This window comes from Sturnus vulgaris, chromosome 11, assembly GCF_052056855.1.
Source record: "Sturnus vulgaris isolate bStuVul1 chromosome 11, bStuVul1.hap1, whole genome shotgun sequence".
NCBI classification, from domain to species: domain Eukaryota; kingdom Metazoa; phylum Chordata; class Aves; order Passeriformes; family Sturnidae; genus Sturnus; species Sturnus vulgaris.
Genome location: NC_142253.1, coordinates 5,634,092 through 5,922,449, shown reverse-complemented (window position 1 = coordinate 5,922,449; position 288,358 = coordinate 5,634,092). Strand labels below are relative to the sequence as shown.

The following is a 288,358-nucleotide window of genomic DNA, read 5'->3' as shown; positions in this document are numbered from 1 at the left end:
AAAATGGGCAATGTAAGTGCATTACAAAATGATTAAACCTTAAGTTCTCTCGCCCCCAGCTACAGGGCTGCATTAACATTACATTGCCCACTGAATAATGCAATCTGCTGCAGTTTTATGCCAGCACAAAAATACAGCCAAAATAGCCCTTTCCCTTCTATTTACAGCTTGTGTCTCAAAAGCCATCTTCCTGTGGCAGATACAGCTTCCACTCACCCCCGTTTGCTCAGAGTCAATAAAACAGGAATCCTACAGAGCTGAAGCTGGTTGGAAGCATTTTCTTGGGTTTAAGCCACACAAATGGCATGTGCAATGGGCTTAGGTCTCTGCTCACAGGATTACAGAGGTATCAGACTACATATCCCTGGGGCTGGGGCTGAAATCAACACTGGGTACTTGGGAGAGATGTAATGGATTCAGTCCGACCAAAACTTTAATTACAATTTTCATTATGACACCAACTATTCTATCTCTGGATCTCATTGAGCTTAGGCAGAATATGTCAGAGCATTGTGCAATGGAGTGTTGAATATTCCCATTATCTACCCCTCACCAGGGCAGCAGGCAGGTCACAGCCAGAAGAGGTGAGTGGAAATCGAGTGTCCACTAACCCACCAACCCTTTCCAAGCTGCAGAGGTGACACAGCCACGCTGTCTTTGTGATTTACCATCATATTGTGATTTCAGGACTCATTGATAGCTGCTCATTTCTTGCTGCTTCTCATCGTGGCATGACAAGAATGACAAGATGTGAAATAAAATAATATGGTGAAGGAAAAAGGAACCTGGCAGAGAAATTTACAGTTGTCAGTTTGGTTTTTTCCCAGCATAAACAGTTTTCTCTGTCCAGGGGACAGCAGGCTGGGACTTAGGATGCAGGTTTTGAGAGCCCAGGAAGTGGGAATGGTCCCTTTGGTCCTGCCTTTGCACGTGTGAAGGGTTCTTTCATCTCCCTCGAGGTCACATTCTGCTTTATGGTACTGATACTACTTAATACACCATGGTCCCCTTCAGCTCAAGAGAATAATTAATGAGAGCCCCATTAAAATGCAATGATTTTCATCCTTCCTTGTCTGGGATCCTTGGGATTTATCCAGGAGTTGCCCAGGGCACATGTTCCATCGAGCTTCCCAGAAAAGGCACCTGAACAGTTACTCCAAGGGGAACCTCCCTAAAATAGCATAGACTCAGATCCTATAGCTAATACCTATTTTCCCAGAAAACTCAAAGCCATGACTGTAATGAAAGCCAGCTATCAGACTTTCATTTTAAGCAGCCTTAGTTCAGAAGGAAAAGAAACAGTGTCATCCCATTACACATGAAGTGTGTTTTCTCTGGAGAAAAAAAATCACTTGTCTTTCAAAAAGTACCATTCTGTCAATATTGCTTCTGTTCACAGAGGAGCTGTCAGACAATTCAAGCTAAAATTGGCATCGTACTAAAACCTCAGTATCAGGACTTGAATGAAACGGAGCTGGAAGCACTCACAGTATTACACTTTCACCCAAAGTTTCCCAACTGCTGGTTTGATCTGTGTGGCATCGATCCCTGCTCCCTCTGAAAGCCTTGATGGCTTTTTCCTCTGCAGCAGCATGCACAGAAAGGAAGAGCAAATGAAGAGCAGGGAGGTTTCTGGGCTCCCCACATCTCCCTCCCCAGGCAGTCCCCCACGGTCAGTGCCTGCAGGGGAGCTGGCACAGGTGGGACTCAGCATGTGCTGGGACTCAGCCCCTCTGAAAAGCATCTGCATCCATTAGCACCCTACAGAGCAGGAATGGAGGTGTCTGAATTACCTAAATGAAGCAGCTGCTCTAGGAGAGAGGGAGAGGAATTTTCTTGTTTGGAGTTATCTGACTTCATGGAGGAATTGAGGCTTTTTTTTTTCTGTATTCAGTCTTAATTATGAAGCTCCATTGAAAACTGTATATTTGTTCTGCCTTTATGGGGTGCTGCCAGCAGCAAACTACACTCAGGTATGTACCCCACGTTCCTGCCAAACCAGTGTCTCCCTTTTTGCTTCTTGCTGCCTGTGGCCAGGGGTTGGTACCGTGGGAGCTGCACACACCATGCGGCCTTTGCCCAAAGAAATTCTTCCTGTGGGACCAAACCAGGAGTGAAATGTAACTCACTCCTACTCCTGCCACATTCAGACTTCTCCAGGATGCTCCTCTTCCCTCTGCTGCCTCCAAGATCTCTCTGAGGATCACAGTTTTCTCTCCACTCCTGCTTGCTCCGTGGGTCTCTTCCCTTCTCCCCATCCCGTTGTGTTCCCTGGTGGGTGATGATGCCCAGGATGTGAAGCCACACAAATTGTGCCATCACTATTATCATCCTGTGGCCCCCTAGGGAGCATGCATTTCTTTCTCTGCTCTGTCTTGGACTGACAAAACTCAGCTGCTGCATAGTGGCAGAGTTAATTAAGCTCCTCTCCAATTCCATCATTATCCACCTTTTGAAATACACAATTTATTTGCCAGCACCTTGGGGTGTTATTGCTATCATTTACACCATCCACTGGTATATAAAAACAACTGTTTATTTATCAAATACAAGTAACAGCTTTTAGGATTAAAAAAAGAAAATCCTGGGGTTTTCTCTAATCCTGGCCAGGCTGTGTGCTGGGGGGAGACCTTGCTTTGCATGGAGCAGGGCTGAGTTGTGAACCCTTTGTCTCATTCCAATGCTATTCCTTTTCCATTTGCTTCGAGAGTTTCTTATTGCTGCTCTTTGTACTTGCAAATGGAAGGGAAGTAATGCAGACACAGAGACAGCTTTTAAAGGCAGAGGGAGCAGGATTTGATAGCCCCATTCACACAATTCCCCCATCAAAATGCTGTTTTCTGACTCAGAGATAGTCCATCAGATGCAGGTGAATAGCCCATGAGGTCAGGGACAGTTCTGTAACAGACTGTGTGTTGGAAAGGGGAGAAAATTCCTCCCAGAACTGTTCCAACACTGGTTATACCCAGAGCACCACCCTAAGCATCCCGTGTTTCTGTACCAGCTGCAGCCCTAGACATGGGCAAAGACACCCCACAAGGCTCCTTCTAAATGTGACTTTTAGCGAAAGAATCACAGTAAATCTATCAGGCCAGAATAAGCAGTGATAGTTATATCAGCTCTTTAATCCTGCTACAGTAACTGGCTCAAGAAAAACCTCCTTTAAATCCCAGTGCCTTGCTGCAGGCACCAGCAGGATGCTGTGCTCAGGAGAGTGGGGCACAGCCAGACCAGGAGCTGCACACTGCTGTAGTGATGGTGCTAATGCAATTTAAAGTGGATAAATGTGAAAAATAGGTGCATAGATGGCTGAGGAAAAGTAAATCACCAGGAGCCAAAGCATGTTTAAAGAATGGGATTTGTAGACATCTTCTGTCTGAGGGATTACGTTTAAGTGTGTGAGAAGCTATGTAATAAAGCTCACAATAGCACAGAGTGCTTACTTCACCACCACAGGAAAGGAGACTGGGAGAAATTAGTTGTCTGAATTCCTCTTTACCTTCCCTCAAAGAATAACATTTTTAAAAAGCCACTTTGCTCAGTTATTCCCAATAACCCTGTGCTCTGTCCCTTCTATATCCTGACTGTATGAACATGCACTCCAGGCTGGCAGATTCATCCTACTGAGTGATGACCCAAACCAGTTCTGCACCACTGAGCCTTGGCCCCTGTGGGGCTGCACCACACAGGGGGAAGCACCTGAGAGCATCTTCTGACTTGTGGAGGACCTTACATATCTGAGCCAGCTCAGTGGCTTAGTGCACTTGTACTACAGTGTCTGGAAAATGAATATGCCAGCATGTGTGCCCAGCTAGGAGTCTCTTAATAGAGACTTCTTGCCTTCACCATGATAATGGTGTTAAACATAATCTGACATACAGCTGCAGAAAAGGTCTCTGAGTAAGCCCAGATGCACAAGTGTTGGGAAAAAAAATAAGCAAAATACCTTCAATGTGGTACTGACTGCCTGGTGATTTTTACATCTGAGGGCAGCTGTGTATTTGCTGCTTATTCTAAGAAATCACATCTCTCCTGAGCTTTCGTTCAGTGTAAGGAGCCTGCCCGCTCTCCTGCTGGCTTTTATTATATTTGTATTGACTAGAATAATGCTGCCTTGTGGGCAACTTCGCCGTGCTGAACTTTGAGAGAGGTTCTCTGAGGATAAGAATGGCTGGTAATAGATAGAGGGCTCGCTCAAAGCCAGCCAGGCAGCGCTGCAGCGCTGATCAATTCCGGGGAAAGCTGAAATCCATCGATGCCAGTGCTGCCCAGACAGCCCAGTGTGGATTAAGGGCTCAGCTCCCCATCCTCTCACACCGAGGGGCTTGGCAGGGTTTTGTAGCTCACTGCCTTTGAACTTCACTCTCACACAAATAACTACACCATGGGTCTGGTGGTGAAGCATTCATCCTGGTATTGACCGTGGATTTTGGCTTTCAGGCTGCAGTCTGTTCTTTTCCCCTGCAAAGGCAGGCACGCAGCCTTGGTGTCTGAAGGATGGGAGTGGAGAGGCAAAGAAAAAGAAGCTGGAAAAGGAACAGAGTTTGTGTTTAACAGCGATGGATGCTGCGTGTGCCCTGAGCACAGCCGTGCCAGCGGCCAGGGCAGAGCTGCCTCTTTATCTGCAGGGCTGTGCAGCCCAGCAAAATATATTACCTGTAATAATGTGTCTCATATATACAACTGCCTTTCTGGATATGCTTTGAAATGTTTAATGATGTGTGGCTGAAATGGAATGATGTCTTCCTAACGAAATGCAATGGAAGGAGAGCTCGTGCACATTAAGACATCTTATCTGTATTGGCAATTAATAACCTGGGAATTAAAACAAAGTATAAAACCTGAGAGTTTTAGCTAAAGCTGAGGGATATGAGCAAATGAAACCCAGTCAGGTTTCCATAATGGTTTGCTGTAGTGAAATCCAGATGTCAGGGAACTCCACCTATCAGCTACTCATTTCTTTTAGACTGTGGGCTTCTCAGTGATTTTATGTCCCTCAGCTGTCTTGAAGTTCATATATTCATATAATTATATTGCTATAGATTTTTCTCTCAAGTCTGTGAACATGTTTTAAATTAAAATAGTCAAGGGCCAATTGCTTGAGTTAACAAAAGTTACAGTGAAGACTAGACTGGACACATCACAAACATTTATTCCAGGACTCAACCTCAGTGGTTCACAAACATTGTGACTCAAATCCTCATAGAGCATCTAAATCAAGTTCACTAATTCTTATAATCACTTTGATAGCCAATTAATGAGTTAAACTCTATGCCTTTTCATAAAGAAATGCATTCCCTTAGGTGACAAGTCACAGAAGACTGTGCATTCTCTTTGGAGTATGCAAATTGGATTAAAAAGTCTAACCCTAATGCTTGGTTATGCTAAATGTTCTTTGAGCAAAAAAACTCAGTTGGAAATCTGGATTGAATTGGATTAGATTATCCAAAGTATTAGACATGAGAATATTGAAATTCTGCTATTTAATTATGCAAGATTACTTTAGTGGATTCTCCTCATTGTAGGGAAAAATAAAAGGGAGCCCAAAAGTTATTTAATTTCATAGTCTCCATTTTAAACATAGAGATCTCCTTATAACCCTCGGCATGTTGCTCTTGCACAATTGCAATAAGTGAAAAGAAAGACTTCAAGCTTGCAGCAAAGTTCCACTGCACTTCAATATAATGATAAATTGTTTTTTCAGTAAGAAGTTCACAGCATGCCTTGACTAGGCAGAAATATTATTTGCATTCTTCCATAAAGAACTTTAAGTTAGAATCATTACCACCTTATATAATTTAAGACTCAAAGAAACCAATATATGATTAAAAGTAGATCACAGGGAAGTGACTGTAAAATTGAATTTTAAATGAATGATTTCAGAAGACTATCTTCATCTCACCATGCCTTGTGGTATGTATTTCACTCTCCCTAAAGATTTAATAAAAGCATTACTCTGTCAGCACTTGGTAAATATTAAAAAAATAATACATGCCATAATTACTTTCCAGACATTACTAACATGTTCCGATCTGCATAAAGCTTGACTCTCAAGTTACACCAAAACTTTAAAGAGGAGGAAAATGGTTTCCTGTTCCTACACCGTTTACAGGAGGGGCCAGGTTAGCAAAAAGGCTGTCCCTGTCCTCATCCCAGGAGGCAGATCAAGGCATGAACCAAGGGGTTGGTGCACACTTGGCTTCATCTGGTTTCTGCCTGCCAGGGCTGGAGGGGACCCCACCCCAGCCAGTAACAAGCAGCTGCAGGGATAGATCTAGGAGGGGTTGTTTGTTTAGGGACAAAAATGCACATTATTGTGAGAGAATGGCCCATCAAAAATGGACATTATGGTAAGAGAATGGCTCATCAAAAATGCACATTATAGTGAGAGAATGGCCCATCAGAGAGACCTCTGGAGAGACACTCCAAGCTGTGTCCTTGAGCTGGCTGCTGCTGGAGTATGGTGCTGTGCTGGGAGGAAAGGCTGAGCTCATGGAGAGGGGATTTGGGGACACGTAAGCAGTCGGAATTGGAAGGGTTAGTGGCACTGCTGTTTATCAGGGCCTGTCACCACAGGCACATGGACCAGTGATTAATTGGTCAGCCAGGCTGTACCAGGCAGTTTCCAGATCTCACATTTGTGTCCTGTTATCGTGCAGAAGCTTTAGGAGATGGGAACTAAAGGTGGGAGAAGAGATGATGACGCCCTTGGTGAACAGGAAAAGGTTTCAGTGTTGTGGTGACTCTGTGGTCAGCAGCCCCTGGACATGCACAGGCTGTGCTGCTGCTGTCACCTGGAAGGGTGACACTGGCCCAGGCCAGTCCTCCTCTGATACACCCCAACACCTTTGGGACACACTTTGGGAATGATACCAAAAAGCTCAGCACAACTTCTGCAGGAAGGTGTCAGTGGACTGATGTTCTGTAATATGCAAGGGGCTGAGAAAAGTATTTCTTCTGATTTCTTTTTTAAGCTACGTATTATTTCCACACCATTGCCTTGGACATTTGCAATAGAAATTGAAGCACATTTAGATTTAATGTTTTGGTTTAAAACCAGAGGTAAGTGAAAACGGTTTCTTATGGTGCTCTGTTGCACTGCAGATCTGCAAATGGGGCTGCCACATCCACTGAGGCCACATGGGCAAGGGAAGGCAAGTGAGGGGTTGAGTGGTGAGAGGCAGGAACTGGGCTGGAACACAAATGCAAAACGACCCAGAGATGAGAAGGCATCAAAAAGGCCTTTTTGCTTGTGTGGGGCCACATAAAACCTTGAGCATTATCACCCCTTTTCATCCAGGAGCCTTAACTGGAGACAGAGCTCTCACTGTGATGAGCTTGTGGGACTGACCTGCAGAGTCCCATAGCAGACAGCTCTGTGCTCATAGATTTGCACCCTGGTGACATGGGCATGGGATGAGGGGAAGGGACTGTTTGAGCTCTCTCTCCTCAAGAATTACCTCTCTGGTGTCCCAGACGAATGGAGGTGTTATTCCTCAGTGCCCCACTCTTGCTTTTGTCTAGCACATGCACTTATGCAGCCAAAGAAAAGAATTGCTCACTCTGCCAACCTGTCTGAGCAATCTGCTCTTTAATTTTGATAACATTATCTTACATTCAGTACCTAATACAGGGTAATTTCATATTTTAAAAGATTTTATAAAAAAGTGTGCGTGCACTTATGACAATTGTAATAAAACAATAGCTCTAATGGGAAGAAGAGCCAACACATTTGCAATTCCCTTTCCCGTAATACGCAGTAATTCAGCAATCCTGTCATGAGATAAGAATTACTTTGACAAGAATTTTCTTTTAATAGCTCTGTCTGCAACAGAGTAAATTTCTCTCCTTGTCATGACTTCTGGCCCACAGTAAATACCTTAAAGTAAAGCTGTAAAGGCAGCAACCTGCCATCACCCACATAAACTGTGCACACACCACCATTGCTTCAGAGGGTTGGAAAAGCATTTAAACAGTCAAGCATCCTTGCTGTTTAAATTAAGGCATTGAAAGACTTGGAAGCATTAGAGCTCTCGAAGAATCCTTAATTCATTTTGCTGATTTATGCCTTACACTAAGCATGGAAGCATAGGACTGAAGCAGAGGGTGCTCACTGAGAGTGAGATCAAAACCATTTACTCGAGGAGGCACATGGACAAAAAATAACATGTACAAGCAGTAAAGCTAAGGAACTGTGGCTGTTGAGTCTGAAGGGTGAGGCTGGGAACCTGGTGTGATATCTGATGCATTCCTTACTATGAATTAATGCGAGAAAAGCAGCATGGACAGTTCCACCCAAAGCCAATCCCATGTCAATATTTGGGACAAACCTCTGCTGATGGCAGGAACTGGCTGGAGCACCCACCAGGGTCTTAAGCAGCAGGCAGAGGTGTGAAATGTGGCTCCTGAACAAGATGTAGGATCTCACTAACTTTGTTTGACCTTGGAGCTTCTTCAGCTGTTGCTGTACCTGTCACAGCTAGTGTAAACTTCCACTCTCCAAGTGCCTACAGCTCCTCAGCCCTTTGCAGTCCAAGAGATTGCTTTGGGAATGTCCACCAAGCTGCTGGGTGGAAGTTTGGCTCAGCAGGTTTTTCAAAATCCAGTTGTTTAGTCCTTATCTCATGCTGTGGCTCCATGTCCTCACTGTGGCCACCCAGCCTTCCTTCATGAGCTCCTCATGGCATCCTTAGCACAGGTACCCAACACCACACAGCTCCCTGTCCCTCACCCCCCCCCTCAGGAATGTAACTCAAATAAAAGTCTGACAACAATTGTAAATCTCTGAAGGTTACTGTCAGTGAAAGCACATTCAATTGAAAGTGTCTAGAAGTGTTTTAGTTCCATCAACTATGATGCATGACCAGAAATATCTGCAATAAGGCACAGAGTATGTCCACTGTCAGCTTGGATTTTGTAGCCCTTGTTCTGAAAAGACAAGACTGCAAAATTGAGCAGAAAGCAAGAATTCCCTGTGACACCCCCAAGTCTGAGCAGCTCTGTGATCATGTACAGGCCCTTGTGCACACCTGGGTGTGTGGGGCTGGTTAAAATGGCATTTTTCACCAGCAACTAATTGTGCTTAATGTTTAGCAGAAACAGCACAGCAGCCTCAGCAGATGTCTTATCCAATTGATTCTTAGCAAACTCCTCTCTTTTTTCTGCTCCTGAATGAAAATTGGTTTCATTGCAGCATCTAAATGTGATGGGTATTTTTAGATCTATAATTTATCATATGGAGCTAATGAGGCTGCTTTTATTCTATCAGTACAACACACGAATAAGAGCACCAAACTTTCCCAGACCCTGCTGGGACAGCAAGCAAGACCACAGGACTCCTTTCCTATGGAACTGCCTAATTTTAGATCAGTTCTTTTCACTTACTACAAAGATTTACAGCTTTTACTTTGGCATTCAACAGACATACACAATCCAGTTTTCAGCCCTGATCTCCAAATAAAGCAGATTAAAGCCTGAAACTGTTGCTCCCGTTTGAAGACAGAAGGAAACCCATCCTCCTGCAGTAAATACTCTTGATCATTATCTTTGAAACATTGAGCAAAAAATACTGCTTTATATCCTAGCCAGCACACAGTAAACATTTGTAACTGAAAAAATAATGCAATCAACATAGTTTTATCTAAGTCCACCCAATTTCCTTAGTGCTTGTGATAAAAAGAAAATAATGAGAGTACATGAAATTCCCTGAAATGTAGAAGTCTGGGTTAGCTAAAGTTCTGCAGGACACTTGTCTGCAGAAGGCACTGGTGTAGCCAACCTTTGTTTAGGGCACTGGGTTTGGACAAGAAGGAAACAGTACTTTTTTACTCCAGGTGCTAAAGCATAATATCATGTCTTCTATTGTCTTATGAGGAAGAATAAAATGGGCAGGTTTGAAGTAAAGCTGATGTCCAAGCTGACATAAACCAGTTCGTTGCCCAGCCTTTAGATTTAGAAGCAAAAATCCATGCAGGACACAAAACACCTGCAACGTCCTAAGGCTGGGCAAGACCCAGGGAATGAAGGGAGCTCTCAAGGAAGGTTTTTTGGAGGGAGCATAATGCCTTTCCAGTGCCTAAGACTCCAGACTAGTCCAAGACATAACTGAGACCACGCTGTGTCAAACTGAGTTGCCTTTCATCCAAAACGAGCACAAGCTCTGCAGCACTCCTGAACTGGACCAAAGGTCTACAAAGGGAGTAAAGTGTCTCTGACCTGGATGAGAGGCTGGGAACTACACCTGCGGGGAGAAATGGTCACCTTGGGCTCCTGTGGCTGCCTGGAATGCCCTGGCCAGCTCATCCAGTCTCCCCTGGGGAGCTGAGCCCATCACCCCACACCCTGGCTGAGGCTGCTGGCAGCCCCTGCAGTCTCCAAGACCCCCTTACCTCTGCTAGAGCTCAGACTAAGGCTGAGCCGGGAGAAGTGCTGAGAGAGGGTCACCTAAAACCAGTCCAACCACTCTGCTCAGAGCTGGGCTGAGAGCAGCTGGGTCACACCAGGGAACTCAACCCATCGTGTTCTACCTACAATCCACCTTGGGATGAGAAAGCAGCTGCCTCTGCTGCTGCCCAACAGAAAGGACACGTCCTAACCTTTGCAAAACATAACTCCTTATCTGTGAAAAGCCAGCCTGGCAAACACAGAGCTTCTGGAAATGGCAAAGGAAGGCAAACACATGGCAAGGACACACTACAGGAGAGGGAAATAAGAAAATCCCCAAGTTTGGGAGGAACCAAGCTCAGCTATGCCCACCACGATGACAGAATGGCAAATGCTCAGCTGCAAGCTGGCTGTACTTGTGGTGCAAGTGGCCAAGGGCATTTGTTTGCCTCCCCCATATCCCCAAAACTGTTCCATGCCCACTGCAAAGTGTTCCTTGTTTACAGCCAAAGCAAAGATATTCATTAACAAACAAAAGCAGCCCAAACATTGTACTGAATTTAAGTCATAGAAGCTCCCAAACACTCCTGGGCATGTATTTCATTGATCCAAAAGCTTAAGGTAAAGGAATTAATTTGCTAATGGGTCAATGAAATGAATCCACACGATATTTCCAAAACTAGAAGAATCTCTTCATTTAAATTAGTCCCATCCATTTTCCTGAGGACCATGGGAAGGACATTTTTTAAGGGCAGAACTCCCACAACATCTGTTATCTCTAACTAGGACTGCAGTTACTCAGTAGTCCTACAAACCAGAACATATATTTTTCTGTCTTTAATTGCTGTTTCGTTTTCTACATTATTAATGATCAGAATAAAGTGTCCAAATTTGCCTCCAAAAAAATCCTGCCTTTAGCTGAAGGACTGAGAAGTTTGTGTTCATGCAGGCAATGATTTATGCCCGCCAAGCAATGTGTTAGATTAGCAACTTCAGTAGCACAGTGTTCAATCTGCTCGATCAGAAAAGTGTTTGTAGCACTTAAAGGCTACCATTTATTATTATCTTAGCTGAAATACACATTTTTATGGTTAAACTTGAGCTGACATCCTGGTCTAATACAATTTCCTGACAATCGATAGCAATTAGCAGAACTTGCAGCTGTCCCAACTGGTGTAACACAATTGTCTCTTGATCTGTTAACTCTCCTGCATGTCCAAACACCTTTCTCTTTCTCTGCCTGGTGACAGAGTGTGACTTGAGCTGTTCAGCAGCTTTGCTAACACCAAACCTCTTCACCAAATGAGTGCCCCAGCCTGGATTCATGTGGTACCAGCAAAGGGCTTGGGGGGCTCATTGTCCCCCCATTCTGAAGGGCAGTGCCAGTTTGGGTTTTTGCCAGCCCTGCATCCCTGAGCCTTCCTGCCCCCACATTTCTGTCCTGTGCAGATTCCAACCCCAGAATTACAGAATCATAGAAAAGCCTGGGTTGGAAAGCATCTTAAAAATCTCTGCCATGGGCAGGGGGGCCACTCACCAGGTCAGGCTGCTCAGGGCCTGATGCAATCTGACCTTGAACAGTTCCAGGGCTGTGGAATTGTCCAGACTCCAGAGAGGCTGCTGCATCTCTCCAAACTGGTGAGCAGTATATCAGTTCCTGAGGCATAATTCATGAATATAAGTGGGCCCATTACTTTTCAGACCCCAATTCATTTTGAAAACCTTCCTCCCATTTCAAGGCAATGCAGTAAAGAACCCTGAGTGCACTAAACTAAAGATCCAACCTGTTTTCTGCTTTGCATCTTTCAAGGCAGTCGATGAGCACACGGCTCACTGGGATCAGTGGCCAAGAGCTGGAGGAGGACACGTGGGCAGGCACTGCACAGTCACTCAGCTCTTTGCTAAAGGGTTTTTCTTTCTCAAGGAGAACAGAGCCCCTGCAGAGGCAAGTTGCAAGCTCTCCCCTGGGCTCCAGAGGACATTTCATGTGATAGCTGAAGGATAGCTAATAAAATGACCAAACTCTGAAACAATGCAAACAAACATCAGCTGCAAATTGATCCGAAACCTCTGCTCATTCTCTGATCTGTTACTGACACAAACCTTCTTCCTCAGGCAGAGAAGAAGAAATGGAGGTCACTAATTTGCTCCTGAAAGAAAGCAGAACCCAGCTTCTTAAAGATTATAGAAAAAAAAGAAATACAGCAAAATGTTTCCTAGATGAAAGATTTGAATTATTTTATGTTCCTTAATTGCTTTTCATATCTAGCATACACTGTCATTTCCAGAGGAGTGCAGTCAGAGACACATAAAGGGGAGAAAACTTTGCAAGCTCTTTTTGGCTTCAGCAGATCCCTGTTGTTTACCCAAAAGTTAGAATTCAGCCAGTGAATTATTACTTTTATTCCATTTGTGTTCTCAGAACTTGCTTTATAAAGAGAAATACAAAGTCATGTGCACTGGTACATCCATACACATGCACATAGAAGAAACTAGGAGCTGTTACTCTGTTTTACATTATGCTCTGCTGTACAGTGTGAGTGGCTGAGCTCACATTGCAGGGTTATTTGTCATTCACATTGTGCTACCACTGAGACTTGTGGAAAGATTCCTTGAAACTGGTGGCATGGAAAACTACCCTACTTCAGGGTAGATATAAGAGCATTTAGCTCCTTACTGAGCTGGGACAGGAACCAGTTCCCAAAGGCCACACATGAGGCAGGAAGGCAACTGTGAGCAGAGATCTGCCAGGTATCTCTCATCTGCACACAGGTAATATCCCAGCTGGGAAAAAGGAAGGTTTGGGCAGTGTCTGTGCTAGAAAGAGGCTTACAACTACTAGCAGACAGTGTTTTCTGGTGTTTAAAACATGTGGGAGTAAAGGGAGGCATAACTCTACATTAATTAAATATATATATATATATCAGCAGAATATTTGGCATGCTTCCTTGTCCAGACAGCCTGATGCCCACAGCCTCTGTGCTGCCCATGATCAGAAGAGCAGCTCTGGATGAGACCTGCATCCCATTGCTCCCCCTGGAAATGGGGGGAAGAGGGGGAGAGGAAAGACAGCATTTGGACAGGGCTTTATACATGAAATTGTTACTCAGCCCTTGGTCCCAAGGGAGAGAAGTGCCTTACTTGGCATGTAAAGTAATGGAAATGAGGACTAAAGTCTCTCTAATGAGAAGAAAACACCACACCGTTTATTAATTTAGGCTTCTGGAAATTAGCTTGCTGAACTTAAGGACTAAATACAGGTGTTAAGCCCAGCCATCCCCACACTAAATTACATGCTCTCCCTTACATACATAATCACTGTCTATTTAGGCTGTTCCCATATTGCCTGCTATTATGGTATCTAGGCAAGGATTCTCGTACTAGTAACTTGATACCTATTTTTACAGTCCTGCTAAAGTACTAACTAGTACTGCTGTAGTCTGTCCTGAAATCAATTCCTAATGTCACTGCAGGAGCAAACATAAAACTTGATGTATTTTTCTCCAAAGGTTGATATCATATGTTTCTGATTGAGCAAGGAAAAAAAAAATTTCCTTACAGGGTAGATTTTGTTGTGTCTCTTGTCTCTTTTACAGGCATGGAGGAGGGGGGAATCCTTAGAGGGTTAGGATCAGGACTAAGACCCCAGGTTAATGTGTAAAACCCTGCTAGGGGAGTTGTTTCAGAAAGCTACTCTTAAAACTGAGACAATTTGGTGTTTCTGTCCATATTCCTGTGGGCAGGAATTGCAGGTGACAGCAGCAGTGAAGAAGTCAGAGCTGGAGATGGTGACAGGTACCAGATCACCCAGAGGGGACAGCCTATCCCAAAGGGTACAACTAAAGCTTTCCTTACTTTTTTTTCCCCTTCTGGCTGCACAGAAGACAGATTTTCAGTCTGCCTGGAGGAAGGTAGATATATCCATCAGGAACACTCTTCCAGCTTTGCCACTGAAGTGCATCTGACTCTGCCCAACCTCAGAGGCATTTCACAGGGAAATGTGTTGTGCTCTGATACTGCTACATGAATCAGCCAGTGCTGCTTTTTGGTATGGTCTAAATTGCATGATCAAGCATGGCTCTTAATAGCTAAGTGATGATTCATTTATGATGGCACCAGGACAATCCAAGTGAGTTTTTACCTTTTATCCTCAATGCAATTCGCTCCGTGCATTCCAGTTTCAGCAAGGTCTGAGCAAATTCAATAACCAGACCAGTATTCAGCACTTTTTATCTAAAAACTCAATTGCTACTAAAATTTTAACGAGACCAGCCTTTTGCATTAACTACATAACAAGAAACACAAGGTTGCCTCAGGTTTGGGATGTTTGCTGTGCACTGGATGTAAAGGGCTTTAGTCTCAGGTTATGGAATACCACATAATTCCATGAGCTTTAACAGCTGCAGGAGGAGATGGAGGGTCTCCAGTTGGGGCTGGAGATGAGCAAGCTGCAGTGCCCTTCTTGTCCCCAGCTGCTCCATTACAACAAAACTCAGATGCATTAAGTACATTCCCAATATTGCTTTTCTGTGTAAGCAAATGCAAGAGAGAGAGAGGTTGTGTGATGGGGACTGGGATATGAGACAATCTTTTAGCAAAGTTGTTGTCTGTGATACAAAACGAGGTAGGGAATGCTTGAGTTATACAAACATTCCTGAAATAGCAGGAAAACTTTAGCAGATGTTTCCTCCATCTAATTTTCCCCCTTCCTCCTCTTTTTGTGTGTGGCTTTGCAGATCTCTCTGCTTTCTCAAAACTCCTTTTATATGAAGGGCCTGCATTAAAATGTCAGGCTTTATTTTTCCAAAAGACAACTGCCAGAAATGAAAACCTAAATGCTCGTTTCAGAGCCAGGCAAGGATCTCTTGGGAACCACTGGGAATCCCACCCCTATTTCTGATTAGGTTTTCATCAGCAGAGTAGGAGCCAAATTCTCAGTTGCCTGAAGGCTTTCATCTCAATGAGAATCAGACTCAGAGGAGCTCTGAGGTATCAAATCATATTTACTGTCTCTGTTAGTTATTGGCAAGGCGTCTGGAAATACCTTGGGATTAGTGTTTTGATTAGAATATGATCATAACTTTATAAAACACAGATAAAAATGATCTCATTTTCCGAGCCAAGAACTCAACAGACTTGAGGAAGGAATAACTTTTAGCAACACTTTCTGCAAGAGGCTTTAGGAAGGATCAAAATCCACTGCTGAGCAGAGTGAGGCGATCCCTGACAATTTAGGATTGGAACAAGGACTTTTGTCAGCTAATTACTCAGCATCCTCTAATGCTCTTGGTCACAGCTGGAGCTGGCATAGAATCCATAGAATCTCCTGAGCTGGAAGGGACCCACAAGGATTAGGAAGTCAAGCTCCTGGCCCTGCACAGAGCAACCTCAAGAATCACACCATGTGCCTGGAAATGCTAATAATCCAAGTGGATAGTGGACAAATCTACACTTTTATGGTGAGCAGGACATCCTTTGTTCCTGTGGATCTCAGTGGCAGCAGTGGGTCAGCCTGACCCTAGAAAGTTCCAGACAGCAATGACAGCCAGGCTCAGCCTCCCTGCTGATGAGTTTGCTCTGTAGGATGCTGTAGAATTCTCAATTTCCCTCCTTTTGATTTTTGTAGTTGCCAGGAGATATCAATACCCTGAGGTTTGCATCCCTTCCATGGCACATCCTGACACTCCACTGGCTTTAGGGGCACTCGGCCAGCAGCAGAAAGCTCCTGAATCCAATTTATTTGCCTGATATATCTGATTTCTGGTTGGGTTTAAGAGGTTGGATACTTCAAGCAGGATTTTAAGTTGTGTGATTTGCCAGTGGAAGTTGGCAGGTAGGGACATCTGGGTGGGCAGCAGATACAAAGTGAAGAACAGAGATCAGGACACTGGGTTGGGTCTTTGAAAACGCTTCTTTCTGAAATGAGCTGAGGCTTTTCAATGAGGTTTCATACCATAAAACGAGGATTATTTTAGGGTGGCAGGTTTTGGCAGAAGGGCTGAAACACACAGCTCCTCCTTAGGTGCACTCTTGGCTCTTCCCTGTGCTCCCTCCTTTGCCTGCTCTACTCACAGCTCCTTGCAGCAAAAGCTGTCTCAGTTTGCTGTTTTATCGCAGCAGAAAGCGTCCCTAATCTCACCCTTTATGAAAAGCAGCACACAGAGAAAAAGCTGATAAATGACAGATGATGGAAATACCCTGGTCACAAAGGGTGCTTCCCACCCCACGTGCAGGGACATCCCTATGGAAGGGACCCTTTTTCCAAACCGCGTTTTTCATGTTCATCCTTGGGCTCTGGGGATGTTTCATTAACACGGGACCCGATGATCTTACAGGGCTTTTCTAACTGGAGTTATTCTGTGGTTTTGCTTCGAGGAAGAAGCGGTGGGGAGAGGGAAGGGTCCCCTGCCAGCCCTGCCAGCCTGCGGGTGGCTTTGCCCTCTGCTGGATAAAGCCAGACCTGCTGATTTTCTCCTGATAGATTATTTTTGCCAAAGGGAAAAAATCTACTTTTGCGTTTAGAGAACAGTTCAGCCCAATGAGTATTTCCAAACCTTCCAAAGCCACCTTACTCTGTTGAGGAAGCTGCACGTTTGCATTCGAGGTCTGAATAGGCTGGGAAGCACTGATGGAAGTTAAGGGAGTGGGAGACACAGACACTGCATTGCACAATGCCTAAAAAAAAAAATAATTAAAAAAAAAAAAAAAAAAAGAGAGAAAAGTGTCGAAAGTGTCTGCTGTCCTTTAGTGTGACCGTCCTTGCTTCTTTGCAACCTAATATACTCACCAATTTCAAGTGAGCCTATCAAGGTGGCAAATACAAAGTATATTTGAGTTATTGATTCAAATAAAGCGACTCAAATACATCTTATTTTGAAACCTATTTGCAGTAAACAGGGTGTGCCATCTGCTTCTTGAAATGGTACAAGCCAGAGACTTCAGTTCCAGGGACATATGGAAGATGTGATGGACTTTATTCATTTTTAGATGTGGAGCTTCAGGAGCAGAAGCCATCACCTTCAAAATCCCGAGGGGGATGAGGAGCTCCTGTGACAGCCCTCCCTGGCTGGAATCCTGCTGGGGGTGGACATGGGGACAGGGTGCCAGGGCTGTCTGAAACCGTGTGCTGGCTTGGAGACCACACACCAGGACAGTGCCATTGGTCGTGCCAGTGTTTGGGGGAATCATTGATGACCCACTGCACTGGGAGTTTAAGAAGTTTTGGATGGGAAATAACTCCCAGAGGGAGAAGGTTTCTCCTTCTCCTTGAACACACTGGTCGAGCCTGCCAGATGCTTTTGGCTGGATTTGCAGGGGATTTTTTTGGTCGTAGCAAACACCTGTGTGTCCATCCCTCACACAAAACCTGACTGACTGACATCCTTCTGTACCCCCAGAGGAAGGAGAAAGGCACTGGCTCACCAGCTGGCACTTTGCAGCCCATCATGAGACCAGGTTCCTGCTTCAAATAACATCAAGAACTATTCACAATACAGCCATCAGCAATGTCACCCATTTCATCTATGGTTTAAAAGCTCTCCCTTAATTTTGGTTCCAATCCAACAAGTTCCTGAAGGGTAAACAAGGTCTGAGGAGGGTAAATGGTTTTTCTGAGGTCACCCATAGTGGCACTCACACAGTGACAAGTGAAACAAAGTGGTTCAGACCACCCCTGTACCCCTACCAAAAGAAAACGGCAAGAATTTTGTTTTCTTATCATTCATCAGTTCAAAAATATATCAGCACAAACATCCACAGCATCATCTCCTTTGACTGATTCCAGCCCAGTGCCATTTCATATAGCTGCAGTGTGAAATCCAGTTATTTCATATTGGCTGTGCTGCACTTGAAAGACAATAACATTAATTTTTATTGTAACAAACAGCCTTAATTAAACTTGCAAAATAAATACATAGTCATGCAGCCTTTATCCATATTGGAGCTTGGCATTAATCTTTATTATTGTTATTAAGTGTTAAGAGATGAGAATATTTTGATGAATAATAACAGTGCGTACCCAATCAATGAATATTTAAAATATATGTTTACAAAAGGCAGTGGCACGAACATTTGATTTGTGAGCTCTGAGGCTGTTATGGCCAGATAGATAAATGCCAGTAATTCCTCCTGTGCTGTGTGGATTAGAGAATTCAGCAAGAATACTTTTCATAGTTCTGTGGCAAGCAGGCAGCAATGATGTGCCTGGTCCATATCCCAATTTCTGCTCCCATACTTCATCCTCACAGAAGTGAGGTGAAGCTCAAAGATAAAGCAAGCCTGAAACTTTGCTGTCAGTTCTTGGGCACTCATAGTAATTGTTTCACAGTAAGTAAAACTAGAAGTAAATTCTACATTTTTTTCCCTAGTTCTCAAAAGAGATGAAATCTTGGAGAGTTTCAGCTTTCTTTATTATTTCAGTGATTTATAATTGGAAAAATGGGAATTTATATCAATTTAAGTTTGATTTACTGTTATCAACCAGCCTTAAACTGAAATCAAAGATCTCGAAAATGAAGTTCAGCCCATGGTCAGGACTCAGAAGATTCTCCAGTTGATACATTGGATACCCTGAGGTACCATCACTGTCACCCAGCTCAGGCTCTCATGTACCCAGACCTCTGAAATTTACCCAGCACTTCACAGATTTAATCCAGGAATTTGTGATTGATGGAGAAAATATCTAAGAAAAGGAAACCCACCTTAACTCAGAGAGTGCAATAAGCACAGAATTTTCCATATTCCTTTGTAAGCTGGCCCAAGCTTAGTTAACTGTTAATTTACCACATCCGTTGAGAAGGGTTTGAGCGATTGACCAAAAAATCAGACTTATTTTAGGCCAAGCTTATGCTCAGTTGCTTTGCTCAACACCCTTGCTGTCCTTAAGGTCCGATTTCAATCTCCAGCTCTGCCCCAGCCATCCTCTGTCATCTTGGGCAAATAATTCCCTCTCTCTGTTGCCATCTGCCCCAAAAGAACATCCTTTGTCTGCCTTGTCTGGTTCCATCATATTTTTCTTCCAGCTGAGGATTTTCCTGCAGATACATGGCACTCACATGCTAGCAATTTGCTATCAACCATGACTTCTAGTTGCTGTACAAATATTTAATAACAATTTAAATGCTGGACTTGATGCTGGACTTAATCTCACCAACAGGCTGGATCAAATTCACCCAGCTGTGAGATAACTCATATTTGATATGTTAGTTCAGAACTGCTTCTTCATCTTTTACAAATAGAAATAATACATCAATTACAATATGTTTGCATTCAAAATTATTCTCATTTCAGTTAACTAATTCAAGAGCCAGCACTCTGAGTGTTATTGCACATCCTCTGAAAGGGCTGGGAGGTGGCTGTAAGCCCTATTAGCTCCACGAAAATCCTCACTGGCACTTTCCCAGGGGGTAATGGTAAGAGCAGGAGTCATTTGGGCACTTTCCATATGCACAGGCAGCATGTCTGAACTCCTACACTGCCCATGGCTTACACCAAAAGTACACAACCATGGCAGGGGAAAGTAAATAACTCCTCTGCAGCCTCTCAGTGCATTTGCTGTGTGTTCTTGCCTGCACCCAGGACTCTGACCAGGGCTTCACCTCATGTTGCAGCTGGGCTCTCACACAGCTCCAGGCTCAGAGAACTGTGCCCTGTGCTGAGTGGTGGCACAGAGAGCAGGTGACCTGCACACCTGTCCAAACCAGACACGAGACACCCATTGCTCAGCTGCTCCTGTGTGTGCAGAGAATTTCCCTGAATTACAAAGGGCTCACTGAGTTCAGTGCTTGCAGGACGCAGCTGGAGATGAGGAGCAAGACCCCAGACCCGAGGGTCCAGGCTGCACAGATGTCCTCACTCTGCCCTCAAGCACAACCAGAACATCTCTTTTTTCAGCTCTCCACCCTTCCTGCCCAACAGTGAACTTTCTCCATGCACGGAGCTGTAATTAAGGTACAAATAGGATGTTATCCTTTCCCCTCTTCCTTCTATCACAGCCTATTTGGCTCTGCAGTGTTGTCACTCCAACACTTGTGCAGTTGAGTCAGGCTATGAGTGTGCTCTTATCAACCCAAGAGAACCCCTCAGCTGTACCACTGCCTGTCCCTTTCAGGAGGGATTAAATCCCCTCATATGTGGGATAGTCTCACCTGGCCAACGAGAGCCCTAACTAAATGTACTCCTGATGCAGAATGTGTCTCTCAGTGAGAGCTCCACTGCCTGAAAACGGTGATTCACAGTGAAGTTAAAGTCACTGTGCATTTTATCCTCCCTTGTACCAGTTCATATGAAGCAGTTACACCCATGAATCTCACCCAGAATCTCCTAGCTGTGATGCAAATCAGTGCAGTTCTGCTGAAGTGATGGAACTCTCCATATTTATATCAGCTGTGGAGCTAGCCCTAATATATTTTCTAGAGAAATAGCAGGACTTCAGTAAAGGAAATGTGTTCTAATGACTGAACTAGAGCAAAACCCCAAAATGTAGAGGATACAGAAAGCATGAACCAAAAAAACCCATCTCCCTTTATGGTTCTCATACTTTTTGACACTGTCAGCTCATTTCCATTAATTTATAACAACGACATTTTACACTCAGAGGAATTTTGCCACAGACATCACTGCAGTCAACTCAGCATGATCAAGTCTAAGCAGGAAATAACAAATCCAACTAAATCACACCTACAATTTTCTTATGGGATCTATGTCTGTATTTTACCCACCACAGGCATCCTCCCTCAGAAATACACAGTTTACATGCCTTTGGTATTTTTCATGGTTCATTACTCAAGGTAATTTATTACAAGTTTATGCTGCTACAGTACATCATTTTGTAATTTTCTGCAATAAAACCATTGCACTGACTAGTCTTGGTTCTTTATTACATTTGAGGTCACTTGAAAGGGTAATTTCATCTACTGAACATTAAATCCTGCAATAATTCAATGCTTTGAAGTTATTTGAAAGCAGTACTCTCCTCCTCTTCTGCAAGAGCATGTGGCCAGGACTGAGGGAAGCATGAAGCCATGGCCAGCTATGGCTCAGCTTTAGCTGGAATAAACTGCTGTCAGGGCTGTAAAGCACCTTGGTGGTCACCTCTGAAATTCCTAACGTGGTTGGAGTACCCTTGATGGATATATATGATATGGATATGCTGAATGCTTTATTTTTTATTAATAGACATATGGGCACAAGGCCAGCACAGACTCATACTTTAGAAAGAACTTCAGGATGGATGGAGAAGCCTATGGATGTGTGAAGGGTGTGCTTCAGTGGGACTTAACCAGGCTCTTGAGCATTTTCTCCACCACTGCTTACACAACCAAACCATTGGGACCCCTTGAGATCCTCTAAACTTGATGAATTTGCTGCTAAAATGCTCAAGGAAATGTAGCTGCACAGGAACTGGCTAAGTAATAACAACAGAACAGCTTTAATATTGCTCCATATCCTTACAGCTTTACCTCAGACCCCTGAGGACTCCAGGTTTTGCCCACACCAGTGAAGAGCAATGCTTTGCATTCAGGGTGGTCATTGTGGAGTAACAACTGCTGTGGTGAAAGAACTCGTTCAGGGGATTAGCACATCAGTATTTTTTCTCTGCAGAAGCCATAAGCAAGTTCTCCCATCCCTGCCAAGAGATCACAGCCTTCAACGACATTCTTAAATTGTCTCATCATAAACTTTTAAAAACAATGTTTAAATCATCTGCCTTGGGAGAGCTTGAGAAAGAAGAGAATGGGAAAAAAAATCAATAACCTCTGAGAGGCCTGAGCTGCAGACGAATTAAGCAGGAAAAAGGGATGTCCTGAACAGCCCAGCACCAAGGGCAGTGATTCTGACTGCCAGAACCGCTGTTGAACTTTTGTGCAGTATTGCCAGACAGAGATTCCCCATCCTTGACTGTGCACATCCTAAATGAGAGCCAGGGAGAGATTCCTGCCCACCTCTACCTGTTGGCACTCACCACTCTGTGATGAGAAGCCAGGCTCCCTTATTTCAGAGTCCAGCCACATCCAGTTCAGGGAGGAAAATGATAATGAGCAGAATGCTGGAATACCTCCAGTGACTTGAAGAAGATTCTGTAATGCACAGAAATGTGCTGATTGCAAGTGTTGATGCCTGGGACATGCTGAGGCTGGGAACTGTTCACATCCTCCTCCACTTTTTCTACCCTCTAGCATTTTCCACTACGTGCATTTCTCCATCACTTCTCTTCTTTCTCTACGCTTTCTCAACGCTTTTGTTTTCCTACTAACATATGTATTTCACTGCTGCCTCTCTCCTGTCTTTCTTCAGCACAGAACAGGAGGAGAGAGGCTAGGGTTGTTTGCAGGGAATATTTGGTAGCTCACCTTTGCCATCTCACTCCCTGGCTACTTAACCACAGAGCTGTTCAGGAGGAGCAGGGGTAATTGCAGGAGTGCTTGGACCAGCAAAGAGCTTGGAATAAACAGGTGATTTGGATGATCTGGAGAAACAGCAAGCATGACCTCTGCTCTTCAGTTGTACCAGCCCAGCGCTTTGCTATTTCATCCCTGCACCTGCCCTAACTAAGCCTGTAGCTGAAGAAGCTGAGAGTCCCTGCACAGGAGAATGTAGATGCAAGATTTCCTGGGGGATCTTCACTTCTCGCCTTCCTCCTCACTTAATGGGGAAATAGTAGCCTTGGATACAGACTTTTGATTTATGAAAGAAGGAACCCAAACACACTCTGCTTGTTTCAGCTGGGTTGTTAGTGATCAAACTAACCTGTTCTCAGTCTCCAGTGATTCCCAGCTTTTGCTGTAACAGCCTGCATTGCTGTTTCCCTCTGAATTTCAATCAGGTGTCATTACCGTGCACTGCCCACATTCTGCTCAGGATAGATGCCTCTCATAAGATACTGGAATTGCTCAATGCAGTGAACTTATTCTCCTTAAGAACCTGAATTACACTAAGTGCTTCACTTACCATCTGCTTTTTTGATTTGCTTACTCTTCTGCTTGCACTGTCTGCAAGAGCCATTTGTTTCCCTGCCTATAAATTGGTGGTCCAGAAGAAACTGCAGCACTGTCAGCAGAGTGCTGAAATATGGTTCCAGAATGGACCTACAAAAGAAGCTGGAAGCAAAACTTAGCACACAATCAAACTATCTGTAATTGGATTTTGAGGCCAAAACATTATAATGAAGAGAGTGCAAGGAATAAACAGGATCGTTTATTTTATTCGATCATTAGCAGAACTCCTTGGTTACGTGTGATAATTGCTGGCAAAGATTTACATACAGAAATTGTGCCTGAAAATGTTTAAGCCCTTTTCTTTGTAACAAATCTACTACCAGCATACCAATTACATGACATAAAGTGTATTGAGCTTGGAGAAATCCCACAAGGCTTTCAGCAGCATAACCTGCCAGCCTTCCCCTGCTCTGTGCTTGGGATTGCTTCCTGGATGGACTGATTTAAGAAAGGAATACACATTCTCAGCAATCTGTCATGGATGTTTACAAAATTATCTCCAGAGAAGCCTATAGGTCAGCCTGGGAATGAGAAGTGACAGAAGATCAAGATCTTCAGCCCTCACTCTGGTAACATACTAATGGATCATAATGGGTGATTTTGTGTAAGCAAGACACACGGGTATGTCTCCATTAAGAACATTTCTTATCAGCCTGTGTGTTTTAAAAAAGCAAAGTTTAGAAATTTGCTAGGGTTTACATCCATTAAAATAAAGAATGAATCTCCAGCTTGTTCCCCTGACAATGTACCATCCTGGGGGCTGATTTGAAGGCCTCTGATAGGAAGAAATTTATTGACTTCAGAACTGGAGTTCAGTGGGTAAAGAGCCAAAATGCAAAAAGGCAGAGGCTTGGAGGGAAGGACACAGCCATACCCGTGAGTATATAGAGATATACCTTTGGAGGAAAGCTCTGCAAACGAGAAAGATGTCTGCTGGCTGGTTTTGTGAGCTGGGTTTTGATATTAAGGCAGCTAGAAATAGGAAAATACACATACTTTCCACTGCCTTTACCTGTTTCTGGGCTGGCCTGCCTATCTTTTGAAGAAAATAAGTCAAAACTTTGGCTCTGCAGCCTTTGCCAAAAAGTCCCTTCCTTTTTGTGTACCCCTGGTCCTCCTGCAGTGCAGGGAAATGGAGCGGCAAGGGGAAGATGGACATGACAGATGTCCAAACTTGAGCAGCCATCTCAGCTTTTGCACAGGATATCTGGGTTAGAGAGCACATTGCCCATTTGCAGCTCTGGATGTCGCTCCAGCTCCTGAGGCAGTTTCCAGTGATCCAGAAAAGGAAATGTGTTAAGGACACTGGTGCATCTCCTTCCCTGCAGCCAGCAGCACTTCAAATGCCACTGGGGCAAGAATGGGGCTGGTGTGGGCAGAGACAGGGTGGGCAATGGTGCAGTTTAAGGTGGGTGTCCCCTTCCTGGAGCTGCAGATGGCAACACAAGCCATAAACTGCCATTATTTACAATTCAACAGATAGCAAGGGAGATGGCCAGATGAGCAAATCAAAATAAAGTCTTACTCAATTTTCTTAATGTTTTCTCACTGGATTCAGTGGACTTGGTGAAAGGAGGCAGCAAAAACCAGAAAGCAGGAGGGAAGCAAGATCAAGAGCCACTGTCCCCAGAGCTGGAGGTGTTTTCATCTCCAGGTCTAAAGGTCCTAACAAACATGTAGGCTGACTTTGGATCTGATGCTGTGGCTTATTTCTCAGCCAGGCTTATCTCTAGCTCAGACATTGTATGTTACAACAGCATTCCTCATTGTTGCAAAGGATGTTTTTTACTTCCAAATACATATAATTCGATTGTTAGACAGCAGCATTATTCCCTCATTGCTGTTTATAAAAGCAGCAGGAGAGAGACATGGATACTGCAGTGTGGCAGACAGAATGGGCTATAAGACCTTCAGAGGGAAGTGAGTCTGTCACTGTTTAGGGTTTTAGAGTCCATACTTTAACTCTTCCTGGACCTCAGCAAGGAGACCTAAGATCTGGATCACATGTCTTTTGATATGAGCCTTAAGACTTAAAAAACCTCTTATTTGAAAATTTACAACCCCCTTATGTATTAGAATCAATATTTAATGCATTTAGAGGAATAACTGGGGAGAAGTGACCTGTGAGAGAAGAGCAGGGTTCCATCAGGAAGGTAAAGTGACAGGCTGGTAACAGCAGAATGACATTTTATAATTCAGAGACCCTTTGCTGCAGATTTCACAGGGAGAGGGAGTGCTGACAACAGCTGATGTGTCCTGCTCTGCCTGAGCCCTATCCCAGCCCTGCTGAACATGTACCTGACCTTTCTGGAGGAGCAGGAAGGCAGAGCAATGGCACATTTGCTGAGGACACTGTAATGTAGCTTTTTCTTTTTCATGCACATGCCTTTAACACACCAGGTTGGTGTAGCACCCCACTAGAGCTGCTGTCTGAAATGCTTCTTGTGCTGTGCTGCACTTTCAGGCTGTACTTTCTTGTCTAATGATGCCCTGGAAGACAGGGAAGTGAGGAAACCCAGATAACCTTGCTAAAATCAGCAGAGAAGGTCCCTGGTGGAATGAGGGAGGGAAGGACAAGATCTGAACTCATACATTCTTCAAACCCTGCCACAAGGCATTTTACAGCCACACCAGGTCCTCCAGACCCATGGAGACACAGCCATATCTGCTCAGATGTATTACCCAGGATCTATTTTCAGCATATTTTCATATCTGGGCACAGCTTGGGTTGGTGCCCCACTGTGCTGGACATGGTACAAGGACCAGAGAGCCAAGACTTGAAGAGATGGACCCAAATGGCAGAGCTACAGGTAACACAGCATGGTAGGATGGCTTGGATTTTACCTTCCAGCCAAACTTTGCTTCCTTTCCAGTCATTTCATTCTTTCATGCTGCTGTCTTTGCTCACTGGAAAAGCACATCTTGTGCCATTTCCCCCCTTCCATTTTAGTCCCAATACTGACAGTGGAATGAATTAATGGCACACTCTTTTCTAGTCTAGCAGCCTTTGTCACAAAAGTGAGGGAAAGCATGCGGTGAAAATGAAGATCTATCAGCACTGCCATCTGACTGATGGCTCAGTCTGAGCTGATGCTGAGATGAGAACAGAAGACAAAAGAAAATAAAAAAAGATCTCTTTCTTATTTTAATACCAAGAACAGTACACAGAACCTGTATCCATCTTTTTGACAAAGGCTGTAATAATGAAAATGGCAGCATGCTGGAATGTCACTGTACCCCCATGATGGGCTGTAATTCCAGCCCCTTCCATGGCCACTGCAAGCAGTCAGCAGTTTGTCTGCAGGTATTTGGGGTAAAAATGCCTGTCACTCACTCCCTGCACTGCATCTTGCCATCACCTAGATGGTATTTCAAGCGCCTCACATTAATTTTATCACACATATTCTTTTCTAAGAGTTAATTGGGCAGAGATATCAAGTGCAGTGTGATTTTTTCCTCAGTGTCAGTAACCAGCCACATTTGAAGCGTGTATTTTTTTCTATGCAAGAAACAGGTAAAAAACAATGTATTGAAATGAAATTCATTGCACACATCTTCAGCTGTCACGCCGCCAGGCATGTTCTTCACTGACCTTTTCCTCTGTTCCAGCTTTTAGGATGCCTCAATCCTCCTTGAACTTTCACAGAAGCAAAAATAAGAGAGTTCTTGCTTTCTGTATCCCCTGGCAAATCTTACTATTTCCTTTTTTCAAGACAAAGGCACAGCTGGATACTACACAGTTAAGATGCTGTTGTCCTAGGAACAGCCTAGGAAACGTTGGTTTAGATTTTAGCTCTGCTGATACAACTTTTTGTGGATTTTGAAGACATTGCTTGTGTCCAAATCCATCCTGGGAGGAGGAACAGCCTTCACCCGAAGGAAGAGCTGTGTGTTTAATGCTATACAGGAACAAGCAATGCAGTGTGATGCCGGGGTGAAGATAAAGTGTTTATCTGCTCCCTTTCCTCCAGCAAACCAACTTTGTTCATCAGTGGGAGCCCTTCCCTTGTTGGATTTCAGAAGAGTCCTCTGGAGATGAGAACTTTTCCTTTCCATCACTGTGTGGAGGCAAACCATATTCCCTTTCTTTCCAGGGGAAATCAAAGTTGTTTCTTGGACATTGGCTTTGAAAAGGAATTGGATAGCGGCAGCAGGAGCAGAGAAGATGGGTAATCCAGGGAATTGCTCTCCTGACTTCTGAATTCAACAATTTCAGCAAGAGATGAGGCAGGCCCTGGACACCATCTCCTCCAGCTTTGGCAAAGGCAGAATGACCCATCAAGAGTCTGGGACTGATGGGCCATGACAGGTATGCAGGACACACTCTTTCCAGTAGGATGGGGCATTTGGCAGCAGTTCAGCTCCCTTTGTGTTGGATCTGTCCTGTTCCAAAGCCCTAGGTTTACTAATCCTCACTTGTTTCCTGCTTTGAGCAATTTGCATAGTTATTAGGCTCAGCTCTCATTCTCCTCTCTAAAACATGAGGAGGACAGTGCTGAATGAGAGGGGGAATTTGATTGCTTAGTATTTTGTCTGCCTGTTACTATCGGTAGGGAGCAGCTACACAGCCTGGCAACAGCCTGCAGAGAGTCTGAAATGCTCTAAAATTAAAAAGACCCAGATTCACACCTCCTGACTCCTCATTCTCACAGACTAAAAGGAAAAAAAGAAAGGAAAAAAGAGAGACAGAAAGGAAAGAGAAGATCATTTGTTTGCAGAATGTTTCTGTATGTGTGTATTTTGCAGAAGGTTAATTGGAAAGGGGGTTTCTATGCCAACAGGGGCTGAGAACAGATGGCAGAACCTGGAGAAGCATCCTCCCCCATGGATGTTGGATGCATGGATTGTGGGGCCCAGTGGCTGCACATGGAGCAGGCCAGCAGGAGATGTTTCTGGACCATAAATCTCCCTTCCAAGGAGGCTGGAGGAATTACCTGACCTGTGCCCTGCCCTAACTCTGATGCATTCCAGATCTTTAGATCTCTTTAGATCTTCTCCTCGGTTAGAAGTTGGCAGCACTGGGCTGAACTGGGCACCTGCAGAGGGAAAGGCAGGTCCTTCCCTCTCTACACAGACTCCTTGGGAAGGGTGAGCAGGATGAGAAGAACATGCCAAGCTCAGTTCACCAGTCTGGAGCTGCTGGAATGGCTGCTCCCCCTCCCCAGCAAGGGGAAGGCACAGGGGATGGTGGTGGTCATTCAGCCCTGTGGCACTCCAGGACCGGTGTGTGATGTTTGCCTTGGACAAAGCTTGGACTGCAGGGTTTGGAAGCAAATGCCATCAAGATACCAAGTACTTTGGCACTGTGAGGTGTTCAGATCATAGTTATGTGGTCCAACCCTGTCCCCTTAAACATATTTAAAGTCTGGCGATGAGCACAAACAATGTTTTAAAGGAAATATTTTTAATAAGTGCCTGTCAAACCTCCAGATAAAATAAAAAGAGAATACCATGAAAATTTGGCTTGAAACTACTCAAAGAAGGCAGATTATGTTGTGGTTCCTAATGACTCATTTTTCACGCAAGAACCATCATTTAAGATGACTTTCAGGACTGTCTTGGGAGGAAGATCCTGCTCCACACACTTTTCCATTCTGAGACATTTGAAGTGCAGATGGGGAAGGAGGCGGCTGAGGCAGCCTCTGGATGAGAAGCTACAAATAGGCTCTAAATGGAAGTGTAAATCATTTATCCTGGCTTTCTGAGGCGAGTTACATAATCAGAGTGGTAGACGGGTCTCCAGGACATTCAGATCCTTCTCCCCTGGCTGAGTTCAGCACCTTTACACAGCTCTTCAGAGGGAAAAGGGCCCTGCAAGACCAGCTGAGGTCTTGCAGCTGGGCTGATCAACACCCCTTGGGTCAATCACAGTTTTGGCCCTTGGTTAAAGTAATTTCTGTCTTAGCTCGTGGCTGCAGTGATTGCATCAAATTTTACTTTCCCCGAGTTAATCTCCAAAGAACCAACGCCACTTCAATAATCTATTTCTTTAAATCAGCCTTGGAAATAATTACCAAGAGACAACACAACTACTGATCTGCACTCTGCTTAATGGCTGAGCCACTTTCCATATGGGACAAGGCAGCACTCTGCTGCCTGCCACGGTCAGTAATGAAACCACTGAACAGCTCTGCTCCTCCCTTTGATCTGCAGCATCTGCTGAGGTACCTGCCTGCCCCAGGGTCAGGGCACTTCACAGCTTTAACACTTGCCAGAGGAGTTAGTCAGCGTCCCCAGCATTCATCACTAAAATACCTTTCTAGTGAGTGTTGTGTGCTCCTGTATCTGCTCTTAATCAACACATAGATCTTGTCTGCACTGGAAAGCTTTGCCAAGGTAACACTGAAATGATGGCTTAGTTTAGTCAAAGAAATGACATAAGCTACAGCAAGAAATACACTGACTCTAGTTACAGTCACAAATTATCTCCCGGACTGAGCTGTAGATAAAAGTTCCACCAGCACAGGAATGCTCCTTAGGGATACCATTTTTTTCATGACATCAAGCCAGCACAAGTTATGTGAAGGCAGCTATGCCAGCATAAAACTTCTTTTGCCAGCAAAGAAGTGTTGGCCAAAAAAATTTAAATTCTTAACTCTTATTGCTTTCCCAGGAGAAGTTTCTAGCACAGACTCAGCTGTAATTTGAGCACTGGGGACAGAGTAATCTACTACATTTGAAATCACTTCTCTCAGCAAGGTAGGCAAGGTACCTCCCAGAGCTTTCTAGACTTTGCCCTAACATCATGTAATTTTCTTCTTTGCCAGAGCATCTCTGCATCAAAGAAAATGTTCCGAGCAAATAATTTAGGAGATAAGCCACTTCATTTGTGCCTGAGGAGAAATCTTGTTGGAGAGCTGTGAGGCAGGAAATGGTCTCAGCCTCACCAGGCACCTTCCTCACAGAGGACAGTGCTCAGTGCAGGTCCATCCACAGCACCCCATGCCCAAACTCTGCATCAGCTACAGCTGATCCTGCTACAGCAGAGAGGAATGAGAGACAACCTCCCCTACTGCCATAACCTGCACCCTCAGCGAGTGCCATAGGAATTTCCAAAAACCACCTAAACTAGGGGATAACAGCACCTAATTCTACTGGCTCTTCATAAGTGTTGGATGTGTGCTTTGAGCTCTGCCAGGCAGGTCCTGCTCACAAAATCCATCAGATCTAGAGCATCCAACCAGAGAGGGAGGGAGGAGGCAGAGCTCATGTCCTGCTTGAAATTCCTCAGGAGCACATCTCAGATGTGGTGTCTGTGCTTTTGGCCATGCTATCTGGATTGTAATGTTTGTGTTTCTGCTATTCTCTAGGTGCAGGGTTATAAAATTAGCATTTACATTCAGATTTATAACCCAGTAAAGGCAAGTTCCCTCTAATAAAAACAAGTTCATTTATGAGAGCAGATTTCAGGCATGACTTGCAAGAGGGAAAACAACATCCTGTGTGATTCTAATGGCTCACACCTCAGTGGGCAGACACAGAAGACATTTTTCGGCAGCTCTGCTTCTGCTCTCAGCCTTTCTTCACCTGTGGAATGTCTGGAGGTCATTTGTGATGTCCTCTGATGCTGCTCTGAGCTGCAGAAGTGGCACCAATCCTCTGCAGTTATCGCAGGTATCTGTGGATACACCCCGGGGGAATGGGAACAACTTCAAACCCTGCCTCAGCTTCCCATCCCACTCTGACCAACACCCTGGGCCAGGATTCCTGCCTGAGGTGCCAAACGGTGGCCACAGAGGCTGGGCAGGGAGAAAAGCCCATCTGCTGCTGCACTGCTGTCAGTGGCCTCATGGCCATTTAACACAGGCAGGCTGCACTCCTGGCACACTTGCTGTAATAATTTGTGCCTGGGTCCATCCCCACACAGCCAGGTATCCTTCTGCACTCATCCCGAAGCAGGAGACTCTGGGATCAAGGGGGTGGGAGGCACCTAAGGGTTGTTTTGGGCTGGCCAAGCTGGGGGAACAAGGGGGACACCTCAGAGCATACACCCAGATAGATTTTAGCCTCTGATGCAAAGGGTTGTGAATTACAGGGCAGAAAAGCACAAGTAATCAAAGACTAAAAGCCACAATTTCTCTCTATATATTTACTACATCAATAAAATATCTTCATAGCAGCTGGCTGTAATGTAAATCTTCTTTAAGAACTAATGGTTGTGCAGGGGGACCATTAAAAAAGCAGCTCCATCATTAAGGCTGTTGGTTGGGACACTCTTTGTGGTGTTATTCTGCAGGAAGGGCTGCTCTGCAAAGCTGCATGGAGCTGCTCCAGGCTCCACTGCTTGGCAGCAAACTGGATGGATTCCAGCAATAATGGCTGGATTTCAGAGGGGATTTTCTCTCTCCAAATCAACAATTCACTAGAAAACAGCCAAATCAGCTCTGCCTTTCTGCAGGTACCTACCATGGCCTCTGGTCAGAAGCTGCCTGCTGGCCAGACGGCTGGTGGGCTGCCACCATCACTGTGTGACCCCATCACAGCCAGGAAAAGGCCAGGGCACACAGAGGGGTCTGAGCACTGCTCTGAGCTCAAGCCCTTCCCATGGTCCAGCACAGGACAGTGCAGTGCCCTGCTGCATTTCTGTGCACTGGTTGTGATGCACCATCCACCAGCAAACCCCACCTTGTGCACCCTTTGCTTCTGCCAGCTTGCATATATTTTCAGGGCCTTTTGAATGCAACACTTTCATGAGTACATGAAAAAAAAATTAAAAATCATCCTTCACCTGAAAAACATTTAATTAGTTGCAGAATCAGCTCCTTTTGAAGTAGTAATATAATCGCTCTCCTCTCTCTTTGTTCCTGGAGCATCTGCCTTTAATCTAACATCCTGCAGGCTTTCCAAACAGTGCCTGGCTCTGTGGTGCTGAGCTGCCAGGATGCTGCACTCAGAGGATGCTCTGCCACACCAACAGAGACTATCCCTGTCCATCTCATCCCATCTTGGAGTCAGACTTAACTTCTTGGTGCCATTTGTCTGGAATGCTGTGAAGGACCAAGGGCAGGCTGAGGAGCATGACAGAAGTGATCAGAACAGAGAGCCAAGCCGTGATGCTGCCCTGCTTGACAGCCTCAATCCAGTTTTGCCTGTGTAGGAAGGTATTGGGAGAAACAAGGATGAAATCAAAGCACTCTGCAGGGATGAGAGCCTGGGGCATCACACTGATCAAACAGCAACTGCCTCTCTCTTTCTTCCAGCACAGCATCCTTCCTCAGCCCCTCCTCCGTGCAGAGTTTTGGGATCACCTTGTTGTACACTGGAAATATTGGCACAAGCCTCACCCCAGCCCCAGAGTACATCAGCCCATGAGCAATGGGACCACTACAGCCTCTGCCCAGCAGCCTGGAAACCTTCAGTTCCCTCATCTTCTAAATCCTCTGACCTCCAGTGGGTCAGGCTGGAGCAGCCACACCAGCTGTGACTCCTGCCTGGCCAGCAGCCTGCAGTTCCTCACTTGTGCCCAAGCCAAATGAAGCAGATAATTGCTGACCTCCTGCTGTAATCTGGAGTGATCTGGGTCTCTCTGCTCAGCCTGAGACCCACGTTCTGTTCACCACTGTGGGCGCCTCACTGCTCTTCAGCTTGGCTGATGCTGTCCAGAGGGTCCAGCAGGGACTGGGGAGGGACAGACAGTAAATAATCCCCTCGATCCTGATTTCTGCCTTCACCAGCTGCAGCTGAGGCTCCCACATTAAGTTATGGATGCTGTGCAGCCTTTGCAATACCACAGGCTCCACTAGTAGCAGTCTCAGATTTCTCAGGTGATGGAGCAGATGCTGAGCCCAGCACGCCAAGTCCAGCACCCCACGAGTGCAGCCTCTTCCAGCAGCTGCAGCCAAACCCCATGAAATGGGCTGACTCTATCACAGATTCAGATTTATGCTCTGCAATGTGCTTTCAAGCAGAGAAGTTGGCACGAGGAGCATGCTCTTGCAGGGTTCTGGCTGGCAGCTGCCTGGCAGCATTTAATCAGTTATGTTCATGAAATCTGACCCAACCTGCACCTGCTGACCTTGGCCCCAAGACTTGCAACAAGTCAAATGAACTCAGGCTCACGGATCCATCACTATATTTTTCTAAGAGCTGTAATCCCTTGCATCTTGATGTTCTTCATGGAATCAGCATACAAATTCCCACTTGTATGTATCAGATATTCACAGAAAAAGTGTACTGTGTAAAATCAAAACATCATCCATGTATGAGGCAAATGAAAAATATCTGCATCTTCCCACAAAAGATCTCCTCCTGGCCATGTATTTGGGTAATTACTGCAGAGTTTGTGTCCCCCTGCTCCCACATCTGAGTTTTTCACTATGAGCCAACAAGCCCTGGCTTCTTTCTCTGAACTCCAAGGGGCCTCACTCCTCCATGGCCAAATTGACTCCATGATCACTTCAAAAGAAGAAACCATAATGATGAGCTCAGCCCCAGTGAGAAGACACAGTAAGAGCAACCATTTCTGTAAAAAAAAAAAAAAAAGACATTTTCTTCAAATTTCACACAAAGGTGACAAGGAAAATACCCTACAGGAGGAAAAGTAAATAAAGCATTGCCTTTGGAGATTTTTAAAATGGGTGCATGAAGGTAGCCACCAAAAAGGTTTCATTTAATTTTAATTAGATGGGGATTTTGATGGGTTTATATTATGCTGTTATTGAGATATTTGAGATAAATAAAAAGAGCCAGCAAAGGGTGGGTGCTCACATAAAGGACAGTCTCTGAATGAAAGTTCATTTCCTGGTTACATAAAGATTAGCAGAGAGCACATGGCATAATCCAGGACTCTGTGAGGTCCCTTGTTGGAGGAGGATGATTTTCACACTGACCTCCCTTCCTTTCCAAAGCTCACCAAACCTTCACAACAGAGCCCTGCTTTGTGTATCCACAACTAACAGTGTGTCCTGGCTGAATGTCCCACCTTGGCCAGCAGGTGCTCAGGTTTGTGCATGGCAGGACTGGAGCTGGTGATAATTCCAGAGCACATTATATCCTGTTGACTATGCTGGAGGCATTAACTGCAGGGAGAGTGGATGTTGTAACTCTATTTTTACAGCCTACTGAAGTTTTCACCTTGATCATTAGAAACCACAGCGCACAACAGATGGCTGATTGACGCCATATAATTTGGCTTTATCACAGCCTTTCTCCTGACTTTGCTTTTTTGGGGGGGTCTGAGTGTGAATCTTTTAGCATTTCAAATATAAACTTCATTATAAATCATGTCGTAATTTAGCAACTGAAAAGCTACAACCATAAAATCAGAAACTGACCTTGGAATTAAATGTTTTCCTCTGAAGTTCTGACTTGATAAAATGTTCCTGCATTTCCATGCTTGGTGAAACTCATCATGTGAGTAGGCAGCCGTGAGATTTTCTGGGTGTGCTTTCCAAGCTTGGCTAATCACACAATTTTAATAGCAATAAACCACTATTTCAACAAAGGGCTGTCTCTTCAGCAGAGACGTGCAACTTTTACTCACAAAGGTATGAATTTATCATGTTCATTAATAGACATGCTCCACTGCTTTGTCTTGCTTTGTGTACTGCAAGCAGTGACTCAGCCCTGTGCCAGGGGCATGCAAATATTATTAATAAAACCTTATTCTGCCACATTTAGACAGATTATGGACAAATGATAAGGAGGGATTTGCATATAAGCAGCCCCATCAGAAGTATATGAGAGAGGATCACAGTTTCTGGTAAATTAGATATGCCATTTCCTCTGGGAAAAAAAAATAAAATCTGAAATTCAGGTGGTCTATCAGAAAGTGTGTTACAGCCTCAAATGTGGTAAATACTCTGCTGTGGTACATCATCTTGTCCATAAGTGAGACATGTCAAGATAGTTCCAGAGGAGGATTTGCAGAGCTGAGGGATGTGCTGGGGATGGGTTGGGTCACAGCTGGGCCATCTGTCTGTCCCTGCCAGGAGCTCCATCTCCTCCCAGCACATGCTGCAGCATCAGGAAAGCAGGGATGTGCTCACCAGCTTCCTGCTGCAAACACATGCAACTGCAGCTATTAATTACAGACAGCAGATTACTCATTGGGATTAAGCTGCAATCATTCATGGGTATCCCAACGACCTCCTAAGGTCTTTCTTGGGGTCCCATTTCTGCCCTGCTCTTCCCAGAGTGGTTCTGTATGGGTGGCAGTGGGGATGATGCAGTGCACAGTGAAATGTTTCACTTTGAGGCTTTCAGCTGTGCTATGTGGCACCAGGATGTCCCTGATCAAGCCTCAAATCTCTTCTTTGAGGCTTTCAGCTGTTCTTCATGGCATGAGGATGTCCCTGATCAACTCCCAAATCTTTTCTTTGAGGCTTTCAGCTGTTCTTCATGGCATGAGGACATCCCTGATCACCCCCTAAATCTCGCTGCCAGCCTGGGAACCCTGTGTGAAGACATCTGGCTGCACTGATATGTCACTGCTGCAAACTGGAAACCAGCCAGCACTGCTGATGGTTGTCAGGGCCCCAAAAAATCTCCATATTGAGGTGCTCTCAGTACCCACCTCTTATCACACCTGATAAGCACCACCAGCATAAGAAAACCTACAAAATACTAGTAAACAAGGCTTCCCAGGAGGGAGATAGACTCTCCTCCTTTTCCCTCCCACTCTCTCTCTCTGTGTGCAGGCAAATTTAGCAGTGAGCCAAGATTTACAGCTTTAATTATGAACTTTAGCCCAAGCAGTCATTCTGGAAATATCCTCACGGGGGAAATGGGGAAAGGGACCTGGCGTGCACAGCGAGGTGTACAGCTGTGCCTCTGCTTAATTGTACTGGTTCTGGTCCTTCACTACAACGATTTCATGTGAAGGGATTTTATCTCCCCCCCCTCACTTACCAGTGGTGACAAGGAAAAGAAAATGGAAAAAAAAGGAGCCTCAATCTGTCTTTTACTGTATTATCTAATAAACCAGCAAAAATTAGCCTCAGCAGCAAAGATTAGCCTCTTTCAAGCTCACACACCTTAATTAAACATGCTGAGCTCTGGCTGGCAGCAAGCACAAAATGTTTTATACTGCTAAAAGCTGTTCATTTGTTTTACTGTCCAGACATCGTATTTTTTTACACCCAAAGCCAGTCAGGACTCCTAGAAAGAGCCTGACCAGGACGGTGAGCCTGGTGTAGGAACCTCCTTGCTTGTCTGAGAGAGGAGGCTGCAGGTAAGAAGTCAGGGAGATTTCTGTGAGGATGTCACTTGTGAGCCACTTTGCTGAGAAGGACCACAGACCCTGCCACCATGACTGGGGCTCTCTGTGTTGAAAGAGAATCTGATGTGAGTACAGACCTCCAATAAACAGCCCAGATAATGGAGTTCAGTAATAATCTGGGTCTGACCTCATATTGAAAGTGTAGCTACATCATGATGTGTTCCTGTATTGCTGAGCCTATAACACAGCCCTAATCAGGGTTTTACTGAGACTGTGGCTCTGCAGAAGAACCAAAGCAGGAACCAAAGCCATGTAGAAGGCTTTTGTGTCTTTGCTTACGTGGTGTTTTTAGTGGAATAAGCTTTCTCTGTAAGACTAGTGTGATTCTTCCCTGTGAGGGTGGTGGGGCCCTGGCACAGAGTACCTAGAGAATTTGTGGCTGCCCCTGGATCCCTGGCAATGTTCAAGGACAGGTTAGACAGGGCTCTGAGCAATCTGGTCTAGTGGAAGGTATCCCTCCATGGCAGAGGGGCTGGAATTAGGTGGTCTTTAACACCCATTCCAACCCAAACATTCTATGATTCCATCATTCCAAAAAGTCTTTATGGTATCAGGAGCTTTGTGTAAACTTACACAAGCTAATGGCAAAGATCTGTTCACTTCCTTTTGCAAAAGATTCAAGATATTTCAAAAAACCCAAGCACAGGGGACAAGAAGCAGCTTAGAGGCACAGAACTCAGCAGCAGCATTCCACCTGTGTGAGGCAGGGAGCACCAGGGGACACGGTGCTGGCAGTGAGACCAGCAGGTGAAACAGCTCAACCTGACCCTGGGCTGGCCACCCTGAGTGCACAGCATGGTCCTGATCACATTTGGAAGCAGTTTTCCACAATATTATTCATTAGACAGAACAGGTGGGAGCTTGCAGCTCCCTGGGGAGTGGAGATTGGCTCTCACCATCTCTGAACACAACCCCTGAGCCCATCCCCTCAGGGCACAGCACTCCCTGGCACAGGCAGGGAGCAGCACTGTGGCTGCTAAAGGATGCCATGCTGGGAGGTTTCATTGTGCCACATCTCACCTTCCCAGCTTTCCTAATAGATTGTTCTTGTCATCAGGGCCTAACAGAATGCATTACCTTGCTGGCATTTGCTGCTCAGCTGCAAGTACAAATCTTAGCTCCACAAACTTCATTTGGAGGTCCAGCACACTGATTTAGAAAGTAGCTTCAGAGGCTAAAAAGCTTAATTTTTTTCTTCCTCCAAAAAGATTAAATTTTAAATCTCTTTGTAAGAAGACATTTGCAGCTGAGCAGTCCTTTTAAACTACATTTCTTCCTTGATAAGAAAGAAATTGAAGTACATTAGAAAATGTTCCACCAAATCAGTATTAAAAATTGGTGTGCAGAATACTGAAAATGTGCCTTTTCTTTTCTATGAGGTCCAAGAAAAGCCCTCCAAGCACCTTTGAAGACCTTGTTCTGCACCTCTTGAGTGCTTCTGTATCCCAAATGCCCTCTTCATGATTATTTGAAGGCTCTCAGTTTTATGGTTTAATTTTCCATTCCATACCATAGCTAGCTCATAGCTGGTGTTTGTGGCCTGTCTTGCCAAAGTTCAGTAGCCACCAAGAAAGGTCATTTTTTCAACGACATACTTTAGGTATTATATCACTTCCTGATGTCCCTTTGATCACAGTTTAATTACACTGAAGATAGCTGTGAATAAGGTTCTTAATCTTGAATTAATTCTGTTTTTTGAAGGTTACACAATCCTGTTCTTCTCTCATCCTCTCCTAAACTCTGTTAGAAATGAGAGAAATAAGATCCTCCTCCTGGTTTCAGTCTGTGCTGGTTAAATTTCAGAAAAGAACCCCTGAGCACCACTATCCCTGACATTGATGGAGAATTATCTTCAGTCTAGTTTTTCACCCATGGCTCTTAATCCACTGATCCTTGACCACATGCAAACAGAGGTTGTAGAATTCCTCTAAAGGCTCTGAAAATATTAATCTTCACTTCCATTGTAGAGAAATATGTACCTATACTTTCACTCTCAGCCTCTTTTTCAATACCTGCCTGAAACTGCATAAAATGCTGTACTTCCTTTGCTAGAAAAATTATCTGGAAGAAATATTGCATCAGCTGGTGTTCACTAATGCACAGCCAAAAGCTGTCATTAAGTGATTGATCATGCATTAAAGATAAAGTTATAAGCTTTAAAACAGATCTGGTAAAGGAAAATTTGACTTACTTTTAATTACCTATAGAAATAACTCACCTAAACACTGGCTTAATTCATTATGATCGGTACCATTATAATAAATATCAAATATATTCATAATTGCAAGGCATTTATCTTCAGTTAATGACCTGTAGGAAGGTTATTAAATGGGTTTCATCCTTTGGCTACTGTAAATGGGAGAATTCACTGAGTAGGTTTGCAATCTCACCCCTCCTCCTGAAGAACAATTACTGCTGAACTCTCCTGCAGCACAACAAAGGTGTTGGCCAGCCACAGTGGTTCTGTGAGCATTAGGTTTGACATAAAGCCTCTTAATCTGATGCTCCTTACTGCTGTTGCTTGTACTGCAAGCAGCTGCACTGCCAAATCCTAGAAGGGAAAGGTGAATTTATCTCACAGCCCTTGGGAATCATGGCTTGGGAATCACGGTCCAAGAAGGTGCTTGGCCAAATGCTGTGTGGAAGAGCTCGTCTTCCATGGCTGTGTCTGTTCCCTTAATTGTCAGTGTCCTCTGTTTCCCTAAGCCTCATCAAAGCAGTGGGTGGCCAAGCAGGCTGAAAGACCTTTTGTAAGTATTAATTCACCTCCAGGTCTTCTGGTTCTCCTGGGATCTCAGTCCAAGGATGGTTCCTATCATTTCTGGTACCCTTAATCCAACCCTTCCTGCCTCTAACCGCAGTCAATGCCTGCAGTGCAGAGAGAGGAGCTGCCTGTCCTGGCAATTAATGGCTTTTCCTTGGCTAGTGCTTTATCTATCAGTCTTTCCTCTCTGGACTAATTTTAGAAGCTGGATTCAGTGCCAGCTTCACAGATTATCTTTTCATTTTGTAAAGGTGTTTGGCTTTCACTAATAACTTAATTAGAGGTACTCTCCAGATTCCCTCTCTGCTTATGCAGCCCTCGCCCTTTCTCTTTTCCCTGTGTTCTTTTTCTGCCAGACCGGTACATCAGAGCTCAGAGGACCTGGGGTGATGAAACGTGGGAACACTGATGAGTCTGTAGGAGGATCAAGGGCTGCAGCACCTGAGAAATGGTTTGTCAAAAGCTTCTTTCAATTGCAGCCACATTAAAATGTCCCCCCGCCTTGATGAAAAATGGGGGTGTTCAGGCAGCTGGGAGCTTAAGGGATGAGAGGGGACAGACATTTCATGGTGCACACAAAACTGGGAGGACTGGTGGTGTGCCAGATGGTTGTGCTGTCCTTCAGAGGGACCCTGGCAGGCTGGAGAAATAGGCTAACAAATGCAAAGTCCTGTGCCTGGGGAGGAATAACCCCTGAAGCAGGACAGGCTGGTGCTGCTGGGTGGAAAGCAGCTCTGGAGGGAGACCCTGGGTGTCCTGATGGACACTGAGCTGTCCATGAGGCAGCAGTGTGGCCAAAGACAACAAGGCCATGGGTCTCCTGGACTGTCACCAGGTCCAAGGAGGTGCTCCTGCCTCCCGTTCACACTGGTGAGACACATCTGGGAGGCTGGGTCTAGCACTGGGCTCCCCAGTACAGGAGAGGCATGGCCAGGATGGAGAGAGTCCTGTGGAGGGCCATGGAGACAATGAAGGGGCTGGAGCATCTCATGGATGGGGAGAGGCTGAGAGAGCTGGGACTGCTCAGCCTGGAGAGGAGGAGGCTTGGAATCCTGTCAGTATATGCAAATACCTGATGGAGGAAGTAAAAAAGACACAACCAGACTCTTCTCTGTGGTGCCCAGTGGAAGAACAATGAAATGCACTGAAAAACAGGAAATTCTACTTAAACATAACTAATGACTTTCTTACTGTGAGCAAGGCTGAACACTCAAATTGATTGTCCAGAGAGGCTGTGGTTTCTCCTTCCTTGCAGGTGTTCAAAGCCCAGTGGGACACATTCCTGGGCAACCTGCTGCAGGTGAGCCTGCTTTGAGCAGGGACCAGGCAATCTCCAGAGCTGCCTCCTGCCTCAACCACTCGCTGATTCTGTGATTTTTGCTGTCTCTAAGGCAAATCACTTCCATTCCTTTCAGCAGGGTAAATTTTGTCTGCAAATGTTTCTGACATTTTCAGAATTTCTACCAGAAACTGGTGTTCACTCGTTCCTTTCAGGAGCAATAACCATCTGTCCCAACTCCCTGAATGAAAGCTTTTACCTCTTATCAGTAGATATGGTGGGAAAGAAACAGCAAAGACTGAAAACAGCTCATTGTTTATTAATGTTTAACTGAGTTTATATCCTTTCTGAAAGTCTGCAGCCTTGTGTATGCTAACTATTCTCCTGAATATCCTTCCTATGGGTATAAATATCTCTTTTTTAAAACTCTTTAATAAATTCTTGGCCTCAGTCACAATTCCTGGGGGCAAGAAATCCCTAAAAGCGTGTTATACTAATACAAAATATATTAGTTACAAAAAAGTCTGAGTCCAGGTGTGATTGATTGTGCAAAGCCTTGCTTGGATTTTTCCAAAAATGTGACCTGAGGCCTAGGGCTGGAGGAGGGTTGTGATTTGATGGTTACCTGACCCCTGGCAGAAGAGTGCAAGACTGACAGCAGCAGCCTCTCGTTCCAGCATTGCTGTTTTTTCTGGTTTTATTTAAATTGGAAAGGGGAAAGGGCTTGGGAGGCTGCCAGTGTTAAAGCTTTAGTCACTGACAAGGTAAAATGTGCTCAAAAATACAGACAGCTCTCCTTTCACAGCCACAATCACTTTAAAGTTGGAGCTAAACCTCTCCTGTGAGCAGGTACAGGGAGTGTGGATTGCACTGAGTCCTGGCCCTACGAGCTTGGGAAGGGATTTGGTGTCTAACACCAAGCCCAGCCCTGCTGCAGGAGGGGATGGTGAAGGGATTGACTGCTTTGCATTCTTTAATTGCCCTCAGCACTGCAATCTGCAGCACTTTGCTAAATTATGGCTAATGTTCAGCATTATTTCTTTGTGAGAAACAGCAGCCAGTAATGAAGTGAAGCATTTAGTCAATGGTGATAAATAATTTCTTTCTTAACCAGAAAAGCAGTGGGGGAAAAAAAAGAGCCATAGCTGAGCAATGAGGCTCTTCTTCTTTTCTCTCAGATAACATCACCAACAAGAAAACAGGAGTTTTAAGGAGTTGATGTCCCCCCTGGAGTTTATTGGTGCACCAAAGCAGGTTTTTCTAGACTTGACTCTGCCATCTCATGTTTAAACCTCAAGCCTATTCTCTCTCAGGCATGCATTACAAAAGAGATTTTAGCTCTCTGCCCACATAACACTTTCTTCCCTCTTGCTTGAGCCTCCTGCTCTTGGCAAGAGCAGAGTCTCCTACAGAAACAGATGTTTCCCTCTTGCCTATCAAGGACACACTGCTCTTGGGCTGAGGCTTTCTGCTTGCTGGTACTTCCAAGATGACAGATGAGCCATGCTCCCCTCTGAAGCTCCCTTCTTTCCCCCAGGAACCCCCTGCACCCCTGGGAGAAAAGGCTGAAGTGAACAGAAGTTTCCCAGAGCTTTTGCTCTATGTCTGCTCTCAAGTACAACAGGGGTGTCGTGGGATGTGTTAATCCCCCTGTATCAGGGACTGATTTGGCTCCCTGTAAATGCTTTGGCTGTTTGCACTGTCATTAGAATTTCCACAAACAAAGAGACCTGCTGGCACCCTCTGGCAGGGCCGAGGAAAGGGTCTCAAGAAAACGATACAGACTGACTGCAGAAACTTGCTCGTGGCTCACCAGCAGCTTTCTTTGCGACTGGGGACCCTCAAGGTCCAGCCTTTGTTCAGAAAGCCTTAAATTTTATGTGCAAATTAAAACAGGTGACTGAGATACCCTGTAAGCTCTTGCTGGCTGTACAGCAGCAATTTTTAGGTTCTGTTAATAGACCAAATGTCTAGGGATGCTGCTGGCTGTGCCTGGATCCTGGGTGTTTACTCATTAGTTCTCTGTGCGCTCTTCCCTGCAAGGTGCTGCTATCAGTGTTTGGAAAGGGTGCACAGCAGTTACCGCACTCGCTGCCTCTGTTCTGTGCCTCATTAGTTGTAGCTCTTGGCATGTTGATAAAATGTTATCTCCCAGATAAGCTGAACACACTGCCTGGTTGTCTTGACTTGTGCAGTAACACTTGGCCCAGAAACAGTGGAGAGGGTATATACATGATTAAATTACCTCCTTGGAGCTATTGCCCTTGTGCCACCACCACAAGCACTGGTGGCTGAGAGGGGATTTGAAGATGAGCACCTGAGAGGTGTCCAGGTGTCCCCTTCCCTGCTGGGGAGCAAATCTACAGTGTCCTGGACTGGGAGCTGAGCAAGGGACAGCAGCAGGTCTGCCTTAATACTCAGTTGTGCAGATCTGGGAAAGCAAACATCAGCTGGGGAGGGTCATGCTGCAATGGGCACAAAACAAGGACCCCTCTATATATAATACCTGATATTCTTGTGACTTGGGGGAATTTGGTGCTCTCTGGGCCACCCAACCATTCTGCCTTTCTTCAACACCTTGCCATTGCATTTGGGCTTGTCCAATATCCAAGGAGTGGGAGCACCTGGGGTTTTGGTGCAGTCCAGAGCACATCATGAGGGAAGCTGAGGCTCACCAAGGTTTAAAATTACATTCTTGGTATATGTCTGCCAGTGAAGCTGCACAAATCATTGCCTATGAGCCCTCCATGTGCTTTCTCTGCTGCCCCTGCACTTCCCAGGGCAAACACAAAACATGTGGGACCTTTTCTGCAAGCCTCTCAGTGATGCATGGCTGTCAGCATTAATACAGCAGAAGAAGCTGCACAAGCATCTGCAGCACTGACAGGAGCCAGGCTGGATCCATGAGAGCATTGGATGTTTTCAGCAAGGATCAGAAAACCAGCTTACCAAGGAATTAAACAAAAGAGCTCATCATTTAGTACCCTCATCTTTCCACTCCTTCCCAGGATGTGTATCCGGACCCTGTAAGGTTCTAGCTTTTATTTTATCCTGTAAGGTTCTAGCTTTTATTTTGTTCAGCTGTCTAGTGGATGAAATGTCCGAGATGCCCACTGCAATGAGATAAATGTGCTTAATTGCAGGTAGTGCCACTGCAAAGGGCCCAACTCACTCTCAGACCTCCAAGCAATCCATGTTTGGGGATCTCTGCAGATGGCTGGAGTGGCTCATCTCCTCCCTGGCAGACGTGTTTTATGTTCTCCATAGGGGGAAAAAAAGGAGAATAACTGCATAAATTACCACTGGAAGCAATCTCTTCCCTGACAGTCTTCCCTGTCTGCTCAGCTCCTAAAGGACTAGTATATACTGACTCTAATCAGGCTTGTCTGCTCGTGTCGGGAATTTCAACAAGAAGGAGAGGAGATGCTCTGCCTTCCAACCAGCACAAAGCCTCCTGCAGCAGAGATTGCTCCCAGGAGGTTCAGGCCCTTTTCCTTCATTGATCAGAGGAAAAAGTCACTCCCAGGCATTACCCAATCACTTTGGCCTTTGATTTCAGCAGTAATAAGACCCAAACTCCCTCCCACCGAGTGTCCAGCTTATATTTTAACAAGGCTTATTTTCAGCTGGGAGATGCCTGGATATTGTCCTGCTTCTCCCCTTGCCCAGGCTGGCCTGAGTGTGACCATCCTCATGTAACACCAGCCAGTGTAACCACAGCCAAGTGGCACAGATCCACTCTGTTCTCAGTGGAGGATCATGAAAGTTCTCTTTACAGGTTTCCTGTCCTAATCCAGAGAGAAATCGCTCTCATTGTTTGCCAAAGTTAGGGAATTGCAGGGGTTTGTACTTTCCTTTAAAGAGCTTGCAAGCCCTGCAGAGGCAGTGCCTGTGTTCTGTGTTTTAGCACCTGCAAAAACCACTCAGATCAGCAACTTGCCAGAGCTACAGAATACATAAACCTGGTATTTTTGCATCTGTTTAGTATGGGCTGTTAGTGGGAACCAGCTGAGTAGGTTCATGTCGTTTTTGCAGGAGAAAGCAGATGACACAAAATCCCTCTTCTTGTATTTTTAAAAGGAGGCCAAGAGAAGCCACTTCTCTCTCCTGCATAAAACATTCAACAGTGCCCAACTCATTATCTGGCACATTTTTTGTATAAATCTCTAGAAGCAATGAATGCATCTGGGAGAAACTGCAGCCTACCAGCCATGAGAGACTCGTTTGGACTGACCTTCAGCTGCAGTGGGACCAAGCAACCCCTTCAGCCCGGGTGTGCATTTAGAACTGCTTTCCTTGCTATCAGCTGGTACTTCCCGGCCCTCTCACAAGCCTTGAAGATCTGGGAGCTGTCTAGGGAGATGGGATGAAGCAGAAAAGAAGAAAACACCAATACTGAGTTGTTAAATGTTGTCTGGATGGATCATGGCTCGGAAGTGGAACACCACTCACAAACTCACTTGGAGTGAGAATATGACATTAAATTGTGAGAATACTGTATTAAATTGTCTCCTTTTTCTACTTGGGCACCACCTGCTGGCATGTAATTAAATTAGCACCATCAGCCAGATATTAAACTCTGCAGTCCCTGAGAGTATGCCAGCTTTTTTCCAGATTGTTAAGCAAGGCAGAGAGGAGAATTTTTTAATCACCTTATGCACTCCCTGAACTGGCACTTACTTACTGTAAATGTAACTCCTTGTACGTCCCTCCTCTTTAAGTGTGTGGTGGAGAGCTCTTATGGTGAATGACTGTGGGCATGACTTGCTCTTGGCAGCAGGGAAAGCCAGGCATGTTCATGGCACAGGCACAGGTACAGTGCTCACCTCAGCTCTCAGTGCTTCTCATCACACCTGCAGAGTGCCCCTGCAGCTGCCAAAACACACACAGGACTGGAAGGACAATCACAGAATGGGTTGGGCTGGCAAGGACCTTAAAGCCCTTCTTGTTCCACATGGACAGGGACACTTTCCACTGTCCCTGAGTGCTCCAAGCCCTGTCCAGCCTGACCTTGGACACTGCCAGGGATTCAGGGGCAGCCACAGCTTCTCTGGGCACCCTGTGCCAGGGCCTGACATTCCTGGGAGCCAAGGCTGTGTAACTTGCTATAACCCCAAAATATGAAATCACGGGACTGAGAAATACCAGCACATCTTCCTCAGGCATCCCAGAGGGAGCCACAGGATGAGAATGGCCCAGGGAGCAGATCCCAGCTGGGGAGATCTGCAAGAGGAATGCCAGGAGTGATGGTCATTCCTGGGAGCTGCAAATAGGTTTGTGGGAGTTTTGACTCATATCTAACACAGATTCCTCTTTTTTTGCAATGTTCCATGCAGGAATAGGAATAACCCTCATGCTCAGCAGTGTAAGCCCATTCAAGCTAGCCTGGCAGCATGGAGCTTATCTGCAGTCTTTAGCAATGGTTTGCATCAGCTCTTCCTCTGCCCTTGGCAAAACATTCCCTGCAGCCAGGGCTGGTTTTGCACAGGTGCAAGTGGCTTCCTACCAGCTTCTTCCAGCTGCAAAATGGTGAGTGTGCAGGCAGGGCAAAGGAGAACACAGAGAGTGAAGACAGGGACATGTTCTCAACATGGGGATCAGCAAATCTTCAGGAAGTCATGCCTGCTGCTGTCCCTTGCAAGAAGGAAAAGACACTGGTGTCTCTTCCCAGGAGTGCAAAAAAGGGAAAGGGAAGCCAACAGAGCCAAATTCTTTTCCCTAGGCACCCAAAGTCCTGTTGTGGTGCATTTATTGGCGTGTGATGACATGTAGTACCCAGTGCTCATCCTGAGATGCTTCCTACTCGGCTTTTGGCTGAGAGCTTCACAGCTGGTTCCCAACATGCTGCTCTGTTTTTCCACATTGAGGGGAAAAACGATAACCAGGACTTGGATCCGGAAGGCTGAGGGGAAATGAGAAGTGACATCCAAATTCCTCATTGCTTGCAAGATGTGTGTACACCACAGGAGGAAACAAGCCAAGAAGAAATCAAATTAAAAACTGTGCTTGTGAGAAATTATGCTGAGAGTGAAAAAGCTCCAAACTATCATTTTTGCTGCAATCTGCTGTTGAAGGTTTGTGGTCTCACAGGACCCCTGGAGCTGTGGGAGAGCAGTGTCAGGTGGTTCTGCAAAGGGGTAGGGAAAGCCCTGTGAGACATATGGGAGCATTTATACATTATCTGCCTTTAGCTGGCTGCAGAAAAGTGTGATTTTTATAAACAGGGGGGCTTTTGGGAACCTCAGCCTTGCTGCAGGTTCTGCAGGATACTTGTCCATTTTTCTTGTCTATGAGCTCAGGGAGACAAGAACAGCTCACTGAAGCCAACACGTGTGAAGCTCCCCTGGACCTAAGGGACAGATTCCCAATGGGATGAGGCAATCTCAAAACCTTATCCCAGTGTAAAATCCAGCTTGTCTGAGCAGCCAGCTCCCATTTCCTCTGCATGGGATGCACACAGCACATAAAGACAATAATGCTGGGAGAAGGGTGCATGGCCAAGCACACCCCTGCTGTGTGCCAGCCCCATCTGGAAGCCCCCTGGATGAAATGCAGCCCTTACCCCAAGGAGGAGAAGCCCCTGGGAGAACAAGAGTGGAAAAGCAGATTTTGGGACCTGAGTTGCTGGTATTGGATGTTCCTGGTATAGCCATGAAGAGAAAGGCCATTCTAGACCTGACCTGAACTTTTCAACCTTGATACCCTGGCCAGCTTACTAAGGGCACAGGGCTCTCAGCAGGGCTTACAGTGCTTTATTCATTAGCTCATTTACTCATTAACTCATTGATAAAGAGCTTGAGCCAAAGCCCTGCTTTCAGATAGCATCCTAGTGCTTCTAAGCCTCTGCAGAGGAGAGAGACCCACGGCAGTCAGGTCTCCCAAATACAGAATTGTCACCTGGGGGCTGCCCAGGGATGTGACCTGCTCCCCAGAAAAAGCTCCTTCTTGTACCAGGGGCTGGGAGATCAAGTCTAGTGAGAAATGATGAGAAAGGAGGGTAATCAGGAGATAATAGAGTCACTTGTGTTTCCTTCTGCTGAAATGTCTGTTGGTACAGGGATCATTACAGGGCCACAAATAAGGAAACGTGCAGGTGAATATCGTTCCCAGTTTAAGGATGGCAAAAGGAGGCACAGTGCTGGCATCTATCACCCCTTCACAGCCCCTGTGTGTTAGCTTTTTCAGCAGCATCTTTCTCAGGAGCCTTCTGGGAAAGCAGAGAACATGGTCCAAAGCCTCTAGATAAGAAATAAGGGTACCCTGTTTTAATTGAATTTCTGTCATTAAAGAATAAAATTCACTCAGAAGGTAACTTTGAAAAAAAAATTATCATTTCCTGGAGAATTTGTTGCAAGAAATAGAAGCTTAAGGCAATCAAAATAGAAATGCTTCCTTCTTTATTAGGCAAGGGAACAGAAATCCAGGCATTTAAAGCAGCTTCTGGGAAGGACCATGCAACATGTGGGATGTGTGGAGCTGCAGGTAGGAGTCATGCAGAAGGGACAGAGGAATGACCTGAAGTTGATGACAGGATTTTCTGACAGTCATGCATCTCTGCTTTTACTTGGCAGCCCTGTGCCTGCTTTGTGATGTTCAGAGTTGTTTCAGGTCCTCATATGGGTAGGAGAAAAATTCTCAAAATGGCCAGAGAAGGGGATTTTTTCAATTAAAACCCTGAAAGAGCTCCTAGATTCCTTCAGCATGAAGAAATGCATATCTCCATGTCTTCCCTGCAGTAACAACAATCCTCCAGCTCTTAGAGAGACACAACCAGCCTCCCAAAATTCTATTTAGGATGAAAACTGCACTCCCATCTGGAAGAACTTGGCCTTCCCCTGGTCACTGTTATTTCCTGTGATCTGAAGGAGATGGTTAAAGAAGTGCAGGTGGAAGCACTGAGATGCTCTACTGGGTAAAGCTGCAATTTCTCTGCTTCATTTGCCCAAGGGGGAGTGATGCAGCTCCTGGTGGCACCGGGCAGTGGCCCCTGGAGGGGAACAAACCCTGTGCCACCTGCAAGCCTGCCTTGCTTTGTCCATAATGGTTAGCACAGGCAGGAGTTGGACATGCCTCCAAGGCAGCACACGAGAGAAAAAATAACCAGCCACCAGTGAGAAGGATTTAAAATGTGGTTTGTGAGCAATAAGACTTTCCCATATAGGCTCAGTCTGAAAATTTCTTCCCATATAAAGTTCAGTGAGGGTTTTACCCCAGTGAAAATACAGTGGAAGGCTCTCTTTGATATGTTTTTTAAAGTCTGTGCAATCAAAAAGCTCTTTGAAGCTCCAGGAACTGTAGACATTGTCTAAAAACATCTGCTTCTGCTTTTCTGCTGTATTTTTCCTCAATGCAAACTGAAACCACTCAGGCTCTTGTTATGGAGGGGAGGCAGGATGGCCCTGTGCTGACAGCCAGGTTATGGACTGGGACTGGCTCTATGGGGAAGGCTTGGTGGCACCTGCACAAACCAGCAGTGCTGGGTTTCCTTAAGCCAGGCTCTGCTTCCCCTGCTGTGTTCTGTGGGATTTGATCCAGCGTGCTCAGGCTGCAGTTGTTTCTCCAGTTACTTGCTGTTCCCAGCCATGGAGCTCAGCTCCCCAGCCTCTCCCAAAGGTCTGGATGGGGAATTCTTTCTGGATGGCTGATGCTGGAGGACACATTTGCCTGCTGCTTCCCAAAGCTCAGTTTCAAGAAGCTTTTGTTTGGTTTAGCCCTATCTGTGATGGAAAGGAGAGCTGGATGGATGGCAATGTGGCCTCAGAGAGCCCAAGGAGCTGCCCACACCATCCCATGCCCATAGCAAGGGAAGAACATGCTGGCTAGCCCCCAGCCATCACATAGATCATTTTGAGTTTATTGTGTTCAAGCAAGCTGGAGAGAACAGCTGTGGATTTGTCATTTAAAAGCATTTTAATGGGAGGAAGCTCATTTTTCAGTGCAAAAGCAGAAGCTCAAGGAAATATTACAAACTATGAGCATTACTTTCTGCTTCCTTCACAGCAGGTCTGAGCCATCTCATCTGGTGCATTATGAAAAAATTATTTTAGACTTTCTAAAAAAGAAACCACCAGGAATGATAGTGCAGCTACCTTGCTGCTTCTCCCAGGAGGTAATTGCTTAATAGGAATATCTCACTGTGTCAAAGAAAAATAGAATAACCAGGCCCTTTAGGTCTTCTCCCCAGCTGTTACCTACAAGTACCCACAGCTGCTGCCAGCAATTTCCAGCACCATGGTTCCTTATATACCACAGTACAAGAATATCATCACCATAAGCAGCCTCATTGTGTAAGAAAATAGTATATACTAAGCTGGAGTTGATTCCAGTGACAGCCAGAGTTGCATAGTCTGTGTCCCAGGAGAATCAGAGCTGATCCAACCTCAGTGGCACCCACCTGGAGGTGATGGGTTCCTTTTGTGCAGGTAACTTCCTGCTGAAAGCCCAGCAAGCACAGTCAGCAGGGATCAAACATGCAAAGGGAAAAGAGCTCAGGGCTCCTCAGGTGTTGTTTTTTCACTTGAACCCCTGGGATGAGCAGCAGGTAAAGTGGAAGGAATAAGCATCCAGACCAAAAGCACATCTTCAAGAGGAAGCACATTTAAGCAGAGGATAACTTGGAATATTTTATGTAATTCTGGAAAACCTGATGAGAGGGTCCCTCACTGTGTCCCCATGTTCCCACAATCACCCAGGCAAAGCTGATTTTTCACAGCATCACTCAGCCTTTCCCCAGCACCTCTACCCCTGCACCATGTGTGGCTCCTGAGCTGAGGACTATTGGAAGGGCAGGGACAGCCACAGTGTCACTCCTTTTCTTCCCTAGCCCTTTTATCTTTCTGATGTCCAGCCCCAGCTTTCAGTGATTCTGATTTTTGCAATGGCATCCTAATTTCTGCTCTCCTCCAGCTCTCCTCAAGACAACTTCAAATAGCTCTTAATCAGATCTGCTGGCTGCAGACTCCCTGTCTCTGCCAGGAACTCATCTCATCCTGCTGTGTCAGCCAGGGTGGGCACTAACAGCAGAACAGAGCTCCCAGTCCATCCCCTGGCTGCTCCTGGGCTCTGTGCTGAGCTTTTCCTCCCATCGGAGGTGGGAGCTGGAGACTCCTTACCCTGGATGTCTGGTGACTGAGAGGCAGCATTGATGTGCAACATCTGCAGAGTAAAAATTATTTGGGAAAATGAAATGGCAGCACAAGGTAAAATTCTGTGCTCAGCTTGAGGCTGAAAATCAGTGTGTTCCCTATTAACTCACCTGATTTCTTCCCTCCCCATTACCCTGACAGGTCCATCAAAGCAGTGCAGCTGATTTCTGTATGGAGACGTGGGGAGGGAGGATTTGGCATTCAAAATGGGTACAGTTGATGCAGCAAGCAAGAAGTTTGGGGAAAAGAGACTTAGAAGTAAAACAGGGAGATTTTAGGATAAAGATTCAACCTTCTCGAATCACACACACCCAGAAATATAAGGGGAATAATTTTTAATGTCAAAAAACGAGAATGATGTAAAGCAAACTGCAATGCAGCATGAGCTGCATCTAGTGGCCAAGGAGAGCAGTGCTTGGCTTTGGAGCAGCAGTCCAGCCTGGCAGGAAAAGTAACTGCCAGATCCAGGAGTGGAACAAATGCTTCTCTCCTTGCTGCTCACAGTGGGGCCCAAGAGCAATCATCCTGCCCGAGGAAAAGCAGCAGCTCACACCGAATCACATCTCAGCATTTTGAACTCGCCTGTTCTGGAGGTGCCTCAGGTGCCTCCTGACCCAGGTCGGGGCAGCCCCCAGAGCCTGGAGGGGACCCGTGTGGGATGAGCTGCAATGAAACCAGGCTGGTGCTGCTGCACCAAACAGGGCAGTGTGGGCAGGAGATTGGAGAAGAAATGCAGAGCAGGCAGCTTCAGGCCTTAGTGAAGACACCCAAGAGCTGCCAGCATAGGCTAAGCCAGTCCCTGCAGCTTCATATTCAGCTCAGGGCTGTGTAATCCCTGGCTGCATGTTATTAGGATCCTCTGCATTTCCTCCTCTGAATTTTGACAGAACACTGATAACTCAATTTGAAAGCCAAGGTGTTTCCTTGACACGGGACTTCCTCTGAATGGAAGGCAGAGTACATCAACCCATGGCACGATTCATTACCCTCAACTCAGAATGTATAACATGTCAGGGATAAAGCTGTGAAGTTTTGATTTATACAGGCTAATCAAGCAGAAAGCTATTAACCGAGGGGCAATGGATTATTAAATAAAATGACAGGAGAAACACTGTCAAAACAACTAGTTCTGACTCTTGGAACATATTATTGCTCTTCTCATCTGTCCAAAGTCTTAGCTATGGAAGTTAAAGCAATCTCTCCAGCTCAGATACAATTTTAAACACATTGAAGTCTGGATCCAGCATCTACTTAAGCATTTAGAGCATAGCAAGTAATTTAAAACTCTGAATAATATCACTGAAGGGCTTTCTCAGAGTACTCAGTGAGTTCAAAGACCAAGACCTGGACTCTATCTGCTGCAAAACTTTCAGTAAATTGCCCTTGACTGACAACAGGGTCAGTTTTGGGGGGCACAGCCTGGAGGGATATGGCACACATGACAGACTGCAAGAACAGCATCTATGGTCTTAAATATAATACTCCTACTTGAGCAGGCTGCTAACCAAGCAGAAATTGGTTTATGTCCTATAGCATTTCTCAAATAAGACAAATTTGACCATAAAGCAAAAAAACCCCTCCCAGAATTTAAGTTCTGGCTTGTGTTTTGTTGTTCATAAAAGACAACTTTGTTTCCTAATTTTCATAGATGCCTAAACACAAACACAAATACTGATCCTAGTGACTTTGGAGTTAGCATTGGGTATTCCAGACTTTCTGCAAGGTGTTCAAGACTGAAAAAACTCATCTAGCACGTTTTCCTACGTCCAGGGAAGTAGTTTTCCCCTAGTATAATGAATGTATTCTTGCCCCCTTTGTTTCACAGAGAGGTTCTGCTGTCACAGGTGAGTTAGTGCTCTATCTCTCCCCTGTGTATAAATTTTCTTAATCAATCAGCCTGAGAGTTCCTGTTGGTTTTAAGCTGTGAAATAATCTCCTGGCATGCCTAACCTGAGTAGCTGTGTGGCTTCTGGGGACCTTGGGAACCACAAAAGGAGGGGTTTGTTTGTGTCTGTGCAATTAATAAGGGCACTAACAGGTGGCAGGAGAGAGAAAGGACGTGATGCAGTGTACTGATATCACTCCCATGCTGGTGGAAAGAGTCTGTGAATGGTCACTCATCTTTGGTTGTTGGATGTCTGTGGCAAGGGAGAATGTTGGTGGCAAATCTCTCAAATAAGGTTTTCTCTTAAATCAATAAAACTACTTTCTTTTGAAAGGGATTCCTTGGCTGCTGCCACACAGTTCGCATTGAGAGAGAAAAGAACCATCAGGTTTAGATGTCAACAACGTCATTTTAATGTCAGGGGGAATGACTTGCCTTCATGTCACTCCTGATCACATTTCTGGCAAGATCAGAGTGAGAGGGGCCATTGATTGTGTCCCTCTTTGCTGGGGAAAGTCTCCTCAGTGTTGGTGATGGCAGAGTTTTGCTGCTCTGTGACACTGAGGTCTCAGGCTGGCAATTGGCACCCTCAGGCCTGTGGGGAGACAGAAATCTGCCCCAATTTCCTGCCCAGATTTGTCCCTGGCTCCAGTACAGGGGATTTCTTCTGGGATGGAATTTCTCCATCCTGCCCCTCACTGCAGAGGGCTCTGCAATCCAGCAACCAGTCCCTTTGCTCTGCCCCTACATCTCCATAGCAGCAACTTTTTAGCTTTCATCCTGGAGAAACAAAATTCATTTTGGCCCAAATAACTGAGTAGTTTTAATTCTCAAATGGCTTTACCAGAAAAGGATGATTAGATGTGCTGGGGATTACAGCTGGGATGTCTGCAGAAGTTTGAGATTTCTTCACAATCCACTGGAGAGCATGTTTTAAGTGTGCTAAAAATGAAAGGCCAGTGCTCCAAAAAGGGTTCAAGAGCATTGATACCTTCAGCCTGATGATGTCAAGACAACAATGTGAAATTGTGTCAATAATTTTGAAGAAATAAGGCGCCATTATGGCTGCAATATCAAAAGCAATGTAATAGCTCTTCTTTGCAATCAGCAGGTTAAAGGCTTTCTCTGAACTGCAGTGTTTCAGTGGAAAATGTGTATAATGAGCCTGGCATGGTACAGTCTGTCACAGCTCATTCAGTGTCTGCAATAAAGCAGAGCTGCCTCAGCAGTCCCCAGTGCAGGATTTTTCTGGTTGAAAATATTGTTACAGCACACTGAAACTGTAAGTGGGGGAATGAGAGGATTGTAAAGCATATTTAAGCACAGGAGTTTTCATAGGTCAAAGGGGGAACTTCTTGAAATTGTTTTGGAAAATGTAATAAAAGTCAAAAGCTGGAAAAGCCTTTTCTTTTCAAAAAAAGCATTCAGGGTTTCATAGCTTCCACCTTGTTTTCCAATCTCCCTGCAGAAACCTGGCCAGACCAGAGTCCTCTTCCCCTTCAGACAGTTTTGTGGGGTTTGCAATTCACTTGATAGCTCTTTGGACTTGCTTTTTTTGGGGTGGGCACAGCAGTCAGAGACTGTAGCTTAATTAGAATGATACTGCTGAAATCATCTGCCCCTTGCTGAAGGAGACAGGGCAGACAACCAGTGGGGCTGGGGGTCGAAGGAAGATTTTGATGTGGGAAACCTATTTCAGAGGAAAGCTACCTCTTCTGGCATCCTGGAGAGGTTCTAAACATGCTCATTCCCCTCACCAGGAAATGTGAAGTGTCCTCAAGTGTGGCTGGTCCAGCAGAGCTCTCGTGAGCCTCTCTCAGGAAAGCTAAAGATGCTCTTAGGGCAGTAAGAGATGCCCTGTGTGCCACTGAGGCTCCACACTTCATCTGGGCCAGTTTTTCTGAATATCCCAGGTGTGCTACAAGAGCTTTAATGTGTTTTTTAATTTTACTGGACCTTTGGGAGAAAAGTATGGAAACCAAACACATCACTTAGGCTTCTTGTGAGAGCTATTAGTAAATCAGCTCAGGTTTTTTTGTTTGTTTTTTTTTTTTCTTCCCCCAGGATTGTGTGCCCAGTTGGCTTTTCTATTACAATTCAAGAGAAAAAGCAAGCTGGCATTGTGTAGCCTTGAGCCTCTCTTCTATTTGTGCATGTGTCTCGGGAGATGAATTATTTATGATAATGTAATTATAGAAGTGAACAAACAAGTGCATCGTGCGTTTTTCCCCCCAAAGAAGCTGCAGTCTGTGATCGGGACACTAGATGGGAGTGTCAGTCCAGAAACATTCCAGGGATGTCTGGCAATGCAGTGACACTAAATCATGGCAGTTTCAGTGGGTTTTGCTCCTTGTAACACGAAATTTGAGGTGAATAAGCTGTGATGTGGTAACGGTATTTCCGACCCAAACTTTTTGCAGCTAGGTTCAAAAGCTGTAAACAATTTCCAACTGTTTTCCAGAAAAGGAGATCCTGAGTGTGATAATTTTGCAGTTAACTATGAAATCTCTATTTCTGGTGGTGTGAGCACAAATTCTGATCCAAAAAAGAAACCCAGACCCTTGATATCTCAATCACTGATTCACAGCCATGTTCCTGCTTGGTTTGCTCAGTTATGTTTTAATGTGAGGTTAATAAAGAATGCATGTGAGATGTGAAAATCACCATTTTTAATTATTAGATATTGTGGAGTGACTGAGAAATTAATCCAATTCTGGAAAATAGAATGTAAGGATAAATCAGGCATGTGTTACTCCTAATGTGACCATTTCAGTTTCAACAAATAGCAAACCAATATTGATTTCTATACATAAACTATGAACAAAAAAGAATTACAGAACTTCTCAGCAGCCTGAAAAGTCAATATCAACCAAACTAGAATGGCATTTAGGAGAGGGATGCTCTACTGATGAAAATAAATAGCAATAAAATAGCTTCTCACTTGGAATTTTTATCTAATATCGTATCAGGTCTGTAATCCTTTGCAAGTGTCATCCAATGCAGCACTGGTGACTGCAGAAATCTGCAGAATTAATAAAGAAGGTGCCTGGATGTGGAATAGCTCCAGCCTTACTGAAAGGTTTTGGTTTGATGGATGATATTCCACTGATGAAAGTATAAAATCTATTAATTCACAAAGTGAGTCTTATTTTTGAGTTCCAGCAAAAGAAGGCCTTTGCTCAAGGCCTCAGTTTCATACCATGAATTTATCTTTATCCCAACATGCACCTTCAGCTGTGAAACTGTGTGGTTGTGTCACAGCACTTCTAACAGCAATGGCTATGGAGCTGCAAACATGTGGATTAGAATAAAATCTGGTTTAATACTTTGCTTTAAACAACTTTTAAACACCTGAAGGAGAGGAAGGAAGCAGTGGGTGTGAATTGCTTGGCTGCACATAAAAAGAACTCCAGTGGGAAGGGGACTGTGGATAGGGATGGCTGGTGTGGTATGAAATAAATGGGCATGGCAAAAAGCCAAAACATAACAAATATTCCCCAGAAGATATGGGATTGGTTTTTCTGGAGATCCTTTCTGTTCTGTTGTCTTGCTCCTCAAATGTTACTGTCCCAGCATATGGTAAGAATTCATCATTTTTAAGGAAAGTGGAAGGAGAAAGGGTTTCTCACTAACACAGGCCAATCATCATTCTGTACTGAACAATCTTCCTTTCCTAGGCTTTGGTTTCTGCCCTGGTTTAGAGCAGGGCATGGAATGGGTGGATGGGAGAGCCCATAGGGATGGACACCATGTGTGATCCATCCATAAAAACACAACTTCCCACTCATGGCAGTGCCACCCCATCCCTGTGGAGCAGATCTCTGAATGCATCTGCTCAAGTCTTCTAATGTTTTGATTGAAACTGGGAGCTCTGATCCCTCTTCCCTTGACAGGTCCTGTCTCTCTCAGGTTCAGCAGGATGTCCTTTGCCTTTTTGGAGAACTCTTCTAAGTGCTGGATTCTCTTTCTTCAAAGGAATTTTGAGCAATCTCTAGCTCCTTCAGAAACCTACTCTACTGACCTGAGAAATTCTTACTAAGCAAGTGCCACTGTAATTTTTAGGCTCAAAACCAGTTTGTTGTACTGGTTCTGCATGGATGTGGGCTCTTGCTGAGAATGGGAGGATGTTTCTTTCAGTCAGAAGAAGATATTTCAAGTTCAACACAGACTTTGTCAGCCTGGAGCTCAAATTTTTATCAACATGTGCCCAACTGTAAGCAAGAGCAACTCTATCTCTTCTGTGAGAAATATTACTGTTTGACTGGTATCACAGTTTGAAAATAAACAAAACTGAGAAGCAGGTGCTGCATATGACCAGACAAAGAAAAAGTTCAGGGAGGTTTTCTGTATCTTCAGATCAATATGAACTTAGATAAACTTGAGTTATTAAAAACACAAGCAACGTTTATCTTCCTCTTTTAACTTGCAAATTAACCTAAACTCACATAACAAAATCTGATGGGAGTTTATTTTCAGCTGTAGAGTTCACCACAATTTAAAATACTAAACCCAGAACCATAATTGTATATTGTGGACTGCTGCTGCTGCAAAAGCTTCCAGAGCAAAAGCCTACTTTAGTGAAAGGGGGTTGTAAACTAAAAGAACAGTTAGAAATGCAGAATTGGATGTTGCTCATTCAAATGCAGTAAGGATTTTGATTTGGATCCTTTCTCCTTCCCTTTGAAATGCTATTTACCTACATCAGGGTTTAATAAGGTTAATGTGTTAGATGTTCCCCCAGTGTAAATTCTATCAGTAGGAAGAATACTGCCTGAATAAAGTCCTCCAGCTCTATTCATTTGCTTTCAATGTGTCAAATTAATTTTGCCACATGGGTAATAAAAGCTGTGCTTCTGTGTATTTCTGTAAACATTGTACGATTTAGAAAGTGTTTATGATTTCTTTCAACAATGAAACTTAAACTGTGCACAGTCCAATGCTGGTGAGTAATTTCAGAAGTGACTGAGGCATGTAATTGAGTTTGTCAGTGTAATTGTATTTTGGAATAGATAGTGGTGTGGTTTTTTCAGTCGTTAGTGACTCTCGTATTTAGTGTGCTGATTAATTCTATTAGAGGAGTTAATTAGACTGGGAAGGTGGGGGTGAGGATGGATACAAATCACTTTCAAGCACTGCATTTAACTCAGAGTTGATTATTCCATGCACAGAGAAATGCCCTGTCTTGGACTCACGTGTGTGATTAGAGCTCATCAGTGCAGCCCCACGCCTGTGACAAGGACAGACAATGAGTATGGATGCAATTCTCTCTCCTTTCAAGTGTGAACTTCCAAATTAAGGCACTGCAGGGTATAGGGGTGACCAGATTTAAAAATAATAAGTTCCTGTGCATACTCTGGAATAATAAAAATAATAATTACAGTATCTGTATTTCTGGTACAGCCTCCCCATATTGTTTCCTGTAAAGAATAAAAGCAATAAGGAATAAACAGGCATCACTTAAGGGCATTGTGTGGCTTTGCAGAAAAGCTTGGGCTACAGTCTTGACATGGGAGATTCAGAAAGGGGGGATGGAGAATTGAAACAGCCTCCTCCAAAGCCAAAATATGCAAAATAAATACACACAATAGATTTTTAAGCAGCAGTTGGTGTGTAATTTTTTAATTACCTGGAATATTTCCAATCAGACAAACACAAGACATTGTCAGAAGAGCATTAAAACAGGCCTTGAGGCATCAACTGAGCTGCAGAAAAAGTCAAGGCCCTTTATAAACAAAATGTACATGTTGGAATACAGTGTAATTTTCTGGAAAACAGTCTCAGTCTGAATAGGCATGAAGGAAGGATACTGTCAAATGAAACAATGGTTTCAGGACCACACAAAATCCAACATTTGGCACATTTGCAAGGAATTGTGATGCCTTGTCAGGGAACTGCTCCTGGGCTGCCTGCTCAGGCCATTACAGCACTGTCAGTAAAAACACCTCTTATCTCCCAACCCCTTCCACGCAGATACAGCAGCTGTGGTCTGGGCATATTTTAATAAGATTGAGAGTGGTAACATCTGGCAAATTCTCTTGTCATGCGCTGTTCCTTGCCCATTACAGAGCCCCTGTTCCCAGGGCTCTTTGTTTCCCTTAGATAATGGTTTTCTGCAGCAGGACCCGACCGAGGTTATCGGCTGGGAATGGCAACGCCTCCCACAACGGCACCAGAGGAAGGGACCCCCAGAAACCTTCAGCAATGGGAAACTTCACATCGGAAGCCAGCTCTGATAATCCTGCTGAGAGGAGAACTGGCAAGTTTCTCTCTGCAAAACAAAAGGGAAAGGGCTCTGGAAAGTCACAGGGAAGTGAATAAAAACTTCTTGTCACCAGCCTCCTTCCGCTGCTCCTGGGAAGGAGCTCTCGGCTGCCTCTCACCAAAGGGTTGTGCTCCACAAGGTCAGAGAAAACAGGCAAGGAGGTCAGGGTTCTCCCTCTGAGACCTCACCTTGCTGGGGACACCGTGAGTCTTCTGGAAAGAGTTAGAGGAGCTGTCAAAGCCACTCACCTGTACCAATAAAGCTGTTTCGTTGGGGTTTGATGGTGGTGTATGGACAGCCTGACAGATGCACATGGTTGTGGACAAAGACCCATTCCCTGATCTTCTGGAGACGCTGTTTCACATCTCTCCAGAGGCTTTGCTTTGGGTTTGACTTGCAGTTAACAGGAAATGGAAAAGGAAGACCGAAGTTAGACAACCTTCCTCCCCCCTGCTGACCTCCTCTTTGAGAGCAGTCATCCCCACCCAGCCCACTCCTGTCCCCACTCCTTAGAAGGGAATATGGAGCAGGATTTCATGTGGTCTTACAGGACACAGGCAGCAGTGTGGACTGATGGCAAAAAGGGATGTGCAGTTCTGGGACAGCCAACACATGCCCCAATAGCTGTGAGAGGCTCCCTGTCCCTACCCTGTGTCACCTGTGTCCTTTGGTTTCTTTGTCCTTCTCTCAGTAGCCAGCCCAAGCAGATTAAGAAACTCTTTTCTTTGAATTAGATGATACTAAAAGTGAATTATATCAAGTACAGAGTGCCAAACACACAGCTCATTTTTCTTAAAGCAAACTGTATTATTTTTATAGTTTATGTTAAAAGGATAGCTGTAGTTTTGCATGCCAAAGTTAAGATGCTCAAAAAAAGCCCTCAACTCCCTTCTTCAGTGATATATCCCAAGAGGTGGATTGTTTCAGCCATGGTAGCTGTTCTATTGTCATTCCAAGCACTTTCCATCCACTCCCTGGGAGCTGGGATTTAGCTGATAAAAACTCAGCTGAGCAAACAGCTGGCAATTAACTATTTTTTAAAAATACTGATCCTTGTCTGTCCAGAAACAATTGCAGTTTATTTCTGCCACGAGGCTGATGGAGCTGAGCAGTGGAGGTGAGGGTCACCCCTGAGCTGGAGCCACAAACCTCTCCCAGGAGTCAGGGCCACATCTCTGCAAAGCACTGCTGGGCCACGTTACTGGGATGGGAGACTCACCCAAAACCATGGAACAAACAGGAGTCCAGCTCTCCAAATCCATGAAAGTCAGGAAAATGCTCTTCTATCTGAGTCTTTTCTTACAAAGGTCCATCAAAATAGCCCAAGGGGTCATGCTGAGCCTATTCTGTTGTAAACTTTTTCTTAGCTCTGCTTCCTGAATCAACTAAGTCATTGCATTGGCCCACAAAATGAGTTGAGAACAGATGTGAGTAATTCCTGTGTCAGGGGGTTGGATTATAACCACAACTACAGGCATAATTAAGATTTTCCTTCATTTCTCTTATGAGCTGAAATGGAAATATTAGATTAACTCAGCTGTGCTGTAAGACTAACTGCAGAGAGTCTGAAAGACGTGTTCACATGTAAAGGTCACTGCATTGCCACTGGATCGTTATTTTACTTACTTTACCCAGTAGTTGAAATGCATGTTTTCTGTCTTTCCCAGGCCTTTCATCTTCAATTGTGCAGGAAGCCAATAAGGCAGAATAAATGAGGAGCATTCAAAAGTTGTACAGTTTAAGGCTTTCTACCATTATGCAAAATCTATATCATCATTAATCACTTTTTTTTCTTAATGAATTTGGGGACTCGTGTTTCTGCTACTAAGTACTCAAAGGAGTTATTAAATTTATGGCTGTCTGGTTCCTCCATCTGTTTCCATAAAAATGTACTGCAATTATTATTTCAGCAGAATTTCTAAACCCTGCCAGACTTAAGAACAGGGAATGCTACTGTAAACGTGAGGGGGAGCTAATGGCGTATGAATGGCAAAAAATCACCTAAAATCCAGATTAAACCAGCCTTGCCTGTAGTTTGCATGAGGGTTAAGGCAGGAAAAGGAAGACTGACAAAATTAGGAGAGCTGGAAAGATTCCTGCCCATCCAGGTCCAGCTGTCCACTGCTGGCTACATATTAGGAAAATATTTCGTTAACTTTCATTTTTCTGAAGCAGGCAGCTCCAGAAGCATGTGGGCAGCAAAGCTGCTGAGCACACACAGGGGCCATGGGACACTGGGGTGGCAGCTGGAGGCAAGTACCTGTCCTGGGAGGAATTTCTGGGAACAGAACTCCGCTTCCTTGTGCCAGACTCCTGGTGTCAGGGGACCTCTTGGATTCTGCTACACTCAAGCTGTGGCCAGGAGCATTGCTGCTCTATCCCTGGCAGAAATAAGCTGCAGAATATAAACCTGTGCTTCTGCAAGAGTCTGGAAGGAGCCTTCAGCTTGGAGTGTGCACAGCAGGTGTTTAAGGAGGCTGGTGACCACTCTGTCTCCTGGAGGAGGACCAGGGTCACTCCTTTCTGGTGCTCTCCTGCCCAGGAAGAACTCTTTGTTCTGCATGAATTTCACAGGTCTGTGGCTGTTTGCAATAAAATGGGACAAACAACCTTTTTATGGTCAAAGGGTTGTGTTTTGTTCCTCATCTGCCAGGAGATGCTCCTGTGGTGCATCACAGCTCCTTGGGTGCTGTGTGTGGTCACATCATTGAAGCTTCCCCTTCAGATGGCTTCCCTGGCCCCATTATGCACCTGCTTATTATCAAATTAGTGGGATCCTTGAGTCTTTGTTTTCGCTGTATTTGTGCCAGGATAAATTTTTGCAGCTGATAAATTTCCATCTGCTTTTATGAACAGTGGGATGGGCTTTTCCTTCTCAGGAAGGAAAAGTTTTTGGGTGTTGCCCAAGCTAAAGCAAAAATGATGATCCAAGAAGGATTGACTGACTGGAAGGGGTTGGCTCTGGTGTGCCTGAACTGCCCAGAAAGAAGATAATGAAGAGAATGAGGAGAGCAATTGCTTCAATAAATAAACTGGAATATGTGTGAGCCCAATACCGCTGGGGGCTGATATATGCCAAGAAGTCTGTTTTTAACATCTGCTCTTCAGCAGCCTTAATATGTTATGACCAGATCAATAAATCTTCTCCTGCTGGTGTCAGACATCCAACAGCAGCCAGAGAGTGGGGAGGAAATACACACAAAGAATATAACATGGTTACATATTCACAGATGCACACATACAGGCATTTCTGTGCATGGGCATTGTTGTACTAGAGGAAGGATGAATGTGAAATCAATGCAAAATGGTGCTTAAGGAGTCCTGACAAAGAGAAGCCACGAGTGGCTGATACTCACTCACTCCCTGCAATCTCTTTTTCTGCAGAACATAAGCTAGAGGGCTGCTGTGTTGCTGGCAGCTCATATCCCACTCAGTGCATTGAGAGATGCAGTATGCTCCTTATCCTACCACAATTAAAAGGCTTTTTCATCTCTTGCCAAGGCTTTTATGTGCTGCAAAGGCTGAGGGAAGCAGGTGAGGTGGTGTGGGCATAATGGCCATTTTTCAAAGCTACCAACTCTATTCCCAACCAATTCCTACCAACCTGCAGCCATGGGCAAGGAAGGACAGAGAAAGAAGAGCAGGGAACAAAAAAGAAGATGAAAGGAGGGGCTGAGCAAAAAAAATTTGGCCAGCAAGCTGCTGTGGTGCTGGCAGAGTCTACACTTGCAGCAGGATGAACACAAATGTTTGTTCTCTGTTTCAGAGTATTGCCCCTGCAGTGCCTGGAACAAACCCCACGTGGCTGCTCCTCAGCCTCCCTGGCTTGTCCTCCAGCCCCTGAGCTCCAGCCACAGCTGGGCTCAGGCTTGGGAGAAGCTGAAAATAGGGTTGACCATGAACATCTGCCATTCAGGTGCAGTCAGACACTACCTGTACAAGGCTCTGCTGAGCCCATCTTCTTCCCTCGCAGTGGAGAGATGCTGGAGAGCACCCACAGCATTTCCTTGCAGGAAAGAAAGGATGTGAGAAACCAGATCTCTTTCTTCACTCAATTTACTTTTCAGGCCTGGGGGGAGTCCACTGAAGGACTTGGCACAAAGATTAATGTTTGGCCTATGGCATTAAGCAGAACTTGTTCATTTAAGACAGGACAGTGGCTTGGAAGAATAGAAGGTTGTGACCTCTCTGATGCAGCAGCAGTTCTCCTGACAGAAAGTGATAAATAAAAGTCAGTGCCACAGAATATATCTGAAAGCTGTGCACTGAGCAATGTGAAGAATGCTTGCTATGACCTCAAGAACCTTTACCTCAAGAAACCTCCTGGGCACATGCTGGGTTCTGGGGGATAGCAGTGAGTCCAAATGCCCGCTTCATTTACTGCAGATAAATAGATATTTCTCAGATAAATACTGCAGATTCTGATTTTTTTTACCCTCAATATGGCTTCAATGTGCTTAATTTAATGACAGACATGGACCTGGAAAGTGAGGAATTGTCAGGTTTTGAGTTCATTTAGCCACTCATCAGAAAACCATCTGGAAATGGTAGATTTCAGATTCTTTATATTTCTGGGTTCTTTCATAGAGCCAGGTGCTCTGACGGGTGTTACTGTAATAGCTGCTCACAGTCCAGTCATCCCTGTATTACAGCTGGAATATGTAACTGTGGCTCTTGCTTCTTCCAGGAACCAGGATCAAAGCTTTTGCAGAATCACAGAATGGTTTGGGTTGGAATAGACCTTAAATATCCAATTCTACCCCCCTTGCTACGAGAATTTTCAGGAATTAATTCCTAGGACAGCAAACCAGCCTGCCTTAGACTTCAGGGGCTCAGACATCCATACTGGGGACAGGTAGTGGTAGTAGTGCCAAAGGAGTCCACTTGTTTGATCATTCCTGATATGAAACAAACAAGTATTTCCTAATAAGCACAGTACAGCCCAAACTAAAACAAATAACCCACCAGATTACTGTAAAAATTGTAAGTTAGAGACAGAAAATCAAGGAGCTGCCTTAAAAATCTAAGGAGGTTGAGAAATGCAGCACACTCAGGTTCTTTCTATTTTTGCCTGTAGAGCTTTGAGCTTTTCACTCAAAATGAAAAATGAAGACTAAATGAAATGAAGACTGCTCTAACATTACCTGTCTCTGGGGACTGAAGCAGCTCAGAAAAAAATCACAGCGTTGTAGGAGAGCTGTAATGAATTTACTGGAGTTGGCAATGGCACTTCCATGCCAGTCACAGGGCTTGCTGTGGGCACATGTTACAGCTCAGATCTGCACAGTGCTTCCCACCTGCAAACACCCTCAGCAGTCTGATGGAGAGGAGCTGAGCTGGATGTGAGGCATCATCACATTCCAGCTGCTACATCCAAAACTCATCCCAAGTGAAGAGCTTGCAGCCAAGGAAATCTTGGAATTGGAGCCTGGTTCTGCACACACTGCAGTGCTCTCCAACACTCACCCTTTCTTCCTCCTCTAGAATCACATTTCCCGTAATTCCAAGTGTGGTTTCCTGCTGGGTGAGGATTGTGTGAGGACTCTGTGCCAAAATCCTCTCTGCAACTTTTGGAACCACTGATTAATTGAATGCCCTTTGCAGAAAGGGGGAGAGCCAGCAGGACACACATTCAAAATGTTAAAGCGTTTGGGATCTGGGTGAAAAATGGCATTTTCCATTGCAGGAGAGCCAGCAGAGCTCTTGGGAAGAGGCAGGAGCAAAGACCCTGGCTGGGAGGGTTTATTACTTTAGCTGTGAGCTGCTCTGGCTCAGGGGAACATTGCTGGTTGGAATTATCCCAGGGGGAACATCCCATGGATGGTGTGAGCAGCACTGCACCAGGCTCTGTGCTGCAGACACTCTCCTGATTTTTGGAGCCCTCTAAACACAGAAACACTTCAGTTTCAAAAGGAGATATTGTTTATTCTGCACAGGGTGCAAGGTGAAAGTTCCCACAAATCAAAGGGTAAAATGTTACACCTATTCTGTAGTAAAATTTACGAGTCCGCCTATCTAATACATATTCTCCACCTGTCTAATGCATATTTATTTGGGTAATATGATCTTACGCAATGTTGGAAAGTGAAAGTTCTTTTCTATTGTAGGAGTTATCTGATATCATCAGTTACGTTCATAAAAGGTGAGAAAATTCATCCTGGAAACAGAAAATTCAGCTTGAAGACATCAACATCAATTGAGGAAAAAAACTCAATTTCAGGACGCTTCTGCCCTTAGGATGTCATTTTTTTCCCAGGGCACATGGGAAAACTTTGCCTTGCAAACAGATCTCAGGCACCTCAGGGGCGCCAGGAAGAGCGGCTGTGCCGATACCGCGCAGCAAAAATTCACTAAGCACGAGCTAATTAACGCTGGGCGCTAATTGCCGGCAGCTGCCCACCGTGCGCATGCGCCGGGCCCCGCGCAGGCGCGCCGAGAGCCGCGCTCACGTGACATTGGGGCAGGCAATATGGCTGCGCCCATGTGCGCACACGGGGCGTGCTCGGAGTCCCGGGTCCGGCCCCGCTGATCCCGTCCCGAGCCACCAGCCCGGACCGCCAGCCCTGCATGGAGCCGCGGGAGTCGTGGGCGGCCTTGGCGGTGAGTGAGCGGGCCCAAAATATGTTGGTTTACCCGGTGTGCAAGAGCCCGGTCCATAAACACAGTAGGGGTATATTTACAGAGTATAAATTATACACCTATATGTGTGTGTATGTATATATCTACACATATATGTGTGTATATATATATATATATATATACACACATATATATGTATACGTATGTTCTTTCTCTGCACAGAAAGGGGCGCTGAGTGGCAAATCCACAAAGCCAGCACTGCGACCATCAAAGCTTTTCACAATTTCTGTTCTTTACCGAATAAAAGCATTAATGTTCTGTTCATTGGCTGCATGTTAGAGAGGTTCTCTTATTAATTAGTATTGTATCTTTTTGGTTAATGATTCTCTGGCTTCCCATAGTAATTAATCCACGTGCTCAGTGTTTCTCTTCCTTTGGGTCGGTGGGTTTCATTGATGGGCAGCTGTGCTGGGCCCCTGCTGGAATTACCTTTTATCCTATCAGAGCTGATTCAGCTCAGTTGTCAAGCTGTCTTTATTAGTTTCTTCCTTTTCTTTGGGGTTCTGTCAAATGTCCTTGTGGCCCATAAATTCTGCATCGTTTGAGTCTGCTATCAGTGGTACATCCTTCTTCCCAGCATTTGTTAACCTTTCTCTAGGTCTGACATCATTGAAACATATGCAGCCCTGAACTTTAGCAATTCTACTGACAAGTATTTGGCATTCTAACACATGAACATCACATAGAACCTGTTGGTTACTCTCTGTTTCAACTATTAAATCTCCTTTCTTGTTTGTTAGGCTTGAAAGTTACAGGACACTAACATAAAAGAACATCCCTTCTTAGGAAAAAATTTACATATTCCACATTTTGCAGATGGCCTGCCTGACCATTGCCAAGGTGATGAGCTGAGCTGAGGGGTGGCCACAGTTTGTGGCTTCAGCAGCCACTACAGAACCACGAGGAGCCTCTGACCCTGTCTGGGAAGCATTTCCCACCCTAAAAGCTGCTGTTCCATGTGTGGTCTCAGCAAGGGGGTGAAGCCCAGTCACCATAGCTGGGGACTCCCTTGGTAACACCCAGTGCTCACTGTCGGTTCTGTGTGGAAAATCAGGGATGTGATGCCTTGGGCTGGTGTGGGGAGAGCTGCAGGAGAGGAGAGTTCAGCTGCCTGCCCTGAATGCTTTGGGTGTGAGCAGTGAGGTTGTGGCTCAGTGTGTTGGAATTAGATCCTGGTTTTGCTTAATCATTGTGATGGAGTTTATGGAGTCATTGAGTATCCTGAGCTAAAGGGATCCACAAGGATCATCCATTCCAGCTCCTGACCCAGGACACCCCAACAAAGCCCCCCTGTGCCTGAGAGTGTTGTCCAAACTCCTGCAGCTCTGGCAGCCCCAGGGCTGTGCCCATTCCCTGGGGAGCCAGGTCAGTGCCCAGCACCCTCTGGGGGAAGAACCTTTGCCTGATACCCAACCTAAACCTGCCCTGGCTCCTGCCACTGATCACAGAGAGCAGAGATTGAAGCTGCCCCTCCACTTCCCTTGTGAGGAAGCTGCAGACCCCAGTGAGGTCTGATCCTCCTCCAACTTCTGCTGAAGGTTCTTTTGATGACACTGCTGTTACTGACAGGTGGGGGAGAAGTTGTGGTCTAGGTGTCTTATGAACCAAAAGTCATTTCTCTTTTCTGCAGTTGTTGCAAACACAAGCTATTGTCACCCACTGGCAGGTGCTCTGTTAGCTACCTCATGAATTTAAATGACATTTTAGATATGGAACTTGGAGAACTTAAAGAAGCAATTAGTAACTTTTGATTCATGTTTTAACAGATGGCTAGATTAAATCTGATTAAATCTGATCAATGCTATTTTGAGCAGATAAGGATTTTGATGAAAAAGAGTGAAGAAGAATCAATGCATTCAAAATAGCCAACTAGATTAAAAGAGTAATTAACTTATTGATTAAACCTTTAGTAGTAGATAGTGAACACCTCTCTGAATCCTCTGTTACCCTGAAAAAAATTATCAGAGTAACACACATGATTTATTTTCAGGCAGAGTTAAAAATCTGTGCAGCTGTTTCTTGTGTGTACGAAGTAGCCTTCAAACTGTGTTTTCTGAATAGCACTGCATCTAAATAACATCTCATAATGGATTAATGTTAACTATTGATGGTGTTATATTTTAAAACAGTTTTTCTGTTTATTTCAGCCTTTTCCTTATGTTTTTGTGAAATAATTATTTTCCACAACCAGCCATGTTATGGGGTAATTAAAAAAACCCCTAAACCGAGTCATCTAGAAATATAGACAATGGAAGAAGATTGAGTCCTAGTTGATTCAATTTTTTGGTTTTTGTTTTATGAATTCTTTTGATAAAAACCTTCCCCCTTTCTTTATGACTTTGAAAACACCCTTATTTAACATGATTTCCACTACCTTAAGGGAGTCTACAAGTGGAGAGAACACGTAGTGACAGGACGAGGAGGAATTCTTTCAAACTGACAGAGAGTAGGTTTAGATTAGATATTAGAGAAAAATTATTTACTGTGAGGGTGGTGGGGCCCTGGCACAGGTTGCAGAGAGAGCAGCTGTGGCTGCCCCATCCCAGGAAGTGTCCAAGGCCAGGTTGGATGGGGTTTGGGACAACCTGGGATAGTGAAAGGTGTCCCTCTCCATGGCAGGGTCTGGAATTAGATCTTTACAGTCCCTTCCAATCTAAACTTTTCAATGATTTGACCATTTTTTTTCTATAGGCTTTTATCAGGGGAAAAAAAAAAGCTTACTTCAGGCTTTGTTCTACAAAGGCAATGAGGGAGAGTGAACACTTTAAATGAAGATGTTTGCTGGAAAAATGTGGATGTGCTTTCTAGAGATACCTAAGGGGGGAGGAGAATTGCTTCAGTCTTTGCCTGATTTTATCACACAACTGTTGGAGGTGTTGGTCATTCTGTGCTGTCTCTTGATAAGTGACATCCACTGTCTGGCTTTTCTGTGGAATGGGGAAGTCCTGCATTGCTTTGCTTGCACTATTGAAAACAGAGAGACTGTTTTGAAAATAACTTAAAGTGGTTTAAAAGTTGTAATATCTCTTGCTTTCTTTTGTTGACCCCTCCTCGTTAGAGCTGTGGAAGCTGCTGAGTTGTGTGTTTATCAGATTATAAATTTATCAATTTATAAACTAATATCAGGATGGATACAGTCAGCAGTCAGCTTTGGGTTACACATGCCTCAGTTACTCACATAAGCACCACAGCTTCACTCCTGAGAATATTAATGCACTTTTCTCCATGGTTTTGTCTTGAAGGCTGGTGGAGTTGCTGGTGTATGTGTTGACTTGATCCTTTTTCCCCTGGATACTGTAAAAACAAGACTTCAGAGTCCTCAAGGATTTAGGAAAGCTGGTGGTTTTCGTGGCATCTATGCTGGTGTTCCTTCCACTGCAATAGGATCCTTTCCAAATGGTAAATTTTCTTTGTCTTCTTTAAGTAGTAATTTATATTACATATGACATTCAAGTTCTGTGGCTTCCTCTCCTATGGGTGCCTGGATTCTGTGAGTCCATGCCCAGCTGTGAAGAGCAGTTTCTGGAATTCCAGCATTGAACAAACTTGAGCATGACTGGAGTGAAGGCTGCTGCAGGTTTGCTCTGACAAGCAACCCTAATTCCTTGGAAGATTCCTGGATATAAGCCTGTCCTTGCTTACAGGAGCACACTAAAGCATTTCTGAGAGGACTTGAGTCTTGCTTGTGGTGGACACTTTTGTCATGACCCACTCTTGCTTGGCATTGGAAATGAATGGATTTTCAAAGTGCTTGAGCGCTGCAGGTGTTTGAGTTAATTGCCCTGGGGATGCTCTGCCCATCTCCCCAAAACAAGAATGCTTCAATTGTAAAGACATCAGGAATACTTTTGAAAATAAGGCTTTTAAAAAGTAGATACTTTTAGTCCCTGCAGAGAAAAGGCATCTGAAATTCCTGATGCCTTTGTCCATTTTGTCTTTGTAGGGAGGGATGAAAAAACAGCAATCTGTGCTGTCAAACGTAAATGTTAGGAGAACTTTGCTGACAAATCCACTGACACCTTCAGATGTTTGATGTCCTTCATAAGGTGATATAAAAAAATTCAGTTCTTTATCTTGGCTGCTCTGTTATCTCCTTTTGAGGTGATAAGCATCTTTTGATTAGTAGAAGGCAATTCACACAGCCCTTCTTTACAATTAAAATCCGTTCCCCCGCAAGACATGTCATTTTTTTCAGTATTTACATCTCCAAAATCTGCACTGTAGTTTTATCTTTCACACGTATGACTAAGGACTGAAATTATCTTTAAGAAAAGGAATAACCCTTAAGGTGTAAGTGCCTTTGTAGTTGACTCTTGCAGTGAATAAACACAGCTCAAGTTGCTGTGCTCAGTTTAGTTTTGTGCATTTCTTGTTCACTGCACAGAACTTACACAAATCCTTCAGAAGCTTGGAAAAAATGTTATGGAGCTAAATTCAAAATATTTAACTGACAATAGCTAGGAAGATGTTACTAATAAACTGCTAGTGAAACAGTTTTGCACATTGCAGGGTAGCAGAATTGTATAAATTCACGCTTTTTGTGTTTTTCTTTTCATGTAATCAACTGATTTGTTTGTTTTTCCCTTCCTCCTCCCCTCAAAAAAAGGACCATCCATTCAATTCAACAAAGAGATGGTCCCACTATCTATGGATATGGAAGAGACCAGTTTTTCAAAATGTGCTGGACATTTATGGCTAATGAACACATCTTTCTGTAGCTCACTACTCAATGTGGCCTGGAGTCCTGACACCTTCAATATTAATGGGAGGTTTGTCAGGGCTAGCTAGAAGCTTAAAGTTCTGAAGGAATTATCTCACAAATTCTATTGATACTGTTGTACTGTTTTGGTGTAAAAATATGCTTTAACTACAGCCTTGTGCTGGAGGAACAGTACAATGATTACATGTATTCTTGAATTTCAGCTGCTGCTTTTTTTATCACCTATGAGAATGTGAAATCCGTGCTGCCCCATGGATCTTCATCTTACTTGTCCCCTGCAACACACATGGTGGCTGCCTCCCTTGGGGAAGTGGTAAGAAGGAAGTTCATCTATTGTGTGTTCAGTTATGGAAACTTGGGTTTGGTGTCATATCTTGTGACAGTTCTTACAACAGCCTCATTTTTCATTGGCACAGTGCCTTGGGGCTGGGTGTTGAGCTCTAAACACCCCATGCTGTTCCTGCCAGCACTGGCCACCTCTGCTCTCCTGTTTTTGACACTGTGTGTCCTGGCACTGCACTGATAAAGTGGGGTGCAGATTGTCTCTGCAGGTTTGAGGTAAGGAAACAGGCTGTATGGAAACAAACAGGCTTTTTTGGCTCTTTTGCAACTTAAACTTATCCAATGGCATGGGGCAGAAAAATTTGTTGTGTCTGTGGTTCGTATTCTGCTTTTATTAACTGACTTTTTTCTTTTCTTTCCCATGGGGGCTTAGCTTAGGTATATGTTGGTCCCAAGCTACCAGGAGTGTGGAGATGCCATTTATTTCAGCTTAACACCAGGTGCCTCACTTCTACAGCAGCACAGCCTGGCTATTTCCCATAGGAAGCAGCTCAGCTCTCCCTGCTCTCTGTGGGATCAGCTTTGACACCCAAGTAATTTTTATTCGTCCATGGAAATGTTACTGATTAGACTGGATGAGATTTAGCCAGGAAACTTAATTTAACATACCAAGTACATGAAGATAAATGAGTGCAGCACCTATAACCACTCTGGTAGGGGTAGATAGAAGGTGATAGATGTAGGGCTGGGTGGGATTTGTTTGTATTGCCTCGGGTGGATTCTTTCTGAGCTTGGTTAGAGCCTGTGCTGTCAGGTTGTAACTTCTAACTTAAGGCAATGCACAGAACTTATTTCCATGAAGATTCTCTAAAGGCTTTTAGAAATCATCATGAAGTTATTTACCACCAATGCACAGCCCTAAAACTCCTTGTTTGCCTGATGTGTCGTGGAGCAACAGAGCCAGGAGGTGTTTTAAGCTTCTCATGTGCTATTGCAGAATCAAGCAAAATGGCAATGGGGCTCATGAAGAGGTGCCAGCACTTTGCAATAAAATCCACCAGAAGAAAAGGTCTCTTCTTTTGGAATAGGTTATTTATGGTACACTCCCTGTGCCTGTGAGGATCCTGTGAGAAAATTACAACTGAGTAATTGTATTCAGCAGTAGCCAAAACCCAGCTGGCTACAGATGACTCCTTTTATCAGAACCTGTTGCCATTTGTTCTCTGTGCTGGTCTGTGACCTTTACAACTCGGGCACTTGCTGCTTTCCTGCAGAGATGGTGCAGCACAGTTAAATGAGTTGCTCAGGGCTGTCTCACATGCTTGGCTCTGGCTACTCCAAGGCCAGAGAAATGTGTAGTGGTAGCCACTGAAATGGCAGAGTAGCTTTATGTGTGGGAACTACACATAAAGTGTAGTAACAGCCATTTTCCACCTCATTTTCCTGTTTTTGCTAGCTTCTCTCCTCTTGGACTGATGGGTGTGAGGAGAGAACTAAGCTCTAAAATAACTGAGAGATATTTAGACATTTGCTACAACAAATCTGTAATAAAATAGCAGAAAGCAAGACCTTCTCATGTATGTTCTAGATAAAGTCTTAGTTGGTCAATAGAAATATATAAACTAGTCCAAATTTCATCAGGGTGAAAGTTGTAATTACAGTTTTATTGATTAGTCATTAAGTTTTAATCAGGGCATAAGTACTGGGATTATTATTTTGTCAGTAGTTTTTTTGATAATATGTACTTTTCTTCTGTTTTATACTTCATGATTTAAATTGCTTTTAAATGTGAAGCATTAAGCCAAAGACTGTCATGTTAGGATTCTTAAGGCATGTCTTTGCATTTCCATACTGTTTTTTTACAAAACAGAGAAATTAGGACTTAGAGCAAGCAAGTGTTGATGGATTTCTAGGTTTGCTGTTCCTTCACTGGTGAGTATAAATGAGTCAGATACCTTCTTGTGCATCAATAAAATGTGAGTGTGTGCAAAACTTATATGTGTTTGTCTGACTAATCTGTGTTTTGAATGTGACCTGCTAAAAATAGTAAAATAGGTAGAGATACAAAGAGGATAAAAGGAAGAGATACAAAGGTTGCTTCAAGATATGATAAAATATATATGAGAAATGGGTCAAATAGGAACTTTTAATTTTTATATTAGCCACTTTTCTGTATTATTTACAGTCTGTAGAAATTCACAGGCGAAACAGTCCCCTGGAACTGTTTTGGTTCGTTTTTCCAGTTCCAGACTGGGAGAGACAAAGCCAAGCAATAAAAAGGCAGGGTTGTAGCAGTGTTTTGGTTTTTTTGGGTTTGTTTTTTTTTTTTTTCCCTTTTAGGCAGGAGGAATATAGAAAGCCAATCTCATCTCCCAGAGTGAGATAAAGAAAAGTACATACGAAATCTGACACTGTTAAGAATAATTATTTTTCCTACAACTGATTCTCGTATAGAGACTCAATATCCCATAATACATGAAAAACTGCTTACAAAGGCACATCCAAAACTCTAGAGGGCAGATGCATGGTGTATCATCTCATCAAGGAAGGAGAAGGTTGAAGAATACATGAGTTGCCAATGGGGGAAAAGCCCTTATTTTACTACTTGTGCAACTGAAATCTGAAGATAGAAAATACACTTACTGCATCCAGGACTTTGGAATTTTTCATCTTGACTCTGCTTTGCCCTGTATGTTTAGTCTGCCTGTATCTTTACAGTGAGCTGCCAAATGTGCTTGGAAAACATGATATCATAGGGAGTGGAAAGGAAAACCAGATGTTCTGAAATTTTACTTTTAACATTCTAAGGCAGTATAAGTAACTCTGAGAAGGAGCAGCACTTTTAAGCTCCTAGTACTCATTTTCAGTAGTAACCACATGTGTCTTGCAGGCCCAGAGTTAACTGTACAGCTCCAGATTGATTTGCATAATTTTTTAATGTCAGTTTAATATGAACGTGTGTATTAATTACAAGAAACTTTGCTAAATAGAAGTCCCCCTCTGAGCCTCTCCCACCAAGCTCCTGCAAATGTGGTTTTATGGCACAAGTTTAAGATTGTCCCAGTTTGACCAGTGAGGTTTCCCTCAGGAGTGCCAAAGTGGTTGGATTCAGCACAGATAATTTGGATTCAGCACAGATAATTTTACATCCCAGTGGCTTTTCCATGGAGGTGAGAATAAAGTCATTTGGCTCTGGCAACAGCCCTTTCCCATCTAATATTTAGATATTGTTATGGCTACGATCTGAGTTTTGCAAGACATTAGTGAAAACTTTGGGATTTTGCCTGTAAATTGTGGGTTCACTCTTATCTTTCTGACCTTTTGTTCCTGACTGGCTATTTTTGATGGCATTGTCTTTCTTTTTTTTTTCTCTCCTGCTTTACAAGACAGCAAACTGCCTTGACTTTCAGAGAGGATGTGTGTTGGAGGACTGAGGAGCAGCATGGCAGGGAGATGTCCTGTTCTTTTGGCAGCTGGTGGTAATGACCATGCTCTGGATCTTCACCAGCTGAAGTCATTGAGCTGCTTTTGTCCTTATGCAAGTTTCTAGAGTGTTTTAGGATTAAAAAGTCTGTAAAAAGTAATTTTGGGATTAAAAGTCTGGAGATTTGAAAAGTTCAGAACTTTGTCACTTCAGTGGGGAGAGGGGACTGCACAGGGCAAGGTGAGGACAGGTATTTCAAGGTGAAATTCCAAGCTCACTTGGAATTCCAGTGTATTACCACTTGAGGTACTTCTGTGATAAGAGCAAAGTGTGTGGTTCATCTATGATTAACATCTGACCCTTCGTATTAATAACTTTGGAATTTTTTTATCTGCTGTTGGGATGTGTCAAATAGGAAAACTTCTTAATGCAAGAATTATCTTTCTGGGGAATTAATTTACCTTTCTCTACTAGTATGAACTTGTTTCTTAGAAGAAGCAAGCTCAAATACAAGCAAGTTTACAGTTTTACAAATCATGATTCTGTAGAATGATATTTTTAAGTGTGCTTTTAATTAAAATAAAAGAGGAAAGTGTATGTTTCACTTTATTTTATGCTTGTGGGTTTTTTTTCCTGCATAAAAAGAGGCATTCTAGATAGGATGGACAACACTGTTTTCTGTCTCTATCCACAAATCAGCCACTTCCCTCTGCCCTGGCAGCATTGTTTGAAACAGTTAACTAATTTCAGTTTAATAGAAGAGCAGGAATCTCCAGAAGTGTATTGGTGTGAATTCCATGAGAGAAGCTGGCTAGGTCAGAGAAGAAATTTTCTATTAATGCCTGTTCTGAGGAAAAGGCAGAAGCATGAGTCAGACAAATCTGCAGAGTAATGGAATGAAAATCTCCAGCAGGATAATTGGCCAGGGCTTTGCAGCATGGTAAGCTCTGGAAGATCAGCTTGCAGGAGCCCAGTCAGAGATGAGACCACCACTCACATCAAACATGAAGTTAAAAATTTAGGTATTTCAAACTCTAAACCTTGCAATGTTGGAAGATACAACTTCTCAGTTCTACAGGAAAGTTGGACACTTTAGGGAAAGCTGATTTTAGGTCAGCAAAGAAGCAATAAAGCACTTGTGTCTAGACTTTGGGCTAATGGCTTTGAATATTTTAGCTACCTCTTTTCTAAGACCTGAACTAATAAATGGACAAAATTGTTCTGCATTTTGTGCTTTACACCCTATCTCATCTCAACCAGTGTAGTGTGTGCTGGCAGATCATAGTATTCTAAGTAGTGTGGAAATGACAGCAAAGTGTGACTGGACCTTTTCTACAATACTGAAACTTTTTTGTCTTATTTTCATTGATCAGTGCCTGTCGTTTTAGCTGTGAGTGCACCTTTTGTGCTGTGCACATCTGGCTGCACACATGCTTTGAGAAAGGGAATACTCCAGCCCTGGCAAGATGAGCAGTGGTGGGGAGTGCAACAATTTGGGTGGTCTTCTGAATTAATCATGTTGGGGTTTGAAATATTCATAAATTAATCTATGTGAGGTCAGGTCTGCAATACAGATGCTGTAGGATTTTTGCCAAATCCTTATGCAGAAGCAGGGGTTAGGAGATGGTTGAGAAGGTGAGACTGCTGCCTTTGAGAGGTAGTGGAGAAAGAACTGAGAGCTGGTGGAAACTGAGAGCAGTGGTTGGGAATTGGTTGTAAATAAACAGGGGCATGAGTCCACAAACGCTGCCAGCAAATTCATCATAGAATTAGAAGCTGAAACAGCAAATTAAGAACTGTCAAATACCTAGCCAGCCACCCACACTGATATTCTCTTGTATATTCCATGCTAAGTGCATGTAGTGCATCTTCTTCATCAGCTGTTCTCCCCACACTGCTTTGTGCAACCTGCTCGGTTCAGGGCTTAGAGAACATGCTGCTTTGCAGTAAAGCTTGATGCTTGTCATGTCTTTTGATCACAGGGCTGATACTCAGTTGGTTTAGAAATATTTGTAGCTCAGAGTGTCTACGGAGGAAAGCAAATTTTGATTATAAAGTTATAAACGAGAAATAAATAATTTTAAAGTACTTCCTAATGGATTTCCTGACTTGCTCTACCAGTCAACTTTGGAAATGTTTGAGACACTTTGGAATAAACTTACCTTAAACTAATGTTCTATGCAGGATTTGTCAGGAATAGCTATGAATAGCTCCATATGTGGACAAGCCCATAATTCTTTAAGCGAAAAGGCTGAAGGAAAGAGTAAGGGATCAATTAAAGGAAAATACTTAATAAAATACAATGTAGTTGAAGTTTCCATGTTCTGAGCCAATGTATCCCCGAGAGAGTGAGCAAATTGCAAAATACTAGTCTTCTTTCAACAGGAGACTTAATGTGTTTTTAGAAAATACTGCCTGTGTTCTCTTGCCTGGAATCTCATTACTGTCTGTCCTCCTGTAACATAGCCTGACCCCACTTGGCTCCTTGGAAACAGTTTTCTGCTGGATGGGATGCACCATCCAGCTTTTGCTGAAAGAACAGTTTGGCTGGTAGATTTAATGAGTTTCTTAAGCCTTTTAAAATAAGTTTAACAGACTTTCACGGTGAAAGTGTTGCTGGAATAGATTGGATCATGCAGATGGTTCTGTACATTGACTTAAGGGTCTATTTTTATTAGGTTTTAAGGATTTCTGTCTTTAAAAGTGGTAGTAATTGATGATTCAAGCATCCACCAGGTTAAAGAAGATATTTTCAAGTTATTTAGCTGCCTGATTTTGCTGCTTGAGTTTAAACCAACTGCTTGTGATTGTACTGAGGAACTTCAGAATCTCTGGGACACGGTTTGTGCTGGAGTACAAGAGGTGTGTAACATCAGGCTGCTTTTGGTAAGTTTTAGTTCTGGTTTGAGAAGGGAAACAAAACAAAACATTGCCTAAACGTTAAAAGACCAATTGATTTAGGCAAAGCAAACAAACTTTCAAAACATCTTCAGTGAGAAGTACTTCTGCAAAGAAGTGTTTAATGTCAGCTTCACACACTTTCCCTGTTCTCTGCCTGTTAGCTGATGTAACTGGAGTAAGAGTTTCTCCTTGCTGTGAACAAAGCTTGGCACAAATTCCCACTGGTGGAGGACAGAAGTTTTCTGAGGTGTATCTGACACAGCTAAAGGAAAGGTTGGCAGGGAACCCACAGCAGGATTTGTTGGGAATATATCTGGGCAATTGAAGAGCCATGTGTGGGGAAGGAAATCTGAGATTGACAGAAGCCCAGTAGCCCTGAGAGGGCTCCTGAAATGATGGATGAGGAGCCAGCTGGGGTGGAAAGGCTCAGCCAAGATGGCCATTGTGGAGGAACAAGTGTGTGGTGGTGCAGATGATGCTCTGAAGCAGGAATGAGGGAGCTCTGGAAAGTAATAAAACAGAGCTGTCATAGATTTGAAAATGACAGGATGAAATAAATCTGCAAAACAGCTCTGCAGATTCCAGGTAAAGTCATCTAAGATGGGAACGTGGAGAAAGTTGAAAATGTTTGTGCAGAAACTCCAGTTTTCCAAATACTTGTGACATTTGGTCCTTGTGAATGGTCTCATCTCTGAAATAATATGTTTTTAAGCTCTGGGAGGTGCTGAGATCTGAGGAACCTTGCTGGGTGAGATTGTTCTTTGAAGAAATGCTTCCTACCAGCATACAGGGAACTGCAGTTAAATTAATGAAGGCGTTGTTGTGTCAGGCAGAGGAAAAGATGGGACAAAGAGCTTGGCATTGTCTAAACTTTCCCATCCAGAGCCCATTAGTCAAAACTTGTTCTCTCCATGGGGTTTAAATTAGGAGTGGAGTCACCTGTTCATGACCCCAGCAGCTTTACACAGGACTGAATTTCACTGTGCTGGAAGGACACTTTGCTGTGGATGGCAGTGTGGGGGAAATAAGATGTAGCATCTTTTGAGGCTTTATGTTGAAGGTGAACACTCTGGGTCTGGCATTTAAGACGGTGGACAGTTCATGTACAGGGCAGTTTCTGTCATCCTTGGAGACAATTCCCTCATTAAAACAAGAGTTGAAACACTTCCATTCCGTATTCTCTGTGCTCTAGCAGGTAGCACAGCCTGCTGACAAGCAAATGTGGAAGGACTTGTTCACAACTGCAGCTGTGACCCACAGTGAATTAGTGACCAGAGAAACTTGTATTTTTGTTCTGTCTTGGTCAAAAAGGCAGCAGGTATTTAGATGAAGGTTTACTGGTATTTGAAATGTTTTGGTCTGTGATTGCAGGTGCTCTGTCCAAGGAATATATGAAACCATATATATGAATATGGAGATATTTCATGTTCCTCCTCTTTTCTGCTCATTTTCCTGGTGCTGGGAAGGGTGAAGCAGTTCATCCTCCATCTGCAGCTCACAGCTCATTCTCCCTGCTAGCTAATCTTTCCAACCCAAGAGCTGTGAACCATAGTTAGAAGCAGTTATTTGGAGGATGAAATACTTTGCTAATCTCATAATATTGCATTCATTTTTCCATTCTGTTGAAGAGGGGCATCCCAGGGAGATCTGAAGAGCCAAGCATAAATTTACAGGGTTTGAAGAGGCATGGAAAGCTGCAGTGCTGAATTCAAGTTTTGTTGAGAGCCTTTGACATGAACCAAGAGGGAAATTTCCCCTTTATTCTCCAGATCCAAAGGAAATCAGTGCAATTTAAGATCTTTCAATTTTAAACTCGCATATTATTTTAATAATTCAGTTATCTGAGAAAGGACAGTTTTCATATTTCAGATTAAAATATTAACTTCCTAACTAGAAAGGAGCATCTGACATAGAAACTGAGACGTTCAGATTATGTCATATTAACCTATTTTGAGATACAGCATTTTTTTAATAATAAAAAAAACCTCCAGAAACAGAACACACAGAAAACCAGCAACAAAGCAAACTTGAGCTCCAAGATAGCTTTTGTCTGCAGCAGTACAGTCAGGGCTAATGCAGGTTACACTTAAAAACCCCAATTTATTGCTGTTTCTCTTTGAACAGGGTTTTAGAGTTGTTCTATTTTCCTTGCTTATTTTACATTCTGCTCAGCAGGCAATCCTTCTGACCTTCAGAAACGGGGTGAGAGATTAGGATTTTGTTAGCAGATTGACTGCAGCCTAAACATATGTCCTTTGATAAATCATAGCATCTTTGTTGTTGTCATTTTTGTGCAGCAGCTTTTCCTCCCTAATGGGTTAGTGATTATCTTGCACAGGTATTTACCCTAAAGTTTCTGCTCTCTGGATGCAAAGTTTTATAGTGTCATAAATTATATTCTTATTTGATTAAGAATAGACTTATGAAAATGGCATTTAAGATAAACTGTCCCCAGTCATGTTCCTTTAGTTTTGTATGAAACACTGAATTACATTTATATGGTGAACATCAATTAAAGCTTCCCACCCTACTCAAACAGATAAAGTCCTTAAAACAAACTTCCTGCTTGAGAAATTGAAATATTAAAATCCTTTAGAAAGAGTTCTACAGTGTTTAAAGCTGCAACAAAAGAAAAGGTTTCTGGAGGTTACTCCATGTTCCTATACTAAATTTTCAAATAGACTGAGCTATGGAAGCTAGAAATTTGCTCAGAATCACTGAGTGCAGGTTCCTAAATCACCAGCCACTCACAAGTTCTATAACAGTCCTTTGTCCTCAGACTACCCTTCCCCTGCCGTGGGGCAGTGTGGCTGGCTAATTACTAAGTGGAAAAATATTTGATCTTGATGCTCACCTAAGCCCAGGTTAGTGCAGAGAATAGTTCAGCTCGTTAGCCAGGAGCTCATCAGGTGCCAGAAATTGGGCTCCCACTTCAGTAGGCTGTCTTACAGCAGGGGTAATATCTACCTCTTATTAAAGATAACAAGTGCTCAGCCCTTATGGCTGTGGGAGCTTTTAGGAGTGTGTGAGTCAGATCATCAGCTGTGCAGGGTGCTGCAGGAGGAGATAAATGCTTCTTCAAGCTGCTCTCCTTAGAGCCACAAAGCTGAAAGTGTTGTACCAGCTGTGTCCCTGGTTCTGAGGAAACCTGTGCACCAGCCCAGCTTAAATGCCCAGCCTAAGCCCTTAATAGCAATTAGGACACCTGCTCTGTCCTCTTCCAAATGTTCCTGAATATATCTCGTGTGCAGTTCACATAGTTAGTGGTCAAACTGTAGTGGAGGTGCCTAAAGACAAATGTTTGTGTTACCTTTGGTTCTCTACCAAATCCAGCCTGGGAGAGAATGCTTTGCCTGGAGCACAAAGGGTGGAAGGAAAAGGCTGTTAATCCAAATAAGATATGTTGATATTTGGATCATAATATAAGACTGAGGACAGGAGTTGCTTTCTTTCCTAAAGATGTTGGCATTGTCTGTTTGCACTGTGCCTCTGTGTAAGCAGGATTGTGCCCTCTTTGTCCTTTTTTTATTATGTATCTTGTGTTACTGTATAAAGAACAGTGTTGGGTACCCCTGTGCTGAATTAGATGAATCCGCCTCGTTCTGAACAGCTGCCCCAGCTTTAGGTGGGATTGGCCCCTATGCAGAAGTTCAGTTTTGAGATCAGGTGTTTCCAATAAACTCAGGTGAGCCCATAGAAAAGGCTTTGGGTGGATTCCTGGTGCTATTTACAGCAGATCTTATTTCCTGTTTGCTACAGCCACATTTATATTGAAACAAACTGTTTAAATTGGTATATATACATAAAGCGTCATAGTACTTTTGAGACTTTATTTGCACTGGTCATTGTTCACAACAGTCAGGACAGTCTGGTTCCAACATAAATCTGACCGGGAGATGGCAGTGCTGATTCGTGCAAGGAGTACCCAAAAATTCGAATACTTTTCCCTCAACTGACAGAGGAAAGAAATTACCTTAATTTAATTAGAACGTACAGTGTCTTAGCAATACATAGATAAATGTTAATGAAATAGACCTGTTTTTAGCTTTTGTTCCCGACTGGCTAATGCAAGTCAGCAAATTAAAAATACATGCAGGTTTTTGTCTAAATACTGGAGTCACCCTTTGACCCAGTAATGATTAGAGACAAGGATTTTGAAATTCAGCACCCTCCTACTCAGAAGTGGTGATAGCATTAAAAAGCTGGAAAGGCAATAGGTGCTAGTATTGTCATTACTGCATACCTGCTCTGTAAGCTGTTAATGGCTTTGCTTGTAGCTGTAAAATCAGCTTGTCCTACAGCTTAAATTTTAAAATTCTTGAGCCTTTTGTTTCAGCCTTATTGTCTTCCTGCCCTTATGCTATCTATACATGTGCATTGACATTGTGTTACCTGACCTGGTAAATGAGGAAGGAGCTTATAGGGCAGCACCTGAGCTTTCCCAGGATCATGAATCTGTCGTTTTGCTCCCATCAAAAGATGGGAATAGCCCTTGGTTCCAGAGCTTGCTTGGGAAAATGATTGTGGCCCTTATCAATGGGGTGCTGTTGTCTGTTAGCTGTCCTAATGTCACCGAGGTGGCTGAAGACCACTGCTGGACCCTCTCCATGGCTGGTTTTGCAGATGTTCAGCACAGAGTTAATTGGCACAAGGTCATCCCCAAATCCTGCAGGATGCACCAGGCATGGCCTGAGCTTGGTGGCTGTATTGTGCTGCTCTGTGTCAAGCAGCAGGCCATGTCTGTGTGAGCAGCAAGAGATGAAAAAGCAATTTCTTCCTGGGACCTTGGTGATTAGGGAGCTGAATGGGGTCCCCTGTGTGAGGCCACGTTGGTTGTCCGTGTCCCATGTCTGTTAATGCCATGGTGGATACAGGTAAAAGTATGAATGTGGGCTGGTATCATGGGAGAGCTGCACTCCTGCATCCTTCACCCTTCCTATGCCATTTGCTTAGAGTTTTCACATCTGAAAATTGAAGTGTGGACTCTTAGTGTTATCATACTGCTGCTGCTTGAACATCCTTGTCCAAGAAGGCAAAGCCTGGAGACCTGCACTGTGTTCTTTCACCCTTGGCAGGCTCACCTGGAAGGCACTGCAGCGATTGGGATCAGTGTGATAGAGCTGAGATTCTTCTGCACCCACCCACCCAGGCTGTTCCTTTTCCAATAAGATACATGTGAACTTAATCTTGCATACTTCCCTCTAGAAACCTGCTCTCCACATCAAAAGGCTGCTGGGGTTGTTATTGATGGGAAGGTGCATGTGTAGGAACAAACAAGGTAACACGCTGTAAGTTCAGGTGCATACTGAAAATGTCACTGTGCAGTCTGATGTTGGCAGCTTCAACTCGTGGCTTTTTGAATACCACAAGTGCCCTGTGGAGCCAATCTGACAGCACTGCCCGGGTGACATGAGCCTTTATTTCCTTTCAGAACAGCACAATGTAATCATTGTTTTTGTTCTTGTGCAGCCACAGACTCCCTTGTAAGCTCAAATTCAAATGGAAGAAACATCAAAGTTAATTTGAAATGAAATGCACCCCAAGTAGTCCAGGGGAAATGCAGACATTACTTTGTAGCCACCCTTCTCCTGCCAAAACTGCAGCACCCCAGATGTCAGGAAGCCACGCTGCGCTCTTTGTCTGCTCTTGATTGACTAGATTGTTTTTCATCCCAGCCTTTTTAAAGATCTACTCCTGCCTCCATATTTTTAAGGAATAAAAAGCTAATATAAGGACATGGAGTGTTATGAAGCATGAAGTTCTATAAATATTTATGCTGAACTATCAAAAAAACTTGACAGTTCTTATTTTCTTGACAGATTGGGGTCACTTGTTATTTTTGACCCTGAGAATTGAAGAGCACATGGAGTTAGATCTGTTTGTAATGACTTTTGGGTATTGTTGTCCAGTAAACTTGTAGGAATGTAACAGGATAACAGATTCTTTTCTTGGTGTCTTTGTGAAAATGGAACTTAAACCTTGCATTTGTGTTACCCACAAATGACCACCCAAGTTACTGTGTCTGTGCAATCTCCAGTGAATTCCTGTACTTTCTTTGGATTTCCCAGTTAGCTGCTTGGTTTGCCACTTCAGATGGACAGCTTTCACCTGGGCTGTTCTGCACTGGAAGTACTCTGTGATCACCTTTATGTCGAGGAATGACAGTGTATTCCTGAGCCTGGCACAGGATGGTCTCAAGGCAGGCTAAAAATCTGGCAAAGCCTGTGAGGTCTGCAGTGTTTTGCCACCAGTCCCATCACTGCTTTAAATATCCCTGGAGGCAACAGAAGACAATCTCTGCTTCAAATTTTAAGTACTGATAAATAGGCATTTCAGAATCCTCATTCTATGAAATGATGTGCACACAAGCTTAACCCCTACCTGAAGCCAAAGTTGCAGGTGAATATTTAAAATCCAAGCCTGGCTTTTTTAGCAAAGCTGGAGCTTTGTGGCAGCAGCCACATTTTTCCATCCAGCTGTGGAGTCTGGTAAATTCATTCTGCAGGAAAGGATCAATCCAATGCTTTACCTTGAATGGCGTGTGGTGTTTATTTTAAGGTAAACCTTGGAATATGTTGTGTCTAAAGCTGACCAGAATGGCTTCTGCTATTGGTCACTAGAGGGCACAAAGGAATTACCAAAGAAAGAAGATTCTTCGTCTTATAGTTCTGAATCTCCACTTTAAATCTGTGAAAGTGTGGGGGGGAAAATTCCTGTGACTGCCAAAAGACAGGATGGATTCAAAATTTGGTTTTATCAATGATTTTCTCCACTCAAATCTACTTCCGTTTTCAAAGTTAAAAATTCCAAGGGTGCTTCCATGCTGCTGTTAGTATAATTTTGTGATCAGGAAGTACATGGCACTCAGAACAAATACATAAGCTGCTCATCAACAGCTTTTAAGTGCTATAATTACAAACCTGATAATTTGTCAGGTTTCTGTTCTTGGAAGAAGTGTTTGCTGTATGAAGAGGAAGCCAGCAGTGTCTGCCTGAACCCCTGGTTCTCTTGCAGGTTGCCTGTCTCATACGGGTCCCATCCGAGGTTGTCAAGCAAAGGGCTCAGGTTTCTCCTTCCTCCAGCACTCTCCGGATTCTCTCCCAAACCCTGTACCATGAGGTGAGTTCAGAGCAAAACTCCTGAAAGTTTTCATCCTTCCCACTCAGTGCCATACACGTGCAGAAGCATTCCTACGACTTTATTCCAGTTCTGTGCTTTCCCAGCACTTTCCCATCTATTCTTCTGTTCTCAAAAGTGATTGGCGTGTTATGATTGAGGAAACCAAACCCCCACCTCCCCCTGGGGCATGCACTTACATGAATGCTCCAAGCAACTCTTTTTTCTCCTCTTTTCATATGGGATACCTACATTTTAAAGATGAGGGAGGGGGGGAAAAAGAAGGGATTTGGCTTCCAGATTCCAAAGTTCTGCTTGTGTTTATGCAAGCAGCCCATGTCAGGGGCAGCAGGACATTGAGTGTCTGTGTGTAGTTTGCTGAGTGGTTCCCAGTTTTTGAAGCAGGCTTTGCAGGGGATGTCCAAAAGGCAACATTTCAGAGGGGCTCTGGAGGAGCTCTGGAAATGAGTGCTCATCCAGTATTGGTTACTTTTGAAAAATAAGGGCCTTTGTCTTCTTTTCAGGAGTTATGCTGCTCCCTCCTGTGAAAACCTGTCCATGTCTGTTTTAGCAGAGTTCCACATGGGGGGATTTTCAAGCTGTGTTCAATGAGAGAAAGCAGCTCCTAAAAACAGTGCGGGGAAAAATATTGTAACACATTTTCTGAGTGTAAAACCCGGGGAAAGAAAGACATAAATATGACCTTTAAATGATCCACTTGATTTTTATTTGCTTTCAAATGGAAACTATTGTGATAACCCTGCACAAGAGGGTCACTAGAACTTCTTTCTGTGACTTGATTCTGCTTTAAAAGCTGATTCTGTCAAAACCATATGTTTTTCCCTTTCCATATAGCTGTCCAGAGAACCTTAAGCCTTGCCAAACACTTGAATTAAATGCCCTATAATAATAAACAACATAATTTTATATACACTTATAAAATAACTTTTAATTGTTTTGAGTATTTTCAGCTGGTTAGAAATATAAAACATTTGTCTTGATAAAGCCTCTGAATCAAGGCTAAGGAGGTGAAAATAAAACCCTCTGGCACTGTAAATAATGGAATACAGTACACAGTGTTATAATCAATACAGTCAGTTTGAAGCTGAGGTGTGACACTTTAGGGCTGTAATGCTTGCCTCATAATCACCAATAAATTGTGGTCTTTGACAAACTCATTCCCTCTGGATGATGCTTTCTTTTGTTGCTCTACAGGGTATTCAAGGACTTTATCGGGGTTATAAAAGCACAGTATTAAGAGAGGTAAAACATTTGTCTTTTTCTCTTTTATTTTTTTTCAATTGCTTCCTTTGCCTCAGTTTTCTAACAAGAGATAATAATACAATTGAGATCAGTTGCTCTAACCTTAAGCTCTAAATCCCAGAATATTTCATTCCAGGTAAGTCACCAGCCTTTAATTTAAATAGAATACTGATAATGAGCACTAAGAAAACCGTTGATACATGCAAACATTCATTTGCCATCCTGTCTCCCAGTTCTGTTGCTGCTAAATTGAAAAAGGATGGAAAAGTATATATTAATATGAGAAAACCATAAACTAAAGTACTGGAAACTTTCTTGAGTCTTGTGATTGCATCATGTGAACTATATATGCCAACAATGGTGAACTGGTGGCATCAGGCCAAGTTTAGCACAGACAGATTTAGGCTTTCTTTAAATACATTTGTCAGCAGATGCCAAGGGATTATTTGTCATCTGTATATAGGGAGGATTGTGCTCTCTCTTTTTTTTTTCTTTTTTTTTAATGTGTGAAAGAAATGCATTTAGTCACCCAGTCTGTAGATTTGATATGGCATTACTTAACTCTAAATCAGAATTATTTCACTGTTAGAAAAAAAAAATAAAAAGAGGGCTAAAAATATTTTGGCCCACTTGGAAGAAAAGAGTTCCTAAACTAAAATCTTTTCATAAATGCACTGTGAATTTCAAGATTAGTGTCATGGAAGTGCTTGATATGCTGTGTGAACTGAGGGCAGATTATAAAAGAAGTAGAAAGACCTACTGATAAACTGCCAGTCTAAAATTGTTTCAGTATCAGGTCCCAGGAGACCACCTTTTGACAAAACAGAAGTTGCATGATGTATGTGTACCTCAAATAGAGAGATCAGGCTTGGTTCCTAGGAAAACATAAAATCACAGAAAGGTTTGGGTTGGAAGGGACTTTAAAACCCATCTTGTTCCACCCCCACCTTCCACTGTCCCAGGCTGCTCCAAGCCCTGTCCAGCCTGGCCTTGGGCACTTCCAGGGATCCAGGGGCAGCCACAGCTGCTCTGGGCACCCTGTGCCAGGATCTCAGCACCCTCCCAGGGAGGGATTCTTTCCTGGAATGTGTCTGGACACAGCCACTGGTGTCCAGGAAGGTCTCTATGTGACATTTTTGATGTGGTGTGTGGGTTTGTCTTCTCCTTATGTAATTCGAGTGAATACAGTAGGTTTGGATCTTCCCCCTTTGATTTAAACACAGGCTCAGATCTGTTGTCTGTGTTGCCATTGATAATAAAACCAGTTGCAGAGGCTTTTTATTCTTCATTCAATAGCTCTGCTTTTTAAAGCCTTTCTTCATGCTGAAAACTCTTTTCAGGACAGTTATGTTGGCCAGCTCTTGTTACAAGTACAGAATAAAGATAGGTTTTACCTAAAATAAGAAACACCAAACTTAGTGTTCCATAAAGTGCTGACAAATGCTAATGCACTGTGGTTTATTTTAGCAGTTTTGAGTGTTTAAAAAATTACTTATTTGTGCAAAGATGACACCTGCTTTTCTGAAATGTAACCCTCACCATAGCTTTGTCCTGTACTTATTTTCTGGCTCACTAAATGTGTTATAAACTCAGATTTCATTTGCAGACAGGGAAAAAGGCGAATGAATACGAATCATTTTGATTTCTCAGAGGGGTTCTGAATAAATGAATAAATTTAGATCCCATTGAGTACAGATTTTGCATACTAACAGGTAGATAAAGCACATGGTTGCTACTGTGTGCTATTCTCCTTAAAATTTGTTTTGACATATGTCAGGGTGGTAATTAATTTACAGACCATATTCATGGCACAGTGTGTGACCCTGCTGAGATAACTTTGTTTACTCAAAGTGGCAACACTTTGTTGGAAATTTAATGGGAGTCCTCTCCATTATGTATATTCATAAAAGATCCTTCAGAACTGATTTCAGTTGAAGTATTGCTTTTTGGGAGAATCTGTCCAATAGAATGAGAAATAAATGATTACTAAATGAAATGTGCTTTCTCTTCAAAATAAAACAAATCATAGGTGATGTTTAAAAAGAAAAAAAAAATCTTTGAATTTAACATTGTTAAGTCTGATGCATTTTTCTGACACTAAATTTTGTAAAGCAATGTCCACTCAGGTATCAGCTTTTTGCACCTTCAGCTGGAGCTGATGTAAGCCTGACATTTAATCTTGGTATTTTTCCTTCTCTTTGAGTACACCACTTCCTTTAGGGTCTTTATTTTCAGATAAAAATCTATATTAATTCAGTATTAGACACATCCTGGTAGCTACATAGCATATATCAGCTGGTACTTAATTCCAGCTGACTTTTATACTTACATGCTTTGGTTCTCTACCTACACCAACCCCTTTGTTTAGTTATAATGGATTGGGAATTTTTGGATAGAGGGTCTTCAGTACATGATTTTTCATTAAAAAGATTGGAAGAGGCTGGGAATATTGATGCTTTTCAGATGATTATATTCTTGTGCTGGCAAAGTTCTTGAGCTGGAGTTTAAGAAAGGTTAATTTTAGCTGTTGCATTGGGATAAAATTTTGTGTATTATATCAAGCAGATTTCTGGACAGAGATCTGCTTGCCAGTTGATGGAATTTCAGTGAAAATAAGTCTGTTTATAACTGGACTGTGGTGTGGAAGCCTCATCTTGCCTTAGCATAGCAAATGTCTTCAGGACAGCCTTACTGTGCTCCATGTAACTGCCTTTAGCTGCTGTGCTGGTGCAAGGTGGTTGTTTCATCCTTCAGTTGTGATTCTCAATCTGACTAACCCCCTTTATCTCCTCAGAATGCTTTCTGAGCAGATGGATATTGGAAGAGAAAGAAGATGGCTAAATACATAATGCTTTTGGAAATAACTTTGAGTGAACCTCCAGGCTTGAAAGTTTTGGCTGTGACTCTTTTCACCTTTTTGGTGCCTCTTCTTTCACATCTCCATTACATTTTGGTCTTTACATCTTCCTTTGATGTAGTTACACTGGACTAAGCCTAAAATGGAAAGGGAGGTGAGGTACAGTGCATCATTCTGTTGGCAGCAGAAGCTTGAAAGAGACATCTGTGCTCCAAGAGGAAGGCTTTTGTAATAAAGCACAAAGTGGGAGTATGGTTATTAGGTTGCTCAATGAGACTTTGAATAAATGGCAGAAATCAGAGGCTGTGAAATGATGTGGAATTCCCATGATGTCATTTCCAAAGCAAATCCAAGTGAGAATTGCCCCTTCCTATGGCTGTAGTGTACCAGTGTGCACCACTGTGGAAACTGGATCATACTGCTAAGATCAGTCAATGAACAGGTAAATTTATTCACATTTTCCACAACAGAGAAAAGTTAACTGGTAAAATTTCCAGCCATCTCATAATAAGGCAGGAGCAGACTATAAATCCACTGCAAATCCTTTAGAATTCCTAAATGGGGATGGAGTTCTGCTGCTGAGATCTTATATAAGCAAATGGAGCCAGATTTTTAATTCCTGCATAATTCATTTTATTAACTATGACCAAGTAGAACATCTGTTAAAATTCCATAATGTTCAGTTCATGGGAAAAAGAAAGAAACCCCTGAGTTCCCATTGGAGCTCTTCCATTTCCGTTTGTGTTACAGGACTCCAGCAGATGTCTTAGAGGACTTTATTATAAATGAGGGGACAGCACAAAAGAAAAGGAAGTGCTATGTCCAGTTTCCCTGTATACAGTGGGTTACTTCACTGGCATGTCTGTGTGCAGGTTGCAGCTTCACAGTAAATCTGGTGTCCCTTCTGTCCTGAATTACCATGGTTTGGAAGAAGTGAACGAGTCCAGAGTGGGTGTTCCGTGTGCTTTTAATCCAGTTTGTCACTTGTAAAAATATTTCAGATGGACTGGCCTCTAGCTTGGAAGTAGATTCAAAAGGAGCTAAATTAATATTAAACTTCCTTAAAGACAAAGGAGATGGAGAATGACTGGCTGGCTGTAACTCACAGATGTCTTGGGAAGAGACTGAGAGTCACTTCCCAATGTCAGTCTTTGCTGTGCAGGTGGCCCTGGCTGAGTTTGTCCTCTTAGACTTTTCTGAGACAATTCAAACTCTGCTTGTGTTGGCCTCCATTCAGGTGGAGGTGGCAGTGGTGCTTTACTTGTCAATGTTGTTTCAGAACTCACAGGTCTGAGTTTGAAAGGAAACCCCTGACAAACCTGACCCCACCTGGGTACCACAGGCTACAGGCCTTGCTTTAGGTGAGACAGCAGAGTTGTCACTTTGGGCAGTCCCAGTTCTTCAAGTTAGTGCAGCTGTGGGCTGGTTTGGGCTTTGTGGGTTTGTGTTTTTCCCTTCAGTATATGCAAGGCAGAGCCCAGAGTGGATAAAGACAGCTGCTGTTGTCTTGGGAGGGAGGGAGTGATGGAATAACTTTGGGAGGAGGGACAGCAGTTCAAAGTGTGCTGTGGCATTAGAGAGTGGCAGCAGTGTCACAAACAGCAGCAAATTCCAGAGAGCCAAGGAGATGTTTGTTACATGTCCTTGGAGGAAATACTGCTTGTTGTGTGTTCCACACAACTGCTGTCACTTTACAAGATGTGTCTCAAAAGGGATGGGGAGGACGTGCAGTGCAGCCTTTGCAGATGAGGAAGGAGCTAGAAGTAATTAAAAAACCCAAAACAAAACAAAAAAAACCCCCATCAAACCAAAAAAGACCACAACAAAAAACCCTCTTAAACAACTTACTGCTGGCAGAGGGAAAATAAAGCAACTAGCAGCAAAATTGGACTTTAAAGGCACACCTGCTTGCATTTTTCTAATTTTAAAGGGTTGGTGAACAAAGGATGCTGAGAGGAGTTTGTATAAAAATGTAAAACCCAGCTGAGATATGTCGACCCTGTTGACTGAAGGTTGGAGGGGATTTCTGAGGGCTGAGCTCAATAGGGCACACTGCAAACAGGGAGTTTGTTTATCCATTTAAGGTAGTTTTGCATGCTTTTCTTTTGTTAGGACATCTTTATATAAATATCCTGTTCTCTGAGCTGTTAGAGAGGTTTTTTTCAAGTTTATCTCTGTTGCTGTAGGACAGAAAGAATGTTATTAATACATTCTTTCACTTGCACAATTAAAACTTTGATCTTTTGTCATTCTCTGTGTATTACAGAGCAGATGTCGATAGAAACAGGCAAACAGGACACTATCTTAATACAATATTTGGAAAAATAAACATCCTCCTTAGTGAAATATGTGCAGTATCTGTCTTTTGTTACCTTCTGGAAAACCGAGCTGGCTTTTATGTTATTTTGTGACTCTAGATAGGTTAGATTTAACCAGGAATTTGCCAGACAGGAGGTTTTTGACTTTTACTGAGCAGCCAGCACTTCTTTGGCTTGGGTGTTTCATCTAGAGCATCAGCAATCTCATGAAAGAGATGGGGGCTGTAAAATGGATTAATGAGCTTTGTGGAAAATTGTGCAGAGCTTATGTGACTTCAGAATTGATAGGAATAAGTTGAAAAATGAGTGCCTGCTTCCCATTTTGTCTTGGAGATCACAGCATTGGAGTTGTATTAGCTCTTGTACCACTTGTATCTTCCTAGGTATCAATGTTCAAGGGATTTTAATTTTGAGGGGGCTGTGAGGGTTAAAGGTAATTCTTGAGGGATGGGAGCAGGAGACAAGTCTGGAGTGAGGTCTCAGGCACACCCTAGCTTGTGACCTGGAACATCAGTAAATGGATGAAATGAATAACTCTGCTGATGTAGGTTGTTCTCATTACCTTCTCCCTGCAAATGCTGGAATAGTACTTGGGAGATGAAAATGGAGATCTCACAAAGCAGTTGTAAATGACTTTTACAGACTGCAAAATAACCCTGGTTTTCCTAATTTACCAGTTGTGGGAAATAGGTTTGGTGATACTCCTGAATGGTGGACAGAATCCTCAAGCAAATTCCTTGAAGTTTGGGAGGAAGGAATGAGGGGGTTTTTGGCTTTTTTTTTGGTCAAGCATGTTTGCAACCAAGATGTTGTGGTTGAACACTCTGTTGCTCAGGCCGGGTGCAGTGTCCATATGGACTGGCCAGAAGCAGAATTCAGCCATCCCTGGTGCCATGGATGTGCTGTTTCCCAATGGAGCACACAGTCACTGCATCTCTCTGACATCAGTGGGTAAATTCACATGAAAAGAATTCCATATATGCAGAGTATTTCTGTATTTTGAAAGCTGCAGCCTTGCAGCTGGGGTCTTTGAACAGAAAAACCCTTGGAAAGCCATGTGCACTCAAAGCATAGTGTTGTGATTTGATAATGCAGATTCTTTCCAGCTGAATGTGGGTGCAAGCAGAGTCTTGCAGGAAGCATGTCCTGCTCCAGGCTCCCAACAAAGATACCATTTCCATACATTCTCAAAGCAGCTTACTAAAGTGTTTCTGCAAATGCAGCATTCATGGTGTAGGAATGTCTTTTGTGGGTGGGTAGCAGCACTGTGGGCAAGAACTCGTTGGGAAGAAAATAATACTATGAAGAAAAGGTTCTGGTTTTCTTTGTGCTGTGATATTTTTGTTTCTTTTATTGAGTTTTTTGTTGATTTGTTTTTGTCTTTTAATAACCTAGGAACTCTATTTGCTGCACTGATTGCTTTGATTTCTGCATGTTTCACAATGGTTTGAATTTTTGGCTGAGTGGTGGCTTTTAGTTTTAATTCCTCAGCTGCATTCCAACATGGGCTACTATATTTTTGTTCGTCTAAATACTTTCTGTAGGTCTCAGTTCCTGTTTTGCTAAGTTGGAGAATAATCCTGCTGATGGCTGGAGGTTGCTGGGCTGTTTTTGGTGAAGGCCACCTTTAGTTGGTGGGTGAAGCAACTTCTCTATGTGTGTGCTGAAGTGGGTAATTCTTTAACCCCAGAAAGATATATATGTGTAGGGCATATGTTTATAGAAAATATGTACAAATATACACACGGACACATCTATATGTAAAATATGGCGTTGCTTTTAATAATTTCCTGTCAAGGGTCTTGGACTGTCTGAAGCAACTAGTCCTGTAAATGTGTGTGATTGGTCTGGAACAGCAAGCAATTTAGCAATTTCCTGAAAGTACATGACTGTTTTTCAAGGATGAAATTCTTGCCTGAAGTAGACCAAAACATGATTTTACAGTGGAAGGCTTCCACTTGCAGGATCACGCTGCTGTCAATATTAATAGCACTTACCTGTTTTTTCATACTTAGGCTACACTTTTCTGGTTTCTCTGCACCTCCTAAAAACAGAAGCACAGTTAAAAGAATCAGGAATCCAAGAATTGAATCTGTAACCAAAATATTATGGTGAAGGTGTGAAAAGGAAACCAGATCTATGGCAGAGAGCTTATATGATTTATCAATTATGTTAATGATTGGAAGAATGGTTAGAGAAGCACTTGTGAGAGAGTGCCACCAGAACAGTCCTTCCAAGTGCTTAAGACACATCATACTTCAATTATTTTGAAAGATTACCTGCTTATTATCTAGCAGGGAATAGGAATTGATCCCACTGTTTTGAGTACTGGAGAAGTTCCCCTCAAAAGAGAAAAAACTGAAAGCCATACCTCGCTTTTTGGATATTTTACCAGCCAGAATTGGCTGGTTTGAGCGGATGGAATAAATGAAACAGCTTTTTTAGCTTGCTCAAAGGGGAATGTCGGGAGCGCGGTAGGAATTGACGCTCGCAGTGGAGATTTCGGGCAGGAGAAGGGAAATGTGTGGATTCTCCCCGCGCCCGGGCAGCAGAGGGCAGCAGCGGCCGGGGAAGCGCGGGGCGCGTTCGGGGTGAAATCCGCGGGTGCTGCGAGTGATGCTCCCGTCAACTTCCATCAAAAGCCGCCTGCAAAGGACACCTGAAACGTCTGAAACGCTGTCCCTTTCACTCTGGGAACTAGCCCTGTTGAATTTCTGCGTGAATTGTGTGAGGAAATGGAGTGAGGTTTGGCTTGGGAATGATTTTATGGGCTCCTATAATTTAGATTTGATGCAGTTTTTATTTGGTGTGAATAGGTTATATGTGTTCTGTTGCATTCCCCATGTGTTCTTGCCCCATGGAATAATGCCCATGTGCCATGAAGAAGAGAAAGGAGGATGTCTGATCACCTGGCAGTATCTGTGCTGAGACTTCATGGGCTGTGTAATTAATCATCTATTTCAAATTTTACTTCAGCATCACATTCTGTTAGTGTTCTGCATTTCTTTAGCTTTCTGTTTCTAAGAAAAATACAACTAAATTCATAATATTTGGGATAGCGTGGTGTGCACCTTAATTAATATCTCATGTCACTTCTTAGTGACAATGTAGTTGGAAACACGTGTGGGAGGTGGAGCAGAGTGGCAACATGATTTTCATAATTTTTATAGAAACTTAGGTAAAGCAGGCCTGGTGTGTGTACTGCAGATGGAAATAATGCTATTAAACCAGGCTCTTATCTCACTTTTATTTTTCTGTTAATTTTATGGAAGCCAATAAAGCATAAGCTCTGCACATTTTCTTTTTATGTTGGTTGAATATGTGAAAATTGTGTTCGCTTTTCAGAGCCAGCAGGTCTAGAGTTTGGCCTGAATGTTTTGGCATGTTTCTGCAGTGCTGGGGTCCCTCTGCCAGATGTGGCTATCCCAGGCTTGAATCTTTCCCAGTTAAAGGCTGCTGGTGATGCACAATAAGTGACATGGGTAGATTTCTGTCCTGAGGAGACTGAGGCATCTCAATGCTCTTTCAGACACAGCAAAGCCTCAAATAGAGAATCATAAGCCAGGATACTACCCCTGCTTTCCCATGGGAGAACAGCCAGTACATTGTATTCTGTGTTTGCATTTGGCATTGCACAGTCTCTTAATCTAAAAGAGAGGGGCAAATAAAGAAGGTTGCATGAGCATCAGAATAAATAATATGCTCATACCTCACTGGGAGGTTATCTGCTCCCTTCTTGCTTTTGCTGATATAAAATCCTGAAGTGCAATAAAACATTTTAGGAGGCTCATGAAATTCAAGACCATAAGGCACTTAACTGAGTCTTGTCTTGCTGACTTTAATGTACTGTATGCCAATTAAAGCAAAATTTAGCCCATTATTAATTTTGCCACTGGCTACATACCTCAAAAGTTTTGGGTGGATGTTTCTTATGCCTTTTTCTCCAGTCTTCCCAGCATTTTGCCTTCTGGCCTGTGCAGCTGTGCTGCTGATATCCTTTCTATTTCTGGAAATGACCCATGCAGTTAGGTCAGTTTGTTTTAGCCTCACTCCTTGTTGCTGAAGCAGAATAGCACATTTCCCCTAACTGCATGAAAGCCAGGGCAGACAATCTTGATAAATATGATTAATGGGCCTCTCTGCTTTGCTCTGCAGCTGAAGGCTTCCTGAGATTCTGTGTCAGCTGGGCAGCAGCTCCCCAAACCAACCTTTACATAGAAAGTATGTCTCAGGTTCAATTATCTTGTTCAAGGTATTCCCTGATTTTGCTGTAGGAAAGTCTTTGCTCTTGAAATACAGTAATAAGAGGCTAAAGATGTATTCTTGGCAGGAAAAGCAGTTCATAAATATGGGTGAGTTTGGATTTCTTGACTCAGTCCTGTTACCTAGAGGTCTGTTTGTTCTGGTTCCTAAGGCAGAAATTAAATCTGGGGTTAGTGAGGTGTTGGATTCCTTGTCCTTATCAGCAGGACAGGAACTATTACAGGAGATAGTGACAAGTGGTGGCAGCTTTGAGTCAAACATAACAGTAACTTAAAAATATATGCCAAGTATTGACAGGTTAAAATTATCTCCCATAATGTGACTTAAATATGGTATTAATAGAATTTGACAGAAAATGCTTTCTGAAGTATGGTCAGAAGGAAAACCAAATTTGTATAATATTATCTTGGTGAAAAATGTTATCTAGAGATAACTCCAGCAGTTATGCAACTGCTCCTTCACAAATGCAATTAATATGGGGGGAAAATTCCCCATAAAATAAAATAAAACGTGTGATTGGTATTAAGGAACACTGAGTTTGCACCTCTCTGTTAATCACCAAGCACCCACATTTGTGAGGGTATTCTGCAAGTTATCCTTAAAATTCAGAGTCCCCTGCATGTGGGAATTGCTGGCTGCAGCACAGGCTGGATCCATCCAGCTTTCCTGATGACTGCTCTGCCATTGTAATTGCAGCACAGCAGTTCTCTCAATAATTGAGTACAAGTCTTAATAGCAAATAATCCTCTTGAAGTTGTTCCCCCTCCATTGCAATCAGAGGAGAGCTTTGTTAAGGCATTAACGAACAAATTAGCTACTAAATACTGGTAATAACCTATTTCCCAAAGATTGCTTTTTAATTATAGCCTAAGCTGTGTGATTCCTGAAATCACTTCTTTGACAAACCAGTATTTGTGATCATTTCCAACCACAGTAATTGGCAAAAAAGTAGGTTTTACTGATATCTGAACAGACTTTGCCTCTATATTCCTGCCTGCAGAAATACTTTATCAGTGTTTCTTTTCACTGCTGCTAGTATTTCAATTTAAATGTATTAGGCTGTGCTGTGAAATTATTGTTTCACTTCCACGTACAATGTGTGGCTTCATTCGATTTTTAGGTAATATAGATATTTTTTCACTTAACCATTACAAGAAACTTTTCTTGTGAGGGAGGAGGAATTAACCACTTCATTTTTTTAATGTATTCGTTAATACAAACTATTTATTTTGCTAATCTGTGTGCTAATTAGAAAAGTAAATTATGTTTGGGCTTTGGCAAGAAGGGATGTTTTTGGTATACTGATTGTTTTTCCTCCCCAGATTTCAATAAAGGCTGCACATCTTCCAATATATCATTCCACTTCCCTTCAAACCTGACTTTTTTTATAAAGGAGCACAGCCGTCAAAATTGGCAAGCGTTGAGCTTGATAATTAATTCAATATAGTGACCAATTCTGTGAATTACGAGTTCAAAGCAACACATGGACATGGATGAAATCAGATTTTGGCATTTCTCACTTAGATTGTTTCAGGACACTGCTGGAGCTTCTTTGATCTGTAAATAACAACTGCAGTTCAGTGTCTTACTTAAAATACATCAAACACATTCATGACTTTTGCTTTTACATGTAGATCTGACTTCTAGTTACAGTTTTGGATCAGACTAATAAAACTGTTCATGTTTTGAGATTTCCTAGAGAAAGCTACCAAAGATAGCTCTTGTCATTCTTTATATTTAAAGAAAAGCAGCAAAGGCTTCTCTGATGTGATGTGCACCCCAGACTACATCAACAGATGCTTTGTGGAGTCAGAAGTGACCATTTCCTGCAGTGCAGATCCTCTGCAGCCTGTTGGCAATGGCAGTTCCTCTCCTCTTTCAGCTAAAACAAGTGAACTGAGCCTTTATTTTTGCTGTGCCATTTGGTAATCTCATTTCCCTGCTGTATCCTGTACAGACCCGTGTTTTTGCTAGTTCTGGCCTATTTTGGGGTTTCAGCTCTGCTGTGCCAGCCAGCAGACAGAGTAGCTGGTGATGACCAGTCAGGCTCTATTTGCTGCTCCTTAGAGATACACCCAGTGCTGCCCTAGTTCAGTAAGAGTCACTGCCTTTCAGAAGTTGGGTAACTGCACAACCCGGGGCTTTTCACTTGGCTATAAAAGAGCTGTGTGATTTCTTGGTAGCAAAGGAATGTGGGGAATTATGGCTTCTCAGTGTTTTACCATCAGCTTTCCAGCTGAGGAACTCCGTTCCTCTAATTTGACTCCCAGAGTTTGGCTTAGAAAAGTTCAGCATTCAGGGGTGGTGCAATGGGGTTTTTCTGCTCCTCACTTCTGTAATTGCTCAAGCTCCACACAAATAGAGTAGTGTGGGGTTTGGGGTCTACTGAGCTACAAAGTTCTTCTGTACAACCTTCAATATACAACTCAGTGAAAATTCAGTGCAACCCTCCAGCCCCCTCCCAAAAATCACAAGCCTGAAACTTAGCTGAAAGACAAGCTTCTTGTCTAAGCATCCCTGTCCCTTTTCTGGTTATAATCCCTTGATATCTCACATGTGGAGCTTTTATTTCTGTGGATAGCAGGAGACAAAACCCAAGCAGGCAGGTGAGATTTAGCCTGATGGGATTAGCCCTGTGTTCTGTGCAGTATCTTGTCTCTCCTTGGGACCAGATGTGGAATCCTCAGGGAAGGCAGGAAAGGTGCCCTGCTGTGTTTCAGGCTCACAGCTGGCAGCTGTTACAAGACAAGCTCTCTTTAGTGAATCCTTGTTCTTAGCAGCACCCCTGGCAAAAATGACTGTAGAAATAGGTAATACAAATCCTAGACTTCCACATTAACCCTTTTAAATGGATGCAGCTGGCTTAGAGTCTCCTTTCACCAATGATTGATATTTTGAGGGGGAGGCAGCTTATATTTATTATATGGGAAAACAAATTATACTTTCTAGTTATTCCCCAGCTCTCTTTCCCTTCAACACTCTGCTCCAAAACATACTTATTTATTTCTGTATCCTGCCTTACAAAACAACATCTTACACAGATAAGCTTTGAATCTCTGAGAGCCAAATCATGCTCCCATCACTGTTCTCCTGCTGACTTCCCTCTCAGCAGAGCTGTGGGATGACAAGCTGGGGCAAAATACAAGCCCTGTGTGGCAGAGGCTTCTGCAGGGTGGCTGCATGATGGTCTCTTACCTTTGTTGCAATATCTTTTGAAAATCACAGCTCATTGTCCAGAAATAATAACCAGAAGAACATCTGTGGGCAGAGAAGATGTTTCAGAAAGAAATTCTCACCATGAAAATTCTTGGCAGCTTTGGCACAGCTTCATCCCACACCTGTCGTGCTTGGCAGAGGTTTTCACTTTGTATCAGGACAGGTGAAAAAGCTGTACACATCCAAAACCCTCTGAGTTATGTAGTTATAGTGTGATATTCCCCAGAGTATTTACCTTTTTAGTGCTCTGAAAAATATGTACATTTTCTGACTGCTTACACTCCATCCTAGAGTAAGGACTAGGAATTCCATTTTGGATGCAGAGCTCTGTCACCAATGTTCTCTTATTGCTTTTTCACTTTGCTCCTAAGTCAAGATGTGTGTTTAATTTGTTAATTTTGAATTTTAGATGGTCGAGAGATGCTTATTCTGGATATTTAATGATACTGTTATTTTGAGAGCATGTAGTGTCTGCAGGAATGCAATTAGAAACTAAGCCCAGGAATTTCTGTGGCAGGTCAGGAACTTCTGGCCTCAGCTGTCATTGACTGGAAGAAGAATAAAGCTCACAGTGCCTCTGCAGATCACTGAAGCATCCCTTCCCTGATGTTATGATACAGGTCATACACTCTGTTGAGAGACAATATGAATGTGCCTGGTGGATAAATGTTCTCTGTGTGGACTTGGATGTTACTGTTTCTTCTCACCTTTTATGATCCACATCTCTCAGACTGATGTGAATATTTGAAGTATGAGCTGCTTTGAACAAACAGAAGTGTGTGTATACATCTAACAACCACGGAAAAAATGTCTCAGGCATGAACTGGATGCTGTGGTGAAGTTTCAAACATCAGCCAACAAAAGAGCCCTGATGTGTTTGTTTTCATTTCTGTACTTTTGAGAGCCTATTTCATGACTGTTGATGCTTGATTCAGATTTTTAGGAGGGTCTTTGAAGAAGGCAGTGTAGCTATGTAACTTAAGAGGCTGGTGAACCACCATGGCCTCTGTGACTGAGGGCAAACTCACCTTGCCTAGGTAGTCCAGATGTCTGTGAGAGAAAATAAATGAGGAAAAACAACAATTTGAGAAGAATTTTGAATACATAGTTAAATCTAAATCCTTCAGATTGGCAAACCATGGGGAGAGGATTCTGCCCTAGTTCCCACTGGGCTGTGCCTTGTTCAGAGGGGTGAAAGGCAAGATTCAAAAGATCTTTAGTTCTTTGTTTTACTCTAAAATTTGAGTCGATGTGTGGCTCAGATCCACGGGTCAGGTGAACATAAATGGTGCAGTTGGAATTTATCCGGGCATTAAGCTAACCTCTGACTCACCCCAGCAGTGGTACAGCATTACAAATGTAGTCTTCAAGGAAGGATGAACAAATTTCCTAAGCCATTGGGCACGAACAAAACCTTCAAAATCAGCCAAGAATACCTCCTTGTTCCAGTGTTCCATCACCCCTCATGCCCTGGGATGTATTTATTGTGGCTAATGCTAGGAAAATTCAATCTGTCCATTTGTGCTCAGAGTGACTCAAGGTACCTCTCCTTGTTTTGTCCAGCTCGTGTTTAGTTCTGTGTCCTATAAAAGATTTCCAGACCACCAAGTGTGATGAATCTCAGCTCAGCATATGAATATCAGTGGTTTGACAAATTAACCTCTTTTGTTAATATACTTCAGCAGAAGGGAGCATAAAGAAGGGAATGCAAAAGCACTGTTTTCTTGACAGTTCCAGCTGTTTAGAAAGTAACTAATTCAGGCCACAGGAATCCTGTGCATTTCTAAGTGACCTGAAAAGAATGTGTCCTCTCATGTGTGATTTTATTTTACCTTCATGCTTTCCCAAACCCCATCAGACACACAGAGCTCCCACTAACAGTGAGGAAGGAGCTTAGAACTTCCAGAAACAAATGGAGCTCAAGTATATGAGTTGGAAATGGATCTTGTATGTGTAAGGGAACTATTCTTCTTTCTTTTCCTAACAAAAGCATTTCCTTTCTGGATTTCCCCCCTGTTTTGAATTTAGAAGGGGAGCAGAGGTGAGTAGTGGTGGTAGGAAGAAACCAATCAAGGATCCAAAATGACCTTTGTCTGAAGAACCTGGCTGGAAGATTCTTCATGGGTTATGGGGCAGAACTGAACCATGGGACTTCTTGCTGAGGTTCATATTTGACCTCTCAATCCCCTTGGAAGTGATGATCTTGAAAGAAGATGGCCTGGAATGACTTAATGTATTTATTTTCCAAAGGCCCATTAATTGCCAACATAGGGAGTAGTTTTATTGTAACAAAATACTGTGTATTTAAAGAGAATTCCTTCTTTTTGAGGAGAAATGTGACCTTGATTAAATTACTTCTATTTTTAATCAACTTTAAGGTCCCTGGAACCTCTGAAGTTCTCAGCAGCTGTTCCTCAGATGTCTCATGGCCTCTTGGCCTCACAGATTTCCCCATCTCGTTGGGAGGACTGAGGACTCTGAACATCCTAAACAGCCAGAGATAACATTTTGTGGCCAAGAAAGACTCAGTGGTGCCCTGAGCTCAGGGAAGCACTCTGTAAATGGTCTCCAGAGCTTCCCCACAGAGGCTGTGTGTTAGACAACTCTGCTGAAGAGCACTTCAGCCTTAACAGTTGTACACTGATCCCCAAACACTGCATCTTCTTTCTGCTGCCAATCTTTCTTTTGTGCATTATGTTTCCTTTGAGAGCAGAATGCAGGCAGAATCTCTTCAGCTCTTGCTTTGCTCTTTAATCCAGCACCACAAACCAGAAATCCTCGGGGTTTAAGCAGCTTCCCCATTTATTTACACAGATCTGCAGCAGCTTTTTGTTTTCTTTATTGTTTCATCTGTGGCTCCCCCTCACCCCTGCTGTGTTTTGGATGGCTCTGTATTCTGTAGGAAATTCTGGAATTTTGTTTAGCTGCCTGCACACAGCCTCCCTGTGCATCCATCCACCTCCTCACCTCTGCCCGTGGTGCAGTACAGGACCAGCATCCTGCTCCCAAAGCCATGCTCCCTTTCCTTTACTCATGTAGTTCTGCAAACAGCACAGCCACAGTTTCCCATGCACCTGTACTCACAGCACCTCTGCTTCCCTGTTGTGCTGACTCAAACTCTGCTTTTGTGGCCCCAAAACTCCTTCCTCCAGCCCTGAGCTGTTGGTTGGGCAGATGGTATCAGATGCTGGGCACTTCCCCAGGTGCTGGTTGCCAGCCCATTGGTTGCCTGGCCAGCAACACCAACAGCTGTTGACCCCTTCTGCAGTATTTCCTGTAAACTGGGGTTGCCAGATTGAGTCTCCTGGCTCAACCAAGATGCCTTCAGATGTGTTTGAGGTGTTAATTTGATGTTCACATAAGTTTTAGATGCTTTGTGTTTGCTGCTGTCCTATTTGCCTAAAATCAGATGATGAGTTCAAAAGCTAAGGGGGAGGGAGAAAGGAGAATTCGTGCACCACTTCAATAGCAAATCACTCTAAAAATGGAGCTCTATACAGTCAGAGACAAGATGTCAGTAAATATCCCATTGAATGGCTCATGTTCCATTACTTACTGGTACAGCAGTGAAATAATTAAGTTTTAGAGTGAGATTATAAGCATATGGTAGAGATGGAAACCTTAGTACTGTTTAAGTATTATTATCCAAGTGATTATCTGAAAGTTTACCACCCAGACATTGTGTAGTTGCATCTGATGGAAAGCAAAACCCAACAAGGCTGGTGAAATTTGGATCAGGACCATGTAATAGTATTACTAATTGGCAAAGGCACTGGGTTTTACTGTATGAACCAAATATTGCCATTTATTGTGTGTCAGGTATCCATTGAAAATACATGGGCTGAAGTCCAAATACCTGTGGAGATTAACAAGTTGAAGTGTAGTTCAGGGCACTCCTGGAAACACTAAGGTATGAAAAATGAGGAATACTTGTTGGTACAGAATGTCCTCAGATTTCATCAGTGCAGATGTCCTTTCAGGAGTTGTTACAGATAGTCTGAGAGTAACCAAACCATGATGCACATCTGAGGCACCATTCTCCTTTTCCTGCTAAATATGAGACTTTAATTGAAGATTTAGTTATGGAATTTTGTCTGTATGAGCAGAATTCCATAGTTTATTATAGTGAAATGCCTGAAATAGCAAAAAATCCCAAAAGCCTATAAAGAGGATCAGGGAGTTTAAAACCAAGATATTAGAATTTTACGTGGTGTTGTGTGTACATTGGGTTGTCGCCTTCACCCAGTGAGAATCAGACTTGCAAATGCTGTGTGCTTGCAGAGGTGGAGTTTTTCCATTGTTGGTTTACTTGCAGTTCATTGTATCCATGCCAGATAATGGTCACAGGTACTTGAATGGGATTAGAAATAATTTTTTAAAAGATATCTGGTACTTTGCTGCTTTTAAGCTTTAGCACAGTCAGTGGGATTTTATGTAAATCTGCCAGTGTCATTTCCACCACTGGTGATCTTATTTCTGACTGCAAGCACTACTATTTAATTCTGTCAAAGGTGTTTCTGTAATTAAATTTATAGTGCAGCTTAATAACAGTTCAGAGAACATAAAGCTCCCAATGTGTTTTAGTTCTATTTGAAAATGGATACCCAGGCTAGAGTTTGGATCAGAGACAGTAAAACTGGATAGTGTTCTGTGACCCTAAAGTTTTTCTGCTCAATCACACCTTGACATTCCATGTCACTGGGTTGGAAAAAGATTTTTGTGCAAGCAGGTTTTGAAGTGTTTTAATACATAGAGAAAAAAAAATCACAATGAAACAGAACTGTTGGCATTTCTGTGTATCAAGAGCTGTTCTGCTCTCCAGCTCCTGTTAACTTAAGTGTCAACTGCTTGACTGAGATGTTTGCAGGGTCAGGCTGCTTCCAGGCACGGAGATGGAAGATACCCTGGTTTCCTTACTTGATGCAGCATGTTGAATTATCAGGAAATTACTAGTACCTTGTGTCTCCTTCTTGTATTTTTCCATGAGAATAATCAGGAGATAAAATAAGTTTGTTGCTTAGCAAAGAAATGATTAAATAGGCCTTTGACAGTAAAGAAATTACAGCATTAGAAAATCCCATTGACCAAAAGTATTTTTCAGGTTTTAGGAACTAAAGTATCATGAGTATGGACATAGTGCAAATGCCCAGATGTCATTGCTTGAATAAACTTTTTGATCAAAGATGCAGGTGTATTTTTGGATGAAAGAATGCAGCACTGAGCATTGCTTCCTTTTAGCCAGAGCTTTACCCCAATATATCCTTTAATGCCTATGCTCAGACTAACAGAAAACCTTTGATTACCAGTGCCTATAAAGAGCAGATGGTATCTTCTGACTGTGTTTTAATATGAGTATGGATTGAGACTGTGCATATTTTAAATCAACTGTGTCTGTAAACTCCATTCAGTGTTACCTGTGCTTTGAAGAAATTCAGATATTTAATATGTCTACAGACATCCCATAAATTCTTATTCACCCCACCTGCTTCCATGTGCAAAGTTCCTGCTGTTACAAGTAGAGCTTTGATGAATATTTTGATTGCACTATAAAATTCTTTCCTTCAAAGATATGGATTTTCCTCATGGAAAAGGCTTTGTTTCTGTTCAGAAACACAAGGAAAAAAGGACTGTCTTATGTCTGCAGCTCTCTGGCCTTGCAAGTGGGGTGGGAATGAATTCCTAGAGCTGTAAAGAGCAACCAATAAAGGCTCCTATTACCCCAAAAGATTGGTCAAAAAACCCAAATTTAGTCAGTGCTTTAGATTTTTGATACTAAAGCCATCTCTTTCCATAGTTCTGACGTGACTGCAGTGTTGCTCTGTGTTTGTGACATGATTGTTAATCCTGTGACCCTCCTTCCCTGCTGTCCTCCACCTTTCCAACCATCCATCAGAAGTACCAGAAGTGCCAGTTTCAGGAACCTGGCTGGGCTTTCTTTGTTTTCTCTCTCCAGGAATCAGCTATTTAGAATGAGATAAAGTTTTACATATGCAGCTGCGTGAAACTACAGCACCTTTTTTGAAAGGGGATGTTTCACTGCCTCATTAATACCAGCTAGAATTCCTGCTTTACAGCATTACATCAACAGGAGTAAGGTGGAAACACGAGTGGCAGCACTGGGCTGAGGGCTGAGGTTTCATTAGTGCTTTTGAGTGTTGTTCCTGTCTTTGTAGAGCTGCAGGGTTCTTGGGAAAGCTGTGTGCCCTGTATCTGGCCAGGAGGGTTATAGAGATTCATCAGTTATCACCTTCCTTGTCTTTCTTCACAAATGACCTCTTTGTGAAGCTCTCCAGTAGAGAGCTGTTTGATCAGAGTTGACTCTGTGAGGTCTCCCCTAGAACTTCCTGGAAGATGTCATAATTTAATGGTTTAATTTTATCCTGGAGCACTTGGGTTCCATGGAAAATCTCTGATATGTGTGTACATACATCCCTGTAAGAGGAAAGCTGAGAGCTTGCAGCTATTAAAGATGTTTGTGCTACAGTGTCAGGATCTGACCTTTTGCCATCCTGATAGAGGGCTCAACAAGAAACCTGGATCACCTACTTGCTGTTTTAGGCTTCAAAACCAAACTGGGAATTTGCAGACATAATATGAATGTTCCCTGTGTTGCTGGTGAATAAGATCCACAGGTGAGATGTATTCTCAAAGAAAATGCTTGTCCAGAAGATTTTTTTCTTTCCTTCAGGGAATTTATGCTTCTGAATGCAGCAGTAATTGTGAACAGAAGGGGGTTGTGTTCTCAGGTGGACTTCATGTGTGTTCTCATTGCACATCTGAGCTGGCACATTGTGTTTGTGTCCTTCAGCCACTGCTGTAATATGAATAATCCACAGAAACCTGATCAAAAGCAAAGCCTTACTGTTAACTGACTGTCCTCTCAGCAAAAGGTCATCTTTGAGCTGATGACCTTCTAGTCCAATGGACAAGATGAAGGGCTACCATTTTTCCCAGATGTCAGATCCAGGGAGATTGAGTGCTTTGCCTGAGGTTATGCTATGAACTTCCTATGCAGTTGGGGAATTCTCCTCGTTGCCAGAGCAGTTTCAGAAATGAAAGACCATCCTGCTGCCTCACTTAAGGGTTTTTGTTGTGGACTAGCAGTTGAGCACACACGTGGCATTTTGCAGGGCGCTGAGGGTGAAACTGTCACACTGGCTGACTCTGCTAATGATCTCTGAAATTCAGTGTACATGTGTGGGGACTTCTCTCCTGTTCACTTTTGAGCCCTGGAATAACAAAGCCCTGGAGCTCCTGCCCCACAGCATGCCTCAGACTACACAGGCTTGCACAGACTCTTAGGGCTGTACTTGTTTCCCACAATTTTCTGCGTGTTTGTCTCCAAACGAACCATGAAATGATTCAGTGCCCGCATGTGGTTTTAATAACACGCCTATGTGGGCAAATGAGAAAATACAGAATGTTTGACTGGAACTTTCCAGCACACACCATGGGTTAAAACACAAGTAGGTTTGTAGTACAGTGTTGTCAGAGTTGGTTAATTACTTTGGGTTAGATGATATTTTAGATGATACTTTTCTCTCTAACCTTGTAACAACTGTTGAGTGCTGGAAAACTACGCTTAATTAAGGGCAGATTTGGAGCAATAATCTCCAGCTTGATCTTTACTGGGATCTGATTGTTTTTCTGGGAAGTTTGTGTCATGTTGTTGGTTTTTCGGCTTTTTTGTTTGGCTGCTGTTGTTGATGGGGGTTTGGGCTTTTTGAGAGGGAGAAAGAAAGAAAGAAAGTGCAGCAAGTAATTTTCTGATCGTGTTTAGCTGAGAGTTATGTCAAGGGCTTGTGCTTCCCCATCTTGAGAACTACGACTGTTGTACATCCATCGTGGCTACAAGTGTTCTTTTCAGAGTCCAGAGCAATCCTCCCTTTGCCACGTATCCTCAGCTTTGCAAAATGCTTCTGAAAAGACTTTGTGTCCCTCTTTATTTTGTTAGAGTGAAATAAGTTCTCAGATTTTCAAACTCTGCTTTTCTGTTCTCTTCTCCCACCTCAGACATGTTCATCTCTGATGTTCCCTCTTCCATGCTTTTCTGAAGGGAGATTTACATCCCACTGCCCTGAGATCAGAAAAAAAATTATTACCATTAGACAAGAGAATCTTTCAGACTATTCTGAATCTAAGTTTTCTTTTGCTCCCAGACTTGAAGGGTTAATGTTGGTTTAGACTTAAACAGCTTTTTCTAACAATCTGACTTAAGCTTGCTGATGAAAAGCACAGTGAGAATTGCCTTTGGCAGTCTTTGATGTCCTTGTGCAGGAAAGGGGGGGAAGAGCAATGGAAAAGCCACGGGAAGGTAAAATGATAAATAAAGACAAGCACTTGAAAATTTTCTGCAAGCGGGAGAAGAAAAATCTGTTGCTGTGCCCGTGATGAGGAGGTGAAGAAGTAATGACTTAAATTGCTCTGGGGAACATCCAACAAAGCAGCACCTGAGCTGATCATCTGTGCAGCCCATCCATCAGGACAGGCTGCTAATGCAGGTTAGACAGACTAGCTGGGAACAGGCCCTGCCCTTGGTCAATGGCCTTCAGGTCTTATTTTCTCTATCAGACTGTAATTCCTGTGAAAGGCAGGTGCAGTTGTAAGAGAAAAAGAAATGCCGGGAGCAGAGCAATTCTCTGACAGCTGTACTTTAGGTGTTGGGTAGAATAAGAGACTTAGGTAAAGCAGGTGGATAAAGCCTTTAGAATTTGTTAAATTCCATTTCTCCACTTGTGTTATTGGGAGAGTTGTTTTTTAACTGTCTTCAGTGTCAAAGTCCCTGTGAGTGTAGAGCCCCTGAACTTGGTGCATAGGTGTGTATATAAGCTGTGCTGGGCTGCTTTGGTTTCTTCTCAGTCATCTTGGAACACCAAACTTGCTTGCAAAGAGGAGCCACATGAGTGTAGGTCTTCTGGAAGCTCTGGTCAGTGTAGAGGTTAGAAATAACAGCACAAAAACTTGCTGTAAAATTTGTAAAATTTGCTGTAAATCCTGCAACCTTTATGTAGATGACTTAAGTAAAACTTACAAAAAGTATTCTTGGCCCAGAATTTCGAGCCATCCAGGCATATAAGCTGGGGAAGGCCACAGTGGGGTATGTTTTGGGGGTACAGAAGGTTTCAGGAGCACACTGAGGCTGAAGAAGAGCAGGTCCCACAGCTGTTCCTTCTTTCTGCCTCACTGTGCAAGTGGACCCAACCCCAGGCAGTTCGTGGGACTTCTCACAAAGCAAGGGCTGTAGCATCCAGGCAAATACTTGCATGTTCCAGAAGGGAAATGCACTTCTGTGAGGCACAAACATCCCAAGGTGCTGCAGATGATAACACCTGTATGCAGTTATTTTATCTCTGGGATCATCGAGCCTTAGGAGCGGAGCCATATCTTAAAGGAGCTGTCACAACAATCCTTGTTTGCCCCCCAGGTGTCTCCTGGAGTGTTCCTACAGGTAATTAATCACCTAATAAAACACACTCTTTGACAGTAGGTGGAATTTGGAAATTAATTTGCACCCCTTAAATGAGGCTTCTAAAACTATAATTATCACAAAAGAGAGAAATGAGCTGTGTCAGGTGTATAAATGATTTATTTATAAAGAATAAACTGTTACCAAAGTGGCACTTAGCTTCCAGAGTCTGTGCTGCATTTCTTAAAGGTGAATCAAGCAATGACATTTGCATTCCTTGCCATTTTTGCAGGTCTTGGGGCCAATCTTCAGTTGTTTGGTACAAAAGTGACCTGTGACAATACTACAGCTGCCTTTCCAATGTTCTCTTTCTTTAATATGTGATCACTTCTTGCTGCCCCATCAATCCCTGCTGGATACCTTATCCACTGAAGAGCCTCTGGCCTCACCACAACTTGTGCAGCCCAGCTGGCCATTTGGATTTCTCATTATCTCTCCAAATGGTGGATTTTGTGAGCTGGATGTTGGTAGCAACAGGAAATAGAAAGGGGGGGAAGTTTTAAGTTGTTGGCTGGGCTGCATATGGAATAAGTTACCTGGAATAAGAGGAAATCCAAGATATCTGATTCTCTTTCTTTTATTTTTTTTATGATAGATGTTTAAAAATGTAGGTTGTGAGAGAGTAATTTTTTTAAAAAAGTCCAGATAAATATTATAACAGTAACATTTTAAGACCAAATAGTTTACAAAACCATTTACCTTCAAAAATACCCTTGCAAAAATGTGTTACTAAAGTGTCTGACTGTGCACCAGAGCATCTGAAGACTTATTTTAGCTGCATATGCAAAGGGAACATGGGCTTCACTGCAGCCTTCCCTGCACAATTGCCACTAACAACTGTTCTAGTTGCTACAGCTGAAATGTATTTGTTGCTGACAATGTAATTGGCTGGCTTCAAAGGGCATCCAGTGCATATAGTCTGTGGGACATGGAAGAAAATTGTCTCATTATTACATATTAATCTTACATTATTGGTGCATTTATTTCTGGAAAAGCCCAAGAGGATTTCTATGGAGTCATGTCAGTCTGGCTTCTCTAATGCACAGCTCCAGGGAAGGGCCCTGCCTCATTATTTCCTCCATACTTGTTTGCTTGGAGTTGAATTGACTTGAAAAAGGGATGAGGGTGCTCAGCATCACTGACTTGATTTAAAAGTTCTGCAGTGAAATTTCTTGAGTTAAAACCTCTTGAGAAAAAAATCGAGCAAGGGTGAAATCAGTTACAGTGCCCTTTTGATTTACATTTTAGTCGTGTCATTTCCTGCACCAGAACTGGCTTCTGCTGTGAAGCTTCACAAACACAAACAAAACGGAGTGCCATTCAAAAAAAAAAAATCCTGTGAAGTGATTAGATTGGCAATGCCATATTGTAGCTGTGAGAGCTGACAGATTGCAAACAACTGAGCAAAAAATACTTGTGATGCTGACTCTTCACTTAGGGGTGTGAGTTGGAATGATGCTCTGTAAAATCCTTTCAATGTAAACTAACATGTTTCTTCTTTTAAGTTTTACCACAAGGTCTTTTTGCTGTATTGCAGAGGTTTTTGGAAGCGTACTGGAAATATTTTTCACGCAAACCAAGTGGCAAAAAATTAAACGCTCAGGAATGCAGCTGAAGGGGCAGTCCAACCACCCTGAGCATGTCCTGGTTTGCTTGAAATATGGTTGCCCTTTCCAGGCACTCAATTCATCTTGAGGCCAATTTTAGCAGTGCTCAGTGCAGAAATGGCTGTTATGACATGCCCTGAACCAGCTCTGGTTCAGCTTGTGTAAATTCTACATGTGGGGTGCTTTTGGAGCTGACAGGTGGAATTTTATTGTGATCCTATTTAACTGTTCTACCACAGTAAAGGCTTTTGGAATTTATCTTACTGAGTTGCTCTGCGTTGCAAAGCAAAAGCAAGAGGTTTTTTTACTTTTTTGTTGTTTTTTATTCAGCACATCGTGTAAAGGCTCTTGTTCAGGGTGATCTCCCCAGCTGGGCACTCTTCAGCTGGTCTGTGGGCACAAACCATCATGTCAGGCTCTTTTCTGTCTACAGGAAATTTCCAACACAACAGGCTGTTTTCATCATGTCCATCAGCATTTCAGAATGGATTTGGGAACCTCCTTTCCTTCCCAGATTAGTCCTGGGCCTGTGTTAATGATAATAGAAATTCCATGCCCATGGCAGGGGGATTGGAATGAGATGATCTTTAAGATCATTTCCAAACCAAACTATTTTATGATTCTATGACTTCCAGACAAACTCAGGTCATTCACTGGCATCAGGTCAGCTGAGTTTTTAAAACTGCATGTGAGAACACAGAATCTGCACAGTTCTGCAAGTTTCTTAATTCTCTTCATGATCCCAAAGCCCACTACCAGCACCTGGTGATACTATTTAAAGAAAGGTGTTAATGGAATTATATCCTTTGATTGAAAGCCACAGTTGATTTCTGCTCTTGTATGAGTTCTGCAGATTTTGGATGTTTTGTCTGAAGTGGTCTATTAGCACTTGACCTGAGATAAAAATTGCTTTTTAAGCGAAGAAAGGATTCTGGCATGAGTCAGAAAATCCCAGGAAAGATAAATGAAAAGTGTAATTAAAATGCCTTGAGGTTGAAACATTATGGGAATTGTAATGTATAGCTTGCTAATCTCATTACAAAAAATCCTGGTTTAAGTCACCTGGTTATATTATATGCTGCTAAAGCCAGTCTGCTGCTTTTCAGCCCAAAAGGTTACAGAATTGTACTGTAAAAGGCACTTGCATTGACATCAGCAAAGCAAATGTATTAGGCAGTAGCATTGCTTTCCTTCCTTTTCTCTTTGGTTCTTAATTTGCTTGATAATTTTTCCCAGTTCCCTGAGTCCAAGTTGCAGTGCAACCTCTGGGACACCATGTCTTTGATCAGGATCAATGTTTCTTATTTCAGATGCTGCTTCACAGTTTTGTTGAACTAATTTAGGCAGATACATCCCATCCCGGCTCAGGGTAAAGGAACATTATCAGTGCATTATGGGGACTGTGAGTAGCACCCAGAATAAGGCATCCAATCCATTCCTGAGGCTGCAGGAATAGAAACAGTTCTAGAGACCTAAGGGCAGGTTTCCCAAGTAGTTTCTACCCTACTGTCCAGTGAAAAGTGAAATTTCAGGAGATTTCTCATGGCCAGGGAATGCCTGACTATTTCTCCGAACAACATTTTTGTGTTCAATTTTCTTTCCTCTCAAGTAATGCCTGTTAGCATGAAAATTATTTCATTGCTGACTGCTTCCCAGCTGGAAAAGAATTGGGAAGACTGTGGTTCAAATCATATATATGTAAATCCCATTGATTTTGTCTGTGTACTGCAGTCAAAATCCTGTACCTACCCACACAACTTGAGCCATTGCACTGTGAGTTTTGTGAATGTACCTGTGACAGCAGGGGCATCTGCTGTGATGGGCATTTGACACGGCTGCAAAACCAGTGAGGAAAAGAAATCATCTCAGTCAAACCTTCTGGGTGCAGAATGGCCTTCAAATGAATTTAAGCTGTGAGAGCAGCATTTCCCATCCCGTGGCATTTCCCACCCTGTTCCCTCTGGAGGCCGTGCTGCAGTGGGCGTGCAGCTTGGCTTTCTCCTTCTGGTGTCAATGTTTTCCACAGGAGGAGGTTTCTTAAAGGGGCCATCAGTGCAGCAGATGCTGTGCTCAGACCTGCTGTGTGAGAGAGGAGCGTGCTGGCAGTGGTGGGATCTGCTCCCATCCTGGGGCCCTGGCAAGGCACTGCTTGGCTGTGATGCTGAAGCTTCTTGGTGGAGCTCCAGTCGTGTTGTTCCCTTGGCTTTTCCTCTCTTGGGTGTTTGAGATCACTTTGAGCTCCTCACTGTATATCTAAAGTAGCTCACAGAAAAGGTTAGACTGTGTTAGCTGGCTTTTCTCATCAGTCACCATGTTGGTTGCAGCCCCAGATGAGCAGAGCACTTTGTTCAGGCATCAGTTCTACAAAATACTTTGGCCCAGCTCCAGCTCTGGAAGTGCTTTTACATTATTGGGAAGTTGGGAGTGTGAAGAAGAGCATGGAGTTTTGAGAATTTGTATTTGGTCTTTAGCATCTTTAAAGTTTAATCTTGTTCCCATTCAGCAATAAATAGTGTAAGCTTTTGTAATGGTTTAACCCCAGCTGGCAGCTCATCCCCACATGGCCCCCAGTGGGATAGGGGAAGGATTGGAAGAGAAAAATTGATAAAACTTGTGAATTGAGATACAGAAGGTTGAACAGGTAAAGCAAAAGCCAAGCAAAGCAACACAAGGAATTCCTGCACAGCAAGGACAGGCAGGTGATCGGCCATCCCCAGGACAGCAGGGCTCCATCACACATAATGGGGCTTAGAAGACAAATGCCATTGCTCCGAATGTCACCCCTCCTTCTTCTTTTCCAGCAGGACACCACACGGTCTGGGATGTCCTTTGGGTTGGCTGGGGTCAGCTGTCCCTGCTGTGTGTCCCCTAACTCCCTCTGCACCCCCAGCCCTCTCCCTGGTGGGGTGGATTAGAAGCAGGAAAGGTTTTGTCTCTGCATGAGCCCTGCCCAGCAGTAACTAAAACACCCCTGACTTATCAACACTGCTTCCAGCACAAACCCAAAACACAGCCCCATACTGGCTGCTGTGAAGAAAATTAGCTCAGCACAGCTAAGTATGTGCTTAAGTGCTTTGCCAAACGTGGAGGGGATGATTTATACTGGTAAAGTGGAAACTTGGTGGTGTCTACTTTGGTGATCACAGCTCTAAGCAGGATTTCATGGAAGAAGCATGAGCTGCTGTCATGCTCTGCAGTTCAGCTCCCTCAGGCCCTGCTGATAGCCCAAAGCTACTCCTGGGCTACATGAGCAGGATTACAGGATGAGCAAAGGAAGAAAATAAAGGTTTCTGTGTGTTGGGGTGTTCCAGTTGTTTAGTTGTCTTGCCCACCAAAGCACCCTTGTTCCGCTTGATTTTATTCCCAGGCTTTTGTAGCCTGGCACACTTTCTTCCTGCCCAAGCTGGATAACCAAGTGTGAGAAATTGTTCTGGTTTAGCTTTATGGTTAAACATTGTGGTTATGAGAGATTCTCAAGGCAGACAGAAATGAGGTGCCTGTATAAAGTCATGCAAAGGAGCTCAAAGGCTTATGATGAAAGCATCTTCTCCATAACTGGATTAAAACAAATCATTGAGAGTCGTGGCTTTTATTTCCACAGTTCTCACACTGGTGGTGCCGTTGTACAAGGAGGGTTTAGGCTCTTTTGAGGCAGCCTGCAAGAGGTTGCTGAGAGCAAACCCTGCCTGCTCTGTGCAGATCTGTGTGTGCAGCCAGCCTCGCTGGAGGCTTTCCCCAACTTGCTGACAGGCAGGAAGTTGGGGGATGCAGCAGTGAGACAGCTTTCCCAGGGGCTGCATTGCCATGGACGAGGCTGCACGTCCACACCTGGGAGGGCAGCGAGTCCCAGGTGGCCCAGCAGTGTCCAACCCGACATCCTACAGCTGCTACCTTGGGCTGGGGGTGGGAGAAATGCTCCATTAGGAGCACAGTAACCCTCCAGCTGCATCAGCAGGGAGGTCTGCTGGGTCCAGGGGGCTTCCTGTTTAAATAGTTACAGAGTCTGCAGAATTGGTTAAACTGTCAGAAAAGAATAATAGAGGGTAAAAATAATAATAAAGGAACCATCCTTCCTGTATCTGTACGTGCATTGTCTAACTGCTCCTTTGGGATCAACCAAACGCTTGCTGGGATTTTTCAGCTCACTGTAATGAGTTTTAGATTAGGTCTTTTGCAATGTAGAATCAGATTAAAGTTTGTGGAATTGTAGCTGCAGTTCAGGGAAGTTTTAATACGTAAAAGCTAAGGGAAATCTTTGTCATAATGTAGTAGGTCATTTCTCTTCTGCACGATCATGTCCTGTGCTTGGGCAAAAGCAATGCAAGTGTTCATTAAAACAGCTGAAAATGGCACCCACAGAAGGAAACTTAGCAAAGCCCCATTTTGTGGCACACAGAATTCTGAATCTGAAGTAAAATACCTTTACATGAACAGTATTTCCTAAATTTGACGTTAGTCTGCATTCTTTCTCTCTGCCACATGATGGAGATAACGATGTAAGATACATGGACAGTACTGCACAGGCCTTACACTACAGGGAAAGAAGTTTCAGCTTGGTTTATAGTAGTTATTCCATTAATGTTGATTTTGCACTAGCATTGATGGAGTAGTTTTCTTAATAGTATCCATGAAGTGTTTTGTTTAAAACAATGTTTGCTTACTTGTTCTTTTTTGGTACAGTTTGGATTTTTTTTTTTCCACAAGGGCAAAGAAGCAGGATTACCCTTACCAAATAAACAGGGGTAGCAATGCAGCAAGATACCAAAATCTTTATTTGGTAAAACATTCAAAAGAACTTGATTAGCTTACATTAACTGTATTGGGACTTAAATTGTACTTAAAAGTTGATGGTTTGGGTTCAGATATAAGTAAGGCTGTTGTGTATGTTCTGTAAAAGCAAGGAATTTGCAGGAGCTCCTGTTAGACAAGTTTACAAAAAGGACACCCTAGAGCCTGCTCTGGCCATGAGTGGGGTCTGTGCATCCTGGGAAGGACATGGTAGAATCCAGATTAGCTGATCTTTGTGTTGTACTGCAGAACCTTTGCATCCACCCTCTCCTCTTTTCTCCATCTTTAGTATCAGTCCTGATCCAGAAGCTGTTAAAGCCACATGTGCAAAATTCCCAGCCATTTCAATGGCCTTTGGATCAGGCCAATATGCAAAGGCAGAGATGGATTTCCTCTTGGAAATTTTTTTAGTGATACTCAGAAAACTCCTGGCAAGAGATGTGTTTAATTTTTATGGTGAGAGCTGCTGTGTTATATTTGTAATCATAATGTAGTAACAAGACATTGTAACAAAAGTAGTATAGGTTGAGATATATCCAGGATGGGAGAAACACATGTTTCTTCCCAGTCTGGGTTTTTTTTGTTGTTTTTTTTTCTTCTTGTGGCTGTTACTCTGAAGATAAGAGTTCCTTTGCTGATGTCAGGGCAATTACAGCTGCACTGCTTTCCAGTTTTTTAGCCTGAATATTTGTTGGATGAAGCAATACTCACTCCTCTCCACCTGCCTTGTGAATCAAACATGCTGTCTTTGATTCAAATCCTGGGCTCAGTTTTGGGTCCCTCACTACAAGAAAGACAATGAGGGGCTGGAGTATGTCCAGAGAATGGGGAATGGAGCTGGGGAAGGGTCTGGAGCAGCAGGAGTGGCTGAGGGAGCTGGGAAAGGGGCTCAGCCTGGAGAAAAAGAGGATCAGGGGGAACCTTCTCACCCTCTACAACTCCCTGACAGGACTAGCCAGGTTGGGAGCAGTCTCTTCTCCCAGGTAACAAGTTCCAGGGTGAGGATAAAAGGCCTCAAGCTGCACCAGAGGAGATTCAGATTGGAGTGTAGGAAAAAAATTCTTCACTAAAAAACTTGTCAAGCATTGGAAGAGGCTGCCCAGGGAAGTGATTGAGTTAGCATCCCTGGAGGGATTTAAAAGCCATGTAGATGTGGCACTTGGGGCTGTGGTTTAGTGAAGTGCTTGGCAGTGCTGGGTTAACACTTGGGCTCAATGATCACAGAGGCCTTTTCCAACGTAAATGATTCTATGGTTTTGTGAATCTACACTGCTTTAATTCCTTGTGCTTAGGTCCTTATATAACCTGCAAAATTTTCACTTGAGGAACTGTTCAATTCTGATATTGCAAATCCATCAGTCCAGTGTCCACTAGTGAATGTTTTTTCTTTGATTAGAGTTTCCAAGTTTGTATTTAGAGGCTATTCATTGATAGGTACCTTTCATAAGGCATTTAAAAAATTATATTTACATGCCCCATGTATGTTAAAGGCCCATTAAAATGCTCTCAGAGACAGGGAACTGATGTGCTGGACAGACTCTGTGTGTGTGCACCCACGGGCTGATGTAATAGCTCCTCCAAATGTTGGGAGTTTTTCCTCAGAAGACTTCTTCCAGAAATGCTGCCCTCCACGCTCTTGGGTTCTGCTCCTGTTTCTTTCATGAGAACAAAGATTAGTTCTTCATGGTCCTAAACTCAATGCATGTGCATGACTTAAAGGCATTACCTACCAATAAATAGGAGATTAGCTGCGGCTTGTGTATTTCCTGATCACTTCAGGTTTTTTCAGATGGCTCGTTGTTATCCCGTTTCCTTTAACGATGGGACACTTTAATGAGTTTGCCATCTGACATACATCTGCTTCCTGTTAAACAATACCTTCATTCTTCTGGACCTGCTAAACTCATCTTTTATCCTACAAGATTTTTATCTGCGCCCTGAAAACAGCATGTACCAATCGGTGTCAGCATATTCATTTACTTGCTGAGAGATTTTTTATTAATATGTTGTTGAAAATGAATAGCAAATGGGCATCTCCTTTAATGCTTATTTGTTGGAAGATGGGAGAACATGGATATTATTTGTGTAATTAAGGGCTGGTCAGTTCAGCTCATGTTTGAAATCCAATAAAATCGACTTTTGTGGCTGACATTATACAATCTCTAATAGTTATTCTGTTCTCCCAGCAGAGTAAGAAGGGGCTGGTTCAAGAAGGGGGTGGAATTTGAGGCTGTTAATGTTGTTTCTTTGAGGAATGAGCCTTCAATAGCTCAATAATGGTCTGTCTCACGCGTGTGCAAAGTTAGGGCTCTGTGATCATCAGGATCTCTTAAATCAATCCAGCCTGCATTGAGTTTGTGCATCTGCCTCAGTGCCTCTCTTCTTCCCATGTTTTGGAAACATGCAGTCGTGCTAGATCTCTATGTCTTTCCCCTTCACTGGTCAATATTGCCCTCATAGAAAACCATTTTTTCCTTAATTTTTTTTTCTTTTTAGTCACAGAACCTTTTTCTCATGGAAGGAAAACTGAATTTTTCTTTTACTTCTCTTTACTACATAATATGCCCTATAAGTTGCTTTTATAATGAGTGTGTGATGCTATTTAAGAGGAAATGTGGATGTGAAGTTCTGCCACACAGGTCCAAAGGACATCTGTGAGAATAGCTTGTAGCCAAATTAAGCAACCCTGTGGGGCACATAATGTTTTGTCTGGGAAAGGAATTTAGTTCCAACCATTCACATATGCCAGGTGACAAGTGGAAATACTTTGGGGTTAGAGCTGGGGAAACGGAGGAAGCAAGGTGCAGATATTTATTTGAGAGTTAGCAGATGCCTGAAACAGAAAATTACTATAATTCAGGAGTTTTGTATTTCTTCCCATTTATAGCTTGCAGTTTTCTCCCAGCTCACACAGGGTTAATGTTATTTGCTTGAAAATTAGGGAATTGCTGATTACTTCAGGTGGCTGCTGGTGCATGATCTGAAACCTTTGTTTTAATTATACTCTTGGCATTGTTGAGATTGATGTTTCTACCACCCTAAATGCCATTCCTTTGCCTCTGGCAATGCTGCAGAGCCTGTTCAACACTGAAGGGCTGTGAAAAGTTGTTTGTTGCAATTGCAACTTAATAGTTTTCCCTGGGATGGCTGAGCTTCCCATGGGGTTCCACCTCTCTAGCTTCATGCAGTCTTATAGGAAGTTGCTGTTTGTGAGCTTGGTCCTACATTGTTTTCCTTAAGGAGTGAAGCCAAGAGCTCTTCCCTGGTCATTGCTATGCCAGCGTTGTTAAACTTGCCTGAAAAGCTTTGCTTGTTTTTGCATCAGCGTTTATTAACAAAGCCCTCCATCATTTGTTTAATATGTAAACTTGTCTGTTCTTACAACACTCTCACAACCTTCCATCTCTCAGAGCTGTAGGAACATAGATGACGGCTTTGACACACTCAGGCACACTCAGACACACCTGGGCACACTCAGGTACACCCAGGCACACTGAGACACATTCAGGCACACTCACACACTCAGATGCACTCAGGCACACTCAGCACATTTAGGCACACTCAGGCACACTGAAGCACACCCAGGCAAACTCACGCACACCCAGGAACACCCAGACACACTCAGCACAGCTGGGCACACCTAGGCACACTCGGGCACACAGAGATACATTCGGGCACAACCGGGCACACTCGAGCACACCCAGACACGCCCTGGCCCACTCACACACTCAGGCACACTCTCACACACTCACATACACTCATGTTAAGATTACAAATTACCTTCCTGTAATTTGGTCCCTTGTGGAGTCTGGCGTTTTTCAAGGAGGCCCTGGGAGATAATATTTACTGAAGCTTTGCAGGTAAATATGTCTGCTTTGTCAGCTTTAGGGTGTCCCATCGATGATGGGTCTTAAATACCTTCATCTTCAATCAGTGGAAAAGCTGTGAAACCTCCAAATCTTCTTGATGGTGGCTATTGCCATGACCTCTGACGTGACCAGGGGCCAGGCTTTCCTCGTTTCATGCTGTCTTTTCAAAGCCCATCCTGGGGAAAGTATATTTATAGCTGGAACATCAGTTTATCATAATCCAGATGTATTGGGCCAGTGTGTGAAGAATTTTAGGAGGGCAAGACACCAAACCAAATTTGCTGGGATTATTTACAGAGATGTTTAACTCCAGTGGGCTGTTTTATTCTGCTTTAACTTGAAGCTATTAAAAAACTCTTCTATCCTTTATAAAGAAGCTGGAAATAAAAGGGATTGTAAAAGGGACTTAGGTTAAAGGAAGATTGTTCTCCTGATATTTGCTGTGTATGTATCCTTAGAAACATTAGATTTTTGCTATCCAGAAGTGAGTGATTAGACTTTTCTCTGCAATTACAATGGGGAAAGTACAGTTTGGCACAGCAGCTCAGTACTCCTCATAAATACAGACTTGGACAGTGATGGCCCCTCTGTCCTTGTCACAGTGAGTGCAGGTGACAGGTTGGGTGCAAGTTGGAGAGCTGCCCCATGAAGATGAAATAGGTTCTCCCTGAAGTGAGCAGATGTTCTTGCTGCTAGCCTTTGTACATTCATACTCTAAAATTCTCTTCAGAAGTGTTTGCTTTTCTCCCATTGCTGTTAATGTAGGGAACAGTGGAGGTGTGGGTGAGAGCAGTTTCTGGGTTGGAGGTGCATTTTCAGGAACACTGAGAAAGTTCTTACAAGGTGAGCCTGTTCCTCCTCTGGCTGTTTATGCCAATCTCTCCTCCAGTATTTACTCTAACATTTGTAAAAACAGATAAGTCTTCTGGAGAGCAAAGCCTGCTGAACTGGGGACAGGGAAAACCTGAATAAACAAACATGTGCCACAGATTAGTAAGAACATCTGTAGGTTTTATATTGTTTTGAGAACACATACCACAGTTTTTCATTTCTTACGCTTTTTTAGTTTCTCCCTTTCTTTCTGTATCTGTCTTTTCTTCTTCTTTTTAAATATATTGGTAATAAAGGTTGGAGGTAGAAAGCACAGCTGGACTCTGCATGACATGCCACTGTTTAATTTCTAGCTCGGAGGATGAGAAGAAGAGTAGTTTTATTGTATCCTAGAAGAGAATAAAGCCACATGCAAATTCCAGCCATGGACATCTGTTTCCTCTTTGTGTGAAAGAATTCTCATATTTGGAAGGGAATCCCAGTTCTGAAGGGGCTGATGAGGTTTTGGGTTTTTTCTTTTGGTTCTTTCCCCCGTTCTTTGCCACTTCTTCAGCTTGCTGCCCTAGCTCTGGCTGCTGTTTTCCTCAGGACAATGTCGGCTTGCAGTTTACCATCAGATATCAAATGGGTCCATTTTGAGGTACTTTAAAATGTGTTGTAGTTACAAAAAGCATTATTAAGTTCCTCCTTAAATTTCTTTTATTAAATTAAACAGTATTTGGTGGGAGGACTTTTGCTCTGTCATCAATCTTCAGTGCTTACAGGTCGGTATTTTTCTTTAGAAGCAAGATGTTTGTATCTGCTGCTCTGGTGGGGAAGTGCAGCTATTTCTAAAAGTAACTTTTTAAACTTGTAATAATTTAAAATACTTTGTATCAGGGGAATTAAGTAGATGTGTAGAAATAAGCATCTGCAAAGTTCATTACCTTAAGTTAGGCATCAGGTGCTAAGGACTACAGGGACCAGAGTAAATGATAATTTCACTAACCATAAAACATTTTAGAATAATTATTTGCAGCTGTCTGGGGGCTTTAAATTTGCCTTTTGTGTGTGTTTAAGGGTTGACTCTGATGAACAAACAGCATAGTTATATAACATTAGGCCAGACATGAGAACTGGTACTCTCTGTCTATTTTATATTAATGTCGAATGAGGGGTTGGTGGAGCTTGCCAGGGTTTCATATTTGCTGGCAGCAAGTTACCCACATGTGTGGACCACATTTTTATTGTTGCCTCAGCCTATTTCAGGCAGAAATATCTCTCCCTAACAGGGTGTGATTCTGTTCATTGCTGAAGAGCTTTTCTTTCAAGAAACAAAATACGAAAAGGAATTAAATGCTGTAAGTGTTCAAATTAAGAAGTGTCCCCAAATTGCAAAATTTTGTCACGTCTGCCATGGTGGAAGAATAAAGGGCAAGAAGCCATCTAAAGGCTTTTTCACGGTCAGATGAGCTATCCTCACAGAGCTATTTCTTTTTGCATATATTAATGCTACTTTTGGGTGTGGGCTGTTTAGTCTGGTCTCGTAGGGAGACAAGGCTTATGCAAGCAGGGTGTTTGCACACATGGACACACAGCAGCCTGCACAGCCCTTCCACAGCTTGACCAGGGAAATGCACAAAGATTAACAGGAGTTCTGATAACCTCCTTGAGAGAATACGTGTGTGAGGGGAGGATAAAGGTGATGAAGGGGTTTGAGGGAAAGCTTTCAGTAGGAGCTGAACTTTCAGCAAGGGGCGTGGAATAGATCTCGAGAAGAAATGTGATGGAGGTCCCTGTCACGGGAAGATTGCCGAAGGCGGCTTGGAAATGATTTGGCTTCAGGGAATCTGATGACAAAACCCAAATCCGCAGGAAGGCAGACTCCCTTTCATTCCAATACTCATGAAATTGCTCGTGTGGGTTTTGTTTTTAAGTCAGGATGTCAGAAAGGATCCAGTGGGTGACTGCAATAAACGTAGGGCATCTCCTTAGGATCTTTTTAGTGCAGCAAAGATGCTGCTCTGCTTGGTGGTGGTGGTGCTTCCTATTTTGTTTGGGTTTTGCAAGTTTTTAAACCCTAGTAAAGCGTGACCTATGGATGTTTAGACCCTTATCCTAGAGGAGGGAGCCCAGTGGCTGTGCAGGTCCCCCTGACACACATCCAGAATCTTCCTGGGCTGCATCCCATGGGGCACGTGGGGAAAAGGGGGAAACCCAAAATCCCCACACAGCCCAGGCTGCCCCTGAGCAGGACACAGAAAGCAAACGCCACTAACACTGAAAATCAAGCAGCACTTGTGAACAAGTTTCCCCTTTGATTGAAATGCTTCTAGCTAGGCGATATAAAGGGGATTATGTCACAAGCTTCCCTTGTTGTCTTATTAACAGCTGCTTAATTTTACCACTCATTCACGAGCATAAAAAAGCAAAACTTGGAGGCTGTGTTTGAAAGCTTGTTTTGTTTGGTGTACAGCTGGATACAGAGCGTTTCCTTTCCTCTTTTTTAATAAATTTGAAGCAAATGTATTGGTTATTGTTACTTATTTTTCCCTATTTTTTGGCCTAGATAACAGAAGATTATGTTGCTTTTCATTTTACATTGCAAAGAAATCATTCGATATAATTTCAGTTCAACAATGCTGCAGTAGCATGTGGGGGTGTATATATATCTTCTTATAAATATATTACCACACATTATTGTCAAAGAGTTGGGCTTTTTCACCCAGTATTAAAAATAAAATTTAATTGCTACACCAGAGCTTCAAGACCCTGATAAATAAGAGCCATGTCTGACCTTTATTGTGGAGCTCTGAGATGCCACCAGGGATACTGCTCATTGTCCAAGATGACAAACTTCCTCTGAGATTTCAGTTTGTCAGCTCAATGTACAGCAGTGACATTGATTTCTTCTCACAGCCATTTCCTGCCTGAATAGATAACAAATTTTCTGTGGCAGGTGTCTGTCAAGTTTAGTTTTGCCTGGCAGATTAACTTAATAGACTCATTTATTAATCATTACTTGCAGCACAGAGAAGCAGACAGTACTGTTTGACTCCTGTGATGTTGAATGCATGTTCCAGTCCAGATTCCTTTGTGTAGCTTGAATTTGGGTTTAATAAGCCATTCATATCTCTAGTGAACATTTAGTGAACGTTTTTAGTCACTCAGAGCAAAGATATCTGCATTAAATAGGCATGATCCATTTTGAGTATCTACTCCTTTCCACGGTAAAAGATGTGTAAGTGCTTTTGCAGACTAAATAATTTGATATATGAACTGCCAAATCAGCCTAAACAAGGGGGGAAATTCAGAAAGATAAAAGTAGAAAAAAATAGGTAGTTGGAGGAAGATTTGAGCCTGGGGTTGACTGGCTAACAAAGTAGAGAAGATAATGCAGCTTTAGGAAGGGGCAAAGCAGACCTGCAGATCCAGCTGTAGGGTGATCCTGGGACAGGCCAGTGCTTTCCTGACCCTTTCTCTGAGGGGTCTTGAGACAGATAATGAGCCTGGAGATAGCAAAGGCAGAGTTGGTACCAGAGGTAGGTGTTAGGGCTTCTCTGAGTGGGGAAGGACAAGGAAGAATTTAGTGGAGGGCTTTGCAGAGGAAGAAATATAATAGAAGGCAATAACCTTGGCAAGTGATGTGTCTTGTTGCAAAGTGTTTCAGTGTGTTCACAATGAAAACTGACTGATGAGCTGGGGTTTTTATCAGGGCAAAGTCTGTGAAGGACATGGAGATACAGAGGCAGTGCTGGGACAGGTGGCAGCAGGAATGAGCCCAGACAGAGATTCAGGCTGTGGCTGCACAGGAGAACCCCCCGTGTTCCAGGCAGCAAGGAGAGAACCACCAAGCTTCTCCCTTCTAGCTGGGTTGTGGTGGCTCCTCACAACCTGCTTTTAATTCTCCAGGGAGCTGGCTCATGGCTGATCATGGGACATGTTCAGGAACTCTTTTGCAGCTGATGCCCAACTGCAGAGCCCAGGTTGCAGCACTACAGCTCAGCATCTGTGAGAGTCTGCACTGCTGAAGGTGTGCTTTGCCAAGATGTGTTCCTGGCCTTGGGAACGTGTTTCTTGAGCCATCCTTATGGCTTTCTTGGCTGACTGTCAAACCAAGAATGTCTCTGCACTAGATCACACTGCTTATTGCTCTTCTAGGCCACCCTGGTAACAATACATTAACCTCTCAGCAGGGAATGTGATAAACAAAGTAAAACTGCTTTAGTGAAACCAGTCATTTAATGGCAGCATACATAAAGTGTCCGTAAAGATTTGTAAGTGTAATAAGCTGCAGTTCACTGAGAGAACAATAACTGTTCCTAATTTAGCCAGTTGAGGAACATGCTAACCCAATTTACTTTTGTAACATTATGTTGTTCTTTTTTTTTTTTTCTTTTCCCACCTCTCCAGATTCCTTTCTCTCTGGTACAGTTTCCCCTCTGGGAGTCCTTAAAGGTAAGTTCTCCTTAGTGATGAAAATATAAGTTATACATTTTGCAAAGGATTTCCATGGTAACTTATCTAACTCCATTATTGCAATTATGGGTATGTTCAAGAATCAGTAATTATGTGCCAACTTACCTGTGCATGTGAAGATCATATGCCTGAATATCTGAAAAATAACAGGGAATATCTAACCACTGATCTGTGGCATGCAGGCTAGATTTTACTCCCAGCACGCCAGAAATTTTATCTGCAGCTCTAACTTTTTTTACTGCTTAAAAAGAGTGGGAACCATCTTATGTTGTGTGATTTCTTTCTTTTTTTTAAATTTTATTTTAAGTTTTTAGTGTTTTTCTCTCCATGGTAAAAGGGAATTGCAAATGAGAAAACTGTTTCAGCCTGGATTTTGTAAACATCACTGAAAAGAGATTTTGATTGACTACATGTACTTTATTTTTAGGTCATCTAAAGAAGGTGTCAATGGATGATATTTTAACAGTGCAGTTGTTTGGAATGATATGCTGTTCTCCTACCAGCTGGTTGCTCTGTTTACCATGGTCAGAGCCAGGATCTAGATTTTTGAGTGGAGGGTTGGGTTTGAAGGTGTAATTTCTCCATCCCTCTGTATTTCCTTGAACTCACTGTGAAAGATGAAAGGAAGGGTTTTTCAAGTACTTGGAGGTCATGGGGTGGAAGCACAGAGAATTATTGCAGATCATTAAAAGCATTGTAGCAAAACATATTAATAAAAGAGGAGCTGGTGAGAGAAACTTTCTTCTTGGTAGGAGTGCTGGACTTCTGAGCAAGCTCAGCACAGAGACCCAAACTGGGTCCTTGTGTGTTGGATTGGGACAGCAGTTTGTCCCCTCACTGGGTGTCTATAGCTGGGGCTGCTTGAGGGGACAAATATTCACAGTGTGAATATTTGCATGCAGAGGCTTCAGGGAGTTTGATTTAAAGGTGAATCCACGGGCAGGAGGAGCATGAAAATCATCAAGAGCTTTTGCAGAACTGAGCTGTGTTGGTGGGAGATTCTGTAGGTACTTGATGAGCTCAGCCTGCTGTGGGGTCTGGGTATCATCCCACTGCACAGGGGAGCTTGGGCTGCCTTATTAGGAATCTGTTTCCCTGCCAGTGTGCAGGAATGGCTTTCTGTAAACTCTTCAGCAGTGGTACTGGCCCAACCTGCTAATGGTTAGTGCAGCAGCCGTGTTTGGGAGCAAGAGGTGGCAATGCTTAAAGGGAAAAAGTGTGGTGTTCGTGCCAAAACCACATAAACCAGCAACATTGTGTAGCTGTTTGCAGAATGTAAAGTTGTTTTAACTAATGTCCACGTAGCTGTGAGAGTAAAATGTATTGTTTACATTACAGGCTTTAAAGAAGACAGTTTGAATTTAGCTAACTACAGGAGTGAGTCATTCAGGATGAGGCATCATGTTTAATCTAAAGAGGTCAGTGCAGATCTGAAGAGAAACAAAACTCGTGTCAGTTTGTTCCACAAACCTGTTACATTATATTCTTCCGATGTGGAGTCGGGAGTAGAAAACTGCAAAAAATCAGTCTGGCATACTCAGTGACTTTGGCTCAGCACAGGGAGAGAGCTCAGGGCTTGTCATATCAAAGCCAGGCAGTGAAAGCAGAATACATTTTGTTTATCTAAGGGAAGCTCTTAAAAAATTGTCCTGACAGTATAACAAAGGACAAAAATCATTATGGTCCCATCAAGAGGATGGATGTAGCCAGTAGCATCACTGGGAATATGACTGAGAGTGTAGGGCTCCTCATGGTGCATGAAGGGAGCATGAACAGACAGTAATTGCAAAGAAATAGAAATTCAAAGGACAAGAAAAAAATGGCACAAAGCCTGGACAGAAAAGAATTATTGAGATGATGCCTGAGGGACTATTCTGCACTGTATTAATAGGATTACTTGAGAAAGTAACTGTGGGAGCAGTTGTGTATGATGTGTGTGGGCCATCTCACTGAGGAGAACAGAACAAGTGCTGTGGCTGTGTCATTTTTAAAACCATTAGTACAAAGTTACATAAGCTGATGGAAGATAGACTCAGTCTTATGATTCCCTGAACAAGCTAATCACCATAAAAAAGAGGAAAACCATTCCACTGTGAAAGGATAGTTAGAGAGGCACATGGAAGAAGAAGAGAATTTCCTTTTCCTTCAGATATGTGCTGACTGCAGCCAGCAGCAGGGTGCTAAGCTTGAAGAAGCCTAATAAAGGCTTGTCTTAGATGGGAAATGGTGTGTTTCTATATCCCATTTTTTCTATCTGCTTTACTCCAAGCTGCTCTGGTTATTCCTTATGCTTTAGTCCCAGAGTTTACATGCAGTTTTCTCCTGTCTGTGAATATGCACCAGCTGTCCCCTGTGAGAGCAAGCTTGCATGCCCTGCACTGAGCTATGTTAAAAGAAGGGAGAAGATTGTATAAATTACTGAGCTATAAGGTTACATTGGCTGTGGGTGCTGGCAAAGGGAGGATTGCAGTGATTAGCAAGAAACAGATCCTGCTTCAAATACAGGTCTTACTGATAGTGACTCAGGTGAACACACAATTTAGGAACAGGTAATAGACTCCTTTCTTAGGTCACAATGACTCAAGAAACAATAGTAAAGAAATAACGGTGCTTTTAGTTTAAGAAAAGTATTTTTTAAAATTTAAAATCCACTGCTATAAGGTGTGCTCAATGTCCTTTCTCTTCCCAGTTCTCCATTTTCCCATATTTTGTTTGAGGCACAGATTATTGCTATAAACCAAAAGAGAGAAGGAAACTGCTATGGTGTATCAGATTTCAGGACCTTGTAATTCCCACCTAGGGTGAGTTAGTGTAGCTCTTTCCTGTCTCTTTAGTCCAAGCCTTACAAGTAAAACAGTTTTGAATTCTTCTCAGAGTTCAGGGAAAGAAAGGATCTTACAAGTCTTATTCGCTTTCTGCTACACCAACCCTCAGAAGAGCACCATGATTGAATATTGCTGGGACAGTTTGATCAGGTTTAGGTTCTTTTATGTGGAGTTAATCTCAAAGCCAGGTGTCCCTGAAGAAAGGCAACAGAGCACAGATGTGGTCTGCTTCCCAAGTACCAGCCAAGCACAGAGCCTTCCATATTAGTTCAGGTTTTGGAATTAATGTTGTAAGATGCAGTCCTCTTGTATGCTGCCCTGGAATTTCCAGAGTGCCTCAGTAAGTTGCTTTGGAAACACTATATGTGTATTCCTTGCTGTGGGAATTTCACATGGTGGGCTCTGTATTTGGCATGAAATTGTTGTGGGTTACACAGAGCCTGGTGCAGCTCCTGTGCTCACCCTGCTGCCAGGGCTGTGCAGTCTCTGCTCAGATGTCTGTGGCCCTGTGGATTCCATCCCTTCTGTCTTATCTTTCTTCTGTTCAGACATTTTATTCAGGGCTTAAAATCATCATATCCGAGTTCCTACCAGCAGCACATAAGCGGTTTATCATTTGTTTCCTGTTTTAATCCTTCTTTTTTAGAACTAACTGAGAAAAAAGACAATTTTCATTTCTGCTGCGGGGAGGGGGTATCACAGAAATACAGGGCATCAAGTGTTTGGGTTTTTTCAATAAAATAGCATTTTTAAAACCGTACAGAAAATCAAGAGCCTCTGCTTAGGTTTGAGTCCAGAAACATCTTGTCAAAAATGCCTGTTTCTTAAAGCTCAGTGGAAATGGTCAGATCCCTCAGAGAACAGTGCTGTGTGTAAGATAAACCCTTCTCAGGTGAAACAAGATTCAGTCCTCTTGGGTTTTATATTTCTGCATGTTGGCTGCGCTTCAGAGCCTCTGAGAGTTACTCAAATGCAGCTGTACAAGGAGAATGGTCTCTTTATAGACCAAAGGTATTGTATGTCTGCAGAAAAGGCTTTGGTAGCCAGTGAGGAGGGAAGGAGCAGGCAGGACAGGAGGACACAAGTCTCAAATGAGGTGATTTGAAAAACAAGGGGGTTTTTTGTTTGTTTAGTTGGTGGATTTTTTGAAGGAAAACAAACCTACCATGCTGGGAACCTTTTGTCTTTTTCATTAGACAGGTCAGACTCTTAAGATGAGACACTTGGACATTGCTAAGGCTGTGGGACATCAGGGTCAGCCAGTCCTGCTCCTACAAACCCAACCTCTCTGGGAGGGCTGGCACACACTGTGCTGCTCTGCTGGCCCAGGAGCTTCAAAGAAAGATAAAAATCTTCAACTGGCCATGCTCGAAGTGATGTCTGACTCTTCTGGTACTCACTGGGGCCAGGATTTTCCTCTTTGTCTCAGTGCTGAGCAAAATTTAGAGCTCTTAGACTTCCTGCAAAGTCCACAAGTTTTTTTGTCACTGGTTTTAGCAATAAAATAATCTTCTCAAATCTGTAGGTCTCGCAAATTAACAGGTGTTGTACAAAAAGAGAATGGGGAGAGTCCAGCCATTCCCCTGCGAGGCTGAGAGAGCTCAGTTTCTGGCGGCTGGGATACAGTGTGAACTGATTTTGGGGTCAGCTCAGCCTTGCTCTTGGTCATCAGTGCAGATGGATTTTGAGATACATCTTGAAGCTTGCTGTGCAGAGACTGCTGGATGACTTTTTGTGGAGGGTGAAGACTCTAACCTTGGTTGAAGCTCATTGCACCTGATTTTTAAAGTTAATAAGAATGAAAAGTTTACAGAATACTTCTGCCCAGGCAGCTGGGGTTCTCAGCAGTAATACATGTTTATAACTCCACCATGGAATCAATAAACCATATGCTATTTCCCTCCTAAAATTTACAGTCAGATCTGTTGCTGCTTAACAGGGCAAGTAGAAAATAGAGGCATGTAGCCAAACTGGCCCTTAAATGGCTCTTTCCCTGCTCTACAGGTAGGTGACCATTTTCCTTTTTTCCTGGAGAAGCAGTCTAGTATTTCTTTCCTCTGTGCTCAGCTGCATGTAAGTCAGGAGTAAATGAAACCCAGGCCCAGCTTTAAAGCCATTTCCTCGCAGGCTAAGTGTTCTACCATGCCTCTCTCCCTCTTGGAGTAACGGCTGGGCAGATTTTGGGATTAAGTCCTAATGGTTAAATAACGCTGTCTGCCATTTGCTTAGGTGCTGAATCGGGAGAACAGCTTTGCACGGGGCTCTGGGGGCGGGATGTGGCGTGTCCATGCCACGAGCAGAGCGGCTGCATTTTTTCTCACAAAGGAACAATGCACCCAACAGCTGTTGAGCAAACAGCCCTGGCTTTATTGCTGCCACAATAAGTGTCATTCACGCTGTCCTGGGGCACAGCCCAAGGAATGCTGCACACCATCTGCACCAAAGGGAGAGAAACAAATGCAACCCTTGCTCACAGCACTGCAGGCACGTTTGGGAAAAGTCAGATGGCCTTGGATCATCAATACAGTGTTTGAACAGAGCAGAGGAAAACAGGCTCACACAGTCTATAGATACAGAGCCAGATTGTGATGCTCTTGGTCATGGCCAGGCCACAGGAGGTTCTCTAGAAGTTGCTAAGCTTGCCAGTGACATCTGGGGATGTTTGAATATCGAAGATTTCATTTGGATACTGGTTATTTGCTGAAGAATCTGAGCAGATTTATGTAATTCTTCCATGTAATTTATTCACACACACACCTACGAAGCACAGATCTATTAGGTAAGAGCAGTGCAGGTGCTCAAGAAAAAACCCTGCTGGCTTTAAAGTGATTTTTCAGAAGTGCATTTTCCCTCCCTGTATGTCCCTTTGTGCCATGGAAACTGACTGTAGCTGTTCTGCCTTGCCATGGGAACACTGTTTCGAAGAACATTTCCTTTAACCAGGCTTTTAGCACATCCATTTTGATTTACATCCAAATGGGTCACAGACATCAATGCAGTATTATATGGGCAGAAAAAGGGAATGAAATGCTTTTAACATGAAAAATATGCTCTTGCTTATAGGCCAACTTTTGTTCTCTTTCAATTTATCTAGGATTTGGGTGGGTTTAATTCTAAGACTGAATTCAGTACTGGCATAAGTGAGCACAACTCCATTAGTGCAAATGGAGTCTCAGCATTTATGTCAACAGTGAACTTAGATCATTGAATTTTCCCATGTTTGGGCTTGCATGTTTCCTGCAAGATAATATACACATGTACTTGCCCATATGCTGCACATATGCACATAAAAATCCACTGAGGAGGACGTTTGGCTCCTTGTTCCATGTTGACTTTATGTACAGAAACTGCAATCAACTTGTGAATTTTTTGCTTCTCCTGTAGCTAATGTGCCATGCATCTGTAAGGGTCAGCCATGCAGAATGCCACGTTGTGAGTAAAATCCCTAGCAGGAAAGGCAGACATGAAAACTGCTTTTCTTTCCTCAGTCTGCAGGACCGCACATGCACACAGATCCATGGGGTTCATTTGGAATGATTTGTTCTCCCCCGTTGGCATGAAGTTGAACACTGTTGTGAACAGAGGGGTACACAGAGATACTATAGATGCTTATCATTGGAGTGAACTGTAATATTTATTCAGCTGCAGGCCTCAAGTATAGTGCATGCCATGAGTTCTGCTGGCTTGAAGAATAGCAAGGCCAAGGCAGAGATGTCTAATTCTCTGCAATGCTTCCTGCAGCATTGGTGTTGTTGGGCTGGTCAGCAGGCTTGAGAGATGTGTGAGCATTGTGCATTTTCCTGCATTACCAAACCTTAGATGTCCTGAATATAGACACCATGACCTGGCTGCACTGAGAATACAAAGCTGACAGCTGATTTTTGCCACGAACTTTTACTATAAATGCATGGCAAAGGTGACAGGCATGCACAGGTAAGAGTTGTGTGCACTGGTCAAAGGTTATTGGCCATCTGGAGGCCAGGTGTCCTCAGCACTCCATATTTGTGGGCACCAAATACTTCCCTCCAGTATTTAAAAGCAGAGGTAATATTTTCGGTTTTTGTTTGTTTTTAGATTGAAGGGCCTTTGGTATATCTCGAGAGTGACTTTTCCAATGCTCCCTCTGCCCACCAAAATGGGATGTCCTTGTTTCCTCAGTATCAAAAAAGCTAAATAACATTTATGGTGAGAATTAGGGGACACTGGCCTGTAGAGCAGGATGAAATGGGATCACTATGAAGAAAAGTAGGGCTCTGCCCACGTATAAAACTTGACCCGTCTCTGTGAACATTATCCCTGAGAATAATTGGAAATATGCAGCCAGGCTTCCTGCTGTGTCCCATCCCCTGAGGCCACACCCGCTGTATTGCTTTACATGGTGCAGCAATGCACAGCGAGATTTACATATATATCACAGAAAAGTGTTTACAAAAAAATTACCATGTGATTGAGCTGGGAAGCTGCAGAGGGCCCCAACTGTATGAGTTTCCATGCACTTCAGCCAGAAGATTTATTTCCAATTTGTTATTCATAAGGGAAGAGAGAGAGAGATTGGGATGGGGTCCTTTGAAGTGGAAAACAAAGTCTTCTATTCAGCCTTCAGCCTAATAGAATACACATGACACAGGCTTGGCATGGCGGCTGCTTTCATGTAATGTGCTCCTTGTCATTTTGCTTTCCTAGGCTGTGAATGCTAGTGGGAATGGGTATTGCCCTGGAAAAGTCAGGTTATCCCCTGCAGCCTTCTGCTGCAGGAGCACAGTGTGAGCAGGTAGAAGCCTGTTTGGTGATGCTGGTGGGGGACCCAGGCTCAGCCAACTGCTGCAGTCGTGTTGCTCGTAATCCCCAGCTTGTGTTCCATGTTGCAGGAGCATGTGGAGAGAGAGCAGTGTCATTGGGGCTCCTGCAGGCATTACAAGGGCACTTCTGCCCTTTTTTGGAGCCTCTGAGCTGAGCCTGACCTGAGCTCTCACCATTATCCCCCCAAGTGGAAGGCTCCTCTGCTTCTGTGCAGCATCTAAGGTGGCAGAGTGTGCTCTAAGCACTGTATATTGCAATAACCAGCAGTTTTGTTCAGAGTCAGTGTTTTGGGGGGATATGTATATGGATCCTGTGTTTCTTTCCAGGAACAAGGCCCTGGTTTTATAGTAAATCTACAAACCTCTAACAGCTTCTGTGCTTTGCCCTATCTTAGTGGTATTAAAGCCTGCTGAAAGGCTGAGTGTTTTTGAAGAACTTACAGGCCTGACTTACCACACAGCCCTGTCAATTAGTTGGTCCATGGACTATGAGAGAAAACACGTGTGACCTCCAGCACGTCATCCTGGCCCACACCATTGTGTGGTTAGAAAGAATTTGGAGCAGAGTCCTGCTGGTCCTCTTGGCCCTGTGACACTTGTTCCTCTTGGCTTCCTCCAGGATCGTGTCCTCGTGCCCTGCTTCCCTCTCGCTCTTGTGCAGGTTCAGGTTTGGAGCTCTGGGTGAATCACCGAAATTGGAGATGGAAAGAAACACATGAAGTCATCTCATGCTGCCCTTGCCAGCGCAGGATTATTCCCCACAGTACAGTCTTGAGTGCCTTCTCCAATCTATTTTTAAATGACTCAAAGGAGAGGGCTTTCCTCTCCTCCCTGGGGAGGCTGGCTCTGCAGTTCAGTAGACCTCACTGTTGGGGAATTTGCTTCCTGTTCTCCAGCCTCAATTCTCCTTTTCCCTAATTTAATTGAACTGTTCCTGGCTCCACCCTTTTAAACCATTTTCCATATTGCATGACTGTTGCAAATACCTGTTGTCAATTTGCAGTAATGGATGGGAATTCATCACCGTTTGCCTTGCTTGGCAGAGGCTCTTTGTGCAGAGCTGAACTGGGCAGCCAGGCTTTATCAGAAACTAGATTTAAGAACTACATGCCAAGAAATCAGAATGGCCTTTTCCTTCTTCTTTGGACAATGACATTAACATAAAACCCCATCATGACTGAGAATAGGCTGGGCTTCTGGCAAAGCCATGAACAAACATCTGTATTAATGGGCTGGTTTTCCTCTTAGTCCTCCAGCAGCCCTTCCACAGCTCATTTTTACATGGCAGCAGTAACTGTTCTGAGTTCTCTGGCTTAGCTGTAGAGGTACAAATGTTTGGAAAACGTTTAATAAAAGAAAATACAATAATTCTGTTTTTATCAAGAGAAAGCTGTGGCTCAAGCAGCTCAGTTTTTAAACCCTGACTTTCAATTCAAGGTTTCTTAAGCACCTGAAGTGTTTTGCAGATGGGTGCTGAGGGTGGGCTCTATCCTTTGACAGCACCCAGATACTCTGGAAGGTAGTTTGTGTAAGGGAGTGTGTCCTTCTTCCATCAGGACCGAGTTGCAAGAGAACTGTGTGTCCGAAGACTGTAAGTTATTCCAGAAAAGCATATTATGGTTTTGAAGAATTATGAATCTCTATTTATTTATTTATGAGATGAAAATCAGTTTCTGCTGTGGGTGATGGCAGAATAGCAGCCCATACCGAGAACACCAGGAAAAGAATGGCTAGCATTAGAGAGGCTGGAACCCCTCTAGTGCTCTCGTACAGCAGAGCTGCAGCTATTTAGCTGTGGCAGGGTACCAAACAACATTGTGGCTGGCCATTGTTGCTTGAACAGTTTGATTTTTAAAACATTCAACTGAAATACAGCCGCCAGCCAAGCTGGAAGAAGCGAGTCACGAGGACAGCATGTTAAATGAAGAGTCAGCAAACAAGAGCAGAGTTCTCCTGCTCCAGTGGAAAGTGGCTGTACTGCAGAACAAGAGCAGTAATCTCAGCCTAGCACTGCTATCCAGTTGTTTCTAAGAAAATTTTATAGTACAGAAGTAATATGACTTTAAAAAGAAGGAGAATGCCACAGCTATAAAATGAAATTGCTGATTTCTCTGCGGTGGGTCTCAGAAGGGCTGTGGATCCCATCCCTTTTTGCTCAGTACTGATGCTCACATCATAAACCAGAAACCTGTCCTCCAGAAAGCTTTCAATGTGAGGTGTTTCAGGAGATGAGAAAGGGGTGATGGAGCAGGGTGAAGGAGGGGAGAGCACAGTGATTGTAGCTGCCATGGTAAACCCCTCCCAGCAGAGCTGGCCTTTGCTGCTGGTACTGACCAGGCTCATCAAATTGTGTGAAATGACTTGAGAGGTGGTTTTGGAAGGCACTGTTCTTGTTGGGACTTTAAATGTGTGTGTGTTACAATGCTGCTGTGAGTAAATGGATGGGAGCAGGGTGTGTGGGAGCCATGGAGAGGAGGGTGTGTGGTCCCTAATGATGCCAAGTGAAAAACAGAGACACACCTGCTTTGGGATGTAATGGGAGTGATAAGAGTAATTTCTTAATGATGGGGTTTTTTGGGGAAAGGTTTAAGAAATGTAGAGGAGCAAACAGGACTTGTGTCTCGTGGAAGTGAGAGCTGTTCATTTGAAATGGGAGCCTTTTGTACATCTGGGCTGAGCTGATATTGGTTCTTGCACGCCGCCCTCTCACTCAGTGTTTTGCTTTGTGCTGTTTTATCTGCCAAAAAGAAAATAAATTCACAAAATATTTGCAAAGTTGCATGGCCACAGGCTTAAATACATACATATGAATTCCCTGAAAGTAATTTGCTTCGAGCCCTCCTCAGTTCCAGACGTCTTTCTCACTCCATCTGCTTGTTCAAGTACACAAGTTCCTTGGGAAAAATCACTTATTACATCACTCAAAAATGCCACAAAAATAGCTTTTCACTTAAGTTCCCATCCTCAGAGTTAACTCACATGGGGATCAGATAGATTCAAACATTTAATAATTTTTTATTTTCCTTTCTCTTTAAACACAGGATCTCTGGTCATGGAAGCAGGGTCACGTGGTGGATTCTTGGCAGTCAGCAGTCTGTGGAGCTTTTGCAGGTGCAAAGGATTATATGTTATACTGGGAAAGACTAAAGAAGAAAGGGAAAAATGTGCAAATCTATTAAGTATAGCAGAACAACATTCCTTTGTAATTCAAGTTTGTTTAGAAGAAAACGGATCCAGTTGTTTGGAAATAGGAAAGTCAGCAGAGGAAAGAGAAGAAGTAAAAAAAAAAAAAAGAAACTCAACCAGGGTGTCTGTTTGAAAGACAACCAATTTGTTTTTGACAAATTTCTGTTATTTAAAAAACGGTGGGCCTGTCAGTCAGGCTTTGTGATTATTTCAAAGTTGATTTGTAAAATCCTCATCCAGGAGAAACTTAGTTTGGGTGGGGGTTTGTGCAGCTGTTCGCTCCGAGCACTTCCCCAGGGGCTGAAGTGATTGCAGAGGCCGTGATTCACCATTCCTGTGACAGCTCTGACAGCCACCTAGATTAACTGGAGGCAGGAGAGCAGAGGGCCAGCACTGCTCAGCCTGGAGGCAAAAGCCTTCCACAGCAAAAAAACCCAGAGGATGAAACATCTGGGCAATCTCCAGACACTACAAAAAGAATAAAGAGTGGCAGAATACAATACTGCACTATTTATTACCAAACAAGCCAGAAGTTAATTGAATTCTTCAGTAGGCTTCTTGCTTGATTTTTGCCTACTGTATTTGTTTCCAAAAAAACAAAAAGAAGGAAAAAAATCAATTAATGACTCATCAGTACAGCTGACAAGTTTGAGGGAGGAGAGATTCAACTGTCTTAATAGAAAAAACAGATTAATAGTAAAGGGATGGATAGCCAGAGCTCTTCCCCCAAGGAGCTAAAATACATTTTGAGATTCCAAACCAGTAACAGAATATGTAGAAAAAATAAATCCTGTTTAAAGAGAAATTATAGCATTTCTTGAAATAGAGATTATCAAAAGCAAAACTAGTTCTTTGATAACTTACAAAATCAGAGATATTACATTGAATGTAATTTTTAAAAAATAAGTTCTGTTAGGGGAAATGAAGTATTAATAGCAGCAGAATTCCAGCAGAGACTGAGGCTTCATTTTGAAGGGCACTGAAACTGCACAGCTGAGGGGAGGCAGCGTGGCTGTAGCTGCACAAAGTTAAGTAGATCGGGTATGTGAGCAGTGAGGGAATGGTTTAGGTAGAACTGATTCCATTTTGGGGCTGAGGGAATATTTTAGGTGACCTCTTGTAGTCTTGTCCAGCTGTATTTTTTCTGTTTATGTTGATGGGAAGGGAGTTTTATTCTGCTTCGAGATCCTGCTGTTGGATTTTACTCTGCCTTCATCAATCAGTGCAAACAAAAGAGCAAATGAAGCAGACTGTTAATTTTCAATTTGAAACAAATCAAACTAACAGACTAAAACTGCTTTAAAATGCAATCTGTATGTCTGCAGGTGTGATGGGGATCATTAATTTATCACTGTTGATTGAGAGATTACAGTTAGATTGATACAAAAACTGTGTTCAGGCATGTTCAGAGAGCTGGAAAGGTTATCTGATTTACCCAGAGCCTTGCAGAGTAATTTCCTGAGGTCAAATCTGGTGCCTCAGTTGGAAATTTAGCCCAGTGCTTCCAGTTCTTTCTCTCTATGTCCTGATTCTGACCAGTTGTGTTTGGACTTGCAACTGTTTAATAGATGTTCAGCAGTGTCTGCTCCTTTTCTAGAGCTTCCAGAGCACAGCAGTGCATGGACAGGTGCTCACTGTCCTTTGGCACTCACTGGGGACACCAACACTTTGTGTTGGAGGAGACACCAGGTCCTGGAGCAGCACAGAGGCTTTCAGGTCCATGTGGTGGTAGATGAGCACTTCATCCTGGTTACCTTCCTAGGCTCCATCCCCAAGCACAAATCTTTGCAGAGCTGGAGTCTTATTTTCTAGATCATGCTGTAATTGGTGAGGATAAATATTCTCTGGGTTATCCTTCCTCCAGCCTGGCTTTCCTTCTCTGTGCTTTGTCTCCTGATTCCTTCCTTTTCACCAGCACTATTGTAATCTTCCTCTCTCATGTGCCCTTTGAGGACCTGCTTCAAAGCTCAGGAGGTTGAGCTCTCTTTGGATCAGAACTTTCCCCTCTGTCTCCATTGCCTCCCTCTGAGATATGTAACAGGCTGGCTTTGATATTGATCTATTCTGGTACTGCATCCATTCTATGTCACTGAAAATATTTAGCCTTCTTGCTGAGGGGAGGCAGTGGAAAAATAATTTCCTGCATTCTGAACAATGGATTCCAGAATTAAAAGTTATTAGCCACCTACATATAGCATCAGATGAGGGAAGAAAAAGCTGACCAAACTTTTTATCCCTTTCTTTCAACCCCAAAACAAAAAATTAAAACCTTGCCAGTACCCTGGGAATAAAACAAGATGGATGTGTGCATAGAAATGATTTAAAATCATTGTGTTATAACCCTTAAAAGGAGAATGTTATCCAAAAACAACCTTTGCACAAAGATATGCTGTCAAATGCCACCATGGTGGTGGTGGGATGGTGAAATCACACAGAAAGGCTTTTCTCCTGTGTTCTTTGCTTGAATTCAATACTTTCTAAAAATATGTTAGAGGTCCTGAGGGGCAGGGTAATAAGCTGAAAGAAACTGAAAGAAAAGTCCTGTTTAGCTTCCCTTTATGGCACACACACACATGTGTGTCTGTATGAGTTGGTTGTAACTATTTGGTGAAGACAGAACCAAGAGCAACAATCTGTTGAATTCCATGCCCAGTGCCTGTGAAATGGCAGCAGTTTCAGCCCTCATATGTAAGATGGATGTATGTGATGCATGGGCTTTTTATGGCAATGTAATAGGCATAATATAATAATAATCTCTAATATAAATATTAAATAATCTCTAATATAAATATTAGAGATTTGGAATCCTCTCTGACTTGTCTGTTAATAATTTAACCCCTTAAGGCCTTGTCCAGCTTTATCATCATCTTTTGTGTCTTAACAGAGACGTTTGGAGTATTTGAGGAGAAGGAAAAGGTGATACCTGAGCAGCCAGTGGGGGAGAACCCAAGGGTAGATCTCAATGAGATTTTAAGTCTGAAATTGTGTTTGAACCAAACCTTGCCCCGTGTCTGAGCTGTTTGGACACCACTCCAGATCTGGGCAGGGCATGGAGGCAGAGGAGGGAAGGATGTCCCCATGCAGCCATGATTCTGCTTTCATCCCATGCTCAAGTCTTCTCTGGATTTAGATTGCCTGGCTGGACCACCCCAGCCCTGCAGTGTACCAAGGCAGGCTGTCCCAGGAGAGCTTCTGGCTTTCCTGTGTTCTCCATGCAAGTGGGACAGTGGCAAGGAAATCCTGCCTTTGGGTATTAGCTGTTGGAAAAGAAAAGTACTGCCCTGGAGCAGCGAGGTGATCCCCAGCTTGTCAAAGAACCTGAATGTACATTTAATGTGACTGAAAATTGCCCTGTTAAGATGCCTGCTTTCTCACTGCCATGAGAAAAAGTGTGGCTTAACATTAATAATTAATGCCTTGTGGTGACACAGTCACCAAGAATGGAGGTGCAAGCCCAGTGAATCATAATGGACTAACTCGAGCTTTTTGCACATTAACAGGGAGGATTTCCCATCACTTTTGTTTTGGTCTAATCGGCTCTGACAAGATTACACACTGTGTCTAAAAGCCTCTTTAACTCTATAGCTCTGAATAAATTTTTGAGTAGTTCTCAAGATTTCCCTACAGAGTCTGCTTGGAACATGCTCCTAACCCTGAATTGGTTAAATCTCTGGAGGGAGCAGTGCTTTGTCTTGGTATTTCTGCTGAAATCCAAGGAGGATCTCAGATCATTTTGCTCTACTATAGGCAGGTGTCGTTCCCACACTGATAAAAGACCAGAATAAACTTCCTCTTAAAATAGTTAACACGATACCAATAAAATAGAAGTTCAAATAAGAACTTATTAATTGAAGAGTTCTGAAAAAGACAGTTTGTGAACTTGGAAATCAGTCAGTGTAAGAGGATGCTGTGAGGTGTAGTGTTGGACATGAGCTGCTCAGTTTTTCCACCTGTGTCTCAGTTTTGGGACAAATTTCAGGAGAAAATTCCCTGGAATGAATGTTTCTCCTGAAGAGAAGGGCTCCAATAATCCCTTTTTGCCAATGCGAGAAATTAATACCTGGGTGAAAGTGAATAAAACCCTGTTTATTAACAAAAAAAATAAGGTCCTGAGTCCAGGTGTCAGTACAGAAAATAATAATGAAGAAAGTCAATAATACAGTTTGACCTGAATTTTTTTCTTTTCCTAAGATTGGTTAATTCCAACAAGGAACAAATTCTTGTCTCTTGAAATGAGCTTGGCCTGCAGAACAGGGCTGGTATTGAAGGAGAGAGAGCAGGGGTCTGGCCACATGACAGGAACTCAGAATCAGGGAGAACCCCTGTAATGGCCAGAAGGATTCCCTGGACCCTTTAGAAAAGGTAAGGAGAAGTTAAAATGGTACAGAAAAACAAGATGCCAAAACTGAAGGAGAACTTGTCTTCTTCCCTTCATAGGATCTTATTTGAGGATTGTGTCTAAGTACCTGAGAAACATTTTTCTGTTGCAGCAAATTCTACAGACTGCAAGAACTTAGGGTTATGTATTTTTCCCAGGTGAAGTATTTCATTCAGTTCTGATGCTTTTATTTGTGTATGCCAGCTAAAATGGTAGAAAATGCCAGCAGCAACCTAGGGGAATATTTTAAGTCTTCAAGTCTTTTTATTCTTATTGCCAAATAAAGGTAAATAATTCTCTGCAGATGTCTGTCACCAGCACTTCCATCAAGGACTGGTCACTGGGAAAGTGTGAGTAGCAGGGGGATTTTCTGTTTAACACCCTGACTTGGTAAAATTTGGCTGCTCAGCTGATGTGTGAATATACAGTGACCATTGTAACTTCTTGGGAGATGGGTGATGAATTTTCCACTACTGCATGAAGGTTTCTTTTCCCAATAGAGGAATTTGTCACTCTGCTAGAAGTATTAATGAGCCAAGAGCCTTCTCCCATGTGAAAATCCATCTTTAAGCCTACCTGCTGAGCCCAGGTCATCCCCAGCTCTAGGGCAAGGGAGAAAAGAGCCTTTTCCAAGAGCGAGCTGGGGAGTGAGCCTGGGCACAGACTGCCTGCAAAGGTGCCTTTTTCTCCATCAGCTCTGCACAGAAACCAGGATGGTTTAGGAGTGGGAGGCTCAATTTGTCTGGCCCTTTCTTGTCCACCTGATACTCTGATGCTTTTCCTGGTTGCTGATTAGTGGAGCAGACTCCAGCCTCATGTGCAGCTCTTGGTGAGTTCAGTGACAGCAGGAACTGAATGATTATTAAATCAGATTATTAAATAATTTAAAGATCTGTTGGGCCCTATTGTGTATTAGTAGAGTGCACAGCCCTCCTATTTTCAATGAATAGATTTGCTTTAACAGTTTCTGTCTGTTGTATCAATCTGGTGATTGGAAGCAGTCAAGTTTTAAGTTCCTTTATCCTCTTCCTGGATACCTGTGTACTAAGATTTAAGAGGTCCTTCTAAAATTATCATCTACATTTAGAGTTAAGGCTGGAGAACATTAATTTTGTCAGACTCTGCCTTCAATAAAAAGCAGTCCCCAACAAATGCTAGCTTTAATCTCATGTTTTTGTCAAGCATATACAAACTTGCTTTTAATTTAGCCGCTATCCTGCTGCTTGTTGTGCTTATGAAGCATTTTATTGTTGCCGTTGCCATTCTGAATTGATTGGTAAATCTGTACCAAATACTTCCCAGTGATGGAAAAAGAAACATTGAAATGTTAATAACGAAAGAGTAGGGACCATCCAGATGTCAGCTGGGGAAAAAATGAAAACCAATCAGCCTTGATTAAACTTTTCAGATAAGAATTTGGGAACATCATGTCAGGATAGATTGTGTTTGTTCTAACCACTCTATCAGCCAAGACTGAAGCTGCTGCCAGTAAGAAACTCTCAGGAGTAAATGCATAAAAAAAGTTACAGGGATCTGATAAGGGACACAAGTTATTCTGACTAAAGTGTTGCCATCAGAGCTGGGTGATGCTTTGAGATTTTTTTGCTTGATAGAGCCTGACAGCCATGTGGTTCACTGTTTAATTTTAGCTTGGTCTGTGGGCAAAGGAAGGGCTTCTACATCCAGACTTGTAAAGCCACTATTTTCCATGGAGATTATTTTTACCATTCTAAAAATACATTGCTGACATGAGTACCAAAGTTTCTATCCAGACCATTCTCTCAAAGCCTTTTGGTCACTTACGCAAAAACTGGCTCACAATAAAAAGATTTTCTGACCTTAAACAAGGTCCAAGAATGGACTGGAATTTAGTTTAACTTGCTCATAGTTTCTGCTTTGACTTCTTGAATGCAGCCCATTTTTCTGCTTTTTAGTGAGGTATCAGTGTTAGAAAGCTTCCGGCAGAGTGAGCCACACGGGCCAACCTTATGGGAGTGGAAGCTGCTCCTAAAACCAGGCATTTTGGGCTGCTCACTAACTCAGCTTCCCTGCTATTCTTGTTTGAGATCCAGGGGACTGCACATGTGCCTTCCTGCATCTCCTGAACTGTCATGGGACATTCCTTAATTAACTGTAAGAAGTCAAGTAGGGTGCCAGCTGGCCCAGCCTCCTCTGTCGTAAAACAGGGTTTAATATGCTCAAGTTAAGGTGGTTGAGAGAGGGAGATGCAGGTAAAAACACAAGGCAGCAGGGAAAATGTTTGTTTTCATTACTTTACAGATTTTAGAAGAAATGCTTTTTCCTTTCTCCCATTCCAAGAAAAGAGAGATCAATTTTTCTACATTCCATAAAACTTGGAACAGAAAATAGATTATTTTTAGCTTATTCCCTGGGTACTGTGTAAGCTTCAGTCTTTGGAGTCACTTTGTTCCTGGCTGTAGCAGATACAGGATTTTTGCAAGCTCCAGAGAAAAGAAAAAAATAGGAGGAAGAAGAAAGATTTCAGAACAAGTCTCTTGCTCTCTTTTCTTCCCCCTTTCTTCCCCTTTCATTCTTCACTTAGTGCTGTTCCTGCATTTTAGGAGTTTCCTTCACTTGGGCACTTCCTCAGCATGAATTACTCATTTTAAATATTTTGAACAGACGAGGGAAAGATTAGAATTGATTTTAGGATGGGGAAATAAGGCAAAAGGAATAAAATTCTGGGAGGAAAAGCAGCAGAGCTGGTCTCTAGATAGCACAGGAGGCCAGGATGTAGTCACAGGGTTAAAATACAGAGCCAGACACACACAAATGTTTGGGGGTGAGATATGCAGATGGGTAAGCTGAAGATTTCTGGCTTTCAGGAGAAAAGTCACAGGTGAGCTGGCTGTGACAAGTGACAAGTCATGAGCTCCAAGGGTGAAGTTTGGGAGAGAGTGGAGAATAAAAATTCCTCTGAGGGTAAGGGTAAGATGGCATTTGTGACAGCAGATTTCTGACAATTTCCTAAGACCCTTGAGCAGCTCCACATTGTTCTTACCAAAGTGGAGCTGATTTAATCTGTTGGAGATGAGCTCCATCCCAAACACTGACTTTTCTTTTTTCCTTGAAACAGTCCCAGATCCAGTCTGTGTGTATCTAGTGAGTGGCCCAAGCATATGTGTTTCAGATACTGAGCATGTTTCTATCTTTCTGGCATTTAAGTGGTCAGACTTCAATTCTCTAGGCAGAACACAGTGTGACTGGTTTATTTTCCCATCTCTGCAAATGACTAAGTAGATTTTTTTTCCTTCAAAACTTGCTGTAGATGTTGGAAATGGAATCTGTTATCCTTACAACCTTCCTATGTTCAAAACAAAAAGACAGTAATGTCCCTGGGGATGTTTGGATTTACAGTTAAGCAGCAGAGAGCTGTTTTCTAAAATCAACACACAGTAACAAAACATCTGTGTACAGACCTTGGGCAGACGTACCCGAGCTCTGACGTGAGGGAACGTGCTGTAGGCATTAATAACAGAGCAGTGTTGACCACAGCCCTGGGAATTATAGGCAGTGTGGCATTCATATTCACACAACAATGTCTCACTTGTGCTTGGTATTTTAATTTTCTCAGGTGGATTTGCAGCTGCAGTCACCACACCGCTCGACGTAGCAAAGACAAGAATTATGTTGGCAAAGGTAAGGGGGAAGGAGGCCACCAGACAGGCCAGTGAATGGCCTGGGCATTCCAAGGTTTCTGTAGGGTTGTTACAGAATGAAATCCAGCACCTATTAATAACAATTTCTGCTCTTGTCCTAGAAGGCAGGAGTAGATGTGAACAGGCACTGCATGCAGAACTAATGAAATTATTGTGTTCCTTTCCTTGAATGCTTCTCTGGTCCTTTCCCAAAGGAGCTGTCTGAAACAGACTTGGGCTTGTGCTCAGCTTCCAGAGTCTCATGCAGTGTCTTTAGGAGAAAAGCCTTGCAGAGTCAGACACCCAAAGTTAAAAAATCCCGTCAGGGATTTATTCTGCTCTTCTGATAATTCAGTGTGTGTGTATGTCTTTTTGGAGGAGAGCTTGGTACTGGATTTTCTGTCACAAAATTTTGAACTATAGAGATTGTGATGACCAACATCTGCCAACCAGGACATAAGGAAGATTGCTTATAAGATCAGTAAGTTTAATAAGTTTAGGAATTGCTGGTGAGTCTGGTGTTCCCATCATCATCTCACTGACCCAGGGCAGGCTGACAGCCACTGAGCTAAGAGCCCTCAGCAGGTGGATGTTCCTAAAGCCTTTCCCAGCCCTGAAAAGAGCTGTTGTGTTGATATAGGATGGGCATTCTGGTGTTTCTCTGGGTGTTTTTAACCCTGTTGCTCACATCTCTCAATTTGGGATGTTTCTTGTTGCTAACATGCACCTCCCCACCTGAGTCACATCTGTGCTCACCGTGTTGCTGTGTTATCTGCCATTGCTGGGTTGTGTCTGCTGCAGCTTCTTTGTCCTTGGATAGTGTCAGTGATAAACCTGTAAAAGTGGGGTTTCATTTCTCTCTGCCTTTCTCCTGAGCAAGCAGGTAAAGAAATGAGGGTGCTTTGAGACCATTCAGTTTAAATTAGTCATTTCACATTAACTAGGTCACACATGGAATTTAAGTGTCTCTTGTCCTGCTGTTTGGCCTCTGTTTTGCACTCAAGACAATTTTCACATGCAATACACTACTCACAGTTTTTTGGGGGTTTTTTTGGTTCTTTTAAATCTAAAGGAGCAACAAAGTCACTTGGTGTTTTGAGAGTGTTTTTATTAAGGTCTAACTGCAATATCAGCTGCTGGATGTAGAGCTGAGTGTAGTGCAGAAGGGACTGGGTGCCCAGTTCTGAACTAAGCAGCTCTGTGACCTTGATAGTTTTGTTCTTCTGGGCCTCTCTTTCACTTTCTGCTCTTGTTTTCATTCCTGGAGACGAGGAGCTTTTGCCTGTGCCTGGGATGAGGAGGTCATTAGGGTTGTCTGTAATTCCTGCCATGTAGCACTAAGCAGGGACAGGAGCTCAGTAAATAGCTAAACCTCTGCCAACAGTTTCCAGTCTCTCTCTCTGTGGTGCAGGCTGGTTCCAGCAATGCCAGTGGGAATGTTCTGGCTGCCCTTGGTGACATCTGGAGGACACAAGGCCTGTCAGGGTAAGGACATGCTGCACCTCAAGGTTGTGTTGTCTGTGTGTTTTGGGGGTGTGAGAGGATGGGATCTGTTTATATTTAAATACTGGCATACAGAAAAGCCTTTTGATTGTTGTACACCTGGGCAGGGAGCAACAGTCAGACAGCCCAGAACAAATCCTTAAGGGAGGTTGAGTGTCCTCACCTTAGCCCTGGCTGGGGGCAGTGTCCAGGGAAGAGCACAGAAAAGGGCATTGTTGGGAGTATATCCAACCTCTAAGCCCAGCTCCAGGTGTCAGAGGCAAGGGTGGCTTTGTGTTAATAACCCATGGTGGACTTTTCCCTGTGAACATGTGCATGTGTGATTTGTAGCCATTTAAATTCAGGCACATCTCGTAGCAGTGAAGACAGCAGTTTCATTTGAGGGATGTGAATTCGCTCTCCTGAGGTGCCAGGAAAGGTCATCATAGGACCCACAAGCCCCTTGTGGACAGTTTTTCCTCAACCTCCTGGCAATTTCTTGCAGATTTGAAAGCACCAGCGAGGTCTCCTCTGTTTCTTTCAATTCTCCATTCTTGTTGTGAAGTGCAGTGTGAGCAGGCAGTGCCAATGTGGTGCCAGCAGTGGGGACAGCTGAAGCAGAGGGAGGGAGCCCTGTGCTCTGAATCTCCTCTTACTTCTGGCCTCGAGCATGTGCCCCTGGATTTTTGCCATGTGGAACCCAAAAGTGCAAGTTTTCTGAGCCAGGCTTGAGTACAAAGAGTAGCTCTGAGCAGTCACAGAGGAGCTCTCCAGGGCTTTCCTGCTGTAGCCAGAGGGTGGAAATGTTCTGGGCTTTCCTGTGACCAGTTGTGGCAGTCTGAGGTGATGTCCATCCAGTCTCTTTAGTGCCTCATTTTGTCCAGTCCTGAGACAGAGAAACACTCTCCTGACCTTGGAGCAGTGTGGAAACACACTGCTAGTCTTCTGCTAGTGTTTCTAGAACACTTTGAGGTGTCAAAATTAATTTTTACTGACACTGCTTCACGTACACCACCTTGTCCTCTTCTGAGTGATGCCTTTTGCCAGTATTTGACCTCTGAAATTGAATATATGTCTTAACTTTTCCAGTCCGTGAAGTTCAGCCTGTGCTTCTTTCAGTAGGGCTCATATCTCACCTGCCTTTGGCCTGGAAGAGAAATTGAGGGATTTTTGGAAGCCTGGGGCTTTTCCCTGTAGTTTTCCCTAGATCTTTAACCCTCTCACTCTTTCAGGACACTGTTCTAACCTTTGTTGCCCGAAGCGCTGTGCACAACGCAGCTTTGCAGGGGACAGCTTTCTCTGAACATCTGATCTCTGCTTGCCCAGCTAATAAAAGTTCAACCCTCTTTCTACACATGTGGGAAATAATTCAAAACAAATTGCAGGAAGTTCCTGAACACTGATTCCAGGAAGGCATCCAGCTGTGCCCCCCGGCAGCACTCAGGGCTGGGCTGTCCCAGGTTTGCCTCTCCAAGAGGACTCGGTGATGTGGCAGGGGATGAGTTTTGGGTCCTGCATGCCTTGGTGCACTCTTAAGGCATGTTTTGAAAGGGACTGGGAGAAGTGAGGCCATGTCTGCTGCTAGTGGAAGTTGAGCTCTGAAGGGTGTGAAGAAGCATGGATTTGACTGAGGTAACTTCCCCCACCCCCTAGCCAACAGCAGAAAGTAAAAATGTATGTTTGTGTTCTTTTCAGGGTGTTTAGAAAAGTGTCCTTTTCTAAATAACCCAGAATTAAACTCTGCCCAAAGATAGCACCAGTGGACTAGGACCAAAGGGAACACAATTCAGTTGAAATCAAAACAATAAGAGATCTGGAGAAAAAGCAACATGTAAAGGAGGCCAAGCTGCGTCAGCTGCGAGGAAAAGGAAGAAAGTCTTGGGAAAAATAAACGCAGAGGCTGCCATGCCTGCTGCCAATTATAAATCTATTAATCAAAACCAATAAAAATGTCGGGCTTTTTTGGCCAGTTACAACATGACATGATTTATGGCTCCTCTAATAAATCTCGTATTTGAAGAGGAGGAATTCTGAGGGCAGAAAGACGCATTGCTTATTGCCACCTTATTAAAACCAGAGCACAGGGCTCAGCTTCCTGGTCTGCACCTAGTAAATCCCTCTGCCTCACGCCAAGAAATTCCACATCCCTTTCTGTCCAGGGAGAGCCAAGACTGTGGCAGGGGTTAGGATAGGGATGGGGTGAGTGGATCTGTGAACCTCCTTGCTCTTGCCAGCAGGGTAGAGGAATCACTCACAGGAAAGGGAGTTTGCATCTTGTCCGATGGCTTTTCACACAAGGAGATTGTGATGTTTGAAAGCCATGGATGAAGCTTCACAACTGTTTGGTGAGGAACACGAGGGTTATTGGAGTGGTAATGCTGGTCAGGTGGCCTGTTTAGAGCTGGAGATGGAGCTGGTGGTATTGCACCAGGTGTCCTGTTCCTCCCATGAGCTTCCTGGTCAGAGTGGAATTGGCACTTCTGAGGTACCAATTTAATTTTGAAATAATAATCCCTCAACATCGTTTAGTTTTATTTGTTGAAGTGTGGGTTATGAATCTCGATTTCAATGGAAAAATACCAGAAGGGCACATGCCTCAGCAGTAACAGCACATGCAGAGAAAGCCTCTCGAGGGGAGGGGAGCAGAGAGAATTATTTTTTGGGAGTAGAGAAGCATCTCCCCCATCTCTGGAGGAATTTTGCCGGGCAGCCAAGCAGGGGGGAGAAAGCCTCCACCACCTGCAGTGCAAGTTACACTGCCAAGACTCTTGAGCCTATCTAATGTCCCATGAAAGAGCAAACCATGGGAGGAGCTATGGGATAGAAAAGCCATTATAAACTGCCTTGCTGCCTTGCTCATTGTGCATGATTTATCAGCTGGCCCTCGGCCCTGTCCTCCTTCTCCTGCCCTGCTCAGCATCCTCTCCCTGCAGTCCTGCTCGTCCTGTTTGCCCCTTGCATCCCTGCCTGGTCCCTGCTGCTCCCTGAACCCAAGGCACACTGCTCCCCACAGAGACAGCTCAGTGCAGAGCTGGAGCCTGAGGAAAGCAGTGCTTTGTCTCCGGATGGCCACCTCCTTGCTCCAGAGGGTACTTCTTAGGTTTTGTGGCTAAGCACACAGTGCTTACACACAGAGCTGGCCCCTCTGTGCCGTGTCCAGGCCCTGCAGTGCCTTCCCCTCTTTCCCAGGGAAGTGGTAGAATCAGCATCCCTTTCCCAGGGAAGTGTTCAAAACGTGTAACTGGTGCTTGGGGACATGGGTTAGTGGTGGGCTTGGTAGTGCTGGGTCATTTTGGGCTTGTTCTTTTTCAACCTAAACGATTCAATGATCCAAAAGGTAACTGCAGGGGTCCTATTAGTCTCCTGTTAGGAAGTGAGGAGTGGCAGAGTGCCAGGTGAAATCTGCAGACAGAGACCAAATCCAGCTAGACAGCAGACCTCTGCCCACCAGAGCGGTTTCTGATGGGGCCAGCAGAAATAAACCCAATTTATCTCATCTGCTGATGGAGGCAGGCGTGGCCCAGCAGAGACCAGTTGGGATCAGACCTGCCACAGAGCTCTGCTCTTTGCATTTGGGCTCTCCCTGCAGCTGTTCAGCTCTGCAGAAAGGGAGCCCATGGGGGAAGCGTGGATTGCAGAGGTCACGGGTGGCAGGTGGGAACAGGAAACTGGGAGAAGCAGGGCCAGGATTCTTGGAAGTGATGGTTAGTAATAGGGGTTGCCAGGGATGCAGCTTCTGGGTAACTCAGTTATGGGCCCCTGTTTGTGTAATAGCTGTGTCTCGAGTGGGTTGTTCTGGAAATGAATGTCTGCCCCTGCTCCCGTAATGAGGCTTCCTAATTCAGCAGGAGAGGGATGCTGTGTGCTGCTCCCTAGGATGTGCCCTATCAGTGCTCTGTCCACACATGCCTTGTACAAATTACTCTGTTTTAAAGCTGTCATTATGGTAATAGGCCCAATTGCTGTCTAGTAAAGCCATAAAATGTTTCCATCTGCCTGTGTGCTCCAGGCTCCTTAGCAGAGCTCATTACTGCCAGAGTTTCCCTGTGCAGCAGGAGCAGGGAGCTCCTGAGCAGCAATTCCAGGTCTCACAGGAATTACAGCGTGTCCCACTGTGGACATGCTCTTAGCAGGACCCTGCAGTGTTTGGGAAAGCCAGGGACAGGATCCCTGTGGAGCTCAGCCACAGATCTGGAAGGGAGTGGGATGCCAAACTGATTTGAGCTTAATGTTTAATCCTTGCTTGCCACAAAGGAAGCCTGTAATCCTCTGGGAGGATACACTGGCCTGTTCTGAAGTTGTTAAACCAACTGTGAGTTCAGATGTGTCAAGCAATTGGCTTTGCACGAGTTTCCTGCTAATTTTGAAGAACTGTGAAGATCAGGCACCTGAAAAGGATGGCAGCTGAAGGTGCCACAAATTGAGTATTTCTGCTCCCTCACAGCTGTTGTCTGTTACTGGGAATGAGCCAGGGCAGTGAGCAGGGCAGTGTGTGCAAGGGGAGAGGGCAGTGGAGGACAGGATGTTCCCACCTGTCTGCAGCTCTTCATGGACCTGTGCCTGAGCTCCCCTTTCCAGTGGCCCATAATGGCCTCCTGCCTCTTCCTTCTGCATCCAAGGAGTGTGGAGAGGGCTTATAAACCACAAGCTTTGGGAGTGATGTGTTGGGGAAGTCCAGACAGATTCCTTCACTCAGCGGTGAGGTAGGATTTGAGAAACCAGCAAGAGAGAGTTTTTCTTGGTTTTATTTTCCAAAGCTCATCCTCTCAAACTGCCTTTCCTTGCCTTCAGCTTGTTTGCAGGTGTTGTCCCACGGATGGCAGCCATCAGCCTGGGAGGCTTCATCTTCCTGGGGACATATGAGAAGACTCGGCAGCTGCTGCTCTGAGCCAGCCTGGCCACTCCTGCCAGAGAAGAGGAGGAGTTAGGCTGGGAGCAGAGCCTTCCTCCTGCACCCCTCACACCAGCTGTCCTGCAGGCTGAGAGCCACTCTCCCTGCTAGAGAAAAGTAAATCCTCCAATAATCCAGTTTCCCTAACATGAAATTTTCCTGCATGGAAAGTGGGTGAGGTCATTGTAAAGAGTTGTGCCAAAAAAGTAATATTTGGGGGGTAAACAGCTAATTATGGTGGCTGCGAAAGGCATTATTAGAACTCCTACAGGGAAAGTGTTTTGGAAAGCTCTGGCTTGGGGGGCTGAGCGGGGAGGCTGAAATAAAGCAAGTTTTCATCATTCAGTGGCACCTGCCTCATAACAGGGGAGGGGAAGGGGCTGATAGAGTTACAGCCTGCTGCCCTCCAACAGCACCGAAAGGATTCCAGCTTGGGAGAGCTCTTTGTGAAAGACAATAATCCATTTGTTTCTGATTCGAGCTGTATTTGTGGAAGTTTATATTCCTGTTTATACCTACAGGTGCTCAGCAAGCATTCCTGTGTGGGAGCCAGTGCAGCTTTATTAATCACACTCATATTTCTCCAGTAAAAGCACAGGCTTGTATTATTTTACAGCTGTGCTTGTGCAAAGACATGGAGCTCTGCCTTCTTTTGGTCTTCATCCCTCAGCTGCTGAAGCAGCAGGAGGATGGAAGTGCTGAAGCCTGAGAGGGCAAGGCAGGGAGAACATCAGCTGATGTAGGGATGGATCCTTGGGATGCTGCTGTCAGGCAGAGCAAAATTCTGGTGCTGTTCTCATGTGGGAAACAGAAGGTGCAGCAGCCAAAATGGTGCAGGCATGAGCATGGTGGAAAGACCAAATTGGAATTATTCAAAATTATCACCAGAGTCGGTGCTGGGGGTTTACAGCACCAGCTTGGCTGAGTGGTTTTGGGGAGGTTGAGCTGTGGAGGGTGTTTGTGTGGGCAGGCAAAGCCAAGGGGCTGTGGTGGGTGATGGTTTCTGCATGGCCATGGCCCTGGGAAGCTCACACAGGGCAGAGGAGTGGGTGCCACAGGGCCCTGTGGCTGAGCCCTGCCAGCTCACCCATCCTGCTGGCACTGTGCCTGCTCCTGCTGTTCCATCCCTGCCACCCCAACACTGATGTGCTGCCCTAGGGTGCTGTGATTTACCTGTGAGGCTGTTCCCCTCCTGAGGACAATGTTCAGGTGTTTGGAGTCCAGGGAGAGGGAGAACAAATGCTAAACCAGGTCAGTGGCCTGACCAGGGGACACAAGTGACACCAGAGCTGCTGCCCAACAGCACAGGCTGGATGTTTTATTACACTGCTATCCATGGCAGAGTAGTAAGACTTTTTAGAGGCCAAAACTTAGAAAATAACTGGCAGGGAACTAAAACATACAGAACAAAGGACATAATTCTTAAAAATAATCTTCAATTAAATTGGGGAATTCAGCCAAGTCCCATATTGGCTGGTTGGTAACACTACTCGTTACCATGGCTTGGTGTAGCTGTGCTTCCTGCCACTTTGAGGCTGTCTCTTTAATGACATTCTATATATATACACATATATATGTATGTATCACATCCAATTTTAGGGGCTGGGGGCGGGGGCAGGAGATTTATTACTCTGTCTCAAAAATCTATCACATTTTCTATTGAAGCTTTTAAACATGGTGAGGGGGTTAGCACTGCAGTTCATGCATTTAATTCCTTGAGCTGTAAATAATCATCTTTATGTCATTGGCTCCAAAGGGTGCATTTTTTGTTGTTTTTAATTAATGTTGCAGAATCAATTTTTGTCATCACTTTTTTTTTTTTAATGTTAAAAACCCCAACCAAAACCCAACCAAGTAGCCAACCTAATGATAGGAGGGGACAGACCTCAAATGATTCCCCTTCCTCTGTGCCAGTGGAGCAGCTCTGCACCACAAGAAGGCCAAAGGTACCTGGGAATAGCAGCAGGCAAGTGAGAGCCCCAGCAAGTGGCCAGGGCTATTCTGCATTCACCACTTTGCCTGATATGGATAAAAAGGACATTTTTAGTTTTGGGACTTTGGGGAGAAAAAAATAGACCAAAAAATGCATGGGTTCCCCTATGACTGTTTAAGTTTTAGCAATGTTTTATTTCAAGTTTACCAAAATTAAAATAACTAATTGTAGCCTATTACTGGGATAAAGTGGGATAACAAATTTCAGACCAGGCAGCAGCCTCTTAAAACCTCTTTCAATTTAAAAAAATTTGAACTCCTAGATGTGTTAAGGAACTCTTGAGTATTCTCAGACAATCTGCTTTATACCCAAAGTGATAATTTCAAGGGGGAATTAGTTTTAATTTTTAGTTAAAGCAGGAATTCAGGCCTATCTCCAAAGCTACCTCTGGAATTTCCATCCAGGGTGGGGCTGGGGTTTGGGAACACCAGAGGTGTTCACAACTGCAGCTGGGTCTGGTGCTGTCCTGGCCCTGTTTTTACTTGCACACATGCACACACCCCTCATCTGTTCTATTCTCACTGCCAACATAGGGGGACTTGCCAGATACTACAGCAAGCTGATCTATTGGAAATGTGTTTCTTAAAAGTTCTGTATTGTATTTCTTAGTGCAGCCCCAAATTCCACCCCATCCACATGGCTGTCAGAGCCTGGTGCTGTTCCCCAGCATCTCATGGCCCAATTTCAAGAGCAGGTACTTTGGCAGTTAATCTCTATTTTCATGAGAGAAAGACAGAAAAGAGATATAGCAATGGATTAGAATTTTATTTCATTTTCAACTGAAACTCCCAAAAGCTCACTCTCAACAAATCAGCCGTAATATTATAAATGAACCTTTATTAAAGACACTTCAATGCCATTTGTTAGACACTTCAATATCTTACATGTTTTTCAATGTACAACATTGTACCAAATTTTCTAATAAATAAATAAATTTGTACACAAAAGTAATACTTCCTCTTTCACATTGCCTCTTAGAAGCAGCAAATTCACATATTTAGTGGAAGTCATAACATTAGGCAGTTAACTTTATTCAGAAACATTATTTTCAATGTTATCATGGCAAACATGCTTTGTATCCACACTGGTGATGACATTTCTGCCAGCAAAACGAGCCCATTGAATCATTCCCATCCTCCCCCTGTCCCTGGTTCCATGAGTTGGTTCTGGAGCACTTTTCCCTTCAGTGAAGGGAAAACTGTGCTCGGTTTATAATTTTCTAACATCCATTTCCTTTTGCTTTGAATAAACTTGGCACTCAACATAATTCACCACCTGTCTCAAAGTGCAAACGTGTCAATAGTCAGGGACTGGGACAGACAGGTACTGGCTGAATTATGTCTGGCTTCATCCAGGGGCAGCTGCTGCTCTCCCTCATCCTCAGGGCCTTTCCTTACAGGAGCTGGTGGCTCCTCAAGCTAGGGCTGGCTAGGACCAGCTTGTAATAAAACCAAAGGGCAGCTTGCAGCCATTCCCTGAAACCCCACAGGTGCAGCAGCACTGGGGCAGGTCCCTCAGTGATGGATCCAAAGTGAACCTGAAGGGTTTGTGCCCTTATCTCTGCTGCTTGTTCTGAACCACAGCCCTGGCAAAGGTGGATTCCCAGACTTGGCCTCAGTGGAACTGGTATTTGAGTTGCTCCTAAGGAAAAAAGTAACGACCCCTGCCCCTCACCTCCCTGTGATAAACCTGCCCCAAAGTAGTCATCACCAGAGTTAGCAACCTCATGTTAGCAGAACTCAAATCACAAAGAACTGGGAGTCCTCCATCCACAGGAACCAACAAACACCCAGAGAAAGCAACCTGTCTATAAATAAACAGCGTCACTGTGAAGCCAGAAATGACAAAGATCTGTTTGACTGAGGTGGGCATTTCTTTATATCCCCCTATTAATAGAGGAACTTAAAAGACCACATAAGAACATTTGGGACATTTCCATTTTTAAAGTCTGTTCAACCATGAATCCACAGTTTTCCTTATAAAACAAGTGTATTTCTAACTAGCCCAGAATTGCTACACAAGGCAGCATAACTCACTTGAAGGTGATATTTTCATATAGAGAGTCTGGCTGTTCAACTACAAAGTGTAATATTGTGTTGCAGGGGGAAAAAAAAAGTGTTGGATGAATTAGTGATACAGCTGTCCCCTTAGGAGTGCAGTTTAGTTTTGTTGTCAAAACAGCTCTATGGTTTCAAACCCCCCATGGAACAGATGTGTTTTTTGGGTGTGAAAATGCATTACACTGGCAGAGGTTATTTATTCTAAGCAGGGCAAGGCTGGAGTGCTGCACACACCTCAGACAGGTAGAGCTGGCTCCCTTTGGGAGGGATGGTGAGGACTGTGGTGCTCAGTGCTGTGCCAGCACACATGGCAGGTAACACCTCCTGTGATGACCTGTTTGAGAGGTGCACTGTTATGAGACCACCCCTGGTTTACTGCACAAGTTATTTATTTTGGTAACAACTTCTTCCCAGTCAAAACAGCCTTTTCCTCTGGTTGTTTTGGGGCTCTGCACTGTTGAAGAGTTATTTAGTGCCTCTTGTGTGGTCCACTTTAAAGTCTCACACAGTCATGGTTCAAATGCTAATTTTTATAAAGTTTTGAAAAATAATGGAATTTAAGTTCTTCCACCAACAGGAAAATATCAGGTTGCTATGTAATTGCTCACTGCTTTTTTTCTTTATAAATTTCATTTGACACAGTTGAAGATCTCTGTTATTAAATGTGTTAAATACAATAAATTTCCAAGGGAAAGGAAATTTGTGCTAAGTAACTCAATTGAATCACAGAATGTCTTGGGTTGGAAGGAACAGAATCACAGGATTAACTAGGTTGGAGGAGACCTTTGAGATGATCAAGTCCAACCTATGACCTAACACCGCCTTCTCTGGCTAAGTGACAGATCCAGTCTTTTTTTAAACACATCCAGGGACGGTGACTCCACCACCTTCCTGGGCAGCCCAGTTCAATGCCCAATCGCTCTTTCAGTGCAGAATTTTTTCCTAATATCCAGCCTAAACTTCCCCTGGCATAGCTTAAGGCTGTGTCTTCTTGTCCTGTCACTGGTTGTCTGGGAGAAGAGCCCGAGCCCACCTGGCTACAACCACCTTTAAGGGAGCTGTAGACAGTGATAAGGTCACCTCTGAGTCTCCTTTTCTCCAGGCTGAACAACCCCAGCTCCCTCAGCCGTTCCTCACAGGGTTTGTGTTCCAAGCCCCTCACCATCCTCGTTGCCTCCTCTGGATGTGCTCCAGCATCTCATTGTCCTCCCTAAACTGAGGAGACAGAACTGGACACAGCACTCAAGGTGTGGCCTCACCAGTGCCCAGTCCAGGGGAAGAGTGACCTCCCTGCTCCTGCTGGCCACACCATTCCTGATCCAGGCCAGGTGCCATTGGCCTTCTTGGCCACCTGGGCACACTGCTGGCTCATGTCCAGCTGCTGTCCATCAGTGCCCCCAGGTCCCTTCCTGCCTGGCCCCTGTCCAGCCACTCTGTCCCCAGCCTGGAGCACTGCAGGGGGTTGTTGTGGCCAAAGTGCAGGACCTGACACTTGTTAAACTCCACATTGCTGGACTCAGCCCATCTATCCAGCCTGTCCTGACCTTAAAGATGATCTTGTTCCAACACCCTAACATGGGAGGGACACCTTTCATTAGTCCAGGTTGCTCAGATGTCCATCCAGCCTGAACATCTACAGGGATGGGACATCCTCAGCTTCTCTGGCAACCTGTACCAATGTCTCACTAGCCTCAAAGGGAAGAATTTCAATTTCTTCTGTGTTTAACCTAAATTTCCCCTTTTTCAGTTTGAACTGCAGTCGTCCTTATAATTGAGGGCACCAGAACTGTGTGCAGCACCCAGCTGGGGTGTCACCTGAGTGGAGCAGAGGATGACAATCTGCTGCCCACAAGGCTCTGGATACAGGCCAGGACACAATTGGATTTCTGGGCTGTGAGCACACATGGCCAGGACATGTCCAGCCTCTGATCCACCAACATTCCCAAGTCCCTTTCCTCAGGGCTGCTCCTGGTCACTTCACCCAGCCAGTACCTGGGATTGCCCCAGCCCTGGTGTACATGGTGTAAAGGAACTCCCACTAAAAAGAGGAAAATCCCTTTGGAACGGTCTGGCTTTTAAAAGTTCTGTTTATGCATTTAAGGCACCAGAATTATTTCTCTCACAAAGTTTAACAGCAACCTGATACTGAAAACAATATTGCCAAAATTGTAAAATTTCACTCAGTTTTCCATGCACTAAAGATTAAAATAGCCTCTGTAAAAGATATATATATATATTTTTATATATATATTTATATATGAAAACTCTTATGTACAATTGTATCAAATACTTTTCTCTTTACACAATAATCCCTTGCATTTATGTGCTTCATATGCAAGTTGACTTTTGAACACTTCATACTTCTCAGGGAAGTTTTAAACTATGTACAATCAGATGACGCTCGAACAGGAGTTTGTTCCCCATACAAGCTTGTTTCTCATACCTCAGTTGGTTGCCTTTGCCAGGCCATCAGTTCAAGATTCGAGGTAGAAGTAAGTAGCCTATATACTCTGTGCAAAAAAAAAAAAAAAAAATTAAGAAAAGTAATAGTGTGTTTGTTAATTTGCACGTGGCAGTCAGTCTGTGCTCTCAGTCCAAGGACCTGTTGGGCAGCTTGGGCTCGTGAGTGGTGTCACAGGGCTGGGCTGTGCTGCTGTTGGGCAGGAGAGCCTGCTCCACCTCTGCCTCCCTCTGCAGATCCAGTAGTGCTGGGGATATTTCGGGAAGCACGTTCAGTTGCTTTAATGACCCTCCTGCAGGTGAAGCTCTCACCAAATTAAGGTTGTTAAGCTCTGAAGGCTTTGCTGCTGCTTGTGAAGAGCCTGCAAAACACCAAAGGAGCAGCATGGTTAGTGATGCCCAGCCTGCCAAGCACTCTGTCTTAGGTTGCAATACAAGATGTGACAAAAGTATGTATTCTATCAACATAGCTGAAACCAGCTGGGGCAGTGACTCTTATTTCTGTGGGAGATATCCTCTGCTAATGGGCCATCTGTTAAAACCAGGTGGGGCAGTCACATTTATCTTTTCCACAACCCATCCTTCCTCCAGGAAGGTATCTTCTGTTAGTGGGCCATTGAGTCCCAGGGCATGACTGATAAAATTACATCATCCCATTGGGAGATGCTCCAGCCAGGGGGAGGAGCCAAGCCTTTCCCACCTAGATAAAAACTGAGATTTGGAACACCAAGGCAGCATTTTTTCCACCGGATTCCAGAGGAAAAAATGGACCTTTCCACATCATCACTGGACCTCTGGAGGAAAACTGCACCTTCTACAGGACCAGTGCTTCAGCTGAACCACATCTGTCATCCAGGAGGATGCAGCCACCATTTAACGGGACTGCTACCAACACCCTGACTGACTGACAGGGTGTGAGGTTGTATTCTGTCAGTGTTTTGGGGTTTATTCTCTGTAATACTGTATTTCTATTTTAATTTTCCTAGTAAAAAACTATTCCTATTCCCACACCTTTGCCTGAGAGCCCCTTAATTTCAAAATTACAATAATTTGGAGGGACGGGGTTTACATTCTCCATTTTAAAAAGAGGCTCCTGCCTTTCAAACCAAGACACGCTCCCAATCCTCCATGAGCCTGGAGGCCTTCCCCAAGCTTAGTGACTCCCTTGTGTGCTCAGGCCAGCTGAGGGGAGCAGTGTCACTGTCACTGGTGCCCGTGCTGCAGGACGTACCGCGCGTGTCTGCGAGCAGCGCGCCGCCCGCGCCCTCCGCCCTTATCCTGTCGTGGTTGCTGGGGTAGAGGGTCCCGTCTGTCTCCACCCTCTTGCCAGGGGCAATCCCGTTGCAGGGCTGAGCATGAAGAAGGCTGGTGGTGCCTGCACCCCTCTTCCTGTGGCGCTCCTTGCTGCTCAGTGCACTGGGGTGGGTGCTCTCCACAGTCCTTAGGCTCTCCGAGTCCTTGGGGTAGATGTGCACGTTCATGCTGTCCGTGCTGCCGCTGCACTCCGTGCACACCACGGGCAGCCCGTAGCCTTTGGGGGAGGAAGGGAAAATCAGCAAGGGAAGATGGGCAGCTGGAAGTGGTCAGCACTGGAGCACGCAGGTCATGGAAGGAAAGGGCAGTTCTGGGTAGTTCAGAGGGGAAATCTCTCACTAAATAATGTGGACACTTTGTGGTCTTACACAGGGCTATTACACACCCACCTTTCAGAACTCTGTAGCCACCATCACTAAAGGTAGTTCCAATTAACAGCTTTAGTTAGTTAGGGATTCTTTTTCACTCCAAAGTACTTTCTTTTTTTTAATAAACTATGCATTTATTTCCTTTTCCAGACTTTCCAATCAGGCTAGAAGTGCAAAGTGGAACTTTCCTGTCGCTGCTTTAAAATACCAAGTTACCTTTCTTATTTTTGTGCTGCTGCTTTACAGAGATCACCATCAGCTCACACTGTTGTCTCAAGATATGTTATTACTGGTAGTGGGAACAACAGATGAGCAGAACTCAAAGCAGCAAGGAATTTCTAAATATTGAAAGTTAATTTCCTTAGTGCGCTCAACAACTTTCCATTATTAAAATTTACACTACTTTCTCCTAGAGAGAAAATTTGTTTCATTGGCTGATTTTCTGTGGCTTTTACAATACAGTGTGAGAACAGAAAGCACATCCTAAAAATAGAAAAGTATGAGTGTAACACCCTAGAAATTGGCAAAGAGCAGAGGCAGGTGTAGTGCCCAAAACCACCTTTAAATTTTGAAAATAAATTAAAAAGCTGAGCTTTGAAGTCAACAGTTCTTCTAAAAGAGCATGAAAAAATTTAACACTTTCAGTTTTGAAAGTGCTCTCATATTTTAGGAATATCTCAAATCAAAATTCCCATCAGCCAGCTGCACAGAATGGCAGTTGGGAGCTTTACTCTGCCTCTTTCTGACAGTTCCCCAAATTCCAACCATCCAAGCTTGAGAGAGGATCAAAGCAAGCTGGAAAAAGTAAATTTTCTGTGCTTGCACCTGAGAATCATTCTGAGCTTTTTTTTTCCTCTGAAGGTAACAATTTCTTGTGTGAATGCTGTCTGACTTGGAGGGTTTTGTGATCTGTACAAACACGAAATGCCTTCCCAGATTAATGGAGTTTGTACCTGTCTTATCTGGAACAAGCATTCCATCGGCCATATCCTCAGTTTTCCAAGTGTCTTTATTATAGCTGATACACAGCTTGGGTTGTCTACAACCTACAGCAGGAGCTTCAACATCTGGACACCTTCCAGCGTCAGCTTGACACATCCCTGTAACAAACAAAACATCTGGGTAAAGATCACAGCCATCTGCTCACAATTAGATGACTTGTTGGTCTTACTTATACTGGAAAAGGGAGGAAAAATAGCAATGGAGATAATAGATAATTGTCAGCAAACATTTAACAGAATAAATGCTGCACAATCTCAGGAGGATCTTAGTTCAGAACTCTCAACTTCTTCCTAATGTGCTGTGTTTAAATAGTGTAAAACCCCAACATTTAATTTCAAAGCCTGAAGGCAGGGACAGGCAATGCTAATGCATTTTCTAGTGCGACTATGGGTAACTCTGCTGCCAAAAAAAGAATCCAAAATTAGCAAAATACCAGTCCTTAGGGCCTGACTGAACAGTTTCTGAGGCAGTCAGCTTGTAGGAACACTTACTCCTGGGAGAGGAGAGCTCTGTGAAGTCAAACACAGATCCCTGCTCTGCAAAAATGCAGGAGTTACATTATGAAGATCTCTCAGATAACTCAGAACAAACACAAACACAGAAAAACTCTGGGCTGAGATTTCTACCTCCCATATCAAGTTGATTTGCAGCATTACAGAATAATTAAGCCATTTCTCACCGTTGCTGTCAATGTGCCCATTGGGCTGCTGGGTGTCCACTCCGATGGCCACTTCCTGGCGCTCCGACAGAGTCCCTTGGGAGGACAAGTAACTTGGCACATCAGGAGGCACAATAGTCTCATCTAGAGCAAAGGGAGCAGGGAAAAGTCAGTTCCCAGCAGGATTTTCAAAGTAAATTCGCATTTTCAAGGGGGATTTGGGACCAGATCTAGAACCCATTATTTTCTGTAGGTGCAGTGGAAACATTGCCTTAAATATTCCTTTCCTCTCAGAAGCCCCCATTCCTGATTTTGCAAAGCTTAAAGCTGTGGGAGAGAGTGCTGATAAAGACACTTTGAGTGTTTGCATGTGGCATGGTCAGTACACAGCAGGTGGAATAGAACTATTTATTCAGAATAAGTAAATTCTTCTCTTTCCCCTGAAATTCAGTCCCTCCTTTGACTCAAGTCTTCTGCCTCCTGAAGTCAGGAGTAAAAGTATTCTGCAGAACAGTGTATGATTCTTTGATTCTCTTAAGGAAATAAGTCTAAAGCCCCTTGACCATCCTTAGCTCTCTCCATTTTCTATCAGGAAATTTAAGTTTCCCTTGCCACACAAAACCAAGTGAAACTCAATTATATCTGGTAGGAAGCCCTCGATTTTCAGGACTGAAAAACGAGTTATAAAAGAATCCCACTAATACATCACACTGCTAATAGGCTATCCAAGACTTCCTACCTAGCCCATGTCTTTAAAAATCCTTTTGTACTCTATCTAAAGCTAAGCATAATATAGGAAGGCTGGAAATTCCAAGCAGGCTGGGAAAGTCTTAGGTTCTTCCATACTTCTGTTTTGTTCGGAGGCTGTGTAAAGAGAGCAGGAGACTATTCTCACTGCAACACTTATTTCAGCACCAAATTATCCCCTCTGGGCATCAGGAGAAAGCAATAAATACTAATTTTTCCTCTCAAAAAAAGTAACATATGCCCCCCCATCATCAGGGGTAGCTCTTATAGCCAACATGGAAAAGGGGATTCCAGCTTCAAAGTCTAATTTTTGAAGTTTTGACTTCAAAATCTTTGAAAATACAGATTTCCAAAAAGTAAGACAGATTCCCAGCATCATGGACATCATCCAGACTGTCTCAAAAGTTATCATTTATGGTCATGGAAAACCAAAGTAGCAAAGCAATGGCTGGAACTACTGCCAAGTGGAAAAGACCTTCCTGAAGAGCAAGCCAAGGGGAGAAATGCAGCTCTGAACATGCTTCAGCAGCAAGTGAAAGCTGGTTCCAGCCCCGTGAGCCAAGAGAACCAGGGAGACGAGCCAGCTGCAGCTCCAGCGGATCGTGAGGCTCAGCCTCGGCGGGATGCCAGGCATCACCAAAGCTCAGAGGGGACCCCGGGACACTGCAGCTACCTGTGTTGGTGACACTGTACTCTTCACTCTTCTTCCTGGTCTGGTAGATGATGCAGACCCAGACCAGGGAGGTGAGCACGATGCTGCAGACCACGGCGATGGTGATGATGCCCACGGTGGTGCGGTCCTTGCGGCAGCCCAGCGCCTGCAGGACGCTGACGTGGCTGTGCGCGCGCTCCGTGCCCAGCGTGTTGGACATCTCACACGTGTACTTGCCCGCGTCCTCCAGCACCGCGTTCCTCACGATCAGCAGCTGGTTGCCCGAGGTGAAGTGATGCCTCTCTGTCACCACCAGGGGCTGGTCACCTTTCAGCCAGGTGATGCGGGGCGGGGGGCTCCCCGTGGCTTTGCACTGCAGAGCCACGGTCTCGCCGACGGACACCACGTGATCTTCCAGTGGATGCACCAAAGATGGAGTTTCTGCAGGAGAACAGACACAGAAATTGATTTTTTAGGGACAGCGTAACGACAGATTTAACAGCACTGAATACTCCTCATGTTCCTGCAGACAGCAATGCGTGAAGCAGGCCCATGCTCAGGAGTATGGAGCTGCATACCACAACAGATCTACCAACCACAGCCAATTAGTGTTAAGTTTTCCCAACAAGAAACTTCTGAGGACATGGGCCAACAGCTGACACGTGAATTATTTCATAGACCAAGAGAGATGAAGTGCAATTTCCTTTTGAAGTAATTTTCCCAGACAGCAAATAGGCTGGTTGGAGGGGCTTCCTCAGCACAAGAGATATGACTTACAGCTCCTGCTCTTCCTTAACAGGTATTTTTCATTAGTGAACTACAGTGTAAAACAATGAAACAAGACTAAGCAGACTATTTGACTCTGTCTCTCTTTTATCTGCAACTGGTAAAGAGATTGAATAGCCATGCCTCCCAGTTCCCACTTGCACTTGGCCTCCTGGGGCACTGGTGATGCTTTTTTGGGACTACCTAAAAACAGAGGCCAGACAAAATTAAGAGAATAAAAGCTGTTATATTTATTGAGGAGCCTTCAGGTACATTTAGGGCAGATGAAGCCCCTCAGGGACTACACTCAAAAATGGATGATGAGTCACAGATTTTCATACTTTTATAAGTTTGGTGCATTTGCATATTGGAGATTAATCTTTCAATTACAGCTTCAGGTAATGAAATCATTTACTCCCCAGTTTACTCCCTCCCCAACTCACTTTTGTTTCCATCTCTCAGGGCCTGAGGCAGTGAGGTGCCCTTGATCCCCAGGCCTGGAGAGGAATTGTGTCTGACCAAAATGGGGAAGCAGTAGCTCACACTCTGTACGGAGTTTAGAGAGTCATACACTAAAAAACACAGGATTACGAATACACGGAAAACACAAAAGCCGAACTCCTGAGGACCTTACCCAGCACGGTGAGGGTGGCGTTGGCGAGCACGGAGCCTGCAGAATTCTGAGCCGTGCAGCTGTACACCCCCATGTCCTCGATCTTGACGTCGGTGATGAAGAAGACGTCGTCGTCGGGCATGACGTGCATGCGGCGCTCGCGGGCGGCGGGGAAGTCGGTGCCGCCGTCCTTCTGCCACGCGATCTGCGGCGTGGGGTGGCCCTCGGCCGCGCACTCCAGGCGCGCCGTCGTCCCCGTCCTGCTCGTGATGTCGTGGGGAGTTTTGATAAAGGACGGCAGCACTGATAAAGGGGAAAGGAGGAAAGGGATGTGAGTGATTGCGTGGGGAAGCACCATCTTCTGGGCAGGTCTGCTTTCCTTCCCACAGAGGGGATGAAGGTGACATTGCCCACGGGCAGGAGGATGCCCGCGTGCTTCTGCAGGGTGTGTCTGAACTGCTGGGGACTGACCCCATGTGTGCTTCTGCAGGGCATCTCTGGACTGCTGGGGACTGACTCTGTGTTTGTACAGAACACACCTGTCTGCAGAGACCATGACACCCCCAACTCAGATCATTAGAGCTGGGATCAAAGCTAATTTTCTTCTGTGAAAACCTGGGAAAAAATCTGTTATCTCTCCTACAGAAAACTTCCAATCACTACATTCCCTCTTTGCATCCCTTTGTATTTTGGTTTTCTTTGGGCAGAGTGTCCACCTGAGCAGCCAAAGAGCGGCAGCTCAAGCTGTTAAGAACACACATGCTGAAGTGCTTGTTTGGATGGCAGCCAACACAACATGGTGTGTGCCCCTCACAGGGCACTTCCCAGCATCCACTGAGATACCAACAGCTGCTGTGCAGAGGTGAAGAGCTCACCCATCAGGAATGAACCCTCGCGAGCAGCTAAGTGGGTGCCAAAGAGCTGCACCAGCTCCGAGCTCAGGCTGAGGCAGAAGAGGAAGCAGCGGGCACTCACCATTGACGGTGAGGCGGGCCTTGTTGGAGTAGGTGGAGCCGAAGTGGTTGGTGATGACGCACTGGTAGCGGCCCTCGTGCGCGAAGGTGACGTGCCGCAGGTGCAGGATGGTCGTGCACTCCATCACCTCCCCGTCCTTGGCCCGCACGTGCGCGAAGTTCTCGATCTCGGCGTTGTGCAGCATCTCGTTGTCCTTCTTCCAGGCAAACATCATGGGCGAGCTGCTGCTGCTGGCCGCCAGGCACGTGAAGCGGATGTCCTTGCCCAGCACAGCCACCGTGGTCTCGGGCTGGATGATGATCTGTGGCTTGGGGAAATCGTCTGGGAGGAAACAGCAATAGTCAGTGCTGGACTCTGAGGGGAAACTAGAGCAAGCCAAGAGGTGAAATGAGAAATAAGCAGGGCTCTGTAGAGCAGGTGCGCCACACACAGCTCCACTGAATTGTTGGTTTACGTGGGAGCATTGTTCCTCTGCTTCCTTCAGTGGGCTGAGATAGTCACTGAGTGACCTCAGACACCTACAAGACACCCAGCTCCTTCACCAACTGAATCTGAGAAAGATCTTATGTTCTGAAGAAGACAGACCATATTCAGGTTGTCCTTCCTTGTACAGTCCATGCATGAAGAGCCCAACTGAACTTAAAACCTCATTTCCAGACTTGCACTGGCAAGAAGTAGGAGGGGAGAGGGCACTTAAAGGGCTGTAAGAGTCATCTCCAGGGGAAAATCACTCACAGGAGGTTTTAGTGAGGTGGGGATTGGTCTCTTCTCCCAGAAAAAAGGACAAGAGGCAGTGGCCTCAAGCTGTGCCAGGAGAGGTTTAGATTAGCTAATAGGAAACATTTCTTCCCCAAAAGGGCTGTCAAACACCAGAACAGGCTGCCCAGGTCACCATCCCTGGAGGTATTTAAAAGATGTGTCAATGTGGCACTCAGTGGTTTAGTGGTATGTTTGGCTGTAGTAAGTTAATGATTGGATTCAAAGATCTTAGAGGTCTTTTCCAACCTAAAGGACTTGTAACTCTAAGCAGCCCATGCTGTCAAAGCAGAAGCAGCTGCATTTGCCTGTCACCCGACCAGGCTGGAAAGCTTTGCACACTCTCTCTCTGCCCTGAAGACTGTTGGTTTTAGCAAAGTTCCAAGCAGATTCATTTATTAGGTTTCTACAAATGGTGTAATTTAATATTTGACTAAGGTTTAATTAAACAGCCAGGCCTCTGGAAGCAGGACTACTAATGCCTGGAGGACTTGGCAGGCACTGGGAAGCAAAGCTGCTTTTGCTTTGTGATGTTGCTGTGGGGATGGAGCCTTGAGGATCTCTTCTTCCAGATGAGCACAGCAAGCCTCCCTCCCAGCCTGCTCAGACAGAGGCCACCTAGGCAGAGCATGTCACTGGGGGATCAGGAGGGACACTGGAACAAAGCTTCTGCTCCGTGTTCAGTGCAAGTCATGCATTCAGCTCAGTTAAATAGTGTTTGCAAAAGCTCATTTTTCCTTCAAACAGCCATGTGCAGCTCCACCCAGGATCCTCACTGGTTGGCTCCACTGCACAGGGTTTGGCTCCCAAACCAGGCCTTTCTTTTCCCCAAAACCTGGACGCCTGAGCAGCATTGATCTGGCCTCTTCTGATGATTTAATTTTCTTTTTCTTTATGAGAATTGTAGTAGATGTTTCTGTGTGCTGGGTATTAAGTAAAGCTGCTTTGAAACCATAGCTCAGGTGCAGAGTCAACTGCAGTATTTGGGTGGGCCTTACTGGCCCCCTGGCCTCAAAGCAGCAGCTGTGATGGAGGGATTCTCCTCTGGGTTTTCTTTTTAACTCTTTGTTGTCTCCAAGAGGGAGAAAAGATGGGTGAAGAACACAAATCTACAGAAGAGCTCAGAACACTGCAGAAGGAAAAAAAGTACAGCTGCAGTCTTGATACTATCAAAGTGAGAGGATTGGGAAGTGTCTGGGCAGCCCCATCTGGAAGTGGAATAGGCCTAAGTCCCTTTTTGATTTAATACTCAGGGAGCCCTGTAAGGAATACTCTGGATGCAAGCAATGCACTGTGTGGTTTTAGTGGGAAATAAATTGCAGCCAATGACAAATTTTTTAAATGCAGGCTTGGGCTTCCTTTGATCCCACTGAATAACAAAACAAAACAGAAACCCTCTCATAATAACATGCTGGTACTCAAAGAAAATGTTTCCCAAGTGACTCCTACCCTTCATACAACCTCAAAACACGCAGGCAAGACTTACCACACACAAAACTCTCTGGCTGGATGGCAAAAATGCTCTTGCTTTTCAGTGACTCAGGATGGGCACAGGTGGCCACCACAAAGGACTGCAGCTCCTTCTCCACTAACCACTGGGGCAGCCACTTCAGCTGGCAGTCACAGAGGAAGCTGTCACTGTTCATGTAGCTGCAGGGAAACAAAACCAACACGAGTTTTGTACTGTGAGTCCTGCACAGAGGGAAGGCTGGGAGGCTCAGAGCCCTTTCATGTTCAACATATTCCTCCTGCCCCCCCAGCATGAGTAGAAGGAAGAAAAAGGACCCAGGGATGTCCTCGAGGCACTGAAGATGTTACAGACATGACATATTTGAACAGCATTTCATCTCCGCATAGAGAAACCCCCTCCTCTGCAGCACCTTGTAATTATTCACCAGCTCCCAGAGTGATCCCCAGGAGCAGACAAGCAATGCCAATGAGTTCCTGCTCTGCCCCTCTGGTTTGAGCATCTTTGGTGGGAATCAAATTCAGCACTTAACTGCTGACCAGAGAGAGAGAGAGGACACCTAGCTCCCACTGTAAGGCCTCGAGTTTCCTCCATGGCAGAGCAGGAAGAAAAAGGGAGTTTTGGGATTAATGTGGGTTCTTTTTAATATTCTGGGCCAAATTATAGCTCAGCATAGCTCTAAGGCCAGTGAAGAACTATAAATTTACACAAATAGGGCATTCATACTTTGGTCTGGTTTGCAAAACTCAGTTTGATCCTTGGAATTGAATATGAGGATGCCTCAGAGATTGGGAAAATGTCCCAGAGAGAGCTCCTGTCCTGCAATACTACAAGCTATGCAAGACCAGGGTATCAAACGTACAGCAGAATTCCAACTCCAGCACTGCACTGGAAGATGTGAATCTCCAGCTGTTTTTCTATCCAATACCTCAGGAAATGAGCAGGAAAGGGAAAAAGAAAGAAATTGACTGGAGAGGGAGGGAATATAGGGATTTGATTTTTCAAAGCTGTCCACTTTGCTGTTCTAGAAAGATGTGTAGCCTCTAACACATATGATGGCATAAAACCCTCCTGGCTACTCGGGACAGATCACAAGATCCTTCAGCACAATGCATTGTGCATGTAATGTCCTCTAGCTGAACTTCTCCATTTTATAAACATTCCTTCACAATATCTGGGATCTCACTATCTCTTCCTAATAAGATCAATCTTTCATCTCAATTTTGTTTCAAGTGCCAGTGGAGAAGATAAAGTTTTTAATCACACAACAGACACACAGTGTTTCTCTTCTTCCCTCCCAGTCACTGGTATCAAGTGTCACTGCCAACAGTGACCACCTGATTCCCATTTCCAATGTCAGCAGCAAGAACCTGTACCTGCCCAAACACCAAATAAATGATTTTCTGTTCCACAGACACTGCACTACTCCAGGGCATAGCAACACACTGACAGTGGATTAAATATTTATGGGGAAGAAGAGAAAAGGAAACCAGGCAAGACTGGAAACAGTGTCTGATAACAGTGCAGAGCCCCAGCCTGGAGCACAAGCAGCAGCTCTGATAACACATCCGTATTTTTACACCACAAGGCTGAATGACAAGTGGATGCAGTTCAAATGGTGCTTATCACTGCAGTATCAGTCCTGTGTGTGAACCCTAAACACAGCTACAGCAAGGGAGCAGATGGGCCACTGGGAATTAAATCCATGGTGGTGTGAGCAGGAGAGCTGGCTAATAGGACCAGAGCTGGACTTCCTGAACAGAGATGAATAATTGTACAGGCACAAACCTGCTGGAAGAACCTATCCCCACGATCTAATTTCACTCACTGTTACATGCAAGACGTTCCTGTGACAGCTCCTCATGTGTAAAAATACCCCAGAGAGGAGGACACAGGGGAGGGGGCAATGAATGAGTGGTAATGTGGATAACAGCCGTGCTGCTGCTCACGTCCAGGGCCAGGAGGATCCCTCCTGCCCCAGGGTGTGAGCAGGGCCATCACTCACAGCTGCCGCAGGCTCTTCATCCTGGCGAAGGCGTCGGCTTGGATGGAGCGGATGGCATTGTCCCCGAGGTTCCTGCAGGCACAACCACAGGCAGCGTGAACAAAAGGGATGCTCTGGCTGGGACAGAGCCTCTCCACATTGATTTAAGCACGTAGAAACGTTCCACAAAACACCTTTATATTATTAAAATACTGCTGAACAATAGCCAGCCAACAAAAATTATACTTAACTAAATCACTAAGTCATTCCCTGCCCCATCTTCTCACTACACTTTCTCAGTCTGAGCTACTTCCCTCATTCATAGCTCAGAAATTCCCCAGCCCCCTCCATAACCAAAGATAGTCAGGAATGTGGTACCCCAGGCTAGACCTTCAGCAAACATAAAAGAAAGCAAATACTTGCACTAAGCAGCATCTGAGGAATTGTTTGAAAATGACTTGGAGAGGATACTATTGGGTTTAAAAGAACATGCCAGTATTTCCAAAGGAAGGGGTTAAGAGCTTCCCTCAGAACTATTGCTAATTAAAAAAAATAATTTATTCAATGAAAAAGCACAGTGTCAGATTTAGAGCTGAAGTTTACTAAGTGACATACAGGGCAGACAAGCACTGCTTAAAGAGGACAATCTCAGTAGAGCATTAAGGGCACCTTTATTTGGGAATGTACTCCCAGTCAGGCAGCCCAAATCTTTCAGTGTGCTCTCGATGGCCATAAAATTTCATACAATCAACAGCCAATAAAACATGTAGAGTACAGTCACATATACTTTAACTTGTCTTAATCCAAGAAAGAAGGTTATTCATGAATCACTGCTGGAATCATCAGCCTTGGGACACAGAAAAAAATTACACAGAGGCAGCCAAAATTTACTTCTTGCAAATGGCTCTAAGGGGGTTGTGCTGAATGGGGATGGATCAAAACCAGTCATCTGCAACATGTGCCTGGCTTTGGGAGGAAGCTGGGGCAAAGGAGGAGAGAGTGCTATGTCTGAACCAGCCCATTTTCCTTGCTAAAAGCCTGCAAAGCAGTAATGTGCAAGTCAAGGTGATACTCTCGAAAATTAAGAGCATGCAAATTTCCCATATGTTCTATAACTTTGTTCCTGGCACAAAAAAAGGCCAAAGTTGAGGCGGACTTATAATGAGAAGGAAGCAGGTGGCCCCCACAAATGGACTGGCTTCTCAGTTTACAAAGACACTATTAAATTGCTAGCAGATTTCTCAAGCAGCTACTTTTGGCAGACCCCCCTTCCCAAGCTCTGAGGCATGGTGGGTTACTCACAGGTGCTCCAGAGCCTCCAACCCTGAGAACGCTTTCTTGGCCACCGACTTGATCTTGTTTCCAAACAGAGTTCTGCAGTTTCCAAACATCCAGTGCCAGATAAACAGAAAGAAAATGGGGAAAGGGGGGCAAAAAAAAAAAAAAAAAAGGAACACAATTAGTATGGCTTTATCTGATATACACACTCAGTGTAAGTCCCAGGAAATCTGAACTGCACAGAGATTAAGAGGGCTGAAGCACACTCGCTTTCCTGCTCCTGAAATGAAATCCTTTTATCTGTATTTGAATTTAATAGTGATGACAGCGCAAAAGGGAATGTGCCATATCATGTAAAAAGGCAGGTTTGCTCCCGTGCTTGGGAACCAGCTTGCTGAGCAACAGAAAGTCTCCTCTGTTCTTCACAGGCTGGCTGTGGACAGGATTAAGTGCAGTGACAGTTTAACAAGATATTGGTCTCTCCCCACAACACTTTTCATTTCTGACTTCTTCCCAGACAGGAAAAAGAGTGATAATTTATTCAGTGGTGCTTGGCCTGAGCAGCTATCAGCACCCAGAGCTGAGGGCTGCCCCTGGGCTGCACATTCACACAGCAGCTGACTGGAGGCACTGCTCACTCCTTCCTTGGAAATACAACAGCAAAGTAACATCATAGCCAAGGGATAATTTCAAGGAGCAAAAGGCAGAACAGGTAATGTCCAGAGCTGAGGAGTGAGCTTGTTTGCATCTGTGACCAGAGAGCATTCCTGTGAATCAGCAGTGGCATGAGGGGACTATCACCAGAAAACAGCCCAGCTGCCATCTCCAGAGCAACAGCTCTCCATAAATATTGGCCAGTGCTAATGGCCAGGGGCAGGGTTGTGACAAATGGATGGTCCCCTCACCTGTTTTAATGAAACAGTGTCATTAATTAGGAACTGCTTTCCTTCCCCAGGCTCCCTGTGAGGTTTATCCTCCAGGTGCATCTGTTATCACCATGTGGTGTCCAGGGCAAGCCCTCACCCACACTTCAGGTGAAAAAAAGACACATCTGGTGCTCCATTTGATTTTGAGTTTTTTTTCAGGAGTTGTCCTTCAATATAGGGTGTGACCCATTTCTGTACTCTAAAAAGACTTAAAGCTATCATGGCCCCACTGTCCAGGGAAAGGAGAGGAGTACAAGATGGAGCATGTGCAGCCACTCCATGAGCAAATACATTTCCAAGAACTTGTCAAGGCTTTCCACAAAGCACTTTTCAAATGTCAGGATAATCTGTTTATATATTGGCTCCCAGAAAGCCCAGTTTCAAATACCCCCAGCACCAAAGGATGTGTGCAGTCATGTGTGCCATCATTTGGTAAAAGGGATGTTGCATTAATGAAGGCTTTGAGAAATCCATTAGAATGATTAATACAGTAAATAATTTACTATATGTAAACTCTGGTCAAATGGCTGCATCCACACACACTGATTTCTGGAGCCATATTCCTAAGTAAGTGTGTTATAAGGACAAGGTAAGGATAAAATAAGGACTAAAGGAAATGGCCTCAAGCTGTGCCAGGGGACGTTTAGATTAGATTTTAGGAAAAATTTCTTCAGAGAAAGGATTGCAAGCATTGAACAGACTGCCCAGGGAAGTGTCAGAGTCACCATCCTTGAAAAGTGTTCAAAAAACACGTGGATGTGGCACTTGGACATGGTTTAATGATGAACATGATGATGGTGCTAGGTTAATGGTTGGACTTGATGATCCTAAAGATCTTTTCCAACTTTTATGACTCTAATTGAAGTTAGATGGGAAACTACTGTTGAAAAAAATTATGCTGAGCTTGGGTTTGATAGCTGCAGATTTCTATTATTGTTCAGTGCATTTTGGACTTTGAAAATTGAAGATTCTGCTGATATCTGTTTAGTTATCTGTGCAGAGACAAGCAGAACATCTGGGGGAGGGAACACACAACTACACCACTTGTGTAGGTGCACACAGCTTGATGCCTGGACATGAAAATACCTAACACACATAGCAAGTCAAGCCTCAGCAAACTCATTACTCCTTGCAGCTAATTTCAATTAAGTGCCTCTACAAATCTGAGAGTTTGAAGCTAGCAGCCCCCATCAAAGGGGCTGTGGAAGGCTGGAATGTGAAGGCAGCAGAACACAGCGACAATTAGCCATCCCACTGCTGGCCAAAACCTCCTCCACGGGGCAGAGCCAAGCACAAGCTCTCCTGGAGACTGCACCAGTGTAATTACATGCCAAGCACACAATTCATTGCAGTGTTTTCTCCTCCAGCCAGTTTTGCACCTGCAGGAAGATCTCACTGAGTGAGCCATCAAAAAGCTGGTTACATTTGGCAGCTTGAATAATTAGGAACCTCCTTGCTCCACAGTGATTCCACCGGTGCTTTTTATGCTCCAGTGCTTCTCAACTCCCTCTTTCTTCAAGTAACATTTTAATTTAGGCCTGTGCTCTCCATCCTGGAGAGCTTCATATATAATTCAGAGAAGGCTAAAGTGACTGGCCTCTCCATCTCTGTTTAACACCTTCATGTCAGCGAACAACCCTCTCTGTGCTAAATCCTTTCAGAGGCTAATCTGTGCCAGATCAAAGGGGAACGGCTTTTAAGGCAATCTCCACAGAGCTGAGGTGATTATTAATTCATTGGAAGGTCTCCTCTGAAGTGCCCATTTATTTTTTGTATGCTAATGCATTTAAAGCAGTTGACAGTTTAAACACAGGCCCTAAATCACACAGTGAAATGTTTGCTGTAAGGGCTGATCTTTTATTTACAAAAAAAAAAATCCTGATACTCACTTCAGCTGTAGAAATCAGCAGTTTGGGATTTATGTGCTGATAAGCTAAAACAGTTATGAGGAGATCCCTTTAAAAGTGACCACTCACAAGTATTCTCAAAATGCCTCAAGAAATAATAATAAAAAATAATTTCATGTTCTGAGCATTTTTTAGCCTTACATGCTGGCTGGCAGTGAACAATCCCAGCAAGCTGTCCCACAGAAGTTCACTCTGTTAAGTAATCAAAGCACTCCTGTCTGCCCCAAACCAACCTGATCCAAATGCTTTCCCAGGCTATGAAATGTGCTGCAATGCCCTGCACAACCTTCCCTGCACATGTCCCTCAGCCTGATGACAGGCATCAGTCAACAAAGGAAAGAAAGATATAAACCAAACTTCCTTAGACTTGCACAAGCCCTCAGTGCATCCTTGGCTACCCAAACCAGCCATCTTTTGAAGGTGCTCCTTGTGCTGGGTGATAAACATCACATGAGGCAGGGCATTTCACAGGGGACAGCAATAGCTGCTCTGCCCTGAGCTCCCAGCACATAACCCCACAGGCTGCCCCTGCTCCCTTCCTTCCTCCTGCTCCTTGCTGTTCCTGCTGGCCTCTGCCTGACCCCCACAGCTCATCAGGGCTCACTGCTCCTGCTTCCCAAGTCAATCCTTTTGCTGAACTCTTGCCTTCGATGCTGTGTCCTCTGGATTTTTTTTCCTGTTACCTGCACTCTGCATTTCTAACATATCCTAATCACTCAGGACCGCTACTTTTGCTCCCATGCCGGTGGCCCTGTTGGAGGGATGTATCACCAGCAGTGGATGTACCACCAGGACAGCTCTCTCTACTCCTTTCCATCACCTTCTCTCCCTTTTCAGGCAGCACTACAGACTCATAATCCACACAGGCTGCAAATCCCACTGGACAAAGTCTCTGCTTCCATCACCCTTCCAGCTGCTCACACGGTCTCACTGGTTTCTTCAGACAAACCAAACACTTCAGTCAGGCAGCCAAGGACTCTTTACCCACCACATCTGCTCCTCTGCCTTTTTTCTGGCAGTCATGGGAAGATTCCCTGACTCTGCATGCACAGCAATTCTTACTGACTTCTCTATCACCCCCACACTACTTCTGCTTCCCTGCCTGGCTCCCCCCGTCCTTAAATCCTCCTCTGCCTTCTGCCCCACTTTACCTGCAGCTGCAATTTGGTCCCCTCTGCATGGACCCAGTGACTCCCCTCAGCAACCATCACATGCCATGCCTGTCTGTGATTTCAGATTTTTCTCCTCTAAGCACTACAAACATCTCCCCAAGCCCTGCCCTGGCTCGTCCCACTCCCCGAGGAGTGTCTCATGAGAGCGTGACAATATCCCCCTGCCAGGATTCATTCCAGCCATCTGCTCTCCATCGAGGTGCTTTTACTGCACCTCTGGCTGTGCCATGCCAGCATCAGAGACAGCGGCATGGGGGGGTGCTGAGAACTTCAACAAAGCCAAGAGGTAATGATTAGAGACTCTTGATTTGTCACAAGCCATCAGAGGCTCCTCTGACAGGGCTGATTTATATCACCCGTTTCAAATGGAACAGGGGCTTGTACAGAGCAATGTGAAAATCCCTGCGAAGGCCAAGCAAGCCATAAACATTTGCAAGGCGCATGCTTGCCTTGGGTTTCTTTTTATCTCTTTAAGAGCCTGTGCCCCATGGTGCCTTTTATTGTCACTGCACATGGAACTGAGCCCAAAAGATCACTCTCAGAAAGAGTATCCCACAGAAACGAATCCTGTTTCAGTCCTCTGTTGTAACAGGAAGTGGGGTGATTTTTCTCTTCTGTTTATTGTTATTTGCTGCATCAATCATTGCCTCACTGAAGATTGCAAGGGCTCATTTTTGTCTCGTTTGCTTTGAGAAGTGAGGAATGGTTGTGCTGAATTTTATACACTAAAACAGCTTAAATTTCTCTCTGTGTCTGAACTGCAGTGTGCAGCACCGTCTGTTCACCATTTAGAAAGGAAATAATTGCCTCATACCTGCTCAGAAACATCAGTGATTGAAAATCAAATCTGCATTCTTGCAGTGATCCTGCAAAACTACTACAGCTCAGATTTTCTGTTGATTTTTGACTTGTTCCAAGATGAGGGAAGCTGCATAAAAAGGGACAGACCCAACCCCACACAGGCACATAACAAAACTGGCTTGCAGGACTCAAGCCCAGGGATACTCACAGCTTGCTCAGGTTTTCCAGGCCTGTAAAGGCTCCATTGGTATCTTCTATTGTGCCTGAGATGTCGTTGTGGTCCAGTTCCCTGGGGAGAGGACAGGAGAGAGCTCAGAATCAATGCCTGAGTCGCAATGTCACTGCTACAAACGAGTGGAGGAAGCTGCAGAGTGCCACATGAGAGCTTCCCATTTTCTCCTGACATTGATCAGAAAATGCAGAGTCCTGCAGCCAAGCAGCACCACTCACTTCTCCTGCACTGCCACATGGTGGGATGGTGCATTCCAGAAAGACCCCTGGCTTGTTCCCAGCTGAAACCCTCTGAGACTGCTACTTTTCACCAAGTAGGTTTCTGTCCTTTTCTAGTTCTGCACATCCAAAGAGAAGGAAGAAGATGAAAATAAAGTGCCAAAATTAAACTGAAAGAAACAGCTGTCCTTAAATGCTACTATCACGAAATAAGATCACTTTGAATATTCCAGTGTATACATGGGTTTGTCTATAGACGAATCTTAGGAAGATGATTTGGTGGATTTTCTACAAAGCTGCATTTTTTTCTGGCAATGAACTTGAAAACTCAACAAAGGAAAGCGCCAGCATCACTACACCAGCCTAACCCTGTATAACCATTAAAAAAAAGAAAAAACACCAAGAGAATTCCTTTTTCAGCGTTAGCTTCTTTTGGCTTTCAAATTGACCATCAATTACAAGAGTCAAAGAGGTCTGAAGAAAAACAAGCACACAGAACAAACACAGAGATCCACAAAAGCTGTTTAAACAGACTGTTTAAAAATCCTTCCCTCCCTGCTTTTAAATACAGCTAGCAATGAATACCCAGCAACACAGACAGAAATTCATCATTTCCAATGTTAAGTAAAAAGAAAGAAAAACTAAATAGGCTTTGTTGGTTTTTTTACATCACTCTGATTTAAAACCTGGCAAAACAAACCACCAAAGCAAACTTCACCATCCAGATAACCCTGAGCCCTCAGGTACTCCTTTTGCACCTTTTGAAGATGATTATCAGAACGTTTCCAGATTAAAAAAAAATATTAAGACCAAAAAAAAAGAAAGACCAAGTCCCCCTGCATTTTGCAACTCTCCAGACACAGGCATCACAGTGTGGCTTCTGTGCAGCATAAATACACAGTAACTCACCAGAAGGGAAAAGAAATTTAATAGGAAACCCCAGTTTCAATATGGGAATGGTTTTCCCTCAGCTGGCTCAGTCTTTGCTCCTTTCTCTGCTTTAGGGTGAAGTAAAGATGTGAAGGGAGATGGCCAAAAGCCACAATTTCTGTTTCTCAGCTGGCTTAAGCCTGAGACCTGAATCTCACATCCCTGGAGAGCCCTGGCCTTAGCCAGCATCACTGTGGATGTCAGGGTGATCTGGGGGCTGCTCTGTGCCAAAGGCACGGACAAAAACTCAACATCCCCGTGGGGTGTGAGCCCACATAATGCTGTGGTGGCCAAAGAGACGAGTCCAGGAGAATGCTTTGATGTGCTGGCATTTCCAGCACTATCCTAGTGGGACAGGAGCAAATAGATCCTCCTGGAGCTTCCCCATTTTCCCTATGGTTGCCAAGCCAATGTCCCTTGTTCTGTTTGTTTTTTAAGGGAAAATCCCTTCTCAGACATTTCTCCTCTTCAGTTTCACCACAGGCTACTGGTCTTTGGAGCAGCAAACCCTTTCCCATGGCACAGACAGACAAGTGGGAACAGCCTGTAGGAGCTCTGACACAAACTTTTATTAATTGACTGCCACACATTGTGTTTTCTTGAAAAAGGGAAAGAAAATGGTATTGCTTGTTCATCCACTGGCAACTCAAAGGTTTAGTGTTAGAAAGGAGGAATAAAAAACCTTTTTAACAAATGAGTGAAAATAGAGAGAGGGAGAAAAAAAGAGTGGGGTATTTTGGCCCAGCTCTCTTTGTATTCCAACTCCTCTCCCAGCCCCTGTTGCCAATTTCCTATTCTTTCTGGCTGGCTGAGCTTGAATGCTCCAAGCCTTGTTAATCATTGTGCTCAGAGGTCTCTGGGCCTGACCTCTATTTGAATAGCTCCACATTTCAGCAGTTTCACACCCACCAAAGGCTCCCCAACAATAGCCCATAATTAAAGCATGCTCAGCTCTTTTTCACCAGGTGCAGGACCCAATAGGCCTTTCTCTTTATTAAATTAGAGCTCGCTCACACACTCCCTCTCCACCTCCCCCCTCTGCCCGGGACATAAAAGAGGCTCCACATTCACTGCAGAGCAAAGAGAAGGACCAGCTTCCCTTCCCTTCCATTTTTCTTTGGAAACCTTTAGTTCCGGTCCTGACAGCTGCCTCAGAGAGGTCCCTTTCTGAATGCCCAGTGGCTGAAAGGCTTTGGCTTAGGTTTAAAAAAAGCAAACAAAACCCAAACTCACTTTCCAGTCACTTCCTTCACTATGAACTTCAATAAAGAAAAGAGTAAGATGCAAAAAGTACTGTAAAGAGGGGAGATTTTTCTGTTCCCATTTCCTTTTAATGACTCGGGCCACAATGGGCTTCTGAAGAGGAATAAAAGTATCAAAGTGTGGTTTTTTTTTCTTTTGAAGGAAGAATTAAATCAGTTTGCTGAACCCAACCAGCCTGGGAACATGCCTGGTGCTGTCACAAGGACTGTGAGAACTTTGTGGTGTGCCAGATGAAGGTGCTGAGCCTGCAGCTCCCAGAGAGGAGGAGAGCAGCCAGCAGCCCTGCAGCTCCAGCAAGGAGACAGAGACAACACAGCTGCAGGAATGGAACTCGATTCCCCATCCTCTGATGTTCATAGGACAAGCCCAGATGTTCAGTCAAACACAGCTCTCAGCAGTGTATAATGGTACAATGCTACAACTGCATCCCCCAGCAGGTCCCCCTGATCTGTCAATGGGCTCTACTGCTCCTCAAACCTTACAAGCTGGTATTTGGACTAGGCAAGTTCATTTCCAATATCACATTTCCAGGTATTATATTGTGTCAGTGGTTTTAAAATTAAAGTCTGTGGTAAATGGCCACAGCCAGCACTGGATGGATCATTTTTGCAATTCAGAACTAGGGCACATGAAACTTTGCCCTTGGCAACTTTTTGGTTTTTCAGGGTTTACCATGAAAATCAGAGCACAGAAGGTTTCATGGGCCCAACTGCACTAAAGAGAAAGATTTCTGGTTGCTTGCATGGTACCTGCAGGAGGTTCTTATTTCTGTGACTGGACTGAAGGCTGGGTGAAGCTTCATGTGTTGTTACACTTCTGGTACAGTCAGATCCCAAGCCCAACCTCTACATTTCTTTGTTTTGCCAGTTTTTTTCTTAATATCATATTAGCCCACAATTTAACATTTAATATTCAGTTAAGAAAAAAAAGTAACAACACAGAAGTACTCAATAGCACATTTAAGAGGATATTCAAATTTCCAGTGTTGTCAGTGGAAGGAATCATTCCCTGCTCCTTCTGAGTGCAGAATGACTCAAAAGAACTAAGCTTTTCTAAGAATTTCAGTTAAAGTCAATATGATAGCAAGAGAAATACTGCTATTAGCTGCAGGAACGAGACCTCAGGGATTTTTGGTCAGCTGAGATGGCTTCAGGAACCCGAAACTGCCAGACATGGGCACCCAAAGCATCTTCAAAGCAGAACCAGCTGCCAGAACACAAATTGTGGAGGGAAAATGGGTGTGGTCTGACAAAAGCAGAGAGCAACTTACAGGACACGAAGGTTTTTGAGTCCCCTGAAAGCACCTTCTGCAATGTGATTGATGGAATTGTGGCTCAGCCGTAGCACGTGCAGTCCCCCAAGGTCTGCCAGGCTTCCCTCGTCCAGCCTGGTTAGGTTGTTGTAGGAGAGGATCCTGAGGGGAAAAATGCAACAACAGCCTTGTCAATCCATCTGGTATTTTCCAAACTCCTCTGTGCCAACCAGTGCCTGCCTCCCACAGCCACCTGACACGAGGTGATGTACTGGGTGGATATGGAACAACTGGATTAGGAAATAACTGCAGCCTGCAAGTATTGCCACAGGACACCCCTGGGGAAGCCTGGGTGACACTTTAGGGTGTCACAGGGTGTCCTCCTGCTCCCATGCAGCTGGGTGAGGGTCTGGGAGCACCACCCCTGTGTCCCCACAGGCACAAGCAATGCTCAGAGGGCTGTGTTCCATCCTCTCTCCATCTGGACTCCCTGTGAGGCTGGCAGGGAAAAGCAGCCCTGTCCCCCACGCCCTGCGAGGTGCAGAGTGATGTCACACAGATGGATCCTGGCGTTCACACACGCTCTTGGCAGGGCTCTGTGCTCAGGAGGTGCCTTATCCTTCTGCACTTGTGCACAGCCAGCCCCAGGCTCTGGGTGTGGGTGCCTCAGCTCCACCCCAGCCCAGAGCCAAAAGCATTTCACCACAAGGCAATTGAATACTTCCTTCCATCACAGAAAGGAGGTGTCTGTTGTAAACCAGCCACCTTTCCTTCCTCCCACTCCCCTTTGTCAAGAAGCATAGTTTGCCTTAAATCCTCTCCACTTACAAGTGACTATTGGAAGGTTTTTTTTTTTTACCTAGTTTTCCATCTATCTCTTCCCTTGCCTGTATTATCTCTGGTCTGGGAATTGTTTTAAGCACTGCTGCTGTTGCAGTTTGGAAGCTGGCAGGAAGGCAGCTGATCTCTCTCAGCAAGGTCCAGATGAGGCTTCCAGATGAAGAAGCTCCTGTGGCCACCTCACACACTGTTCAATCACCTTCTATCCAGAGTAAAGGCCTGCTGTGGAAGGCCAGCTTGGATTGTCAAATGAGGGACCTCTCAGAATAGCAGCAGGCACTAAATTTTCAAAACCACCTTCTTAGTGACCTGGGAGTACAACTCACTTCAAAAGATGAGAGAGTTTGGGCTGCTCAACTTTTGAAAAAGTGACTTTGAACAAGCACTGAAATTCTTCACTGTACAGACAGGAAAAAAAAAAAATTCACTGAGTTCCAAACCTCCAAATTCCTCTTCTAGTACTGCCTGTTAATGAGTCTGCTTAAAAATGTGTCTAGGTCTTGCATGAAATTCACTGCAAAGCCAGAACCTAAGTCCAGACACATACTCCAAAGCACTGAGAGTGTCATTTACTTGGCAAAGGTGCTGCCTATCTTTCAGCTGTGTGAGTAGGCAGAGGGCAAGCTCTGGAAAAAATTCAGCAAAGATTAATGAGTTTGAAGGTATGAGACAACATACTTTCATTCCTAAAGAAGCTATAGTGTTAGTTATAGAGAATTGGCATCTGGTCAAAATTATGTCCTCACCTGCTATTAAAGAATTTGGCTTAAAAAAAAAATTGTTCAAAAGTAATCCTAAACCTGGCTGAGAAAATAAATAGTTCCTTTTGATTCCACATATAAAGAGTTCCTGCCACAACTGGTGAAGGCATGTTCCTTCTGTTTGTTTGGATGTCACCCCAAGATGGACAGACAGCAGCAGGACATGGAGACTCTCTCAGTGGTGTCTCACATGGAAGGTTTCAGGAGGTTTCAGGCTTCTTCAGCATCCCAGGGCTCTGCTTCCTGCCACAGGACAGGCCAATTTGCAAAAACCAAAACATCAGGTTTCCCCCCTCAGCTCAGCAGTGTGGGTTACCTGGTTGAGAGAAGCCAGCAGATCTCTGCTGCTTCCCCAGCCCTGGCATCTCTCTACCAATGAGAAATCACTGGAATGAATTAATGGCGAAATTTGTCTACACAGCCCTTCCAGCCTGGTGAGAAGTAGGACATTTTGAGCATCATGCCAAAATTGATAAAGAAAAGAGTTAACCAGAACCCTGTTGTGCAACTGGAGCTGCTGCTGCCAGCCTGTTCTGGACCATCTGTACATCTAACCTACTTCATTCCCATTGACCAAGCCACAGGTAAAAAGGGAAAGGAAAGACCCAGCAGCCAAGCCACCATCTACCTCTGATGAAATCCTGTGCTCCCACTGTGGTTTTTTCCATGATGCTGATGCTCTAGCACCTGACTGATGAATACAATCAGCCCTTTCTCATGTTCAGAACAAGGCAAGAGCTTTCTTTCCTTGTCAGCTTTTACATCAGACCAGAGCCTTGGAGTCACGTTTTGTCCCAGCAACTAAATGAGAGATAACTCCTCCTGCAGATGACCAACTCCTTCCTTAGAAGGCTTTGAAATTCATTCTCTGTACAACCACAGTGTTTTCTGGTAACTGAAACCCAGTAGATTTAGCAACAGTGGAGGTGAGCAAGGATCTTTCAATCAGGAATGAAACATACACAACTAACAAAATGCACGAGTCAGTCTAGATGTATCTATGGCTTCTTTTCCTCACCCTTGAATTTCAGCACAGACCTCTCCTACAGGTACTCTCTGGCTGTGGGAGTTTCAGTTTGGAGATCGGATGGCTCCTGCAGCAGCTTTACCCTAAAGGCAACACCTGGAAGAGCTTGTAGTACTTTGCAGGGATGTGCTAACACCCACATAATCACCTTTCCCATCTCAGCCACTGTGTCTCAAACTGCAGCACAGCCCTGCCTGTCAGCTCAGGCACACCCCAGTGGCTCACACCACCTCACACCACCGAGCACTTTCCAAATCTACCCCATCTGCACCAGCATGAGTGAGTCCTGCACCCGAGTTTCTGCAATTACTGCTTCTAAGACAGGACAGCTCACTGTTAGAACTGCTTGTTGGATGAGATCCTAATCCATACCCGAGAAAAACGACTCAGCATGACAAACAACCTACAATCTAAACCCTGAGAGTTTGCAAGACAGTGTCATGTGGAGAAGACAAGTTTAGCTGTCCCTAAAGGAGTTCTGCCATTAGCCCTGTGAGGTGCAGATGGGCCTTACCCATCCCATCTAGCCCAGGCTGAAATAAAGCTCAGCACAGGCAGCAGATATTTGGTCCTGAGAGCAGAAAGCTCTCAGGGCTGTGCAGTGCAGTGATCTGCATTTGGGTGTTCCAAGGATTCAACTGTGAGTGCCTTGGCAAGGCAGGTTCCCCTTCTTTTGATGTTTCAGATTTTAACAGACCAAAGGCAGAGCACAATTCCAGTTCTGATCTGCTGCCTTGAAGATCTTTCCATTATCACTGCCTTAATCTAGGAAAGGATCATGTGAGGATCTACACATGAAGGAACTGCAGCTGTCCACAGAACTGTGGCAGGCATGGGCAGTTCTGCAGCAATTTGAAAAATTAGCTAATTAAACAATCACATGTGTATTTAATTAAAACCAAAAATAAAGTACTTCCTTGTGCCCCCAAAAAATAACCAACATCTGAACAAATAATTTGGGTTCAACAGAAGATCACAGGGCTAGCATGTTAATTCTAAACATAAAGAAATTATATGTGTCATGCCTACCTATCTCTGAATCCACAGCCCAAAGTTTTCAGGACCCACAGCTGGGTGGGCAGATACCAACCTCTAGTGTGAGAGCAGAGTGACTGGCAGCAGGAAGTTGCTTTACCATACTGCTTTTCATGGATAGGAGAATCCCTAACAATATTTAAAAATTCCCTGCAGCAAGCAGAATGAATTCCAGTTCCACTGACCACGTGTCAAGTTCACAAAGAAAAGGGTGAAGATTTCCACAGTCCCACTGAGGGGATGGCAGCTACTTTTGTAAATACTGCAAGCATCCCTGTGTGTCTCTGCAAAAAGGCATTAAGGAGTGCCACAGACCCAAAAGACACCTTCAGCATCAGGGCTTTCCTTCATTTGTCAGGCTGTATTCCCAGCTGGAAATCTCAAGAAAGCAAAGGCAATGTATTTATTTTCAACAACTGAACCCTACAGGAAGGATAATGTGTAAACAGGAGAAACAAGGAGAGCTGCCTTTAAAGGGCCAAATCTCTGCTGGTTGAAAGCATGATTCTTCTTTGTAAACACAGAGGATAAAGCAAAGCTTCCTTCAGGCTGTACAGTTATTACATGGCAAGTTACAAGTCTTGTTACAAGTCTTGTAACTTGCTAGCTAAAAATGTTGGCAAGCCACAGCTCAAATTCTCCAAGTCTTTTGGCACTATGCACTTTCAGCAGGTTCTAGCCTTTGTTTCTGGTGCAAATGTGTATTAACCAGGTGCTCTGAAGGTCACAACACCATAAATAACAAGGGCATCACTTAGGAGCATTCAGTACCTGCATTACTACAGGTTGGTACAGTGGGAGCTGTAAGCCTTGAGGAAAATCCTTCCTCCCTTCTCTCCTGCCAACATTACACAACACAACAGAAAGCAACTTACAGCTCATGCAGCTTCTGGCAGAAGCTCCAGCCATCGGGGTTGATGCGGGATATGGAGTTGTTGCTGAGGTGAAGCTGGTGCAGAGAAGAAAGGCCATAGAGAGAGCCACTGTTCACTTCTGTCAGGCTGTTGTATTCCAGGTGGCTGTGGAGAAAAATCAGAAGGAATTAACAGGTAAGCAGCACTGCTCAAATGCTGAAAGAATTTCCAAAAAGAACTGGGATTTTAGCCGTTCCTACATATCCATGTGGATTTCTTGTCAAACAAAGACAGAAATTCAAGGACAACACAAATGCCTGAAAGGAGATGTGACTGCAGAGAGAAGCGCCATTGCAAGTAAATTTGGCTTAAAGAATCCCATGTATCCCAAATCCATCCAAGTTTGTATTTGCAGAGTCTCAGCTGTGTGACAGCAGCACCCAGAAACATGCTGCCTCCATCACCTGAGACCTCCCAAAGACACCTGGAAGCCAAGTGTGTTGGAAGCTTCAGGCATTTCTCTGTAATGAGTAATCAATTTATTCTCCAATATGGAAAGAAAACATCACCAAGAATGGCTAGCTTGGTTTCTAGGTATCCCATGAGGTAGAATAATATTGCCTGCAACACAGTTTCCATCTATCAATCAAAACAAATTTGCAGAAGCCAGATATTTAAAGATCAACTGAGATAAATGCTGAAGGTTCAAACTGTCAGAATTTCAAAGGAATAGTGCCACAGCTTAAAAAACAGTGCTGTTTTTATTGAACACCAATATTTTATTTATTTACTAATTTATGTATTTATTTATTCACTGTTGAAGCAATGAGCTTTTGTAAACTGTGGTCAGCCAAAGAGAAGCTGCTGCAGCAGCTCTGGGCATGCAGGACAAAGAAAGAAAGAAGTGGCACAGGTGCCCACTTCTCTGCTAAAATACAGCGAAGGATGTGACAGCAGCTGAAGCTGAGGCTGTTTAAAGAAAAAGAGTGCATTTCTCCAACTTACAGAACTTGCATTTTGGCCAGACCCCAGAAAGCCCCATCAGTCAATTTGCTGATGTTGTTGCGCTGCAGTTTCAGGACTTCCAAGCTGTCCAGTCCCTGGAACGTCAGCCCTTCAATCAGGCGGATGCGATTCCGGTTCAGCTCCCTAAAAATCACCAAGGCCATACAAGTTTATTAAACCCCAGCCCTTTCTCACCAAGTCATCTGTGCGGCACACAATGGGGACAGCAATGCCAGCAGCTCCTCGGTCAGTGGTTCCCAGGAGACAGCAGAGGAGCACCGGAAACTTTCAATCCCAGAGCTATCAGGGAAGGCAGCTGGGTGTGATGGCTTAAACAAACTCAGCCCGGGACAGACTTCCACTACAGACAAACAACAGAGTGCAGCAATTCCTCTTCATCCCTCCTCTCTCTGCATTTCTTTTAAACCATTGATCCTTCTCATCAATTTTCACACTTCATCCTCCCTCAAGTGCAGACACCATTTGAACCAATACAGTCAAACCTTGGCATTATTTCCCTCACAATCCATTGTTTTTATAGGAGTTGTAATTGCCCAGTAAAAATGTGCTCTGAAACATTCAGGTGCCCCAATAGTGTGAGCCTAAGAAGAAACTTTATGGCCAAGTCTGAAAGGAAAGCTTTCAGTTCTCCTGATAAATGTCACTTCTTTTTTTTCTACCATCAGAAATGAAAAGAGTGAAAGAAGTTTTTTCCAATAACAATGCAGTATTAGAATTCGTGCAAACAAAGGTTTCCAGCCTGGTTCATTAAATTTCTTTTTAGTTTCCCCAGGTAGGAAAGAACATTTTGGCAATATCTTTTTTCTGAATAGCAATATGAATCTCATCACAGCACACTTTACCAACCAGTATCAGTCTTATGGACTGCTTGACCCAGACATACCTGGTGAAAATCCAATTCTGTAAAGTCCGTGGAAAACTTCAACACAATGCACTAAAAGCTAAAGCTAGAGCTTTTAAAACTGATACTTTCCCACACATACAAAGATTAAGCTAAGGTTAGTTCCCTATTCAGTGTTTGTGTTGAGGAAAATGGTGGAGATTACAACATCCAAACTTGTTTTGGAAAAGATGAAGAAGCCATAGAGACTTTAAACTTACTTTCCAGCTGCCTAAAAAAACAGTGTTGAACTTACACTCAAGTTGAGTATAATTAAAGTCAAGCAAGCAATAAGGACTTTGCAGGCCTGAGTCCCTTGTTGCACTGCATTTCCTGGGCTATTAGTGAAACAGGCTTTGCCAGAAAAAGAACTGTACACAAATTCTACAACACACCAATCTGGATAACATGCAATTCATTCATGTTTATCTGTAGAGTTAAACAATCAGCTCTGGGGCTGCCATTAAGAGTACCAATTACTCCATCTCTCAGTGCAAACCATGTTTCTAAACAGACTGAGCTGTTGTCATTACAGTTCTGCACATGATGCAGTCAAACACAGTGAGTTAGAAGCCCTCACTCAATGGACAGTAACTTCCAACTGAGAGGCAACAGACTTTTCAGATGCACATGCTATTGTGTCATCCCATCCCAAACTGGCTATAAATCCTGCATGTATGCAGACACAAATGCACACACACTCCTTGGGTACTTCCTGGCTTGAGGATTTGTCTCTCAGTCAAGAGGCTGACACTTAGAGGTGCGAGTTCCAACAGCATTTGTGGACTTTATGTTAACAGAGGTGGAACTTTTGCCTATCAAATCTGATGGAAAGATTGCAAGGAGCCTTAGGCTGGGCCCATATCTCCAACAGCAACAGAAGGGAAAAGCTCAATCATTAAGTGGTACTTTTTTACACATAAAGCACGTTTATAGCTGCAGATGTCTGTATGTCCCCATGCAGGCAGAACAACAACCGTGTGTGTGTGTTAACTCAACTGCAATTTTCTCTGCCCAAATATCACCTCACAGTTTAACAACCTTCCCTCACTGCATTTTTATTGCCACATAAAGATACCTGTGTGGCCTTGAAACACTAATATGGCAGCTGAGTTCTGTCACTCTCAATAGAAGCGTCTTGCAAACCTCTCTTGCACCACAGACATCAGCAGCTTGCAAAGGAATGGATTTGTCTCACTCTGCCAAGTGCAAAAGATGCTGATGTCTGTTGCAGCATCCCTCCCCACCTGATCCAAATAATGGCCTGAAAAGCCAAGAGTTACAAGACAAAAAGGACCCTCTCCCCGTGTGTCTTCCTAGGAGCTGGCAGAGGACTCTTGCATAGTGGATTCTACATTTTACAGATAGTAGGTGAGGAAAGGTGACATTTGGTGTGCATACCCCCAGGGTCATCTTATCTCCATAGAGTTTGGCTGAGCTTAATGAAAGTGGACATTTGTACTCACAGTTGTATTAGCCTGGGCAGCCTGAATGCCTTGACAGGAAGCTGAGTGATCCTGTTTTTGCTCAGACGAAGTGTTAGCAGGGACCGTGACAGGCTATCAAAAGCACCAGGCTCCAGGGTGCTGATTCTGTTGCTCCCCAGGTAGCTGCAATAAATCAGAGCAGAAAAATGAACGGTTCTGTCAGAAATCACCTTTTATCAGCATTTAGTTGGTCTCCAGACAAGCTGGTGAAACTGCAGAGATGGCTTCAAACCAGCTGAATTTCTGGCTGCACAAAGGGCACAGAGGCTTTCCCAGAGCCTGTGATGAATGTGGAGAATTGCTGGGCACTTCCAAAGAGCTCCCTGACATCCTCCTACTTGAACAAGGCAATCAGGAGTGGAAGCCAGAAACTGGAGACTATTCCATTGCAGGATGATGTTATTCATTCCCCATTTTCCCCCTCAGTATCTGTCCCAGAGGTCTTTCTTATTTGGATCCTAGTCTGAGCCACAGGGGGTTGTTTCTGCAGGACAACAGGCAAACACCAGTCACAACACCACTCTCTTATACCCTCTGCAACCAGGAACACAAACTTCAGTGTAAACTTTAATGGAGGCAGACTATTTGCCTGCACCTCTTCAAAGGTACCTAAAATACAGAATATTTCACGTTTCTCTGAATAGCCAAACATCCTGATGGGAGGGTGTTACTCTGTTTGACCTCATTTTCTTCAAATAATCAGAGACATTTCTGTTCTCAATATTTAGAAAGACACTTTAATGATGAAATAGTTGCTCTCTCTCTCTCCACTCTTCTAGATGCACATGGGTTTGCAGTTGTAAAGACATCTACACACGAAGGATGTAGGTTATCTGAAAGATACCTTTTCTCTGCAACACAATTCATAATAATCTATATTCTTTATAGCTACATCAGAAACCAACCAGGACTCAAAAAATAACCTGACAATAGCGACAATGTGCTGCCTTCTAACCCTCCTTTGCGCTTAAAATCCTGACAAATGTTTCCTATGTTTGTTACTTCTTTTTTTTAAAGGTTTGAGGCCCTTTCCTCTGCTGTGGTAACTCCACAAAAGCAGTTCCCAACAAGACAAACTCACAGCTCCTTTATGTGAAGTCCCTGTGGAAAGCAGCCGTTTCGGATTTCCGTGATGTCATTGAAGCTCAGGTCCAAGGTTTCCAGGGTAACGTAGGGCTGCAGTTGACTGCCTTCAATGCTGCGGATCCTGTTGTGATGCCTGAAACAGTCAGGAGGAGAAAAAAGAGACTACTTAGTTCTCTTAGAAAAACAGAAAAGAGTATCCGAGGCTGCAGCAGGCCCCCAGTTTGTACACTCAAGAGTTTTGGTGACTTTTCAGCAGCTGTCTGAGGAGAAACCCATTCCAGAGAGACATTCCCTGATCCCTTGCTGCTCCTCTGGCTGGAGACCAGCTCACAGGTATCTGCAGGCTTCCAGACACTCTTTTCCTTCTACAGAATTATTGACTCCACTCATCAGTTTTTCTTCCATTAATCTAGGCTCTCCTACAAGCCTGCACTTCCAAACTGGATTTGTTACATGCAAGGACTACAGGGCTGGTTTTGAATCCCAAAGGCAAGGAGTGCAGATCAGTGGCTTAACAACCTGCCAAGGCTTTATCCAGAGAATGTGACTTTCAGAGAAGGAAACAAGTAAGTAAATACAAATTCAACCAAAGTTACATAACATTCATAATTCCTAAGGATTCTTCTGAAAATTCCCAGCTTTGCACTGTGTTACAGTGGTTTGTAACACACAGAAATAAGAAGGCTTGCAAATGCTCGTGCAGGCGTTTCCTCATCCTTTGCTACTTTTGTCCCACTGTAGGATTAGGACAACTCTGCAGTGCCAGTGCCTGCCCAAGCACCAGCTGCAGGATCAGACCCTGCACTGACCACCTGTGTTTGGTGCCAGGACAGCCTGAGGGATTCAATCTAAGGTTTTTCTTAAGAGAAAGTCCTACCAACTGCCCTCAGGATTTCCACAGCCACCAAAGAGTTAAATACCTTTAGCCCTCATCTGTACTCAACAGGGTCTAAGTAAAAATCACCCTCCCACCGAGTCCTTTCCTCTGACTCTTTTCTGGCCTGAGTCAGTAGAGAACAGTAATCAATTAAAAAAATACATTGTGCATTAGTCACAAGAGGCAGAGCACATGCCTGATGTGAATTTAGACCAGTCACTGGTATTACTGGCAAGGCTGTGAGTGAGGCACTCCAAACAGAGACGCTCAGCAGACACTTGGGAACTTGCTGAATAATAGTAAGAGATAGTAAAGAGAGTTCAGACAAGTCCTGTGCCTCAATCCAGTGCCTCAATCCATCCAGATACCTACCGGGTGAGCAGAGGAGGGGAGAGCAGCCAGGGAAAGCACTCCTGAACACAAGTCCCAGCTCCCCTGACAAACCATCCTTAAAACAAAAACCCGAGGCATGTCTGACACAGCTTTTCAGGCCCTGAAGCTTACAGCTGTTTAGGATCCCATCTTCTCCAGCTTCACCCCCACTTCAGGCTCTCCCAGGGGCTCAGACAAGCCCCTTTGGAAGAAAATCTCTTCCCTTTGACAGAAGATGCCAGCAGCACATGCCAAGGGACCTGCTCCCCACACCGTGATCTGCTCCTTTAGCCTCCCTGTTATTAAAACCAGATTGTTTCACCACAACGTTCGCTGCTGTCCACAACAGGAAGAGTGTAAAATCTGCAGCCCCAGAACAATTTGCTTTTGGGAGACTCACCCTTTAAACAGACAGCACATGGCCCTTGCTTAATGCTGGGGAAACAGGCACAGAAACATTACTTTGACTGAAGAGTTAAATGATAATTAATTCAGTGCAGGCTCAGAAAACATTAAGGACAAATTTTACAGCACTACAGCAGTGTGCTGCTAATACAATGCAACAAGGTGTCAAGAAAAATCAAAGGAAAGTTATAATTTATGTCTCCAAACTGGTTATTCCATGGCTTACTGGCACACAGGTCTCCACAATCACAACTGTTTCAAAGGCAATGACATGGCTGCTATCCAAAGGACCAATATTCATTTACAGCTGGGAATAAAGTCTGAATTTTCACATCCATGCAGCCAGTAGGGCAGAGGTACACAGAATTTATAGTATAGTAAGACTAAAATACAGGAAAAAAATCACTATACACAGAATTTGTGACCTCCATTAAAAAAACAAGGGGCAAGGGGAATTTCTTTCCCCCTAAGACTAGGGGGTTTTTTTGCAATTAATTTGATTAGTAGAATCACAAGGTTCAGAAGTTTTAATCTTTTTTTTCCCCCTCAAAAGAAGAGCACCCATTAAATGTGTGTCCAAGCCTGATTCAGGAAAGCACCTCAACACAGACAGAACTGAAAGCAAACCACGAGCACGTTTTCTGGAGCCCTTCTGAAGCAGAGGCTGCGAGTTCAGCTCTGATCTCATCTGAGCTGTGATGGCTGGGATGAATCTGGCCGTAAATTAACAGGAAATGAAGGCTTGTACAAACGAACGTGGAGAATCTATAAATCACCTGACAATCCCTACACAGGGCAGTTAAGTCTGCAAGGGACTCAGAGCACAGAGTGAATTTGGACATGAAATGCTCTTCAGAAGCCAATTTTTTTTGGTGGTTTTTTTTGAGTATTAATATTTTTGTGATTCGGTTGCTCAACATATATCCACTCTGCCTGCCTGCCAGATCTCCCAACCCATCCCAGAAGACAGACTCGAAGAAGGGAAGAAAAGGACAGGAAAGAACTATTTTGTTTGAGCCATATTTGCAGTTTCCAGGTGACTTCTGTCTGTTCGCCTCTTGCTTTTCATGTGCTGCTGGCAGATGAGATGGTTCCATTATTTTACACAGGCAGAAAAACTGGCTCTTTTCTCTCCCTCTCCCTGTCTCCTTCAAACATGGGCTGACTCCAAATGTAACTCTCAGCTCCAAACACCATCCCGGGCCAGTCCCAGCTGGGGAATGTCAGACAGTCCGCTGCAAAGCACTGCACCCTCTCAAAGCACTGCACTTCAAACAAAGCCTGTGACTTTTCCTATACACAGCACATGATATGGAGGCAACGTAGCCCAAACCTTTTACTAACTTGATTACAATTTATTTTTCATTCTTTTGGTAAGAGCCCATATGTGATTTAACCCTTACTGTTACTACTTGGATCCTCTCAGCTCTCCTGCCTTTGTTCCCCTGTCCATCGCAAGGGAATTTTATAGAAAAAAAGAAAAGACCAGTGATGTTATGAATTTGCCTCTCCCCTTTATCACTAACTGGAAAAGGGCTGGATTTTTCCCAACCACTTCACACTGGGTTGGCTTCAAATGTGACAGATCAGATTTTAGTACCAAATGCCGAAACCAGGCATTAAAGCACAAATAATTGGTGCTTGCACAACCAACACCTCCAGGTACCCTTTCCTCTCCCCACTCCTTAGGTATCACAGCCTGGAAACTGCTTTCCTTGCCTCACTTCAGCCAGTGCTACCTCCAGAGTATACAATGACAGGGCTTCAATGTGAGATTGTGCAATTAGAACCTGGAGTAGGAGCCAAGTCTCTTGGTTTCTATTCCCAGCTCTGGCACCGACTCATCTGCCTTGGGCAAGTTCCTTAACCCCTCTCTACCTCTGCCTTTCCAATGCATGGAAAAGGACGAGCCAGCTAGGATGATGCAGCCTTTGCTGAGGACTAAAAATCTGGAGTCAAAACAGCTCAAGCGAAAAAGAAATCATAAGAACTAAGGAGCCCATCCAAGTCCATTTAGGTTTGTTTATGAATATGGGAGGATCTGGCTGAAACAGCTGAACTTCCAAGTTCATACCCAGCGTCATTCCCAGACACCTCATCTGCGGCGAGCGCAGACCTGGAACTGGAGCACCTCTGTGCCAAGCTAAGGTAACCTGGAGTCAGCAGCGCTCACTTTTACACCCTCTGCACACATGGCACTTGTTCAGGAACTGCTTCACCCTCGGGTCAGCACCAGCTACAGCCGCAGAGGGAGGGAGGGGAGAGCTGGGTGGATCCACGCTGCACCCCTGAGTTTAACCCACCTGAACGACACCCCGAGGTAGCACAGCCTCCCAGCCTTGCACTTTGCACAGACCCCGTGGGCTTACAGGAGATTTGGGTTAACCTCGGGCAGCTCTTTGCTGCACCAAGCCCGGGAGGACCCCACGAGGAAACAAACGCACGCTCTCTGCTCCTCCGGGCTGAGAAAAACAAGGAGAACGTTCCAGCGAAGCCAAAGCGTGTTTGGGTTTGCTCTGAGTCGGGAGGGAGCTGAAGGGGGTGGCAGGAAAATAACAGGTGGCGCAAAGTCAAAGGCTTGCAGCATTTCCAGGAATCTCAGCTTGTATTTTAGAGGTAAAGTTACACTTTAATCCCGGTGCGTTTCCTCATTCGAAGCGTCTTTGTGAATATTTATTTGATAAACAGGCTGTGAAACATTTTCCACCAGACCTAATAGGGGAAGAATTCACCTTCCTCTTTGCAGCAAGCAAGGAGAGCAGCACTCAGTTTAATTTATACCTCAGCTTCAAACTCCTCGTGTGAAATGGATGGAAAGAGCAGCACAAACACGTTCCTTTGTTGTTTGAACCACATTCGCTCCCCCCACTCCAAAGCTGACAGCGGAAAATCAAAGCAAGCAGAACCCTGCGACAGGAATGTACGAGGGGCTTTGCTTGGGCTGATTTAAATACAATCAGTACAAAACCTCCTGGCTGAGACAAAGCTTGAATTAAGGCTGCTGTAGCTGCTGTGAGTCTGCAGTGTAAATGTTCAGTGTGAAGTGAGGCTAAAGGCAGGGACAAGTCACATGCCTGGCCTTCATGTAGTGTCAGCTTACAGATCTGGCCGGGCTCACCAGAGAAAAAGGAAAGCTGTAATACAGCAAACCTATTAAACCAGCACCTGTTATAGGCATCAAAAATAAAATCGAGCTTCTAAAGAGGGGCTCCACACCTCGGGCAGGGTTCTATTAATATGCCAGCACATTTTCAAAATTAGCGTACGAGGGAGATCACAGGACTAGAAAGAGAGAGATTTTAAAAGTTCAGGGTTTGGTTAGTATTTCCATCCCAACAAAGTATTGAAGAAACAAAATGCTGGAGCCAGAAAGAGTTATGGGGTTTGCTACTGAAGGACAGGCAAGGTTTGGTGTCAGAGACTGGCTGTGCAAAGAGAGGGAGATCAAAGGCAGCGTAACCAGAGATGGATCACATACACTGTGACTAACACATGCCTGGAAATACCTGCCCTCCTCCTCCTCAGCTCAGAGGAGATGGACATCCAGTACTGATCCTTCTAGCAACACTGAAGATGATCAAAGACATGGCTTCCTAAGCTTTCACCTTACATGATTTGCTATTTGGTTTTAGCCTGTCAGTCACTACACAAACACAAAAAATAATAAATAAAATCATGGTTTCAGAGTTGAGTGCAATGCCTGAGTAATTTTCCTAACAAGGCAAGAAGGGTAACTGATAATCTGGAAGATTAATTTGTGTTTACAACAGCAGCAACATAAATGTTTCTGCTTTCCCTTTTTCCTTTCTTACATTCAATAACTGAAGATCTCCTGAGTGATTTTTATTAAAGTATAGAAAGAAGGAAGGAAGAGAATGTCATTGGGACCTGCACATCAGCTCTGACTGAAAGTTCAAACAATTTATCAGTGTAGAACTTCTTATGTAGTTTTAACATTTTACTCAAAGATTTTACTTACAAAGACTTATTTCAGAAAACCTTTTCTTCTCTATTGTAATTAGTGAAATGTCTGCCTTGGAGTAGAGTGAAGCCATCTCTGCAGCTGAAGATGAAGTAAACAGGCAGGTGACATGCTGGAAGTCTGTGTCACACCATTCTCTGGTTCTTCACACGAGACCTTCCCAGAAAAACTGAACTGCCTGCTGTACATGAGCCCTCAGACTTCCCAAGTGCTCTGGAAAGCCCCATTAGTTGTCTGGCACTTTGTGTTGTCATATCAGCCTTTCCAGAATAATCCATGAGGCACAAGATTTTGTACTGTCACAAGAATGTATATTTTTATCCAACACAAAAACTGTATTTGCTTATGGGAACTGCCCCACTGTCCTTTCAGAGAAAGGCTGCATGGGTTGCTGTCTGGACAGGAAGCAAGGATGCATGGAAGCAGCCCCCACTTTTCTCAGATGCTCTGAATCACTCCTTCCCTGAGGAATCCTGGCGGATTCCCAGGCTGTCACAGATACAGCTCTGTTTGTTCAGGTGCTGGCTGCACACACAACAAGAGCAGAGCAGTGACTGGCCAGGCAGCCACTGTATTTTAGGGTCAGCCACACAAAACAAACCAACTCAAAAAAGCCAAAGAACACCATCCCCAAAAAGGCCCAAACCAAAAAACTAACCCCAAACCACTGAAAAAAGCCACTTGCACAATTTTTTATGGATATCCAAACTTTCCCTTAAAGGTTTATATGCTCTATACCTAAGACCATAAGTCAGGATCTTCCCTCTTCCTAGCATTCTTTCAGAAAAAGATCTGAGATGCAGCAAACAGAATCTATGACCATTTTACATTGTTTTTCACTTAAAATCATATATAGGAATAATGCACGAACAAGGTGATGGAGCTATTCCAACTATATCTAACTACAGCAGAAAATCTGAAGACAATTTCTTCATCTGCTGTGCATCAGCTTCAAACCAGATATATTCCAGGGAGCTTTTATTTATCAGGTCATGTTCTCACTCTGTTATGTGGTTTAGGATGGAGAGAAGCATGAAGCAAACTACCCCCAGCTACACACAGCTGGGACAAGACAGGGGGTTTAAAAAACAACCTGGGTTTTGGGGTTTTTTTGAAGATAGAGGGGATGGAAAAAAAATGCAACCTTTTACAGTGAAGTGACTGTGTCTCTGTTCCAGGTCATGGATGTTTGGAGGCAGAAATCAGCCTGGGAGATGAGATTTGCTAATCCACCCTTTGGGCCTGGGAGCAGCTGCCACCTGCAGAGGTCTGTGCTATGAACCCTATTCCCACAAGCAAACTCTTACACAAACAGTTCCACTGCAGTCACCAGCACTATTCACGTGAGCCCAGTGTGACCCAGGGGCTACGTTTTCACTGCCTGTTAAAGGCTGCTCCCTGGCCACTCACGGCACCAAGCTCATCTGCCTCTCACATTAATGGACTGCAACCACGGACCCTGGTGCACTCCCAGTGGCCTCGGAGCATCCTCGTGCCCGGGGTACCCAACCACGGGCAGATGTTATCCTGCTGCCAGGCACACTCTCACAGCTCTTTCACAAGGCAGCCACATGGATAAGGGGCAGGGATCAAGCACTCCCTTTAGAATCTTTCACAGAAAAGGCCTGGATCTGATGAACAGTCATTAATGGGTTTTGTTGGGTTAAGTACGAACTGCATGAAGGAAAGACGTTCTCCTACTGTAACCAAAACCACCACATACCCACTGAGATACATATTATCTCTGAATATTTCTGTATTAGCACTGTTTATGTAAACTTTCTGACTTCTTACATGCTCTTATGCTGTCTGCTAGATCCACTGAGGTAAATCATGTCATTTTTCAAAACTCCCTCACTTTGATCTGCATTTCCTTTCATTGGACTTTGACTTGCCACCGTATGATTTTGGATATTGTTTGCAACATACAACTTCCTACGCCTTCAGCATTTCATTCCATTAAGAGAACAAAATGTGTGGGACAGGCAGGATTAGACTTCAGTAATCTTTAAGACAGAGGCTGTCTTATCTCTTCAGCAGATTACACAACCTGCTATGACATCAAAGTAAATTAAGATTCCTGAAGACAAGAAAGTCTCTGTTATGGGCACAGTCCCCCCCATCAGCAACTGGGTGGTTCTAACAGGACCAGCTCTCTTCTGGTTACACTGGATGTTTCATCAAGATTGTGTTCTGCAGCAGCTTTTAAAATGATGTATTCACAAAGGGCACAGATCTATTAAACAGGCTGTGCAAAGCATCTCTCATTGTCTGGCACAGCTTCTCTGTGATGAGCCTCCCTGAACTTTTATGAACTCAGTACCAGAGCACAACCTCACAGCCCCATGTGCAGCTTGACCCCAAACCATCCCAGTGATTATCTGCAGAGCCCTGAGCACATCCCTCCATGGAGGATGCACCTGCAAGGCCTGGGGCCAGGTATCTTCAGCAGGGGCTGCCCAACCTGAGATGCAGTTTGGCCAAAGGCACAAGGGAGGGACAGGATCTCTAAGCCACTGAACACCGTCAGTGCTGGTTTTGAAAGGGGCAGTTTGCAAGCACTCAAAGCTGTGCTAGCCTTCACCCCCTCCTCCAGTTCTCAGTCCAAACTACCATCCCTGTCACTTCTCACATTCCCTGACCTCCATCTGGAGCAGGCACTGAGAAAGGCTGCAAAGGAGAGAGGAGAGGCTCTTCTGAGGGCTGAACTCTGCTAAGGAGGAGAATTGTCCTATGGGAATAGAAGGAAGAGTCATATAAGGTAAATGGCAGTTTTCATACAAGAATGCAGGAAACCACAGGGCTCTGCACCAGCTGTCTGAATGGGGTCGTGGGGCTCAGCAGAGCCTCTTTGAAGGAAGGGCTGCATTAGTATTTGAAAGGGGTCATTCAGTTGCTGGCAGATGACAGTCAGGTCAGTGTTTCCATGCTCTTCATATCCTATCTTTGCTCTGCTACTCTCTTGCTCTGCCACTGGCTTTTCCTCTTGTGCTTCTCCCTCAAGGGCTTTCTTCTGCTCCTGATACATGCCAGCCAAACTCAATTTTCTATCACAAATTAAATGCATAAGCAACTCCAAGAAAGGCCAGCTTCACCCCACCAGTTTGCTGCTGTGATGAGTTCCTGCTCTCCACAGCCCCACACTTAGTGCCTGTGTCAGGGCTGCTGCCAAGGACCCTCACCTTATCACTGGCCTCAAAGACAAGTCAGGCTTGTGATAAGGAAGAACAGACACCTAAAAATCAGATCCAGCCCAGATGTCAACTGAATTAGCACAAAGCAAGGGCTGGAGCAGGGAGAGCAGCCTCCTTTCATTTCACTGCATGCAAGTTTTGTGCTTCTCATCATAAAGGATGGCATTTCCATTTGAAAGTCAAGAAGTTCCAAAAACACAGGGCATGGAGGCACTTTTATCCTTAAATCCTGATACTGATTTTAGTTTCTCTTTGTGTAATATATGATCAAAGTAAATAAGATCCACCACAGCCTAGAGAGCACATGTGTTTTGTGGGTGGTTTTGTTTTGCTTTTGTCTCTCCAAGAGAGTGAGGAGGGGAAAATAACACAAGCGGAGAAGAAATTGAAGTGCAAACCAAATGCAATGCTCTGCCCATGATGCTGCAATTTTAATCCAAACTGCAACTGCAGGCAAGACTTCTTGACAGCATGCACTGTCTCTAAGCCACAATGTGACACAGGGGCTTTTCCCACCTTTGACAGGAACACAATGAAAACAGGTGCATTTAACTACATGGATGATAAGGGAGGTAAAGAAAGGGCAACACACTCGAATTCATCTTCCAGACCATCAAACTCTCTGTCTCATGGAACTTGCAGTAGAAGCTGCTAAAAGACCTGCCTCTTGAAAAAGGCAGCATTTGAAGAAACACATTTTTGACTGGCCAGTCAAACTCCTGTTAACACTTGAGAGATGTAGATAGGCTGGCGTTCTGTCTGCTCCAACATGACACACACTTGTGCTCTGTTGAAAGGGCTTATCTGTCTTGTCAGCAAGGTCACAGGAACAGGGATTGCCTCTGGGCAGACTTCACTCAGCTCTGCTCAGCTCACACTGCTCAGCCTGCAAGAAGGAATAGCTCCAATATGGAAAAGCAGTGGTCAAGTCAGCAAAGAAAAGAGCTGCTCTTCACAAGACCAGGCACCCTGCTGCTAACAAAGCTCATCGAGTAGGAAGGGTGGCTTTGGGAAACCCCAGAACAAGGTGTCAAAACATCCAAGGAAGAGGAAATTTGGGGGTTAGAGTAGAACTGCCTCTGTGCCAAGCCAGGCTGGTATAAAACAGGCTGTTCAAGCTTCCCTGCTAAAGATCTTGTAAAGTCAACTGTAAGCATTCACCACCACTTAGCCAGTAAGTTCTTCAGGCTTCTTCAGTAAGACCATTTAATTCTTCAGTTCCTCCTATTTTGAAAAAGATAACTGCTTTCTCAAGAAAACAACCTTGAGGGCAAAAATATCTTGGTAAGATCACCAAAACGTGTTCCTTTTCCAGGGCATCTGAGGGATTACAGAAAGTCCAATCCCTTGGCCTGATTGCTCATGCTCATCATCACCCTGTTCAGCAACTGCTGGCACAGAATGGGTGATCTACAGTAGACAGACTGGATAGGAAACGATATTTAAGTCTAAAATCCATGAGCCATTTATAGATTCTTTCTTTTGTCATCAACTCTTAATTCTACCTCTCCCCAACTCATTTTTATCTGCTCAGATCTGACCACTAACACAGCTGTCCTTTCTCTTGGACAGCCCTGCACTCCTGTTTCATTTTCCAGCTACCTTTGCTATTTTCCCTGATGTGCAATTGAACATTAAATGGTTTGACAGACAGAACATGTACTCACCCAACCACTTATTCCCAATCAATATTCACGTGGAATTCCTGTTAACAAGCAGGAGTTATGCACACAAATGTAAGGGAGGGTGGCCTCTCAAGTGATCACTTCATCTGAAGGTGTGACAGATCACTTTCTCATCTGTCTTAACCAGCAATCACATTTTCCACGATGCACACCCCCAGCAGGGCTGCTTTTGCAAGATAATCACTTTTGACATAATCTCTATTGTTCACCTCTGCAATTAATTGGAGAATTTGACATGGGTTAAAAATAAAGAGAAAATCCAGCATGTAGCTGTCTTTTATTCAGTTAGAAATGAGCTATGGACTTTTTTGCTAATCTTTTCCAACCTGCACATAGAAGGATCACATTCAAGTGAACATTTTCTTCGCCCTACACTATTCCTAATGGTGCCAGTATTTTATGCTACTCAAACCCCACAGTTCTACCCCAAGCCCTGTTCTTACTCCTCTCTGGGCATCTCTTTCATGCTCTGAGCAAGCACCACTGTCTACAACCAGGATAACTGAGGACTAATCTTAGTAGGGAAGCAGGAACACATACTGAGAGCTTCCTGATATTGTGCAATTTTGTTAAAAAACTGAATTGGTCAAGCTTTCAGAGAGGAAAATGGAGAGAGAATTTTACCCAGAAATAATTCAACTTGGTTTTACTGTAGCTTCAACTTCCCTTTTACTCACCTCTGAGCACATTTAATTGCCATTGCCAGCAGTTTTCAGACAGGAAACTCCAATACACTAAAAAAACTTTCAACTCAGCAAGTTATTTATATTTGAAATCTGCTTGGTCTGTGAAGACTAACAAAGGAATTGCTTTTGTAGACATGTGCTTTATTTGCCATATGCCATTAAATGAGGCAGTCAATCTACCACAGATATTAATAGTAGTAAGTTTGGGCTATTCTAAGGCTCAAATATGAAGCTATTTTTCATACTGACCTTAACAAAAGATCATGGCTGCAAATGACCCTAACAACTGATCTAGGCTTGATCTGCAGAGGGACAGAACTTGGAAACCACTTTGTGCATTGTACACAAATATTCACCTGCCCTTGGAGATGCTTTATATCCAGGAGTTCCACCTGCCCTGTAGTAGATCCTCTTCTGCTCGGAGGAAGCAGATCCACCCAAAGGGGGAATTTGCTTTGGGGTGTAATGAATATGTGGGTCATGCACAGAAAGATCCTCTTCCAGTATCCCAACTCCTACCCTTGTGCTCTGTCCCACAAGACCACTGGTGTCCTCACTTTCCTCCAGACACAACCCATCCCAGCATGGCCTGCAGAGCACCACACAGATGCCAGAGCAGATCTGGCCTAGCTCAAAGCAGTTCTCTGCTCACAGAAGAAGCTGCACAAAATGCTTATCCTTGTTACTAAATACATAATAGAGCAGCCTCCAGGGGTAACTGGTATTTCATGAGCTGCCACCAACTTTCACTATCTTTATCCTCTGGCCAATTTTTACACTCTGCTGTATGTGCCCAGATTACTTTCTGATGCTCTTTTGTTGAGCCTGATAACTGTGCTTTACTGCTGTTGCTTTTCTAGAAGAAATGATTACTCATTTCCCTGGAATAGCCTCAGATCCTTTGCCATTTCCATGTGCTCATGTTATATCTAAAAGCTCAAAGAGGACATGCAAATGATTAGAACAATTCCAACAGCCCAAAAGAGCAGTCAAAACAGCATCTCTTCTGGTGCTTGGGAGCACATGATTAATGAGAGTTTCCTCCACTGGGAAAGGCTCCTGCAGTCTCCGGCCTCAAAAACTTGCAGACTTTACACACCACAGCCTTACTATGAACTCTGAGCAAAACAAACTTAAGAGGTGGGTTTCAGAATATCTTATGCCTGTACATTGCTGCACACTGAGCAGCCTGACTGTCAGCATTCTTTTAATTTCCCCTTTCCATATTTATACATTTCACATTCAAACCCAGAAGCTCACTAGTATAGCCTGTAGTGTGGATTAAACTCTCAGAAAGCAATTCTCTCCATCTCCAAGGGGAATTGCCCAAGCAAACACTGGAGCATTGGCCCCTGCAGACATTACACCTCCTAAGTGATGTAAGCAGGGGCTGGGGGTGAGTCTGCTCCCACTTACACCACTTTGCCTTAGCTCCCAGAGAAAGTTTTCCTTGGGCCAATAATTAGGAAGAGGGGAAGGCAGCGTGGCTTTCTGAGCTGCCCAAGGCACGTCCTGCACACAAGCAGAGCCTGCTGACTTCAACCAGACCCCGCACACGGCTGCGTCTGAGTCATCTGGATTTTGTGCTTATGAGCACAAAACCTCTTGCTGCGACCCAGATGGAATTAACAGAGTCGTCTCCTTATTTCTAATTGTTAGATCATCCCTTTTTAACTCCAGCAAAGATGACTTGCAGATTAAACCCCTTGGGGGTCAAGGCAGTTGTTCTGTTTGTACAGCAATTAGCACAGCAGGATCCCAGGCCACAAATGGCCTCCAAGGCTCGGTCTGTACTGTCGTGTTAGCTCAAAGCTCATTCTTCCTGTAAGCCAAACTTCCCAGCTCTCAGCACCGCCTACACAGAGGGTTTTACTCTGGCCTAGCCAGGAACACGAAGTGAGCTCACACCTCGTGTAGGGACCAGCTCAGGCTTGAGCTGTGCTTTATGAGCAGCACAGATGGCAGCAGCTTTGAGCTCTTCCCTCTAAAAGGGGTCACCCATGGACAGAGCTGCAGCTGCAGTTCTGATGCTCCACCAAGTCTGCACTATCTTAACTTGAAAAGCCAAGAAGTGAGGTCACAGAACTCAACACCATAACCCCAGCTCCCAGGAAATGTTGCAGAAAGGAAGGTGGATTTGTGAGATCCCACCCAGAGCACAGACTGCTTGCATTGTGTCAGCTCACAAAGCAAGACACCTTTGTCTTGGGTGAAAGCAAAGTAGCAGCTCAAAGAATCTAGTGGACCACATGGGTTTTCAGAAAGTCTCTGCAAACCCCATCTGACAACACAAGTGAAGCAGTGCAAACAGCACTAAAATAACAGCTGCTTTCCCAAGCCTTCACTGTGAAAGAATGAGGCAACAGCTCAATAGTGTGACCCTGATTCTGCCACATTATGGACCTCCAAGACCAGTCAACTTTAATCTAGTACAAAGGTCTTATGAGAGTCAAAGAAAATCAAAGTTAGAAAAAAAATAAGGGTCACAATCTTAACAATGTGGCTAATTTAACCAGAATTATAATGAAATCCTTAGCACTTAAGAGGAAAAGCTCTACAAGAAACCATGCAAGTCAAATGGAAGAGACTGGCAGAAGTCTTTGACCTGTCTTACCTGACATGAGCTGGAATAGCAGAGTACCCTCCTTTCCATGAGGATCATGCTGCCCCAACCAGCATCTCATCAGCCTTTTCTCAAGCAGTCCTAGCATGTTCCCTGCTACTCCCAGTTTCCAATTTTCCATGTATTTAGTTTTCAAATTTTACATGATATATTTTGCCTGGGGCACAGTAGATCACTTACCCTTCTCCTATTAGCTCTCTGTTTAATTACAGTTTAATGTGAATTGATCTTTACATTAATGAGTCTGTAAAGAAGATTGATTTTCTTCAAGAGACTTTTCTGCTCAGTTTGGCAGCAGAGTAGTCCTATTGATTTCTCTTTCCCCAGTAAATACACTGCAGTGTCACTGCATCTTCTTGTGAATCAGCTAATCCTATTTCACACTCTTTTGCTCTAAAAATCCCTATTCTGTGCTCCTTGTTATATGTGCTTATTCGGAGCAAGATGGGGCCAAAGCATCTCAAACAGCTCTGCCTGTTGGTAACACACAGCTGACTGCTGTGGGTCACTGTCCCCTTTGTTCCTAAATGGCTGGAGGCTTAAAAGACTTACAGTGAAAGAAATGAAAGTTATTTTTAAGTGTTTAATCTGTTAACTTCCTTAATTCCCATCCAGCTAAGGATGTGGCAGAGTGTGCTCCGTTTACCACGCTTGCTCCAGAGGTCTGGTCAGCACTCTCCACTGAGCCCTTCAGCCTGTGTCAGAGGATGCTGACTGAATCAGGCTTGGAGCCAGGGCAGAGGACCAGGATCCACCTCCATCACGCTGTCCAAATACCCCAAACCCCTCCAGGATGCAGTTATCCACAGGCAGGTAGATGCAGCAGCAGTGAAGACAGGACCCAGAGTAAGGGCTGAGCTTGTGCCTGCTCAGGGGTGTGTAGGAAACCCATAAAAACAGACCAGTGCAGGGTTGATTTCAGCTCCTTTAACCTGGCAAGCCTAAGAGTTCTTCCATGCAAGTTAGTGAGGAAGTTGGATATAAACAGACTAAGTTCTGCAAATAAATGGTTTCTTCCATCATCCCCTTCCCCACCAGATCAGGTAACAGGGTGAGAGCCTTCAGAGTTAACACACTGCAATGGGATGGGAAATCCTCAGCCAAGGGCATGTCAGTGAAAACATCCTGCCATCAACTCCCAAATGTCCAAGTCTAGGAACTGTAACTAAATCACAAATGCTGTGGGAATTTCAGGCAAGGTTCTCCTCTCAGCTATTTCGATGTAATTTCGGAATGAATCCAGATTCGGTCTCTCCCCCTCCCAGCTGAATTTCCTGGCTTTTGTTTGCACTAACAGATGTTTGCATTTAATGTCTGTCTTTATTTGGTAACCCGTACATAGATTATTTTTCCCTTCTGTTCTATTAAAAGCCTTATCAAGTCCCTTATGTTTGCTCTTGCTGAAATGAACGACTTTGGCAATATTTTCAGCATGCAAGGCAAACAAACTGATTCTTCGAGGAATAACTAAACTGAACCAAACTTCATAGCAGTATATTAGGACAAAGCATTTTTGATACATATGTTATGTCTGCATCCATCTGCAGCCTGGGACATCCAAAGCTTTGCAGAAAGCCTTGAGAATTCTCTCTTGAGCAGATTCTCACATGCTTTATATATGCTTAACTGGCCCATGGTCCTCACACACGTGGGGTCAGGCAAGTTCTGGATGATGGAGACAGGTATGGAAAACTCAAAAGCAGGGAATGCAAAGCAAAGCTCATTAAAAAAAAAAAAACAAACAACAACAAAAAAAACACAAAAAAACCAAACAAACAAAAAAACCCCAACAACAACAAAAAACAAGAGACAAAACTTTATGGGAAATTTGAGTTTGGCAGTATTCTTTCTCCCAGCCCCAAAAGGAGAAAAAGTGTGTTCTCCTGTTTAGGAAGAGCAGGAGATGAAGTAACTCATTCAGAAGGGTTGTTTTGAATGACAAATACACAACCCTTGCTTTTATAATACATTAACAGTCCTTTGGAAATACTTAACCACATGCAATATACAAAACCTACTTCAGAGGTTTGTGAGGTAAACACACTTCACACATTTCTAAACACTGAAAAAAAAAGGAAATGTATTTATTTTTCTTTAGCATTAAGAATACACTGTAACACTATACACTTAAACAGAAACCAGTTTCTCTGTACACAAGTCTTCATTATGAGTCTTCACCCTGGGTTTGGTTTGGCAGCCTCCCCAATTATTACTTCACAGATTGTAAGGCCAGAAGAAACCAGTATGACCATATAATCTGATTCCTTATATCACACAAGGCTAAATAACTATACCCACTAATTTGCCTATCAAGCCCATTAACCTAGGAAGCCAACCTTTAGGTTGGCTTTTTTAGGAAGACAACCAACTGATTAAAGACTCCCAAAGATGGAGAACACTTCCTCAGCAAATCATTCCAATGTGAGTCAGCAACATTGATTGAAGCAAGTACTTTAAAACATCTTTCAGGTTATTTTTATCTCTGATAAAAATTAAAAGGAAATGCAAGAGGGAAAAAAAGTGGCATTCTCTAATACAAGCTAAACAAAGAGACCCTTCTTGTACAAGTGTGACAGCAGCATTACAAATCCCACTATCAGAGTTATTTATGTGTTGCAGCTGAGGAGAGCAATTCAGACTTCTGGAAAGTGATACTAAGCAGGTTTGTTCAGAATACCATCCTTTTATCATTTGGCTTTGTAGCTTCTCCTTCCTTCTGCACCACTCTGAAATTTCAGAGGAGCAGTAAATCTACTGCCTTCCACCAGTCATTATTCCTCCTTTCCAAACTGCTTATTTCATTTCAGGAATAAAAAACCCAAAGCTCCAGCAATTTGGTTCTTTGCCAACGGCTAAATTAATAGCAAAAATAACAACAGGGGCTTGTGGAACTCAGAGCATTTATGGACTTCGTGAGTAAGAGAAGCCGATCTGGGGGGCCTAAAACTACATCCCTGGATGGCAAATTCTATGCAAGCTTTCCATCCATAAATCAGATTTCTGGAGGTCTTTTTCAAACCCTGGTGCACAACACAAATGTGACAGCACAGTAAGTCAACAGATCAAGGCTACCTCAGAATCAGTCAGAGCCTTTTGAGCAAGAGGCCAATGAATCAGCTGGTGGTGTGGTCACAGGAATTTTCCACCACAAGAATTACCAAATCCATGGAAAACACAGATACCTGCCTGCAGGTGTACTGCAGGGCCATGCAGGCTAGAAGCCACCACCTGAACTGCTCCAGGACTCTGCTGGAGTCTCTGTTAGCTACAAACACTTCCCAGGAACTTGGGAGGTATCATGCATACCTCAGCAAAATTCCTTCTCAGTGCACATTACAAGCAGACACATGCAAAAATAATCTCAGAAACCCACACTCTTGAGTTACTAAATAGTTTGATATTTAAACATTTTATTCCCTTCAGCAGCATCAATGACCCAAGATCCCTGGTGGTTGCTACACAAGGGCTCTCAGGTGTCTAATACTTCTGTGGTCATCTAAACTACCAAAGTTAGGAACTTCAAACCTTCTGCAGATCATGCTTTACAACCACTGCTCTCTCAAAAGAAAGTGTTAAAAAGAAGTTGAAAGAGATCATAAAAACAGGTCTGGAATGAGTTCCCTAAAAGATTCAAGATATGAATAGGCTGGCTTTAAGAGGAAAGAAGAAATTATCAGAACAGGGCCAGGGAAAAAAAAAGAACAGTAAAGGAAAGGTAAAATTTAATAGCACAAGTAGGACTTAATGGTTGAAACCCAAAGAAAAAAAAGAGAGGGAAAGAGGGAAAGAAAGAGGGAAAGAAAGAGGGAAAGAAAGAGGGAGTTTTATTCAACCTGTGGAATTTACTGACATAAGTTACCGCTGACCATGAGCACAACACAGAACCTCACTACTCCAGATACGTTCCTTAATTAAGGTGCCACCAGGCCAAAAACCAAAATGTAGATCCAGCAGTAATGAGTGTGACACCCATGAGCCTCTCAGAGGCAGCTGAAGCCAGCCCAGCGAGGAGGGGCAGTACTCACAGGTGCAGGGAGCGCACGCTGGAAGCAGCAGGTCCCAGGGAGGGAATGGCAGTCAGCTCGTTGTTGTCCAGTCTCCTGCAAGAAACACAAATTGAGGGTTAGAGCCAAGCAGTGCCCAAGCATACAGGAGCAGGGGAGGTTACACTGGGGCAGAAGTTTCCATCTCCAGGGGTTTGTCTGGACCTCTGATGGCCTCACCTTACTCTTTAATACACGAGAGCCACCAACACTGGTTCCTCTGTATTGCCTTTACATGAGCAAGGCTTTTTCCCTCTCCCTGCCACCCACTCCCTGAAGTGCCAGGCAGGAAAGCACTGTGCCACAGCCCTCCACTAGCCTGTGTTTCCATCCCAGAGTCAAGCCTGAGACAGGAGACTTTGGCACCTCAAGGCCATGTGTCCAGTGCCTCAGGACAGGAATTTCACCCCTTCCTGAGCAGCAGCCCCTGCTCACCCCCCTCCACACCAGGTCAGGGCATAGGGACACAACCCAGTGGCATCCTCTCCATGCCAGGAGCAGCTCTGGAAGTCCCAGAGGGATTTCCCCAGACGGCAGCAGCAGGCAGTGACAGTAATGTCAGCAGACACAGGGCTCTGCTCCAGCAGCTGGGGGACACAGAGAGCCCAGCGTTAATGGAACTCAGGTCACCCACTCCTGCACCACCAGCACAGAGACGTCCCCTGCAAGGCCCTAATGCCTCCAGTGTTCTGCTGACTGAAAGCAGATCCCTGCCATGTGACTGCCTCTTCCTTGCTTTAAAGAGCCCTTGTTTGTACGGTGAATTAGTCAATTAATTACTGTAACAGTCGCTCGTCTGGCTGCTTGAAAATTACCTAATTTCTCAGTCTTCTTGCCCACTCCCCCCTCACTGCTCACTGCAGTGATCACAGCCCAGCCCTGGCCAGGCTCCCCAGGACCCCCAAATCACCTCTGATCCCACTGCTCCTGCTCCCGAGCCTCCATGGGTCACTGCAGAACTTCCCTTCTGCAGGGAATCCTGAAAACATCACAATTTGGGTGCACAGCACAGCATCCCAAAGCTGTACAACTGAGGTGTGCAAAGCCACAGGCACAAGGAGGAGCAATCCTAAACTATGCTGGGCTTTTTTTCCCCCCTTCTTTCCTTTAACACTATTTTTGGCAGGTGGGAGAGGGCAGTGGCACATTCATCCCAGAACTTCCCTTCTGGCTCCTCTGAGAGGAGGCAAGATATTTGATTTCACGAGGAGTTCCAAGCACTGCTGGGATAAAAGCTTTCCTCTGCCTCTGACATTATACCCATGCCTTAAAATGTAAGGGAAAAAAGCCAGATGCATTGCAATTCAGCAAGGAGCTCCACTCTGCAACTAAAAGCTCACTGTTGCTCATATTACAACATGGTCTAGAGCTTCCAAAGGCACAGAGCAAGCTGGAAAAAGGTTTAAAATGCTTATTTGAGCACGTTTTCATTAACATCTAACTGAGCATCTTTTGGAGAAGAAGCCTGGGTCAGCTCTGGTTAAGCAGCTCTGACACCAAACAGTGTCTAACAAGTGGTCAAACCCTCCTCTGACATAAGTGTGATATTCATATATCAGCCTCCTGCCATGTCAGGAATCAGTCAGAAGTGGTTCTCCCACCTCATTTTCTCTTTTGGCTCACAGGCACCATTTGCTGACACAGAGGAGACAGCCAAGCTCTGTATTTGCCTGGGATTTCCCACTCATCTTCCCTTTTTCCCTATGTAAAGGAATTGAAAAAGGGGAAAAAAAAATGGGGGGAAAAAAAACCCCCTCAAAACAGAAGAGCCAACAACTTTAAACTTTCAGTCTCCTTCCCCAGCCCTCACCTCTGACGACACAAACCCTCTTGGATGCTGAGGCAGAGGAGGAAGGGGGGGCCACCCGTATAAAATATTTACAGTCCAGTTGCCAGGCTGGTGTCAAGCTGAAATGGAGCCTGCTCAAAAATAGCACAGCTCTCCAGAGCTTTCAGTGAAAGGCACTTTAGAAAATAAAAGGTGAGTTGTTTGGAGAGGAATTTTAGCATGGTTACTACTTTCTTTGCTACCAGTGAGCCTGGAAAGGCTGGGAGCCATGAACCATCAGTTTGGTGGATTCCATGTGACCTGAGGAAACCCCAGAAAGGACCATGGGGCACCCACAGCAGCACCCTCCATCCATCCTCCAACCAAGGAATGGGAATGGATGGACACCAGGGCATTGGCATCAGATGAAGCCACCAAAAGGGATGAAAGATCAAGTGTCCTGAAGGAAAATAATGTCCCAGTCCAGCCCCTACCCTGAGCCTGCACCACTTATTTCAGGGCAAGTGGGATCACTGGGTTTTGCATCACTTTGAGCCACTAAATTTCATCCCACACAAACTTATTAAAAGCTTCTCATGAAGGCCACCAAAACAAACCACACAAACAGCTGCTTAAACTCGGGGAAAGGGAGAAGTGAAGGGTAAATTCTGCTATGATTTTGTCACAATCTCAGTAAAGCAAAGCGGAGCATCAAAGGTAAAGTATAAAGTTTAAATCTTTTGGTCTGCAGATATTTTCTTTAAATCGAGGGAAAACAAAATGCTTTAAAAATATACCACACTAATTATTCAGATGGAGAGACACACACAGAGTTTTAAGCCTTGTGTAATGCTCAGGAACCACAGACAGCACGTTTGAAGCATCATGGGAGGTTTCAGGTCTTATCAATGCATCTATTATTTGGGGCAATCTCTTTCCCTGAGGGTGCCTTGGTTTGCCCAGCACAGCATGCACAGAGAAACACTGACTTGCTCTCAAGACATGCCACAGCATGATGCTTATTTCATGAATGTTTGTAAAGTGCTTAAAAAAAAAACTCCTCAGAAAGGAGATGCTCTGGCAATATTGATGTGGTTCTCCTCATGAAATGAAGTTTATTTCAGTGGTCTGTGGTTTAGCTGTTATTCAAAAGCAACCAAGATTAGTAGATAGGGCTTTTAATAGAGCTTCTCCCTCACACTTCCCAGAGCCTGCCTTCCAGGCTGTGCTCCAGACCTCTGCCTCCCCTCCAGTCTCCCAATTCTGACTGCTCCCTTTCCCTCCTACTCACTCTTCTGCTCTCTCCCTATTCCCTAGCCCTGTCTGACACAGCAAGCACCTCTTATCTACCCATTACTTTGTGGGCTGCATTACTTATCTCCCCAGGAACCCTGACACCTTTTCAGAGCATTTAACTGTTCAGTGCAGGGCTTGTCCTGCTCTTTACACACACAGCACTTTGCTCAAGGGAATTCCTTACCTGGGCAATCAGGAGCCACACACATTTCCCACCCCATGCTCCCTGAAGTTACACGCCTTCAGGCACTTCCATGAATAAAAGCTATTGCTAAGCCACAGTCATGTTAGGATAATTATAAAGTCTCACTGGATCAGGGCTGCAATTCTCTTCTTTAAGCACAGAGCAATTTAAGGCTTTGCACAGTTAAAAGAGAAGTTGAGAAAACAGATCCTACAGGCAATGTTCTGCTGACCTACATCACTTTCTCTCTAAAGACCACGAAGAGCTGATTTCAGAGCACTGCAGTCACTTCAGATATACATTCCTCACTTAATCACGATTCCCAGCAAGTCCCTACTATTCATGTAAACAGAGGAGCCAGGGACAATCAGGTCAGGAGAGAGATGCCACATTAATCCCCATAGTCCAATCCAGCAGGCATCAGTCAGGGAGAATTCTACTTTTTGCCTATTTAAGAATCACAGGATCTGGCCCCTCCATGAGTCCCAGAGCCAACACTTAATGAAAACAGACAGAGGACAAGAGAAAATGCTTGATAGAGCAAAGTATTGTTTCTGAAAGGAAATGTTTTTTCAGTTTCCCATGAGGCATCAGTAGCTCTTCAAACAGAGCCCAAACCTCAAGTATGCCAGCGATTCACCAGGCAAACACGAGCTCATTACCTCAGCCCACCGTCTGCAATTGAAGTCACTTTCATTTTTTAAACCCCAAAATCAGAGCTCCAGGAATCCCTGTGAAGGGCTGACAGTGCAGCCCCTGAGTCAAACTGCTGAGCCTTCCCAGAGACCAGGAGCTTGGAAAACCTGCAGTTCCCTGATACAGGTCTCCTTTACCAGCAAGGCACAGGCATTCAGACCTTCACCAGCTCCTCTTTCCCCCCCCAGAACTCTGCTGGTTTAGCCTCTTCTAGCAAGACTGCCAACAGAATTTGTTCTGGTTCCAAAAGGAGCACAAATGTCTGAGAGAGGAGGAGACACAGTTAAGTGCTTTGTTATCCACTACACTACACCTTTGTTTCCTGGGAGATTTGGGCTAGGTTGGCATCAGGTATCACAATCCAGGCTGTTCTGCCTCGCTTCAGGGTTATGCTTTCAGCAAGGAGCTTTGTGTGTATGTTCAGGTGTGCTGAATTGCTCCCTTCAAGCATTGCACAACACCAAGGGAGGCAAACTCCAATGATTTCCAATAACAGCTCTGCTGTTTTAATTGGGATGTTGTGTTCTGCTAATTGATTAGTTTAAAAGAAGCAGCCCAGGTACAATATGGAGGAAAAAAAATCCCACACCAAGTCAGACCTGCTCATTCAACTTAGCTAAAGGAAAGTACTGTCTTAGGAAACGAGATATAATTTCCTCAAAGCCCACAAGCAGCCCTGGCAAAATACAATTAAAACCTTTGAAGGAATACTTACACTTCCTGCAGGTTAGACAGCTCTGCAAAGGCAGAAGGATCAATCTCTGCCAACTTGTTGTAGCTCAGGTTTCTGTTAAAATAAAAGACAGTGGGATCAGCAAACTGCAGCCATCATGCTCAGCACAACAGTCATCTTAATTATTCTGGATTGCACTGGGAGGGTTTGGGTTTTGGCTTTTTTAAAAGAACTTAAACAGGAGAACAGCACTTTTCTGCTGAATACACAAGTGAGTTTAGTTCCATAACAAAAATGTTATCTAGCTCTCCCCAAGCTTCTTCCTCTTTTGCATTAGATTAGTGTGGTTTTAATTTGTCTTCATATTACACAATTACATTTATTATTCTACTATTGGTTATTCATAACCACAAAACTAATCATAGATGAATAGGATATTTCCTGACAAATTAAGTCTGAACTGAAACAATCAACAAACCTTCCACTAAATATTTTATAGCTATATTCACACAGAGTATTTTTTACACCACTGTGTGTTACACACAAAATACACATATATAGGTATGCACACTTACTATGTGTAAACATAAAATATATTCTATGTCTTCTAACAAGATGATATAATTAGTCTATCACTAATTTTTTTTTTTAAATCAGTGAATACAGCGTTCAAGCCACACAGTAATGCACACTTTGGTCCTCAACAACCCCAGCCAACACTTTCCAAGTATCCAACAGCCCAAATCTAAATCATATTATAGCACTGGTGGACGACAAATGGGTTGTGCTGCATTATCTGAAAGCAGCAGATCTGCCTCACAGGACATCCCTGAAGGGAAACACATCCAGAGCTCAACAAGCTTCAGGAAGGAACACACTGCAGGGATTGCTAGGGACAGCAAGCAGGCAAAATAATGCAAACGAAGTGCCAGCTCCAGAAACCACCAGCAAGAGCTTTGCCATAGCATCATACAGTGCAACAGCAATCTTCCCTCCAAGTTATGCACTTTCAGCACACCACACAGGACAGGTCAAACCTGCAGCTAGGGATGTACCAGATCAATTAAGACCAAGTGACTAATGATGCAGAAAGTAACAAGTGCTTTAATTACCATTCTGCATGCAGGGCTGGCATGTTTCTGTGAGTGTGTAATCTAAAGAGGGAGGAGGCAAATTGATGGGTGGTAGCAAAAAAGCAACCACAGTAAATTGTGAGGAAATTGTGAGGGGGACTTCTTTAATTTTACTTTGCTCCACACCCTGCTCTCGGATATTACCCTGGGTAAAATTCAACCCTCCTGCCTCCTCTGCAGGGAGGTTACACCCTCTTACTGCACCTCTGAACACAGCCCAAAAGATTCACGGCCTGATTTTAGATAAGCCCTCAAACATTGAGCTGCTTATTCATACCACCAAGCCAGTCTGACTAGAAAACTGGCCAATCTTCCCTGGTTTGGGTTTTTCTTTGCTTTAAAACTGTGCCCACAGAAAGCAAGCAGGTCTGGAACCCAACCAGGTAAACAGGACCTAAGTCACCGAGGCACCTAGTGAACTTTTACCAATGCTCTGTGACCCAAGAGCTGAGGCACACACAGAGAAAAGGCAGCTGCCAGAGGAGCATGGATGGGAAATAGCACTAACACACTGCACTCAGAAATCCAGGCTCACAGCAGCCTTACAAATACCAAGACTTAAAAGACTACAAAGCTTACCAACTTTGCAGGAAGTGATAAACACCTCTTTCAAGCTAAAAAGCAGATATTGATCACCTGCCCTCTTGCAATGCATTTATGGGAAGTCCTCAAAGCCTTCCCCTGTATGAGGGAATCATTTGATGGCTCTCACATGACCCCATTTCCCATTATTTCAGCTCTGAAGGCAGCTCCTTGCATCTTGCCCAAAATGTTCAATTTTTTGCCAATACCTGCTGTGGAAGAATGCTCTCCAAATCAACAACACAGGCTGGCTCTTAACAGAGCCCAGAAACTGAAGCTATACAGGAGTGTAAAACCTAACCAAGCATCTCAGTTTAAAATATACTGTCCTGTAAGCCCCTACTGTCTTTTAAAACACTCAAGAGACCTTTAAATCAATACCAGCCTACAGCAGATATCCATTTCACTATGAGCTCAAAGGCATTTATCTAAATAAAAGTCAAACTGCAGTTTAAACTCAGTGTGTTTGAAAGCCAAGTCCATATTCATAGCACAATTACGAATTAAAGTGCAATTTGCCCACAGATTACATTACTACCTTTTTTTATTTTAACCACACAGTAAGATCAGGTTGGAGCTTGTCCCTGCCTGATCTACAGGCAAAAAGAGAAAATACAACAGGTAACATCTACAGGCTCAGCACAATGAAGCTGATACAGAAACACGAGTGACAAACTAAAAGGGAGAAATACAGCCAGACATGATGGTGCATGAATCCATCTGTTTTCATGTATTTCTGTTCCTTTTACTGCAGCCAAACTTTACATTTTTTACAGTAATGTATTTCTCCTCAACACATTCCTCTACAATAGGCTAAGAGGCTATTTTATGAAGCAAGAAACAAGAACACATGCACCAAAACTGATCATCCCTACACTTGCCAGAGGGACCAGATCCCTGGCTTGGCCTGTGCTAAAGCACTGAGTGACTTGACGTGAACCTCAAAAGTTCACAAGTGAAAAAACAAATATCTTCATAAATTAAAGGATTTCACAGCCACAGTTTAACATCATACAAAGTGACTTTGTGATTATTCCTGCTGCCATTCAGGACATTTGAACATCAAAGTCACTGCACAAGTAGCTGGCTCTTCAGATAGCACAGAGAGATTTTGCTGACCCACAACAGAAAGACTTTCCAACAGTTGCTGCAGAAATGCAGGTGAACTCCATCCTCTTGCACACCAAAGTCTTCAGTTCTCCCCACACCACTCACTCCAACCACCAACTATCCTCACTAAGTGTACAATACACTGTTCAAAAATCAGTGGGGAAATGAAAGCTAGAAATACAGCCAGTACAAAATAAACAGGAGACTTGAAATTACATAGATATGCCAAAATAAAGCTTACTGAGTTTCCGGCACTAGCTGTATTTAAACTTATGTTAAAATACCCAAGAATTTCTAGCCTGAAGCATTAGCAATCAAAGGATGTGTTTCCCAGAACTCTGATCCCCTCACTAGGCAGTATTTGGCATGCCAGTCACAGAGTTTAAGGGAGAGAAAGAATTAACGTGCTCCAATAGATAGATCACTGGGACTGGGAGTCAGGAAACCTCTGTCTATTCCTGGCTCTCTTCATCTCCTGCTGTGTGACCGGGTCATGTCACATCACCTCTCCAGAGCTTTTGTTTCCACAGCCACCCTTTGTCTGTCTTGTCTATTTAGACTGTAAATAAAATTGAGGTAGGTATTGTCTTGGTTTGCCTGATGCTGATGAAATGAGGCCTCAATCTTGGTTGGGTTGCAGTAATGCAAATAAAGAAGGGAACTCAAAACTTGAGGTCATGGGTGCACACGATGCTCTCCCACCCCTAAGCGTGGGTCCCAAGTGCCCAGCAGTGAAGGAAGCACTGCAGGGGCTTTGATGTCCCCACCAGGTTGTCCCCTCTGAGCTGAGCAGACCAGCAGTGCAGGACTGGAGATGCCAAGTCCAGAGGGCAGAGCTGTCACATTTGTTGTTCCTCTAGCACAGAATTCATTCCTTCTCAGGGATGATGGCACACAATCACCCAATGGATTGCTGAACAAATGATTTTGCCATCAGTTTTCCAAATAGTCTTCCTCAAAGAAAGAGCCATCAACTCCCAACAACAAAACCCTGTCCTTTCCCAAATCAGCACTTGCCCAGCCCTCTGAGGTATCTCTCATCTTGGGTATCTCTTCAAAGCCAGTTTATAAAGCATCACTTACAGTGTTTTATGCCAGTTCCAAGAGCCCATGTCTTTGGTGCATGTTCTGCCCATTTCCTGGCACCTACAAGTGAGGTTAGCTGAGCCCAAATGTGAGACTGCCCACAAACTGCCCAGTGCCCTGGGCCTGCTTCTCTGCATGGGTACATGTTGAATTACTGATGGAATGATATTTTGAACCCTCCAAGGCAATTGTGGAAAGAAAACAGAAGTCAACTAATAGAAATTCAGGACAAGAGCCTGGGCTGTGAGTTCAGGCAAGCATCCTACAAAGGTTAGAAGTTTTACAGCTGGCAGAGGAGAAAGCAGAACCACCAACCTGATCTGGCTCCTAACATTCAGATTGTTTTTTTCTTATCAGCTTCTATTGGAAACGAAAAGTTGGTAGATTTTTCTACAACTTATTCTGATTTACTGGCTTGAAAAGTGCTCTGCATATTATTTATCCATTAGAGACTTCAAGTCTTCCTTGTATTGGCTAATCCAACAATGTAGGGTTTTCCCCTCCTGTCACTAAGATGCCTGTGAACAGGAACTGAGACCCTGTTAAACCAATATGGGAAGGGCCCTGTTGTGTCTTTTCAGCCATTCCAGTCTCTGAGTAAGAAAGCAGTGTTTGCCTTCAGTTGGCATTGTCAAAGTGACACTGTGGATCACTGAACACTGCAGAGACTGAAATGAAAGTCTTGGTAAATAAGTGGGTATTTTCCAACTACCTCCCAAAAGAAATAATGCTGTCACAGAAAGAGTCCTGCTTGCCAGTGAAGAGGGATCAGTCAGTTCTTTGACCTGTGAGAAGCCAACCTTGGGCAAGGTACAGGGCAGACCAGGAGTTTATCTACCAGTTTTGGTTTGGCTTTGGGACCTTGACCAGTGCAGAGTAAAATCACCTCTCTGTTGAAGACAGAGAAACAGAGGTGCCTGTCTGGCTCACCAGACAAAGCAACAGAGACAGAGATGGCTCCTGGTCTCTGCTCACCACCACAATGGCTGAGTTCTGTCCTGCAAGGTGAAAGTTTCCAACCCTTACATCAAAACCATTTATCTGTCAGTGCAGAAGAGCATGTCAAAAGTGTTTCTGCACCTTCTGATGACAGGCATTGGAGAAAAGGAGGATGGCTTGAAATTCTGTCACTGCCAACTGTGGCTTTCATTAAACACTTTGTCAACCGTTGTCATAACACAACTTTTCATTGCTCCTGCACAAAAGGGAGCCGAGGGCCCAGAACAATTGAGCCCTGCAGTAGAAATTCCTCTGGCTCATCTGTGGAAAGATAGCTGCCTAGTCTGCAGCTTGCTGAATAGGCACCATCCTCTTCCCACATGTTTGTAGATGGCTTTACAGCACTGGAATGGAGGCCTCATGCACACTTGAGTGGGTATGAAAAGCATGGCTGCAGCTGAATTAGCTTGAGGATGGGGCCAGGGGAGCAAGAGAGGGAGAACACTGCCCATGATAAAAGTATACAGCTGTGCAGGAAGCAAGCATGCTCAAATGTCTCTTTTAAAGAAGTTTGTGAGGTGCTAGAGAGATGGCAGAGTCCTTGTAAGCAGTGACTGGTGAGCATTAATGCTGAAGCACAAACCCAAAGAGATTACATGGGGTTCAGGTGGCTGTATGGACTGTCAGGACAGAAAGATATAGCTTTAGTCCATTTTTGATTCCTGTACACAGGACAGGTCCAAAGTCTACTGCCATGAGGCAAGAGCAGCCAAACAGCTACTGCAGCCTCTCCTCATTAGCCCTGTGCTCCAGTCCCTTCCTCTGGCCATGCTCCAGCACCTCACTGTGTGTCCTGTAGTGAGGGGCCCAGAACTGAACCCAGGATCCAGTGCATGGCCTTGCCACTGCTGATGATCACTAGCCCAGTCCTGCTGGCCACACTATTGCTGGTACAAGCCAGGCTGCCACTGGCCTTCTCGGCCATCTGGGCACTTGCTGGCTCATAGTCAGACCAGCACCTCCTGGTCCTTTTTCACCAGGCAGCTTTCCTGGCACCGTGCCCTAAGCTGAGCCCCTTGTGATTTCTGTTATAGGATACCCTATACACTGTGCTGCCTACAAGTGCAGAGCATCCAGCTTACAGGAGACTGAAATGGAGGCACACCAAGCATGGGAAAGAGTTACCTCCTAGAAGGAGATAAGAGCACCAAAATACAGGGCACCAGAGAGGTGGATGTTCCAGACTGCTGCTCTAAATGCTTTGGAGAAAAGAGGATTCTGCAGGACACAGAGAGGTGATACAGCACCCACATGGGTGAAGCTGTGCCCCACCATGGAGAGGTTCTGTTAGTGGCTCAGCTGATGTGCTCACTCAGGCTTTACTTATGCCCTTGTTCAAATTACCAGCAGCAGCATCATATTGGCTTGGGTTAACAGCCTGCTCATATAAGGGGCTTTATGTGCAGGAGGGAGTCAACTTAAGGGCAGCCTTCAAGCCATAATATGAGCTAATTTGACAGTGAAGACAAACTTTGAGAGGTCATCCAGACACCAAGAGAACTGCACCATGAATCACTCTCAGTCATGACCAACGACACCATCTAAAGGAAATTCCTGCAGCATGATCCCCAAAGAACTGATACCACACCAACTCCAGTGCATGTGTGCAGTCATTAACTCAAAGAATACTAATTAAAACCACATGACTGAGAAGTATTGTGCCAGACTACAATTTAATTTAGCATATGGTTGGTATGGTTTGAGAAACATGGGAATGATGCTACCCTTCAAGTGACTTTCAGGCCCTTCCTCCTCCTGCTCTGCCCCTCTGCACTCATAACTTCGGGTGCACACAGATCACACATCTGGCACAGAGGTGCCTGGTGAGCACCCACCACAGCTGGGCAGCTCACCCAGGGCTGTAAACATAAATATCTCTGTCATTGTGGACTGCCAGACTGCAATAGGCAGCACAGGATGAGCAGCCACACTCCCAGGGCTGAGGAAAGGCAGGAGTCCTTTGCAGGAACACTGGGTAACACTGAGCTGCTGCTGGAGCTTCCACATCTCCTACACCAAGAATTTTTACAGGCTTATTGTCTCTTTCAACAGGGCAGTGTCAGGTTATTTTAGGCCCTGTTTGGCTTACACAAGTGTGCTTTGACAAAACCTAGGATCCCATTTCCTCCTATTTTAATAACCTTAGCAAAACTCAAGTAGAGTTCTTGTCTGCTTTTTTCTTTTTATTTTTCTTGGAAGATTATCTCTCTAAACACCCCTATTTTATTTCTTAAGACAGAAGGGTCAGATGCAACTTAATCTCCATAATCTCACATATATGCAAATACTCCACAACACATGTACAAATCACCTGGGCAACTCAGATACTCATGGACCTCACCATCAGAAGACAATGAGGATACTCATTTCACCAGAGCTTGATCCTGGCCCACTCAAGTTTTCTCAGTATTTCAATAATTCCATTTTCCAAAAAAAAAAAAAAAAAAAAAAAAAAAAAAAAAAAAAAAAAAAAAAAAAAAAAAAAAAGAAGTGAGATTTCAAGAAATGAAGTGATTTGAAAGTCCCCCAGCAGTCTCAGGGGTAGGACTGTGAGCCCCTGTCCCTGCAGTGAGATCCCCCAGGCTCAGCAGCACTCGTGGCTGGGGCAGGAACAGCCCCTCTGTGTCCTGGGGACATGACAGCCCTTGCCAGCAGCTACTCAGGGACCCACACCAACAGCAGGGCAAAGGAAGCACAGATCACAAGGTGCTTGACAATGCTTTTTCTGCTTCTGAGAAGAGCATCAGCCACAGGCACACAGCCTGCAAACCCTCCTGTTGGGGCCACACGTTCTCTGCTCCCAACAAGACAGCCCAGTCAAAGGCAGCATTGTGTGCAGGGAACAGGGGATGCTGCAGGGGTTAGGGCAGGCAGGATTTAATTGCAGCAATCTTTATATTTGCCTCTTCTATTAAGCTGCACTGCCTGAAGGAGAACAATCCTCTCCAAAACACACTGAGGCATCAGCTCCAAGGACTGCATCAAAGAAAAAACACATTTCAAAGGGGGCATGAGCATCTAAATAAGAATAACTGTATTTAATTTCACATAAAGCAATCCTGCTTTGCTACCTGTGACAGGTAAGCAGCTGGAAGAAAAAGCAGGATGTGGAAAGTTTTTTAACCCACAAATAAAACTCCACCCATCATCTGCCCTGACACCCATAGGGTTTGTTCTGGGTTTATTGCTTTAATTAAAGTGCTAACTACTGTCATAAGAAAGACACGCCTAAAACCAAAACCCTGCAAGCTGGTTGCTCGACTGTATATGACCAAACTCACCTTTTTCTACTTGGATAGCAAATTTCTTTCTTGGTGATTTTGCATCCACAAAGCAAAGCACACAGTGTCTTAAACCACTGAAGCAAGGGCTGGATAGCCCAGCTCATAAACAAAATACTCACCAAACAAATTGCTGCTGCTTCCATCACTGCTGTGTTGCTTTGGTAAATCAATAAAGGCCATGACTTCTTTACTAACATTTTCAATTAAGGTTCCCCACTGTGTATTCAATATATTAAACCAATTTATTGAGGATTAACAACTATTTAATTTACTATACATATCTACCTTAGAACTGCTTAGCCTCCTTTAGCAAGCTACATTGATAAATCAGCATTAAGTGCTATTTACAGTTTCAAAAATGGCAAAGCAAAAATTGCAAAGCAAATATTTTCATCTGAAAGTTGTGCAACTCTTCACAAGTACTCACAGCAGATAAACCATGTTAAACCTCTGGCTTTTTCAGATGTTTGGGAAGACCCACAGCAGCATGTTTGACTGCTGGCAATCAAACCTCCCACCACATGACTTTGCAAAATCCAGCTGTGGATTAGAAGTTGAGTGCAGAGAGAAGAGAAAGAATGCAGAAATTCTTCAAACACTGTTCAAAATTCCCATGATTCCAGAAGACTTCCAAGGTCAATCATTCTGTAATACTGAATAATCTCTATTTCAAGATAAGTTTCCTCAGGGAACACAGAATTGTGATGTGCTCTGCTCTCTTTGGGGATTCAAATGGTTTCAATCCCATCTGCAAGTATTCCTGGTAAGCTCAGAGACCTTAACCAGCCAAAATGATATTTTTCCACTGCTCCAACACCACTTCTTATCAGAAATATTAATTTAGCAAATGCACAACCTGGCACAACACTCTGGGTGCCACTATCCAGCAGCACCATGTCTGCATTACTGCATGCCAGGATGGGGGATCCCCAAGCCCTGGGGAAGAAATGTCAGCACACAGCTGGAATTCAGCTGGAATTACCTTTGCAGGGGTGGGTGAGTGAGACTTGGCCATGCCTGGCCCAGTGGCAGCCCTGGGCATGGCCCTGCCCAGTCACTCATTAATGCTGGGGACAGGGCACACAACCCTCTCCTACTGTGTTTGCTCAGTGCTTCACTCTCTCCTGGCTCTTATGAACAGTTAATCAGCAAGGACTGATCTCCCCCCAAAAAACATGCTTGCTTAGAAGTGGCAGAAAGGAAAATTTGTGCACTGGTTAAAGCTAGTCAGGCAAAGAGTTGGGGAGAAAAGTTTTAAGAGAACAAGGTGCAGATTTTTCCTGCAGCAGAGACATGGGGGCTCACTCCAGGCTTGCTCCAGCTTTTCCTGCACTTGATGCTGCATTTCACCCACACAGAAGGGCTGCATCACCTCCTGCTCTCACACAGTGATGGCACCCCAGTGTTTTTTAGAGGCTTTTCCCAGAAAGAGCCACTGCTGTCCTGTTCTGCACCTGGCTGTCTCACTGGTGGCTGCTCCTCCCCAGCCACCCAGGGCACTGCTGTGCTGTCATCCAGAAAAACTCTCAGCAGATGGACTGATGTGAAGCTCTGCCCTCTTAGATGTGCTGCAGAGTTGAAGAGGCCCAGGAGCAGAGCCAGCACAGCCAGCCCAGCACAGCCAGCCCAGCCGGGACAGAGGAGTGGTCAGCCCTCCCAGCTCTGCTGCTCTCCTCCCCCTGGCAGCAGGGATCCCATCTCACAGAACACCCAGGCAGCTCTGCAGCTTGGCACGGTGCAAATAAAGCCCTCTCTCATCCCAGCAGCCATCAGAGTGGAATTACAGCTCTGGACTCCTTGCTCTGCCCACCATAAACCTACTCAGTTTGAAGTCTACCGGAACAAGGACATTGCTGGCACTTTCCAATGCCATGGGCTGAAACTCAGAGGTTGGCCAAATCCAAACATCTTGAGTGTGGAAAGGAATGATGTATATAACCTCAAACCATCTCAAGGACTAGTTACCCATGGGCTGTCTATAGCTGGCAGCACTGCATGGTGCAGGGCCAGCTCTAATCCCCCAGAGGTGTGAGGAACACATGGCAGACAGCTTTTCATTTCCAGTTTAAAAATAGCTCTTCTCTGTAATAAAGAACAGCATTTTAAGGGCAAAACCTGAAGATTTTAAGCTAAAAAAACCTTAAGCTGGCCATCCTGGCTAGAGGTGTGTGGTTTACACAAGTATCCACCCCCTTTCCTTTCTAGTAATCAATGTCCAATCATAATGCACTTCCATCCACTCCACTTTTGTACTGCCAACAAAGCACCAAGCAATTTAATGGATTTCTAACCCCAAACTGGAAGCTGTACTACACCCAACTGATTCAATTTGCTCAGCCTTAGAGGAAGCCCTGGGAACAAAATGCTAGAAATAAAAACCACATGCACTGATAACATTACAGAAATAGATACACCAAGAAGCAAATGTTCTGTCCCTTTTATCTGACCTCCCATTTGGTTTAATTGACCTTCAAGATGGAAAGACTGCATTTAAAACAAGCCGTTTCCACCTAGATCAAGAATAATAAAAGTGTGAGTGTGTATGAGTGTGTAATTGTGTGTGTGAGTGTGCTCTATAAAAAGTACTTTCCTACCTCGATGTTAAAATCAGGGTCAGCTGCCAGAACAAGCATTCAGACTTTTTTGGCATAACTCCTGTATTGCTTTTTGCCACTGGGACAGCAGCAAGGGCAAAGCAGATGGAGCTGAAACTCAAGTCCCTGCCCAAAATCATTGAAGGAACAATTAAATCTATTGCTTCTTTACATGTCAGCCTTAACATTCCTTACAAACAGCAGAATCTCACATGTGTACATTCACACTTAAATAACTCACACATGTACATGACCTTCACCACGTGCATTTACAGACACAAAGGCAGTTCTAACCACAAACACATACCCATGCATGCATGAGGCAATACAAGTCCAGTGATGTACACAGCTAGAAAGGCTTTTCCAGGGGAGTTTGGGACAGCTGTACAGCTTACAACTAAGTTGTGAAGAGCGCTAGTAAAAAATCTTTATTGCACTCTGCCCCAGCATATAATGTCACATCTTTTACAGAAGCACTATTTTAAAAATCTTTGAGAGCTTTACAGTTTTTATTGGTGCTGTTTTTCAGCTCCCTCCACTTACAAAGCCAGATTTCTGTATTAATGCAACTCAAGCTGCAGAAAGCCTCAGAAGGAGAAAAAGTTATAGGCAATTAAATTTTAGAAAATTCTTCAAGCTAGCTTGCTCTTCCTGGTATCTCAGAACTTTGCAGGATTAAAAGTCAGTCCTTATTTCCAGTGGCTGCAGTTTTTTGCTCTTCAGGTCTGTTAAACTTTCAGGAGTCCTGGGCAAACAGGGCTCCAGGCAGAGCCAAGGGGAAGCAGCTGCTCATGAGCCCACATTTGCTCCTGCTCCCCCCACCTCTGCTGGGGGGCACTGGAGCTGAGTTTGAACCCTGCATTAGCATCAGTCAGGCACCAAAGCTGAGCACACAATTCTCTTTCAGATCAGAAAGGCATTTTTTCATCTACTTCAAAGGGCTCTGATGTACTTTGCTGGATGGATGCCTTGATTTATTATTCAATGAACTCCCTTGGATTTGCACAGTTTCTCAGCTAAAAGCATCACAGCTAATTCAAAGGGAATGTAGATGTTTAAGGTTCAGTCAAAGAACAAACTTTCCCTTCTATAGATTTTTATCCTTTCCACATTGCAGAGGGATGGGGAGGGGAAGGTTTCCCTATTGTTTTGCTATGGGAAACAATAAAGAACCCACTCTCCTGCAAAATTACTGGATTCAGAAGGTACTTTAATTAATTAATTTCTTCTTTTAACTGTTAATACTGGAATCATACTGCTCCTCTTGTAAGAGATAAGCTAAGATTTTTTTTTATCATCATGATCCTCACCAGGGGATGTGTATTTATCAGAGGAGCTTCAGTCCCAGCTCCAAGGACAAGGAACCCTTTCATCTGAAGGGATGCTGCAGACAAGCAACAAATCCTGCAGGAAGATGTTAAAAGGCAGACAGGTCCTTCCCTCTTGCTTCAAGCCCACCTCACTCAGGCATAATCCAAAGTAGATGCCATCCTAAACTTACCTAGGGGCCTCTCAAAATATTTTTTTAAAAGTCCCATAATGAAACTCCATGTGGGTGGCCACCTGGCTGCCCTGAAAATAGAAAAGCTAACACTGCAGTTTGGCCAGGAACAGAAATACCCCTTCCCTCTTATGAGTGGTCCTTGTGAGCCCAGGCACTGTGCCAGGGGCTCACCATTCACTGCACGACCTGCAGTTCTCACAGGGCTAAGGGCTCCTTGGCTTCACACCAGCTCCTGCTCCAAAACATGATTATTTGGGTAATACGAATGCAGAAGGTGCTCCCAAGGTTGTCACTGCACAGTGAGGGACACAGGTGCATTCATTGCTTTGAGAATTCAAGCCATGTCCTTTTGAAAGTAGACAGATTAATCTCTGAAAATAATAAGAAATGTCACCACTTCAAGGAAATCAGAGAAAGAATAGTTAGGGCTTGTGGAAAGCACTGCTGCTCTAAGCACAGACAGCAATGGGAAAAATAAGTGCAGCAATTCATACAAAAAGAAATCCTGAGATAAACCATGATGGAAAAGCCAAAGCACCCCACAGGGGGGACATGGGAAGAGATGGAAATGGGCAATCCCAAGGAGACCAGGGGATGACAGCACCTCACATGGCTAGAAAGCCACGGGAAAGGAGCCCCTGTGCAATTCATCACCACATCTGTGCAACCACAGAGCAGAGAGCTGCAGCAAACTGCCCAGCTGTGACCTGTTTGAATGAGAAAAACTTCCCCAGTGCTTCCCAAAACTGGGCATTGCCAGGAGCAGGAGCCTGGGTCAGACTGGCAGTGTGGGAGCACAGGCTGTGCACACTCCCTGTTCCCAGCCTGGCCTGACTTCAGCCATGCCACATTAAAAAAACAAACACATTTTCCTCAATTTGTCACAGTGAGTGAGGTATGAAATAAAAAAGCTTTCCAGATCTTCCAAACCCTTCAAGTCTTTGCAAACCAATCAAATTTGTGTAAAAATAAATTGCAGTGCATTTTATAGGGGCAAATAACTACTGCAAATGGAAACACATAATCTTGCTTTTCTCTAACAAAACCTACAGGAAATGGCTCTGCAAAAGTTAACTAAGTGATACTGAACTTTCTCCAGAGTGTTGTATAGGAAGTAACTGCAGCAATGACTGCCCAATTTAACCTTTTGTCCAGCCTGCATTACAGAGCCACACCACAGAGCTATGTGGCTGATGTTAACAATCCTCTGGTGCATTCTCTAGAACTGCAGCAGAGAAAGCAGGTTATCTCACACATGCTCACCCTTCCACAGCACAGAGCCCAGGTAGCCAACTGCTGATGGAAAACAGCATTTTACAGTTTTCCCTTTCTCTGGCTGGCAATTGTTTTTTGTTTTGTTTTTTTTAAGGTGTGGTGCAAAAAGCAGAGCAGATGCCGGCATGCCCTGCATTCAGAGCTGTGCCAGGCTGGCAGGGCTGGCACACCAAAGGTGTCCCATCCCTCTGCACATCTGCCAAACATCCGTCCCTTTGTCAGAGATCTCAATGTGATATCAGTATTTGTGGGTGAAGCCTTTTTAGCACCCATCACTAACACTCACCGAGCTTCTCTCCCTTTACTCAGCACCTCCACCACCCCAGGAAGGGCTGCAGAAGTGCCAGGGAAGGATCTTTTGCTCCCAAGGCATCTGAGGAACAGCACATCTGCCAAGAAAGCTGGTGTCAATATTTGCCTGGAGCTCTGCAATCACACAGTGCCACAAACTGAGCCAAGCTGCCCTCCCCATCCTTTCTCCCCTACCATCCACATGCCCCAGAGTGGAGAAGGTGCTGCTGCAAACACAGGAAATAATTCTAGTTTTCAGCCTTAATTTATTTTAGTTGAAAAGGAGGATCTACAGTTTTATACACACACATACATATACACACACCTATGTCTACTGAATCCCCAACATCTCATTCAGTCCTCACTTTCCATGAAATACACTGTACTGGGGAAGGAAATAACAAATCTAAGAAGAAACCAAGGCTTTTCCCCACAAAGTTTGGGTCCTGTGTAATTGCTTTAACCAGGACAGAGCTTCAAGAGTTGCAGAATACTGCTTGATCACGTTAGGCAGCAGGAAACCATTTCATGCTCTTTTTTTTCAGTAAATTTGACACCACCACCAAAGCTGCTCCAAGACACATAAAAAACACACCAAAAAACCACACCCAGAGGGGAGAGAGCCAAAAAAAAAAAGTCAGTCTAGAGCAAGGGAGGCTCACAATAAAATGCCCCCCATGGAATGACACTGAATTCAATATACTGAAACAGCCACTGGGAGGGAAGCCAATACACAGAAATATTGCAATCAGCCTTGGGAATTAGCTCTAGTGGGTTCCTGCAGCCCCACACTTACGTCAAGTCACGTGAATACAATTACATGAACTGTACCTTTTCCATGAACACCTTCACTGTGATAAAGGTTCTCATTTTTCTCCACATAAAAACACTCTCCACAGGTTTATAAGCTTTAATTGCCATGAGAACCCATAAAAAGTGCCCAAATAAGTCTATTTAATGGTTACACATTAACCATCATACACCTCCAGGCTTGTGTTATCCACCTATTTGCTAAATCAATAAACTGCTGGTAGGCAAACTTTTGAAAAACACTGCTGCTGCTGAAAAAGTTCCCTTTCTGTTTACTAATAACTTCATAAAATTAATTGGAAACTCCCACCCATATCTGAAGTTTTCTGCTTAGTTCTTGTAAAAAAAAAAAAAAATACAAGTTGGTTTTCAGCAAAGAATCTACCTCAAGTCTTTCTTGTGCTTGAATTTGGATACTGGCCCATAAGGCAATGCAAGAGCAGTACAAATCCAGGCTGGGAAGGACTTGGGTCCAGAGGAATACGTGAGTGTGTGTGTGCCTGCAGAGACAGCTCCTCTGAACCCAAGGAGTCTCTAGGAATCACCATAAGCCTGGACAGCCAGGAGCAGGGAAGCTGTTCACATGAGCAGGACAAACAGGAACCATTAGCAAGGGGTCCTAGAATAGGAAGTACCCAAAAAACTGACTGGAAATTAAAATTAAGGGCATTGCACTCAGTGGATTCACCCTTCACCTGCACTGGTGGGTGTCTGCAGCTCCTGTGGGCAACAGCAGTGGGTGGGACAGCCCCAAATGAATACAGCCTTCCCACAAGAGCCCCTGAACCAGCCACTTCAGAAAAATCTCTGCAATGCTGCTTGAAAAAGCTCTCTTACAATGCCCCACACACTGCAGTGGAGGAGGGCACACAGCATTTCAATTCCCTGCCCTGTACCTAAGGGGACAGCAGTCACCTGATGCAGCCTCCCTTGTGGCACTAAGTGTCACCTTGGGCACTGCCAGGTGTCCTCGTGTGCCATCTCCCACCTCACAGACACGTGCAGTTGGCAGCAGGGACACAAAGCCACCCCCAGCACCCCCTTCCTCCTCTGGGATTGGGAGAGGGTTAGCAAGGCTGGGCCAAGCAGCCTGACTGTGATTGAGTGTTGATCAAATCCAACTATTTCATAGTTTCTGGTATGCCCAGCCAGCTTCAACAGCCTTTACTGTGAAATCTCCAGGGTATTTATGAAAAGCTGGCAAATAGTTTCTTAGACACCTTTTCCCCCATCCCATCTCCTTAATAAGTAAAACTCTATGTGAAATCCAGAGATGCACTCTGAAATCCCAGTGTGGCTTTCTTCTCGAAGCAATCCCTATGGAAAAGGGATGATTCTATGGATGGGACTTTGAGCAATCTCCTCTAGTGGGTGGCTTCCCTGCACAGGCCAAAGGGCTTGGAACTAGATGGGTCTAAAGGCCCCTTCCAACCCAAGCCTTTCTGTGATTTGAACAATTCCATGACTCTGGAGATGGGTAACACACCACTTTTTCCCCCACAGCAGCCTCCCAGCCCATCTGCAGACCCATTTCAGGGGGACAGACAGACAGCCAGCCAGCAGGCACTTTGCACCTCCCCACCATAAACCTGCCCAGAGCAATTATGCAGCTGGGAACACACTGCTGCCTCATTTATAGCACCAGAGCTGCAAGGGCAGCAGGCAGCTGGCCCCAGCTATGCACCAGAGAAGCCAAAGCCCTCCAACAGCAGAGGAAATGCAAACACAGGGGGCTCTCACACTACCTGCCCCCCTGCCTGTGCCCATCTTAAAAATTAATCCCAATTGTAAAAGCTGGAGTGCAGCCTGTATTTCAAACCGAATAATAAGATGAGGCCTTTATAAATAAGGAATCACTTACTATTCAGAGGGAGGGGAAATTATAAAGGTTATTTAAATTAAAAACAAGCCACACAAACAAATAAACCTCACTGTCTTTTTCCCCCCAGCCCCACACTGGCTGCCTGCTCCACACATGTTATCTGCAAACCACAGGGAAAACCGTGCCCCGTTTCACAATCTGCTCACTCTGAACCTTACACCAGGCAGGAATTAAACAAACATTTCCTCCTTCTTCGGGATTTCCCCCTGCCCCATCCAGAGCTCGGATCCAAAGTCCAGCTGAGCAGCAGGCGTGGGATTGGGGTGGAATGATCAGCTCTGAGAGGTCAGCACACTCCCCACCACCTCCAACAGCCCCCAAAACATCCAAGGGGTGGCTGGTGATGGAGCACACGGATGCCAGTGCATTGGGAAAAGCAGGAGGAAAGCTGGGATGGGGAGGTATCCATTGGCACCTCCTACAAAAAACAGCCCCAAAAACAAGAGAGGGTCTCTGTGAAACCCCAAGTATCCATCCCACTGTTCCACTAAGAGAATAAATGCACCAAGGCCACCAAACCTCCCCATTCCTTATTTTTGCATGATCAGTGGGGGGACTTGTTTGTAGCCATGCTCAGAAAGGAACAAGGCTGTGGATGTCTGTCCTCTTCCCCAAGAAGTTTAAAACTGGAATAAGACCAGAGGGCTGGGAAGGGTAAGGGAGCTCCTGCCAGGCTGCTGAGCCAGGGCAGGCAAAGGAGGGAGAGCAGCCAAGGGCCAGCACAAAGCTTCACTCTTGGATGGCCTGGGCCCATCACTGCAGAAAAGAGGGGCCCCACACATCCCCAAAATACACCACAGACAGCCAAGGTGGGAAGGGAGGGCAATAATAAAATACAATCCAGAGATAACAGGAACACTCTTCAGAAGTCAATTAAAACCTTAGTCAGCCCTGGAGACACAAATCCTCAGGAAACAAGACTTCTTGTGCCCATCTTCGTGCATATTACTGAGATTACAAGTAACTGCAGCAGAAAAATTCCATGAGAAGTCTTGTCTTAATTTGTCCATGTTACCAAACAGGTTTATGTTACAAATTTGGAGTTTATCTTCCTTGGAAAACTCTGGTCATAGCAGGGAACCAGCAAAGTGAGAGCATGATTTAAACCAAAGGGCAAACATGGGGGAACGATGTCAGGTTGGTTGAATTTTTGTGTGGTTGCTGCTATTTAATGGCAATGCCTCATTAAAACGTGGGATAAAGGAAGCTTTTGTTAATGACCTCCTCTTTCCCTCCCTCACGTACCTTCCCCTCAGGGTTTTGAGATCACATATAAAACACATCCCCAAGCTCCTCAAGGGATTTCTTTTTTTTTTTTTTTTCCCAGCAAAGCTAAGTCTGACGAGACTTGACATTCTTGAAATGTTTAAATGGGGGAAGAGAGAGAAACAACATTTTTTCAAACCCACTTTATGCATCAGAGACAAGCAAAAATTGGCCCACGGCCAAAAGAAACCTCCAAAAAATTTCAAAAATATTCACGAGATCATCTTCAATACTCCCGATGTTCCTGACAGAAAAGTCCCCAGCTCCACAGTGGAGTACTGCACATTCCTGGAGGGAGCTGTGGAGCAGGGAGGCAGAATCAAAAAGCCACCACACTGAGCTGCCAGTCTGTCCCTGAGCACTCCATGGGGACAATGCCACCACCAGCATCACCCATGGCAGTGCTCAGGCTCTGCAGGGACCAGCCTCCCCCTCCAAGCAGGTGGGGAGCCCTTAAAAAACCCCAAAACCCACATCCCTGGGACTTGGTAATGAGCTTGGGATTTGGAAACCAAGCTAATGAAGAGGCAAGAGCCAAGATATCCAATTTCTGCCAAGTACCAGGAAAAGCACACTGCTATCAGTAGCCATTATATTAATTAATTCATACACCAGCCTATTCTGTAGCTTTTTCCAGGCAGGGATTTCACTTTCCTGATGCTGCAGGACAGAACTGGGCAAGGGAAAGGGTGCAGATGGAGCACTAGAGCTTGCAATAAAACCACTGAAGGTGATGCAAACCAGATGTGGATGGTAACCCCATGTGTTCTGAGAGGTGTTACAGCCCCATACGTCACACACAGCACGTCAAACACTCCAGAGCAAGCACCCACTGTGCCAAAACACACTCAGGAGTGGGGAGCATTCCAAGGGGTGCAGAATGGGTTAACAGGAACCCACCGAGCTCCACTGGCCAATTATCCTTCCTGGGCTTACTAGCACAGAGATTTGGGCATCAAAGGGGACCACAGTGTTCCACTTGTGCAGTAAACTCCTTTCACCGACATCACTTCACACTTTCTAGAGTGCAAAGTTCGTGCTGATATTGTTGGCTTTCTTGCTCCCTGCTTTTTGGCACCGTTTCTCCTTCTTGGCTGTTCATTAATATGCAATCAGTACATTAAAGGCTTCGTTCCACAGGCCCAGCCAGGCTGCAACAGCCTTTTCCAGCAAGTGCTGTCTTGTGCAGGACAGACGTGCAAATGCATTTAGGTGCTCCCAAACAGTCCAAATTAAAATCCCAATCCCTATATTCCCATTAATTGTTGTTTTACAGAACAAGGAATTACCACCATGTGTGCCAAGAGTGTGCAGAGAAAACCTGGAAAGGATACTGAATTTACACTCCTGCTTTACTCCTCTGTGCACTGCTTACACTACCGAGGTTTTGCACCATTTACAGACTGACTGGTCACAGCTTCATGGCAAAGGCTTCCTGAACACTGGCACTGAGAAAGTTTCCACCATTTGCATTTGAATGATGAATCGCTGGGATGCTCTGAACAGTCTTCCAAGAAATACCACCTGTTTTTTCAGCTATCTGCTAATCTTCCAGATTTGAGCAGGAAGCAGGACAGCCCTGCCTCACTCACCATCACTGTGGCTGCATGGAAAACCATGTCACCATAAATCAAAATAATTCCTGCTCTTTTGGGAGCTTTCTCTGAATAGCTCTGCTCCCCACATGCCTCACTCCTACCACCTCCATCACCTATCAAGGCTCATTTCAACCAGGAAACCAACTCAGCTCAAGTTCCCCTGGAGTTCTCTACAAAAACAACCCATCAGCTGCTGGCTAACAAGCTCCTCAATTAAACACCTTGTATTTCCTTCACAGCCTCCTCTTCTCTTGACCATTTCAGCTGCTGGTCCAGCCCATCCCCTCCTGGCCCACCCAGCATCACCTCCTGCCCTGCTGTCCAAACAGGCACTGAAAACCTACCCCAGCCTCCCATAATATATTATTAAATCCTGTCTTATTTTTCTTCCCTGGGAGACTAAACATAGGCTCTTAGCTCAATATAAAACTAAGTACATGCTCAAAACAGATCAAACACAGTTTAATTGAAAAGAGTACCAGAAAAAGCACTCTGGTCATTTTGAGCCACACTAATAAGTTTTTGTCCCAGTTTTTCAAGAGTTGCTTATTATGGAGATGAGCCCAACTGGAAAATCAAAATCAAGAATCCCTGAACTCTGCAGGAAGGTTTATCTGAGTTTGAGGCCATATCTGCACTGAATGCAGCACAGCCAAATAACATTTTTCTATTACTTTTTATCACTATTGCTTCGTGTTCTCCCCCCATGAGCACAAGGTCCCATCAAAACTTCTCCAGACGACCCCCAGTCCCATAAATTGTTAGAAATCTGGACTTACATCAGTGGGATTACAGAAGAACAGACAAATGTGCACATGCTGGATGGAAAGGGGACAACACAGCACTTTCAAACTGGAGAGCATTTTTCATTTATAAATAGTTTACATTTTTTGGATCCAGGGGCGGACAACCCGCTCAGTCTGTACTGAAACCAAAGAAATATCATGTGTGAGCACTAACCACAGTGTAGCAAAGATAATAAACAACAGACAGGCAGCCATATGCAGTGAGACTGGTGTTTTTGGTCGGGGAGACAAATTAAAAGGAGAAGAAACACCAAATCCAGCAACTAAATCGCAGTTAAAGGACCTATTAAATTCCAGAAGGACCCTTTGGTCCAAATTTGGCTGCAGGAGTAACCTCCAGCAGGGACCAGCTCCCTGTACCCCACTGTACTAATGCTTTTAAGTCTCCATCATCCTGGACCATCATCCTGGCACAAGGGAAGGCCAAACCCTCCTCCAGCAAGGAGGGACAAAGTGATGTCCAGGTGGTCACACCAGGCAGGTGCATAACATAACATGGAGTGGCAAATGAGTCCTGGGGCAAAACTCTGAGTTAATGTGCACAAAGACAGCTCAAATTCTGATCCAAGACTGACCTGATGCACTCTTCTAAATTTATACAGGAAATAACTACAAGAAACAGGAACCTAAAACACCCTGTGCACCTCGCAGACAGGTACCATGTTTGCAAATGTAATCTTGGGGGGTATGAAAACAACAGCTTGTACTCAGCACCAGGCAAGCAAGGGCTGCTCTGGGCAAAGGTTTGCTGGGCTCCTTCAGAAGCCTCCAGGCTCCTGGACTGCAAACCTCCTACACCAGCCTCTGCTTTCTCAGCAAATAAAGCTGAAATGAGTGCAGACATCTGTATTATCCATGCTTTTACAAATGTTTGCAGTATTACATTGAATATCTTTTTATCCCACAGAAGAGACGAGTCTTAAAAGGAAGTGGGACAACTCTGCTTGCCAAGCTGAGAAACCTGGACTTGGAGCATCTCTATTGAAATCAGCCTGCCAAGACCAATTTGATGTGTTTTATTACTGCAAGGAATTCCACAAATATGCTGGCAACTTTTGAGCATCAGTGTGGGTTCCTAGGTAGGAAAAAACGTCCCTAAAAATATGCATTTTCCAGATTTTGCAAACATTTACCAGATGTAAATTCATGGGTGATTCATCTGCCATGACAAGTGTGTAGACAGCAAATCTAGCAGAAGAGGCTGAGCACCCACCTCTGTCGTGAGTGAAAGTTGACAGCCAGATATGCTTGGCTGAACAAAGGTTTGTTTTCAATTATATTTCAAATTCTTCTAACAATAACTGTGTGGCATCTGGCACCAACACATCTGAGCCTTTGAAGTAGTTCTTGACTTCAGCCAGAAAAAGGGGGAGGGCAAAAAAGGGAATCAATCAGAAATTTCAATCTGAGTCAAACTTCTTCTCTGAAGATGCTAATACCACAATCTCCCAACACCATGAATGTGCTCACAAAACCAACACCAAGAAAACTAAAACAAAAACTTCTACTTGGGCCAAAACAGCAATGGGTCTGCTTTGGGGTTTGACCTTCAGAAAGAGGGCTATGAGATACAGGAGTCAGTGGTCCCAGACACACCCAATCCCCTTCCTGGCCACTCGTGGTCCTGCCTCTAATAAACCCAAAGCCTGGAGCATCCATGGCAGGCCAGGACAGCAACATGGGTGCTGCAGGGCACAAACCATGGGATGCTGGTGGCCACACAACCAAATCACCTCTAGAAGAACATTCCCAGGAGCCTTAAGCAGGTTTGCAGTGCCTGCAGGTACAGGAGTTGCCACACACCCTTATTTCCCTTTCTTTTAAGCATCTAAACTCCTTTTCAGATTGAAATAACACTAAGATCACTGGGAAAGTCAGTGCAAGAACAGGGAAAGCCTCAGTTTTAAAATCTGTATCTTTTTTTATCTGGTTTATTCAAATAAGCACAGCTGTGGTTTAAGAACAACAAGGCAGCAGAGCATAGCAGCTCTCAGGACTGGGAATGGTGGTTTTGGTCAGAATTATGCTAATTTAAAGAGGAATAAAAATGCCTTATTAATTTTTCCTAAGCCATGCCCAAATCCTACCAACTCTCTTTCTTAGGTCAGGCACTTTCTGGAAATATTTTCTGGCTCAAAACATTTACAGAATTTCAAGAATTTGCTCCACAAATCTTGAGGCTGCTTTGTTCAGGAATGCTTGACATGTGGGCAAAGGGAAACCAAAACTTTCCTTGAATGCTGCAGAAAACTTTAAACCCTGCCCAAGATGAAAAATGCAAGAATCAAAACTCTGAAGGAAGTGTGGGTTTTCTGTTGCATTTCAAATATTACCCCAAACCTCTCCTGCAGGAGGGGGATGTGGCTGTGCCAGGACAGCCTGCGTGCCTAGCACGGCTGATGGCCTCCATGTGCTCCCCTCAAAGCAGGGCTGCAGTTAGGAATGAATAAATAAAGCAGGCTTCCAGATCCAAGTTTTCTTGGCCTTCACAGAGATGATCATGCTGTGAAAAAGCTCTGGGCAGAGAGTCTCTTCTCCCAGACAGGATCCACCCACACGCCAATGCTCCTTCATCCACAAGCTCCAAAGGAGAAGCCACACTTGGTCTTTTTGCTTGCATGGCTTCTGGGACAGTGCTTGACTTGTCCTCTGGAAATACCTACTGCATTCCATGAAACTGAGAAAACGAGACCTCTAGCTTATCCATAAAGCCTAGTGTTTATAGGTTTAGCTCAGGTGAGACAGATCTTCACTGCTTTAATTACAGGGCCATTTTCAGGCTGATTCTCACCAAAGCAAGGCTTAGCTCCTGCATCAGCTTTGGTATTTATTCTTGGCATTTATTTGTGTCCTGCTTCCCAACACAGTCCCCATGAACTGAGGGCTGGAGGGATGCTTTCAACTGAGAGAGACCAGGGATGTGGCACTGGGCTAAATGCAGAGCAAGGGTGGAAAATAACCATGGTGGCAGGCTGGGAATGGGTCAAAGAGCCACAGCTGCCCCAAAACACCAAATATTACACACAGTTGGTTCACCTTGGCTTGAAAGCCATCAGTGGAAGTGGCCACAGAGGATGGTGAAGGAGGCAGGAACTGAGGGCCTGGCTTGTCCCCATAGACCAGACCTAAACAGGCATCCTGCAACTCCTTCCCAACACCATGGGAATGCCAAGACAAGGACCAGCTCTGCTCTCCCAAATATGGCACAGTCAGGTGGCTCCAAAGCCACCCAAACAAGCCAAGAGGAATTTTGCATTTCAAACCTAAAAAGCAGGAAAACCATCAAAAGGCTCTTCAGTTATACAGATCATAACCTCCCCAAATTATCTCGGTGCACATTTTAAATTCACTCCCAATCCCATTCTCATGAGGGCTGTTGCTGTTATTGTCTATCACACAGCCCTGTTCAGGAAACTGATTTCCCAGAGGGTTGGAAATTTCCCTGCCACCAGCTGCCATCAGCCCAGGGAGCCTGCAGGGATGGGATGATAGGTTGGTGGTAGTCCAGAGGGAGATCTGGGCAATGATGCACCCTGCAATAGCAAGAGAGAGTGTTTTATAACCAGCAGTCAGAATTACTCAGGAAACCATAGAGGAAGCAATTGGAACTTGTTGGACAGGGAAACTTCCCCATTTTGTTTCCAAATGCACAGACCTGTAAGTCTGTGCTGAATTACTCTTCTTTTAACCGTGCATCTCACAAACAAAGCAACATTAATTAACCCAGGCTCAAAAGTGTTCAGCTGCCACCTCATCCTCCCCCAAAAAGGGTGGATTTGGGTTTTTGACTTGAAAAAAAGCCATCTATGACAAGGCCTAAATGGCTTAATGGTACACAGCCTTTTCCCCAGCAAAGCCCCATGCTGGCATTTTGACTTGCACACAGGGTGCTTCAAGCTCTGCCTTTGAGCTGGCCTGAATATTCCCAGCTGGAGAGAGAAGCAAACAAAGTAAACAGCAGGACACAGAGCCCAGGCCGCCTGAGCACACAGTGTGCTTTATCACACACCATGGCTGTGAGAGGGATGATCACTGAGCACGGGGACATGCAGGGAATGTGTTGGGAGAACCCTTTGCAGCTGGAATAAAGGAGAGCCTGGGAGTTGCAGTATAAGCCTGGGAGACACAGAGGGATGCAGCACAGTCCCAGTGTCCCTGCCAGCTGAAAGGACAGCTCATACTCTAGTGAAGCAGACCACAAAGTGGTAACACTTGAGACAAGTGCTAGGAGCCATGAGAGAAAAACTGTAGTAAACAGCCTGGGCTGTGATTTGGCATCTCCCAAGGATGCTGCCCGGCTGCATGGCTCTGCCTTCTCCTCACAGGAACTGTAAATCCCAGAGCCCTTCAGTGGCCAAGGGAAGGAGCCCCAGGCAGCAGTCCCTTCCCTGCCCCAGTGCTGCCAGGGGGATGCAGACACCCAGGACCATTCCTTGTCACCCACAGCTGACAGCCCCAGCAGGTTGTGAAGGCACCTTCTTCCTGGAAATTCACTTCGAGAGGAGCAGCAAGTCACCAAAACCAATCTTTAGCTGTGGCTGTCACAGGAGCTTGCTGCTTTGGCTGAGCTGCTCCTCCACTACACTGGTAACATCACTTTTGACACAAAGGAAACCATGCTGGTCCCAAAGAGTTCAGGATTTGGGTGCTTTCTCCATGGCATCGATCCCTGTTCACAGAACAATGCAATATGTAACCCAGCACCAAATCCTCTGCTCCTGGCTATGGACATCAGATAACAGCACCATTCCAGCAAGACTCTGAACACCTCCTTCACCAGCCTCACAGCTGGGACTCTCTCATCCACTTCTCCTGCAGGGATGGTAAACAGCACTGCTCTCTCCCACAGAGGTTCTTTGATTTCTCATACAGGATAATCTCACACTGCTTCCCTTCCCTCAGTGGGGATAGAGCCACTCTCCTCAGCCCGCTGCCTATGGGAGAGGCAGGCATTCCAAATTTGAGTTCACCCCTTAAAGTGAAGTTGGCCATCAAAAGCTCTGGGGGAAGAGAACAGACACAGAACATTGCACAACCTCCTTTCTCAGGAAACCTGGGTAAACAGCAGTACCTGCCCCAGAGAGATTATTGCACCAGGGAGGAGCAAATCCAACTGTTGTTTTAAGTAGACAGTGTAAGCCAAACACATCCTGTTAGAGCTGTACAAGTTTCTGTCCAAGGAGATTAACTCAAAGACCAGTACATGTCTCTGCTGGTAAGGTCAGCAAGGATGAAACCAGAGCTCCTGGAAGAGCTTCAGCTCACCAAGGAGTCAGAAGCCAAGCAACTTCACTGGGGAGCTGGACTCAGCCTCACAGAGATAAACAGATGCTTTTACTGAAACTGCAGGAGCTGAAGGAGTCCCACAGCATCCCTGTGGGCTGGAGGGACAGGCTGCCAGCCCCTTGTCCAGCAGGCAAAACAAGTGACAACTCTGGATAAAAGTGCTTAGAGATCAGGGGTGAAGCCTCAGCTCTGCAGACCTCCTCCCAAACCAGAAAACTTCTCCTTGCCCACTCACACAGCAAAGGTAGAATCTGCCTAGGTACTCATTCTAATATCATTTTCTAACCTACTGTAACAGAAAAGATTTATTTATCCACTCTTACGAATAGTCATTCAAACCCTTTAATCAACCTCAACTGCTTTTGGGTGGTCACCATCTCAAATAAAGGTTATAAAGTGGGAGAGGAGATATACAACAATGTGAAACAAACATGGCAAAACTCTCACAAATTCTTCCAATTCAGAGAAGTCTAAAAAAACCACACTATTTTTTATTTACCGATTCATATGCAAAATGCATGCACTACTCCAAAAGAACACAAAGGTGTTCAAAAGCCAGGAATTCTAACTCAGATGACTTGTTTAAGGAGGAAAAAGAATGAACAGTGTTGTTTATAGACCAACAGACAGGAACAGCACAAAAATACACTTAGCAAAGAAAAAGCACAAACTATTATGACACCTTTCAAAATAAAACATCACATGGTTTGTTTAAATCTCCTAAAACAGGAGAAGTCTCCCCATATTGCCAAAACAAATGAAATACAAGTGTGGATGTGACTGTGCTGCAGTTCAGAAAGGGACAAAAGTTCACAGTGAGTTGCATGGACAAACAGAGCACAGGATGCTCTCCTGGCTCCCAGCAAGGCCAGACCACAGGCAGCAAAACCTCCAGCAGCAGCCAACTGCCCTATGTGACAGCACCTGGCAGCTCTGCCCATGCCTCTGCCATCACCAGGCAGGTGGGTGAGGGATGAACTGAGTATGACAGAAGTAGAACATCCAGGATCAATATACACCTCACCCTTTGCAAATGGCAGAGAGGTCACTGCAGACACAGGCCATGGACACATCTCTGCCATATCCCTCCATTCTCTCACCCCTCTGAGGCTGCAAAGTCTCGTGAGAGAGGAAGGAATCCCATGGCTCCATCTCAAAGCAACCACCTGGTGCTGGCAAACAGCCAAATTCAGGCTGCCTGCCCATGGACTAAGCTGCTGCAGAAGAGCTCACCCTCTCCAAACTGCTAGACAGTTTAACCCTATGCTAAAGGTCTGTTTCTGGCACTTTTCCACAGCTCTGAAACCTGGGTGGATAGCAGAGAAACAGCAAAAAGCAAACAAAGGGTGCCTGGGGCTGCTCCCCAAGCAGCAGCACAGGCTCCAGGCTCCCCCTGCTCACAGCACTGAGAGGAGAGACACCAGTGTTTGGACAACTGGAACACATTTAGGGGGCAATTTTTCACAGGGCCTCCAGCCAGGCCATTTCCTACAATCACTGTTTTATTATCCAGGACAACCCATAGACCAGCAGCTCCCCCTTACAACAAAAAGTCTCCCACCACCCCACTCCTACGTGGGCATCACCCACAGTGGAGCACCAACACACACAGGACACCTGCAGCACTGCATCTGTAAATGTGACTACAAACCAACGTCCACCAAATCTGTCACCTCCAAGTGAATATCTCCCACCAGTCCAAGCCCAGCACCCTCTGCACTGGGGATCAGCTGAGCACTGCCACACACACACTGCACACCCTGCCCCGCTGGACAGCCAGCACTGCTTAGGAGTATTTTTTAGATGACAGATAACATAGAAAACTTGTGTTTATATTGGCATGCAGCAGGCTAAATAAAACACACTGTAAGTGAAGTTATAAAGCAGCCTGAACACCAGCTAGGCAAAGTGTGTTTGGAACTTACAGGTCAGTATTTTGGAGAGAGGCTTGTGAGTAGCTAATGTTGATAGTAAACTCTCCAGAGCAGAGGAGTATGGACAGAAAACAGGGTTCCCTCCTGGCAAGTGCTCATCCCAAAATCACAAGCTTTGGGCAACCAGAGAAACATGCAAGTGGTGAGGATGAATCCTGTCCCTGTGTGTGGGCAAGTGGGAAGCAGCACTGCCCAGACTTGGCATTCTGAATTTCTCATTTCCTCCTTGTACCTGAGGGTTTGTCTGCCTTCCTATAGGGAGAAAAAACCTAGAAGTTGGAGGAGGTGGTCTAGGAAAAAACATTTCAGATCAAGATTTCACAGCCAAATTGCCATAGAACTCAGAAGGATGTATTCTTCAATCTGAAAGGATTAATCTAAAAGCAGGCACCTTCAAAGGGGAAACTTTTGCAATATGCAACCAAGCAAAGTTGAGTAGTATTTACAAGAATTACACTTAGGACTGCACCTCTGCTAATTTCAAAAAATGAGCTTGTCCCAGAAGGTCCAAAAAAGACACTAAAGGAAAATTCACACAAGTTACTAGCACATTATGAACAGCAATATCAACACTACCCAAAGCCTGCCTCCTACCCAGGGGAAAAAAACCAAAACAAAACAAAAACCCTACAGTCTCTTGCACATAAAACTTGCATCTCCAGGACAAAGCTTTAGGCAGATAATGTGTTTTCAAATGCAACTCGTGTATAACATCTTAACAATCTTTAGCTCTATATCCAATTGTTCAGTTGTTAAGTCTCCTATGCTTCTCCTCCAAGCAAAGCCACTCTGGGATGCTACAAAACTGCCATGACAGGTGCAAATAACCAACCATTGTGTCTGCACGTCCAGCATGGTTAATAAAAGCCACACAGATGGCTGCAGTGAGACCTGTCCTTCAATTCTTAATCAAACTGAAAATGGAACCACGTGGAAGTGAACCATGCTCCTGGAATTGGATGTGACACGTCATCAGGTCTTGAGAGGTGTCCCCAAAATAGCAGGGCCTGCTTCTAGACATCTCCAAAATTATATGGTTGTGGCCTGAGAGACAACGTGCTGAAAACATAATGAGGGAGTGTAACCTATTACATATGTTGTGGTCCTGCTCTGAAGCCAGAGGAGGCTGGGGCTGCAGGACTTGGGCTGCAGTACAGGACTTGGTTAACTATTAATGGATGACTCAGCTACAACAATAAGAGGTATTTCATGTGGTGCATTAGCACAACGGCACCCCGGTCCTTGACTTAGGCCTCTATGCATGCTAGGAAAAAAAAAATATATAGTACATCATTTAATAGCTGGACATACCAGGAAACTGGTTTTTTTCCAGGGTGTGCAGGAAGAAACCCTTTGTTTCTTCTTGCACACCCTGAAGCCTCACACTCTGCTTCTTTCTTCACATGCCACTAAAAACCAGCAAGTGAGAGCTGTCAGGGGGTGCCCAGGTTTGCATGAAGCCACAATCCAGACCAAGGTGCTTTATTTATTTATTGTTATTCACCCAAGTTAAATTCTATATTAAATCACCCCCCTCACCCTGCATGAGGTCCTAATTCCTGCCCAGCCCAGGTCCTGCAGAGCTGATCAACCTGAAGGCAGGATTTTCCACAGATGGCTCTTCGAGGCAACATTAATCTAAATTATCTCTGCTGCATCCATGCACATGACCCCATCCAGCACCACACTGCAAGACAAGGGAGTCACACTGGGTGATTAGGTTAGCAGCACAAAATGATTGTGTTAAAAGCTGATGAGCTGAGCTAACTCAATCCAAGGTGTCTGGCAGGGCAGCCAACGAGATCAATTAAAAGCCCTGCAGCCCTAATTGAGAGTTTCTGGGTGCGGCTAGCATACCAGTCAGGGCCAATACACAAATCAGGGCCAATACACAAGTCCTGAGCAGAGCTGGCTACCGAGCAGTGAGAGCCATCATCCCAATTTGCAGCCACTCAAACTTCAAGACAAAATCTGAATCCCTCTTGGAGGGATCAAAGCACTCAGAACCCAAAGGCAGGCACTGCTTGGGCATGCCCAGGGTGGCACTCAGCAATTCCAGCTGCCCTGCACATCGGTGGGAGATGCTCGTATATTCATGAGCCCAGGTGCAAGCACAGAAGGGCATTTCAGGGACAGTTCTTGAGGGATTTGTCTCAACATGAAACCACCTCGAGCCTTTGCAGCAGGGACCATCCTTCCAGTGCTCTCGGACTTCCCTGCACCAGGTGAGGCTCACAACAAATAAAGCCACACTTCGAAGCACTTCTACATCTGCCTAAATCCCCATCAGAGACAGGACTCCAGCAGCAGCTTAAGCAGGGAAGTGAAATCTCACTCATGCTTGAGGAAGCATTTAAGTACCTGAAGTGCTTTGTTGAAGTGTCTGGGGTCCCAAACGTATTAGTTTACCACATTTAGCTTCTTGATGCTAACGAGTGAAGGGATAAGACAATCAACCTCACATTTGCTCCTTAAATTCCAAGCAGGAAATCCAGCAAAGCTCAGCCACCTCCAAACCTTAAATCCAGAAAACTGTAGAGCACTTTGCACAAGCAAAGAAAAAAATATTAAACTGTACCTAACACATAATAGTTGATTTTTCTAGAGAACACTTGATAGTGTGTTCTGGTTTTTTCCGACTGCCTACTGAGACGCTGGTTTCCCTGTCCTGGGAATTTTCCCTCTGCTGCTCCTCCTCCCCCGGCTCCCAGACCATCCATTCTCCCCTTTTCAAACTGCACCCATTGTAAATGGCACTGAATATTAACACAGCCCATTGAGCACTTGCTTCTTTTGTATGGGACCCCTGCGTTTCAAATTGCAGTCACTGCAGAGAGGAAAAGTCTCAAAGTGATTAAACGCCCGTGAAGTTTCTCAAAAGGAGAGGGGAATATGCAGAGGAGGCTGAGGGGGTCCTAGAGCCTTTTACTAGAAGGCAGGGGCTACTGCGAGAGCCAGAAGGGCTTCTTAAGTGGGGGTATTTTTTCCTTTGTTATCAGTATCATATTTACTTTTAATCCTAGTCGGATGAGCCAATTTCTGCCCGGCTGTGGCTCAGTGTGGGATGGAGATGAGGAGCTCAGACAGCAGATGCAGAGGGCTCGCTGTTAACTGCTGCCCTCCTGTAGGAGCTGATAAATAAATACTGCGGCATGCTGAGGGTGGTCAGCGAATCCACCGACACATGTTCGCACAGGAAGGGTGGATTTACTTGCAAGCACATGTATTTATTTGTGCTTAAGCAGCAGGCCCGGAGAGGCACGGCTTTGCAAGGAGGGGCTCTGCTGTTACCCACCGGGGCCAAGCTCCAGTGCAGGAACTGCAATCCCGCAGGATGCAGAGCCATCCTGCAGCCCTGGGGATGGGGACTGTCCCGAGCAGGGTCACCAGCAAGGACAGTGCCGCAGGAAGCACCAGATCCGTGTGTCACTGCAAGCCTCGCAGGAGTTCTTGGACAAGCACCACCGGCTCCCAGCGCTGTCCCACCTGAGCAGGAAAACCTCTTCGGAGCACCACACAGGAGGGAGCTGCTGGCTTCACAGGGTGCCTTTGGGTTTCCACTGTTGCCCCAGGAAGAGGGACCAGCCACCTGCACCAAGCCACATCTCCCTCCCAAGCCATCCTTCCCAGAGCTGCAGCCCCCCCAGGCAGCCAGCACACACTGAGCTCCACAGCTGCACGGGGCCAGGAGCCCACGGTGACCATGACTTAATCTTTGTTCCATTATTTCAGCAGGCCTGGAAGCAGGACATGCAGGAGAGGCACTGCCAGCAGCACTCCCAGCAGGAGAGTCCCCCACACCACCTCCTCTTCCAGCATCTGCAGGAGCAGACTTACTCCAGAGGGCAAGTAATGCCCTTCTCCCAAAAAATTCCATGCAACCAGCATCAGCAGAGCCCCTTACCAAGCGAGCAAAGCAGCTATCCTAACATGTGAAAGCAAAGCAACAGGACCTGACACATGAAAACCCTAGTTCAGCAAGAAATGGACAGGTAGTTTTGTGAAACAAACAAGTTTCATTGAACAAAATCTTTGTGTGTATACACTTGAGCACAGAAAGAGACTACTCCTGACTCCTAGTTGAAATGCACTTCCAGACCCTGAAACCACTGACAGGCACCCACAGGACTTCAAAAAGCATTCAGACACTTTGCCCTGATCTCTCCAGAGAGCAGCAGCACCGTGCAAAGAGCCAACACGCACACAGCTGGTGCCTCGGGGCAACTTATCCATATAACCCTAGAGCCTTCCTGGGAACCAGAGAGCAGCTCTTAGCCCAGCTCTCCTGGGTACTCGAGGATGCTGCCTGTTCCCAGGCATGCCTGGCACACACACCCTGACCCAGAAGCATCCTCATGCACGGATGGTCAGTATCCCCCAAAATATCCCCCAGCCATTTGGGTCAAAGTGCTCAATACTTCTATGTAAAATAAAAACTTTCTTTCCTGCAGACCATGCTAGCAATAAACTAACTATTCAATTACAGCCTCACGGTCCTTAAATCTTCTCACCAAAAGCTGTACCTAAAATATTGCTGCTTTATCACTAAATAGGAAAGGAAAAAGCCCTCGGTCATACACAATGCCTTAAGGAAATACCTCTTCTGTCACTCCTCAAACATCAAGATGCATGGAGAGACAGGCAGAGAGGATACAGTGGATGTGCCATATCAACACTACTGGAGCTTTGGCTTTTTTGAGGCACCAAGCATTCTGTACTTAAGCTTAGCCCTAAACTTTATCCCATACATAACACTCTACTGTAAAAACAAACTTCAGACTTAAACACCACAAGACACGAAGCACCTCCAGCAGCTCCAAAGGGAGGCACTGCAAAGGAGCTCTGTGCACATCAGCTGCCCAGCAGAGTTTGACTGTGCTGGCTTTCCCCTTGGACCAGGAACCCTTCCCAGCTGCAGCTGGGTGCTGGATGGGATGGATCATGGCAGTGTTGCAACGTGCCCTGTGCAGCAAGTCAAGAACACTTATATAACTGATACACGGTGCTGAGCTGCCTGTTGCTTTTAACAACAAAAAAAAAAACAAAAAACCCACAAACAAAACAAGACAATAAAAAAGCCAATCAAAAACTATCCATGCCATACTACATTAAACGTGAGAGACTGCAGCCCCTCTGCGTATCAGCTATTCCTTCTGAAAGCTTGGGAGAAAAATTACAACTCCGAGCTCTGCTGCCAGCAGAGAAATAACAATGGTTTCAAAAAGCTCCAGTGCTTTTCCTCGGTACTGATAGTCCTGTTGACAAAATACGCGGCGTGATTAAGTTTGTTCCAGAACCCTCCCCGGCTGCCGAGCCGCATTTCCAACCCGACAAACAAAAGCTTTATCTCCAACACACTGAAAACCGACTCCAAGCACTGCCTCAGCATTGTGGCACTCGTTAGGAATAAAGATAAACTGCTAAAGAGGGATTGTTCAATAGCGCCTTAATGAAGTTAAAGCAGTGCCACCAGAGTCAATGGAAGCTGGATTTTATCTCGCCTCCTATTAGCGATCGAACATGCCCAAGCTTATCACCCCGGGGAGCAGACACCTCCGGCGGGACACAGCCTGCCCAGCAGGGACCGAGATGAGGGATGCACAGCTCCAAAAATCGCTTGTCTCTACCCAATTTATGGCTGGAGAACCCGCACCCCCCCTAGGGCTGCACTCTCGCATCAGCCATGGACCACTGCAGACCTTCACATTTGCCTACTTTTTCTTTAAAAGGGCACGCTAAAAAAAAAAAAAAAAATTAAAAAATGCAAAAAGCAACAGATACTCGCACAAAGGTAACTTTTCGCTGGCACGTGGTGTTTTTATAGAGAACATTAAACCGCTGAAGAAGTGAGTTATCAACTGTCCGCACAAATAAATGAACATTTCTTTATTCATTTACAAATGAATTTGCTATCCCACAAAGCTTGAAAAACATGCTTTATCCCTGTGCTCCTAAACTGAAATAAGCAATTTTAAGTACTTTTAGTAACAAACAGTATTACTCTAAAAACAAAAGTATTTGCAATAGCTACAATCTCTTAGCTATGTAGAAGAAAAAAGCCTTAATGTTGCTTTTTCATATACAAAAGCCATTGTTTTAACCAACTCTTGTTAGTTTGTAACATACAAAGTTACAAACCGTATTCTAAGTGTCTAAAAGACCAACAACCCACAGGTCTATTAGCAGAAGATTTATACGTGCTCTTACTTCACCAAAAAAATTTGGACCAAACACAAGACACTCCAAAACCTGCTCCATTTGAAGAAGACACTCCTGGGTATTAACACTCCGGAAAAAAACACTCAATAATAAATTTGTTCTGTCGGGGTTATTAACGCACTTCCTTGCCCGAACAAAGGTACACTGTTCTATTTTAAGAGGTGCATGGGAATGCTGAAATTGTTAAAAACTTTTTCTGAAAGGTGAGGGAAAGATCCTTCGGAGCAACAGGTGAATGGGATGAGTCAGGGCTTTAATGCAGAGGCCACACGTTCCTCTCGATATGAAACAATTTCACGTAAAACAAGGCATCTCTGCAGCTAAAGGTGAATACCACCAGGAGAGCCCGACAAACCTCTAATAATTCTTCTTAATAAGGAGCTGGATGATCTCCAGCAACACTTCAGTGACCGTCCTCTCTCCTGGCAGAGCTGAGGAGTTTCTATTACAACCAGGGGTTTTAGACATTCTATGAATCTGTTCAAACAGCAGAAAGGCCCCGCAACAGAAGCGCTGTTTCCCTCTCCCTTTCTGGATACTGATTTCCTGAAGTTAACTAATAGTTCAGAGCACTTACTTTCACAAGTTTGTGAGTGCACACACATACTCTCAAGTCCTCCTGGACTGTTAAATGACTCGAACTCAATACTGAATACACGAATCTCCTGGGCTTCAAGCGTCTGATGTTTTATTTCAGCTTCTACGAGCCCGGAGCAGCGGTCACACAACGGGAGCGGACGCGCTGCACTTCCCGGGAAATGGGACAGTGACACCGTCCTGCGCTTGGACACGAATGTGAGCGCTTTAAAACACCCTTCTAAGGGATAAAAAACATCCCACGGTGCTGCAGCAACCACCAGGTGCGGGGGTCTAAGCTCAGCTGCCACCCAGGACATACGATACATCGCAGCTTAATAACTTCGCTACACACGCAAGTACTGCGGGAGCGCAGCCAGCCGCGCCGCCTTTACTGGAAAACACCTGGATTTTACCGAAACTCCCCAGAAGCCCTCAACTCCCTTTCGAGCCCCTCGAATTTCACAGCCTAAAAAGTTGGCAGCATTAAAAGCCAGAAGAGCGGCGGCGGAGCTGGGGTCTGGATTCGGGTACCCGGGCGCGGCCCGGGACGGACGGACAGATGGATGGATGGACGATGCCCTAATAAGGATTCGGAAGCCCGAGCTGGCCGCTACCTCCAGCGGATCCCATCGCTATGAGACCGACCCCGCTCCCAGCTCCCTTTCCTCCGGGACACCCGGAGGCCAGCTCCGCACGGGACCGAGATACGGGGAGCCCCGAGCCACAACTTTCCACCCGGGACCAGCACCACACCCGACACCTCCATCCCCCCATCCCCACTCCGGGTGGGCTCCCGAGGGGACACCGGATCACGGGACAAGCTCCGCACCGCGCAGCCCAGCGCCCGCAAGGCGGTAGCGGCCACTTCGCTTAAATAAATAACCCGGAGTTGCGCGGGGATCTTTGTTTAAAGTTTCCCCGTCTTTGACAACAAGCCAAAGAGCGATGCTTTGGCTGCCCGGACCCCGCGCATCGCCCCCGGCCCATCCCGCCCGCGGAGCCCCCCCGGTACTCACACGTGCCGCGGCCAGCGGGGCAGGTCCCGGGGCAGGGCGGGCAGTGCCAGCCCGCCGCAGCTCAGCGTGTCCCCGCCGCAGGCACAGCCCGCGGGGCAGCCGGCGGCGGCCGAGCCCAGCAGCCCCAGCAGCAGCAGCGCCGCCGCCGCCCGTGACGGCAGCGCCATTTTGTATCCGGCACCGGGGAACGTCCGCGGCGGCAGGAGGCGGCAGCAGCGCTCACGCCGCGGGCGCTCAGCGCCGCTCCGCCGCCCGCAGCATCGCCTCGGCCGCCGGCCCCGCGGGGCGCTACGGCACCAGCATCCACCGGGCACTGCCGGGCGGGTCGAGTCCGCGTCCCCGCCGCAGGAAGCGCCTCCTGCTGCTGCTCTTCTTCCTGCTCCGCGCCGCACGGCTCGGGCTTGGCGAGCGCCGGCCGGTCCCGGTGCGCTCCCGCGGGGTCGGAGCCGCTGCCGCCCGGCCCGAGCGCCGCTCGCCGCGGACCCACGTTGGCGACACCGCAACATGTATCCGCGCCGCCCCCCGCGCGCCCGCCCATTGGCTGCCGGGCTGCCCCCGCCGCGCCGCCATTGGTCAGTAGCCCCTCCCTCCGCGGCGCTGCGCCGTTCCATTGGTGCTTTCAGCCTGTCAATCACGGGCGTGGGGCCCGCCCCCCTTTCCCACTCCAGGTGTGAACGCGGGCGGCCGCCGCCCCCCCCCGCTGCCCCTCTTAAAGGGGCCGCGCCCGGCGCTCGCTGCCAGCGCTGCCAAACTCCCCCTCCCTAAATCCGGACAATCTGCGGGAACACCACGGCCTGAGGGCATCCCTGCACCCCGGGCTGTGCTACTCCGGACGCCACGAAGCGGCCGTGGGGCTGCACTCCGCAGGGACACGCGTGGCAGGAGGGGATCAGTTATTCACGCGTGTTCCAGAGCACACCTGAGCAGAGGATGCGCTGCCCAAATGTGCCCTTACGTGTGGAATCCCAGCACAGGGCAGATGTGGAGGAGCACCCTGCCCAAAGCGGGTCGAGCCGTGACTCACCAGGGAGCTGCACCAGCAGCATCGCGGGCACGGCTCATTTTAGAGCGTGGATGCGCTCCGAGGGCTGCATTGAGAGGCTGCTCCCGAGCTTAGTGGAGAGCATCCAACTGGCTTTGCTCAAGTTTGGATGTGGCCCAACACAGCATTTAGGGAAGGAAGCTCTTGGAGTGTTCAGCGCACCCGCGGTGGGCGGGAGAGTGATTTAACCCCTTACAGCAGGAGTTCCGTGGGGAGAAGGGGGATAATTTAGGGAGAGAAACACATATCACAGGCCAATCCTGCTTAACTTTTGATTAAATCTGCGACCTTCTACTGCAGATTCCTCCTGAGTGCAGACAGAGCCGTATTTCCTTCCTGTAACAGCACAGGACACAGCATTGCAGGATGCTCCAGTCATGCTGCTCGTCCCAAAATCCTGCATCTCTTCCCGAAAAGCAGGCTGCACAAGGGCAATGGCATTTCAGGCTGTTAAGAGTGGGACCTAAGCTGGACTGGTGTCACCTAGAGAATAGGTTTAGCTGAACAAAATAAACAGGTATGACGTTGAATTTGCTGGTAAACCCAACCAAAGAAACTCCATTTAGCCCACAGGCTGTGAAAGTTCCATGTCTCTTCCAGTGTCTCTTCCCCATGCAGGACGTGGGGTTTTGGCAGCCTCACGAGTCTCATGAGGAGGATGAAGGCACGTCTGTTCTCCATACCCATGTGCAAGAACCAGCAGCAAGAAAAAGCAGCACACTGAAACATTATCAGCAACTGACAGAAGAGGAAGGCAGATGACAAACCAGCCTTTAGAGTGATGAGCAATTTGGCTTTTGAAGCCTGAGCTTCAGCATTCCTTCCTGTAGTCCCAAAACTGGGCAAAAATCTTGCAAGGTCTTTCTCCACCATCAGCATCAGTGCTCATGGTGATTAATTGCTACCTCGATGATGTGAGGGAAGGTGTGAGAGGAGACACATTTTTGGGAAGCCAGCACTCTGGATGAGGACATTCTCATTCCCTGCCTATTTTCATTTTCTTCTAGATTTCTTACAAATTGGTCAATGGAGCCATGATTTTTTTTTTTGACGCAACACACAGGGATTTTCTAGCTTGCTCCACGAGCTGCCTGACACAGACAACAGTCAAGTCTTCTGCTGGACCCAAAAGCACTTTCCTGGAGAGGATTTCTCCTGCTCAGTGGGATGGTATCATTGGAGTAAATATTTTTGCTTCATTTACAGTGTTTTCATGTTTGACAACCAGGCTTTTCAATTAACTTTAACAATTAATCTTAATATTTTTCAATATTAGGGAAAGATGGTGAGAATGGGGTTTCCCATGGGGAGAGAGAGAAATCTAAAAGCTATAAATAATCTTTATAAAACAGAAAGCTAGAAGCAATTCTACTGGAATCTGGGTCCAATCACCTCAGATGAGCACAAGATACCCTTGCACAGAGAATAAGGACAGCTGGAAGGAAATGAGACTCTTCTCAGTTATGCTCTCCCTCTTCCCCAAGTCAATGCCTGTGCTGGAGTCTGTGTACAGCATGGAGGATGCTTCTTCCTCAAACCTCATTAAATCTAATTAAAAAGCTTATAAAAGTATTTATGAAAACAAATTTTAAAATGGCAAAGGCACGCCAACACGGAAGATACTTCTAATTCTGCCGGTGTCTTTTTGTGGATTTGGAGTTGGTTCAGAAGTGCACACTTGGAAGGTAATTGCTGACAGCATGCAGAATCCATCAAGCTATAATTAACACTCTACTATTATTCTAATTGCCTCACTCAAGCTTCTGTGTTTTTTAATTGTAGAGCAATTTGCCAATAGAGAATTTAATTGCAATACATATTTTATACATTTGGGGACAAAGTCCCATTATTTCCACTTCAGCAAAAATGTTCCTCAGTTTTTTATAGCTTGCTTTATTCCTTTCTGGGATTTTTCAGGCTTTTTTCCCCCCTATACAGGAATTTGATTGCAACCTCTTGTGAAATTAGCAATGATATAATATCCAGGAGTGCCTGGAGGCTTCAGTTTGGATCATGACTCTATTAAGCTAGGAACTGTACATACATGTATCAGACACAGCCCTGAGGAGCTTGAAATCTAAACAGAGAAGACAAACTGAGGTGAGAACAGAAGTATTATCCTGCTTTACAGCTGGGGAAGCAGCCCCAGATGATTCACCTTAGGTGACCCCAGGCTCCTGGGGCACAGCCAGGAACTCACACGAGCCCTGGGCTCAGGGCACCCTTCATCTTCAAGATGAGCTGAGTTTCTGCCTCCTGGTTCCTGCAGAAGTATCTCCCCATGGTTTGATTTGCAGCTAGACCTTCCAATTAACTTCTCACCACCCAGGATCTGCAGTTGCTTTGCACAGATGCCTCGGCTTTCAGAGCAAGACCCAGCTTTGAGGAGGAGCCCTGGTGATCTGCAGAGCACCCCAGAAGTGTCACACTGGGTGGATGACAATGGCAATGCTGTCAGGCTTTGGGAAGGATGCATTTGACTTCTCCTGGGGAAGGCTCAAGGTTGGAGGCAACAAAATAGAAAAGTATGGACCTTTGCTTTTTTTGACCATCCTTGCATTTGATATTTTTCATTCACTCCTCCATTCGCTTCTATTTGCAGGGCTATAAATCCATCTGTAACAACATTTGTCTTCTAATAACTTTCATGATGACTTTACACTCAACACTAGTGGTGTTGAGGTTTACAAAACGACTGCTGCCATGGCTACAACCCCTTGTATTGTCAGCCTGGTGCATTGAGGTGTCAGTCATTGTCATGATGCCAAATGCTTTAAAAGTTTTCAGCAGGTGTTCTGTGGAGACAGTGTACAAAGTTGCAGTGATTATTCAGCACAGCAACAGTCACATTAATACATCTCTAGCAGTGGCCTTTGGTATTAGCTGGTCATGATTTGGCTCTTGCCATCCCAGTTGCAAGAGATGATTTCTCTGGTACAACCAGACCAACCACAGCATCAGCATTCCAGAGGTTTATTAGTTGTTCTGGTTACACCAGACCTGCAAGGACAATATTTTGTCTTGCTGCCACCCAAAAAGCTGGTGTCTTGTCTCTCTTGGATCCCAACCCTGCTCCTCAGAGCTTGTTTTGTTGGTACAACCTGCAAGATGCATGACATGATCCACAAGTGCCTGGAAGCACTGACTGGTGATAACATCACCTCTCACTGCTCACATGGCTGATGCCATTTCAGCTTAGCAGGAGGCAGCATATGACAGTGAGAATTAAAGGAAGAGATGATCAAATCAAGCTTTAGTATAGGGTCACTAACAGTGCTGACATGAAAGCTTACCTTGGCCTCAAACTCTGAATTTACCTTGCAATGACACATAAACCCATTCTTCTCTTGAAATTAGAGGCTGGTGCTTGAACTCTGGTCCTCCAGGAACACAAGGTCTTTGATCAAGACCAGATCATGCTTCGTTAATGTGAAAGTTCACTCGACTAGCTGCTGTCATTTCATTTTTCACAGGCAATGAGTTAAATTGCTTTCTCAGTCTGGGACTGACACAGGCAGTTAGTAAAAAATGGTGCAAATAAGTAGATCCAATTAACTAAATCCAAGTTCTGTCACAACTTTGCCACCTCTGATTCTTTTTTTCCCCCCATACTGAAGGACTTCTCATAAAACTGTTGTATAAATGTATAAATGTGTATGTGTTTGTCTCATCTTTCTAAAAGCAGACTATCAAAATAGCATGACAGCAGTTTCTTGTCAAGACAGAAGGGAGAGAGAAAGAGACAGCACTAGAATGTTGCCTGCCATATGGGCAAAACACATGGTAAGAGAGGGTTTGAATGTAAACCTGTAGTAATGTAAACCTGTAGTACTCAAAACTGGAGATTACAAAGCTTAAAAGCTTTTTGGGTTTTTTTGGTTGTGTTTTTTTGGTTTTGCTTTTTTTTTTTTTTTTTTTTTTTTGGTAGACAAGGCAATGGACTGACTCCAAGTGCAGGAAGAAAGCTGGTAGACCTGAAGTCTGTCTGCTTGGATCACACATTTCAGCATAACATTACACTAATCACGCTTGAACTCCAAAACCCAGAGGTTTCCCCGAGCCCAGGGAAAGATTTGGCCCCATGTGCGAGCTGGCAGGTTTTGGGCTTTACTCCTCAAATCTGGGCTTGGACTCAGATCTATGCCAAGCCTCCAGCAGCAAGAGCAGAGCTGGAGCCACAGCTGTTCCCAGCAGTGACTAGTGCTAGCAGTGTTTATGCTATGAGGAGCTCTATTAACTGGCATAATAACCATAATTGCATGGTGTAACTTCTGCTCGTTGCTCTCACCTCCAGGCTGAGAGGGAAGCGTGAAGTTCTTGCAACCCCAGAGGAATGTGTTAGATGAAAAGATGCAAGTGGAGCAAGGAATCCTGCTGCAGATAAAACTGGAGTCACCTGCCCCTGCTCAGAGAATAATAGAAAAAAATTTAGGAATCTTGGAGGAGGAGTTTAATCCCTTTCAGATAGGGATGCTTTAAATCAAGACTATTTCTTCACTCTGGATAAGTCTCTAGAAAGGGCTAGAGACTCCATATGCAGCTGAAAAACAGTAGATGCTTTATTTTACTGTAAGCTTTTGCCTCCATATAAGTGGGAAAATGAGCCACGAGCTTGCTTAATGAAAGTAATGGACTCCAAGGTGTTTCCAGACTAAAGTTTGTATTTCCTTGCTGGTGGATGTTGACTTGGCTTCCAGTGACTTTCATGGCAAAAAAAGGTAACTCACCCTGGCCCAAAACATCCCCAACCCCTCTGTGGGCTCAGATAAGGAAAAACCCACATGAAGTAAATGCAGGGTGCCCTCTGAAAAAAACTGCCAAGCAGAGTATTTATATTATATTAATAATTAATAAACATATGTAAATATATAATTTAAGACATATTTATTTAATAGCTCACTGTCCACTCTTTATTCTGCAGATGAAGAGCACCATCAGCAGGGGTGGTCTCTGCCTGGCAGGGTTTTCAAGGCAAGTTTAACTGAGGGTTGCACAAGTCAGGGCTGTTCTCAGAGGTCCAGATCCCATATAACAATTAAAGAGAGATGATTGCAGAATGACCAGCAGCCAGACTTTGGAAGGATCTGGCAAGCAAGCACTGCCTTACAGGTCAGAGCTATTTTTTCCCAGTTTGTGTCCTTGATCTTTATCCATATTGGAAGTGGGGAAAGATACCTTGTGACAACTTTTATTTGGACTCAATTACTGCCTCTGTGATTACTATGGGCTGTTACTACCAAACTGTCTTTTGTTGCTTCATCTGGCTGGAAGATATTAAGATTTGTCCACTGCTTCATCATACTTTGATCCCTTGTTTAGGAAAGAAATCTGTTTCCTTGCTTGAGTGCCTCATTCTTGGCTAGGGGTTGAACTGCAGGCTGATATTTCTGTTTGGCCCTTGAAGCCAACTATTAACCACACTTCTCATCCTGCTGGTACCACCCAGGAGTGCATCAATACTGCAATACAAATGGCACAGCATCATTATATGAAGAACAAAATATGTGGCAGGGCCCTGCTGTGGCTTAGAGGCTCTGAGAAGAATCTCTCAAAATATCTTAGACATCTGCCATGTGTAAAATCTCATGATTGTTCTTCAAATTCTTCTGCGGATACATCAGCCTCTCCTCCACTCCTCTATTGGTCTCCCTGTGCCAACACATGTGCTCTTACCAGCAGAGTGTGACACAAAGCTTGTTTTCCTCCACAGTTATTCTATTTGTTCAGTACCTGAGGTATTATCCTCCGATTTGAGGCACCCTAAACCACTCCCATAATGCACAGTTGGGATGACATGAAGGATTATGGCTTCATGTGGGAATAAGGAAGAGCAGATGAAGGCTTAGTAGACACAGATCCCAGTTTATGCCAATACCATAACTAATTAGAAACAGGGGAAGTAAGTAGATGGAAAATGTCTCAAGCTTCTCTGAGTCTGCCATGGCACATGAATGAGTCTCTGGCAATATCACACCATCACTGCAGTAGCTGGACAACTTTGTCCACAGATCCAGTGATGGATGTTTGGAGTTTGTGCATAAGCTCAGTGTGTCTTCAGTGACACCCATTTCTCAGCACACGCCCTCATCTCCCACAGGATGTGAATGACCACGGGGAGTTCCAGGGATGGAGAGCAACTGTTTCCATTGTTTCCATTGCAATCCAGGAGGATTGCATTTCTTTGGCCTTAAAGATGCTGCTTCCATCAGCTCTGCAGAAAGGGACACTTGAATGAAGAGCTCACACAGAAATCATGAGATTGAATCCCTTACCAGCTTGTGATCAGAGGTAGCACTGTGTGAAGAGGCTCAAGTTGCTTTATGCCCTTGCCACCCAAATTTTAAAAAGAAAATACCCTTAAAACTGAAACACTCCAGCATGATGTAATTTATCTCTTGGATTAGAAGAAACTATGAAGAACTTTTAGCCTCACACCTGTGCTGCTCCAGAGAGGAGCTAAATTCAGCTAGGATTTCTTTTTGTTCTTTAGCTTTCATATTTTTCTCCAAGAGATCTACATTACTCCCTTCCATCCCACTTGGCCAAAGCCTCTCCATTCTGGTCACCCTGGACAATATATTCTTTTGGAGGATCCAAAATCAGACACCTCAAAGGTGAGAGCAGACCAACCAACTAACCTCCTCTGCTCCTCACAGAGCTACAGCAGCTTCATCTGCTCCTGGGGCACCGAGAGGGAGCTCTCCCTGAGGACATGTCCAACAGACCCCCCAAACAAGAAAGTGGAAGGAGACAAAAAAAAAGACACTCTTACTTTCCACTTATCCCCCTTGTGATGAGGTTTTTGCAGTCACTGTCTTTGTGCCCTGTGCACAGGCTTGCTGAGAGGAGGAAGAGGAGCTGAACTCCTTCCCATCTGTTACATCACCACCACCTGCTGCTGTACAAGCCCTTAGCTACACAAACCATCCCTCTGAACCAGGGCTCTGTGCAGCAGAGGTGACCTCTGCTCTCTCCAACATTGATGGGGTGCTTGGGTCCCTGGATGGGCTATACCTGTGGGGAGAAAAACAACTGTGGGCTACTAACCCCTCAGGTACCACCTGAACTGCCCCAAGCCTTTATCCTTCAAGGGAACATTGAGGGTGAAGTGGCAAGAGGTGGGTCGCTTTTTTGTTTTTTCCATTATGATCTTGCTGGCTATTTTGCCAGAAATGCCAGAGCTACAGTTCAGGTGACTCCTTGTTTCTAGCCCCAGGACTTGTCTTTTTCTGGGGAGAAGGGAATGTGTCTGGGGCATGCTGGATATTTTTGAGTGCATTGGTGGAGCCTTATAATGCTTGGAATATCTGTCATGGTTCCCAAGCTATCCTGTGAGGGGTATGTGAAAGAGATTTGCTTCTCTTGTTAAATGCTGTTTTATCAAGTGCTATCTTGTTTTGGGTTGTTTACCTCCAGTTTGACTAATAATTGCTGAATGGCTCTGAGCTCCTGCATTGTGTGTGAGGTGTTTCCTCGGGCCTTCAGGTGCCTCCTCTGCTTCTGTACAGAGCCCACACATGGATGTGGTCAGGAGGGGCTGCTGGTTCTAGTGCAGGAGCATTTTCAGACTGGTTCCATCAGAACTGATGGTTTCCCTTGGCTCTTTGAGGGCTTTGAGGCTTGGGCAGTAGTTCTGAATGTGTTCCCCTGGCAGAGTGCAGGAGAGGCAGGAGATGTGTGTGTGTACCACGGTGCTTGTAGGCAGTGCTGAGCTTCGCCTGGCTCCTCTCTGACATATCCAGATTGTGTAGGCTGGGGCAGCTTCCTCACACATGGCAGCCTCCAGGTGACTGGAATCCTCCCACAGATCATCCATAATTTGATAAAAGTTGGCTCTCTGTGCTAACACAAGGCAGCACGTTGGAAAAAGCCATTAATCATGGCAAGGGTCGGTGCTGCTGAGTGCGCACCTGCGAGGCTGCAGCCTTGGGAAACAGCATTTGAGCAATCTGCAAGGTCTGACAGAATGCCTGGGAGTTTTTCCCATTACATCACTACTGGGGCCAGCACAAAGGCTATCTGGGTTGCTCAAGGAAGTGTATTGTGGAAAACAATTCTACTTTGATGACTGATCCAGGCATTTATTTAGGCAAAGCTGAAGATGTTGCATTGGCTCATTTGATCTGTGCTGTTAATGGGAGACAACTCAGTGCATGCTTTTGTTATACTTGCTCTTGCTTGCAGAAGTTCTTGAGATTTTTTTTAATGAACAAAACTATCTATCCCTTCACATGGCAATCGTGCCAGTGTCACAACCTTAATTATCACTCAGATTTTCCAGATGGAATTTTTTCCAAAATCTGGCTCAGAAGAATTTGCCCAGGTTTAAGGAAGTCACTGAACATGATACTGAAAAGCATCTGTGTGTTAAAAGAAAATAAAAGACAGGATGCAGCGTGTGCAGGCATGGGGTGAAAATAAAACAGCTATTTGATTTCTAGTTGCATGCTTTGCTTCTGCACCAGGAATGTGTCAGTAGACCTCTGTGTCCTTTTGCAGCATGCTGGTTCCCTGAGAGAGAAGGAAATCTGTTACATGAATCTCACTGATCTCTGGGGTTGTGGCTGGAGCACCTTGCAAAACATTTACTTTTTTTTTAACATTCATTCTCTGTTAACATTTCTCATATGGTAGTGGCTGTTATTAAAGGTTTGATAAATGGTTTGAATGAAAGACTCACAGAAATGGCCAATTGACCCCTTTGAAATTTTGTTTACTCTCTATCTAGATATTAATTAACTAAGGTAAACTGACCTTCTGAAAAAAATGCCAAAAAACAAGTCTGGCTTTCAACAATGTAATATACGAAAATAAAAGGTGAAACTTGGTGGAGAAGCTGATAAATGGATGTGAGGCTTTTCTCAGGTTTATATCATATGCTAAAACATGATGTCACTGCAGGATTTTTCTGTGTCATCAGCACATCAGCAGTTTTATTCTGTTTTAAATCTCTTCTAAGGGTTAATGTTTCTCACCCTCAAAGCTGTGGGAGAGGAAGGGGTTTCCAGCTCCTTATTTTAGAGAAATTCTCAAAATTCTCCTCATTTTAGAGAAAGGCCAATGTAAATAGCAAGGCAGTACTGGTTGAAATTTCAAGAACCCACAATTAAGAGAAATCTCCTCCACTCTTCCTTAAGGTAAAGTCACAGGAGATAAATCTTTCCTCCTAACCTGGTCTTTGAAAGCCTCAGCAAGACTTGTCCATAACTGTTTCTTGCATAAAAGGTAGTTCTGGTCCAACTCTACACTCCCAGCTCCACCAGCACAGCCAGGGCAGCTCCAAAGGGCTCTGCTCCTTTTCTTTCTGCAACACGGCAAAAAGCAGTGGACACTGAAGGCTTTCAGAGTTTCCAAAAACCAGGAGGGCAGCCTAGGGCATAGCTCCAGCCAGGATTCTCTTGAATGCTTCTCCTAAAACCCTGCACACCCTAATGGGGAGGATCATAGAAGTGGAGTCTGGACAGCTGGAAGTCACGTCTTGGGGCTAATGGAGTGTGCAGATTTGCGTTGTGGTGTATTTGATGCAGACTGAACGTCATCCTGTAAGGGTGCTGACAGAGCCCATGCTGAGAGTCCCCTCCACAATGTCCCTCATCAGAGCAGCCTTTCCCATCCTCTCTCTTCTCTGCTAGATCATTTGTCTGCTTTATGGGCTCCAGGAATCACATCACCACATCACCATCTCTTCCTAGTTCTTGCAATTAGTTTTCCACAAACATTACAGGGTGTGTCTATTTTATTGATTGATTGATTGATTTATTGACTTTTGCAGAAAGGGTTTTTACCTTGCTTTAATGTGACCTGAAAAGCCTGCTGCAGTGTGAGGCTGGAGGAAAGCAGGGCTGTGTGCGTGCCTGGTATTGCCTGCATGCACCAGACCCTGCAGCTACTCATTCCTTCTTGTGCAGGCAGCTGAGAGCGTGACAATAGCACTTGGATATCATCCCATCCCCTCCCCCTTAAACCTGAGTGCTGTCTTCCAGGTGTTACAGACGTTTTTGAAGTCAAAACACTTGCCAACTCCAATTAAACTTGTGGTTTGCAGACAAATTGGGAGCTGGCCGGAGAGGAAGCTGGCGGGAGAGCAGCTTTGTATGTGCACAGGGTTCCAGGACAGCTGAGTTTCCAAAAATTTTATAGAAATAGTCATCAGGGCAGAGATGAGACCATAGTGATCTGGTAAGAAAGGTATAAATGCACAGCTGCATAGTGTGTGCAGTGGAGGACTCAAGGGAGCTGTTGTGGTTGGGTAGGGGCAGATCCTGTTAGAGGTTAAAAATTGGAGAATTCAGATTTCATTTGTCCAGCTCGTGGTCCCAAAGCCTGGTCTCAGTGCCACCTCTCTGGCTGTCCTGCCTGCAGGGGCTGGAAGTAGATTCTGCAGGGGCACGGTCTGCTGATGGTTTTTACAAGGGCAGTGGTAAAACATCGGCACAGGTTGCACAGAGAGGTGGTGGATGTGCCATCCTTGGAAACATCCAAGGTCAGGTTGGACAGAGCTCTGAGCAACCAGATCTGGTTGAAGATGTCCTTGCTTGTTGCAGGGGGATTGGACTAGATGGACTTTAAAGGTCCCTTTTAACCCAAACTATTTTGGGTTTGGCTTTTTTTTTTTTTTTGGTGGGGGGGGGAGGAAGGGGGTGGTGACCTCTACATTTTCCCTCCTTCCCTCTCTATTTTGGCTGCTACAACCTCCAACCCTTCCTTCTCCCTTATTCACACCTATATTCCTCACTTATTCCCTGCAGTACCTGGTCAGAAAAGGGCTGATTTACTCTCACCTCTTTGCAAATGATTTCTGGACATTTGAGGTATTCTTTTATGCACTGTTAATCAAGTTAAGAGGTAGCTTGGGTCCATTTGTAATGCATTTCTTTAAAACAGAGTGCGAAAGAATTTTCCCAAGCTGGGAATATTTCAGACACCTTTTGAACAATGTTTTTCAGATTACATAGTGACCATGTTCAAGCACTTGGGTTTTGTCTGGGGACAAGGGAGAAGTTATTCTGATCCTTTTCCTACTTGCAATGTAGGGAACAGACACATTTTGAACAGCTACATAGAAAAGAACTTCAATTTTGGCACTCACTTGAAATGAGACACTTCACCTGGATTTAAGAAATGGATCAAAATGGCCTCAAAATTAAACATTTCCTGCAAAAATGTTCATTGTGAAAATATTTATTTTTTCCGTGGGAAAATATTATATAGTGAGGAAACTGCTCATTAGTTCTAGCATTTGATACTATTGGAGAAGTCTTTTACAGTTTGAAAAAAAATTGCTTCTTTTTTTTTCATTCACTCTGCCAGCCAAAGTGGAATCTGAGACTAAAGTCAGACACAAAACCAGGAGGAAGCAGTTTATTAGACTAGGGGTGAGTTCTGCATCTCACTGTCCTGCTTCAGTGATCTTTCCAGCCTGGCTGACAGCATTGCAAAAGCACCCACAGAAAACGTGTCCCTGGTGTTGCAGTGTTTCTCCCCGGGATCCCAGTTCAGCTCTGGGGGATTTCCAGCCCTTTTGCTGCAGTTATTGCTATTCTCTGCCTGCAGGCACCACAACCAGCTCCCAAACTGTGTGTGTGCCTCGCCTTGTGCCATACCCTGTGGGATTTTGCTTGCTGCACCCTGTTTGCCAGGCACCACTTTCATTTACTGCCCCTTCTAGACCTGTAAAAGCTCCATGCTGTGTCTCTGAAAGCCTTAGAGTGAGCCGTGCTGTGGCAGAAGAGAAATGCTTGATGAACATGAGGATAAAGAAGATTGGGGAATAGTGCAAATGATCTTTTAAAAATACTTTCTATTGCAAATGTAGGATTTTCTGTGTTCTTTGTAAGAAGTGTTTCTGGTCCAGAAACCACTGGGGCATTTTAGAGGTCAGAACTGGGGAGCTGGAGACCTCCAGGGAGGTCTGTGGCTCTGATGGACCCACATCCAACATTAGTCCTGCCAGCAAGACTTTTCCTTAGCCATTCCAGTGCTGGTGGCCATGTGGTGTCCCAGGTGGCCTGGCAGCATCTGAGTTTTCAAAATCAGTTGCTTTGAGGGTCCTCCAGTGCCTCACCCTGTGAGCTGTGCCCTGCTCCACCCCTGAAGGACTCGGTGCAGGTCTCGGTGGGTGATACTTGCTCCTCCTGGAAGCATCTCTCCTCCTGCAGCCTTCTTCCTGACCAGGTTTCTGTTTTTCCTCTCGAGTGTTTCTCCATCCTCCACCTCCCCCTGCCTCCATCTGGTTTCTATCTGGACTAAACAGATGTTTTTCCACTTCTTAAATGTCCTGTACACTCACCTCGCTGATGTCTAACAGGGGCTGTTCATTCTTCTTTCCCCAGGTGTAAAACTTGAAAAACTGGAGGGGCTGGGGGAGAAGCAGCTTCTCTTAATAGCTTGGTGTGCATTTAGTGCTGGTGGAGGGATGGGAGAAACCTTTCCAATTACTCACCTTGCAGCCTAGAACCCTCTTACTCCTTCCAGGTCCCCTTTCCATTGCTAGTATATACAGAGGATCAGACCTGTGATTTATGCCAGGGCAGTGTGTATAATATTCTCACTTTCATGTTATAAATGTTTAGCAAATCCACAAGGTATCAAAAGAACTTGTGGAGGAGATTTGCTATGAAGGGCTGTGGATAAACCTTTTGGACTTGCCTGGAAAGCAGACATATACAGTTTATTGCTTCCCCCTGCTGCAGAGTGACAATAGGTTAAATGGAGACTTTTCCTTAGAATAAAAGTTCCTTGCTTGGCAATTCAATCAAGTGGTATCTGTCATGCAGAGGTCTCATGAAGGATTTATTCCCATTTTAAGTAATGTTTTGGAGGTGCAGGCTGCACATGGAATACATTAGGCAGCAGGAAGGTTTGCTGGCATGCTGGTGGGGCTGGGAAGGTACGAGTGCTGTGGGCACAGGGGCTCATCTGTGGGGATCTGCTTTCCCCTCACTCTCTTTCTGTCTTTTTCCCCTTACATGGCTCTGCAGGTCTTTGAGGGAGGGTTTTCCCAGCCTTCCCAAGGATGGAGATGAAGCATCAGAGCCCATTGCCAGGGGCAGGCAGGAAAAGGACCCCAGGTCCACGGAAAGAGGAACCCACAGTAACAGAAATCCCAATGCTGATCCAGCTCAGGTGCTTGAGACAGTGTTGGCACAGCAGTCCCTAGCCTTGCAGGCCTTGCTGGGGTTGTAGAGATGGTCTCTGAGCTGCTTTGAGTCCCAGAGATGGTGGCAGTCACTGCTGATGCCTCTTTCTGCTCTGCTCCCACAGGAGGGACTGAGGGTGAGATTGAGGTGAACAACCATCTTTTATTTTTTTCTGGTAAAAAACAGCTGCTTTCTGTGATGGGAACTGAATGACCAAGTAAAATAATGTAATTTGGAAGCTGCTCTCTTCTTGGCTTTTGTGTTTATTGATTTTTTTTGTTGGCTGGACTCTTTCTCCAGTGAAAACAGCAACCAGAGATAGGGTAAGAAATCAAATCCTTGCAGGGCAAGTGCCTGCCAGGTGTCACAGCTCTCTGCCACCTCGGGAGGTGGGTGCTGGCCCCTGGCCACCCTGGCCCCTGGCTCAGGCTCTCCTGCTTTGCTGTGGGTTATGGAAACTGTCCTCCTTGGAGACCATATCTGTGAGCACTGGCATTTTCCACACTGCCTGCCAAGGGGGGCTGTGCAGTGGGGATTAGTGACTGAATGTGAGCACAGCCTGCACTCCTGGGGCATTTGGCTTTTGTCAGGCACCAGCTGCTGGGACTAGAGCACCCACATTATTCTCTGCAGGTGCCCAGCTGCAGAGTGCTCTTTGCTGTGCCACAAATGAGCTGGGAGACGTCCCCTTGGTGTGCTTGGGCACTGGTGAGGAGCAGAAGAGAGTGTGAATTGTTTCTGCTGTGAATTTGCCCTCATAGGTGCCCTCCATAAGATCCATGATCAGAGGGATGCTCCCATTCCATGTAGGTGTGAACACAGTGCTGCACTGTTAGAGGGGCACAGAGACATAAAACAATGGATTGCATGGAGTGAAAAAAACAACCAAATAAAAAGCAGTAACGAACAACTGAACAACTGAACAACTTGGGGCCATTTTAATCCAGATTTACCTGTCATACAGCTGCAGTTTGCAGTATCATGCACCCATGGCACTGTCTTACCATACCATGTCTAGTCACAAGGTCTGCAGGATCCCTGCTCCCTGGGACTGTGGGTTTTGGGCACATTCCCTGCAATTGCTGCCAGTCCCAGAAAGAGCAAACACAGCCCCAGGGGAAGCCCACAGTGTGGGGGCAAAGGGAAGAGAGGGTTTCAGTTGCTTTTATAAAAGTTCATTGTAATGACAGAGACTCAGCCCTGCACCCACGTGAGGTCCCTCTGCAGAGGGAACGCTCCTCTGTGTCACTCTGCTGTGTGACACCAGCACCACTGATGGCAGAAAATACATTTAATTCTCCACAGAATGTATTTCCCTAAACTTCTTTGTGACCTTGAAGTTTTCAGGCGGAGTTTTGGTATTTGGCGTTCCCCAGCCCAGTGAAAGCTGAGCCTCGGTGTGCAGTGGAGGGGGTGCTGCAGGCGCGTTACTAATGGGATGTGGAAGTGCCATATGGTCCTGAAAAATCACTGTCAGTGAAACAACGTTGAGGAGCCCCCCTCAGAGGGGCAGGGAGGGAGAGGCAATTAATCATCCTCACCTCCTAATAAGCATGTGAGCTCCAATACCGAGCACTGCTCTCGTTGGAGGAGGAAAACTTCAAAGCCTGTGATGCCCTGCAGATGCACAGGACATTGCTGAGCTGAGGCTGTGTCCCACTGGGGCACCGTGTGTGCATCTGAGAGCACTGAAAATCAGTGGCAACTGTGATGGGGGTGGCTGTAAATGCTGCCTTTGGACAGGGATGTTGTGTTTTACAGGTGTGCAGCTCACAGCATCCCCTGCTCGTCCCAGCACTGGGCTCTGTGTCTGGGGGAAACTGTGCTCCATGGGGTGTGCAGCTGGAGAACTTCTCTTAAAACGTGAGGGGTCTGTAAAGCAAGGAAGATTCAGCTCCCATGAACACTTGGTTGTGCTGGCTTCCAAATTCCGAGTCCTCATCAGATCAGTTGTGTGAACATAGTGCTTAATAAACACAGCCCTGAATTTCCAGCTGAGTTTCCCCCACTGGAAAATCAGCAGCTCCTTTTTCTTTTGTCTTTAAGCTCTGGCTGGATGAAGCTGAAAGTGGTATTGGAGGGGGGAAAACCCTGTTTATTCAGGCTTTTCTTACTTTAACAGACTTCCCTTTGTCCCAAACACCTCTATTTCACACATTTCCCTCCTGCAGTACCTTTCTCTGGCCACAGACAGGCTTGTTCAGCCCTTTCCACTGTTTTAATTGTACACTTGGTGTCAGGCTGGAAAAGTCTTGAACTAATCGTGTTTCAGCTCGTCCCTACTTCCATTGTTCACGGATAAAATAATACTTCCAAATCTCACAGCACTTCATAAATATCACTGCCTGTGTGGAGAGCACTAAGCACTTTCCAGAGCCCTGTTTGCCAGGCCATGGAGATTTTGAATATTTTTTGGGAAGCTGGGCTGAATCTGTCCCTGCCCAAGTGCTGGCAGTGGCTGTTGGCTGTGGAGCAGGAGTCAGGACAAGCTCGGGGCAAGCCTGAGACTTCCAGAGGAGTTCATGCATCCAAGTCTATTATCTCTGGAGCAGGGATTTGTCCTTCACTGGGCTGGCAAGGAGGCAGGCAGTGATGTGCATGGTGGTGCTGGTGCTGTGAGTGGATGAGCAATTCCTGTGTGGATGCAATGAATGAGCAATGATGGCTCTGGGGAGCAGGGGCTGGAGGAAGAAGCCCTTCATGTGCCTTAGGGACTTTTCCCCTGCTTTATACTGAGACTGGATCTCCAAGAAGGACCTTGGGGACAGCTTTGAGTTTGTCCTGTGTGTGCTCAGCCCAGCAGGCACAGCCCAGCACTGGCACAGCTACTGCAGGAGCCACAGTGCTTCATGTGGGGTATCCAGAATAAAGGAACTCAAACCAAGCTGTCCTTGGCTCGTGTTTAGCTCTGGTTAAGCAAACAGGCTTTGCAAATTCTGTGGTCTGAACAAGCTTCCACTTGTATTTCCACATGCAGCATCGTCCCGAGCTGTAACATAAAGCAGATCCCACAGAGGCTTGTGTGTGGGAAGCCCTCTGCCCAGGCAGGGATCAGCCACCCGTGTCCTCCTGCTGGCAGTGCTGTCTGGGCACAAAGTGCCTGTGCAGCCTGGAGTGGAGAGACCTGGGGGCGAACGTGTGTGGCATGTTGCTTAACCATAAAAACCAATACCCAGCCTGGGGGATGGCTTTTGCTGGGATTTTTTTTCAGATGTCTGAGCCTGAAAATCTGTGTGTCTGCACACATGTTCTTCTCCCTCTAGTCCACTGTCAGCCCCAAAAGACAATTTCCTTTTCTCACAAACTCTGCCTCTCTCCTGTGCCCAGGAAGGCATTGCTCTTCCGAGCAGCACTGCAAAATGGGGGGCTTTGGTTTCCTACATCCACCCTGGTGTACGTGTGGGGGGAAGAATATCCATCTGACGAGCACAATTGTGTCATCAGTCACAGGGAGGGCCCAAGAGCAGCCAAGCTGGAAGCAGCTGATGCTCTGGATGGGTTTTGGAGACCTCCCCCTCACTGTGGGAAGGGACACGAGGGATTCGGATGAGCACACAGGGCTCCAGTTGGGATGGAACAGCAGCAGTTATATATCAAGTTATTCCTGGCAATTCACCATTATCCTTAAAATACAGTTTCATTCAGGCTTCTTGCTGAAGCAGCTCTTGTGTCCCAGGAAAGGGAGGCAGGCTACCGAACCAGCTGTGGGTTTTTTGCAAGCTTGCTTGCTGGAGTTTTGAACCCTCTTGCTCAGTTTGCCAACTGCTGTTCTTTCTGATGCTACCCAGTTGTTTTACATGGCCTTGAAGTGGTTTCCCAGCTATTTGAACTCCCTAAATGACAATGCTTCATTATTGTCTAATGGAGAAGTGGATTCTTCTGTTTATATGTAAAGGTTCCCCTCCTTCCCCCCTACCTCCTTCAACATATGCAAAGGCACTGCAGAAACTGGAACCAGATAAAAAGAAGAAAACAGGCTTTTAAAGCAAGTTCTGAAGTGTAAAGATGTGAAGGCCACTTAGAAATCATTGCCTTGTGCTTTCTCCCACACTGTGATTCATTTGGTCCAATCCATCATTGATTCAACATGCTCATGGACCAGAGCCTTCAAAGGCAACTGTGCATCTGCTTTAGCCATTCATCAAGGAGGAGCACAAAGGAGAAGGGCGAAGGAAAATGTACTGCCAGCTCCCTTTGGTGCTGTTTAATGGGTGTGAAAGAAGGACAGTGGAGAAGCTGGGTTAATGAAAGCCAGGATGACCAAGGAAGTGCTCCCAGGACTTATATTTTTTCAGCCTAGGTATGGACCTTGCTAAATTTGGGTCTGCAGAGGAACTTCAAACACCGAGCAAGAGAGCCAAAATGAGGTTGACATAGAGAGGAATAATCCAGTGCAGGTGGATGCTCTTCCCTAGCTGTGGCCACCAGTCTCATGTGGCCACCAAGTGGAGAGTGGCTGTGGACCATGCAGCTCTGTTCTTTCATTTCTCTGAGAAACAATGAAGTATTTTCAGGGAGATGATGCTCTGCTGCTCCAGAGAGCTCCCATAACCTGATCCCTAAAGATCTGAGGCTCCTCAGTCTGCTGCAGTTCGGCCTGCAAGTGCCTTATCTTGCATGTTTGCTGCAAGGTGGGTCCCTGCAGCACAGCCTGGCCACTGGACCAAGCCCAGGTGCTGAGCTGTGTGCATATAGTCCTGGTGTAGGATCCGAGGCACCTGAGGGATACCTGAGCTCTCTGACTCCCTGTTAACACAGGTATCTGCTCTGTGCTCTGCTCTGTGGGGGACAGGTACCACTCAGCCATCTCACGAGCAGCAGCACCTCCTCTGACCAGTGCAACGTGGTTGCAAACCCAAATTATGATGGGCTCCAGGGCAAGGTATCTTGTCTCAACAAAACCTGCAAAATATTTCCTTGAGGTTACTGTGCTTGTTGCTCATGTCATCTGTGACCCTGCTGAGTTTTCTAGTGATTAAATCAGGATTAGTTTACCTCATGTTACTTACTGTTTATTTTATTGCTTTCTCACATTGTTTCTCCTGGCCCTCCTTCACCTCCCCTTTGTCCTTCCACAATCTCTGTCCCTCCTTCTCGTGCACCCTTCCCCATGTGGAGTAGAAGAGAAAGAAAGAGATGGCTGGTTTTTAGGAACAGGTTTGACATTTGTTTGTTCACCTTAAAAAACAGAACATGTTGGAGGTAAAATACACTTCTTCTAATTCTCAGTCTGTAGGAAAAAAAAAAGGAAGAATAAGACAATAACCTGTGAGAGTATCATGCCATCTGCCTGTACATTCCCCCACACCCACGTGTTCAGATGATGCCAGTGGACAGCAGCAAGTGGGACAATAGAGAAGAGACTTGGTTTCCACCTTTCCTGTCCAAGCAGAGTCACAACTGTGCAGGTGGGAGGTGTGAGAGCCCCTTGGTGTCTGTGGTGCTGAATCCAGAGTGTCACCAGCTGCACAAGGAGGGTGAATTCACAGATGGCCTGAGCTGTCCTTGTGTAACATCTTTCTCAAAGCTTGTTAGGTACTTGAGATGTGACTGTGCTCTCCTTGGCAAGGACAGGAGTTAATATTAACAGGGTATCAGATATTTTTTTTCTGGGCATCCTTGAAGCTCACCCCAAATTCCTGGGCCAGCCAACCCTTTGTTAATAGAGAGGGATTATTTGTCCCTTTTTACTGTGAGTTTGTCTTGGTGGAGGAAGTTTGTTATGAGTTGCACAGAAGAAAAAGGACATTTTGTACAATACCCCTGGGAAGGCTCTTGAGCATCTTACTGGCTGGTATGGAGCAGCAAGTGATAGAACATGTCTGGTGTTACCTATCTCACTTTTGGGGGAGGTTAAGGCCTCCTGTGTTCTCACCTGATATTATTTATCACTGATACTAAGTTCTTTTCAATCAAAGGTACTTTGCCTGAAGTTTTGTGAAGACTCTTCCAAGTAGTTGAGCAACAATTTGTTCTCGGAATAAACCAATTTGCAGCTGGGGCCTGAAATGCTTTGAAGAAGATGAGTTTATACTTGCAGGCATTCTGCTTTGTGCTTATCTTGATTTGGCCTTGCAGATCTTAGTCCAGATTTATAGCTGAGCACAGTCTTCATCTTCAGCACGGGGAGGGAAAGCACTGTGCTTCCCAACAGCATGAGGATGGGTGAGCTCTTGTCCAAAATCCTTCTCCTGTGAATTAAATAGAGCTTCTGGACTTGGGTAATGCACGGTCCAGCCTGTGCTTCTTTATCTGCTTTCCATACTGCAGGATATAGATGGAAGCTGCTATGAATTATTAATCTTCGTGCTTCTGTTCTGTGAAATGAAAGAGTTTGAGGTTGCAACCTCCCTTGGAAAAGTTTGGAAACTCTGGACAAAAAACCTGTAGGAGTTCTGTGAAGTTTTATTTTTCATTTTAGTGCATCTATCAGAGAAACCCTGCTATTTCTATATTTTTGTGGTCCATCTTCCAGAGTATAGATTTTCTTTTTTTTTTAGTCTGTATGCAGCAGGTTGAGATTTGCTTTTTTTTTTCTGTCTCCCCTTCAGCGTCCCTTTTTAAGGCCCTTGCTTTAGCTTTTTTCCTCTTGAATTCCCTTGAGTTCAGCTCATTTTTGAGCTTTAAAACTAAGAACCAGGACATCTCTGCTAATTTGCTTGCAGCTCAAATCAAACACAGCCACTCTTCTCCACAAGTTCATCATTGTTACAGAAATACTGTAAATCATTCTTGTGAGTTTTCAGTTCGCTAATGAAGAAAGCAAGACAATGCCTGCTGCTAAATGAGTGTACTCATGTTAAAAGGCTCTTGATGGGAATCCGGGGCAGTGAAGTCACATAGTCCTAGTCTGGGTGCGGTCAAAATTGTGAGCAGACATCAGGTTTAGATAAAACAGAGTTCTAGCACTAGTGAGCTCTTATTGAAAGTTAGTAGCAGGGATGTTGACCTTATGTTTGGCAAAAGTAGACTACCCAAAACATGTACGCAAGGCAGATGGGGAATGCGATTTAATTAAAAAAGAAAATATTATGATATTCTGAGAACAAAGTGGTAAAATCTTCTGGCTGTGCAGGAATTTCTTTTGAGAAATGGGAGGCACTGACAGGCGAGGCTGGGAGAGGATGGGATCTGAAAGGTCCTTCTGCAGTGTGGGGGAGGAAGGATGATCCCAGGGTACCTGGCTGGCAGCAGGGTTATCAGTGACTCCCTGGAGCAGGGATGGCTGGAGAGCTTCCAGGCACATTTTTCCATAGGAGGGTGCCAGCTTGCAGGAGCCCAGGCATTTCACAGAAGAGGGTTTGATTGCAGAGTGATAGTGGCAATGGCTCCCTGCCCTGCTGGCACCCCCAGCCCCATCTGTGCTGCCCACCTGTGCCTGGCCCCAGGGCTCTCCCCGAGCTCCTGGGTGCTGTGCCAGGAGCTTTGCACCCACTGAACCTCAAGGCATCAGGTGATGCAGTGGGGAGGAGGGAGCTGAGCTCAGTAAACACCAAAGACCTTCACCCATCTGTGTTCCCATGCATCTGGATTTCTCTCCATCCTTCAGGGACTTTTAATGAAACTCAGAGCCTGGGATTGCTGGCTCCCAGATCCTCTGTTCTCCGTGAGGAGTGCAGCCCTTTGAAGTGCTGCTGCAGCAAGGCAGGTTTTTGGGAGCAGGGAAGCCCCATGGGAAGACAGCTGTGCAGTTCTCTCCCGGTGGGAACGATGTGACCCCGGATTCCTGCGGGGTGGGAGAGGGCAACAGAAAAACCTCCTGTTGTTCCCTCGAGGTCTTGCAACCACACTCTGCTCACTGCTGGCTGTCCTCTCCTGCTGGCCTTCACCTCACCCAGGGACGAGGCTGCAGCTGCTCCCCGGCCCCACACGAGCAGGGGGGCAGAAAATGGGTCTGAGTGGGGCAGCTGCAGCCCATGCCAGGCAAATAAACAAACTGGGGCTTTCCTGAGCGAGGGAATGCAGGGTCTGCTCTGCTGTGGATCCTCGCTACCCATGATTGATGCCTCTCTGGGGACTGGAGAAGACTGCTGAGTGGGCAGGGGCTCAGGAAGTCAGGAAATTTAAGGGGCTTTTGTGTGGGTTGAAGAGCCCTCAGACAGACACCTGCTTCTGACAATATATGCCAAGGGCACCAGTTGGTGCAGGACGTGGGAAAGTATCTGTGAGGTTGAGTTGGTCTGAGGCTGCTGTGCCAGAGCGAGGTCCCTGAGCCAGAGGGAGCTGGCAAAGGCACAGTTCTGGATGCAGGTACAAGGGTGACCTCCTTGCCTGGTAGAGAGGGTCTCTGGTGGGTGATGGGGAGATGCCTGAGCTCAAGGAGGACATCCCATTCCACGGGGCTGCTCAGGTACAGCCATCAGCCCTGCTCAGAGCATCAACCTCCATCAGCAGAGTGCCTTCTGTCACAGGCTCAGCCCTTCAACCTCTGGAGACCTCCACCTCTTGAATGACATCTGAGACCAGGACAGCCTACAGCCCTGCTCCTCCAATCCTCCATCCAGTCCTAAGCCTGTGCAAACTCTGCAAGCTGCCTGCGCTGACTCTGGGGGTCTGTGGGGACCAGGGGAAGCAGATCTGGCTGCAGCTTCCAGGCCTTCATTTGTAAATAAGCACCTAGCTGCTATGGCAATGCTTATTTAATTTAGGCTAAGCATTTCTACAGCTGTTCTGGGGGAATCGTGCTGCTTTATGCTCACTGTTAATTCTTGGCTGCTCACAGCTGCAGAAGTGAAGGCCAGGCACGGTCCTAAGGACAGGTTCTGCTGCCTGGTATGGCACAGCTGTGTGAGCTGTCCCTGCTTTGGGCTTCATGGAAAATGCCAATTGCTCCCCAAGACCACTGCACACAGCTTACACCAGACAGCAGCCAGGACTGATCTGTGGTAGCAAAGCAGGTTGTAAATTGTAGGTTACCTATGGCATTTTAAAAGAAAAAGGATGCTGGTACGTTTCTCAGATAATGTCTTTTTCTTTTCCTGCCCTCTGTCCAGTCCCACTGTGCCAGAATGCATGCTGGGTTTTCCTGCCTCAGTTCTAAAGGATTGAATCCTTGCTCCTCCTCTAGGCTTTGAATGCCCAGGGTGGGTGAGGATGCAGCAGTCCAGGGGACAGACACCAAGCCTGTGGCACAGGCACCTGTGTGACCCCAGGGGTTACAAGCTGTTGGTGGAGGCAGGAGGGTGTCAGGGAGCTGCAGGGAGTGGTCCATGCTTTGGAGCAACCATCAGAGCAGAGCTACTTCAAAGCTGGTCACAGGAGCCCTGTGCAGTCCACTGCTGCCAATTCCTCTTCCTTAGAGGTTTGGGGACACCATCCATCCCCAAAGAGCCACAGAGCCTCCTGCTCCACTCTGCAGCACACCTCACATTGGTTCCTGTGCAGCTGAAAGCTCTCCCAGCCATGGGATGGATAGACTCCAAGGCTGAAAGGTTGCCAAGCCATCCTGCTGCAGCAGGTGGGTCCTGCTGGTGAAGAGGAGCTGCAGTGAGAGCTCACAGCTCCCAGTGCTGGCTCCTCTGGTGCTGTGAGCAGCTGGGAAGATGCTGCTGTTGGCCAAGTGTGATAAAAGTCTCCCTCCAGCCTCCACTGGGCTGGGCTGGGTTGTAAAGCCTGGCTTAGTTTGCACTAGGGACAAAGGCACTCTGCAAAAAACAGATTTTAGGACATGATGGGCTGAAGTCAACACTCTGTTGAGGATTTTGGGGCAGGCTTTGGTGAGTAGCAGAGTGCTCTGCAGATAACAACCCAGCCATGGACTCGAGATTGCCCAGTGTTGTCCCAGAGGGCACAAACCTTCGTGCAGGTGAGGTGACACTGGACCCCAGATGGAGGTGGCTCCAACCTTGCTGTGGTTTCCATCACCTGAAGGGACCCTGGGTCCGAGCATGCCATGAACCTGAGATGATGGTGCTCCAGACCCCAAGCTGACCAGGGCCCCAGCCACTCTGTAGCCCTAACACCAGCTCAGGTGGTGAGCCAAGCCTTGCAGAGGTGCTGGGTCCACGCTTGGACTCACCATCATCTCCATCCACGGCTCATTTGAACCCAGTGCCATCTCAGAACCCGGTGTCAGCTTGCAGAACAAACTTTGCATCCCCTGAGATGATGCTGGGTCCATGGCACGCTGAATTAAGCCCACTTTGACAGGAGCCCGTGCGTGAGTCGCAATCTGTTTATAGCTGGGGCTTGTATCAGAATTTAAACACTGCAGCAAGGAGTAAACGCAGCGAGCCCCACGCCAGCCTTTGTTATGACATTTTGTTGCAGGCAGGAGGCAAGCTCCGGCTCCAATAACAAACACCCAGTGTTATGACACTTTTACCTTTCCAACTATTTATGCAAGCACAAATATTTTATTTTAAGGTTTGAGACACACCGTTAACATAAAGCAGTCTCATTCCTTTCAGCACGGCCTGGTTCTCACTTGGGGAGCTGTTGTTTAATGAAAAGGTTAATTGTGTTTTATAGGGCTGTATTGCCTGCCTACCAGATTCTGGCTTGGAAGGAGGCGAGGTGCGGCTGCTGGTGCTCGTGCCAAGTTATGGGCTGTGAATGCAGGCAGTTTCTGGGAAGAAAACAAAATGTATGACAAGAAGTGGCTCAGAAACCAAGGGGTTTTGTGGTGCAAATCCGTTTAGGTGCTACAAAATTAATTTCATGTGAAATGACTTCCAATGAGGCTACTCCATGACAACACCCAGTGCAGTGGAGGATGAGAAGGGAGTTTCAAAGAGCAAGGACTGTTTTCTGCTCAGCTGCAAACACACTCAGCCTTTCCCTTCCAGAGCTGCACCATGCTAAATCCTACAAGTATTTTCCTCTCCTGAGGTTGAATTAATTAACTTGAAATTTCTTAACAGCCCGTAATGAGTGCAGAGAGCAGAAGGAACTGAAAGTTTAATCTTGACTTGTCAGCAAATTCCTCCTCCAGCAGCTGAAGGAGCAGCAGCCATGCACTTGCATAATGCCCTGGTGTGGCCACCGGACTGTTTTGATTAAATGGATTCTGGGGGTTTAGGAAAACTACAAATTTTATAGCTCTGGTGCTCTCTGCAAAAGTGATGTAAAACATCGTAAAGCTGCCAAACCACCACTGTGGTGCAGGGATCCATGCTGGCCTCCTCTGCAGCAGGGACTGTCAGCCTCAGAGAATGCTGCTGAGAAAACAATCGAGAGGGAAGGGGCAGAATGGTGTGAGGGGAGGTTTGTGCACTGCAAACTTTCGTTTCTTCTTTCTGAACAATTAATGTCTTTCGATCCGTGCCACTTAGAAGCCACATCTGAACCTGGCCTGGTGTTTGAATTGGATGCTGGAGAGCCAAGTGCTGCTCTGCAGCAGCATCACTCACAGCATCAGTAATGGTGTCATACCTGAACTTCTCTTCTTCCATTTGAAGAGGTTTAACACCTGCCTCTGTCACAATACTGACCCTTTCTGCCTTCAGACTGCACTGAAGAAGGATCCAGGGGAAATTGTCTATCTGGACAGGGTGGGTCCAGACTGAAAGAAGGTGCTTTGGCCCAAAACCTCACGTAGAGAGTCATCTCCTGCCCCATATCCACCCCATGTTGGCCCCTGACAACTGCCCCAAGCAGCTGTACCCAGCTCCAGCTGCCCCTGAAGGGTGAACTTTCACCTGGGTGTCTCCATCAAGGTGGCAGAAGCTTGCTGTGGTTCCCAGGTCAGTCTTTGTCCCCTCAAACCTAATCCAGCTGTCAGAGCTTGCTTTGTTGTTCACTCATGAGTGGGGTGATGGCCTGGTGCCTTGCAGAAGAAACAGGCTGGAATATATAGCCTGGCTGGAGGGCTTTGTCAGCTCCCTCTGCTGCAAAACCTCACAGGGTTGGGGCTGGATGGAAGCCCTGGGAATGGGGCACCCTCCACTGTGAGGGTGTGTCTCTGAGCTTTGGGAGAATGCTCTCTCTTTTGTAAAATTTTGATGTATTTTCCTATGGATTGGAAAGATAAACTGCAGCTCAGGTTTTCTAGGGAAAAACTGAATTCCTGAAATCAAATCAATTGCATTAAAATTCTAGTTACAATTGTAGCCATTCTTTCTCGGGAATGATGCCAGAGAGGTGTGCTGAGTATGACTGATGACCAAGACCTGAGTGTTTCAACATCCCAGGCCCTGAAGAAGAGTCAAACTCAGAGCAGAAGGGGAGAACATTGAACCCTGTTCACTGCCAAGAGGCAGCAGGGAGGACAGATGGACATGATACTCTGGTCAGCACTGCAACCAAATTGTTCACTTGCCTCTTTCTGTCTTTAGCTCTTATTTTATTCTTCTTGTCATCAGAGCAAATTGTGTTGCCAACACCGTTGGGACAAAGCATTCAGTGATGTTATGGCAGTGACTCAGTGGCATGGAGCAGGAGGATGCTCTCTGCAGCTCAGCCATGGTCCCAGGTGTTCTCTTGGACCCAGCATCATCCCAGGTCCATGGCACACTCAGACCCAGCTCTGACACAATGCTGGTCCAAGCTACACTGTAGGCCCAGCATCACCTCAGATGGCAACAGGACTCGTGTGAGGCAAAACTGTGTTCTGAACGAAACTGGTGGAAAAAATTTAGAATCAAAATACTGTTAAATGCCTCTAATGTATAAATGTAAGTTCTTTAAACCTGAAGGTTTAATTGATATTTTTTCTTCAAATAACAGACTAATGTCAAGTAATTTAAGCCATTTTACAGCAAAGGCAATTGAATAATTGCTAATGGCTTTCAGCTGAATGTATTTAAAGTCAGGTCACAAATCTGAGCTGATTGAAAGACCAAGGGGCATTCCTTTCTCTTGAAAAAGAATTAGCTAACAATGACAATCTGAAAGTGGGATTCAAAGGAAAGTTGGAATTTGAGTATCAGCCTTGGCAGACCAAGAGGGAAAGAACTGACCTGTTGAAGAAAAATTGTTGTCAACTATCCTGTGGAGTGATAGAGGAGAGAAAAAAATCCGAGTTTTTGGCATTAAATTTTTGAATTATCTTTATGTGCATTAAGGGGTGAAATAAGAAGGGTTTTTTTCAGCCTGGTGTGGAGATCAGTGCAAGATATCCTGGGCTGTGGCTGCAACTTTCATCCATTCCCAGGCTGGAAAATGATCTGGATGTGGGATGATGGGCACTTTGGCTGGAAGATCCCATGGGCACATTGTGGCATGCAGAGCAGTGCAGACTGGCAGGGCAGCACTGCCACAGGCTGTGTGACTAGGGGTGGTCACAGGGCGAAGGTTTAAAATAACCCCCAAGCTCAGGAGAAATACCCTTGGATATTTGCATGGGTGTTCTCTGAGCAAATAAACCTCACACTTTGACAAAGAACAATTTATTGATACTGCAGACAAGCTGGAACTGCAGCCTCAAGTTGCTGTTGAGGCAAGTCATTGTTGTGTTTGCTTTCCTGCTGCTGGCTGAGGAATTTGTTGGCTTTGGGAGCTGGCAGGTGCCTGTCCTCACGTTTCTGCACGTGTGTCACCTGGCACTGAGCACTGCCAGGTCTGCTGCCTGCCCTTGCCTCTGCTCTGGGGGCTCACCCTGCTGCTGGGGAAGGCACTCAAGCTTTGCAGCAGGCAGAGCCATGCATAGCATCCCTAAAACTGCTCCACAGAATCTAACATGCACCCAGCCTGGGGTCTGAGGGGTAACTCAGGATATTCATACCCATCTCAATTGCAGTTGTCTGCTGAAGCTGATGGGGAGTTCAGTTTCAGTGACATCTTACTGTCCTCCATGTCCCAGTGATGAGACTGAACAAATCTGTGCCTTTTGCTGCTCTCTGGACTGGTCTTGCTCTGGTAGTTCTGGAGTCATGGGAAGCGGAAGACAGGAATTCCTCATCAGCTTTCTTCAAATAATAGAAGTGGATTCCTTTGTCTCCTTTTTTGATTCCTTTTAAGGTAGCTGCTTCTGGCTATTCAGAGGGGAACTTCTTACCTCAGTGCTTGTTCACTTCTCTGAATCCTTCTTTGCCCCATGTCCTCCCAGGATGGAGTGTCTGTGGCAGAGTGGCACATCCCTGCTTGTCTCTGAATTGCTGTCCTGGATGGAGGTGCTGTCAGCACCTTCCAGCACTGCTTTTCTCAGCACTGAACTTCCATTGCTGTTGCTCTGTGTGCCTAAGGAGATAGTCCTGCCTCTGGACCGTGGCTATTTGGAAGGTTTGAACATCATGGCCTGCCTTCTGCTGTAACCCTGCTCTTTTCTTCTGCCAGCCACCACCTGTGGCACACGGAGGTGTGATCTATTAGCACAAACCTGCCCTGAGCTTGGTCAGCATCACCCAGGATGTGCTGTGGGCAGTTTTATTGTGACTTGCAGGCCTAGGACTCCTGTCTGGCAGTACAGTAGTGCTCAGGAAGTGTTCTTGCAGCCCTTCATCACAGTCCTCATGGGCTTTCATTCTGCCTTCTGGCTCCTGGCAGAAGATCTTTCCTCACTGGACCCCATCTGTTCAGCATCCCAGCTGAGGCAACATTTGTTCAGCTCTTCTTCCCTGCAGATTCCCTTCTGGATGCTCCTGTTCTCCATCAGACTTTGGCAGCCTTCATCCTGATGTCATTGGGGTGGCTCCTCATCTGAAGTCACGGCTACTCTTCATTTTCTTACCCTTGTCCTTTTACTTGTTCCCCGGGGCTCTCAAGGCACAAGACAAGGAGAAGCTAGAGAGCAAACAAAGGTACCAGTGGATTTTTATCATCCTTTTGCCTTGGAAAAGGCACTGGGTCCAGCTCTTTGCTGTTTTCTTTGCTGTCACCCAACACAGTCTGATGTGGGAACAGTTAAGCAGTGTAAATAGCAAACAGGTTCACGTGCCTAAGCACTTCCAGATGCCCGAGCAGGTAATGCTTTGAAATATGTTTTAAATGAGTGCTGAGTTTTGACCGGCAGGATAAATGCTGGCTGGCATGACACAAATAATACCAATCTTGAAAATTATCTCAAATTATCCCCACTGGTCGTAATGGTGGTAACAGCTCAGGGACTGCCCCTCAGAGGGTGATTTCCTGCCAGGGTCCTGTAGAGCCCTGCAGTGACTGTCACTGACTTATACTTTGAATTACCATGTCTGTGCTAATTGTCCCTGTTTCCTCAGGAAGTCTAAACACAAAACTCATTTTTAATTATTATCTGTTCATATATCCATGCTCAGCCATACCCAATCTCTGTCCTCCTGCACTGGTCCAAAGGAGCTGAGAGCTGCAGGTTCAGCATTGCTTATGTAGAGCTTTTTCCCTTGGTTGACTTTCCTCATGCAGGGATTTTGCAGCTGGTCCCTGCAGCATAGAGGTGTTATTTTCCCTCATCTCCCTCTCACTACAAACCTCTTTTTTAGAGGAGGGTGGTGCTTGTCTTGCTGCAAGAGCAGCATTTCAAAGCAGTAATCAATTGAGACGCTTACATATCCCCCTACAACTGTAGGCTCCAAACAGCTGAGATGGCTCCAGTACGTGGAGGGATATAATTAGGACAGGTTGTGTTTTGTGTCCTTTTAGAAAGAAAATTCTTTGTCACCTCTCACACTTGAATATAGCCTGTAAATCAGAGCAGATCAAACACCATATCAAACTGATACTGATGGGAGAATATTCTTTTTACCTATGAAATGGTGGGGAGGGGGTGGAGGTGAAAACTTGGATGCCACTCCTGGATGCTTCAGGACGACTTCTTGTCCTTTAGAAATCTTGGCCTCAAACTCTGACTCAAATCCAATGAGCTCATGAGAGACAATTTCTATAGAAATTCTCATTATCTACATGCTCAAAAATTTCCTCTCTGTGGTTTTTTTTTGTTTGTTTGTTTTTTTTTCTTCCCTGCTGAGAATCAGTATTTCATCTTCCACAGGAGAGAAATTTATAGGCAAAAAACCTGAGGTCTGTGTGGGAGATAAACCAGTGAGCTGGACCATCCACTCTAGTATTGCAGAACAAAATCAAATTGCATTTCTAGCAACTGTTTACAAATGCTTGTTTCTTGAAAACTGTCTTCTGTATGTGAAGAAGGAATTAACCCACCAGTTTAAAATTATTATGAGAGGGATCGTTTTGCTTTGTGCTGAGTGATAACAAACATCCAACAGAATTTTAGAGCCTTTCCTTCCCCTTGCTGTTAACATTTAAAGTTTAATACTAAAATAAAACATTAAATGAATTATTCTCTCTTAACTGCATTCTGTCTGCTCCCACTTTCTCCTGCAATAGCTGTAGGAGACCTTTCCTAATCTTTCCAATTAACTCGGTATTTCCTGCAAGGCTGACACTGAAGAGGGTAAGAAAGGAGTGTAAAGCGAGGAAAGACATCTGTCAACTATTGGAAATACTTTCCATGTTAGAAATTGAAGGGAGCCCACACTGAAGCCAGATGATCTGAGGAGAACAATTGCAGCGTTGGCTTGACAAGAATGTGGGTGATTTGTTATAGCTGTCCTCACAGTAGGCACCTGGTTGTCATGTTCATATGAGAATACCTTGGAGATATGCTAAACACATATCCTGTTCAATCAGCAGTGCTGAAGGGCCAGAGCAGGCAAGGTTTGACTTGCATTTTCTGAAAGACATAAATTATCATTTGTTCCTAAATCTCCATCTTTTCAAATTCTTTCTCATTCCTCTCTGCTGTCCCACGACTATTTCAGAGCAAGCAATGAGAGTTTGTGTGTTGGGTAGGCAACTGAAAATGTGTGTCTTACCAACTGTGGAGGCTCCTGACTGACCCTTTTTGTGCAGAAGGGTTTTGGTGCTCTGGTTTTGACTATGAGCTTTATATAATAGGTCATCAGAAACCCGTTTTGGTAATGCTGCAGTAAAAATATGAAATACTTTCTGGAGAGGAGAGACTCAGTTTTTCAGCTGATCTAACACATAAACTCCTGGATTGTTGTTTGGTTGGTTTACTTTATGATTTACTCTGAAGTCTGAAAATGGCTCCAGTGCAGCTTGAAAACAATCTGGAACAACAGCTCATGTTTGTGAGCCAGGACACATTTTAATAGGGGGAAGGCACTGCAGATTTCCAGGGCTCTCCTACTTCTCTGCTCCTCGCCCAACCCAAAGTAAATTAATTCTAGATGCAGAGAGTAGAACCAGCTTCATCCTTATAAAAGAAAAAGCAATTTCGCTGTGATAGTTTCTTGGTGTCCTCCTCCCTTCCCTGGTCTGATCAAAGCCCAGCTTGTCAGCAGTCCCTCCCCATCCCCATTGCCTATGAAACAGTTGAGTCATGGCCCCACTAGTTTGTCATTTCACTCTTTTGTTCTCCTGCATTTCATCTCCCTCATTGTGCCAGGCTCTAGGAAAACAGAGAAAACTTCTGTGAACAGCTGGATTAGTTTTAAGGGCAGAGAGTATCGCAAGATCAACAACTGGAAGTTTACATTTCATGAATCATGGGATTTACCAGTCACACTGGCAATGAGCCCAATAACTCTTATCCCAAAATGGCCTGCCAGTGGAGATATCAAGGGATGGAGACTGTTAGTAGCTCCTTTGTTATCTTTGTGCTTAGTCACAAGGCTTGAATTGGAGGATGTTCATCTCTAACACAAATTCACACCAGCTCTTCCTGAATTTTGGCAGTGGATGTTACTGTGAGGTGAGAAAAGGAGAACTGTGGAAGTCACTGCTGCATGTTTAGGTCCACCAGATCAGCCAGTGCTCTGGATCTCATGAAAAAAGAACAGCCTTGCCTGAGGGTGCACACTGATCCAGGATTATCCCTGAAAGTACAACATCTCTGTGGTTGTGTCCTCCCCTGCTGCTCAAACACCGAGGGACCTGTTTTAGTCAAAACCTTCTATGAAAACTGTTCAACAGGGTCTCCTTCAAAGGATCAAACCTCTGTTATCTTCTGGGCATTTGCCCTGGAGCTGTCTCTCCCTCTCTGGCATTCAAGAGCGATGGACCCAGGACAGGAGCTGGAGCAAGGCTTATATTAATGTACTGTAGGTGATACTGAGCAGGAAATCTGCTCCAGCCCATGCCTGGACAGGGATCCTTGTCCATCGTGAGTGCCAGACCTGTCTAACTGCATAATTTGTCTTACAAATATTTCACCTTTTCCTTTGTGCATTGTTTTCCTTCAGCCTGCTGGCCACAGTTGGTCATGCTGAGCTGGTCTGTTTGGTGGGACATCCTGGCCACCACCACTTCCAGCCCCTGCCTCCATCCTCAGGATTTAAACTCCTCCCTGCCTTGCACGCCTCCCCAAGTCCAGCCTCATGACATATGTGCTATTTGCAGAAAATGTTTGTCAAGACCAGGTGGTTGAAAGTAAAAATGCCAACAGATCTGCCTTTTGTAACCGTGCAAGCAGCTTGTTAAAATTAGTCACAGGCTGAGCTGCAGTACATCTGTGCTGTCAGCCTTCCAGAGAGCCATCGATCCCGCCCGACGGGAGCTGGGCTCCAACGCCTTTCAGCGGGGCTGCACTAGCACAGCCACTGCTGCACTCCTTCCCAAAGCCTTTTCCCTTTCCTCCACTTCACAACCTTTGCCCAAATTTAGCCATGAGCCTCCTTTGAAATGCATAAACACTTGTGTGTCCTGAGTTTCAGATACCGGCAGACAGAGCATCCCAAAACAAAACCTGGGAAATCTCGGTGCTGGCATTTACTTTAGAAGGATTTGTACTTGGCTGCTCTGGGAACTTTTTTTGTTTTTCACTTAATTGAGCAAGGACAGTGATTTCCAAGGTTCTTTGGGGAGTGAGGTGCCCAGCTGTCGTTGGAGGATCTATTAAATGTGTGCCCACCTCCCATTTTCTGCTTGTAAAACTGAAAATCAAAATTCCTCCCTGCTGTTGTACAGCTGTCTATGGGAAAACACCAAATCAGCTGGTAATTAATAGCTGTCCCCAGTGTTGAGCAGGAGCCATCTGTCCCCACTTCCCATGCAGCACCCAGCACCAAGAACCTTTGGGAACCTCACCCCGGTGAGCTCAGCAGGGTTGAGATGGCAGGGCTGTGCCTCAAACCCTCCTCTTTCCCACTGGGGCTGCCTTAGATGCACATCCAAAAATACAGCTTGGATTGGCTTCTTCAGACCCACCGTGCTTAACTGCTCTGCCAGCATGCCCCTCTACAAACACAGCAGCAGTTTGCACGTCTGTCCTGGAGCCAAGGGTCTTGTATTTCATCCCATCCTAACTCTGAAAATTTCTCCTGAAATGCTCTAAATGCTGCTGTGCTCACTCTGTCCCACATCCCTGCTCCCACTCACAGGCACCTGGCCCCAGCCTGCTCGGCTTGGGAATTGCTGCTCTTTCTCTTGAAGCACAGAAATGTGGGGGGTTTGTTCTCCCACCCCTAAACAGGGATTTTCATGAGTTTGACCAAGATTTCTGGCACCACCACCACCACCAGACCTAACAGTCCACGCTGGCTGGGGAAGGGGAGCACATTGCTCTGGCTCTGCCTGTTTCTGAGCACGTTTGGTGCTGACTTCCAGGCATTTTGCACACAATTCCCTGCCTGTGTGAGAGCCCTGTGCTGTGCTGGAGGCCGTGAACACAGAACCTTTGTGCTCAGGGTATTGTGCTTTTCCCTTGCACATGCTCTCTGCTCACACACAACGTCTGGCCAGCTCCGAGCTGGCTCTCTCACATTCCACGCTTTCCTATGGAATTTGGATTCAAATGTGAAAATTCTCTGCCACACAATAAAAGTGGCATTTCCATGCCCTTTAGCACATCAGTCTTTTCTTGTGAATAGAGCCCTGAGCTCTTTGGCTTTTGCCGTATGGAACAATTGATCCCTTCAGTTCACTTGCCAACAGTAATCGGTTTCTTCTAGCTGTAAATTTTAGCCATTCTTCCCCCCTCCCCCCCTTTTTTGGGGGGCATAGGGGTGAATAAAGTAATAAAAAGAGACAGCCATAAAGTAGGCAGCTGTTACTAGTCAGATCTTAGTCTGGGAAAGAAGCAAATCAAATATGGACCTGGATCTTACCTGTTGCTATTTGCTCACAGATATCAGGACAGGTTGCTCTACAAGGGGTTCCACTGCCAAGGTTCCTGCTTCCTCTGAAATGTCTGGTCATGTGGAGTTTTCCTGTATTTAAACTAGAGGTATAACCAATTTGAAGCACCCTGTGGATTTTAGGGTTGCTGATGAAATTCAGGTGGTAGAATCTAAGTGGGCAAAGCAATAGGAAGACAATTTTTTTAGGATGGAAATTTTGTATTCATCACTTTTCTACCTGCTGTCATCATTTGTTTGCCTGCCCTCTGCCTTGCATTGGCAGGCTGTGTTTGCACATTTTAGCCAGGTTTTCCTTTTCTGTTCACTGCAGTATCTGCTCCAGGGCTCCTGGTTCTGGTTGATCACACTGAGTTGCTGGTTTCATGCTGGGTGGCACTGGAGGGGCTCTCCAGAGTACCACGGCATCCTAACACCAATCCCTGCAAAATCTCCCTCTCCTCTCCCGTCCTAGGGACCACATGTGTGTTTTGCTTTCCTTCTGTCTGCAGCTGAGGCAAAAAGGAATGGGAAATGCCAAGGAAAACAGTTCCCCTCTCCCCTCCAAAATGAGTGCTACAGAGTTTACTTTATAGGCTAAACCTAGAGTGTGTCTTGAGAACGGGTTTATTGAAATACATTTGTTCTGCAGGCAGATTTCCTATCCATATGGCCCAGTACAGTAAGAGCTGTTTCACACTTCTCTGATGGTTTCCAGTAAACTGGGAACACCTGTCTCTGCTGGGCTTGGGAAGAGCTGAGCAGTTTAGAAGCTGTTGATAAAATTGTTCTGTGAGAGGACTTGATCTTACTGAGTTTCCTTCCTCTGCCTGCTCGGTGCTCCATGCTGCTGGTATCAGAGAAGGAGGGTGGGGACCTCTGTTGTGAGCAGTTTATCAGAGGAAACACATCAGATTTAGAGTCCAATCCCTTGGAATTACAGAAGAAAACATTCTTCTGCTCTGTAAGGGAGCCACATCCTGCTTGAGACCAATCTGTGCCTCTGCAGCTGCTGCTGCCACTCCAGTGACAACCAGGAGACATTAACTGGATATGTGATGGAGCCTGGGCATGCTGGGCAACCTGCAGAGAACCAGAAAACCCTCCTGCAGAAAGAGCAGCTCTTTCCCCAGCAGCTGAGGATCTGCAGACATTTGCTTTTTCTGCAGCAGGACTCTGATTCCTACAAAGTTCTTCCAAAGCTGATGTCATCTGGGCAGAGACCTGCCAGATTTTCTGACCTCTTTGACGTGCTCCCAATATCCACATCCCCAGGGACTCTGTGAGATGATGTGTGCCAAGGCCAAAGGCCGTGGGGCTGCTGGCTCTCAAGGAGGCACTCAGCTCACAGGCTGCCCCAGGAGAGCTAGCCCCAAAATCCAGTTTCCCACCCCAGTCTGGCTAAATCACTCCCACTGAAACCACTTTATTTCCCTAATAACCCTCTATAACTACATTTTGATGTTGGAGAGGATTTAAATTCCTTTCCACCATCCCCACTGAGGATTGGAAAGAAATAGATGTATTTTAAAACCCCTAGCTTTGGCAGAATCAGCTCTTTCCAGTGCTGTCCCTGCTTGTATGCCAGGTGCCAACATCCAACAGCAGTCAAACCACAATGTCACCTTGTTTCCATCAGTTCAGCATGGGATGCTTTTTTAAAATCTGGGATAAACCAGGACCACCAAGGAGGTCTGTAGTCATATGTCATTAGAGGCTTTCTCTTGAGGAGTATCCATTTCAGTGCCTTGTGTAACCACGGATCCTTTCTCCCACCTTAGATACTTGTGCTGGTGTTTGTAGTAAAGCTGGATGACCCCAAAGTCCCCCGTGTGTCACCAGCCACACTTAAAAGAGGTGAATGGTACTGGGACACAAATGTGAGGCAGCTGGACCAGCCAGCATGGGAACAAATCTGAAAAGCACTGCCTGAGGCTGGACACATCGTGGAGGCACTGCATGCCAAAAAACTTCAGTGTTTGTGTGGACATTTCATGCACTAAAGCAGAATCTGAGACTCTGTTTCAGAATCCTGCTCCAGATCTTGGCAGGTTGGAGCCACCTGGGCTGAGCAATGGTTTTTCACCTTCAGGTGCACAAAAACTGGGGCATGGTCTTGAATTAAGATGAGCTTTTTCTGTCCATGCCAGGTATCTGCCTGTGTGTGAGGCTTCTGACTGTGTTTGTGCAGGGTCTGGCTTGGGAAGAGACCTGGTCAGATGGATCACCAAAATGCTGCTGACACCTAGAAAAGATTAACAAACTCAAGGAAAGGCCAGAAATAATATATATAGTCCCTACTCACATTCTTGTCATGAGCAGTTAAAAGAAATAAATATACACAACAGTCAGTCCACCACAACTGAACACAGTTGTATTATCTTCTCCACTTTCTGATTTATTTGTTAAAGTAGAGCAGTGCACTTAATGCTCTGCACAGCTCAGAGCTGCTCTTTCACAGGCAGCAGAAATGCTTACGCATTCCAGTAGTTAAATGATGCAATATCCAGGTGGATATTTAATGGCCCATGACAAATCTGGAATGACACAGCAGACACCATAAATATCTTCACTTGAACAGATAGAACAAAACCTTTCTTATGAAGGCTGTTCCAAATATTTTCCATGTGCTGGCCATATTTTTAGGATACCCTTTAAGAACAGTCTGGGGAATCGTCCCTGTCCTCCTTGCAGCTTGGTCCATTCTGAACTTTTCAGAATGTGGAGCCTGTGGTACTGCAAAAAATAGAGGCCTTTCCTATACAACAGGTAGTTCCTGGCATTTCTTTACACTCACAGAAAAACCTGCAGAAGTTCATTCACGTGAATGTGCCTAGTTGGTTCAGGGAAACTCCTCAGGTTCATATGCCTTTATGGGCTTTTTTTTTTTCATAATCCTGAAGGTTTTTTAGTCATGTGCTTCTGTCTGTGTTGGTTGGGGCAAGGTGTTGCAGGATGTCAAGGCTGGCAGTCACTTGTGGCACTGCTGTGAGTGCTCCTGTGTCACCAGTGTCCCTCAGCAAGAAGATTTTGTCCTGCAGGTGCAAGAAAGATATGGGCAGTGCTCAAACTGATGTGCCTGAGCACCTTCTCTGAGTCTTGTTTCCATCAGGTTACATACAGGATGCTCCAAAGGAGCTGGTGAATCCTTGAAGAGAAGGACATAGTTTTAAAATTAGGTTTTGGATATATGGAGCTCCTGTGAATTGAGGCTGAACTTGCTGAGTCTTTAATTTTTCTACTAAAGCTTTTTGAAAATCCTCATGCTTCATTCTGTCATCCTTCAGATTTGAGTGTATTTCAGAATTTTGAAAACAGAAAAGTTTTTTAAAAATAAGTTGCACTAACTCAAAAGTGATGCAGACTATTTTATTTTTATTGAAGAAGAGCCATGTTATGTGTTGAAGACTTTATCTGAAGTTTTTCAAAGGGTAGAGAGGAGATGAGAGTGCTTTCCTGAAACATTACTTTTGGTTTAAGATTACTAGGTATATTTAACTTATTTTGTTTAATCACTCATTGACTTAAAAAAAAAATTGATTTTCTTGACTCTCTTACTGAAACAGTGTCATGGCATCCTCTGTTTGATGCTTAAATTATGAAGGTGCTATCTCCAAGTGTGTGCAGCCCCCCAGCACTGGCACAAACAGAAAACAATTTTGTTGTTGTCAAGTACACCTGAAAACTTAGATCTTAAAAAGGCAAAAGAAGCATGTGAAGGGCAGAGCAGGGCGAGGGCTCATTGTCACCAAATCCTGCTGGCCACAATTGCCAGGGCAGAGCTGTGATGGTCCCAGGGACCTGCTAAAAGGATGGAGGTTGTTGAATCCCTGGAGTACACCTTGAACAAAGAAAGGTTTTAGGAAGGTTTTGGCATTGCTTAACACAGGATTTGATCCTTTGTGGAGTGCATGGCAGTGCCCACATTACTGATCCCAAACTGGCTATAAAGAGCCAGAAGAATGTATCTGCTGCTGCTGTCCTTGTTTATGAGCCTTTTTTGTGTACTTCTTTCCAAAACATTTAGAAAGCAGTAGGATTTCATGACTGATACGTGTGTGCCTCAGAGGCAGCTGCTGAGTCCAGTGGAAACACCACTGTCCCTTAGAGACAATTAGATTTGGACAAACAGGTATTAATTAGTCTGTTAAGCTCAGTAGCCCGTGATGGTATGAGGTACCTTGGAGCCATTTTTCAAAGCAGGCAAGTCTGAAATGCAGCAAACTCAGCTTAGTGGACTATGCACAACTACAAGCCTGCACACACCTCCCCTCTCCAGAAACTCTCTATTTGTTCTTTTAAATACTTCCTTTATTCATAAACAGTGAAGAACTTGTCAATTTGTCACCGTCTCTATGCACCCTTCTCCTCTCTGCACTTTAGTCCTTGTTACAGGCTAACACAACTGATCTTTATCTGTTCTTAACCACTTATCCTTTCTGCTATTTTATAGTCACTTTTACTGATACTGATGTTTATTTCTGTTTAATCTCTAGTGTCAAAGCCCTAGAAATCTCTCATGGTCTTGAGTTATGAGATACTTGTCCCTACCACAAATTAATGAATGATGTAATCACAGCTGCATCTGGAAGTAGCTGGAAAATACCTCAAAGAGGAACACATTGCATTTGCCCTGCAAAAAAACCATGTGATCGGGCCAAGCATCCACGGGAGACCCTCTCAGATGCACATGTGGACACAGAATCTCAGAATCCCAGAATGGGTCAGGTTGGGAAGGACCACGGTGGGTCATCAGTCCAACCCCTCTGCTCAGGCAGGGCTGTCCCAGAGCACATGGCACAGGATTGCACCCAGACAGTGCTGGAATATCTTCAGAGCAATTGCTCCACCCAGTCAGGGTCCCCTGACTGCTCCAGCTGCTCCTGGTGGGGTGCTGGGCTTGTCCCAGGAGCAGCTCTGTCTGATGGCAGATTCCCATTTGGAGAGATGGAGAAAATGTCCTGGCCATGGCTCAGCCTCCCCAGCAGAGATGTTTTCCTTCTCATGGCTTTGAGCTTGCAAACTCCTCTCTCCTCCAGCAGACTTTAATGTTTCATGCTATTATATGGAAATGTTTGTGTTGTTCTGTGAAACATTGATGATTCTTTTATTTTTTTTTTGCAAACGTAGACAAAACAACCCTGTTTTCCATGAGCTCATTCTACGAAACATGAAACATATTTCAAGTGTTTTCCCCCCAAGACTCAGACTGCAGCAGATGCTCACTTGGAAAATTTAAGCCCCGATAGTGGAATTTTGGCAACAGCAACTGAAAAACCAGTGTCTTGTCACTGAAAGCATCTGACAACCGTAACCATTGAAAAGTGCAACATAAAATAAACGCAGGGAAATCGTTTAGTGTGCAGGGGAGGCTATGGAGATGAATGAATGGGGAAGGATTATCTTCAGGCATGTGGTTTTCTCCTTGATTTTGGACTGTGTACAGTCTCCCATTGTCCAGTGGGGCTGGGGACCACTGGGACAGCCCAGCTGTGACCAAGCCATGCTCTTGTTATCCAGGGAAGTGTTAGCAGAGCTCACAGTGACGCACAGCCCCGACCTTGTCCTGGCCAGCATCCCGTGTGCTCCATCTCTGCTGGGGCAGCAGCCACTCACTCCTCCTCATCTTCCTTCGACACAGCATTTCCCACAAAACCAGCCAGGCTGCAGATGAGGAGTTTTCCTGGTGCAGGGGCTGCAGCAGGGCAGGCTGGGCACTGGCAGAGGCTGACCCCAGCCAGGGGACACCTCCTGGGCTGTGGTTTGACACTGACCTGCCCTATTTAAGCACATCTAGGACAGATGCTCAGCCTTCCCAGGACCCTCTGGACCAGCACCAAGTCATCAAGGGAGACTTCCTGGACCTAATTTAAGTTTGGGTTTTTTTTCTATTACCCCAACTTCTCTGATGAGTACCTTTGCTCGTCTTTCTGTTTTCTTTTTCTCCCCTTTCCTCATTGGTAAGAGTGTGGCCCCTTCCCAGGGCATGTCTGCTTGGGTGGGAAGACTTGAATTTCCATTACTAATGTCCATCATGTGTTTGTCAGGTCCAGTACACAATTCTTGCTTTGTATACCCGAAGTGTTAAACTGCACTTATGCCGGACACTAAGAGAAAATTGCCAAAGCAGTTGATGGATAATTGTGTTTCTTCCATTTTCCCATTTTTCCTCCTGTAGAAAAGATTTGTTTGGTGAAAGGACCTCTGAATTTTTATCCAGTTTTTCTCCCACTGTGATGGAGCTGTGCTCTCATTACTCATTCAGTTTTTATCTTTTATGGCAATGAATTTAGGGGTTTTTTGGCCATGAACTCATTTGTTCTGTCTTTGCCCCAATTAGCTCACATTTTCTTTTCCTTCTCGTCCTGAAAGAAAATCTTTTCCTACAAAAAAAAGTCATGCATTTATATTTAAGGCATTTGTTTGTAAAACTCCAGCAGGCCTTTGTACTTAATCCAAAGGAAAAATCCCCAGGATCTCCAGGAGATGTTTGCAATCTGACCACAAAATGGGATCCTGTATGTGGTGGTGTTAGGACCCTTCCATGGGTCAGACCAGAGCTTAGCCCTACCTCGTGTTTGGGACTATGGAGCAGATGCTGAGAGAAAAAGCCAAAGGACAAAGCAAAAGGGTCCTGATACCACCATCAGCATTGTTTTGATCCACAGGAATCGATGGCTTGGGGACTTCCCACACCAGAGGTTGCCTGTTGGTATTTAATGTCCATGTCTCTAATCCCAGTTAAACACTGTGTTTAGTAACATTTGTCTGTGTGGTGGCTCACAAAGCCTTCTGTAAGTGGCTTTTTTATTTTCGTTAGCAAAATACTTTTGGGTTCCATAAAACGTTTCTCTTAAAAAAAACAAACAGAACAAATCTTGGTAATCTATCAAACTTAGGGCTGTAAAAATCACAGCCCTTCCCAAGCCAACCCCATTGTCTTGGGCTCAGCTCAGACTCTCCGACAGTTTTCCTGCAGGAGTTTTCCTGCAGGGATCTCTGGGGGAACCATGCATGCCCCAAAATTGTGACTTCTCCATGCAGGAGTGATTCTACATGTGCAAAACCTCCATGGGGTGGAGTCACTTCCACAGCATTTCACTGACATTTTTCCAAGAAAACTGATTTTTCCAGGTGCTCCTTTTATTGCCCTGAGTAGAAGGTGCTGTTTTTTTGCCATGTTGTGGGTGTTCCTTGGGTGACTGTGCTGCTCATGACCCTGTCCAGGGACTGATCTCCTCAAGGGCTTGTCTGTGCCACTGCACAGACCCTCCCTGCATCCTGACGATCCCAACTTCTTGTGCTGGAGAGAGAGGGGGGCAGTGTCTGGCCCTCTGCCCCTCTTGGTGTCTCCAGGGACATCCTAATAGAGGAAAACAAAACCCTTTTCTGGGTTTGCCCTAGGCTGCTCTTTATAGCATTATTTTCCAGACTGGGATTAATTTCTCCTTGATGCATCAGGTGGTATTCCTCTCCCAGGCAAAATCATGGGATTGTTTAGATTGGAAAAGACCTCTAAGATTGAGTCCAACCATTAGTCTAACACTTCCTTCTGGTTTTGACTCTTCCCCCTGCATCCTTTTTCACCTTTCAAGCAATTTAGTTTCCAGGTCGAATTTTTGGAGTGTCTTCTCTGCTGTTTTCATTTCTTGACTGATAACACTGGATAAGCCTGACCTTTACCACAGCCAAAATCTCTGTACACATCTTCTACCTTCCCCTGTGGCTCTGCACACTTGGCTCAACTTTTCTCATGGTCTCTCTTTTCTCATGTTGGTCTCCTTGGGATTGTCCTACAGAAACCCAGCCCCAGCCTCAAAGCCCATGAATATCTGGGAATCAGGCAAGGAGCAGGATGCAGTCCTACTCATCTGTCTGAGCCCCAAGGGATTTGAATGTGCTCCAATGTCCTCTGCATCTGTCTGTCCATCCCCAGCTCAGATGCAGTGTGGAGCCAAAAAATCTCTGCTCTGAGCACTTGGGCAAGAGCCTCTTTCAGGAATTTGCCTGGGTGCCTTGGCAGTGGTGGTTGTTTTCCAACCCAAAGCAAGCCATCAGGGCAACAGATGATGTTTACTTCATGTGACATAATACTCAAGTCAAATATTATTTAGTAGCACTTGCTTTCATGTTCTGACAACTCTGAAAGTGCCTCTGTATGACAAAAAGCTGTCGAGCAACTTTCTGCAGCTTTGTCTGATTTTGTGCATGGAGAGAATATTTGTCTTTTCTTTGGCCAAGTCAGACTGATCCCAGCAGAGCTACATCAGGTCAGACTGAAGCCATTTGCCTTCAGTTTTACTGGTGCAAGTTTATCATGTCCCTCCAGAGAGACTGGAAAGAGCTCTGGTGGGTTTTGGGCTGGATTTAAGGTCTGCTAGAGCACTTGGGGAAGTGGGAGGGGTGGCAGGAAGAAACCTCAAATGATGACCCAAAAAATGTGTCAGTGCTTCCCAGCTGTGGTCAGATGTTTGGGCTGAGGTTCCTGCTCCTACTGACATCCTTCACTGGGCACCACTCCCCTTGTGCCAGGTCAGGATTGCACAAAGATCTGGTGCACATGAGCACTGAGAGACATCATCACTTTCTTGCAGCAGTGGCTGGTTTATTAACCTCTGGTAAACCAAATTTTCACAATGGAACAACACATTTTAAGGATGTGACCTGGCATCTTGCAATATCACAAGTTGACTGAATTTACAGAGCCTTTCCCACTAAAGGTTTGTGGATCCAGCAAACCAAACACCCTGGCAATGTAGTAGCTGTGATGTAATGGATGTACTATTTAACTTTTATGGTGTGCTTAAACATATTTTACTGTCATGTTCACTGCAGCCAGCAAACACTATCTGTCTTAATGAAGATGTTTCTCTGGAGATGGTATTCCAGGTGGCTGAGGCTGCCAGAGGGAGCTGTGCCTGTTCTTCACCCACAGTTGACTTTCTTAGTCAAAAAGGTTTCCATCAACAAGGAGTAAATATACAAAAGATTTTGTTAAAATTTTTGTTGATAAGGGAAAATATTGCTCCTAGCATGCCTTCTAGCAGCACCCAGAGGACCTGGCTGAGCTCAGGCTCTCTGCTCTGTGCCAAATGCTCTGCAAATCTCTGTGAGAAAAGCAGTCACCCACTTGCTGTTTGGTCTTTAGCAGAGGAATCAGTGGATCCAAAATTATTTTGAGAGGTTGGTGTTTGCCCCATGTTTTGAGGCTGCAGGGTTAAAGCACATCAAGGATAATTGGAGGGCACTGGGATTGAGGGCTGTGTTTAGGATGTTTACAGGCTGTGCTAAGCATTGGAAAGTAAAGTTGTAGTGGTCCTAAGTTAGTAATGAAGGATTGATAACTCCTGTGTGAAGAGCAAAGCTTTTCCCCCTTCCCCACAATTGGCTGTGATGCTGCTGGGGGAAGTCCAAAATGCTGTTGATGGCTGCATGCCACAAAAATGTCATGAATATTCATTGGGATTTTTACATTAATTTGCCTGTGATCCCACCCTTTGTATCCACTTTTCACTGATACCCAATCCATCAGGTTTTATTGGCAGCAGCAGGCAAGCATAGAAACCAGGATTTCATTGCCATAAGTATTTGTAGAAACTGGGCTTTACTTTCCCATGCAGGGAAAAAGAGAAAAAACCCACACAAATCAGGAAATATTGAAAATATTGCTGAATAACAACTGCTAGGAAAATTGGACTCTTGGAGTTGAAGTTGACTTTGTGATGGCTTCTGGAGTGCCAAGTACAAAAAGGGTAATTGCCACCAAGTAACAGTTCAGTCTTTGCAAAGCAGCATCCCTGTGTTTGTTAGGGTGGGGTGTCTCCGTGTTTTAATTGCTCACATAAAGCTTTCCCCTGGACACCTTTTAAGCACAACCCTCTGTGCAACTTGTCAGAATCCAAAACATCCAGAAGCGTTGCATATGTGCAAGCAGTAAATCAGTTTTAAAGTTGCAAAGAAATATCTGCGTGCTCTGGAGCCTCATCAAGCCTTCTCTGTTTTCCTCAGTGGTAACTGTGTGTGGCAGTTCAGGAAAATAAACTCCAGGCCCCTAAAGTAGCCTTTGCTAAGAATTTTGGACTGATAGAACCTATTTTATTATAATAAAGTCACTCTCATGGCTGATGCAGATCTGAAGTCATTAATGCTGGTGTGTTTGGAAGAAACATATTTGGTCTGCTTTATGAGTTTTATTGTTTTAAGATGATTGATGTTGCAAAAGGCTTTATCGTGCTGTCAGCAATAAATGGGGAAAGGACATAGCACATCCAGAATCATGGAGCTGGTAGCTCAGTCTGGGTCTCCTGACTTGCAGCTGGGTTCCTCCTCTGCTTGGCCAGCCCAGTCTCCTCCAAAATGCTGGACTGTGGTCAAAGCTCTGCTGTCCCGGCTCAGCAGCAAGCCAAAAGCCCACAGGAAGGAGAGGGATGTGTATCAGCAGCTCTGGTGGGCTCTGCTTTGAGAGTTCTGAACCCTGGGGGATTTTCAAACCGAGTATTTTCAAACCCAGACAGCGTCCCAGGCTCCACTCAGGGCTTCTGCACACACGTTGTAGGCGATTTGACTTCCCATTCAGACTGGAGACAGGAGGCACAGTTTAATCCAGAAAAGATGGATAGAAGTTCTTTAAAACGGGCAGTTTATAGAGCTCCCTACTGCTTTAATGCCAGGAGGGGCCTTTTAAGGAGACACAAGGCTGGGGATCTCTCCCTGCTCCTCCCTCCCATCCTCCACAACAGGGTGCAGATGTGTCCCCGTGGCTGTGCAGACAGCAGGGGCAGTGCCTGGTGTGCCCATTCCTGGAGCCTGGTGTGCCCATTCCTGGAGCCTGGTGTGCCCATTCCTGCAGCCTGGTGTGCCCATTCCTGGAGCCTGGTGTGTCCATTCCTGCAGCCTGGTGTGCCCATTCCTGGAGCCTGGTGTGCCCATTCCCTGGAGCCTGGTGTGCCCATTCCTGGAGCCTGGTGTGTCCCTTCCCTGGAGCCTGGTGTGCCCATTCCTGGAGCCTCGTGTGCCCATTCCCTGGAGCCTGGTGTGTCCCTTGTTTGAGCCTGGTGTGTCCCTTCCCTGGAGCCTGGTGTGTCCCTTCCCTGGAGTTGGTGTGCAGGGCCAGCCTTGGCACACAGACCCCAGTGACCAGCCAGCAGTGAGGGGCACCTCTTGCTTCACTTCTCCCTGCCTGCTTTTATAGGGCAGCATTTTTCTGCCACTTTGGCAGCGAGACAAGCTTTGTCTGAACAGGCAGGAGGCAGCCTTTGTTGGCAGCTCCCTGCCTCCTTTCTCGTTTCCCCTGGTGCTTTGGCTCTTTCTCCCCTCTCTGTTTATTCCCTCCGGAGCCCAGACACCAGCAGAGCTGTTGAGACTCCAGCAAGGGTGCAGCAGTCACAAACATGCCATTACATTTCTCTCTGCAGAGAGAGAAACAGAGCAGATGCTGCATGCAGGGAGCTGCCCTGGGGATGGGGACATGGGTGCACAGGCAGAGTCAGACCTATGCTGGCACCATTTGACCCACAGCTCAGGTTAT

At 44.8% G+C, this 288,358-nt stretch overlaps 2 protein-coding genes and 1 long non-coding RNA gene across 4 annotated transcripts; 2 read left to right on the top strand and 1 right to left on the bottom strand.

The window, feature by feature from the left end:
* Positions 1-65,389: 65,389 nt before the first annotated feature.
* SLC25A26 (solute carrier family 25 member 26) lies at positions 65,390-148,511 on the top strand. Of its 2 annotated transcripts, XM_014873253.2 has the most exons (10): positions 65,390-65,532; positions 68,814-68,970; positions 70,495-70,604; positions 83,913-84,017; positions 85,230-85,277; positions 122,885-122,929; positions 133,616-133,685; positions 141,734-141,798; positions 143,209-143,282; positions 148,071-148,511. In XM_014873253.2, the coding sequence occupies exons 1-10, from the start codon at positions 65,500-65,502 to the stop codon at positions 148,165-148,167; spliced, it is 804 nt and encodes a 267-aa protein (XP_014728739.1). In that variant the 5' UTR covers positions 65,390-65,499; the 3' UTR covers positions 148,168-148,511. The 2 variants fall into 2 exon arrangements, with proteins under 2 accessions (XP_014728739.1, XP_088027417.1); XM_088171291.1 differs by lacking the exon at positions 143,209-143,282.
* A 2,398-nt stretch (positions 148,512-150,909) lies between these two features.
* On the bottom strand, positions 150,910-242,783 carry LRIG1 (leucine rich repeats and immunoglobulin like domains 1). The gene is made up of 19 exons (XM_088171290.1): positions 242,699-242,783; positions 207,487-207,558; positions 202,810-202,884; positions 184,956-185,093; positions 183,854-183,997; positions 181,487-181,630; positions 180,503-180,646; positions 175,983-176,126; positions 172,278-172,358; positions 167,288-167,359; positions 166,007-166,078; positions 164,020-164,183; positions 161,778-162,098; positions 160,824-161,105; positions 159,446-159,865; positions 158,047-158,169; positions 157,319-157,465; positions 155,915-156,214; positions 150,910-155,045 (listed from the first exon to the last, which is right to left on the bottom strand). The coding sequence occupies exons 6-19, from the start codon at positions 181,495-181,497 to the stop codon at positions 154,813-154,815; spliced, it is 2,514 nt and encodes an 837-aa protein (XP_088027416.1). The 5' UTR covers positions 181,498-181,630; positions 183,854-183,997; positions 184,956-185,093; positions 202,810-202,884; positions 207,487-207,558; positions 242,699-242,783; the 3' UTR covers positions 150,910-154,812.
* Positions 185,060-192,858, top strand: LOC148222470 (uncharacterized). Its single transcript, XR_015805989.1, has 3 exons — positions 185,060-185,293; positions 185,374-185,526; positions 191,775-192,858. It is a non-coding gene; the product is annotated as an uncharacterized LOC148222470 (long non-coding RNA).
* Positions 242,784-288,358: the final 45,575 nt, after the last annotated feature.

Coding starts and splice junctions, on each gene's coding strand:
- SLC25A26 (XM_014873253.2), top strand. CDS start 65,500: ATGGAGCCGCGGGAGTCGTGGGCGGCCTTGGCG. Junction 84,018..85,229: donor CCCAAACCCTGTACCATGAG/GTGAGTTCAGAG, acceptor GTTGCTCTACAG/GGTATTCAAGGACTTTATCG. Junction 133,686..141,733: donor AGTCTGTGGAGCTTTTGCAG/GTGCAAAGGATT, acceptor TAATTTTCTCAG/GTGGATTTGCAGCTGCAGTC.
- LRIG1 (XM_088171290.1), bottom strand. Junction 172,359..175,982: donor CTCAAAAACCTTCGTGTCCT/GTAAGTTGCTCT, acceptor TCCTCTCCCCAG/GGAACTGGACCACAACGACA. Junction 167,360..172,277: donor CTGGAAAACCTGAGCAAGCT/GTGAGTATCCCT, acceptor TGGAAACTGCAG/AACTCTGTTTGGAAACAAGA.